This window comes from Neolamprologus multifasciatus, chromosome 13, assembly GCF_963576455.1.
Source record: "Neolamprologus multifasciatus chromosome 13, fNeoMul1.2, whole genome shotgun sequence".
Lineage (NCBI taxonomy): Eukaryota > Metazoa > Chordata > Actinopteri > Cichliformes > Cichlidae > Neolamprologus > Neolamprologus multifasciatus.
Genome location: NC_140451.1, coordinates 26,422,597 through 26,710,954, shown reverse-complemented (window position 1 = coordinate 26,710,954; position 288,358 = coordinate 26,422,597). Strand labels below are relative to the sequence as shown.

Below are 288,358 nucleotides of genomic sequence, written 5' to 3'. Positions count from 1 at the left end.
TCTCCGCACACACACAATACTGCTTTCATTGAGTTCCTTGATCTAATCTTTTCATTTTTAAAGGTTTTCACTGTGTTAAACATAATTCTAAGTTTTACTTCCAGTTTCTCACTAACTGAAGTTGCTATATAATAGGGCTGCCACGATTAGTCAACTATCAAAATCGTTGACGACTAATTTAATAGTCGACGCATCGTTTGAAGCTTTCTAAGATCTTGAAAGACGCAGGAATAAGTAAATGGTAAATGGCCTGCATTTGTATAGCACTTTACTAGTCCCTAAGGACCCCAAAGCGCTTTACACTTGCATTCAGTCATCCACCCATTCACACACACATTCACACACTGGTGATGGCAAGCTACATTGTAGCCACAGCCACCCTGGGGCGCACTGACAGAGGCGAGGCTGCCGGACACTGGCGCCACCGGGCTCTCTGACCACCACCAGTAGGCAACGGGTGAAGTGTCTTGCCCAAGGACACAACGACCAAGACTGTCCGAGCTGAACTGCCAACTCTTGAGCCACGATCGCCCCAGTAGGATAGTAGGATTTTAGACTGAAACAGAAGATGGCAGCCATGCATGTACAAGGATGGCAGCTGACCCTAAACGCCAAAGAAGAAGCAGTCTCCAGTATCGTAGCTGTGTCCAAATTCAGGGGCTGCATCCTTCGTAGGCCGCATTAAAAGGCCAATTACGTGACAGCGATGTGATGAAGGCTGTCCAAATTCAAAGACTCTTCAAAATGACAAATGCGTCCTACTTTTCCCCAGATTTCAAAGACGGATCGGGTGTATCCTTTGTGGCCCAGCTCATCCCAGAATTAATAACGCAGCTCATCCAATTCCAGTTTCCAGCGATGGCGGCAGCTACTTAGTTTTAATATTACCCTTTCTGGGTCACAAAATAAACGTAAGATATTTTCAGGCGAGAATGTAGTTGTGTAAACTTCAAATGTCTGTTCAATCTATCAAGACATCGCATATTTGCAAAAGTCCTCCGACATTTTCGGAGACAAGCTGACCGGGAGGTCAAGGCTCACTAGTGCCGGCAAGAACAGCCAACTCCCGGCACATTGTTTTCAGACCCCCGCGGTCTTTCGCTACTCAGGTTAAACATGATATATAAGTCACTCGGATAACTTAAAAATGAGTAAATTCGTTTGGCTCAGATTAAAGTTATAGTTTTTACACAGTTGAATAAACATCAAACCGAAAACTGATTAAACAGAAGTGTGAGATGTTAGAGAATTTACTCCAGTGTACTGTTATATTTGAGCGAGCAAGGAGCAGAGGACTGAGTTTATTAAACTCCACTGAAACAATCTGCAAATTTCATTAAAAGTTTAAACTATCATCTTGTCTTTGCTTTTAGTTAGCACATACCCTAAACACTTAAAGCTGTATGCTTTTTTTTTTTTGTGTGTGTGTCCTGTCTGGCACTGTAGCAATCAGAATTATTGTCTAAAGGCCAAATGCCCAACAGATTAACTTTCCCAAGTGGGCCTTTTGCTATACTGGTCCACTTGATTGTCATAGTTTATTTGATCTTTATTAGTTATTTTTATTCTAAGTTATTGTAATCAGGCAAGACTGGACTCGGGGACGGGAAAGAAAAACAAGAAGAAAAGTTCAGAAGAAAGTTAACAGAAGGAGAGGGAAAGAAAAAGGAGAAAAGAGAGAGAGAGAGAAAAGACAATGAAAATCTGCTTCATCACCCTTTTTTTTCCTCTTTTCCTGGATCACCTGTTGAGGAAAAAAAAAAAAAGAAAACAAGCAGAAGAAGACTAGAGCAATACAATAAACAACATCATGATGATCTATGGGAATATAACAGTAAATACTAAATATTAAACATTATTGTGCAGCACGTAAGATCTACAGCGCACAGTGTGCTTTAAGGTAGGAGCCAAAAAGGGTGTTGTGTGTGTGTGTGTGTGTGTGTGTGTGTGTGTGTGTGTGTGTGTGTGTGTGTGTGTGTGTGTGTGTGCGTGTGTGTGCGTGTCTGTGCGTGTGTGTGTGTGTGTGTGTGTGTGTGTGTGAGCACCCGTGTGTACACCTATGAGCATGAACGCGCTTGTTTTTAAAAGGTTCCTACATGTAATGATCTGTTAGAGGGTGTGGGGCGCCATAGCCCCGTCCTCCAGGGCATGAAGCAGGTATGGAGGAGATCAAAACTCCAGACATCCGGAGGCCCTCAGAAATGTTTAGCTTGTTGTTTCAAGGTCATATCTTTAATTGTAAGTTAAATCTGCATTTGTAAAATCAACCAGTGGTGACTAGAGAATCCCGTGTAGGTTGTTACTTGTTTTGGAACAGACAATATTTGGATTTTTAATCAAAATTTAAAGAAACGATTCATAAACATAAATAATGAGAGGTTTTGACATTACCCTGCTTCTCACATGCCTGAAGCATCCTTCAGTGACTGAGCACCTAATGTATGATAAGATAAGATTTCAATTATCCAAACATGGGGAAATTTGTGTATTACCACAGCTCGGGTACATGTAGCAGAACGAAAGCAACAAAGAGTATACCGCGATAAAATAAACAAAATGTAATTACAGTGAGCTCTGTCATGCTGGATTTCATTTTTATTACAACGGAAGCTGTACGGAATGGAAATGAGCAAGTAGCTGGGAGGGCAGCAGAAATAGAGAGCAAGCCACTGAGCCAGTAACTGTTTAATAAAAGGATAAACACCGAACGCACTAGAGACTGATTTCGTTATCTGTTCTCATCCACCACAGGTGATTCAGTTTAATTTTATTTACAGTATCAGGGTAAAGTCCTTGCAGTGGCACAGACAGAAACTCAATCTTACCCTACCAGTAAGCACTGGGCAAGATGAGCTATAAATAATTTTATTAACAGTAATTAAACATTTCCCGCCCTTCACACTGAACCTACACCATAGAAGCCTGGAGTACTTTCTTTTCATACTTGGGTTACATCAGAATTCATGATGGTATGCTGCATAGGGAAATGAAACACCATCTCTCTTTCAAAGTTGAACTTTCATTTCCAGATTTAACTTTCATTTCACAGTAGGAATCTGGTCAGATTGAAAGCAGTTTCACTATTTATAGCTCCACACTGTACAACAATGTAAGTACAAGCCTACTGGCATGATATTGCAGTAATGACAAGTACATACTTGCTTCAATATGTTCTTGGAGTTTTTTTCAGTTGCAGAATAAACAGTTTGTCTCTTCAACAAGAGGTTTCTAACATGCGACTAACCTAAACATATATTTTAAAACGTATCATTTTTTTTATATATATCATAAAAAAAATTGTTTTTGTTCTTGCATAGTCTCCATATAAAAGATTTTGGGTAATCTATATTTATTTATTTTATTTCTCACATGCTAACATTAAAGTTAGTAAGTCTTATACCAGATGTGGAGTTATATATGATGATGACTTTTTAAAATATAATTTTTAATATTTCTTCAGTCTCAAGCGTGGCCAGTGCTACTGAGTGGCGAGGACCTGATAGCCATCGCTCAGACTGGAACAGGAAAAACACTGGCCTACCTGCTGCCGGGGTTCATCCACATGGATGGGCAGCCTGTGTGAGTGTAGAAAAACCTTATTTTTAGCACAATCTGAGTGTAACTGGCGCCAAGTTCTCAAATAATAGATAGTGCTGTTTTGTTCAATTCCTTTCAGAAAAGGATACCTACAATAATTTTGCCTCTTCCTCTATTAAATCTTTGTCTTTTTGTCCTTTGAGTAGACCTAGAGCTGAGCGGGATGGTCCAGGCATGTTAGTGCTAACTCCTACCAGAGAGCTTGCCCTGCAGATTGAAGCAGAGTGCAACAAGTACCGCTATAAGGGTTACAAAAGGTCATACGTCACTAAAAATAAATTAAAATCAATGATCATGTGATGTAGAGAGGGCATGATAATGACTTTTCTTTCTGCATCTCTCTCAGTATCTGTATCTATGGTGGAGGTGATAGGAGAGGCCAGATCAACCTAGTGAAGAATGGCGTGGACATTGTGATTGCTACACCCGGCCGTCTCAATGACCTACAGATGAATGAGCTCATCAACCTCCGCTCCATAACCTACTTGGTCAGCTCTTTATGTCTATGCATGTTTGCTTTCCTCAAAGCTTGTGTTGGTCCACTGTGTAGGAAAAAAAGCCCATGAAAGTGTTCTTGTAGCATTTGACAGGAAGCCTAATTAAATGCGTAAACAATAGGTGTAGCAATATCTGCTCACTTAACCCTGCAGGTCATAACAAGGATCCACATCTAAAACTAAATCTAAAATTACCAATGTGTTTTAACTTTTCTAATCTGCAGCCAGCGAAAGGATTATCAAATTAAGAAGGTAAACTCAGAGCCGTTTGTATGCAGATAAACTGCTGATTGTGAAATTTGATTGATTTCTCATAGACTTAAAGTATCCCTTACTAGTAGGCATACTTGCACATAGAATGGATGGATTTATATTATAATGTATAGGTTGCTAGTAATTTGTGCCATAGTCTTATAGATTAAACTAGCAGTGTACACCAGCGGTCCCCAACCCCCGGGCCTCGGACCGGTACCGGGCCGTGAGAGTTGAGGCTCAGGTGTGAAATGTATGGTTTTCAGGGTTTTTATCGGTTTTCAGCATTATTTTGTTATCGTTTTTATCGTTAACTCGGTTTTCCTGGGTCTTTTCACGTGTGTTATGAATAAATCTTCTTTTTTTTGGTACCGGTACTAGTTTTATTTTGTTGTATTTATCCGCGACACCTTAAAGGCCGGTCCGTGAAAATATTGTCGGGCATAAACCGGTCCGTGGCGCAAAAAAGGTTGGGGACCGCTGGTGTACACCATAATCAACCAGGCTTTTTTTGGGCCCGGAAAATTATACTTGTATACTTGAGGCTTGTAAACATGTAATCTACTGGCTGCTGACACATGGTGCACAGTAGGTGGGTTTTATTTTGTATATTTGGCGTACTCGTGTTGTGTGGGGTGAAAACGAGATGCGCTGTCTTTAGTAACTACTCTTTTAAAAAGGTGCTGGACGAGGCTGACCGTATGTTAGATATGGGCTTTGAACCCCAAATTATGAAGATTCTTCTGGACATCCGTCCAGATCGACAGACTGTCATGACCAGGTATAAACAATTTGCCATCAGTTAATGATGAAACTGACCACATGAACACACAACACATCCAATTCAGGAACAAGTGCATTTAAATGGTTGACTTTAAACATGAAAACCATCAAGTATTGGTTGGTGTTCATCCAGAGTTGTAGAATATAATGTATGTATGGAAATTAAAACAAGCTTTCTATGCCCGTTATTTCTCATGTTTCAGTGCAACTTGGCCCACAGGTGTGAGACGACTGGCCAAATCCTACCTAAAGAATCCCATGATGGTTTATGTGGGCACCCTGGACTTGGCTGTAAGTAGAAATGAATCCAATCAGTGCTTTAAATGTCTTGACTATTTTTTTTTTTCTATGTTGTCCCACCATAATCACGGTCGTCAAATATAAGTTTATTTATATGGCACATTTACAACAGCTCATCCTTCACAAACTAAAATGCAATTGAAATAAGTAAAATGCACAACAATGATGAAATAAAAATATAAAAGGCAATACAAACAACAATGACTAAGACTGGTAAAACAAAATGCTTGGGTCAACGTGTGCTAAAAACAGTCATAAAAATGTATCCTCAGTAAAGATTTACAATGTTCCAGGGTTTGTGCAGCTCTAATATTTAGAGGCAGACTATTCCAGAGTCTGGGACCTACCATGGAGAAGCCTCTGTTGCCACAGGATTTAAGTTTAGACCGTGGAATGGTTAACATTAGTTTTGAACTGGACCTCATGGTTCTTTCTGGAGTATAAATAAACACAGCTAGGATAGGTAAGAAGGATGAATTAACAACAATCAAACTACTGTATTTCACATGGTTGTTTAGTGACTTAAAAACTAAAAGTTAGCTGGGTACTGGAGAGATGGTTTCTGTCTGACTTTTGCATGTCTGACAGTTGAGAATTTGTTGATTTATTCTTGGCAGACATGTTATTTACTTAGTTCTAAATAGCGTATGCCCGTTTGGATCCTGTTTACATGCTTCCTGTGTTTCTATTCTTTTAAGGCTGTTAACACGGTGCAGCAAACGGTGCTGATTGTTCGCGAAGAGGAGAAAAAGTCATATCTGTTTGACTTCATCGGAAACATGCAACCGGAGGAAAAAGTAATAATCTTTGTTGGCAAGAAGCTTGCGTAAGTGCGGAGTTGGTTCATAGTTGTGGCTGTTCACCACTGTTACAGTTGGATAAACACACATCAGCATTGGTACCCACTTTAATCGCGTGTCCTTTGTGTTTGCTTGTTTCCATTTTTGTTCAACATCAGAGTTGATGACCTGTCCAGTGATATGTGCCTTCAAGGTTTGGCTGTGCAGAGTCTCCATGGTGACCGTGAACAGTGTGACCGTGAAGAAGCTCTCAGGGACTTTAAAAACGGTATGTAACGTGAAGGGAAAAGTGCTTTGAAAAATAGTCTGCATGGCACTAGCAGAGAAAATGGAAACGCATTTTTGTGTGTAGCTGGTGGTCTTATTTTAAACTAAAGACTACCACAACCAAAGGCTGTTGGATCGAAGTTATCACAGAATAAGTGTTGTATCTTTTTCCAGGTCGAGTTCGTATCCTCGTGGCCACAGATTTGGCATCTCGAGGGCTGGATGTCCATGACGTAACACACGTCTTCAACTTTGACTTCCCACGTAACATCGAGGAATACGTTCATCGTGTAGGTCGCACTGGCAGAGCAGGGTAAGAGAGTGTGCGTGCAGACTTTACTGCCAGGCTGTGCTTGTGCTAGGTTGTGATGTTGATGCATGTTTCGTTTCAGACGTTCAGGTGCTGCTGTGACCCTGGTGACAAGAGAGAACTGGAGAATGGCACCTGAGCTAATTCCCATCATGGAGCGAGCAGGACAGGTTGGCAAAAACATATTTTGCGTTGACATAAATACACTTTTGATTGAGTAGACTTTTTTTTCAAAATGTAACATAATTCCTGAGAATTCTGTGCATGTGTACTTATGTTATAATACAGCTGACAAACTGATAGTCTTAATACAAAATAATTACAAGTATATAATCATAAATAAAATGAATCCTTTTGCAGGATATCCCAGAGGAGCTGTTGCTTATGGCAGAAAGGTATCAAAAGCACAAGAAAGAGAAGGAAATGTCCAATCCAAGGGGAGGACAGGGGCGAGGAGGAGGGAGAAGAAATGGTGGAACAGACCGTGGCCAAAACTGGGGGTTCTAATACAGAGCTGTCCATGTAAGTTTTCCCGCCATGTTCCTCCACCTTACTCTGACAGGAATTAACAGTCAAATTACTGTATTTCACATGGTTATGAGAATGTTCATTTTCTTATCCCTTTCTCCACAGGCTGGAGCAAGGTCTCAATCTACCTGTGTTATTTCTTTTTAATGTGCATTTCAGTTCTTTATTTTCTGTTATTGAAAGGTTTGTTTGCTGGATTATATCTATGATCATTTGGCAACTTGCACCTAATTGTTTTCTTCTCTTAAAAGAATTTAAAATGCACATTTTTCTCTGCCATAAACTTATTAGTCTGTTATCATTCACAATATTTTGTGTTATCTCTTGCTTGTGGAAAGTTTAATAAATTGTTATCTTAAAAAGAAATGACATGTTGTGCCTTAATTATTGGCTTGTTCCTTTAAAAAATAACCATAGAATTGTGGTAATAATTGAATCTACTTTTTTAATTGCCTATATTATTGGTCAGAAATTACATGGACACTGTTGGGGTAAATGCTCATAATTTTGGGGGTGGGGGGGGATAATAATATGGAAAAAGAGAAAAGTCAGGTCTTTTGGAAAAAAATATATTGTCAAACAGGAAGTGATGGTTTGCGTTAAGCTCAACAGCTTGTCTGCATCACTTGCTCAAGATGTTTAGTCTGCTGACCGCATCGGTTTACTTGGAGATCTGATTTATAAGAAAATCTAAGCACAAACACTGCTGTTCATTCCTATAAAAATGTGTATTTCAAAACTTAATGAGTCAGCTATGTTATGCGAGTCTGATGGCTAAATCTAAAATAGAAGTGCAAAAACTGAGCCTGTCAGCACTTGTTGTTAGCAAGCTGAAAAATTGTGCGTTTATTGTCCTCAATCACTACGTTTTTTTCTGCCCTGTGAGCAGACTTGGGTTTCCTGTTCACACACCTTCAGTCAGTGTGAAAAAACTGCTGAGATGATGGGAACTTTGACTCATCTGCAATGAGTGGAAACAAGTACCGTAATTGTCGGGCTATAAGCCGCTACTTTTTGCACAAGCTTTGAACCCTGCGGCTTTTAGTCAGGTGCGGCTTTTCTATGGATTGTCCATGATTTTTGTCATATCGTAAGACTATTTGTTTTGTTTGTTCCACTGTTGTACGGCACTACGTTGCCTGGCGGAAGGGCATGTGATCAGATACACAGTATCGGGGTTCAAGAGTGGTATGTTGGTCACATGTCCATCCGCCAGGCAACATAGTGCCGTACAAGTAGCGCGAAAAACAAACTTCAAAGTAGCGCTACGCGTTCTGCGGGAGGCGTGGATGATGAGCGGCGATAAACTTGCGAAAAGCAAGTTATGCTCAACTCCACCGGTGGAATCTGACAGCGTGGAAAAGTGTGGAAACATCCATGATCACCAACGGATTTCGAAGGGCTGACTTTTCTTCTTGTTAAAGCCGTGTCACTGCACCTGAGCCTAAAAGGTAGTCCGAATCTATTTTTCTGGTGTGCTGTAGGTTATTGTTATGTACTACATTTGTTACTCATTTATGAAGCACAGTACATGTTTTGGTACTTGTAATTACCGCTACTTGTACATATACAAGTAGCGGTACCACTTGTTATGCAAATATGTACCCATAACCTGTTTTTCAAAATATTAATAAAAGGGGTGTGTCTCCAAACAGCCATCTCTTTCCTGACAATTCCCTTTGTGCATATTCTCTTACATATGATAAGTCAACATTGAAACACCTGCGGCTTTTAGTCAGGTGCGGCTAATGTATGTACAAAACAGGATTTTCCCCTGATTTTAGCTTGTGCGGCTAATATTCAGGTGCGCTTTGTAGTCCGGGAAATACGGTATATGCTGAATTCTGCTTTGCTTTGCAGATTGTGTTGGCTGCTGCATGAGATGCTGTGGTGTGTATGGATGCTGACTATCTCAGCCCCAGTTAAGATGCCATTCTAAGGTATATATTTTTACAAATAAGAGGTATCGTCTGGCTTCACAATAAAGTAAAAGTCAGTTAACAAAGCTTACAAATGTAATGTGTTTTTAATATGTAAGCTATTAATCAGCAAATGACATCACCTTTTCATTGACCATATAAAGCGATACATTTAAGGATTCAGTCAGAATATAATAAAGAAACATGTAATAAGAAAAGGATATTAGTACTTGTGTTATTGTTCTCCTAAATCTCAATTTTACGATTAACATTTCTTACAAATGGGTTGCAAACTAGAAAACAACAAAATCGCATCAAAACTCAAAGCTGCAAATTAAAGTTTCAACTGTACAGATATGATAAGGGGAAATAAGATAACTAAAACTAAAGCAATGAAATTGGTAAAACAAATTGTATTTGCATAGTTGCTGGATTGCCTGTGCTTATTTGAGGCATTGTAAACACAATGGGACTTCCCAAAAAGTTGATTCTGTTTATTTGGATGCAGCATTTGATTGCGCATGCATCAAGACACTATAGGACAAGACACTATCCAGATGTGCATTAATTAATTTCCATTTTTAAGTTGTTCCCTAAAAATAGGAAAGCCGTTCAGACGTTCCTCCCTGATAGCATCGGACAGACCTTTGCAAACTCTAATACCAGAGAACAGGTTCTGACTTGGAATGAAAAAGTTGCATAGTTGACCATTTTCCAAGTAATCTTCAAAGTCCTGCAGGAGCACCTGGAAACAGTCGCTCAGGTCTGAGACTCTCCACTTGTTGTCATCAGTTCGCAAGCAACAGGCATGTAAGAGTGTAGTTTTGGCATGATAAGAGCAAAACTTGTCAAATGAAGAGTTCCTTTCCTTCAGCAGATGTAGCAGGTGCTTTAGGAGTTTTAGACAGGACTTCCTGTGTACAAGGAGAAAGATACAGAGATTTTTGGGACCTTGGATAATTAAACTTTCACAACATGACATTAGGTAAGAAATCCTTAAACATATCAAACATTTTCTTCAGTCTGCTTACTTTCTTGAGTTGAGAGATAGGTATATGTGCATAGAAATGGATGGATATAAGTGTCTAGAGATGGAGATATAGGGGTGTGTTTGTGTTTAATATAGAGCTGCAATGATTCATCCAGTAATTGAATAATAAAACAAAATCTTTGCTTCGATGCTTTGTTTAACACATGACTCTGCGCACCCTTATCATCATGGAAATGCGGGCATGTCAGCTGCATTTGTGACAAAAAGAAACGTATTTAGGAGCAGCGAACGACTACAGAGTCTGCCAACACTAAACCTATGAGGCCTGGCTTTTTCAACAAAAGCATCGATAACACAAAAAGCTGCAATGATGATGACGCTGGCAAAGTTTAACATGAATCTGCAGTAAGCCTCCAGAAGTTTTATTAAAACATGCAGACAAACTGTTAACTTAGCCTGATATCATGTTTAAATTATACAGCTTAATGAAGGCTGCCGACAGCCGTACATGAAACCGATACCTGCAGCAAGCAAAGGGGGGACACGAGGTTTACTAGACCAGATTAATTTCAGGGCTTTCGCAACATTTATCAGATTGAAGGTGAAATGATATAAAATGATGTGTTAATTAAATTGCATTAATATTTGAGAATATAAAGAAACGCTTTTTCACAAGCCAATAAAAATGTACATGGGCCAATAAAACTCTGGACACTGAATTATTATTACTATTAAGTAACACCTGCACCATTATAACGTTTGTTTTCAGCAACACAGAAAGTATGCATCAAACTTTCCATCAACTATGGAATGCTGATATTCTCGCTTTTCTTGATTGCAGCCCCCACATTCTCCTTTAAAGGCCTACAGATACAAACTCACTCTTTGCTTGACCTCTCACACTTAAAACACACAGGCACACACAGATGCACAAAAATCCGGAAACATGAACGCACAACAAATCTACCTCGTCAAGGAGATAAAACTCGTACTTGAAAGTATTTATATATTTTTGCATTTAAGAAAATGCTTTCTTTAAAACATTTAATTTAATATGGTGCATAAATACAATGACAGGGTTTCGTTCTTTCTGTTGTTGTTGTTGTTGTTTTTTTAACAGATTTCAAAACATTGCAATTTCTAAAATGGAAACTAATTAGCAGTTCATTTTGAAAGACCTGTTTTCGCTTTTAAATGTCTATTATTGCTCATTAATAAGACACATAGTTATCCGATTAATGGACTCATGTACCAAACACCAACAAACCAAATGGTTGGATGAATAATTTTTTTGCCATTGTGTTCATTTTCTACCAGAAAGCAATAATTTGGTAATAAGCATGTTGTTCTAACCTGCAGCAGTTTTCTCCACTTTGTTCACAGCAAGTCTTCTTTGATCCATGATTTTTCAGGATGGCCTTCTCAATGTGAGAGAATGAAACTCTCCAAACATCTGTATGTTAGACATGACAGAAGAGAACAGGGAAATTTTAAGCTTTTTATACCATCATGAAAATTGCACATTTTGAACTGTAGTAACATTGGTCAAGTGTTAAAGGGGATTTCTGCTTCAGTGGGAAACCTACACCGTAGCTACATTATGACTGCCAAACCCTCTGAAACCCTATGCCATTACTTTAGATATAACCCTTTCATAAATCCTGTTGACTACATTTTATTTACCAATGTAAGCAACGGTAATACACATGAAAACGCACAGAAACATTCAAAATGACTTTTTGGCACAACACTGACAACAATGTCAGCCACAAACATTCTAACCAGGATTCAGTTGTCTTATAATACTGTGTCCTTTCTCACTTCTACTGCAGTTAACAAAAACTTTATCTATTTCGTTCAGTGGCTCACAATCCCATTATGATTAGTTTTTTGTTTTGTTTTTATTCACTAATTGAGAGAGGTTAAACTTACCTTTATTACGGACACCATCATTTTCCACTGTACCCTTGCCCTCATATTTTGGGACCAGATAATATGGCTCTCGCTTGTAATATTGCTTAACTTTATGCCCGAGCCAGCACTCTATTTTAAGGCCTTCGGTTGTGAAAGGCGGCCAGCTTGATTTAACCATAAGGCAGAGAACAACATCCAGCGAAATAGGGACTGATTGTACACATGTGGTCAGGGTCACTGCTGGACAGCCTTTTTTCTTCTTGTCCACCGTCCATTCTGAAAGAACAAACAAAACCTAACTCCAGACATTCTATGGTACTGGATACGTTACAATATAGAAGGCATTGATAAATAAGCATGTTAAATTAAAGGTCTTGTCAAATTGAATTCTTCCTCAGGCCCTCTTTTACTATAAAATTGAAATTTCACTAAAACTAACTTGAACTTTGATACTCACCAGTAAAATTCTTGACACATTTCTTCACTTCTTCCCTGAACTCATTGAGCATCTTGGTAGCAGATAAAATGCCATTTTCTAGAAATCTTTCCAGATTCTTCTGGCCACGTTTTAATTCCACACTGTAAAATGCGCCATCATTTCCAAATCGTTCAAGTTTCACCCGATCAACCAAGATGGGCAGCATGACGTCAAATTCATCAGGATTACAAATCTGTGCAACATACAAGTCATACATCAGATTGGACCACAAATCCTGTCCTGAGTTAATTGCGGAAACTCAGAGTGTAAAACCTTACCTTTAGATTTTCATAGTAGCTTCCTGTTTTTAGGGGTTCTTGTACGTCATTAAAGCTTAATGTATTTTGTTTTAAATGATTGATTATATTTTGTATTATCGCATTTATGACTTCTGCTGCGTTTGCTTTGTCAATCATCTTAATTTTCATTTTTTTCAGAGTTTCCTTAAGGATATAATCTGTTGAAGCTTTTTCTTCGGTCATGTCTTTCCTTTTTAAGTCCTGAGATTTTCCTGGTGCAACCTTTGTATCCTGCACAGCAGATTGTACTTCTACTTTTGGCTCGGCACCACGGGCTTTTGCTGGTGGTGATTTGGCTTTGCCAGAACATATTTCGGTTTTTGTGGTCTGTTCTGAAGCCTCTCTTGTATTCTTTGGAATCTGTTGCTCTGCCTTTGGTATCTTCTCAAAATATTGCTCATTTTGCATCTTTGCATTACGTTGTTCTCTTAATTTTGGCTTGGTGCCACAGGCTTTTGCTTTGACACTGTCCACAGAATCCTCTGTAGGATCTTTTAGCTGTATCTCCGTCATTTCTGATGGTTTGGCCTTCCTAACACGTGGGGTTTTTTTTCTGGTACCCTCTGGAGTCTCTGGCTTTACTTCCTCTTCAAATCCTTGTGATTTTGTCCTGTCAGAACATCTTTTTGTTCTTGTGGCTTTTGGAATTTCCTTTGTCTCCAGTTTCTCCAGTGGAAGTTGTTTTGTCGACTTGGTCCTGGTAGCAAAAGTTCTCTCCGCTCTGCTGTGTTGAGATTCTCCTCTGGTACTGTCAGAAGGAAACTTTTCTTCAGCATCGTTTGGATTTTTCTGCTCTGCTTTCTTTGGTTTCTGTTTCGTTTTATTTTCACTCTGCTTCCCTTCTGTTAAATCAGGAGAACTTACTTTAGTGCGCTCAGCGTCAAGACCGTTTAGCTTGCGCGGTTTCCCTCTCCCAGCCATGACAGTGTAAAGTGAAACTTGTCTGGCAAGATTAATCCTTAGTGTGTCCTTTTATTGTATGAGAACACACCCCTTTACTTTGCCACACCCTGCCCTTATGTTGATTCAGCCTTTGGCGTATTATAACTCACCGGATGTAAACTTTTCTGCAGGTCCTATTGCATGTAGTCCTCACGTACGCTATGCTGTGTGTATTGTGTAATAGCACAATCAGTCAGTGAGAGCTGGGCTTATTACTTCCTGGATGATTGCTATTGGCCATAGGGTGAGGCTATAGCCTTCTAAGGTGCTGACTGTGCCTGCAATTTTATAAACTCGATCTTTGTTTGAAATTCTTATTAGTTTCTCTTTTATTTCTATATCAATAGCTACATCTTGTGGATAGAAATGTGTATTGCAGATATTATGTGTCATATTTTAAGAATCTTAAACTTCAACACAACTGTTGCTCTCACAGCTTTACACAGAAGATGGGAAAAACTGCTAAAGGCAGCACATTTTGGTTGAAATATGTTTAATGTTACAAAGAGGCTCATGCCATCTTACAATAAGGTGCTATAGCTTATGCCAATTTAAACTACAAGTGCAAGTGCAAAATTAGCAAAATGCCAATCAAAGTGCTTTAAGAGTCCACATGTGGACTAGAGTCCTGGGAGGACAATTTTTGACCTTTTTTTTGTTTTAAGTTCTTTTTAAAGCTTAAACAGAACAAATTCTCTACTACTCCACTACACAGAAGGACATAGTTATGACTCCTTGCTCCTAGAGAGCGCCATATAGTTGCAAACAAACACTAAAAGCAGGACAACATATAATATCATGTAAAGAGTTCAGAACCTACACTCCATTGAACTAGAGAGGTGATAGGTTGCAGTATCTCTAATTATTAGATGTCTAAATAGCACAGAATGGTGATTCCATGACGCGAATCAACAGTGCACTTATTTGAAACATGTTGATGTTACACTGTACTTAATGGTAATCTAACCACTGAAATAGAACCAGGAGTGCTGCCTCAAGGACTAAAGATCTAAGTGTTTTTCTTTCCTTCGAATGCTTTTGCGATGCATTGTGATGATTAACCAGTCTTTAATTATTAAGTTGAAGTAGCCAATTCTAGGATGAAGTTGGATGACTGATGTCCTGCCTTGGGAGACCTTGGGGTCGGCAGAGTAGCACAACATTCATTTGTTCCTCTGGGCCTTCTGGGCAGACTTGGTGACTTTACCAGTAGTGGAGACCTTTTTCTCCACACCTTTAATCACGCCGACAGCCACAGTCTGACGCATGTCACGCACCGCAAAACGACCTGCAAAGTGAAGAAGAATAAAAGACGTTTGAGTTCATCATAAAATATCGCATGACTTCAAAGTGGAGCCACGATGCCTTTTGATGAGGGAAGCTCTTGAAACTCTAGGACTTGAACTCACCAAGGGGAGGGTACTCAGAGAAGCTCTCGACACACATTGGTTTGCCAGGGATCATATCTACAATTGCAGCATCTCCAGATTTTAGGGATTTAGGGTTGTCCTCCAGCTTCTTGCCAGAGCGGCGATCAATCTTTTCTTTGAGCTCTGCAAACTTGCAGGCAATGTGAGCAGTGTGACAGTCCAGCACGGGAGCATAACCTGCGCTGATCTGGCCTGGGTGGTTGAGGATGATCACCTGCAAAGCAAAGGGACAACATCAGTGCCTTATTAATAACTGCAAAAAATGCTTTCTTGTTTTTTTTATTTCTAGTTTTTCTGCTGTCGTCTTATTTGAACACATTCTTATCTGCCTTGAGGACTGAGAATATAAATAATTCTGACATTAGATGGAGATGAATTTGTTAAGTCATGTGCTCGTTCTACTATAATTGGACTTTTTACATCCAAATCTTGTATCTACCTGAGCAGTAAAGTTGGCAGCTTCCTGTGGTGGATCATTCTTGCTGTCACCAGCAACATTGCCACGGCGAATATCCTTGACAGATACGTTCTTGACGTTAAAGCCAACGTTGTCGCCGGGTAGGGCTTCGCTCAGTGCCTCATGGTGCATTTCTACAGACTTGACCTCGGTAGTCACATTGACAGGGGCAAATGTCACCACCATTCCAGGCTTCAGTAATCCCGTTTCCACACGACCTACGGGGACTGTTCCAATTCCTGCAAAAGAGGTCAGAGCAAAGCATATTAAAATGAAAATCAAAGTGTTTCAGTTCTCTACTGAAAAAGGTATCTGGTTTTCCATGTTTTGAAATGCCACAACTATCCTTTATTCCCAAAGTATCTTACAAGTTTATCCATATGTTATTCGTACACCACTTGCCTCCTATCTTGTAGACATCCTGCAGGGGAAGACGTAGAGGTTTGTCTGTTGGACGGGTGGGGGGCTGGATGGCATCCAGAGCCTCCAGTAGTGTGGTTCCTGACGCATTACCTTCCTTCCTATTTATTTTCCATCCCTTAAACCATGTCATCTAGAGGAAAGAAGGAAAAAATAATACACAATTTTATACAGTAATAATTTCAATTCTAAATTAAAATAATAACAACATTTTATTGGTTTCTTAACCTCCAGGACATTTTTTGTCACTTTTTAAATGAATGAATGACACATCTTGATCTTATGAAGAAGTTAATTTAACTAGCAGAAAGTTGCATTTTATTTTTTCCCTAGCTCCCAACACTGATTGATGTTGAGGAAAAATATCTCTTATTTATATCTATAGCTGCTGAAAGGGAAATTAAAGAAAAAGTTCGCTTTAGATTCTTTGACAGATCATGTTTGAGTTTGTCCAACAGCTGTATTGAGCTACAGCTTTCTATCCACGGCACCAGTCAAACAAATGAATATTCAAATGATGGGCCACATCCTGGCTTTTGCATAACTATGCTTTGTTTTAGTACTTACATTAGGGCTGGGCTCAAGCATGTTGTCTCCGTTCCAGCCTGAAATGGGTACAAAGGCAACCGTGTCAGGATTGTATCCGATCTTCTTGATGTAGGTGCTCACTTCCTTCACGATCTCCTCGTAACGTTTCTGGCTGTAGTTTGGCTCCGTAGAGTCCATCTTGTTGATTCCCACAATGAGCTGCTTCACTCCGAGAGTGTAGGCCAGGAGGGCGTGCTCACGAGTCTGTCCATTCTTGGAAATACCTGCTTCGAACTCTCCCACGCCAGCTGCCACAATCAGCACAGCACAGTCTGCCTAAAAATGCAGTGGATGCAGCTTTAGTAGGATTCCTCAGTAACTTTGAAATACTACCACTATTGGATGCTAATACTGTAATGTACTGTAATAATTTCTATACCAAATTCAACACCTACGATAGTCACTAATGGCAACTGAAATACTTCAATGTAATAGCAAGTGATGCACTTTGTGTACACAAGCTTGCAAAAGCACCTTAAAACATGCAATACAGAAGCTAATATACTTCATAGTGGCCTAGCATCCTCATGTTACACACCTGAGAGGTCCCGGTGATCATGTTCTTGATGAAGTCCCTGTGGCCCGGGGCATCGATGATAGTCACGTAGTATTTGCTAGTTTCAAACTTCCACAGTGAGATGTCGATGGTAATGCCACGCTCCCTTTCAGCTTTCAGCTTGTCCAGCACCCAGGCGTACTTGAATGATCCTTTCCCCATCTGGGACACAAGCAACACTAACCTTCAAGACTTTTTTGCAAACAATTTAATCTCTTTTAAATTATATAAAACTCAAACAGCTTCTATTGTGTCAATTTCTATTTGATCCGCGTGGCTTCTGCCTTAATATGTGAAGAGCGGCGGGCAGTTAAAGAGGTCGTCTTCCTCTCCCGTCTCCTTACCTCAGCAGCTTCCTTTTCAAACTTCTCAATGGTTCTCTTGTCAATACCTCCGCACTTGTAGATAAGGTGGCCTGTGGTGGTGGACTTGCCAGAGTCCACGTGGCCGATCACCACGATGTTGATGTGGAGTTTCTCCTTTCCCATGATGACTGGAGCTGGCAGAAGTCACGAGGCAGTCTGTCTGCTAACGCCAGGGTTAAGTTACAGTCAGGAATCAATGTATTCATGAACTAGCTGTTGTGAGTGACATATATTAAAATGGGCTTGTTGTGAGTGAATAACATATTATTTGATTGTGGAAAATAGCCCGGACTTGTTTGTGTAATTAAACACCATAGGGATCAACATTATGCTGGCAGAAATTCAAGGTATTGCATGGCTCTGTGGAAAAATACTGGAGTGGGAATCTCAGCTGGTGCAGGAAGAATTTGTAATTACATTAAAATACTGCTCAAAGGAGGAAAGTGAAAGTAACTCGGGCTCAGATTTGCTAAGAAGAAGGCTCGTGATTGTCAGTACGTGTTTTCTTTAGCATCTCAGAAGACTCAGAGGACTAGGGAGGGTATCAGTGAACTGCACACAACACTCCTCCCCTTCCTACTCTCTATCCCTCCATCCATCCACACCCCTGCTCTCCTCTTTCACATCCACATGCTTCTCCTGTTCTCACCACTCTGATGTGCACCAACACATCCAGGTAGCTCAGATGATATTTCACAGCACCATCCTCTTTTTCACAGCCACAGACTCAGTCCAGCTTCCCTCCCAGCCAGAATCCACCATTTTGTCAGGTCTAGTCTATTAACAGTGTAGCAGCCATTACTCAGACACTGCAGTGCACTGTGCACAGGTTCACGCAAAGGGAAACAGGTACTGTTAAAGACTCAGTGGGGGTGACGGGGTGATGACCCTGAACATTAGGCTTCACACGTGCACTGCGAAGTTTGGTTTAACCAAACCCGTGTGACATATTTAGTCTGAATGCACTCTGCAGCAGGCTGAACGTCAAGTAGCTTAATCCAACTGTAATATGTATCCCCACATGATCTTGCTCAGGTGAACTTAGGGCAAGGACAGTCATCTACATGCGCGCGTTTAACTCATCCTTCACAGATAACGTCACAGCGGCTGCCGCAGTGCGCTTTCACTTCTAAAAGATGGTTAAAAAAAATAAACCTATAGAAACAGAGGGCGGAGCTTCAGAAAAATCTAAAGTATTGCAGTAAATCTAATGTCTGAAGGAATTAACGGAAATGTCAACCCTCCGCCATGTTCTGTTATCTGCCCGCTTACTGAAGCCTGGATGCGCATTAACTACCAGCCGCCTGTCCTGCATCACAGTATCCCCAACAGAACCGCTAAAAATAAAAACAGGCCCAGATAATTTACTGCTGGCATCAAAAAAAGAAATCGATAAAATAAAATACGTCCACTTCATGCATTATATCGTGTAGCGCGTCGTACCTGAGAGCTGGCCGGTGTCAGGTTGGCTGCAGGCGCGGATAGGCTGAGGGGAGACGCTGATCCGGTTATAGCTCGCAGGACAGGCGGGGGTGTTGCGTAATTGCGCGCACTCGCCGTTGCACAGCATCACAACCACGAGTTACCGTAAACGAGTTTATTATAGGGCACAAATATCAGCATCCATCGTCGGACACACCGGCGAGTTAATATGCTCTTTAATGTCTGCAGAAAGCTTCAATGATCGCTAATTCCCGACGCACAACTTAATCGTGGTTTTTCAAGGGAAGGAAATGGGCATTTAAAATTCAAGACTTTGCATTCATTAATAATTAGCATAGTATACATAAACAAGGCAGTTGTCGTTATTGTTGCTTTGCTATCATTAGTTGACTTTGAGATATCAGGAATGAGTGACAGCTCTGCTCTTAAAGGTTTGCAGTAAGCAGCAGGTGAAGGGCTCACCTTTCCAGACGCTCTCTAGTTGGATTAAAAGACGTTATGTGCTTAACGTCTCTGCCAATTACGTTAAAGTACAGTGGCATTAAAAAATAGCAGTTAAACAGAGGCGTTAAATGATATTTCCATGTTTTCACTTCCAAGCAAACGTATATTTAGTTAAGCAGTATCACCTTTTAAGGACAAGTGTGTGACTATAGAGAATTGACTTAATGGGTGCAGGAATTGAGGGTTAAAAGCAAACAAAACGGTTAACCTGTGCATTAACCTGACTAATTTGTTTGCCATTTTTTTCCTCATGTTTTTTCTCATGAGTATAACTGGCATTTTCACTGCTCTAAACCCTCACAAATGTATGACTGGTCCCCAAATGTAATCTACTAATCTTTAGAATAAAACAACTCAAGGCTGAAAACTCAAAGTTTTTTGAGTTTTTTAGGAAATTGGATTGAAAGGATGCTACCAGCGACAAGGATTAGAAATGAGTATAATCAGAGGGACAGCTCAGGCTGAGCGTTTTGGAAATGACGTAAGAGGCAACAATAAAAAGGAGAGCATAGAAGAGGTTTGTGGGTGCAGTGAAGGAAGACATGCAGAGGGTTGGTGTGACAGGAAGATGCCAGGTTGAGGAGGAGGCAGATGATGGGAGACAAAGCAGATTAAGTCGCATAGGGCTCGTTTTTAGGCAACTTTGAGTTACTTAAAATTATTAAGTATGTAAAACCACATTATTCTTAGTTAATGTGAAAAGTGTTCTAGGAGATAAAGAAATAATACCCCAACACAAGATCTGATTTACACATAGTCTTTATACGACAGCGATTTAAAACATTTCTCTCAAATGTTTTGAAAGAGGAATTTTACAATTTTTACTCAGTACAGTTTAGTCCCTTTATTCAATAACAATAAAAAAGCACAATAACAACTGAAATAAATGAAGTCAGTAACACAAAGAACTCAAAAGAATGAGCCTGCATTGCTGATCCCTTTTAAACTTAAGCAGTAAGGCACATTATAAATATTCGGAAATTTCAAAGACAAAATGTTAACCTTACAGCTTAGCTTGGATTTACCTCTTAACTGAGATTATGTATGAAAGAAAATTGCACATAATGTATAATATATGCAAATGTGATGAAAAAAAGAAATCTGTCGTTGACACTGAAAGAAGGCGATCACCACACTGACACTTAAAACTCGAGGAAATATGCCTCCATGTGATAAGATTAATCAAAATTTAAAAGTAAACAAACATCCTTTTTAAATCCTTGTAAGATTTAAGATACCTGAGAATCCGGGGAATAATTCAAAGCCATGTCCCTTTATTAATAAGGTACCAAAAGCATGGTATTTTAGTGTTAAGACTGGAGAGATCATAACCCGTGTGACGTTAAATCCTGCAATCTCAAATTAGAGTTGGCTTGTGAACCTGAAAACTCAAGACCACTGCTCCCTCTAAGCTGAGCACGTGAGCAATCGTGCACTGCTGACACAGTCTCCGTGCACAGTAAATCAGCGAAATAAAATAAATACATGTATTTACTTTCATTCTAAATTAAGGCTGGATTTTTTTTTTTGTGCGCAGCACAGATTTTCTGTGGGGAGACCATGTCAGCAGTGCGCGATTGCTCACACGCTCAGCTTAGAGGGAACTTTGCTCAAGACACTGCACCATATTACAAGTAATCATTAAAAAAAAAAAAGTACATTTCTCTAAGAAAAAAAGGATAAAATGCTTGGAGACATTTTTAAGGCATCATCCCTAAACAAAGTGTACACTATAGTCATAATGCTGAATTTAAAACATTTGGGATTTTTTAAATTCACTAAAAAGCCTACTAGCACTTCATTATGGGCTACAAAGTAACAGATTTTAAAAAAAAAATCTTTTGGTGGGCATCGGTGTGTACTGGATGTAAAACTTAAAGATTTACTGAGGCATTTAAAACTGTCCCTTCTGTAAAAAAGAACCATTGGGTATAGCACTTGAATCCACCAAACCACCTACAGTGGAATGATTTTCTTCCATAGCTTATTTATAATGAGTTAATATCCAAAATGCATTATTATCTGTAAATATCAAAATTGATGTACATTAGCCGACCTTTATAGTTAGTTATGCAGCCTGTAGCTTCATAACTAACTGGCTACATCTCATTGCCCCCCCCTCCACATACCAGCAAGCCTGTTTGGCTTCATAATTAAAGCTTCCTCTGATACTTCTTGGGAATGCATATGTTGATTTCTTCCTCTGAGAAATAATATATTTGAGTAGGTACAGCTACAACATTTCTTTTTTTTTAAATCACCGACATTGGGCTCATCTGTTTCAAGACCATGTACCCACAGCCACATTAAGGAACATCTTTCCAAGATATCATGGCAATTACACACGTATTTGACCATGATGAATACAGCTACAACACATCTCTCCCTTAAATTACCCACCAAATGAGCTCATGTTTGAAACTTGCCCACCGGACAAATCTGAAAATTTAACCCAAAAGGGTCTCTTGCCTCAGTCTGCATGATAGAGAGATGTGTGGACAGCCCAGGACTGCACTGTTCCTTTACCAAACACAGCGTAGAATATTGCCCCAAACACGTCGATGGCAGCAGCAATGTAGAAAACAATCTGCCATTCTTCGATGGTGTTCTAGAGGACCATTAGCACAGTTAGTGTTATCATACAGAAAAGGCCTTATTTGATTAAATATCACTACTAAGCTGTTTTATTGTCATGTGCGTGGTGTAAAATGATTACATACGATTACAGATTTAATATCATTTGGATTAACTGACTGAGCATAGCATGCAGGTATGTAGTATGCTCTTCTCTGGTCTAACGTAACACTTAGTTACCTTTCTAGGACTATTGGTGCCCCCTATTGGCCAAACCGTAAACACCTTAATCCTGTACTTACTAAACCAATTACAGAGGAAATGAAGCATTATGCTAAAGTAAGGATACCATCTGTCAGGACACCCAGAGTGTCCTCATTTTGTATGAAGCAGCAGCACACTACATATTAAAATCCAATAAAGTTTACTGCTACCATTCATTACCTCTTTACTCGCAGCTATAAAGATATTGTGTACTCTGTGTGTATGTTTAATCTAGATTCCAGACTTTACTTTTGAAACAAAAAAAAAGGCTGGTTAGTTACATCGTTGCTGAACGCGTTTCTTACCTGCTGAGTCAGACCTCTTGCTATGACTGGTCCCACCATGCCAGGGATGGTGGCAAAGGTGTTGGTGATTCCTAGGAGAATGCCGGCATATCTAAAGAGACAAATAAAAACATTAAGTCCTGAGTAATAAACCCGAGAAAAGCACTATGTAGTACATAATGTTGCTACACTGATAATGAAATGTAATTATATTTATAAAAAGAAATATCCTCCATTATCTCATGGTCTATGTTGATGCCTAAAATTATTATCTTGATAACAAAAGGCCAGAGGGAAACTTCAATATGTCAAAGATATCTGAACCTGAAGATACACTGAATTACACAAATATTTACACATTTATAACCATAATCTCTCATTAAAATGATTCAAAATTAAAATGACTGAAGTATTATCATTATTATTAGTAGTAGTAGTAGAAGTAGTAGTAGCATCCAACAGTTTTCTGAGGTGTTATTCTTACGAAGGAGCAATGTCAAGGTGGTTGATGTTGAAGCCAGATGCAGACACTCCTCCGAGAGAAGAGGAGAGGGTGAGGAAGGTCACAGCCAAGGTGTAGTCACAGCCTGTATAACCTGCTGCCACCAGGAACACTGCAGGCCCAATCATCCCTACACAAACAACACAACTGTGAAGTAGTAATACTGCTAATATTTTTGATGTCAAGAGCCTGCAGTCAGTTAAAAGTCAAGGATTCAGCAGTGACTGTCATGAATTACCAATGACGGTGAAGGACTTCCTGACAATGACGGTGCGGTATTTGCGGGTTTCTCGCAGATAGTCGGCAATTTGGCCGCTCAACACAGCGACCAAAGCACATCCCAAGTAAGGCAGAGCCGACAGAAAACCATTCTGTTGGGAACAGACAATTACAATCATTTCATTACTGGGAGACTTTATTTTTTTACTTTTTCATGTACTCTCAGAAGAGAACGATAAACCAAGGATGCTGAAGGTTTTAGTATTGCAGTTAGTCATTTCTACTTTACTGGTTCATCTCCCTGGAGCTCTAAACAAACTAACCTTTTGTCCCAAGTTTAAAGGGGATCTATTGTGCTTTTCTATATTTTCTGTTAAACATTTACTATTGCAATTATGGCTTTTCCTATGAAGCATGGCTAAAGTATCAGATATAGAGGTTAGTGTATGTATTTACAATCCCTGTGATCAAAAGGCTCCTTAAGAGCTTCATATAAATAATACACATACATTTTTTACTAGGACTCATACTCTAGAGTTCCAGAATTTAAAAAAATTTAATAAAAATCAGCTTAAAATGAGAGCAAGTCCTCTTTAAAGTCACTCTGGTATTGATTTAAACTAAACTAATGTGGTTTCTCACCTGCTGTATGCTAAATCCCAGGATGTTACTCATGTAGGTTGGCAGCAGAGTGAGGAGGGTGTAGAAGGTCCAGTTGTAAGAGAAGTGAGCCACAACAATGGCCAACACCGGCATCGAAGTCACTATGGATCGCCAGGGGATGTTGCTCGCCGAGGTGGACAGCTGGACCAAAGCGAATGTAGAAGTAGGATGAAGAAATAACAGAAGAAGTTCATTAGAATTTCTTTGAAAACACATCGGAAACAACAACCTTGATGTTTACCAAAGATTAAAGAAAAGATGAAGCTGCGCAAAAATGTCACTGCTGTGCTGATGAAGCTTTAACCTCCTAGGACCTGGCGTCCACATATGTGGACATCACATTTTTGGTTATTTAGACCCAAATACTCTATATCAGGCTCTGCAAGGGCCTGATATCCACTTAGAAGGACATTATACTGCTACTGTTCTATCGAAATTTTAAACCACAGGTGTCGAACTCAAGGCCTCGAGGGCCGGTGTCCTGCAGGATTTTGATGTGTCCTTGATCCAACACAGCTGATTTAAATGGCTAAATTACCTCCTCAACATGTTTTGAAGTTCTCCAGAGGTCTGGTAATGAACTAATCATTTGTTTCAGGTGTGTTGACCCAGGGTGAGATCTAAAACCTGCAGGACACCGGCCCTCGAGGCCTGGAGTTCGACACCCCTGTTTTAAACGAATATCCTCATTTGTGGCTCTTATTTTTCTTAGAAACAAAAATTGGGTAAAAAAAAAAAAAAATCTGGTAATTCATTGTTTTTACATTCACTGGGCCCCAATATGCCCAAATATCAAAGAAAAATTAAAAATGCATGCTGTGGAAGAGTTCGGGTCCTAGGAGGTTAAAGCCACTGCAGTCTATCCAGCCATACTAGGGCTCCCAGCTGCTACATGTTCACCATCGCAGTGCCAGTAATGCAGATTCATGGCAGGTATTTTGACAAGGACAGATAAGAAAGTAAAATGATGAAATATACTGATATTATGTAACATTAGAATCAGATAACTGTACTGGACCGGAAATGCCTGCAAACACGCTGCAGCAAGCACTAAGAGCAATGCAATAAGTGTATATTAAAGCTGCTCTTTAATGTAAGAGAATTTGCTTCTTTTCTAAAATTTACACCCTGTTATCATGTTACTACGGTTACCTCATTCTTGAGCGAGGAGGTGATATAGAGTCTCTCCTGCTCTGATATTCGTGGATGGGTATTCGGGCTGTCAAAGACCAAAAAAGCCCACAGGACGAACCACACCAGTCCGACAGCACCTGAGCAAACCACAAAGCAACACTGGTGACCTACACTCATCCAGCATAAATCCTCCATCATATGAGTGCCTTTATCCAGTAAGCAAATATGTGGAATGTGGTTTGGTTGTCTGTTCCTGAAACTGAACTGAAGCCTGAGTATCTCATTATCTCTGTCTTGCCTTAAGGGACTTTTACATCTGACATGTTTGGTAGAAGTGAAAGATCCAAGTAAAAAAGTCAGACCTCTGCATTGTTTCCATTTATGCATACATTTTCTTCTTCCCATTTTCTAAATTGTTGTTTCCACTGTCAAAGAGGAACAGATGCTAGAGACAGCTGCTAAACAGCACTGTGAAGAAGTGCTGACTAATCAACAAACAAGTCATTTGAGTTCAGACTGATACGTAAGAGCCTCTTTAAGGATAACTGACAGTATGTGTTAGGCACTGTAGCATGTTTACATAAGACAAGATTTTTAAAAATTACCTGCAATGTGAATTCAACAGAGTTTTTAAGCAAATTGATCACTGACGAATTCACAATACCAACCATTATCAAAGAATGCTATTCTAAATAATAACAACAAACTGACAAATCTGTTAAAAATAACTCACATAAACAAAATATGAAATCAGGTTGAGGTAAAATTTGTACAAAACACCTCTTAGAGCAGGGGTCGGCAACCTGCGGCTCTTTAGTCCTTATATTGCGGCTCTGCATGGTTTGGAAAAATAAATTATAAGTATTTAACTGAAGTGGATTTTATTTGTGTTAGTTCTTTTTTAAAACTTGTAGTTCTAACTTGGAAGATTATTGTATTTCAAGATCAGAATAAAGTTATATTTTATTATTTTTCGTCGCTCAAAATAAGCGTCACACTCGTGGAAGCCGGTATACCCGCTGAAACGCTGTGCATTTACCGAGACTTTCAGCCCCCGGTAGGCCAAGTATGGAGAAATGTAAGAAAAGAAAAATATCTGAATAAAATACAACATTTAATGATGCCTGGGCAGATTCATTTGTATTTACTTCTGACGAGACTGGCCTACCAGTATGCCTAATTTGTGGAGTGTCGATCTTCGGATCAACATACGTATGTGAGCAGCTATTCTCCACCATGAACTATGTTAAAAACAAACACCGCTCACGCCTCACAGACGACAGCTTACAGTCCTGCGTAAAGATGAAAGTGACTTCATACAGCCCCGATCGTACAGCAGACGCTGTGCGCAGAGGTTCAGGAGCAGAAGTCCGATTGTAAACACATCACGGCAGACCCGACGATGTTTACATGAACATGCAACATCTCTTTATTGATCACTTTTCACACACACAGCCGGCTGTAGCTTTCCAGCTCACAGCCCGACACATACAAACAACAGCATGATTGTGGATGACACTCAGGTACGTCTGCCTCTCCTGCAGCGGCACTGCGGGCCATGCTCCGCTATGCAGATATTTTGAAAATATTTATTTTAAATTTTTTAGGAGCATAGTGCTTTTTCCAATTATTTTTTAAATTCTGGTCAAGGCCATGCTACACTCCAATAGCCTAGAAGGCGATACAAGGATACAAGGCTCACTGTTTTTGTTTGCTAATGGATAAGTTCAGCTTTTTAATTCATTTAAAAGAGACCATCAACTGGTTGACTTTCTTTTTTGTTATTATTTTTTAAATGGTAAAAAAAAAGGCCTGTATTTGTATAGCGCTTTACTAGTCCCTAAGGACCCCAAAGCACTTTACACATCCAGTCATCCACCCATTCACACACACATTCACACACTGGTGATGGCAGCTACATTGTAGCCACAGCCACCCTGGGGCGCACTGACAGAGGAGAGGCTGCCGGACACTGGCGCCACCGGGCCCTCTGACCACCACCAGTAGGCAATGGGTGAAGTGTCTTGCCCAACGACCGAAACTGTCGCAGCCAGGGCTCGAACCGGCAACTTTCCAATTACAAGGCGACCTCCCAACTCTTGAGCCACGATCAAAGGTTGGGAGGGTTGAAAATGTGTTCATTACATAAATAAAATGTAATTTTCTCCGTAGCACTTCACAGATTTCATAAGCAACACACTATAGTTGTTTATACAAAGCATACGGTAAAAAAAACAATATACACAGCGTTATCTTCATTTTAGATGTCAAAAAGTATTTGTGGCTCCCTGTGTTTTCTTTTCCGTAGAAACCGGGTCCAAATGGCTCTTTGGGTTTTAAAGGTTGCTGACCCCTGTCTTAGAGCAACTACCACACAAAGTAACTGTGAGACTAAGAATGATTTTTTTTTTTCCTTTAAAACAAATCTTCCTAAACTCGACTGTCAATAGAATAATTTACATGTATTACCAAATATATAGAAGACATAGGTCCAGTCCAGGTAAAAGATGATTTCACCAGATACAGGAAGACTTATTACTGTCCCCAGCTGTGCTCCTGGGAAGAGAAAAGAAGTAGGTTTGTGTAACTACTGAAGAAAGAACAAACAGAAAGTGGCAGGTGGACATGAATAGTTAAAGGACAGATGCTGGTCTGCAAGAAAAGCCTAAGCCCAGCAGCTTAAATATTCATGATAAAGGTTAGTGTGGCCAAGTGTTCATATTTTACTTAATGTAATTTCAAGTGATCAGCTATAGACTGAAGTTAAAAAAAAAATGCATAAAATAGGCTAAAAGTGCAATTTGTCTTTATGTTGACAGTCTAGCTCTTGCTACCGTCTTACCAATGTAGGAAATGGTGAGAAGTCGGCTCCTCTCCAGAGGTGGGGCCCAGGCTGCCCACATGGTGTACATTGCTGGGAATGTAACACCCTGAGGACAAACACAACAGGAACAGTAAGAGAAGTGCACAGATGACACGTAAGCATAGCCAAATATTAGCTTAACTATTCCTGGAAACCATTTCAGGACTGTCACATGAATTTTACTGCCATTTGCAAATCTTATGGCTGCAGCACAGATAGTGAATATGGTTCATAAAACAGGTCTGCACAAATGCATTCAGCTCCGTTTTCAACATCTTCATTCTGATCCCCTACCTCGCCAATCCCCTCCAGCACTCTGACAGCAATGAGGTAGCCTGCACCCAGGTCAGCAGCCACAGGGGTAAGCAGTGTAAAAATTACAGTCCCCAGGATCCCAAAGCCCATCAGCCATTTTGGTCCAAAGCGGCCAGCCAGGTAGCCCCCAGGGACTTGTGTCAGGATGTACCCGTAGAAAAAAGAGCCCAGGATCCATCCCTGTGTTTCTGAGTCCCAGTTGTAAACACTGGCCTTTAAGGGGATAGATTAGAAACGTTAGGACTTTGGGGCTTAGGATATTGATATCATGTCAATTCAAGACTTACAAAGTACTGAGTCTTGGATGCCAACTACGTTTCCCCATTCACATAATTCTGCCTAATGTATGTTATTTTCCTACAGACAGACATGAATAAAAATAAGGACTTAACTTTAAAATCTTATCAGTAAACTGTTACCTCTACATGTACATGAAATTATACACCAAAAGACTGACTTTCACTGAGAATCCAACAGGTCTATATAACTGGTTTGTATTTAAATCTAACTTCAGGACCTAGAAAGATTTTAGGTGGCAAACATACTCCCAAGCTACATTGTTACTTTATTAAAATTGACTAAACCTATGGAGGACACACTTTAAAGTGGGATTAAATAGCTGCAGTCAAATTTCGGCTCACCGTGTGATTGTGTTTGCGAACTGCAGGGTTGGCATGGCCAGGACACACTGTGCCACTGTGGTTGGGGTTTGATTGGTGGGTGTTGTTGAGCATGTCCACCATCGCCACACTGAGGTTTACCCTCAAGGAATAGACTACAAAGAAGCCATAAGAGGAAAGCAATGCCAGGCCGTAGCGTGATGAACCGCATGCTGGAGCTGAGGGACAGAAACGACAGCAGTGTGAATCATCCGTTTGCACGTATGGTCTGTGTATTAATACCACAATATAGCAACATCTGTGTAACAAAAGGAACACAACATAATCCTAATAAGTCAAATCTCAAAAACCTTTCATATTTTTATGCTGTGCTTTTGTATTATTATAATTGAATTTGGTTATCTTTTAAGTAATGATTCTAATTAGTTTATTTTAAATAAATAATATCAATTTCTAGCATCAGCATGTTGATAATGCATCATGATACATTTCTGCATTGGTATCCTGTCTCAGCCCCATCTGTAAGTCAACTCTAATAATACCATCAAATCTCAAAATTCTAAGTCTTATTTTCATAACTAAGCTACTCTGGATTCAGTAGGTTCCCCAAGGTTGCTTTGGCAGAAAGAATGTAGCATGTAGGATTAAACCATCAACCTTAAAACGAGTAAATGACAAGCCAAACCTAACAACAACGTTAAAGCTCTCAAACCTGTAGCACAACCTTATTTTCATAACTACACTTCACCATTTAATCAGTCTATTTAGTTTGCATACAGTATAACTGCCTCCTGACACGACTGATAGTACAGTTAAAATGGGTCTACTTTATCCAGCCGATTGAACTTATCCAAAGTGATACAGAGCTTATTTCAGTAAATCCTGTTTACATTTGGCAAACCTAAACTTGCCCTGTCAGTTCTGTCAGCACTGTGAGTTCACTGCATGCACAGTTTCTCAGAGCTGAACCACTGGATTAAATTAAAACCCGTTTTTCCTTCGAGCTGATTGTGGGTATGCAGGTATGACATGACTCATATATCAGAGACATGTCTCGCGATACGATTCCAGGGCAGACGTCTCTAACCTCGTGACCGATGCTCATTAAAAGATAAAGTGCGTTTGAACACCTAAAATACACACTCAGCTGGTGAATTCAGTAAATCAACCCTTCTATAACATGACAGCTGTGTTAGTGGCGACTCTAAATTTAAGGTTTACACTGCAGTCAGACATACCAGCCACTTTAGCGATAAAATTGTGCTGTTCAGGTTGTTAGTGTGTGTCTTTACGTTGGAAAACATCAACCTAAGAAGGTTACCGCTTTCCTGCCTCTTCCCAGTTAATCAGCGCGGCTTCTTACAAACATATGCCGCACAAAACGACCGAAGCGCCCGCATTGTTAGCTGAATGCTTTGTTTTTTTCTTTCACCTTTCTGGACTTCTTCTTCGCGTCCCCGGCGAATCAGCGGAGTCCTCTGCTCGTCGACCTCCACGTCCGACCCGTACCGCTCCATTTTTTTAAATATCAGCTTTCAGTTGGATTGCTTTACCGCATCACAAGCTGAAAGCTAACTTCCCCGGAGCCTGTCAGCTGAGCTCGACACGGCGACTACCCGTCACGTGACGTTAATCACCGGACCGGAAGAGATCGTTTTATTCAAGTGAAGGTGCTGAGGAGGCGCTGTGAAAAACTTTCAGCAAGAGTGTCAAACTGAAAGAAATAAATACATTAAATAATTGACTAAACTCGCTAATAAATAATACATAATAAATTATTTACAATATCAGTTCATTTTAATTTTTTTTTGAAAGAGAACAGCAACGTTTTGACGAAGCCGGTGCGTTTCCGGCTGAATAATTTTTAGACACCACAGTGACATTTCTTTTTAATATAAAAAAGAAATGTAGTCAAGTCGACTTATACATGGTTGAATATGCATGATGCTACACTAAGAGCCATCGAAAAGGGAAGTTGACTTTTTCAGTCGTATTTCATCCAAAAATAAATACTCTTGCCAACATTGAAAATACAAATATTAAACAGTAATATTAAAACAGATTATGTATCAGTTTTTGGTACTTGAATCCACACATAAATGATTACCCAGGAATTTTAAGTTATCTTCTTTGTTGATAACCGGTGGTTATCAATGATAAGCAAGGCGCTCTGAGAAAGTCAGTCTGTTTCAAGCTGATAATACAGCATTTTAAAATACCACAATGATGCTGGAATAGGTGGTTACAAATATGGGCATGGACATTTATTCAGGATTTGTTTAGTTTTAATAAAACACCCTCAGGGAGCACATCACCATGCATGCATATACTCTCGCAAATGCCTGAATGTAAATTAAAATAAACAGGAATTGCCCTTAATTTTAGTCTGTGTCACTGTGTTCCGATTTGTTAATTTTTTTTTTGTTCAAACTAAGTTAACATGAATTGTGTTTTTGTTGTAACGCCTGCTCTGAACTTCTTATATCTTGCTGGTGACAAATACCACATAAACATCATAATACCGAAGAAGATAAATATCATCTAAACTAAAATAGACATTTTTCAAGTAATAAAAGCTACATAGAAACAAGCATCTAATGTGAATCTAATCTGAAAACAAACTAATCTAAAGTAGACTGAAAAAAATGTAATTAAGTTAAATAAAGCTTTAAACTAATAATAAAATCTAATTCTGAATGATTTGTTGTCGGTTCATAGGCCATATACAGCCCCAATCTGATTTCAAGAGGGCTGACCTATAAAAAACAACCATCCAAATGATCTGTTTAAGAGCAAATAAGTTATTCTTAACACATGGCCTTCATTAACAAAACAGTAAAACAGGCTAAGAAAAATGATGTTACATCTTCTGTTCACTTTACTCATAGTCTACTGTCAGTGGCACGAAACCTTTTTCTGTAGTTTTTTCTGTAAGTAACCAAAATAATGGGGTTGGTAACATCTCGCACTGATTCTCACAGTGATGGCAACGACACATGCCTTTTTTTTTTACACCTCATGGATCATGTGATAAATCACATAAATAACAATGGGTCAGCAACCCTCAGGACAACCTTCAAAGGGAACCTCCACTGCAACCTGGGACCCACTAACCTTTTGAAACGAAAAAACCCCTTGGATGAGAGGTGCACTTTTTTAAAACTCCAGATTCCTTCTTTTTTCAAGCTTTTAAGGCTAAATATGTATACACTTAAACCACTTTAAAGCACTTCACACATAAAGCACAATTTAGACTCACCAATAAACTTATCATGCATGTATTTGGACTGTGGGAGGAAGCCAGTTTGCAGCAATAGCATACAAACTACAACACAGAAAGGCCCCAGCCAGGGAACCAGGCAACATTGCTAGCTAGTTATTATTATTATTTAATTACAGGTTTAAATATGATAATGTTTGAAACATAGCTAAACTATATTAAGGTAGATTAGTAAGTTTATTTGTTTTAGAAAATCCAGTTTATCACTGATAAAGCTAAGATCAAATTGATTTATTGCAGGAGAAAACAGGTTTGCTGTAGACCAGTGGCAAATCATGTTTGCTAAGTAAAGTAAGTTTTTGTATGCAGGCAAAAATCTTTTTATTCATTGTCACATAAAAAGGAAGAGATACGCTGGCAGTTTACTTACGTTTTCTGCTTTTCTTATTTAAGTATTTTTGCTGCTGATACTTGATCATACTTAAGCATTTTTTAAAAGGTTGTGTTATTTTTACTTCCACCAATGACACATATGTCAGAGACTGTTTAGTAATATCAGGCTATTAGTTTGAGGCATTGTCATAGTGCAAGATGTTTATAATAGTTTAGAGGACCAAAACTGCAAGTATAACTGGATTAACCTGCTTGGGACTCTGGAAAGCAAATACACCGTATAGTTCCTTCCTCTAAGGACAAAGATATATATATAAAGTGTAGTGAAGAACCATTAACAATTACTGAAAAGAGCAGCTTGTTAACCACCGGTTCAAAACCTGGATACTTTTTTACCTATTTCTCAGTTTGAATGTTTTTTACTGTTTTTTTCAATCGCTTCTCATTCAAGATAAAAGCTCCCATATACCACATGCAGTCATGGTAAAAAAAGCAAGTGCACCCTCTTTTAATTCTAAAGTTTTACATGTCATGACACAGTGCTTCCTTACAGAAGCAGGATGATGCAGCCAGATGCTGATGATTAAGTGCAGTTGACTAAGTGACCATTAGCGAGTGTGACCATGCATAGTAAACTTTGGGCACTTTGGAGGCCTGAAGCTGGGAAACATTATAAAGCCATTTTAAACACTTCAAAGTCCATCATGCTACAGTGAGATGGATTGTTCACATAATCAAGCTTTCTATGAGTGAACATCCTTGCAAATTCAACCCAAGACAAGAGAAACTACAAAAAACGCTTCTATCTCAGACTCTACATGCAACAGTTACCACGTTAAATGTTAGAGTTCATGGCTGCAGAACTAGAAAAAGGCTGACAAAAAAGACTGAACAAGAATGGTTTGTTTAGAACGGTCGCCCGGAAGAAAAGACAAGAATCAATATTTTGCAATGACCCAGTGAGAGTCCAGAGCTTATCTGATTGATATGCTGTGGTGAAACTTGTATGAAGAGCTGTGTACGAATGAATGCTTGCAAGTCTCAACGAACTGAAGCAACATTGAAAAGAAGAGTCATACAGCCATGATACAGTCATACAGAAAACAGTTAATTCACGTTATTGCTGCTAAATGTGGTTTTACTGCTGAATTGTGGGGTGCATTTAGTATTTTGGCTTGTTTTTTGTCAAATAAATAACTGTTCACCTGAGGTTGTGTTTAACCTCCTAAGACCCGAACTCTTCCATGGTGTGCATTTTTAATTTCTCTTTGATATTTGGGCATATTGGGGCCGGATGAATGTAAAAACAAAGAATTACCAGATTTATTTATTTTTTACCTTATTTTTGTTTTCAAGAAAAATAAGAACCACATATGAGGATATTCGTTTAAAATTTTGATAGAACAGTTGCAGTATAATGTCCTCGTAAGTGGATATCAGGCCCATGTAGAGCAAAATTGAGTATTTTGGTCTAAATAACCCAATGTGATGTCCACATATGTGGAAGCCAGGTCCTAGAAGGTTAAATATTGTTAGAACCCTTCTGAGGACCAGATAATTTTTTTTCATTATGTCCTGATACACAAAAACCTTAGAACTGAAGGAGGACATACTCTCTTTTTACCATGAATGCATACACATGTTCGAGAAATTAAATTCTAGCATTTGTGAGGTTGTGCAGCAGTTGTTTTGCCCAGACATAATCTAACCTCAGTCAGTTATCACAACTAAAGAGTTTTTTCCATCGTGCTCCTCATTGACCGAGTCTCTTATTCTATTAGAGTCAGACGCTGGATACAACAGCTTGCTTATTATTAGTGCCTGAAAAAAGTTTTCCAGTTTTTGTGCTGTAATCTCTGCACCAGACAAACTAATGTAAAACATATGAACATGAAAAGGTCAAAGAAGTAGTTTCCTTGTACAATAAATATGACAATTGGAGGACATTATTTCTTCAGATCAATACCAAAGAACATTTTTCTAAAGAAGATCATCCTGTGATTATGGCTCAGAGCTATCATCACAACATGATGAAACCTGTCCAAGTTCGAGATAAAAACCATCAAAGATTGCATTAAAACATAATCCAATCCCCAAAACCAAACATGTTTCACAGACTGCTGTATCACGTGACTTTCTGTACATTTACTCAAATTAATTGTCATTACACAGAGGAGACACGCTAGATTTCAATATTAAAACATGAGATTCGTAACACTTGAACTTTAAACTTTTGCTTTGTGACACTGCAAATAAATTGATTTTTAGGGTCCAGTTAGCAAATCATTAAAATGGCATTTTCTCCAAACTCAATTATTGGTGAATAAAACAAGTTCTGTTTTGTTTCTGTGTAAAGAGGAATAAACATTACATTCCCCGTCCACATGCTCACATGTAACCACAGAATCAGATGATGTGTGGGAAGGATGTAACCTTCAAACACAGGTTTGTTGTTGAAATGAGGAGCAGCTGAGCTGTTTGTCTCCAGGCTTTGTTGTTTCCGACACAGAGAGCGAGAGAGAAAAGAAAGACAACCGTACTGTCTGTGTGACAAGAAGCAGACGGTCATGAAGACAGGCTTACAATACGGTGATGTCACAGCGCTGACAGGAGCACAAACACAGGCTTGTGTTAGCAAAAAGCTGTGACGCTAAATATGAGGTGAACAAATGTTGTACTTGGAAGTTAAGCAGTTGTTGATGAGGTTAAGGTTTTGCATAATAATTTTTTTTATGTCAATAATTTACCAATTTTACAGTTTTAACCAGATTTGTAAGAAAAAATAATATAGATAGATAGATAGATAGATAGATAGATAGATAGATAGATAGATAGATTTTTTTTTTACAAATCAGGTTAAAACTGTAAAATTGGTAAATTGTTGACATAAAATAATCTATTAGTCAGTCATCCAGGTCATCGTAGTCAAAGAAGCTTGCAAAGAAAAGCGTCTGGACTTCTTTAAGTTGCTTGAAGACGTTTCACCTCTCATCCGAGAAGCTTCTTCAGTTCTAAGGTCAAATGGCCGAGAGTCCCAGATTTAAACCTAGTGGGAGTAACCCCCCAAAGAGGGACAAAAGGACCCACTGATGATCCTCTAATTGCCTGAGCCAAGGTGTGAAAATGGGTGTGGGTCCCAATCAGCCAGGGTTTCGGGTGAGCTCATTGTGAAACCTGGCCCCACTTTATCATGCGAATCCCTGAGGTCAGATGGCCCAGGATGTGAGTGGGCGTTAAGGCGTCTGGGGAGGGAACTCAAAACTGGATTATAGATGGCAGAGAGTTGGTGTCGGAAACCACCGCCTTTGTTCAAAGATGGTCCCTCTCAGTGGACATAGATGGCTTCTTTCACTCCTCTTTCAAACCATCTGTCCTCTCTGGTGGTGATAGTTTGTCCATCCATATTCCATACTCCTGTTTGTCCATACTCCCACCTAGTAGTGATACTCCCACTAGGTTTAAATCTGGGACTCTCCACCATTTGACCTTAGAACTGAAGAAGCTTCTCATATGAGAGGTGAAACGTCTTCAAGCAACTTAAAGAAGTCCAGACGCTTTTCTTTGCAAGTTCCAAGTACAACATTTGTTCACCTCATATTTAGCATCATTATATTATATATATATTATACATAAATATATAAAGATCACTGTCCAGAAGAGCACAGTCCTAGGAACAGCAAAGATGGTAAATGGTAAATGGCCTGCATTTGTATAGTGCTTTTCTAGTCCCTAAGGACCCCAAAGCGCTTTACACTACATTCAGTCACAAAGATATTGTGCAGGACCCTCAAGCTCCCAGGCCTCACTGTTTTGTGAGCCAAAAAGCCCCTCAAGGGTTGGTTGAGACCAAAATGGAGCTAAAAATCAAGTGAATAAAAGATATACTGTAGCATACTTTTAGGTTTAAAGCTTTTGCCCTCCCCCTAAGTTGTCTTTTAAAAAAGGAGTAGAAAAGACACTTTATTAGAACTGGCCTAGAGTGAGACCATATATTGCACGAGACTACAACACTACTTCCAGCACCTATAAGCACCACAACAACTGGAATGTCCATTTCAGGCGTTCTCTGTTCAGTGCAGCTGTGTAAACCATCCTCATTAGCAACCAGTCACGCCTCCTTAAATCTAATGAGTTGGCTACAGTATGTGACTTTATGATGAACAAATCTCTCTCTCTCTCTCTCTCCTCCTGATCTTTCCCCTCCATCCTTCCACTCTCTGAAGACAAGGACCTTTTTGTACGAAAGCGAAATCACAGGACTCACATGCTTTGGACAAGAGAAAGTGAACGATCACAGCGAGAGATAGGGTTGCTCAGAAGAGAGGGAGGCAGAGAAGCAGAGTGAGGTCATTCAGAGCTGGAAAAGGGACTTCAGAACTGGACAGCTGTGAAGTACACTGAACCAGAGTGGCCAGGATTATCTGAACATGGAGAGTGAGAAAACAGAAACAGAGGGGAAGACAGAAGGTAAAATGAGCATTTAAAAAACTTCTGAAGAGATGTTTCAAACAAGTATTTGCAGCTAATATGAATAATATTCAGTTTATTCTTACTTTCAAAAAACAAATGTTTAGTCTTTGTCTAGAAATTGCTACTTACAGCTTGTCAAAATTCAAGATATCCTCTTTATTATGTCTGTTTTCAGACCAGCAGGTTAATATACTGAATTTATGAGGACATATAAAAGAATAAGGAGCGCTTAGTAAAGTTTTTTTTTTTCTAATACGACAGGGCAAAACCAAAAAGAATATTTTTGGCAGTTCAAAATGATTTTTTTTTCTTGCATATATCAGATTTTCTTCCTTTTTTCATCATTCCTTTACATTTCAATCAGTCCTGAAATATTTACTGGGCTGTGATACTAAAATTTGCACAGCCACAAAGCTACTTTGCCTTTTTTGTACCAGCTGCATCTGCAAAGACCATAAAATGTATGATACAGGGATAAAAACCAATGAGCAGCAGTAGTGTTGTAAAAAAAACCTTAAACATAAAGCCTGGTGAGCACATATAAATAACAATATGATATTTTTGTAAAATGCTTAATTTTTAAGTATTTAATATGCGTATTAAACAGGGATTATTTAGTTATTTTATTTTTTTTAATTTATTTTAACAGTAAATCAAGATTGTGACCTACAAAAATAATTTTAATTATCCTTCATTTAATTCAAGCAGGGTCAAGAACCTTAGAAGGGTTTACCTAAATGGGATGTGGATGATTTTAATGTTATCAATTACTCCTGCTTGTTTCCTGTTTTCACAAGCCAAAATGTCTGCTGTTTCACATCAACGCTAAAGTACACCAAACGCAGCTTTGACCTTTTTGTCCTGATTGTTGGTTACCAGCTGAACGCAAGCTGTGATTTAGGTTCGTTTGGAGAACAAAGCCAGCGTGTACGAGATGAACTAAACATGCAGTCCAATGCTGTACCAAAAATATGCCTCACTATCCAGACAGTTGTTGCTACTTGTTACCAAATGAGACATACAGTGCAGAGGCAACATCAAAATGTCACAAGCTTTCTTGTTAAAGCTCAAATTAGAGAACAAAATCCTTTTGGTTTCCTGATGGCAATAAATTTAAATATTTTTTGCATCTTCTGTTGAGGTCACTCTGGGACAGATATTGATGTAACATGTTGACGTCAAGTTTTTTGGCCTGAAACAGCTGAGGCCAAAAGCACAAACTCAAAGTGCCAGAGGAATTTTGACAGAGAGTCTTCATTGTGGGACACATTCCTGGTTTTGCTCTTTCACGGACGAGAAGTGTTACTCATATTGTGCTCGTGCTCCTCATCACTTATGCATGATAATATATGTAAAACGTGTTTCGTATGACCCCGTGCAGTTTTGACAGTAGCCTCGACCTGTGACATTTTCGCAACAGACACAAGCATTGTACTTTTCTATAACCATCAACTGTGCCCAAATGCATGAAAAATTTGCCATGAACCACAATGCAGTGTTTTTGTTTTTTTACCCTTAACATGGTAAATGCAGACATGCTGAACGGTGAATAATATAAATTCACACACTAAGTCTGATGCTGAAAGCAATTTGCAGCAATGTGCCAAGCGACTACAGATGAAAAGATGCTGGTGATGTGAAGTGAGCATAGCTCGTGATAGACTTCAAGACCAGCAATGTGACTACCAATGAGAGTGAGGAATACTATTGATTGACATATGGCATGGCAGTCAAGCTCTCAAGCTGTCACCACACTGGAAGCAATTTGCTTGTCATGCATTGCTTTACAGTCGACCGTGTGCAGAGGTTTCAGATTACCCGTTACCTAGGTAACCTTCTAATATATTTACTACCACATTATGTCAATCAAGGGTATCCTGTTCTCTTATTGGTAGTAATTCGCTTGCCTTGAACAGAGCCCTTGAGTAAGTGAATGCTATTAGAAAAAAGGTCCATTGGAGTGAATGGACCTTGTTGAATCCCGCCCACTTTGCGTCACCAGCAGTTACTTTCCCTGTAATTGGTTGAAGTTGCCACATGTGGATACAACTTTAGGTTACACTGGGGTTGATGAAAAGAGTTTAATGCAGACAACAGCAACAAATGACTTTATCACACGACAGAGAAAGCTCACGGCGCAGGCTTTTTTAAACTATATTTGAGTGGGTTGAAATTCATTTGACGTTTACAGTTTGTTGAAATTACATGATCACAATTCTCTGTAATTCAGAGCATTTAACAGTTATGCCGAATTTTATGATTCAAGACCAAAAGTGAAACTCACTGAACTTTTTGGAGTCAGAAAATATGAAGACCAACTTTTTTTGTATATAAAAATATATTAAAAGTTTGTTATTTTATAGAATATCATCTGTGTAATTTATTTTTATTCTACTTTTATTTTTGAGATGCATGAACCAAACCTGTTTTCTGTGGTCTTTTGTCCTGAATAAGAGTGATACATAATCTGTTAGCGATGCCAATTATCGATGATGTAACAAGTAGAAATTCTTTGAACTTAATCTTACATGATGTGTTAAATGTCTGAGAAAGAAAAGGTAAATAAACTGTTAATTTACATTTGCCTTTTCCATGCTTGCTTAACAGTGGATTTGTCAGTGGATTAAATCAACATTTTCACAGAAATTTAGCCGATGTTGTGTGGACACCACACTCAGCTCTTCATGTTTTCTCTTTAGATACAGAGGGAAATGTTGAAGAAGCTAGCCAGGGGATTTCTCAGGTAATCAAGAACTTTTAAACACTTCACACTTCATATTTATTTGTTTATACCTCATAATGGGTGAGCTAAAAAAAAAAAAAAAAACCCACGAGTAATCCCACCTTTATTATCAAATCAGAACAAGCTCATTTAGACAAGTTACCAATAAATTACATAATATTTGGTTTGTGATTTAAATAGTCTATTAACAACCGAGCCTTTCTGTCACTATTTATCAGAAGAAGCGACAAGATGTTTCTTTAAATAGTAAAACTTTTATATTTTATTTTTTACATTTTTAATACATTTTGTGTTGGTGACTTTGAGCAAACACTGTGCTCTTAAGTTACTGATAAACTGCCTGTAGCTTAAAACACAAAGGTCAATATAATCTAATATTTGAACTTATCTAGTCAGTAATTCTGTCTTAAAATAGTTTTTTTCTAGAGTAGATTTTGCTCAAGATATCAACATAACCAGTGCTGACATTTAGACTCACTGTGCCTCACACTTTTTAAATTTAAGAATATTTGATTGGTTTTATTTTATGATGAAGTGAAACAAAGAGCAAGAAGAGTGAGCTATCCAATGTTGGACTCTGCAGACAAATAACCCAAATCGGAAGACAGCATATTGCCCGTGATAGTGAAGCATTTTCATCACAATGAGTATGAACTACCAAAAGTGAACAGAGCACACAAGAAAAATGCTGTTTACAAAGTTTTTTTTAAAAATAAAGTTTGAGCTCTTTTAAATTTGCACCAGGTCTCATCACATTTTAACTAAAGCTCTGATTTACTCACAGAGGATGTGAAATACTTTATGAATACTTTATAGTACAGGACTCACTTGTACAGTATAAGAATTCAGTCTCCAAACTGAGTTCCCTTTAGCACATCATGCTCTCTTAAGTATTATTTAAATAACACTCTTATTCAGATTAACTAAACTCAATATTGGCAACTGATACGAGTAAATACTAAGATCTATGCATTGCAGTAGATGCAGATGCATCTATGAATCATTATTTAGCCACTCCTTAGAGCTGTAGCCTCCAGGTGTATAGACGCATAGTCAGCTATTACACAGGAATAAGAGCAATAAGGCAAACAGGACAGATGGTCTATTGAGTTTCCTGCTTGATGCCTTTCACATGACCAAGAGAAAAAGAAAAGCAAGATAGCGATGGAAAGATAGGACAAGAGAGAGCTGCTAAACCCATGTAATGTTCTCATGAGCTGATTCAGTTATGCCCGTGAAGTAAATTCAATCAGCTATGCATGAGAAAACTAAGAATGGAAGAGCAGAGAAAAAACAAAGCAAGATAAAGATTTCTCTATGTATGGGATGTAATCAGGGAAAGGTTAACATAATGATAAGAGTTTAAAAGACAGCACAAAACAAGCCAAAAGGCACCAACAGCACAAAGAATCAAGTGTAACAAAGTTGGAGCAAATTGGCAAAATAGAAGTTAAAAAATGGAGCCAAAGTCATCAGTGAAATCCCGAAGACCACAAAGAACTCACAGTACTATCTTAAAATATAGCACAAACGAAATAACGTCTAAACTGTCTGGTTAAAGAAATGAAAAATGGATTCAACCTACAAATACCTTCAGGTAAATAATCAGATGGATCAAATCAGAGAACTTAGAGAAGCATCGATACCGAACTCCTTCTCATTTGTATAACTTTGAATTCCTCAGTTGTTTCTCTTTTAATTTGACACACCCTTAAGCACACTGGTGAAAACATAACATGTTAAACTGCTCCTTGTGATGCAGCTGTGGGGTCTGGTGGTTGAGCTGCGCGAGGGGCTCCAGGCGGCGCTGGGAGAGCTGTGCGAGCTGCGTCAAAAGGACCACGGTTTGGAAGAGAAGCTCCAGGCCCATCAGACTGATGTGGATGATAAGATAATGGGCCTCAAGAACACGCTCAACACATTTAAGGTGCTGGAGAAGCCAGACAGTAAAAACACACACATACACAGTCTACTCTTGGTGTGGCCTCTGAAACATAATTTAGAACATCTGACTTGGACTCTGTTGAACTGTAAACTAATTTAATTAGGCAGGAAGGCAACTCTTTCAGACTCTCACACTTCTTTTCAACTGGCAGTTCAATGTTGCTAATATTTTTTTAATGTGCATGCATACGCGAAATTCTCTCTCCCCTTAAAATCTGACCCTGGTACTTCCCATTTCAGCATAGTGACTTTCCCAGTCTACCAAAGTAAAACTACTGGCACCTTTTAATCTTCTTGCAGGAGGAGCTGAATGTGGCGTTGTTCCACATCAGGGACATTTCCAGCAGACAAAGAGATGTTCAGAAGAGGATAGAACTGCTGCACTCAGAAAACAAAGATATGATGTCAGTTCCACACAGGTAGGGCTGCAACATTTTGAAAAAGGTGGTAGTTTTAATAAATGCACACGCATATAAAAATTATTCACAGTAATTATTCAATCATCCCACTCAGCTCCTCCCTAATGGTGACCCAAAAAGTTCAACCTTCATATGTAACTTTGTCAAATAAGCGCTCTTTTTAATTCTCCTTCACCTGTGCTGATCGGGCCATTAGCAGAAAGAGCTCCAAGGCTGATGTGCTGACAGCATCCAGTGATGAACACATCTGTGTGCCCAGCCAATCAGAGCTCAGTGGTATTCAGCACTTTTTCCCCAATAGGCAGAGCAGCGTGTCACCGCCGAGGAGCACCACGTCGACTCAGAGTGAGTCTGTGTATTTCAACATTTACTATGCAAAGAGTGTAAGCGAGAAAATGACCGGCTCGTAGAGGCAGTTCGCTCATACTAGTGTTTGTGTGTTGCAGCCTCCACGTCTGAGCAGGACCAGCAAAGATCTTGTCCTGAGACCAATAGTCAGACTGAAATAAGTAAGAAATACACCTGTTTCTGCTGATAAACACACTATTGCGGGTAGTCCACATATCTATGCACGAACCCACTAAACCACAATCTCTTTTTACATCCTGAATCATGCATTACTTGGTAGTCAGAGGAAGTTTAAAGGCAGAAGTAGGTGGATTTTACCACCTCCAGACAGAACTATGGGTAGGAGTTTCACCACTCTTTTTAATTTAAGCAAAAAAAATAAATATAATTGTTAAAATGGGATTTTAGTCAACATACATGACCATATAAAAAGGTGTTTTAACCAGCTTTTGCCTTATGTTTGATGGCAGGTTTTATAACAGGTGCATATTACAAAAAATATTATACACAGGTAGCACGGCCAGCCAGTAAGCTTGGCCCCGTTTGCAGTTGCCTGTCTTTTATGGTTATAGAATAATCCTCTTTATTCTCAGAGTTTAAAGTAGATTGTGTTCTGTATGTGCAGATAAAAGACAGAGAGCAGCCTTGGAGCTGCTGGAGTCTGAGAGGGTTTACGTGTCCCACCTTTCTCTGCTTCTGAAGGCAAACATCTCCTTTAACGGATCAGAAGCCCTCACTTCCAAAGACAAACGGTAAAGCCTGCTGACACCCTAAGATGGCTCGATTCAGACTGATAATTGAAGAAAAAGACATGTAAAGCAGTTTTTTGGAAAGAAGAAATGTCCCAGCCGCCACTAACCGCTATCTGATACACACAGAGACACACACAAATCAACACTCACAAGAATATATTCCTGATCTAATTTGAGTGCTTGCAGTGATGGGTGAACAGGAAATAAACAAATTAAATAAAGGCACATTGTAAACACCAGAGAAGACACTCTGTTAAAGAGACTCCACACAGCTTGTTAATGCAATCACTGCTTAGCTTCAGCACACGTGCTCCCAATGAGTAAAAGCGCCAGTGAAATGGTGCCATCGCTGAACTGGGTCAAATGTTATTTGTGAATGATTGCATTTGTTTTAAATTGCTTATCCTGCTGTCAGATGTCTGCCACACATAATGGCACACTAATTGATACAAATGCAGGTTTTCTCACGTTTTGTAGGAATGCTGATGTTTATAACATCTGCTGCCTTTTGCTCTACTTTTAGTCCATTTCCCAGCTCTTTGAGGTTTCTGATCCAGCAGCACCTTGAGCTCCTTCATACTCTTCAAGAACGTGTGCTCAAATGCCAGTGGCAAGGCATCATGGGAGATATATTCATGAGGCTTACAAGTAAAGAGGTAAACACAGAATGAGAGCGCAAAACGAAATGTGGATATTGTCCTTTTTGATGTGAGCACCATCTACTGGTAAATAAAATGAAACTCTTTGAATTCTTAACATCTTTCGAACCAGCAGGCAGTGAACGCTACATATGCACTCCCTCCATTTTTCTAATAAGGTGTTGATTCAATATCAGTTATCTGAATCTATCTTTCATGGACTTCCTTTTCAGCTTTCTTAGCCTGCGCAGTTTGTTTTTCTATGCTATGTTTGAAATAATATAGGAAAATTTTACGTGTATGTAGGCATTTAGAATTGGTCAAGACCTGCAGAAGTTCAAAGAAAGCATCAGACTGGGAAAAAAGGTGATTTATGTGACTTTGAATATAGTATAGTTGTTGGTGCCAGACAAACTGGTCTGAGTATTTCACAAACTGCTGATCTGCTAGGATTTTCCAACACAATCATCTCTAGGGTTTAGAGAAAATATCCAGTGAGCAGCAGTTCTCTGGGTGAAAATGCCTTGTTGATGTCAGAGGTCAGAGGAGAATGGCCAGACTGTTTTGAGTTGATAAGAAGGATATACTAACTTGTTACAATCACGTTATGTGTCTCTGAATGCACAACATATCAAACTTTGAAACAGCAGATGAATATATAGTGGTGGTCTGTCGGCTGAGAATTGGAAAATGAGGCTACAATTCACATGAGAATACCAAAAATAGACAATAGAAGCCTGGAAAAACATTGCCTGGTGTGACGAGTGTCATGGCTGTGTGCCGGCAGGCAGGAAAAAGGACCCAATATGCAGACTCTTGGAGGAAGAACTTAAACTCAAAAGTCCACTGCTTTATTGCAGGCAAATGTCATAAACAGAAGAAAACTAGGAGGACTGGAAACTAAACACACAGGTCAGAATGAGGGTACGACGTGACACTAAGCACGGGGAACACGGGGCTTAAATACAAAAGGCAGTAACACAAAAATGAGACACACAAGGGGAGCACGGCTGGGAGCAATCAAACCTGACGAGACTGAGGGACACAAAAGAGAATACAATGACCTGAGACACTGACCTTCAAAATAAAACAGGAAACAGACTGGCACAGAACTAAACCCATACTAAACACTAGAAATCAAACCACAAAGAAATTATACAATAATAATACACAAAACGCTGGCTCACTGACCGTCACAGTGAGTCTCAATTGCTGCTGTTTCATTTGGATGCAGGATCAGAATTTTTGGTGAACAACATATATACATGGATCCATCCTTCCTTGTATTAACTGTTCAGGCTGTTGGTAGTCTGGTAATAGTGTGGGGGATATTTGCTTGGCATGCCCTGGGCGATTTAGTACCAGCTGAGAATTGTTGCTGACCATGTCCACCCTTTTATGACCAATGTACCATCTTCTGATGGCTGCTTTTAGCAGGATAACGCTCCATCCAGTTTACATTATAGATGAGAAGCCAAAAAGAGAAAATTTGCAGTAACTGTGAGATGCTGTCATGTCAATACAGACCAAAACATCTGATAAATGGCTCCAGCACCTTGTTGAATATATTCAATAAAGAATTAGGACAGATCTGAAAGCAAAAAAGGGGGTCCATTACAGTCTGGTAACCATTACTAATAAAAAAAAGCCAAAAAAAAAAGAAGCCAAAAATCAGACAAACAAAAAACAAAACCCTTAATGAGCAGATGTAAAGCAATAAAAATTTATTACTGAATGTGTAGCTATATTATCGGAGCGAAGACACAGCTGAAAGCCAGAAGCATGTGGTGTTGTCATATTAAAGACAACTATGGTCTGCTGGCTGAGTGAGTGGGAGGAAATGCTGTAATTGATTGCAGCCCCCTAAAAGTAACCAACCATAATTGAAAAACAGGTATTTGTGGCGATTCGTGGTGCATTATGGGGCTGCACTTACGGCTGTTTGAAGAAGAAGGAAAATAGCAGCAAAAAGAAACAAAAAGTATGAACAGAAGTTTGTAATCATGAGCTCACATAGTTTTTATGTCATTATGTAAAATTATTGCATAGGGTCATTCTGGTTGAATCAAGCTTTTTCTCACCTGGACACAAAAAAGGTGGATTTGATTTTTCAAAAAGTTTCAAAAAATGTATTAAGGACATGATGGCAACCATCTGAGGATACAAACTGTTTACACTAATCTGACAGTGAAGGTTGGAGGTGTAAAATGTGTGATGATGGGTTATAAACACATTCAAATTCATATATGCAAAGTGCTTATGTCTTTAGTCTCTTAACTTGTGACTGTAGCTTTGAGCCATAAAACGATCCAATCATATGGTTTCCAACCTTCCTTGAGCACAAGGACCTGTGTGCTGCTATCATCCACTCTCTTCCTGCTACTTTCAGACCAATAAGCATTCCCCAACAGCCCAAGCAGTGAAAACCTCTGCAACAATTTCAGCTGAGAACAGTCAGATCTGCCATCCTGCACTGTTAGCCCTGATCATGGTAATTAGTGGTTTTCCTCACAGAGGTTTCCTTGCATCCATCCTCCAGTGGGACTGGCAGTCCTATTAGGATCACCTTCTTTCCTTTGTCAGAATATTGTCCGGTGGAAGTATAGTTTATTCCCCAGGTCCACCCTCATATCCCATACCTGTGCAGTTTGCAGGAGGGTGCTGATGATCTTCTTGGAGGAGAGTGGTTTTTCTCCCTGCTAGATGAACTGGATTTATGGGATGGGTGTCCCATGAGTCTGATGCTTTTTCAGTTCATCCTTCTCCAAGGTGTCTGCCAGTGCTCTAAAGACTTGGCAGTACTCCCAGCTGTAGCTTCCCTGTGCCGTCTTGCATCCCCACGAGTGTGTCTCAGCATGACTCTCCTTCAGCACTCTGTCATCCCAATCTGTGCAGATTTGATAGTGCAGGGAAGTGTTTCGTGCACTAAATGGAGGTAGAGAGAAATGCAGAAGGTCTCCAGTGTATATAAAGAGCATGCAAACTCAGGCAGTATATCTCTCCTTCTTCCTCCAGAGTGATTTCTTGGATTTCTATGTGTCCTACCTGAAGGAGCTTCCAGACTGTCTGTCAGTTGTCAACATGCTGGCCACCAGCTCCATGAAGTCTTCGGCCTTGCTTGAGGTAACAGAAAAATGTGTAATATGACAGGTTTTGATATTAAATTTAAAAGCACAGAATGTAACATGGGGGCAGAGCAGGGAGGACAGGATGAAAAAGAATACCAGCATACTTCTAAAAACAAAAACTTCCGGAAACTTACAGCTCATATCACCAAAGAAACGCCAGCATATCTGTCGATTTCTAATTTAACTCTCAGATACTCTCAGAATTGCTTGAGTGGAGGTAACTTAAGTATCTGGAAGCCCTGTCAAGGTTCATTTTAAGCCTTGTTTTATATAAAAGCTTCAAACAAATTATGAAATTCACAGTCCTTACACCTGCTGTGTTTTTCCCTTTGACGCTGATTGGTCCATCTGTGCTGCATTGTGCTTGACTGTGTGGTGCTGCTATCAGAGTGACATAACAGGTGATGAATCCAAACCCTCCCTCTACACTCTGCTGCTTCAGCCAGTTCAGAGGATCCCCGAGTACCTGCTGCTTTTACAGGTTGGATCAACACCACTGCCAGAATTGTCCTTATATGTTCATATCCTGCAACACGCAAACTCATTACAAATACGATACTCTGAAACCATGCAGAAAAAGGTTATCATTAAACAGAAATAAAACGACAATTAACAACTCAGTATTATTACAACTGAAGATTAAATCTGATGTATGAATATTTTAATTGTCTATCTGTGTGTGTGTGTGTGTGTGTGTGTGTGTAGGGACTACTTAGGCAGACTGATGCAGAGCATCCAGACTACTATCTGCTGCTGGTGTGCATACAGCAGTTCAGGGCTTTTACTACACAGTACCACCACCTCCTCCAGCACAATCAGGAGCTTCTGCTGCTCAACCACAAGGAGGTGAAGAGGTCAGGATTACCATCCTTCGAAAAATATCAACTTTAAAGCATTAAACAAAACATTTTCAGTGTGAAGGAGCTTAATGTTCTCTGTGCTGTGCACCCCTGCAGGTCTACCATGAAACAGCTGTTAAAGACAGTAGAGAGTGGGATTCAAGCCAGCAACACTGGCTCACCGTACCCTTGCAGCAGTGCAATGCTGTGAGTATTCAGTTTACCGGGCATTTAATGTAGTGTTTACATGACTCAGACATTTCTGTTAGACATTAATAAATGAATAAGAGCTAAAGCTAAGTAGATTATTCCTGGAAAGCAACAGACACACAGCCCTGATAGATAAATGCTTAATATTTGTTATTGCTTTCTCATTTAAAAAAATATAGATATAAAAGCAGTTCCATACCAAGCAGATCCAAGCAGTAACTCCTTTCAGTATTTCTTGATTTCTTCTGTAAAAAGCTGTCGGGTGCTGCTGTAAACAAAGTTTATTTCTTCGTTTCTTCACTGCAGGGAACATGCCAACCAGGTGAGGCGAAGAAAGCAGTGTCTCCTGGAACAGATTCAGTCGCACCGTTTCCAAGATTGGGACCGAGACCAAGAAACTGAAACTCATTGCTATGATGCAGAGTGGCCCTCCCGCCTCCCTTTCTTCAGCCATGAGCTGGACTCACGGAACCACAAACCAACAGGTCAGTAAAATAGTTCAACAAGGGGAGATCAGTAGAAGGAACTGAGTGTGATTTAATGAAATAAAGAATTCCCAGCAGAATGGAAAAGGGTAGGACCCCCCCAGAGTGTAGATGCTGGCGGTAATGAAGATAAGTTGGGGGCTTTGGTGAGGTGGAAATGGGGAGGAGGTGGATTGCACAAAGGAGACTGCAAGAGAGACTGAAAGTTGAGCATTGCAATTTAAAGTACACAGAGTGGAGGCTGATTGAAGAAGAGAAACAGAAAGATGATTGGACTAGAGCGATGATAGTGGAATGGAGTTTTACAGCGTGGGAAAGTGGATGTTTCAAGTTCAATTTGTTCTCTCCCAGCAATCAAATGCAGCCCTTTGGAGCAGGAATGAACACCTTTCCTTTTAGACATCCTCAGACAACACTTCATACTTCATCATGAACTTTTTTTAAAGTGTAGCTTCAAAACTTCAGCACACAGGGCCACTATAAAGGATGTTTATCGCACAGGATGCTCTGGTGTCAGCATGCCAACCGACTGGCTTACCACTGTGCACATTTTGAATAAGAAGTACCAATTTCATCAAAAACCCGAGTCAAGTAAAATTAAAATCCAGGACACAATTGAGTTAAACTCATCGGTATCTATCTCATGTCCCAGGTCAACTTTTACATTATATAGTTTTAAATCCATTGTTTGTGGCTTGATTGGGGCTTGATGGCTTGATGATTTCTTTTTCTTTTTTTTTAACCACATCCTCTTTAAGAAAACCTAAATACAAAACCAAAGCAGTATTGGGGATCTCCTGTCACAGTATTTTATTCAGCATCAGACAGATGTTTCCCCAGAGTAATTTTATTTTTGGGACATGATGAAAATATCCCAAACTCCCCTTTTCCCCAACTTGTCATTTTGGTTCTTATTTTACATCAGTCAACAATTCAGTTTTTTGTTGTTGTTTTTTTGCTTTCAGGTCTTGGCAGCATCCCAGAAAGCGAGCCCTCTGAGAGGTCGATGTTGTGTCAGCACCATCTGCCTCCCAGACCTGCAGAGTTCCGCCAGGTTCAGCCGGGATCTGCTCTGGCAGATGCCCTCGGAGAGTTTCTCCTTCCTCCAGATCCCCCTGGGCTGGAGAACCTCTATGAAGAAGATGGAGGCTCCTATCATGATACCTCCATGTTGGACCGCTGTTCTTCTGCCTCTTCTGATTCCTCCATTGACATTGCCTTTGTGAAGTGCCCAAAAGCCCTCCCAGCGTCACATCACGGAATAGCAACAAATGTGTCGACTACCCGCGATGTTTTTGGCAACATAGGAAGCCAAGGGAATGGTTATAGCAAACCGCCCAACCGGGGTTGTGTCTCTCCAGACGAAGCTGTTCTTATGCGTCGCAATCAGCATCGCCCCCTTCAGGCCAGCCAACGTAAGAGCAAGGTGAGTTTATTTGTAAGAGATATATAAAAATATTGAAGAATCATTTTTGTAGATGTTCATAATCGACATGCATGCCATCTCTGCTGTTAAGTCACTGAATGGGCTGCAAATGGAGAACACAGTGAGTGGTCTGGACAGTGGACCTCTATCAGACCATCTCCATAGGGTGGGATTGGGCAGCCATGCCAAACTGGAGCGCCAGAGCAGTAAAGGCAGCAAAGGAAGTTCCACCCCCTCCCGTAAGGTCCAGACCCCCTTGGCGAACAGAGCAGACAGTGGCAAGCAGAGCCCTGATCTTCATGGACTGCTCAGCATAGTAGGTTTCAGCAAACATCTATTATTAAGGAACTATTATCATGTCTGTACAGGAATTGCCTGTTACATTTTAACATTAAAACCACAGAACCTGACAACATGAAAATCATATTTTTAGTGTTATTTCTTAATTTTCTTGGTATATACTTGTTTTCAACCTCATCAGGACACAGGAATCCAGTCATGGGGCGATGAGTCCAAGTGGAGGAGTGGGACGGAGGATAGTAACCACACCCCCTTCAGCGAGAGGAGTCGCAAAGACAAAGGAGGCTTTAGGAGCTCTTTCAAGAAACTGTTCAAGAAAAAGTAAGAAAGATAGTGTAGCATCATGGAGTCAGACACATGGCTGGCTTGGCACTGCAGTTTCTTTAACTCGAAGATACAAAGATGCCAAAAAGAAGGCAAGATTGAAAGGAAAAACATGTATTCAATTTAAACCCTTTTCTTTCCTCCTAACAGAACTAGTGATGAGAAAAAGGAGAAAGGAGGTGAGAAGACACCAGAAAGTCAAAATAATGGTGAATATGAGTCACCGGGGAAAAACCCCAAACTGATCCAGCTGGAGATGAACCGCGGCACAGCTGTATGAGCACGGCTCTGCAAACAGGCACTGTGACACATGAACAAAGATGCTGTATAACACATGCATGTACATCATACATATATACTAATGAGAGAAAATAGAGGCTGTTTGTCCTTTCTTTAAAACGTATAGACGCTGTATAAACGCTGTACAGATATAAGCAACTGATTTATGTTTCAATTACAAAATCCTTCACGCTGAGGGAAATATGATGCGGTTATACAGTAAATATTGAGCTCTTTTGCTAATATTCAGTGTTATTATGTTAAGCTGTAGAGCGAAAGACTAGCAAAAAGACAGGCAGTAAACAACATAAATTAAACATGACTCCATGGTTAAAAACAATATAATTTTGTGTCAGTTAACATTTAGATGTGTGATGAATGTAGCCCCACACTGTAAAAAGTCTCACTCCATTTCTTTTCCTCTATAAAATGTTCCAGACACATAACATGTTCCCTTTTCTTTTCCACCCTGACAAAAACGTTGTATCGCACGTTTAAACAGTTTCACTCCAGCTCATCTTTCTTTCTTTCAGTCTTCTTAATGATTTTAAGCAATACCCAGAATTACATTGATGCATATACTCAGGAGAACAAATACTAAGCCGGTAAAATTTGTGTATGTTTGTTCGTGATTAAACATTTTGCTGAAAGACAGTAATGTACATTTTTTGTCATTGTGATGATTATTTCTATGAATTGTTTTGTGAAGAAAGAGGAATGTCAGAATTTCGAATAAAGGTCCAGACTGTATAATTTGTGGAATCTGGTTCTTTTCCCCTAATTTTTTAATTACTAAGATTAAAACACTCAGTCTGAAAACAGAGTAATATCACTCCCAACTTTCTACAACAGTTGGACAATCTCAAACTACGAAGACAAACTTTGGTGACACTAAAAACTAAATACATCCCACGATTCACTATTGCCACCTTTCCAGCAATAATTCTGAAACTTTATTCTTCAGCCATAATTTAGACGTTTTGCTGCTATGCTTGAGGTAACTGGGCCTCATTTACTAATTTACAGCTTGTATGCACAAACCTGCGTGTACAGGCCGCTTACAAAATAATTTCTTGGCACCATTTCGTAAATGCCAGATCTAGATTTTTCTTTTACTGCAGTAAATGTCTTACATGGTCCTTGCCCTCCACCCGTTTTCTCCTTGTCAGGTTGTTTTTCACATTAACCATTGAATATCAGACACTATTATTTAACTTCTACAGTCAGACTTTCTCCTTTTTTTTTGTCTTAGAGATGCAAACTTCTCTTTTACAACTTCATCACCACGATAATATCAGTTGTACGGAGCTTAATCAAGCCTATATGTTACGAATGATTCTGATTTACCAACATAGGCATGGTGGTGACAACAAAATAAGCTGCCACACACGCTTCATAAATCCAAACTTGCATGGAAACTCATTTTTTGTGCAGGGTACGAATGTTTTCATGCAAATACTGTAGTAAATGAGGCCCAGTCTCCTGTTGCAGGGACCCAGTTTTTGTGCAAGCTTCACTTGTCCGCCTGATAATTGTGTGAGGCCTAGCATCCTTTATGACTTGTCACAGTATAAATGCCACAGCTGTTCTGCTGAGGGTTCCTGGAAAGCTGTAACCTGCCACCCAGCCACATTTAACCCCGTCAGCCACACAAAGTGCCTTTCCTACCACGTCATCAGTGAAAACGACCTTCACTGAATTGTGACCACAAAATGACCACGCCGAGACCCAAATGGTTCAGTTCCATCTTTTTAATGTGTTAACCTGTCATCTCATAAATCTGTTACACTTCTGAAACAAAATATAGGCAATTATACAGTATGTAAAACAAACCCATTTTATTTTACACTATATACATTACATAACATATGCATCGCAATATGAAAACAGAAGACAAAGGTGATGAAATAGCCACAGAACAGAGGTGACGTATTGTGTTTTGTTTAAGATAGGGATGAGACCCGGATCAAACGGCTTTCGCAAATAACTCAAAAGGACTTCTATGAATCTGCTCTGGGCACCAGGTAGGGATATCTCTTCTGTTGGAGTAATCAATCCCCAACTCCAAGCACATTAAACGTCTCCGTGACTTACTCTACATGCGATTTGATCCAGGCCCAGTTGAGGTTATGAAACACACACACTTTTAACATTTCAGCAAAAACCCACAAAGGAAGGCCATGTTGGCACCTGCTCTAAGGATTATAGATTACGCTTGTGTGCATGATGGCAGAAAGAAGAAAACAGAGCATCATTCAATCCCACATGAACTTTGTTGTTATGCTAAATAGACAGATTTCCCAAACTTAAATGGTTTTAACAGGAAAGAATAGGCAGAGGTGGTCAGGGGTGCAGGAATAGCTCCCCCCCTTCCCCCCTTTTTCCAGCCACGGTGAAACATTATAGACGTCGGGCGTGCAGCTAAGAGGATACATAGAAGTGTTAAGCTCTGATATTTAAGAATTATTTGAGATGGCTATTTTGAGAAAACCATTTTCAGCTAAATGAATTTTTTTCATTTACACACATCAGCTGAAAGGACACAGACAGTTAAGAGCAAGTTTAGAGAACACGGTTGAACGCTAACCTCATGTGTTGCTGATGGCTGTCTTTAGTATTAGACTTTTTTTTCTTTGATCTACATACCACGAGGTAGATTTTCTAAATATGGCCAGAAGAAGTTTAAACAACATATTTTAGCATCACAAAAATGAAGAGTGAAATATTTTCGGAATGCTTGATTCATTTCCCCTCTAAAACAGTACGATTCGCTAAGAGGCTGGTCATGCGGGGTTGATGATGACACTGGCATTTCAACCACTCAAGTGAGGGAAATCAATCAACTTGAATTCATAACTTAAAGGGTAAAAATATGATTATTGTGGCTTAATCTTTTTTTAAAATAAGTAACAGAGTTTGGCTTAAATAACTTAATAAAGGACTTGGCTGCAGCTATGAAATGACTCCCAGTCTATAATCATGGTTGTTGGCAGGAAGCACATGTATTCATTAATGGCTAAATAAATCAACCTGGGACACTAATGCACTTTGCAGGCAATTCATAGTAAAATCGATACATGTTATTGTTTGCTGAAAGAAAAAGGGCAGAGCATTTCTATTCTCATGCCGAGTTCAACCGTTCTGCACTTGATCCTGTTGCTTTACAGCGAACTGGAGTCTAGTAAGATGATTCCAGATGTGTCCACAGATACATCGGATGAAAACGTTATGAATAGTTTGTGTGGTTTTACTCTTTACAGGTGGTAACAGATTACCACCTGTGGTGAAACGTTCAACTGTCAGTCCCAAAGAATGGCAAGATTTCTCTTTAATCAGACTTGTGACATTTAAAAGACAATGCTGCAGCCGCTGCTGTGCCTCATCTGCGGGACAGAGATGCACTAAAAACCACAAGGTTGCTGAAGCAGGATTTGCGGCCTGTAATAAATTTTATTTTCAATTTTCAGTGTCACGTGTTGATCTGATAAAGAGTCGCTTATATTCATTTTGATCAATTTACTGCATTTTTTTAATTATTTGCTTTAGCCTATAAATATGGGGGAAAATTCAGAGAGAAGCTTTGAGAACGTGAACCATTCGACAGGCAAATGTCTCAGATTTCAGGATTACGCACGGTATCTCAGGTTCATCTACACTGGTGTCCTCAGAAGGAACCTCTAGTGTCACAGCTTGGAAAACTAAATGGTACACGTAGACTCTCCTACACATCAGACAGTGCGCATCTACATGCATGTAGTGTGAGCTCTCATACAGATATGGGTCTTTAAAAAAAAAAGTCACAGCTGACAATGAAAACTTCTGCAAATATTTCTCAGGAATACAGGGAAAAAAAGGTGTTACACAGAAATTTCTATTAATGAGTCTGACTGGATTTTTGAGCAAGCCTTTGCACCATATTTAAACCAGCAAACCATTATTCATAACGCTACAGGCTACACCACTCAATACCACAATATGGAGAGTAATATATTTGGATGTGGATGCACTGTTAACACCACACACATGCTGTTATTGTTACTGCATTATTTCACTGAGGTCAAATAATGGTAACCCACCACTGTTTATTGTTCAGTGTAGTGAAATGTACTATAGCCTATCAGCCATGTCGTTTTAGTTTAGAGTTGCCTGTGTTACAGCGGTGGCTCAGCGGTTGGAAATCACTTGGATGCTGGCGATTTCAGACTGTTGCTAGCTGAGACTGGTTACAAATAGGGTGCTGCACAAAAAACGTCTTGTGATTGCTTTTGGTTGCTAGTACACCGCTGCAGTTACCCATAGTTTGGATGGTAGATCCACAAATTAAGTTGTGCTTCATTGCAGCAAACACCAGTTTTTAAAGGAGGCAACTATTGCTTTTATACCCAAATTTAAGCCTGCACACTGAATCAAACTAAACATTCAACAACTAATTTTTCTGCTCAGGAATGTGAGCGAATAACTGTAACTGTAACAGTTTTTATAAAACAGTAAAGCAGCTGTGGCATAAACCTTACATTGGGTGGTGGTCTAATAAATCTGTAAAAGCGCTGTACTTCTTTGTGACCAGTTTCACCTAGCAACCAGCTAATTAACTGGTCAGACAACACTAGGGCTAACTTTTCTCTAGTGACCAGCGGCGGTGGGTCGCTGTTCAGTCTCTGTGTGACTGTGGAACGCAGGCTGGCTGCAGATGATTCAGGTCTGCATTTTACTTTGTAAACACATTAATTCTGTCCAATGGGCTAAAAGCTAATTCGATTTAAGCCTAACCAGATATAATTAAATGACTTTATTTCTGTATATCCAGCTTTTTTTTGTATTTTCTTATCTGCTGATGCTTTTTTTTGTAATATGGCCAGAAACTTGTCACTTGTTAAAGACCAGATCTGTACATGACACTCTTATATGTGCATATTCTATGTCTACGCACACAGACGCGCACACACATACACACTGTGCATACACACACAAGGTCATATATTATAATGACATCACATTTGTTTATGAAATACATTTTTCTCTGTGCAAATTTGTAACACCAGTGGTTCAATAAAAATAGCAAAAAATATATATATTGCTAAAGAATAAACAAAGATTTCTGATTAAAAAATAAAAGAAGAAACAAAATGAAACGAGCAGAAATGATCATTTTCGTCCACCCTGATGACGGTCACGTGATGAAAACAAGCAGGAAGTCATGACAGCGACGCGCTGAGAGTGAAAAACGGCCAATCGGTGTCCTGTGTTCGCTCAATTTGATCCTGAGGTCCACGCCATGAGAAGAGTAATATCAGATTACTAAAGATGTTCGCCTGTGAGACTGCAACGGTCACATGATCAAGGAACTAGGGAGTGAATTTACTGTCGCGACGTGCCTATTTGTCTCGCGTGTCGTCTCCACAGTTGTACAGACCAACTATACACACACCTATCTACACGACCCTTTTAGTGTTCGTCTCTGTCAAAAATAATACTACACTTATATTTACAACAATTAAATAGAGGTCAATTAAGCACTTGTGTGGTGACGAGTATTGGAATTTGATGCTAGCGAAAGTGGCAAAGCTTTTTAGTTGGTTTTCTCTTTTTTATTTTTTAAAAAGACAAGAAATAAAAACAGGAAATTCATCCTGGTTGTTAAAAGCATGTCATGCCAAAATAAATAAAGGTGTAGTTTTTTAAAAAAAAGGGACAAGTAAGGAAAAAAGGAAGGAGGAGCAATGAAGAAGAAGGGTAGGTTTTCTGTGCAAGATGGCCCTTCTGTGAAGCTTTAGCGCAAACAGCAGTAGCAGTAGCAGTAGTGTTAGTAGCATATGTAGAAGTAGTAGTAGTAGAAGTAGTGTTGGAGTCAAATTTCCGTGCTAGACATTGTTCCCAGTGTGATGTATCCAGGGTAGGGGCCAAAGATTCAGCTGGCTATTCTGATCTAAAGCGGCCTCAGGCCAAGAGTTTTAAAACCCTGACACTGTCAGAAACGGGTCTACAACCCACTGCTCTAACGCCACACGCACACTTCACTGATACACATAACACTGCAGCTCTTTATAAAACGCTGCAACTGGGATTCCGCATGTGCACTGATGAACATCTCCCAGACACACTGCTAGTCGGGCCAGGGGAGAAGATGAAGGCTGGGTGGGATAAAAGTGGAGTTGGGATGAGTGTGTCGCTTGCTCCCTTTCTTGTACTAATGCTGGGGTGTCTACGGAGCGTGTTTTATGTGCACGTATGTTAGTGTGCATGTCTCAGTAGCTGTTTTCATGGCCTGCCAGGATGTAGAGGTTGCTGTGGGCTGTAGGGTTGTCCGTAGGCCTGCTTTCCAGCACCACCACCCTGCAACACAAAACACACACGGAGATAAAACACACACACACAACATCTAGTTCAGTTTCAAGTCAAGGTAGCGAAACAATTCACCCTTTCCCAGACGAAAGAACAGCCCAGCTGTTTTTTTAGGTGTTAAAACAAAACAAAACAAAAATAAACGGGATATGGTCCAAGCTTGTAAAAACCCTGTTATTTGGAAAAAGGCAGTAGAGAAACATGACTTACTCTGAAGCTAAGAGTACTCTCCTAACCCGGAGGAAAACTGTGAGAAAGCTGTTAGTACTCGTTCAGAGCAACCCAAAGAATCACACATCACAAGTTGAAGATACTGAGTAATGAGACAACAGACACCAAAATGATCCAGCCTCTACACAAGTGTGTCTATTTTGGCATTTTGTCGAGGGGCTACAACCCCAGCATTAAACTGAAAGAACTTATGGCATCTGACAGTTTAAGCAGGAAGGAATCAGACCAGATATAATTTTGGTGTCTCTTCTCTCATCATTTAATCAAAAAATGTTCCCATATTTTCTCTCTCTGAATTTTCCTGATCAGCATCATCTGGCATCAAGCAGGATTTGAAAGTTCTGATAGAAAGCGGCAGAAGTTTTGGGCCGTCTGTGGCCAGCGACCCGTAAGTGTACCTGGGAAGTTTGAGGCCTTTTTCCTCAGCCTCTTGCTCTCTACAGTCATCATGTCTTTAGTGGTGAGACATTAAAGAGAGTGTTAACAGAGACCTAAATGTGTGTCCACGTGTGTGTGACAGGTATGAAACTGTAAGAAAATGCTGGCAGGTAAGTGTTTCTCACCTGTCTGATCCCAGTAGTCTGAAGATGCGTGTGCTGTCTGAGATCTCCTGAGTGATCTGATGAAAGAAAGCAGAAGAGGTGCTAAATGGTGCCGTAAAATAATGATCTGACTCAGATGCCTCATCAGACTTTCGCCAAATACTCACTAATGATTTAATATAAAGGATTAAGATTTTAAAAACTGATCTTAAAGACATTTTGCACATGAATAGTGCTAATAAAAACCCACAGAGGCCGACAATGACCACTGATTATTCTTAGAGACTTGTACAAAATAAAACAAGAGACAAAACACTGCAACAGGTTGAAGTGGCGACAGCCTCAGTGAACGCAGTAGGAGAGTTTGGACCTGGAAGCACGGTTGATGCGTCATTGCTTAACAGACAGATAGTCAGAGTGAAGCGTTTTGACAGACTGTATGTGCATTTAATCCTGGTTTGCAACCATGTAAGAATGTGTAATTATGATACTATCCATAAGGCCACATAAATATTGGGTAGAAATGGAAACTGTTGCACCCTGTTATCCCTTGAATTACTGTGATGTGATTTTTTGAGGCTATATTGAGCACCCACAGTAAGGCCCAAAATCCTAATAAAGTAAGCGGACTAAACATTATTACAGCGCACAAAGGCCACCTTTTACTCTTAAATGTGCTCAGTAGGAATCTCACCTCATTAGTCTTGAAACTCCGTCCCTGCATGCCATGTCTCCAAAACGCCAATACGCTGTCTTGGAGGCAAACTGGATAAAAAAAGGAAAGAAAAAAACCCCAAGGAAGGAAAAACAATACAGATTAAGGTTTGTTTATAGATCAACAGTAACCCACTAGAAGATATCCATGCCATGTAGTCTTTCTGTTTTTGTTTACCGATGTTTTCAATCTGGAAGTTGAAGGTGAGCTCGGCTGACAACTTTCTGCTGGATTTCAACCGACCTTGAAGATTCACTATCTTTATACACCCTGTAGTAGGAAAAACAAAAAAAGAGAGAGGAAACAGTTTGGTAAAACTAATAAAATAAGTGTTAGTACCTTCTAAAGCTGAACCTGAAAAGATCATAAATGGGTAAGATGAGTTTAAATCTATTAGTGACTCACGGTCGAGGCAGACTAGGATCGTGTCTCTCTCTAGCTGAGTGACATGGATCACACATGTCTGTGGGGTTTCTGCAGAGGAGGAGAAAAAGGCAGAGGATTACTTTGGCTCTCGTGCTGTCCCCACCAAAGAAAACTGTTATTGGTTTAACTTGACAGAGCCGGGCGGTGTTCTCACCTGCTTCTGTGAACCAGGAGGAGGTAGAGTTGGGATTGACTGTGCCAAATCGGACCACCTGGCTGAGTTCAGTTCCTTTACTGACTGCGACACAGATGAGAGGGTAGGTCTGTTCAGGGACCACCAACATTTCAAAGACCTCCAACGGACAGGGTAGTGGGAAGTCAATAGTCTGTTACATAGAAAAGGAAAAAAAGTTATGTGTTGTATTTAGATATAATCATAAAATCATTTGACACACACACACACACACATCAGCTGAGCCATTTGCTGACTGACTGGCACTAATATCAGCTGATCTGCCAGGACTGCAGAACTTGTGGCCTAGCAAAATTAACACTGTGGTTGGTCTTTTCAAACTTTTGATCTTGAAAAAAAACTGCTAGCATTGTGGAAAAATTTCTTGCGTGTGCAAATACTTATTTTCTTTCTTGTAACTGTGTAATAAAACACGCTTAGGAAAGGAGCTTAAATTAAATGAACATTATCTTGATTTTTGGGGAGATTCAAAACTGACCTTGATGAGCATGAACTTCTGCATTGACTCCACCCACTCCAACAGCATGACACTTGACTGGAAGGCTCCACACAGGTACTTATGACCTGTGTATGGGTTACGAACTGCACAAAAACAACGCCAGCCATGAACACATTTGAATATTTCCTCTTTGCACAAAAATGATAACTCAGTGCTATTTTTTGTTCTGCACAAACACCACACAGGACAGTACAAGATAACACGAGCTAGTTTAATGCAACGAGTCCGAATTTGATACAGTTAAATAAAGTTAGTCACAGAACATAATTAAAAAACAAAAACAAAAGACAAAAGAAAATATAAAATCAGCATTTACAGAAACTCACCTACGCAGCACTTTTGGCACCCTTTAGTCTCTGGAATCTTATTGGACACAGCAAACTTCCTATAACCAGATAAATAAAGAAATATGATCCAAATATAGAGCTGAATTGGCACAAACTTCTGGTTTTATTGAAAACTTATTTAAATTAGTTAAAATAAGCAGGAGTGACATTTAATTTATGTAGGGGGAAAAAAACTACAAGGAAACAGAGGCCATAAATATTTCACAGCTTCGATTTTCTAGTTGTAGAGTTACCTGGGAATTATCTTATCAGGCAGCTTGTGTGTGGGAATGGCTACTGGTAACTTCTGTAACTGTCTGGCCTGTTCAAACAGACCGCTTAGACTATGGGAGTACAGCTGAGAGGCTTTTCCTGCAATGAAACAGGATATAGAAGAAACAGTCAAAAGGAAATAATAGTAGTGACCTACGATACAAGCTATAAAAGCATATTTGAAGAAATAAAACACATTGTATCAAAAATCATGCGCCGATGATCCAATTTAAGAACAATTTCAGAGACAAATGGGTGAAAGTAATAAGGGCAGTCAAGTGCCACACACTTCTATCATAATGATGTGCGACAACTCACCAGATATGGAAAGAAGACAGTTGTTCATGACATATAACCAGGTACACCGCCGAGGGAAGAGCTGCAGGTGGACACAAAGTAATCTGAGCATCTCAGTGTGCCAGAACATTTAAAACAGTCTGATTCAAAGACTGGACTATCTCACATGTATAACATTACAACTAATATACCCTGTTTTCAGAAAGTATATAGCATTATGTTAAATTATCCGATTTCTAGTCTCACCTGTTCCATTGTTGTCTCATGTAGCTCATTGAGGTTTAATGTGTAGATTCCCTCTTCTGCTCCGAATATCAAATACTGGTCTGAAACGCACAAAAGAGCATTTTACCTGTGCTTGGTGAAAAGTGAAAACAACACCTGTAAAATAAACTTTGATAGTGTTTTCCTGTTGGTCACCTCTGGTGTCAGGGTTGATCCACGAAGTGGCACAGTGGATCTTGAGGGGACAGCCGTTGAACACCTTGGAGAAACACGCACCCATCTGGAAACGGGAGAAAAGCTCAAGATTATTTTAATTTAAATGATTTGGAGACCCTGTGATTTAAATACCTTTAGTGAGACACTCCACACTAAAAAGTAATATTTTAACTTGCTTATGTATTAGTTTTCCATTTTTTCCAAATGAGTAAATTCATTTCATTTAATATTTTGCACATAAAAAACTTTTGTATAGGAACAAAAAGATCTGCAATGCCAAGAAGTCTTTACAACACTAATCCAATTAACTCAACTACATTATTTTCTCTTAAAAACAAACAAAGCAAAAAAAGACTCATACTTACATGGACTTTGGGTGTTGGGGGGAGACCATTACTGATTGGCTTCTAAGGAAGAGATGAACACAAACACACATTAAAAACATCAATAATAAAATGACTGGATGATATATATGAGCATAACAACCTGTATATATAAAATGTATTCTCCCAGCAGATAGTCTATAGTGCACTTAAAACATGCTGTAAATAAAAGAATTGTAGCTCAATTAGCTCACTAAGCTATTAGTCATAGTTTGAAGTACACCCATCTGGTGCTTCAGTTTGACAAGTATGTAGATGAAGCTATCTAGGTGCATAACTTCTCCTACAGCACTCCTCTAAACTTTCTCAAGGGTTGAACATTATGGAATTTATTTTTCCCCTGATTTATAATCCATTATTGACTTGGGAGATGCTCAAATTCCACTTCTTTAAAAAACAGTGATGATCAGCAAGAGCTGTGACAGCAACAAAGGTCATGATGATCCTTTACTGGCTTTGCAGTGACACAAACACTACCCAATACATTTCACCTGACTTGGCCTTTCCTCTCCACACAGCGTTATGCCGATTATTAATAATTTTAACAATGGCAGCACTCTGCATCCTCCCTCAAGACCCCTCTGTGGGTCCTTGAGCCACTCCTACATACTTACCGGAACATCTTTCTTGTCTTTCCGTATGGGGACACTAGGTGGCATGGTGGACTGCCTCTCTGCTGGGCTGGCCCTCTCGCCATTGTGGGGAGAGTTCAGCCCATTACCTACAACAACAACAACAATAACAATAACAACAACAGACACAACTTACTGTGTTTGAGTGACACAGGAACAGACAGAGCAAGTAAGAGGCTGTGTGTGCGCATGTGAAGCTTTGAAAACAAAGAAAGCCAAAATAAACATGACACGTCTACAAAAACACTCGATTTAATGAGAACAATTTAATTTATAAGACTAAAGACAGCAAGGAGTGTTAATATTAAAGAGTAAACAAAAACAAGCTATTGGGAGCAGAGAGAGGGGGGGGAGGAGGGAAGGAGCAGGCCAGCAGGAAGAACAGAGGATCAAATATGGTCATGATTGAGGGGGAGTGTGAATGCACCACAAACTGCAGTCAATTATTGATCAGTTTCTCTCCTTTACTACCCCAGCGAGTAACCAGCGAATGACAGGTAGTAAACGGCAAAACCATTGTTGCTTCCTGTCGTGATTAGAGCCATAACCATATCGTCAAAGACAGTTCAACTTTCACCTGAGCGTGCCTACAGCACGACCATTCCAGCACGACTGTGCAATTCTACACTATGCTTTCAATCTACTGAACTGTTATTATTTCCAAAACACCATAGTTAATATATCTACCATATACTGCTTATTAAATGTAACACTTTACTGTAAAAGCTTCCAAAGCGCAATCAAAAAACTAGAGAAATGAACTTAAAAATATACAAGAGCTACATTCTCTGTGCAAAATCAAAAAGGCAAAAATAATATCCAAAGAAGCATATCCCTGTCCTGAGATTAGGTCATAGGTGGCAGCAAATTTTAATTGCTCCACTTATCCACTTCCAAGTCAAAGTAACACTATATAACACAATAATAAAAAAATAAATCAGAGCATAACTGAGATACCCGAAATGCTCAACAACAATGCAAACATTTAAAAGGCACACTAGAATGGGGATATAGTCACTTGCCTAAAGTATAAAACGGGACTAAAACTTTTATAAAATCTGGCATTTCTGTTACTGTTTAATAAGTTCAGTTATAATTTGGCATCTGTAAACTAGTAAAAAGAAACATGAAACAGCAAATTTAACTGTTTTGTCAGAATGTCTACAACGGCATATTAGGGCCACTAAAGGCCAAAAAAGGGGGGAAAAAGAATAATTGGAGGACAATGAAGGGCTTAATATTCTGAGAGTTAAGAAACTACTTTGAGATTAAAGTTGGAAACTTAAAATGTAAAAAAGTAAATAAATAAGTTATATTTGAGCTTTTGGGATCAATGCCTCACGTGAAAATCTAACAACACAACAGCTCATTTTCATGAAAACCTTTAACCTCCACTGACCCTAATAGGCCGTTTTTAGAAAGTGAGAGCTGACAATGCACAGAATAATTTTTTGTTAAAAGAATCAAAACTGGACCAGTCAGCCAGGACTATGTTTTCTCCTCTTCCTTTGTCCTAAGAAGCGAGGGGGAGTGGTTTAGCAGCATTTGATTGTTTGGATCACTGGATTGGATGAACCAATCAGTCTTCACAAAAATGACTTTAGAGACAAACAATCATGTTGAGCGTGAGCTGATGAACGGAAGAAACAAAGCAAATAAAAACTTTAAAAAAAGCATTACTGTTAATGGAATCATGGAACAAATAAATCAGACTACAAGGAAAGACTAATGGAAGACCACACAACCAATCGCAGGGGACGACAGGGTCTGCGGACACTACCCGGCTACCAAATCAGCTGCTCTTACTCTCTTTCTTTTCCTCCTGTTTTTCCTGCTCCTCTTTCACCTCCTTGAGAACCTCCCACGCCTCCTCCAGCTCCTCCTCTGTGTGAGGCGTGTGGAGCCACTCCCAGAAATGCCTAAAGCTCCCATCATCCTCTGTGGCAGAGTTTTCGACGTCTTTGAGCTTCGGGCTCTCGTTACCTAGGCTACTGCGGCGGTGGGGCGGCAGCTTCGGGGGCGGGGGACGCGGGGGGACATAGGAGGCGGGCTTGGCGGGGCTCGGCGTCTCTGGCACTGGGCAGCGCTTGATGGTCCCTCCCCCTCCACCGTCATCTTCACTGTGTGAGTGGCTGTCGTCGTGTTTTTGATCCGTCTGATTATGGGGTGAGGAGATGGATTTGGGCTTAAGAAGAAGAAGAAGAAGAAGAAAAAGATTGTATAAGAAATCAGTTACTTTTTTCATATTCTGAGCACTAAAATTCCTACTAGTTCAAAAATTCTGCTAACTACAGACACAGTTTTTCCTACCTTAGGAGGAAGTGGGGGTGGGACCCTTGGCCTCATGATGGTGCTTGATTTACTGACGAATAAGAGAGAAAAATCTGTGACAAGATACTCAAGACAGCTGCCGTTTTTTACAACCAGGAAATATACGGGAACCAATAAGTATATGTTAGAATGTTAGCACTGAAGCTATGGTTTGACTTGCCATTTAAAGCTATTCATAAGCTAAGTTATTACATTCAACGCATAATTACAATCCAGAGTTTGTCTTAAAAAAAAAAAAAAAAAACCAAACCCAACCATTTCACTTATATGATTGGAAATAGAAAATAAAATTGTCGGATTTGTTTTAAAAATAATCGAAAAAATATGCTGACACATTTGTGAACCCAGATCAAATGAGATGTAATATTTTGCAGGCTCACTGAATGTGAAATCAAAGGCTCAAATAACAGGTTTAACCACAGCCCAATGCCACTTACACACAAAGGTCATTAAAGGTTAACCACGAAATATAAAGTAAGACAAGAACTTTAGACAACAGTAAAACAAAGAAGAGTCAGCATGTGCAAAGCCTCTGAATAGATAGCGCTGATACTGACAAACTTAATAATATTTTAGTAAAAGTATTACTTTTAAAATTAAAATTTATGTTTAGTGTAAATTAATTAGAGTTTGTGTCTTGCTCTCATTTAAAGCACCTCTTAAAATCTTTTTTTTTTTTTTAAAGGAAAAGAAATAGAAGAGTAATTGCAATTATGCCTTCCGACCAGCACAATTTCAGAGACTTTATCCATGACATTTTATAAATGTTGTAGTTAAGTTATGGACAAGAACCAATCACAGCACACAAATCAAAATGGAGAGAGGCTGGGAGCCAATCACAATGAAGAATGAAGATGGGGGTACCAAGACAAGAAGTTGCAGTATTTAAGCTGAGTGGGAGACACAGAAAAAGATTACCTCCCAGAAGCTTAAAGTGTAAACTTTATCAGTACAAAACTACTCTGTGACTGACATAGTTTACACATTCACTTAAGGGTTCTTATAAAGGTGGTAAGCCACGCATGGGTGCAGTAAGCACAAAAGCATCTCTAAAGAAAGCAGGAAGATTTGTATCACAGCTCTCTTAAAATGTACTGATGCTAAACACAAGGCTGGTGATAAGGACTATGCAATCAGATTATGACCAAAATATGGAGGCCCGTTTCCACCACTAAAAAAAAAAAGTATCCACAACTCGAAATTTCGAGTTATTTTCCCTTATCAACTCGAAATTCTGAGAAAAGTAACTTGAGTAAATTTCGAGTTAGCTCTACCAATCAGTAATCTACATGAATGATGTCATTTTCTTGTACCTGGAAGGATATGGCGCAGAGGAATGCGCACTCAAAACCGTATCGCAACAAACTGGCGCCTTTGAGAGTACGTTTGCTGATAGTAACACCATGTGATTCAGCTAATAGCACAAGGATTTTATCATTTGTGAAGCCACGTTGAAAATACTCAGCAATTTGTGCCTTCATGACTTACTTACTGGTAGCTTAGCTGTAGCATTTGTAGCTGAGGGCTTCAGCTTCCGGGTAACAAGGAAATGATGTCATTCATGTAGATTACTGATTGGTAGTGCTACTTTTCTTGAAATTTCAAGTTAAGTCAAAATTTTGAGTTATGGATACTTTTTTTTTTTAAACCAAAAACCCCAAAAAAGCCGAGATCATAACTTTAAAACTTTAAAATGCTGAATGTGCAAAAGGGAATTTCTTTGCAACTGAAATTATTTTAAGATGCTTGAAAAGAAACAAAATCTATTCAAATTTTTGATACCTACACTAAAGATTTTCAAAATTTACTGTCTATGTAATCCAAATGCTCCTAACTTTAACTTTTACTCAGTAACTAAGTTGATTTGGGGACCATCCGTTGGTCGTCAAGTCTGGATGTGAAGACTTAAGCTGAGTCTTTTCGTGATCAGCAACAGTTTGTGTTCTCAAACTAAACTGGAGACTGAGAAACCAATGGATACTGTACGCTCACTGGCTACAGACTTGTCAATGACAAGCACGCCCAAGTTTATCATCCTTTCTCACACTAAAATGCTAATGAATTAACATCATACTTAATCAATAAAACTTAATAATGCTTCATCAAGTCTTCACTTTAATGTTGACTAATGTCTCAAAGCAAAGGAGTCAAAAGTGTTATTTTTCCATAGATTTGTATAAAACTGGAAGCCCTTTTTGGAACCAGAAGAGTCACAGCAGAGTGCAGGTTCAAGTCGTTTCTGCATCGGCTACACCAGGGGTAGGCAACTCCAGGCCTCGAGTGCCAGTGTCCTGCAGGTTTTAGATATCACCCTGGGTCAGCACACCTGAATCAAATGATTAGTTCATTCCCAGGCCTCCGGAGAACTTCAAGACATGTTGAGGAGGAAATTTAGCCATTTGAATCAGCTGCGTTGGATCAAGGACTCATCTAAAACCTGCAGGACACCGGCACTCTAGGCCTGGAGTTGCCCACCCCTCGGCTACATAGAGTCTGAGGGACTAAATATTTTGTTCCTTTGTCTGGAGGAAATTTCCTTTTTTGTTTGGCTAGAAGATTTTGTTTTCTATCGCTCTTAAACACCTTATAAAAAAACCCTTGAGAGAGAAAAAAAAACCCTCCCTCCCCTCCCCCCCACCACAACACAACAGTAACTACAAAAGCTAGAAACTGCTACAGCACAACAGGTTGCAGCCACTTTAGGAATTCAGGTTATTTTCATTTGTGCAATCACAGCACTGTGTTGTGGATATGACTTGAAGGGAAAATCCTATAATATAAAGCACAAAAGGCCTCTCTGACTGTGGTGGAAAATATCTGTCTACAAAAAAGGGGGGAAAAAAAGACTGGCCTGCCGCAGACATTTGGCTTTTACACGGAGGGGAGAGGCTGGATGCCAGATCTCCAGTTTTATAGAGGCAAGATAAGACAGAAGGCAGTGTGAGTGTACTCTCACACGCACTCATACACACACAGAGCAAGAAGGCACACAGATGGCGAAGCCAGTGAGGAACAAAACAAGACAACGGCACACAAGAGGACAAGGTCATGAGCATCAGTTATCTAAAGAATGACACTGAACTCAGGCTCAACGATCCATATAGAACATGTCAAATCTTTAGCTATAAAGTATATTTTAATGCTGTGTTGTTTGCGTGACACCTACACTTGTATGAGAATGTATGAGGAAATATCAATAGCCTCTTGGTGAACATTTAGGGTTACTGTTAGTAGCTTTAAGAAAGCGTGGAAAACACAAAGGCAGCAGGCACACACACACAAACAGGTGGCGTATGTGGCGTGATGGTGGGGTGTGCTCCATAAAGATGTGTGGATGAAACTGGCAAAGGTAGGAAGCCTTAACTCCTTGTCTTCCTTCTCAGTCTTTCCTCTGAAACAAGTGAGGGAAAGATGGGAAAGGAAGGATTTGGAGAGGCTTCCAGTTCTAAGACTGAGAGGGAACTTACTGAGTGTGAGTTTCATCATCATCTGCACCATCATCATCCTCATCCTCATCATCCCCTAAGTGTGCCACATGGCCCCTGGGAGAGGAGGTGAAGACAGGAAGGGGGGCGGGGAAAGAAAGGACAAAGGAGGAGTGGGAGAGGGGGCATAAGGAGGAGTGATCAGGGGAGAAAGGGAGCAAGCAAAGGAGACAGTGGATGACAACAGAAGGCAGAGGCAGAATAGGACAGAGGAAGAAGGGGGAAGGGGAGGGAAAGCTGAGTGAAGCTTGGTTCACAAACTACTTCTGAACTCCTGACCCTGTGCAGATCTGAAAGGACTGAATAGGTTCAAATAAAAGCATGACCCAATTTTTACTGTGATCCACCAAAATCAGCAAAACGACTCATCTGAACAACCAAGAGAAACAGTCTGAGGGCTAATTACTTCCACAACCAGACACTTCCAAACCCAGCGGTCCAGTTTGAACCATTAAGTCCTTATAGATCTACACACGTCAACAGTAAGCGTAACCTTTTAAATCATATTATATTATATCAAATTCTCAAATACTGGTAAAAGTTCTTTCATTATCCCAAGGACAGAGAAACCCGGCCTTTGTTTGAAACTCTCTCAATCCTAATGTTTTACATATCAGGAGATAATAAAAATAATTTGGCCCTTAGCACGTCTTAAAAATGGGTAAATATAACCTCTGATGAACAACAACACATAACATATTAAACCATGTCATAATTTTAATACAAAATACCAAAGCAGTATGTGAAGGACTAAGTACGCCGTCACTGCTTCCACAACAATTAAAAGAGTGTAGATACCAGGTGCTACTAATTAAATGCACTTGAATATACGATGATAAGCAAGCGTGAGCACCTTCAAAAAAGTAAACTTTTAAAAGCTTGCTAATCATCCCAGGAGTGGATGCAGGTTCACCCAAAGCTCAGATCGTGCAAGGCTCGGAGAAACTACAAGAAACCCCAAGAGCTTCACCTCAGGCTCTACAGCACTCAGCCTGCATGTTAAACATCAAAAGTTCATAACACTACAATCAGGAGAAGACTGCTCAAGTGTTGCTTGTTTGAAAATGTTACCAGGAGAAAACCTCTTCTTTCTCCTGGCAAAAAAACCTCCAAAACAAAAACATGGCAGTACAGCTTAGGTTTGCAAAATTGCATCTGAACAAACCACAAGACATTCCAACCAATTTTCTTTGGACAGGTGGGACCAAAGTGTAGATATCTGGCCATAACGCACAGTTCTACATTTGAAGAGATAAAAACAAAACAAAACAAAAAAAGAAACACATGACTTCAACGCAACACATAAAAACTTCCATGCCCAATGATGACCTGGGCTTATTTTGCAGCCAGAGGACCTGGGCATCTTGCAGTCATTGGCATACCAATGAGTTCATGGTTGGCTCAAAGGATTGTAGAATCAAATATGGTAAAGCTTGGCCACAATTAGGTCAAAAAACAGGACATTGATCCCAAGCACAGAAGCATGACTAAAAAAACAAAATCAAGGTGTTGCAATGACCCAGTGAAAGTCCAATCCTGACTGAAAAGCTGTGGTAGAACCTTAAGATAACAATATGAACTTAACAGTGGCCACAATGATGTGACACACTGATGAAGTCATACCGAAAACAACTGCTTCAAGTTATTGGTGGTAAAGGTGGCTCCAGATGGGGTTCACTTAGTGTTTCACGCACTTCCTCTGGTTTCGACACATCATACATCACGTGTTGTTGTTCATCAATTTAAAACATCTGATAAGATTATTTTTCATATTTATTTAACGTGACTATACATGTAAAAACCTCAAAGATGTTAAGTAACCCTTTGTTCAATAAAGGAGCCAAAAAGACAGAAAACCTGGACGTGTTAAGTTCCAAGTAAAGCCACAACATTTTGTAGCCTTAGACGTTTTAGCTTAGAGACAATAATGCTAACGAGTTCCTGCAGCAAAGCAACCATCCAGCAGACCTGCTATTAAGATTTGCTGTTTAACATCTAAGGGAAATATTTAAGACAACTTTGTACCTGATGCCTATTAATGTACAAGCTAATCTAGAGTTCAGTGAAACACATTTTTCATATCAGACTTACTCACCAAAAGTAGCAAAGCACATAAATAGCAATCATTATCTTTTGAACAGTGAAGAGGAATTTCTCCATAGAAAATGAAACCCAGTGGCTAAAACTCTATGTCCATATGTGTGACTGCACACATGAGAATGTGCATGTTTGTTGGTGTGTTTGCGTGCATGTGTGTGTGAGAGCCATGCTCTGCAGGAAGCTTCTATGAAGCGCAGCCATTTCCTAATGAGAACAAAGCAAGAAGCAAGCCTGAGAGGAAATAAAACCCAGCAGAATCCAAAACGCCGAGAGCAGTGAGACAGCCTGAAGTAATTACTATAGCATTAGTTGCATGTGATTGGCCTCATTAGTCCTGCCGTTAAACAATGATTGGCTCATGGGTAGGCGTGGTTAGAGCACCAGCAGATCCAAGACACTGAACGTGGACGCCAAAGTGGAGTAAACTCACCTCTGCTGCAGCTCCTCCTCAACTGATTTGAGAAGGCTCCTGTTTGACAAGTAGAAAAAGCACAAATGACAGAATAAAAAGAAAGACAAAAGTAGCTAGGTTTTGATTTTGTATATCGAGAATAAAATCTTAGTCCTTCCCAGTCTGGAGGACATTCTGCTGTGCTTATCTGAACCTCAGCTTTCTGCTTACAATGCATGCTTGTGAGCAGAAAGCTGCATACAGACAGTGTTATAAAGTTGGCACAGACTTTGAAATGCACAACATAAAATCTCTTCACATTCCAAGTCTCCTTACTGTCTACATCCTCGCTCAATCTAGACATTAAAAAAAAATAAAAAAAAAATAAATAAAATGAAGGATAGCTGCAACTGACAATGAAATAAAAGAAGAGATTCCAGGGGGAGGTAAATGTTTAAAAACAGAAAAGAAACAAGCCAGACTTACTTGTTTCCTCCCAAGAAACGCGATGAATCTTGACCGTATTCCAGCTGCAAATCCTACAAGACAAATTAGATTACAACTGTGACATAACACATCATAAATAGTTCATTTATAAATATATTAACAGGTGCTGTAGATCTTGGCCAACTGAGGCAGTAAACCACGTTTAAAGTCGTGGCCATCACTGAAGCCCTTTTCAGTTGCCAAATGACTGCAGACGCTGCCACTGTAGCAGCTGTGGTGACCGTTACAGCAGCCTGCTGGAAATCATACCCACAATAAGAAGCTCTTTCACCTGAAGTATAATTCATAACCACAGACATTCACAGATGTATATGGTGAGCATATGGGTATTTATAGTTATACAGAGCTGACACTTGCTGAACTCACATTGTGGTGTAATGCTACATATATTAATCATCGGGCGTTAGCCACAAAACAAGTCTGGCCATTGACACATTTAGGAAAAGGACCAATAATTAGGTGTACACCAAGTAACTCATTTCAATGTCATCATTAAACAATGATGAAAAGAAACATTATCATCCTACTCATCCTGCTAATTTTTGCTAGTACTGGCTTCACAGATAGAACACAGAAGTTGTTTCCAAAAAGTGGTTCCCTGTTGTTTGGGCTTGTGAAACCCTAACATTTTGCATTATGGTCTCATGCACTGACTTGTTGTTGAGTCAATGACTTATTTTCTAGATGACACAAGTTCCTGTTAGGTCACAAACAGGTGAAAACATGCACTATTTCACAAAAAAGTTGAGGGAAAGCCAGAAAATGTAACATGCTGTCAGTTACTGAAGTTACCAGCTATGAAGCAACCCAGCAACCCAAACTCCACTTAAATCCAATCCAAGAAATACAGGACAGTAGATACGTTAATCATTTTTATTAACTATCATTAAATAGGTTTCACTAATGTAAAATATTGTAGTGCGGTGGATGTGGTGTGCTCCTTGTCCTTTCGATTGAACATTCTGTTACTACTGTTGACTGCAGTTACAGTATTTTTGTATTTGGAAACATGACTGAACGAAAAGGTTTTATCTTCCAAACGCATTCAACACCTCTAAAGGAGGCATATAATGTCAAAATCGGATTTTCTCGATTCATTATCTTTGTCAAAATAGTCACAGTAACAAGATAGAAATAAGTCTCACTGCAATATCTAGACAGCAGTACTTCTATTGGTCAAGTTTACCTAAAGCTTTGCTCTTTTGTGTTGACTTCTTGGGTAAAATGACAAAAAACACAAATGCATGACAGAGTCTGAAGCCATAACTTTACAGAAGCATGCACAACTACAAACTTATTTCTAATATTATTATATGTCATTACTAACATATTTGTCTTCTAAATCAATCAAACAATCAATAAATATTTTTAGTGACACCCCTAATACAAAGTATCTTTAGTACAGTAAAGTACACCAGTAACTCTTTGGAGCAGTTGGTGGACCCCTATGTGGCTCACAAACTGTAGATTGGGAACCAATGTTTTAGATAACTTTGGTAAGAAAAGTGTTACGTTGTCATAGAGCACATTTGAGAGTGTGCGGGCTAATAAAGAATCAGTTGTGCAGATTTTATGATTCTGCAGGCTGACAATAAATTCAGCACTATGACAACGGTCCTGAATTTAAATCAACTAATGAAATTCTGGTTGGATATCGGTGACATAAAAACCACAATGTGAATGCAGCATCTTGTCAGAGAAATATTTTTGAATGTTACGCCTGAAAGCAAAAAGCATGCAAGAAGAAATGCGCACTCCAGATGAGCAGACACAAAACACCAATGCTACTAAGAAACGACAAAGAAACACGCATACTAACAGACAAGAAACAAAGCAAAAAACAAGGCCTCACTACTCTGGTTAACTACAAGAGGTTAGAAAAACATAAGCAACACTTTACAAATGAGAGAAGCGCATTCTGTGGAAACATCAGAAATATTGAGTACCATACAACACACATTAAAAGTGTATGTGTTAATAAATTTGAATGCAAACGCTACTGTGAGCAGACATGCCTTTTATATACTTTAAATCTCCTTTAGATGTCCTTGAGCAAGGCACTGCACCACTACCAGCCTTTAGAGCTGCAGCTCCACTGCTGAACCTGATATATCTTCCTCTATATTAAAGCCTTTCTTGAAGTAAGTCTTACGACTTGGCAGGTATCTTGGCAGTCATTTTGAAGCACTTTACTGACACATAAAAACTGCATGTACAGAAGTCCAGTTAAATCTGATTTTAAAAGGAGAAAATACTAGAAAAGTTAGCCGACTTTCCCCAAAATATGCTTTTCCCCCCAGAAAGCTACCCTTCTGTCACAATTCTTCAATACATCTCAACTAGACATTTGCTGAGTAACATGCCTCTCCACTGTAGTGTCCCTCCCTGTGTTTATACCTCTGTGTGCCAATCTGTGTATTGTATGCATATATGAGAAACAACAACAATAGCACTAATGACTCTAATCACTATGACAACTACAACACCAGCTCGTGAGGCAAAAGCTGAAGCTGAAAAAAGAAGATAAAGATGGGCAGTAACAGACGGGTGGACTAGAAGAGATGGATCAACAATGTGAAATAACAAATACACAAGTTGGACATCGAGCAGCCGAGAGATTCAGAGCTCTGAAAAAGGACAAAAGTAGGACAAGGACTCATCCTTCAGAGTTTAAGAATGAGCAAGATGGAAAAAAAAGAATTAAATTATATTTTAAATAAAGCATGACGTTAAAAATTGACAGACTGAAAATAAATGGGCCAACAGCTGGAGAGATGGAGAGGCTGAAACAAAGAGAGACTAAAGGTGTACTACCAGATTAGATCTTGCTGTATAGTAGAGCTCCTCAACACAGTCCAGATAGGGCTCAGAATCACACTGGTCAGCAAGACAGAGCGAGAGAGACCTCAGTTAATACATTAACCTGTCCTGGACTAATGGCGGGGAACAGGTAGGAATGGTGATATGGAGGGAAGGGATGACTTGTGAAAAATGAGTTTGGGTTAAAGCCGTGTCCACACTGGAAATGATTCGCTCGTCGCACATCGCTTTCAAGCCGGTGGCTCATCGCTTTTAGACATTCCAGGTTCCGGTTGTCTAAGTTACTCTCTATAGTTTACTACCAGGTCATATGTCAGTCAAGGGTATTCTTCAGTCGCTTGCCTGGAAGTTGGGAACAGTTTATCTTGTGTCCCGCCCACTTCAACTCAGCAACAGTTAAGTTGTCTTTATTTGCTTCAAGTCGCCAAATGTCATTCTATTTCTATGGGTCACTATGAATCACTTCCAGTGTGTACGTAGCTTAAGGCCATTTATATTTAGTTTTTAATAGGTGCTTGACTTGGCAAGAAAAGGATAGAGTATATTTGAATAATAATCTCAAGAGAGGAGGAGACAGATGTGAGATTAAAACATATAGATGGAGGTTTGGAATGGAGAGAAAATAATAAACTGTGCTACAACAGCATATATGTGAGCCTACAAAATATAAAGTTAATAAGGGTATAATAAGAGTACTTTTCATAAGATTCTACATACAAATTAAACAACTAATGGTAGCCAGCTGTATTCTGGGTAGTATTTCCACACATGCATTTCTCACTCATCATGGGTATGGATGTCCTGCTATGTTTAGGCTATTAACGTTTTCTTTGAATCATGCTAAAGTGTAATTTAAATGAGTTCTTCCAATTTTGACAAGAAAAATGGGCAAATATTCAGCCAGAAGACGGTTGATGGATACCAAAAGGTCTGACTTGCTAAGGGACATTTATCCAAATATTAGTGGGTGTGTATGTATACTTTAGAACCTGTGTGGATTAAAGAAATCCAAAAATATTTCAAACTTGTGCACTCAATCCTTGCTTTGTTAAGTTATTAAAGACATATGCTGTACAATCATTTCATCCTGGAAAGAGAACAGTTCATGTTAAAAGTTATTCAAGCCCATGATGAGTGTTCGTAAACTTGTGATCAGCGTTTTAGAGGTACTTTCTGTTACTATGGGTCTGTTTGATTTTTGGCCACTATTGCAAAAAAAAAAAAAAAAAAATAGAAAAACAAAATACTTGCACAGAGTCTCTTTTGATCAAAATGTTATAATATGAATGCTAAAAAACAGCACGGCAGTCCTCACTGGATAGATCTTGGAGCTACAAGCTAAAAGCTAAAATCTACACATGTCACAAGACAAATGTAATGCAAGCTGCCAGAGTTCCCTTGAAAAGAGAGTAGAAATTTAATGGACAAATGAATGATTGTTGATAAATGATACAGATCATATGAGGTTAATACGATAGCATTAATCTAAATTTATGGATCAAAAGATAAAGAGAGGACAAAATAAAGGTCTGGTTAGATTTTTTGGTGAACTATCAAAGACAACTTTAAGAGTGTGGGGACAGTGGAAGACGTGCAAAGAAAGGACAAAAGGTGAAAAGGAAGTCGGGGAGCAACATATACTGGGAAAAAATATCAAGAAATCGTAGCTCAGCCAAAGATTTTTTTTAAGGACCTATGCTAACTTTTTGACCAAAACTGAGCATAATCTGACCAAGATAAATTACAAATTTTATGCAAATGAAAGCCACGAACACGACTTTTTAACACGACGAGTTCTGTCCAACCAGTAGTGAAAGAAAGCTACTACTGACAAATCGTACCTGTGTTTGTCAAACAGCAATAACAAGAGGTCTACAGTTACAACTTCATTAAAATGAATCCATAGAGCTGTTTATCCAGCTGGGTTGTGTATTTAAAGCTACTGCAATAACACTGTTCAGCAACAGCCTTCAGGGTTTGGTGAATCCCAAAACATTCCAGATCAAATTGGACTTTTAATCCCTCCAGCAAGCACAAGATCCACCAGGGACTACTCTCTTTACGATATATTCACAACAGCCTGCTGGTTACTGTAAATCTGATGTTATATGCAACTGGCCATTAGATTTCTGCCAATTCTGTTGTTATACCCATATAATAGTTAGCGAAACATGCCATTCCTAAACCTTAGAATATTTAACTAGGATTGGTTCAACACAGACAAAGAAAAACATAGATTGGTGGAGGTGCCGTGTGTGATTAGGTGAGGGACAGCCAAGTTGGTACTGGTTAATTAACAACCACACAAATCTCATCTCATTCGCACACATACAAAGATAATGTCATCAACTCACCGGTTCATGATGAGGTTGTGTCTCCTTTTCCAAAAGACTATCAAACTTCACTTGATCGACTGAGAGAGGGGAGGATAGGAGAAAGGGAATATCATGAGGTAGGGAGATATATATATATACTGAGTAGGATTATTGAAGAAGGAGAAAAAAAGATACTAAAGACATTGTATTTATTCACATTGACCTTTTGTAGCAACTCACATTTCATCTCGGACAGTGTTTTTCCTTCCCTGGTGCTTCTGCTGGTGGAGCGGATACGATAAGGAACCGGGGACTATCAGGAAATAAAAAGAAAAGCAGACAGTGTCAAAGCTGCTCTGGACACTCGGTGTAGTGGTTTGCACTAGATTTGGAAAGATCACAATAGGTTTAAGAACAAAAACATAATCCCACTGCTATTTCCTGTGGGTGGGATTTGATGACACAGCAAAAACAGAGTCACACACACACTGCAAGAACACGACCAAAACAAACAACAGCAACACAGTCAGAGGAAAAACATTCATCCACCCTTTTGGTTCCAAACACTGGATACCTGTAAGCTGTAAAGTCCTCTTTACATTGGGAGATTTATAACAGCGAGATTGTCACACAGTATCTCATCATCATCATCTGATGATCTACATTCTTAATACAAGCGGAAAAACAGGGTTTAAATGCTGAAATGGAAAACGGTACTTGGTTATTTTATATGTCATGAGTGCAGCTGGCCATTCTTATTTTGAACCACAGTTATTGTTAATTTAAATTAAAATCCAAACTCAATCCCACAGAAATCTAATGACACAGCAACCTTAGTGCATGCTTATGAAGCACTGGAAGACAAACCAAGACTACAAAAGACCATGCATCAACCAAAGCAACATTTAGAACTCGGCTCCTCCAACAGACATTTTTGTTTGCAATTATTCTCATAGTCCGTTCTCATTAGACACAAACCACGATTAATACCTGAAAGGTTAAAGACAGGTGAAGATGGCGTCCATAGCTATAACACTTTAGCAACCTACAGCCCTTCGGCCTTCCACAACACTACATTTTCTTTTGTCTACTGTTTGAAACATGAGTTTCCATGAGTTTGTGTATGAATTTAACACTTAAAAACATAATTCTAGAGAGAGTGACAATGTGATATTTTTGAAGCCATCTTTATGAATTTAGGCGTTTCTTTATCATCCCAGGTGCTACAGAACTGAAGTGAATGGAAAAGATCCTTAGTGATGCTAATTATGCCTTTTTTCCACTAGCAACCGCTCAAGTTGACTTTTAGGGCTTTCTGTTTGGTGGTAGTGCCGACTTGGCCGGGTTTCCAAGCAAGCCAAGTTGAGCTGAAAATGTGACGTCAAAACACTGCATGCCACTGATAGGCGAGGAAGTAACGTCACTGGATGAGTCATGAGGGTGACTCCTGCGCAAGAATAATACCGCTACTTTTTTTTAGACATGGCAAATAAGGAAATGGGCTACACACAAACCAACACTGGTCCAATGACAAGATCCAGATGTATTTGTGCTGACGACAGAATTCAGAGGGAGCTAGGCCATGGTTGTGTTGTATTTGTGTTGCATAAATATGAGACATTAAAATGGTATAAAACTGTAATGGAAAACAACTGAAACTGAGTAGAGCAAAGTAGAGTCAAGTTGAGGTGTTAGTGAAAAACTGACCCGATTTCCTGCATTCCCTTTGATTCTCACCGATGTCGCCAGTTGTTGTTGTTGGAAGGTTACTTTTATCTGCCTATAGTTACTATATGTCAGTCATAAATACTATAAACTTTATAATTTGTTACATTTATAAAGCCATTTCTATTCCACCGCTGTTTTTTAAAAGTTTTTTACTTAATTATTTTTTGTTTTTAATTGGGATCTGTGACAGTTTTACCTTAATGTTTGATCTTATTCTATTTTAATGATCCACTGATTTATTCTACTTAATGTTTTGGCTGCTGTAATACAAGAGTTTCCCAAATTATTAGGAGAAATACAGTGGACCTTATCCTATTATGGCCTTTTTACACAGAGATGACGTAAAACCCAGTAAGTAATAAATCACCGGAATTTCCTTATAGCCAACCCTTATCTTTCTATTTTGTTCACACATGAGTGCTGTGCAGTTGTGGCTTAAATCATTAACTTATCTTATCTTAACTTAACATAACATAATCATTAAGTTTAGGAGCAAAGCTGGATTTGTTTTTTATGTCAAACAATCTTATTACTTAAAGCATTCAAGTAAAACTTTAACAAACGTGCATAAGATATTATAAGCAACTTTTAGAATAAGAATAATGACGCAATTTTGTGTGACGCAGTTGTATAAAGTCAGCTGATTTGAATGTCAACAGAAAGGTCTATGACACTCACAGTAATCCATCAAATGACTGTTTCACATACCAATGTCGACTTCCAGGGCAACACCAGCAGAAACTGAATTGGAAATTTACTTTCTATTCATTCAGTTCTGTAGTCCTATTCCCCGCCCTCCCTCCGAAAAAAAAAACTACTGTCAGAAGAGTTTGTGTTAGAATGACATCAGTGCAGACACTGCAGGAACAGTAGTACCTTCCGACGGGCTGCAAAACGGGGTGCACGTCGAGCACCGGGACTTATGGGAAGAAAGTGACCCCTGTACTTAAACTAAGGATTCAGAGGATCAGGGATGGGGAATAGAAGACAGGAGAGGAAAATAAAATGTGGGGAGATACAAGCAGTGCTAAAAAGAAGAAGAGAAAAACAAAAGTGAACCAAAAACAGAAAATGAGAAATAAATCTGAGAGAAGCAAAAGAAGAAGTGGATAAAAAGGAATGAGTAAGAAAGGGAAAGACAGAGCAGAAAGATGACTCACATGTGACAAAGAAAGGAGGGAGTAAGGATGGAGAGAAAAAGCTGTGAATGACAAAGGAATTTAATGAAAGGACAAATGAGGAGACAGAAGGAAGTTGAGGAAGAAAAGAAGCATGATCGAGTAAAACACAATCACATTTATGCTCGGCCCGACAAAACTTTGGGTTTAACAGAAAATCCTGAAGGTCAAAGGTTACCTCAGGCTCAGGGTCGTCATCGTCAAAGTCGTTGAAGGTGCTGTGGTCGGGGTTGTTGGATTTATCCAGCAGCTCAATCGCTAGCGTCCTGCTGAGAGGCTGGGAAACAAAAGGGTGCTGGAAGAGAAACAAGAGTTGGAATCAATCCAGGTGACATCACCAATGGCACATTTTTAAAACAAAAAGATAAAAATAAATAAATAAACTGTACTGGGTAATATGTGATTCTTAAATAAGCAAAGCTGCAACTAATCCAGCTGCTCATTAGGGTGCTGACAAATTGATATGCCGTTTAAATAACAGCCCTAATTGCTGTGGCACATAGTGATGAATGATGCTTACAAAGCAAACTGAAGTTTATGCTTTCCTTCCATTATTTAGATCTTGCTTCATGCATCATGTATCACGTTGCTCCAGCTTCTTTTATACACAGTACCTTTTAACATCACAGAATGCACCTAGTACACATGTGAACGCTTCATATATAATACATGACACCATGACCACTTAGAAATTTTAAAAGATATTGAGGACTGATCGAATGAGGAAAAATAAATATTGCAAAAGGTTAATTTTTTAACCGTGGACTTTTTAGTAGACTTATTTTGGAAGTCTAATGCTGCTTGCTTGAGGTGTAATCACACATCCTGTTTGGGCATCTTGTTATAAATTTGGCCAATTTCAACCTTAAAGTACGGCTCGTGGGCAGTGAAGCAACACATTAAAGTGTAGCTTTACAAGTAACCTTTTCACTGTGTGTTTTGAGATACTGGTCGGACCTACATTGGGTTAAAACAGCAACCCTTTAACCTGAATTTCACTTTGAAGAAAACAACCAAGTTGCAGGCAACAAATCTGCACAAAAAAACTGCATAGTGTGTGGTAGTGCTGTGTGGTTGCTCTCACTCAGGCATGCGCCTTAAAAACTGAATACTGGGTCAGTTTGACACAGTAGTTTATATATGCACATTTTAGGTTCATGACAAACCTGCAGAGCACACATGCAGGTGGCCAGAATAGGATTTCCACAAAGCAACCAAAAAATAGCAGCAGAGCTGGAAGCTATCCATCAGACTGCCTCAGAGAGGAGATCTGCCAAATCTGAAATGGCTTTTGATATTTATAGTGTTGGGCAATTTTGTCAGCATGGCTAGTTTCCTAACTTAACATAAAAGTTGACTGGGAAGCCCTCTCATTTTTGTTTGTTTTACATCATGTAAATATGATTGGAGATGGACTGTAATGTCTGAAAGTTAAACTTTCCTCACCTGCAGCAGTTTCTCAGCTGTGGGCCTCTTTTTTGGGCTCTTGGTCAGAGCCAGTTTGACAAAGTGGTGGAAGTTATTTGTCCTATTAGTTCAGCAGGGAGAGTAATGCAGAGAAAAAAGGAAAAGGGTTTAATGTTTTAGCCCTGTAAAATGATACAAACTGATCATTTAAACAGCTGGGTGTTACATCTATAGCAAATGTGAGCAAGACCAAAATATATGCAAAAGCATGACAGTCTTACCACTTCATTTTATCTTTCAACTTAGGAGGCTGGAAATTACTCTTTGTCATTAAGAACAGAGCCCTGTTGGGAGAGAAGAAGTAAAAATGAGAAAAATCACCTTTCACAGTGTAGAAAGACATGCCTTCCTAGCATTCAGTAATAAAGCCAATTTGATACACAATATCTACTCCAAATGACTAAAGCCAGTGTAATATATGAATAGAATAAAGATTAAAATCTCCAGGACATAAATATAGCAACATTTTGTAAAGAAGCCCTTTAGACTTGTCACACAAAAATTATCTAAAGCTAATAACATTAATGTCTGTCAGTGGTTCTGACTTTTATTAAATACACGCAGAGATGCATGGTAAGAATTAAATCTTCCAAATAATATTATAAACATTCTTTACTATCACTGCATCATCACAGCCCGCACACACTCCTACCTCATTGGGTGCAGGTCGAACATGGGTGGCTGCAGTTCAGCCAGTTCTATTGCAGTGATACCCACAGCCCAGATATCACACAACTGGTTGTAACCCCCTTTCCTCTCCACCGCTGCTACCTCAGGAGCCATCCTATACAAGGAAACAAGACAGAAGGACTGTATGAAAACAAGATGCATATAAGAGGGAGGAATGATCAACTATCCAAATGGGTTACACAACTACACACAAGAACAGAATATGAACTTTGTACAGTATTTCCCAGCAGCAGCACAGAAAGTTCCCAACCTCAAATGCAGCTCTATGATTTCTCTACAACTAACAAGTACTATTTATTTCTGAGTTTTGTTCTTTTGCATTAAAGAACAGCTAATATAATAAAGGAGAGAAACACATTAGTTGACAAATCCCTATGTGTAAAACATTGGCCCATTAGCAGCAAGCATTGTATTGAACTACCATCAATTCCAATGGATTAAAGCACTCTAACAGAACAGGAAGAGTAAATGTATCCAACAAATCAGTGAGTGGATCAGCCAGAACTTCCTTCAGCTCAACGATGAAAAGGCTCAAGTAATTGTTTTTGGCTCCAGAAATGCAAGGTTAGAAGTCTTTCATTTTAATCATTAATTTTTATTTTGACAATTGCAATCTTTTTTCCATTAATTTTTTTTTTTATCATTTTAATGCATTTGTCTCATATTTTCCTCAGTAAAGCACTCTGTATTGCTGAATTGCTTCTGTATGAAAAGTGCTTGCCTTGCCCTGTCCTGCTGGGTTTTATTTTTATTGTTCTACCTGCGTACCCCTACGCAACGTCAGTGAAGCTTTTGGTTAAATATAAAAAACTTACCAGTAAGGTGTTCCAATGAATGACTTCCTCTTTGCTAGGGTCGCTGTGATCTGGGCTGATACGCCAAAGTCAGCTAAGGAATCAAGAAGAAGAAAAAACAAAAAGGAGAGGAAAAGTGGATAAAGGGAATAGAATTAGAGGAATGTAATGAAAAGGGAGAATGTAAAGAAATAAATACAAAGTGAAAGAGGAACAGCAGAGAGGCCAAGAAAAAAAGAAAGAAAAAAAAACAAGTCAGCAAATGAGGCCATTCAGATTCAGTCTGTTGAAGCAGAAGGTAATTGCAGGCCTTGCGTGTTTCTCTCACCTAGTTTCACATAGCCATTGTCTGTCAGGAGGATGTTGGCTCCCTGTAGGGGAAGGAAAGAAAAAAACAACAAAAACAAAATATACTGAGCTTTAGGATAAAACACACAATTTTACACTTCAACTAAATTCTAAATAATAATACTAATTATAATAAGTATTACTAAGTATAATCTGAAAGGCAAAACAGTTACAACGTGCTTTGTCATTGATTTAGCTGGCAGTGGGGAATGACTATTCATTTTTCCTATAACAAACACAAGCTTAATAAAAACCTGTTGTTGTGCACCAACAACAGGTTTCCCATGCATTTATTAAGCTTAGTCCCAGTGTAGAATAATAATAATAATAATAATGATAATAATAATACAAAAAACAGCCTTACTGAACCAAACGAATGACCCTAATTAACTTAAAATGAGCCTAATAGCTGAAGTAGATTGCTATGTTACTCACAAAGTGTAAATGTAGAGCCAATATGTAGATTTTCAGAAATCAGATTTAACAATTAATCATGATTATAACTTTATTTATGAACAAATCACTGCCCACTGCCTTTTTCTCCAAACTCACCTTAATGTCTCTGTGCATTTTGCCTTTATTGTGCAGGTAGTATAAACCCTGCAAATAGAATTACACAGAAAATGACGTTACCGTTACTATTACTCATAAAATAAGACAACAATAACATGATAAAGATGATGAAATCTTAAATCTTAATCTCAATCTTGCCCACATTATCAGTACTGTAGACAGTACCTGTAGGGTCTCCCGTGACATGTAAGCTATCTGTGATTCTGACAAAGGCCCGGTTACTGGAATATTAGATAAAAAAAAAAGACAGAAGCCATGAGGGGAAAAGAGACCATCAAAGAGTACAGTAAAAACAAAATGGTTTGAATCATTGTGCCTGGGTGTCCTTACCATGATAGATATCTTGCAGAGAACCACCTCCACAGTACTCCATGCTGATCCATAACTTATCTCTTCTGCACACACGCAAAGAGAACTCTGTCTAAGTGCATGTTTACATTTGCTCACAAGGTATGAGCCCTTCGCCTCCTTCGATCTATCTTACACCAGCTTCTGTTTTTCCTCTCTGACACTCAGACTTTTTTCGAATAAAAATACGAGTCACTTAAATATCAATTAAATGCACTCTAATAGTAACCATAAGAAAATACTGCGCTCCACATCTGGCACACACACACTCTCTTACCGGAGATAACTGCCAAAATAGGCAACGATGTTGGAGTGTTTACAGTCCTTCATCATTATAATCTCCTGCTGCACGACTGCAAAGTCCTCACCTTCAATAAAAACAAACACAATATTATTATAGTGATCATTTAGTATGTATCTTGGCATTGTTATGACTTACAGAATAACACAAAGCGCGAAGAAGGCTGGGTTCGTTTATTATTTTCTGTTTCTGACAGACTGTTCTTGCACTTGTGTCTGAACCACTAAGAAGAGCATAAACTGAAGCAAAGCAGTGCATCAGCCCAAAAGTATAAATTGTACAGTAATTAAACAAGTAAGTAAACAGTATTTCTTTATATAGGACTTTCTGCAGATTGAATTCATGACATGCTATAAAAAAAGACAATACATAGCATACACATTGGTAGGATATAGTTCAACAGCTGTCCTGTAACGTCTAGCAGTGTCCCCCAAACAATATTTTTTGGGCTTGATATTGTTAGTGACAAATCAGCTGTCATGAATTCAAGGTTACAGATGCACCAACTGATCAGATGAGGACCAGTTTTCAGGATTCCTAGCCTGGACTGGTAACCAGCTGCTCAACATCGTGTATGTCCAATTATGAGCCAGTTCCTTTCATGCATGTGCAAAATGTGCAAACAGACACTGGCAAATATTGCACACTCACATGAGCAGCCACACATTGTTAGTGTCTGCCTGTGGCTGTTAGCAACTTCTTCGCTACGAGTGAGGGTGATGCAAAGTTCGCCAAACTAGATCATCAGTGAACTGGCATGAAAACTTAAATTAAGTATTGTCACAGAGCTGAAGAGGATTATTTAAACTGAAGAAGAAAAAAAAGATAATAAAAGGAAAGTGGCCAAAGCTACGTGGCGTGCAGATGGAACCACAAAGCATGTAGCTTCAATATGAGCCTCGGTATGAGCAGTGGAAGAAAAAGAGAAAAGGGTTGATCCCCTGTTATCTGGTGAATGATGTAAGTTAAACAAGTTAAATGATGCAAGTAACTTACATTTGGGTTTTTATAGAAATCTGTTACACCTGCTTTTGTTTGGAAAGGTAAATTATGTGTACATTAACTCATTTATTTGTTCTATTATTTACTTTCAGAGATGTTTAACAGTGAAGATTAAGATTGTGCAGTTTAGGGGAACTGTAAAGTCTGATAACCGATTTAGTTATAAAAATACAATTCTGCATTGAAGAAAAGTTTATTTTTACCTTGTATTTGGTGTGATTTGAAAAAAATTGGTATTAGCAAGTAAAAAAAACAACAAATAAATAAATAAATACAACATCAGAAATCAAGAGGCCAAATAAAATTCCATCGCTTCTAAGATTGAACTCTAGATCTCCTGGCTTGATCTCCTCTCTCTAAGGAGGGAGAGAGAGTTGCACCTTTGTTGCTAGGTGGTTATAAAAAGCCTCTAGCCTCACTGTCGCTAGGGCAGTAAAAGTAAAGTAAAGTAAAGTGAACTAAAGTGTCATCATCGCTACTTAAAGAGGGAGGGTCGACTCAAGCAAAAGCACAGATGACATCTATTACCACAAAAAAAAAGAAAGAATATTTTAATGTCAAAAATGTCAAAAACCCACTATCTACCCAAAGAAAGGGCATCTGAACAGCTGACTATTTGGATTATTCAAATATTTTACTCACTAAATGAAATGCACGATTTAAACAAGAAAAAGACAAGGTAATTAACCTGTATGAGGGAAAGGACATAGTTAAGGGGGGGGGACGACACAGTATCAGTGAGTGCTGGGTAAGAGGGTATAGTATGGAAAAGAGGTTTGTAATGAAGAGCTTCGCAGACTAAAATAACAATCTGTTGGTGAATCCTTAGAGAAAACATAGAAAGGAATATGACTTACGAGCGAAAGACCGAGATATACGCACACTAAATACAAAATGGACAGCAACAAAAAGGGGCAGAAAAGGGAATCGACAAAGATGAAGAGCAGGATATAGGAATGGAAAGACGAGGAGTAAGATAAAGCAAAAATAGGGGATATAAAGGAATAGACACGAGGATAAGAACTATTATTTAGCAAGAAAAAGTGGGGTAAAGGATTTGAAAGAGAGCATAAGTAGGACAACACCTAATGATGCTCCAGGTGACTAACTCGTCATTTAAACGAGAGAAAAAAAGAAAGTATGCTATTTGATTAAATCTGGAACTCTCCACCATTTGGCCCTAGACCTGAAGAAGCTTCTCGGATGACAGGTGAAACGTCTTCAAGCCACTTCCAAGCTCCTTAGACTACGATGACCTGGATGACTGAGAACCTTCACAGACATATACTATTTGACTTGCAGAGGGTGTCCTAACATTTCTGAACCAGTATGTGTCATTGTACGTTTAATAATATAATAATAACATGTTTAACCAACTGGTATTTCCGGTGCCAACTAGCAAGGGTGTCAAGTTTTAAATGTCTAGTCAGCTGGTTGCGCACATCCCTAGATTCAGCAAGAAAAAAAAGTAAAAAGAGGAATTCAAAAACATGAGGAGTAGGATACAGCGAGAAAAAAAAAGGGAGATAAAGTAAGAGAGACAAAGATGAGGTAACTCACCGGGTTCCAGTTTGATGACTTTGATAGCAGCCAGCTCTCCTGTGTTTACATTACGAGCCTAAAGTATGACAAGAAGGAAAGTGAGTCATTGTAGGCTTGAACATGAACAGCAGTCATTAAGCAAAGTTGTTTAAGCAACATCAAGGTACAACGTGACAGAACTGGAGAGCAGATAGAGAGAAACCCTAACTGTTTTCACTGCACTTCAGAGCACAAGAAAGACAAAACTGTAATGTTCATTAGATGAGTTTCAATCAGCTGAGAGGAAGCTGATAGAAACACCGAATCCACAAAAATGCCACCATCAAATATTGATGGTAAATATAATTGGTGCCTTTTTGTCATGAGTGCTCGTGTCGTACTTTTTCGAAATCAGTTTGTAGCCAGTATAGCAATTAAAAAATGTTCTGACATAACTCATTCGCAACCCTTTAAACCACAAACAGGATGGGGGAGGAATGTGTGGACTTGTTTTTCCTAAATTCCTGAAAAGCTGGCATAAGTCAGAAAAGAGGGGAACGACAGTACAGAGGCAGATTTTCTATAAATAGCGGACTGTTGTTTACATTTAGCAGGAGTGCTGATGGGGTCAGAGAGGAATTACATATGAAATATACATGAGGAAAAAGATTCTTTTTCTTTTGGGTGAGGCATGAATTGCATGCTTCACTCAGGGCAAGAAAATGCCCAGTGGCCTGTGTGTGACATAGAAGCAGCACTGTATGTGTGAGAGAATCCAGCACATTCCACATGGGAAGGAAAAATGAGCTTCAATACTATGAACAACCTAGGAGTATGGTGACATTGATCTAATACATCGGCTTTTGGAATATTATTGAGTCTCAATGCTTGGTGGGGGGACATCAACATCTCCGTTCATTCTGATTCTTGACACAAGTTCATATTAATTTAACATTAGGGCGAGATGCATTTACATTCCTTAGCACACAAAATAATGACACAAGCAAAAACATGTCTGAGAGCGAGAGCAGGGTGACAGCCTCCCAGAATGATTTAGTACCTTTAAGGAAAAAAAAAAGGAAAAGGGAGCTACTTAAGTAGTATGTAAGTCGTTTGCCTTCAAACAGACCTTCAACATAAAACAGTGCTGTGCAAAATATGCAAGAAAAGAAAAAAAAGAAAAGCTTAAGGGTGGAAACATCGAACTTGTTTCAGTGCTTGAGCAAAAACACAGTGTAGAGTACTTCCAAGCTATGGATGCGAGGATGTGATATGAGCAGCTGTTGATGTGAGGCCCAAACGTACGCTCGCTATACGAGTTCATATGATGCCAATCCAAACCCCGGAAACAGCTGGTTAAAAGCTCAACCCAGGATGCGAAATCTCAAATAGCAAATATTTTTTAATTTAAATGGATTATGAGACAATATTATGCAAGATCCTGAAGAGCTACGACGTTAACTTACTTTATTCATTGTTAAACTAAATGTATAAGCAGTTATGATGTGCTTTTACTTACATTTCCAGATTTGTGTTCACATTTGACTTATGCTGTAGTACTGATATTGCAGTATAATGGTGCTGCTGGCACTCTGTGGCCACAGATTTGCACTTTGAATCGGGCAGTCTGTCATCACTGACAGCAGCTCGTTGGAAAAATGATGAAAAATGTCCTTCACTTGTTTGCACTAATAAATGATGCTCCCTGCATGCTGCAATCACAGATAAAACATTATTAAGTATGTTTTTCTCTTTATTGTCCTAAATGGTCACTTTGCAGGGAAGCTAGCCTATATAGGAGAGTAAAATAAGTGTCCATTTTAACATAAAAAGAATAAAAAATTAAAAACCCTTTAAAAATAAAATAAGTATCAAAATGAGAATAATTTAAAATGCAATGTTCTTTTTACTGGCTGTGATATCACAGCAGGTATTGTTTTAACGTGGCAGTCCATCTGTCTGTGGCAAAACAAGATCTTGAGGACACCTACGGTAACAAGAACTACCACAAAGGCAGAGCACAGCCAGACAGAAACATAAGGGAGGGATTCGCCATTTAAAAAAAAAGATTCTGAAAAGTTGTATGACACATGACCCGACCATATTAGCAAAAGCCAACACACACACGATGATTTAAACAACCAAACTATGAAGTTGCAGTTGTGTTGTTGCACTGACACAAGCACATGCGTAGCAGATTAAATTAGTGCTGCCACAACCGCTCGGATGCTTTACTAGGAAGAATGCCAAAAGGTCAAGACTTGCTAGGCAGGAATCTGGATCATCAAGACTCAGTCACAAAACTTTACAGGTGTGTAGCTGCACTATAATGAAACCACAAGGGTGTGTCCCCAGAATTCATTGGCACTGCATTTAGTATAATTCCATCACCACCAGGATACTGTGTGTCAGATGCTGTGAACCATAAGGTGTTGACAGAACTGAGCAGTGAAAACAAAACAAAGTGGCACAAACAATGACTCAAACGTTACCGAGATCACTTCAGTAGTGTGCACTGTGGTCACACAATAGTGATGGCAAAATAAATTTCATGGATAACCACAGGAAAAAACAATGTTAATGCCAAAACACAGACACGTGAGTTTTATTTTTATCCAACTATAGGATTTAAAAAAAAAAGAAAAATTCAAGTGAAGGAGGGGAACCAAGACCGATCCACATCAAAACAAAGCGGGGGGAGGGTGGGAGAGACAAAGAGAAGCAAAGAGAGGAGGAGATGGATGCAGAGTGGAGAGCAGAGACAGAGCGTCTTCAGACAGACCAGAGATGACTCATGGTCGCTCGGTGCCTCTGTTGGTGGCAAAAACACGGCCAGACTCAATTTTAGAGGCTTGCTGCTGGAACTGACTGAAGGGTATTCCATCTTTCTGCAGCTAAGGGCCTGAAGGTTTGATCATTTGTTTAAAAACCAAAGTTTAGGCAGGAAAATTAGTAAAAAACCTCTTTCTTCCTGAAATATTACAGTGGCCACAACACAGAAGCACACTGTGGTTCTAAATTTTACAAAGTAAAAGAAATCAGTGTTAGAATAAAACATTTAACAAATTCTCATAAAAGCATACACATAGTTTTGGTGGCAGACTGTGGCTCAAGCGGTTTCCCCCTCCTTTCATGATTCAGGGTATCAGCTGTTCAGTTCGGGGCCTCTTTTCATAATGAATAGTTGTATTTATTCAGTGAGTGGGGTAAGTCAAGGGTGGAAGCAGGCCAGCTCATCACCCGGACATTTTTTTTTTTTTGCTATGGGCATTGCTGTTGTAATACAAAAAGAATGTGGTGTGGCACTGTCTTGCTGAAATAGGCAAGACATTCCCTTGTAATTATGTAACCTGAAATGCAAGAAATGTTGCTCCAATATCTGTATACAGATACAGTGTTGCAGTTGTGCTAAACAGATGTGCCACACTAACACACACACAATGACTTTAGAACTTAACTCAATCTATCTTAAATGATCTTCAGCCCAGACAGGCATCTCCAGATCTTGGTTACATGTCTACATGTCTCTTTCCTGTAAACTGCACTGTATGGTACAGTTTAACCTTGCATAACCTTCCACATTAGCACTTCAGATCCCCTCCTGTCTCCGTAAACTTGTTGCAGTTATGATCTTATACTCAGTTACCATCTCATCTTCACTTTGTCTAATTTCTTCGAACTTTGAGGGTGAAAAACCGGCCATTAAAAACTAACACACTTCCATGTAAGAGTGATCCAGTATAATCAGCTCCTTCTGCTAAAAACCACTGAGCAGCTCCACTGCAAAAGCGCTGGAGTTCATGCCTGGCCCGGGGCAACAATTACAATAGTAGTTAGCCATTTACTTCCTTTGACAAGATTTCTCCAAGCGATTTCAGCTGTCCTTCCAATTACCACCACGCTTCACTGAACTTTAAGATAACCAGTGCATTAAGTGATGTCAAGTTCATGACTTAAGAGTTTCTGCTTTTAGTTTGCTCATTAACATTAATTACTCAACTTACATCTTAACTCTCCCTTAAGATTGTTACTTGTTTAAAAGACAAACATGATCTTTTCCTCTGCTGGTTAAGCGATGAAGCTTGAACCATTTTAAACATACTGGAAAAACATAAAAAGCTTACATGATTTTTAAACAATTACTCTTGGATTTAACTTTACCAACTTGCTGATTAGTCTGCAAGTTAAGTTTATAAAGATGGTGTTCCATAAGTAACATATTTTGGCTCCATAGCTTGTTTACTCAAAGTTTAGTCCAATTCACGACGTCATTGAGCCATTACAAACACATGGACAGGTGAGGTGAAAGCCAAATGCAGTTGAGTGCGCTTAATTTGTACACCTGTTTTTTAACGAAATACCCACTCACTCAAGTAGAACGCCCATAAGAGCTGAGACTCACAAAAAGAATCACCCAGAACTTCAAGTCCAACATTTAGTGTCATCAACATTTCATCATCAACATTTAGTGTCAGCCTGTGAAGTTGCATACCACGCACCTCACACACCGCTGTAAGACCGACCCACCCAAACGTCTGCATAAATATGTACACTAAGTGTATGCAGCAACAGTGTTAGTGGAGTCATAGAAAAAGTACATTTATTCATAACACAAACGACGATCGTCAAAACAGACATAAAAATTCCTTCCAGGAGTTTGGCATTTAGCCCGAGCCAGGGTTAAGAACTCAATATCATCACATCTTGAAATAGGATTTGATGCTTTTGCTATTACGGTGCCAGGAGTTACTGAACAGCTTCAGCAAAAGCGCTGTACTCTGGCACAAGTATAATCAACAAGATGATCCAAACAACACTGAGAGATCTAAGGCCTTCCTAGTCCTTAGTAAAGAGGGGCCTATAAATTTCTGTGACATATTACTGCTGAAGAGCATAAAATTACCCCCGCTGTATTTAAAACAATTGGTGTAGGTGGCAGTCAGCACAAATAGAACCCAATCCAACCAGACATTTCCGCTAAAGATGAGGCAGAGTCCATTACATCTGAAAACTTGAGCTTTTGCCAGGAATACAATTCTGTATTACTCCTCAAGCCATCAAAAAGACATTTAACCAAGTGTGGTAAAATAGCGCTTTGTGTTTCTTTCTGTGTCATAGTTAAGCAAAGAGACTGGGAGCCACATATTTGGAAGTCCAATGTAATAACTAGCTCTCTTTATTTCCATTGTGGCCTTTCATTAGCTTTGATGTTGCCCTGATTTAATTTAAGCATTTAAAGTGCCAAGTATTTGAAATGACAAAAATAATACAAACCATAAAAGCTGCATCACAAAACATGCAACACAAGAGTGAAATCAAGTAAGAAACAACTTGAAAAAGTAACAGTAGCAGCTCCTTTAATTCAAAAGAGCAAAACCTGCTGAGTGGAAGTTTTCCAGTTCAAATGCAGCAAATATGCTGCTTTACAAGGGAAGGCCCACAGTCTTCCTCACATCACACCATAACGTCTTTTGTGCTCAACTGGAGTCACACCACTCACTGTGTGGATTGTGCAAACCAACAGCTAATCCTGGCAGACTCTTTTTATTACTCATTTAGGATTAAATAAAAATGATCAACTCCAGCCTACAGGATTGTGCATGGACCTGTATTAACCTGGTTAAGCTGAACTTTAAATAACTGGTTACACCCTCGTTCAAGATATTGTGTACCACAGTGGGCTGGTGATTTGTTTACATAGTTAAAATGCTTTGAACGGGAGACTGGCGTGTCAATTTTGACAGTCTATACAGAGCAAGGATTACAAAGTGTTGCACAAGAGCTCTGAATTCATCTGTTAAACAAAGCATTTTAATTTTGCACTCCCTAAAAGAAAGGCAATTATGTCTACACTGGAAATCTTTGATCACACACTAATCCCAGGAATACACTGTCGTCCTGTACCTCGGATGAGGCTGACAGAGCTGATCGCACCCACTGAAGATAATGGTTCTGCCTCCACCTGACAAACTACTGTGCGTTTCTGACGCACCCTAGAATTATCTCTCCATGTTGTAAAGCTAATAACACTTTCTTACACCATTTTTGTCAACTACATATAGGAAAAGATGCTGACAGGAAGATAGAAAATCCAGTCCAATTTCAAAATAAAAGACCCCGTGCCAACTAAATGATCTGACTTAAAGCTGTGCAAGGAAGTGAACAAAACTGTCAGAAACGCAGTGTTTTTTGGATTTAATGTGTTCCCTGCTTGACTGCAGGCGACAAACTTTTAACATTAGCATTTTTCAGCAGGATTAACGCCTACTGACACCTCATGGATGCTTAGCTGCAATGCCACAGTACTCTTGCAACATAATGGCAGTGCTGGCTTGCCACGACAAATTGACTGGTATGTGGATGCCTTCACAGAGCCACATTTGCACCCTTAAAATTTGACATCACTCAGAAACTCGCATATATGCAGAAGCAGAAAGTATCACATCTGTATTATACCTACTGTAACAGGGAACCGAACTACAGTATCTACCACGCTGCATGACAGCACATTCACAGTGTTATTACCAGTTCCTTGCCACTGCACTGCATTATTAATTACTCTGTAAACATGCGCGTTATCGTTACTTCGCAGCATTAGTGGCACAGAGACAAAATCCTGCAGAGTAGATTAACAGAATAGCAACTAAAATTTTCAACGTACTTCACGAACCGTGCATTCCTTGAGAGTATGCACTCTGAAGTCTTTATACTCCACCACAGTGAGCAAACAACTGAAGGAACAAGGACAAAAACAGGATGGTTGTGGACCACCAGCTTCAATTGTGACTCTACAGCCATCTGTGCTTGCGTGACTATGCAGGTGATGATACATTCATCTTATTCTGTGTGTATGTGTTGCACTGGGGCTCACCACTCCACCGTCTTCCTCTGTTAGACTAGTGTGAAACAATAGGACATGAACACACACACATGGAGGAAGTGAAGATTCCTGCATTCCCATACCACAGAGACTCAACTGTGCCACACACACAAGTTCAGGGCAGAGGAACTATTACTGTCACATTTATAACCAATATGGATATCATTCTTTCCATTCTTTCAAAAAAGTAAGTGAATGTGCAAAGAAGGCCACGTAATGCAGCTTCAACTGTGGATGATGGGACGAAAGGCTTGTATTACTTTTATGACCAGCCTGTTCTCATTCCCTGGGAGCCAAATACTGCTTTTTCGTCAAAGCCACTGGTGTGTCGCAGATACACACTCGCCTTTGGTGTCTCCATCTTCACACATCGGATGATGGCAGTAGTGAGACGGGCTCTATCACTCCCAACACATCGTGTATGGATGCCTGTAAAGCAGTGGTCCCCAACCCCCGGGCCGTGGATCGGTCGTTTGGTACCAGGCCACGAGAACTGAGAATTGAGAATTGAGGCTCGGGTGTGAAAATTATGGTTTTTGGGGTTTTTAAATCAGCTTTTATTGTTATTTTTTTATTGTTTTTATCGTTAACTCGGTTTCCCTGGGACATATCCCGTGTGTTATGAATACATCTTATTTTTTTGGTACCGGTACTGGTTTTATTTTGTTGTATTTATCCGCGACACCTTAAAGGCCGGTCCGTGAAAATATTGTGGGACATAAACCAGTCCATGGCGCAAAAAAGGTTGGGGGCCGCTGCTGTAAAGGATCCCTTGATATCACATTTGAATGTTTTGGTTAAGTATCATTTTCTAGTGCACAGAATGAAGAGGCACAAGCTTTCCTGCTTAAATCAAGGGAAGTAAAAACCAGACAAAGCAAAACATAAACCTCAAAAAAGGACTCGAACCACACCGCAGTCTTCTTTCTGACAACTGCGTGACTTCCTCCAGTGCCAGTTTTCCAACATCCTAATGCTGAGTTTCAATTTAAGGCCATTTTAAAACGCAAATTCTCCCCACAATCCATTTAAAAAACTTTCTGCTTTTCTCAGTGTCAATAACCAGTAGGGGTGGGGGGAAAAAATCGATACTGTGTAGTATCGTGATATTTTGTTTGCTAATAATGTATCGATACAGGGACAGCAGAAATTTATATTTTGTTACAAAAAGGTTTTTGTGCTCTGACTTCAGAGCATGTTGATCCTTTTTCTGAGCAAGAATCCTGACATTCCTTCACTGTCTAAATGTGTTTAACTTTTTTTTTGGCAGCAATAAACATGACAGTTTACTTATTTTAATTTAAGACATGTTTTATTTTAATTAAGTTTAAAACTTTTTTATTTAATGTAAAATTATATTTTGTTTTAATTTACTTTCAAATTCTTCAGTTGCTGAAGGGGCTGCATAGTTTTCATAAACTGCATAGTTCAGAATAGCTGTAATTGTACCAGATGATTGTTCAGTTAAGTTGGACTAGACTGTAATACAAACCGTTCAGTTTGTCAACAATAAAACTGAAATGAGAGAAAGACTGAGTGCGAGACTTTGATATTAGATAAAATGAATATTGATAAAGTTTACCTTTATGTACAGAATCTGAATATCGCAAAAAAAAATTTAAAAATTGCAATAATATCGTATCGTGCGTTAAGTATTGTGATAATATCGTATCGTGAGTTGTATGGTGATTCCCACCTCTAATAACCAGACACAAATAACTATGTCGACTCTGGCATATGCAGATGACCATGCTAGTAAACGGACTCAAAATCAGTTTTAAAAAAAGGTAAACAGCTATAATACCATTGCTAACCTCTTACATGAAATCTAATATTTTGCAGATTCTTGTAGTGTTTCGTGAGAACACAACAATTCTCAAATTCTCAAACAACATAAGCCTTCATATGAATACTCGGTCTGTGCTTTGTCTGTTGACGCAAACAGAGCGAGGGCAGGTACAGCAGTAGCACGTCTGGAACAGGTTTCTTTTTATGACTTTAGAGCAACATATTGAGCCGATACTTGCATTTATTGAAGCAGTATAAATGATAAAGTGGAACTTAAAAAGAAGAGTGTAGTCGCTCCACCGCTCGCCCAGAATTAAGTGGCAAATCAATAAAAATGGTAGTGAGAGAAAGCTTGGTTTGTCAATGTCATTTTTTTTCTGCTAGCTTATCTTTGACTCACCCACAAGACTGGCAAACATAAGTGTGTTGCGTGCAGTTTACTGCTATCATGTTCCGGTAATTCTTAACATGAAAGTTGACACTGAATATAACCTTTTGTTTTCAAAAGGCAGTGTAATCCACGAAGGTGAGAAGGAGCTTAATATGTGAATCAGACAAAACTGTCACCTCTTATACAAGAGGAGTAGGAAGGCTGTTTTCCAGTATCAATACGTGGAGGATTTGCGTTCAGGAATACCAAATCTGTGTCTAGTTTCTGTTATTTATTTCTGGGGAAATAATGTGGTGTTAAATGCGGATAAACTGACCACCATTAAATGCTCACTTGTCCCAACTTACTACACAGCCCCAGGGTTGTGCCACAACCCTTATGTCTACCTTACGTCACCTTACTTTGAAGGTAAACATTTTAATCATATGACACGGAGACTTGTAGTTCTACTGACTGTTCACCATTTTAAGGTATTTTCCTCCATCCTTACCTGGGTTTTTGGAGAAACACCTGAACCCATGCAGTGTTGGTGGTGTCACAAAATACGGGTTCCCCTCTTTGTAAAATTTGAGCTACAAATTCACCCTAAAAACTCTCTTTTGTGAGGCTCAGATTTGTGATCTTTTACACAGAAGGCCTGTCTCAACATCAGCCAATGCTCCTCCTCCAGTTTCTAACAGATACACAAAGAGTGGCAGGTCCACAAACAGAGGAGAAAACAAGCTAGCAGAGTTCATGCTTTATTTCCTGCTCAAACATTCCTGTCCAAGCCACACTTTTTCACACAGTGGTAGAACCAAATATAGGCATCGGTGAGGTTTACCATGTGCCTTGGTGCTTAGAAGCACATCCAGAGGTTTCAGGTCTTTCAGTAAATTCCTGCTGGAACAATAAAATAGACATTTAGCTACATAGTGATCATAGTTCCTACAGTATAGCATCCTTATCAACATATTAATCTGCTTCCAGTGAGAAATTACAACTTAACTCATAATTCTGCCATATTTAAGTTGTGTAGTTGTGTGATTTTTGTCCTTTATAACTGTTTTTCAAGTTACTTTGGTGCACATTAATCAGCTATGTGCCGCTTGTTCCAGGCCTGGAAGGAGAATCAAGTCTGAGATGCCAACCTACCTATCTACAACAAGGCAAGATACTGAACTTAAATTAGAAACAAACAAGATTAGGAGCAGCAGAGGGTGGGTGGGTATGAGGGGCACTTGTGAAAACACACACAAAATAAATAAGGATATAATATGCATATGATGGACTATTTAGGATTGAAATTAACAGACTGTGCGTGTTCAAAAAGACTGGAAATATTTAACATCTCTAGTCTTTAGGATTCCTGTAATTACCACAAAGACCCTGGAGGTTAACCAAACATCATCAAGTCCTATTACCGTGTTTAATGAATCTCCAGTCTACAAAAAGCCTCCCTCACACAGCAGTTAAATTCCACAACAGAGTGACTATTACACAAACAAATACATAACTGGGGGTATAGATGGTTAACTTTTGTAACCTTACTGATTTGCTACAGAGGGCAGATCAAACGGGTGAGACTGATAGGATTACTTTTTTATGTCCATGGTTCTTAGTTTTAGAGTTACAGTATCCTGGCCTACATATTCTCATTGGTTTTCATGTACTGCAGTATTATTTGGGGATACTTTGACATATTTTTTTATGTTTTATGTATATTATTTCCCATGATACATGACCAGCTTGTTGTGTTTCTGTTGTGGTACGTGGCTATGACTGCTGTTGTTTTGTGTTACATATAACGAACAATGACACAGTCGTTGAGACTATGATGGAGTTGCACAGCATTCAGGAACTTCCTTACAGTTTGGATTACAGGCTTTGGGTTCCCAGCACTGGGCCTCGGTAAAGTGTGGAGCCCAGTGACTAAGAGGCCAACTGTATTACACAGCCTACATAAAAATGAGCACCACAGTTCTTTAAAAATGACCCGACGAGTGCCTACTGACGTTAAAGTGTGAAAAACAACAATATGAAGTGGTTATTTCACGGTTGTTGTTGTTGTAGCTTGGTCAGATCTGAGCGCTTTAGCCAAAGGAAAGGCAGCTGTCAGTCTCTGTCCGGGATACGCGGACAGGTTTAACATGTTTTGCGAAGCCTCTACGATACTACAAACAGCCAGTAAACTGACAGGTAGTCTCTTTTTTTAGAGTTTGTTCATGTAAGGGTAACAAATCACCGCATGTTCACTACTTGCGACAGTTTTCTCACGTAGCATCAAGACGTCCCAGCTAGCTTCTTGATGCTATCAAGTTAGTAGAGTCCGTTGTCGGACAGCTAAGCTACTGCAGGTCTATTACCGGACAAGCATCAACCACTCCTACTTCTTCTTTAACATTAACTGCTGTTATTCACAACACGATTTAGACCACAGCCACAGTCCAGCGAGTGCAAACAAGCACGTCGACGTAGCGCAATTTGTGCAACAACTCACTTACACGGAGGTAAATATGATCGGTGCTCAACAAACCAAGACTTAACGTTGGATTTACATTAAACGTTAACTAAGTCTTAACCCAGGCATGTTAGCAGCCAGAAAACATTAACATAATGGTAACCCGGATCTCTAAACAAGCATGGACAAAAAGGCCAAGACAATAACAACCATAAACACAAGCGAAGTCAAACAGTTGCTGCGTGTCCGACAATGGAAATATAACATGAGTAGCACAGTAATTACTGTACCAAAAGGCACCAAAATAAAAACCTTCTGGTAACAGCATATTAGAAACAGCTCACTTATGGCTATAGAAACGATTTGTTACTGTTATAACACCACTGTAGGACCGCAAGACTGTGAATACGCTGGTGGTGTTTAACTACTCTGTGTCCGAAAATGGAACTATGTGATTGCGCACTGCAGTTTTACCTTGTACACATCTCCGTATGTGCCGCTTCCTATCCTCTGGATCAGCTCGAAATCCTCCTGTGGATTCCGCCGGGACAGGTCGACACTGGAGTTCATCATTTCCACTGCCGATTACGGCGCCGATCGCGCACGGTTTACGAACCCCAACAATGTACGAAAACAGATATTTAAAGAAAAACATACGGCGTCAGAAAATCCCAGCCTGAATCCAATGTAGCTCCAACATGGCTTCCACTGCGCATTGGGCATGCGCAATGGACATCATGGCGTACCCTCTCCATGGTGTCTGATGGGGGAGACGTGTGTTGTTAAATTTTAATGCATTTGGAAACGGATTTCGTAGCTGAATATGGTAATTAAAATGCAATGAAATTATTACTATTTGTTTACTACTTCACTAGTTGCTTGTATGGATAGATATTAAGAAACAGCAGAAAAAATACAAATTATAATCCAAACCTACACTGATTTCACTATATAATGAAAATAAAGTCAGATTTTGGGATTTACACAGGAAGCTGTAGGGGAAAGGAAATGAATGAAAAACACTAAGCTCTATGGCTGCATTATTTGGCTCCCTTAATGTAAAACTGGGCTAAGCAGGGCTAAACAGTGGCAGATGGCAACTTTATGATTCAGTGAGGGGGTCTGTGATGCAGGAAAAAAACAATCCCATCTTTTCCAGTTACCGTTTTAGAGATATTTCATATTTTTCAGTAGTGTCAGCAAATAATGAAACAGTTAAACACACAATTGATTTAAAAAGTAAACTATTTTCTGCCGTAAAACTCTTTAAAAAAAAACATACAGTCACCATGGAACGGTCCCCCATTAGCAAAACAAAAAGCAGGGGACTATGCCAGTGTTATTAACCTGAAAAGTGTTGAAAAGAAATTCACAATTTATCACAGTTTGATTAAAAAGTAATGCAAAAAAAGGCAGTGTCTGGCAATTTTATGAACATGTTGAGATACTGAGCAACATTTGTGAGTTGCTTTTTAAAGATAACCATAATCAATGAATAAGTGAGCTTGGGAATGAGTGCCACGAGCAGGATTTTAGAAATTAGAGGTCAAGCACTGCTGGAGGATTGGAAAATCAATATTTCTTTACTTTAAGCTTTCAAAAATAATTTCTCAGCTGCTTCCAAAAACACATTTTAAATACATGGAAATCTCATTTACAATTAAAAAATTGTAAGCAAACCAAAACATGTTACAGAGCAGTTAAAACACAGTGGTATTTAAACATGGGCACTTTTTTTTTTTTTTTTACATGTTAGCAACAAAGAAAATCAAACCGAGTGCCTTACAACATAACGTCCCTGAAAACACAACAGTCTGTTTTGACATATTTATGAATAAGTCCATCTATTGCTCCTAAGCTGACTCTGAAAGTTGCTTGATGCTTCAATGAGGACACAGTGAAAGGCAGACTGCGTTGAAGCTTGGTTTCTTGGCTCGGTGAGGATTTGACCCCAGAGTGGATTTGGAAAGTCTGCTTCTTAGAAGGAGATCTGGAAGAAGATGGGCAGTTTTGCATCCCAGTCTGAGGCTTTGTTTCAGGGTTAGATGTTGGTCCAGTATCATATTGTATTAGAAGTTTTTTGAGTAGACAGGACAACTGAGGACTCAGGAGGAGCACCAGGATACCACCAGGACGGAGAACTCTAGACACAAACATTTGTTATAATAGTTGCATCTCTATCTTTCAATGCTTATTCCAATAATGCTATGACATTTTTATCTATGCATTAATTTAGTTTTTCCTATTAAAAAAAACTAACTAAAAAACAGAAAATAAGACAGCTTAGGATGTGCACTGATGTGCAAAGTGACTCCCAAGCTAAAAATCCACAGTGCACACATTCACAGAGAAAACAAGTAATGTTTTCTGTTTCGCCAAATAATTCTAAAAGAAACAATTGAGACCGACAAACATAGGAACAAACCTCTCCATCTCTGTCAGGATGACTGGCAAGTTGGCAGCCATGTCTATTCTGGAGCCAAACTTCCTGCCAAATGGCAGGTCACAGATCACAGCGTCTACAGTGGCACTGGGCACAGGCAGTACTGCACACACAGAGGAGGACAAACAAGCCTAGAGGTAATTTAATATACGACAACAGGCTTCACACTAACCTCCCACTCACTGAGTCCTATCCACAAAATGCAGCCATGCATCCACAGTGAAAATTCATGAGCTAAGATTCAATATTTAACTTCTCGAAGACATGAATTTGTAATATAGTTAAAAAATTAATTTATAGTAATTCAATTTATAATTTAATCCTTTTTAAAAATGTGAAAATGTGAGCTACTTTATGGTGGTCGGTCTTATTGAGATATAATTCTCTGTACTCTAAGATACCATAAAGACTAACCTCATATAAGTAACGCCAGTCAGGTTTGATAAGACTGAACATGTCATATGTGACATTCAAAGAAATGTGCACATAATAATTTTTTCATGTTTATCTATATTTTCACATGTCTGGCTAATTTTCCACATGACTAGATTCTCTCATGCACACAGGGGCATCTGTCGTCCACCTTAAAATCCACTTGTATTGCACTGGATTTACAACTGGTGCGATTTAAAAAGTTAATGTCTGTCCCTCTTTTTAAATGAGAACATTAGTTTAATACAATTAAGTAAGACATGTATTAATAATGTAATATTTAGCTTACTTTACTGCTCTTTTTTTGTGCAGCTGACCTACCCAGAGACGACGCTTTCAGCAGGTTTATTCTGTTTTCCAACTCAGCAAATGCTACGTTCTCACTGGCCTTCTGCAGCTGTGCTTCATCAATATCCACACCCAGGAAACAGGCATCCTGAAAATCCCCAAAACAGGGATTTTTAAACCTCATAAACAAACTTTTCTAAACATTTCTACACTTTAAAGATCAACTGTACATGATTTCTTTTCTGACCTTATGCTCCTGTGCAGCTTCTATTAAGATGGTCCCCACCCCACACATTGGGTCAACCACACGGAAGCCTGGCTAGAAAACAGAACACAGCATACAGCGCATACAGCTGGTTAACCACAAAACGTATGACTGTGACTGGTTCACCACACTGAATGCCAAGTGACAGACAACTAACATACTAAAACCTTTTGCATAGAGGGCTCTTTAAGAGGATCAGATGGGGGGTAGGCTAGCCAAAGTACTCACTTTGTAAAAACACATGCTACAGTAAAAGTTGTTACTTTAGCACATGTAATTAAGTAAATATCAGAAATCTTCCCAGCTCCAAATGGGCAAAACAAACTAAACCATCCATCTGTTTTCTAATGCTTCTCTGGAGCTGGGTCACGGGGGCAGCAGCTTAAGCAGAGAAGTCTTGACCTCTTTCTCCCCAGCCAGCTCATTTGGGGGAATGCTGAGGCATTCCCAGGCCAGCTAAGAGATGTAATCTCTCCAGTAAGTCCTAGGTCTACCCCGGGGCCTCCTCCTGGTAGAACATGCCTGGAATACCTTGCCCAGGAGGCATCCTAGTCAAATTCCAAGCAGCTGTACCTCCCAAATAGTGGAAGTCAGCCACACTCATTTCCACCACTTGTATCTGCATTCTCATTCGTTCAGTGGCTACCCAGAGCTCATGCCCATAGGTGAGGTGTAGATCAACAGGGTAAACTAAAAGCTTCATTTTTGCGCTCGGTGTTTACAATACACAATAGACAGATACAGAAACTACATTACGGCAGATGTAGCTCTACTCCTCTGTCAATCTCCTGCGCCCCTATGTAAAGTCCTCTACCTGGGCCAGAAACCCGTCCCTGAGCCGGAGTGGGAACGCCACCCATTTACGATAAAAACCACAAACAAAACTAGAGGTAAATCATTTTGCTACACAAACATAAATGGAAGAGCTCTGCTTGCATGATGTGATGATGCCTTCTTATTTGTGCACATAATAATATAACTCCGTCATGGTTTCAGAATTCATCAGCATACAAACCATAACCTGCAACAGGCACAGAACAGCTGTGTGTACAGTAGTATATACACCTGTATATGAGCCAGTGAGGCCATGGCCCAGGCTGTTGTAGACCTTAGTCCTGTGGTTTTTATATAGCTCCGGTTAGCAAGAGGCAACCTGAAGGAAAGAAGACTCAACTTATTACTTCTTATTGAATTAATTACAGAAATAATATAAAAGAGACCGGTCCATCTTAAGTCATTTGATTAAACATTTGTGGGTCTTAATGGCAAAAAGCAGTAAGCTAAACTTGTAACAGACAGAGCATATTATAAGCAGTGACAATAAAAGAACTGCATAATGTATAAGAGGTCTGTTGCTGTACTGAGACTTAGATGTATATTACTGTGTTAAATGTAAAACATCATTGTCAATAACCTGGTCAGTGGGATCCCGAGCAGGCAGTAGTCATCACTCAAATGGACATTTATCTACAGAAAAACAACAACAACAATAGATAATATTACAGCTGAAGTGCCAGAAAAGACAGGCAAGACTCTCAAATTCAAATTCAAATTTTATTTGTCACATAAACAGTCATACACAGTACGATATGCAGTGAAATGCTTAGACAACTGCTCGTGACCTAAAGAAAAAAAGAAAAGGCTATGAATAAGATAGGAAATAAATATGAAAATTAAAAAGGGTAAATTTAACTAGGAAGGAATAAAATAAAATAAAATAAAATATAAAAATTAAAGTTAAAAATGAAATAACTGTACAACACAAATTAGAATGAAGGGTAAATTTAACTGGGAAAGAATAAGATAAAATATATAAATTACAGTTGAAAATAAAATAACTGTACAACAAAATACACAATACACAGTATAGAAATATATAAGAATGTATGAAGAAATATAAATATAAATATATATATACACAATAACAGCAGCTGTACAAGTATTAACTGGGAATGAAGAATATAATGTCCAGTGTTGTGCAATCCACATTTGTAAGTGTCTTGTGCAGTGCGAATATGCTTAAAGTGATTCTCACAGTGACTCTCTGCAAAGCAATTAACTACAGACGGACTATTTATATTGCAAACATTTCTATTGTAAGACAAAACTTAACTGAACTTATAATCAGTGCAATCCAACAGATTGTTTTTCAAACACAACTGATTACCTCCAACTGTGGATTCTTCAGGTCAGCCTTCCAGCCCAGCAGTCTGCTCAGACCTGCTCCAATCACTCTGCTCACCTCCTGTTTCACATGAAAGTAGAACATTTTTTTGAACATATCCACTGAATATGAATGTCTGTTTCTATGTGGATCCCAGGGATTGCACTTAGTAATATAGAGAGATTAAAAGTATGTCCTTTTAAACAATTATTGCCGCAACACTCTTTGTCTGGGTAAGTTAAACTGATAAACTATTAGGAGACATGACAACTCGTATCTCTGAACATTTGTATTAAGATAAGTTATTCTTACATAAGTTGTGGTGAGTGTTGTGGCAGCATTAACATGTCGTGTTTTTCTACTTTTTTCTACCTACTTTAAACCCAGGTGCAGTTAATGCTAACCACCATGCTGCCCCTGCACTTCTTTTCTTTTAAACACCTGTAAAAAGAAGCAGAGACACAGACTTTAACATTTCCTACCTGTGCGCCCAAGCATCGTGACAGAGATCCAGAACATTTGCAGCTGATCCTAAAGGAGACCGGGATACAGGAAAGCAGCTCTGGTTTATCCTCACAGGTTGTCAGCAGTGTCTTATTTTTTTCTCCAGTGGTCTTCACTTCATATGGAGATAAACACGAGGAGACATAAATATATAAAGACTTTAACCTCAGAAGTCACTGATGTATAAGCCGTCATAAAAATTAAATGTTGCCATTGCATTACCATTTTCCTGACTTTCTTCAGTGAAATCCTTTGCTATGTCATCCATCTTCCTGCTGCTACTTGCTCCATGGTGCTCCAGCCTGGATGCTGTGTGGTCACAAACTGGTCCTCCCCCATTGACGTATGCTCCATGTGTACAGTCGATAAACTCCTCTAACATCCCCTCTGCTTCTTCCTCTCTCGTCCTTTCTTCCTCACATGCCTTCCCCTTTTCTACAGTCTTCTCAATGCCTGTGTCCCAAGCTGCCACTTTCCTCTCCTTCTCCTCCTCATCATCCCTCTTTCTCTTCTGTGCCATTGTGGATACTCCATTTTGTCCACCACTTCTCTGTTTGTCAATCTCCTCCTTCCTCTCCCCTCCTATACTTGTTCTAAACTCTACAAGGCTCTTCTCCCCCTCTCTGCTCCGTTCGTCACTCCCTCTCATCTCATCCTCCCTCTTCCTTGTCACTCCCAGGGCAGGGCTTGATGTTTTGACGGTGTTTTTGCTGCCTGTCAGCTCCCCCTGCAGTCGACTCCATGTCATTACAGCACTGGTCCACTGATTCCTGTCACCCAACAGTCTGGACTGTAGCACAGAGGCTGCCTTTGCTATAAATATTACAAAAAACACGATACAGAAGTCAGTTCAGACGTGGTATGTAAACACTGACCGGTATTGCTTATGTTTTCGTATTAATTGTATGTATAGGTTCTTGGAGTTAGTTTGAGGCTACTACCTGTGCTGGTGTGGGCAGACAGACTCACCGGCGAGTCTTGTTTCAACAGAAGAAAGAGTCTCTCGGCACCCTTCAGGTTGCTAACTCTGTTGATCTTTGCAGAAGAGCTGAATAACACTTTACCTGGAATTTGACACACCTAAATGCAAAAATCCACATTCAGATTTAAGAGCTCTTCTACATCTTTCATCAAAATGTTCATGTTCATGTCTTATAGTAGATTAACCTTCAGAGAAAGGCCACTTTGGCTTGGTCGTAGTGATCGAACACTGATAACCACTCATGTTGATGGCCAACAGTTTCTCTACACACTGAGACAACAGCTGGCTCAGATCATGTTAACAGTTGTGATCAGAAGTTTGCATACACTCATCATGGGCAGCAATTTGGGACTGTTGATGATTTCTTTGAACTGTTCTTTTTCCATAGAAAAACGTTTGTACAGCATACATCTTTAACGACTTTAAAAAAAGTCTCAAATAAATATATATTAGCCCTTCTAATATTTGATTAAATGTCCCTTAGCACTTTTGCTAGCCAACAAGCTTCTGGCATAATTCTAATTAAATATCTGTCCAGTCTTCTTGTCAGAATTAGTAGAGGTTATTTAAACTGGTTGGTTTCCTGGCATAGTCCTGACTTTTAAAAATACCCCACAAATTTCCATTAGGGTTGAGGTTAGGGCTTTGGGATGGCAATTCTAGAGGCTTAATTCTATCATTCTTTATCCAAAACCAGCTTTGATGTGTGTTTGGGATCACTGTCTGGATGGAACAGCCAACCTTCAACCATCTGTCTGTCGCCAACACTTACTGAAAGAGTGTATGTACATATTTGAGGCTGTACGCGTGCTTTAACATCACGTGACAGCGACAATCACAAAATTACGTAAAGCCTGACTAAAACGTTTAAACAATAAAACTTTGCTGTAAATTTGAATATTTTCTATAACATAAATTAAAAAAAAAAGATTTCGTAATATCAACATTAGAAATTATTTAGGACTTTTTTTCCTTTTCTTTCCACACAAAGAGCGTCCGTATCTTTGTCTCTTAAAGGCTTTTAAATCATGAAGACCCCGAGGTTTTTGTTTGTTTTTTTGTTTGTTTGGGGGGGGGGGGGGTTAGCTGTTAGTTGTTGCGTGTAGCTAACACTCACGTCTTCAGCCGCTAGCTTCGTCTTCACCTCGTTGATTAAAAAAGCCTCCATACCGTTACCGGCCGTGCAGTAGTAACGAACCACATTCCCACCACTTCCCGGTTCATCCATGTTATAAAATGTGTCAAATCTCAACAAGCGACGCTCTCTACCAGTAACAGTCTGCCGACTCTTGTTTGACTATGAAAGCCGCCCTATTGGTGTGTTTGTTTACACCGGAAACGGAACTATGTCATTAATTGTTGCCAGTCGTTTGCCCACCAGCAGGGGTCTCTGTTGCACAGGGAAAAAGTTATAGGTGTGTATTACATTTTTAAAATTAGAATACAAATTAACGCCACAAACTTGAGTTGTCATATATATCTGTGAGTTTATTTGGACAACAGTATGCACATGTGGTCTGTGTATGTACACACATGAAGAATTTGACCTTTGTTCCTTACATTTATTGCATTGTTTCTATGATGGCGGATATGCTACTCAGTGTCTTTTCCTCCCTGATTTTAAATCAGATGTCACTCTCAACATAAATACCAGCTACAACAGCCCAGCTGTTTTAGCTGAGGAAACAAAGATACATTTGCTCATTTTGTGTAAAATATTGTGAAGATGTTAAGTTACATTAGGCAGGCAGCTGCCCACATTACACTGTGACAATCACCAGTTATCTATTTTGAAAGCCTCAGCTAGAAAAAATGCAAAATGGTTTGTAAGGTTGGCCACAGGTCTGTATGTAAACGGGAGTTAGAGGATTGCTTCATATTTTGCTATGTATAACGTTAGTGTTTCTGAAAATCCCCCCAAAAATCTTTATTAACAAAGTAAACTAAAAATAGACATAGACATTATTATATTTTATAGTTTTAAAATTGGATGACAACTGACTTGAACATAATATGAAATAATGTCTTTTTACTATGGCCACAGTAAATCCATTGATAGCTTTACTAATCTGAAAGTTACCTATATTTTTATTTTTGTAGTTTTCCTTTTGTATATAGACAGGCTAAAGCATTGCCGATTCTCTGATGTGAAGCAAGGCAGAAAAATGTACTCATAAAATGAACAGAATCATAAGAATATAACTCTAAGAGCACTGCAAATGTAAGAAAAATATGCTGAAATCAAATGGTATATTATTTGAAACCTATATGAGACATTGGCACATCCATTTTTTCCAAATTTTTAAATGTATTTTTTTCCTAATTGTCCAAATTAGTCTGTGATTGGCCTTAGTGCCCCACAAATCAAATTTATATACAACTAAATATGACTCGCAAATATGATTTAAATGGATCATTCCTCACTTGATGATGAAACATCCACTTACATATTTGCCGAGTCCTGAATTTGATGCCAGTGAACCCATCAGCGGTTGGTTTTAAAAAAGCCCCAAAATCCCCTATGAGCAAGCACTTGGCAACAGTGAGGAGGAAAAACTCCCTTTTAATAAGGAGGAAACCTCCGACAGAACCAAGCTCAGGAAGGGGCGGCCATCTGTCGCGACCGAGTTGGCTTAAAATGTTCACTGGCAACTGAGGTGTATGCAAATATGATTTTTAGGACATGAAGTTGAGGCCAATTAGGTAAAAAAAATGCCGAAGCAGCCAGTTCTTCGTCTTTAGTTTTATCTCTAGCAGGCTCTTAACTTCAGGACTCAACTTTAGTCCGGAGTGCAGCCTGGACTGTCTAGAGACAGACCAGACCACCTTCACAAACCAGACACTTTTTATTTATTTTTTACAATCTCAGAAGGAGAGAGGCACTGAGGCACGCTCTCGCTGTGCCCCCCTTCTTCTGACAGGAACATGAATGCTGCCTGAGTGGACATACACAACTCACAAGTTCCTGGCTCTCTCAGCTCCTCTGCAGAGGGTTTCCCTTTAGATGGACTCAAAATGCATAGTCAGTATTTTGAGCCATACACTTCCATACACTTTCAATTTTACCTTTCTTCCACATGAGTTTGGGCATTCACATTACTTACACGCACCTCTGCCGCAGTACATTACCTGGAGGCGGCTGTGAGCAGGTGTCCACTGAGAGTTGGGAGGAAAACTAATAAAATCCTGCAGCAGAAGTAAGTGGTTCCATTCAATTGTCTCTATTTTTCTTATCTAGGAGATACAGAGGGAGCCTCTTTCCAAATGTTTCGACACTTACTCTAAATCCCTTTCTTATCTGTGTTTCTCTGCGTGCCTTGCGACATTCTGTCTTTTTAATCTTCCTTTTTTTCCTGTGACATTTTAATGACCCCAACATATTTAATCCCTTTATTGGATGAACAGCACTGTGCCTGCTGACTTGTGCTATAAAACCCTCAAATGTTGGCAAGCGGGTGTAACCTATCACGGTGTGATGCATGCTCACGACAAAGTGTCAAATTATGGTGAGTAAATGTGTTTGCATGACAACAGTGAGGACGGGAATAACTTTTGATTGATGTAATATTACTTAAGGCGGCAGTGTTTATTCTAGATGAATTCATTAAGTGTGATTTGCCTACAGTTTTTTTCTTGTATGCATATTAAACAAAATCGTATCACATACAAAGAAAGATTTGGGAAGTAAATGTTTGCTGTTGCTGTTGCTAAAGCCACTTCATTAAATCATAAAAGCACATCAAAGTGCTTTAGATCTAAACTTTTGTGGGCTGCAGGATGGAGATTAGAGCGCCTTTGCTCAATGACACCTTCACTTAAAGTTCAAGATGGATTTACTGGGTTTAACAAGACACCCTCTCACCCCTTTCTTTACTACACTCCTTCTCTTTAAAGTTTAGCATGTGCCTACTTTAATCAGCCCAAACTAGGGGATGCCATGTAGAAAGGAGACATTAATACTCTTTTCAACAGCCGTCATTTGCAATAATTAGCCTCGCAGCTGCTAAGTGACTATAACAGCTTCACAATATGGATGCAGCCTGCTACACCAGTCAAAGCATGATGTATTACTGTACATTAAACTTGTTTTTATTCTCCTCCACACTCCATAAATGATGGGAGGAAGGAAAGAGTGAGGAAGAAGGAGGGAGGCAGATGAAGGAAGAAAAAGGGGCAGGAAATGACAGATGGAAGGAGAAAGAGGGTGAAACTGTTAAATGGGAGAAAGAAATGGGAAAATGATGCACGCAGGAATCCCATGTGCTTAGATATGCCATACAAAATGAAAGCTTTTTATTACAGCTCTATAATGCCAGCCTTGTTAATGGATTCTTGAACACAGTACATTATAGGAGGAGAATAATAAAAAGTGCAGCCACAATTGCAAATAAGAACAGAATTACAGTGTTAAATTTCCAGAGACAGAAATATGATCAGAGCATCTCTATGGTGATACATGCTGTCATCTGCTGTGCACTAAACATATTTTATGTTTCGTTTAACTTAATAAATAATGAAAGACCGAGCGGCAGCAATTCCCACTTCACACATTTTTTTTAGCATTATTTCTTTCAGCTACTCATTTTAGAGGTCGCCACAGCCAATCATCTGCTTTCTTGTCCCACCTTATCCCTAAAAATCTTTAATTCTGCCCCCTCTGGGTCAGCCTCCTGTATTTTTCTTAGTACTATGGTAGCAAACCATGCAACATAGCTGGTCACTACCATCATATGGGACCAGAGAGAATTAATCAGCTGACATGAATAAACAGAAATGGACTCCATATGAAAAATGCAGCTTCATCTGCTGGGTAAGGTCTAATGATTGTGGCTGAAAGTTTGGAAGTTTTCCAAAAAAGTTAGTGCATAGTGTGTAAATGTCAGCCATTATGTGGATACTAATGACACAGCATGAAGCACAGTCACACAATGATCAATTATGCACCATAAAAGGCCGTGCTCTAAACCACAAATCCACTCCCACATGAGTGGATTTCTGACACGATGACATAGGAAAAGACATACAGAAGCTTCGCTTAGGCACGTTTCCTAATCTACACCTGTTCTTCACACACACATAATAATATTGAGAGACTTATAATCACACTCGCACAGACTTAAATGTCAGAGATTGAATGATCAGTTTTCTAATTAAAAACTAAATTTGAGTTTCAAGTGGCATTATCTCCTAAAATTACACATTCAGCATGTGATGATTAATATTCAGCGCAATTTCAAGAGAGCTGTCATTTAAAAGGCCAGACTATTCAGGCATGGTTGCGTGCGTGTGTTTAATTAAGGTAGGTGGAGTCCATCTGTCATGCTCCTCCAACTCCTGTCTTTTATAAGCACCACCTTTGCTTTATCTTTTATTTTCTCCTTTTTTTTCTCTCTCCACACGCTCTTTTTATTCTCTCTGCTTTCTTTCCTTTTAACCTCTCTCCCAGGAGGAAGTCTGATCTTTAAGAGGAGAGTGTAAAAAAGATAGAGACCATGAAATTTTCATCACTTATATGTGTCATGTATGAGGACTGCAAGTGTGCCAAGCATCTGTGAGGTGGAGAGAGTAAAATGGAGACGCACTCTGACAGCGGCAGAGCTCAGCTAGCAAACACTGCAACTAACTGTCAGCTAGAAGAAGAGATGGGGAAGAGCGCAACGATGGACAGCAGACATGTGATGATGCTGAAAAATGATTTTGTTTTCTGCATGTGTGCTTTATTGTGCTGTCTGTGTGTAAAGGCAATGTTCTCCATCAGTTCCTGAGGGAATCCTTTTTTTTTTTTTTCCAACTGCCGAATGTTCACCACCCATTTACTAATTTGGTCTGTTTTCTGTGTTGTGCTGGGCAGGTACAGTGAGTTCATCAGAGGATTTCTGATAAAAACAACTGCCATCTGCAGCTTTAAACGAGGCTGATTAGGGTTGGTGAGACTGAAGCAAAATATAAAAACAAATTTAAAACACATTTAATTATCTGTTATACAGATAATATTGCAACACAAAAATTAATGATTAGCGCAACTTTAAAGTATCATACTTGAAAGATGACTTCAAGCTGACTACTTATATAGTCACCAAACACTGGGCCAACACTCACCAATGACCTCAACAATAAGCATTTGAATTTGTGATATTGTCAGTAAAAAAAGAAAATGTGTGTTTCACCGAAAAAAAAAAAAAAAAAAAAAATCCTTGACCTTTTATTCTTTCCACCATCTGCTATTTTTTGACGCTGAATTACAAAGATCAACAGAGGCTGTCAGGCGTGTCTGCTTGCCACTCCATTTAAAGTCAGCATCCAAAATGGCATATGCTGCTTGTCCAAAATAACATAATGCAACCCAACACACTAACGAATAGTTATGTCTATAACTTCTGTTCCCTGAAGGAGAGGAACGAGGTACAACACATAAGTATGGGATATCACGCCCTCGCGTGTCCTGGCTGAAGAAACCTTTATTCACGCCTTTAAGGCAGATGACGTGTGATGACACGCGCATGGCCCCGCCCGCACATATAGCCACTGTCATCACAGTCATCCCTCAGTTTGATAGCCGCTCTTCACCGAGCCAAACTGCTCAGTGGGGCCACCTTGTGTTGTACCTCGTTCCTCTCCTTCAGGGAACAGAAGTTATAGACATAACTATTCGTTCCCTGAAGGAGAGGAACGAGGTACAACACATAAGTATGGGACATATATACACGCTCTGCAGAGCAGCCACCGAACCGGAATCGGACCACCACATCCTTAGTGAGTGGTAGACCCAGCAGAAAGGACAGCATGAGCCACCGAAGGGGCTGTAACGTCCAACCGATAAAACCGCACAAAAGTGTGCGGTGATGCCCAACTAGCTGCCGCACAAATATCAGCTACAGGCACCCCTTTAAAAAGAGCCCATGAGGTTGCCATCCCCCTGGTGGAATGAGCTCTCACCCCGTGGGGCAAAGCAAGACCTCTGGTGCCGTATGCCAGTGAGATAGCTTCTATAATCCAGTGGGACAGCCTCTGTTTGGACAGAGCTCTACCTCTATTTGGATTAGCGAAGCAGACAAACAGCTGGTCACATAAACGCACATTCTGAGTGCGCTCAATGTAGGTGCGTAGCACACGCACTGGACAAAGAGAATGCATCCTCCTCTGCTCGTCAGATGCAAAAGGACTGCATTACTTCTCGCTTTGGCGAAGCCAAAGCGAGAAGTAATGCATCGTCTACAAAGGGCCTCCAGCACCAAAGACAAGTCCCAAGCAGGGACACTGGACTTAAGCACGGGCCTCAGCCGGCGAACCCCTTTCAGAAAATGTATGGCGAGGGGATGTGCACCTGGTGTCACCCCGTCAAAGCCAATATGACAAGCAGATATAGCTGCTAAATAAACCTTAATTGTCGAAAATTAAAGGCCCTTATCCAGCAGCTCCTGCAGGACTGTCTGTAGCGACTTCCACAGTCGCTAGAGGCCGGGGATGGAGCCTGCCTATTTGCCTGAAGCGCTGTCAACTTTACGCAATAATGCGAGAGGTGGAATTGTTTGCTTGTTTATTAAAGTGCTTTGAGAGTTTACAGAGTAATGTGATCATCTCGCGATTTGGACTCTTACAACGTCACAGGCTCTAATGTAACAAGGCGAAACATGTTGTGCAGCGGTCAACAAAAACTACGGCTACCCAGCCCTCCTCTCTGTCAAAATCAAAACCAGTGAATGACAGACTGACAACGCCCTCTTAATGTCACCGCTAGCACCCACGTGACTCCCATTACACATCACCATAGCAACCAAACAAATGAAAACCCAGTGATCGTCAAAATTCAATACATTCAATTATGGCTCCTACAATGTCAAAACATCCACAATAGAGCACTGAAATGGGAGAGTGTGGCGGTCCTGGTACCATTGCTCGAAGGCTCGCCATTTGTAAGCGTACAAGCCTCTAGCGCTCTGAAATGGGAATGCCGACGCACTCTCTCTAGAACTGGAGATATCATTTCCACTGGGGGAAATGCATACAGGAGCACGTCTGGCCATTGGTGCCTAGCGCGTCCAAGCCCAAGGGTGCATCGTGGTCGGAGAGAAGGTCCGGCCCGAGGTTCAGGTGGCCCGGGACATGGGTGGCTCTTAGAGACAGAAAATGAACACTGCATCATAACAGCAGAGAGCGAGACAACTTCAACAGGGGGAGAGAGCGTGGTCCTCCCTGCCTGTTTATGTAAGACACCACTGTTGAATTGTCCGTCCTGACTAAGACATGCTGGCCCTCCAGGACTGGACGAGGTGTTCTCAGCGAGGTGAAGAGCGTAAGAACTGAGGGATGACTGTGATGACAGCGGCTATATGTGCGGGCGGGGCCGTGCGCCTTTCATCACACGTCATCTGCCTTAAAGGCGTGAATAAAGGTTTCTTCAGCCAGGACACGCGAGGGCGTGATAACCCATACTTATGTGTTGTACCGAGTGAATCGACTGAAAGGGAACTGTGAGTTGTCTAAATGATCAACATGTAGACACTGACCTGATCTAAGGTCTTCAATACCACGTGGGGCATTTAATTTAGCTGTATACACAAAACTCTGACCTGACGGCGCACAAGCCCTTGTCCCAGTTAACATAGAATAATACTCACACTACATAAAGTCCCAAATCTCCTCGCCCCATATTTCATCAAGTAAAAAAAAGAAAAGAAAAAAGTCAGTATCACACCACTACCAAGGCCATTGTTCCATTTAGCTAAATAAAAAAAGATGAAAGACCTTGGCCTATTTTTTCAATGTTTAACACTGCCACAAAGAGTAGCTATTACTTTCATTCCCAAAGTCCTCCGGCTTATTTCAGGAGGTCCTTCATATAACTTCACTATGATGCCTGCAATTTAAAATATCATCTAAAAAAGTAATGTAATCTCAGAGGCCTTGGTTCTCCATATACCAAATGCTGACAGGAACCAAAAACCTTCTCGTATTGAGAGCACTCACTGCTACTGAGGATGTATCGAGCTTGCACTTGCAGGTATCTGCCGCCAGGGGGAGCTCTAGGTTTACTGCTGAGCAATATTGTGCAGGTGTGTTGTCTTGGTTACAGTCGACTGCAGCATAGAGGAAGTAGAAGGGTCGGCTGCCCAAAACACAAGTCACTGCAGTAACAGAGAGCTCAGATGGGACCAAAACGTTGCTGAATGTTAGTGCGAAACATTACGGTGATATTTGGAGGTAATTTGCGAATCCTGTGACAGCTCATGAATCAAATCGATCTGTTGTTTGTGTCTTGAATTTTGTAGACTGTACAGCTTTTCGCAAGGTGTGGTAAACCCCCTAATTTTAGAATATTTTGTTTTCCTCCTTTCTTTTATCTTCCACAGATGCTGTCATAAAGTTGGGATATTTTCTGGTTTGCTGATGTAAATACACTAAAACAAAAGAAAGAAAGAGACAAAAACACACCATGGGGCAGCTGTTCTCAACTGAAGAAGAAATTTCTCAAGTGAAGGACGTTATTGGCTCTCTCCTCTACGATGCCATGCTGGAAGGTGGTGCAGTACCTGACCTGGGAGTCGTCCACCCGCTCCTTTTAGCCAGTCATGATGACAGCTCTGTCTCCCAGGACCGCCTCCAGGAACAACTGCAGCAGGTTAAAGAGCTTTAAAAAAAAGTGCGACAGTAAGCTTTGGAAAGTTGCGATGCTGTTCATGAAAGCAAAAAACTGAGATAGCACGGAGAGAGAGAGAAAATAAAACACAGTGTTGTGTGTTAAGTGTGAAAGTGCTCACTGATCACCTTTAAAGCCACTCAGTCATAAGGCCCAGATGAATATTAGCAAGAGGAGCAGGACGATGCTGTTTCCTTGATACCTGCGATTAAAATGACACTTAAAAGGAGTCCTACTGGGACTGTAAAGAATTTACAAATGAATATAATAGCCTACACAGACCAATATCACGATGAGAAGGTGCTGTTCACAGCTGTTAATTTTATTGACGCAGATAATATAAAACAGTGTGCTGGATTTCTGTTACCACTCAGCAGGCTATAAAAGTTTATGCTCTTTTCACCCAGTTGCAGAATGACATTGGGAACAAAGCGCCCACCTACCTGAGGGACCTGATTAGTCGATTGTCAACTTTCTCAGATGAGCCACGCTTGGCGGGCTTGGTGGGATTAGTGGTTTCTATGGTTATGGATATGGCATATACGTCAGCAAAACAGTCGGGTGTTAAAGGGAAGTCAGCAGGATCATCGTCATGCCAGGTAAAGCCTTAAAGGAACTAGTGAAGGAGTTATAATAGAAAATAAAAAGCAAAACAATACATGATGATATCCTTTCTCTGTGTATTTCCACTGTGTTGATCAGTATTATTCAAATCTTGGCTCTTGGAGCAGTTTCTGAACTGACATTATACAGGTTTACATGTATCCCATTACTCTGTAAAACGGACCCATGCAACACTTTTTGCATACTTAAACTGACCTTTCTTGACCAAGAATAAATGCATCATTAAGTCACTGGATGTTTATAGTTATATATTAGAAAAAATATTGTGACAATTCACCATGTAACTAAATCCAAATGTAGAATAAAGACTGTTAATCTACTGGAAATGTTTAATGTGTTAACTGTTACCTGTTCAGCTGGGTTACTTAGTTTGGTTTATAACAGTACATTTCAGCCAGCTGTGTGCACGCTCCTACAAATACTGTATGTTAAGGGTGATAAGAATAACTGTAAAAAGCTGCAGGATGTCAACATCAAATGAATTGCTTTTAAAATACTGAGGTATACATCTTTGAATTTCTTCCTGCAGCAGAGAGTCTGGGAGCTTCAGGAGGGGATGGAGGAATACCTGAAGCGCTGTAGGATCAGCTTGAATGATAAAAGCAGGCTGATCCAGGATGCTGTCAGACTTGAGGCCCGGCTCAGCCTCACCCTCACCCAGCTGAAGACGTGTCTGCTAGGGGGAGATTGTGACTCCAGGTGAGAGAATACAGTAGAGCAGAGGATGATATTATAGAGTAAAAAAATACTGGACAAGTTAAATGACTAACTACATAGAACAGACTAAAAGAAAGAAATACTCTACAAAGAACTCTCCAGTCAGATGAAGTAGGACTCACAATTAGTGTTTTTTTGGTTCCTTCAGGTCTTTGAGACACTGGGCCAGCGGAGCATCCTTTCACACCCAAATGTTGGTTCACCTGGCTCGCCTTGAGGGCAAGGCTGAGCCCCTGTCTGCAAGGGCAGCACTGCAGCAATACAAAGAAGATCTCACACAGATCCTGCCTGCTTACAGGTAAAACACTAAATGCTCCAGTCAGACAGGGAGGAGAATTTTACTGCTTTAACAACAACAACATCCAGACAATAATGCTGTATGTGATGACTTTGTGTCTTTTTTAGATACTCCAAAACTTCACTTTTGGGCACAGCATAGTTCAGAAATTGCATCTGATGACTGTGTCAACTAAACATCTCGACTAGGCTGAAAACATTTTCAGAAATTTCTCTTCTTTTCCTCCTTGCTGTGCAACAATCACTTCAACACTTACATATTTGGGATGATGATTTAAAAAGGAAAACAACAACAACAACAACATCAGTTTACATGATTCATTGACACTGTGGCCGAATAGGTGGGCAAGTTCTTTGTACAGGCCTGTCACAAAGTATTTGAGGCATTGTTACACAGCAAACACACCACACTTCAGCGGTAGCAGAACCCTAACAAGCACCCTGACAGTGGATACTAGAGCCACTGAGTGCCTGCTTATCTGCTATGAGACACCCTCTCTAGCTTGCTCTAAATATGACAGCAGAAACACAAAAACGTTAATCAAGCTGTCAGAAAAATGTAGCTCTAAACTTTCTGCTGCATTTAGACTTTCTGCTTACTGTAGAAAAAAATCTGAAACCAGAGAGGCAATGCTTGAAAACCTTACATAAGATAAGTGAAAAGGGGTAAACTATGAAAGCCAAATTGTAACATCCTTGCAATGCTGTGGTAATAAACGGATGTTTGTATAAGTTAATGATTAAGATTTTATAAAGTATATGTTATGAAACAACTTTAGAGCAATGGTGTTAACTCAGAGATAAATGTGTCGCTTGATTAACATTTTCTGTCCTTTCTTCTTCCATCCCAATTCTTCCTGCAAACCCGTCACTCTCCACTTTCCTCATTCCAGGCGTTATAAGTCTAAAACAGTGTGTGTTGTAAAATGTCGAGGGAGTCTTTCTGCAGCATCTGACCCCTGCAGTGAGGTGCCAGAAGAAGGCACCATGACTGGACTCACTGTGACCGACAGAGAGACAGGAAAGAGTGTGACCATCCCTCTGTCCACCATAGAGACTGAGACAGGTAGATTTTGTCTAAGTAAGTAGTGAAATGACTTTTGTCAGTCTCAGTGGATTTGCATTAACTGAATTGTCTTAAATTAACAGGGAAAAGAAGGAGAGTCTCTGGGCTTGATACATCCTCTACAGCAGTGCCCTCCTCAATTAACCTGGATCTGATCACCTCGGATCAGTACACTCAGGCATACTTGGATCACCTGTTCTCTGCTAAGGGTCCTGTGGCAGAGCTGGAAAACTACTTTAACAAGGCTAGTGAGAGACTGAGAGTGCTAACAACTGAACTGGGATGTAAAAGCAAGGCAGGGGTGGCTAATGGAATCGAAAAAAGTGAAGGAGTGCATCCTAAAGACCAGGCTGAAGGAACAGATGAAGTACAAATAGTGGAAAAGGTGATGATGGAAAGGAGAGGAAGACAGGGAGAGGAACGTTTGAAACTCAGTATTGTAGAATCACAGCTAGAGCAAAGCCTTAATTCCAATTAGCACAGTGCTACAAACCCATGAAAGTGCAACAGCCATATGACTTTTAGAAGTATACATGCTTCTGTTCCTAAACTTGCCTTTTTGAGTGCTTTAATGCTCTCATGCCAACAAACAAGACTACATTAAGTGCACTACAAAAACAACTGAGCACTGAACACAGCTCAACCTCAATGCTCATCGTCCTGTTTCAGTAGCTGAAGCAGAGGGGCCAACAGCCAAATTTCAGCCAGAAGGATGAAGGAAGGATGGTACCTAGAAGTACACTTGGAAATGTACCAACACAAAGATCTGAATTGAAATCCTTGAGAAGATTTCAGTCCAGTAATGCTGATAATCAAAATTCTGCGATCATGGCATCATAAAATAACCCATTATGTATCGTTCTTAAGTTATTTTAATTTATTTAGATAAAAAAATATTGCTTAAGAAAAATGTAAGTTCCACAGACTTGTCTGCAGTGCTGTGAACCACGCAAAGTTCAGCAGCCTTGACTGAATATGAGCTTTGAATCTTTTTGTCTGTTGTTGAATTGGATTTTCTTTTGTCTGTGAACAGTAATAAATAATTGATTGCAAAAAGTTTTTCATGATTTCTTTTTGATACTTTTTTTTACACTCATACTTTATTTCATTTGGTAACCTATTAATTCCTACATTCCCAGTAGGACAGTTACACTATACAAAGGAAAAAACACCCCGTGATTACTACATTGTCAAAGTTTTCATTTCAGAATTGAATACACCAAAAGGGCACTAACAGTTATCAATAACAAATTTCTGAGAAAAGTACAGGAAGAATTCTACAAGCAAGTATTTATTTTAGCCGATCTGAAATCCAGATGAGATAGAAAACACCAACAAAACCAAAAATCAACAGACTGGAATGGGAGCAGGGATTTAAAATGATACAAACGATATCTGGACCAGAACTGAAATACTAACATAAAACTTGAGCTCAGCATAGAACAACTGAAAAATGAAGCAAAAGAGAGGATCGCAGAAAAGACATTTAGGTTGAAAAAAAAATCAAGAGCACAAGAACTAACACTCCAGATTGCTACTATAGTAACTGGATAAAAACAGGAATCAAAACCTCAAACTAAAAATAATAATAAAAAATGAAAGAACTGGAAAAGTGAGAATAAACGTAAAATTCAAAACCCAGAGACCAAAACAATGGGCCAAACACCATCTTTAAAAATACTAATAACAGACATTAAAATGGAAATGATAAAAATGTTAACAAGGTAAGGCATTAAAATCCCCAATTTTAAAAAAAGTATAACCATGTTGCTCTCCATGTTGCCGAGGTTAGCAATGTTCCCCCACAACAGGTACTGGTTTGAATCCGCTGGTTGGCTGGGGCTCTTCTGTTTATTCTCATAGACCAAACAGACATTCATGGACTTGGATTAATTAGTTTGTTTGTTTGTTAATTTATTTTGATTACGTAAACGATATACAGGTACATTTAGCAAAGAAAATAAGAGAGAAAAAAATACTATACAAAATAAAGTTAATACATTTCAGTATTGCTTCTGTTAGTGATTCAAATTTGTCCATAAATGTAGATTTGAGTGTAAATGGTTGTATGTCTCTCTGTGTTAGCTCCTGACCTGTGAAAGGTGTACCTGAACTTTTGCCCTATGACACTTGGAATAGGCTCCAGCTCCCCTGAATTGGACACACGGAAAAAATTGGATAATTCTTAATCCTGAATTTCAAATATGGCGTCTAATCAGCAACAAGAGAAGCAACTTTAGATTGCATCTTGTATAGTTTTCTAGTTTTCTTGCAATCAGGTATAAAAGTGACATTTCACACACGTCCTATGGTGGAAACGTCACAGTGCATTGACAGTATGTGGTGTAAATGTGCCCCTTTTAGCATGTTGATAACACCTTTGTCTTATGTCTTCAACACTGCTACAGTGTGAATTGTGATGGCTTACAATGTAAATGTACTGTATCCAACTCTGGCCTGGATAAGAAATTAATAGAAATGATTTATGAATTAACAACATTATAGCCAAGGAAACATACATTTCTATGGTACAGTTAGCACAAATTCTGCTTTGTAATAAAATATATATCATATATATATGTTCTAAAGTTTTTTAGGCAATCTTTTCAAAAGACTGGCATTTTCTTTTCTTTTCTCTTTTGTACTTTGGACCTTTGGCTTGCAGAAAAGTGTGCTGAAATTACATGGCTTTCTTTCTTTTAAGTCTGTCTCAAAAGGTCAGAATCATAATGACCAGTCCACCACCTGCACAAGACAGTTTTGTCTATGTATGTGACAGGAAGTCCATGCGCCAAAAGGGGACATTCACAGGAGAGATGGCACTCTCCCTCAAGTGTGCCTCACTTAGAAAGGTTGAAAAGATGCTTTCTGTCTCCGTACTGTGGCGTGCGCGATGCAGTAGGTGGGCGAACAGACTGCAGGAAGGAGCCCTTATCTGGTGTATAGCTGCAGCACTGCGTGAATGTCAAGACAAGAGGGAGAGTGTAAGGATTTCTATGTGTGGGTGTGTTGGCGTGAATGTGTGAGCATGCATCTCTGTATAACTGAATTGTATCCAGGCAAAATAACGAGTGCTGGACATAAAGATGTGAGAGTGATTATAGTTTTGTGTTTACATAAAACGTGTGAGCTACATAGACAATAAGAGACGATAGTGATGACAGATTGTAGCACAAGTGTTTAATGGGTTTTTGTGTGTGCGAGCTTTAGGTCCTGCTAACTGTAGATGAGTCACACTTTGCAGTTCCACTTACTTGACTCTTCTCTGCTAATGCTGTCTTATTAGTTTTAGTTCTCTCGCTGTTTTATTCTCCTCTTTTCTTTTCCCCCCTTTTTTCAACGGCTATCAAATTAGTGTGACTGTATTATTCAAATTAATGCAAATCTGACTGGCTTTGTAAGCACAAATGGGTATTCATATACACTATAGAGTATTAGCAAATCTAAAAGTGAAATTATTCACATAGCATCTTTTCTCATGAACTGTTTATTGTTTTGTACTCTCTGTTTCTCTTTGTTTAATTTTAAACTTTCATTCCATACTTTCTATCTCTGCTCTCAACTGTCCATTTTTTTTCAAAATCAATTTTCCTGACTCTGTCAGTCTGTGTTTTTATTCTTGAGGCGCATTGTCTTTTTCCAGCTGTCCATCTCTGTTCAGGCCCATTTATTGGCAAGGTAAAATGCTGCTATTATAACCAGGTATTCATAAAAACATCAAAAAATAGGACATATCTCAGGGGACATTGATTCATCAATTTAGAAAAGAAACAGAATGGCTACAAAACAAGCATTATTACCATCATCGTCATCATCAAGAGCTCGCTATTTTTCTAGGAACATCAATCCGGTAATTGCATACAATCTAAACTCAGCCTACTGTTGTTTTTCAGGATAATAATGTAACCAGTTCTCATTTTAAACTTTAAATATTGCTCTTTTGTAAAAGTGTCTCAATGAACTGACCTTTATCATTTGTTACATTTTTCAGATCTCATCTTCACTGTCTGTTATAAGGTGTAGTCCTGTTGTTTTTGACGAATGATGACTTCAAGCGCATGCTCAGGGAGCTGATTGTGAAGTGGCTGGGGTGAGAATTAGCACATCAAAGTCTGAAGCTGCGGTTCTCAATCTTAAAAGGGTTTACTGCCTACACCAGGCTAGAGATCAGTCTCTGCCTGAAGTGAAGAAGTTCAAGTACCTTCAGGTTTTGCCTTCAGGTGAGAAGATTGGAGCAGAAGACGGGCTGGTCTGGTGTGGTGAGAAGTGAAGCTGAAGGAAGTGAAGCTGTCTATTTACTGGTCAGTTTGTGTTCTACATTCATGTATGTGCCACAAGATGTAGTAGTGATTAAAAGAAAAAGATCAGAGATTCAAGCAGTGGAAATGAACATTCTCTGAAGGAATCTTGGGCTCACTCTTTAAGATAAAGTAAAGAGGTGAGTCAGGGTAAAATTGGTGCTCCTCTACAAGAGAAGAAGCTAATTGAGGTTGTTTAGGCTTATCTGGTACATTTCAGACCAAGAAGCAGTGTTGGGAAGGTTACTTTTAAAATGTATTCCATTACAGAATACAGAATACATGCCCCACTTTACTTTGTTGTCTGGGTCAACCTTGCTAGCAAGAGACAGAGAGAGGCGTTGAAAGGCTGCTCCAACGGAACTTATTGTTTCGGAGGAAAACACGAACACGGTGTACAGTCGAGTCTTAATAGCTTACTTACAACTGGGCTCGTCAGGCTTTCTTCTTGGCTGCAGTGGTTATTGTTATATTTACATGCTTCCAGCTCCCGTTTTTGCTCGATGACAGCTCGTACTTTTCCTTTTTCTCCCTCCTCGCTCACAGACACATAACGTGTATGGCAGTCCATTCTCCCTGCAGCAGGGACTACACTGCCTATGATGCTACATTCTTTAGAGCTATACCATTGACTGTAGAAAACAGTCAATGAGCTACACCGGTAGCATTCTGCCTATTAGCTTAGCACAACAACAACAAAAATGCGCTCTCTCACCCAGGAAACACGCAGAGAGAGAGCGTCACACTGTAACCATGGCAACCGTAACGCTGCCACCTGGAACAACAGAACGTAGCTGTCAAACAAAACCCAAACAGTCCTGACCCGCCACAATATGAAACAGGGAAGTACGTGTAATCCATTTATTTCAACAAAGTAACTGTATTCTAAATACCATCTTTTTAAACGGTAACTGTAACGGAATACAGTTACTCATATTTTGTATTTTAAATACGTAACGGCGGTACATGTATTCCGTTACTCCCCAACACTGCCAAGAAGAGATCCTGGAACAGATGCACACAGGCTAAGCTCGAGATATTACATCACATAGATCTTGGTATTCACAAGAATAAGAGAGGGCTGAGCAATTTTGCATACACAAGTGTTATATTTTCCAATTAAGTGATTAGAGGCAGGAAATTGTACATTTCATTACATGCCCGCCGGTGTCCTCCAACTGAACTTGGAAAAAGTGTAATAATTCACGTGCTTGGCCAGTAATGATGCACTTGTATTACTGGATCTAGACAAATAGGGGGAAATGTGTGGATAGTGCTGTTACGCTTGTCTTGATTATACAAAATATTGCAGTCATGTTTACTGGGACTTACAGTCTTATTTTACACAGTTACCTTATCTTTGCAAAAAATAAAAATACAAAATAAAACACACACAGACACACACAAAGGATCAGTATCAATCCTAACATTTACATTGCACACCATTCCCAGACCACCCACCCCTCCTGAACTACTCAACCCTAATAAGAATGTCGGACATTATAATCAACTAGAAAGGCTCTGAGTGGGTGAATCCAATGCCAAAACCATATTTTGCAGTTTCAGAAAACAGGAGTTTTATATTTATTTAATTGTTTCGCTTAATCTTGCTGATGAGAGACTGAACCTGTTCACCTCGGCAGTGGTATTTATGCATACTTCCAGCAGATATAGCATAATTACACACATTTATACTAATGTGTCGATATCTGTAGACCTACAACATGTACATAATAAACAGGTCTGTATCTTATCTTGCTCGCTATGTATGTTTACCTTTGTCTTTTGCCTCTCTACCTATCTAAACTTGGTGGAATCTATATGGAAAAACATTTCATCGGCGCCTCCAACTTAAACATTCTCTGTTAAAGTAACTTTGCAGGCTCCGATTATGTGGGAGTAAATACAGGTGTATTTGAGAGCACCTATGTCTGGACTTCCATGTGTGTCTGTGTAAGTGAGACTATGTTGCTTTTCCCGTCTCCCCTCTCCAGTCCTGAGTAGAGGTGTGTGTTAGCATGTGTCCTTGCTTGTACGCTACATTTGGTTGTTGTGAAAGCGTTGCCCAGGCAACAGATAATCGCCACAGTAACTCGACATCATCACATCGCCCACAGCCTCTTAGCAGAGAACAGTCACTGACACATGGTAACCTGCTGTCGAGTGTGCACGTTTGTGTGTCTAAGTGTACTCTGTGTGTATTTGTGTCAGTGGATGTGTTAGATCATGCTTTGTATGTGCGTGTTCATGTGTGGGTGTCTGCAAATCAAAGAAAAGAGGACTTGGTGATCAACTTCTGCCAAGCCAAAGGGTGAAAGACGAGCAAGATGGCCAAGAAAAAGAGAGCTGGAAGGTAGAAGGGAAAGGAAGGAGAAAGAGAGGAGAGAGGATCAAAGAACCAAAGACATGGTTCAAGGTGGTGTAACAAACTGAGGGAAGGAATACGCAGTTAGGGCCGTCATTTCTTGAGCAGAGACACAATTTGTGTAACTTTGCTTCTACAAATGACCACAGTGGATTTTAATTCATACATTCAACATGTAATTTATGTGGAGGCTTTCAGCTTTAATTCAAGGGGTTACACAAACATCTGATGAGGAGTTCGAGCCAGGAGTAAGCCAAAATATGCTTTCAGTTATTAAATACAAAACTGAAGGCAGAAAAAACAAACAGCAACTGAAGATGGCAAAGTAGAGCATCACAAGGGAGAAAACATATCATTTGGTCAGGGGGATTAACGCAGGTGGACCAAATGTGGGTCCTTTAGAATAAAAGTTCAATAGTTTATCTACAAGCAGGAAATATGCAACAATATCTTGAGACAAATGCTCTTAATTTTGCACAGGCTCAGATCTGCAAAATAGCAACCCAACAAACAGAACAACTCTCACAAGACACAAGACAAACATAGCAGGATTTCCAGCACAGACGGCCATTAAAGGTGATGATTGATGATCAGGCACTGGATGAAGGGCGTCTCTCCATTTAAGTAGAGGCAGTGGAATCACATAATGAATCACAGGTGTGCTCATTAACACTAGGTGTGCTGGGACGAAGAGCAGGAATCCCAAAAGGATCCTGCCCCTGGAAACAGAGGCATGGTTAACACATTCATAAAAAATAAAGGGGATAAAGCGGAGAGAGATTTTCAGAAATTTTCAGAAAAGAGACAAAGGTCCCTTTTCCATTATTACCTACTTGGAGCGACTTGACTTGATCTGTTGACTCAGATCAACATTTCCATTACAACTTTTTTAGTTCTTGCTGAACAAGAACTAAAAAAGTACCTGGTACCAGGTACTATGACCTCATGGAAAACTCTGAAAAACGTGGCAAACCGTGCCAAGTTGATCTGAGTAGATACTAATGGAAAGGGACTAAAGCATGCCTCACCCTAGCAGTAAACATTTGTATTGTGTATTTTATTGTGTAAAAACAGAATGTTAACATAATTGGTCAGAAAGTTGGGGGAGCAGCTCACGTCCGGCTCACGTTTCATCTTCTACACCTTTCGGACATCTCCCTGTAATAGGTGATGTCTCTTCCCACTTCGCCATGGCAACAATCCTCTGTGTGTGTGTGTGTGTGTGGTGGTGGGTGGGGGGCTCTTGCTAGCATCGTGATTTATAGTGTTGTTTTCTGGTTAGTGGAGTGAGCCTGAAGTTTCTGTACCTTATCGTGCCGTCACTAGTGCAGGAAGACCATCCCCCCAATTCCTCAGAAAAGGGGGCTGCGCCCTGTTTATGTGTGCTAGTAAAACGATTCTACAGTACAAAAGTGTATGCAGTAAAGGATAAAACATAAATGTAACAGTATCTATTCTTGCTTAAAAAGTACTTCTCTATGAATCAACAATTTCTTTTTGTGCATATTTTCACACTTCAACTGATACAGACATGTATTCACCAAAAGCCACAGAGTAGCATACAGCTGTAGAGTTTGGTGACTCTTTTACACGACAGTTATTTCATCCATCTTCTTTACAGAAAAATATTGATTAGTGCATTTTCAAGAGTTGAATAAGACTTAAGTTTAAAAGCACCACTCTAGTGGTTGTGCATGTTTTAGCCCATTAATTCTAAATTGAATACACTTTACATTATTGCAGAGCCATATAGGTTCTCAGATTGATTTCCTACCTTCAAGGCAGCCATCGGATTCAATTCATTTCATGAGGGGAAAATTAACTTTCACTGAGTTGGAACTTGCTTGACATAGATAATCAATCTCAGTGAACAATTTATTCATTAAAGGTCCATTATGGTCAGCTGTAAGCAGCGACTGTTGGTGTGGTCACGGATATTTCAAATTCTCTGAGATTTGACAGTTGGTTCCTAACGGTGCCAAAGCCACAGTAATCTCCTAAAATCTGAGTGATGACGTTGTGAAACCACAATATGTTGTCAAGGGTGATTTTATTACAAATAAAACAGGCCATCCAAAAATAAAGTAAATCCAACAAAGACCTAGCGGAAACTATATGAGTGGCTAAATCCCCCGTTTTGGTACAATCTTTGGAAAAAAGAAAAAGAAAACACAGTCGAGCTCAGCAACATGAAAAGAGCTGAAAATCCACAGAAGTCAACAGAGGTGGAGGATTGCAGGATCAAAGCAATCCCCCTTTACAACATCCAGCTAAATGAAGAACACTCCACGGGAAGTAGAGATATAATTATCCGAGTGAACCATGAATGGTAGGCGGAGACATTTGAAGCAGAAGTCTGAAGAAGCTACACTTAGTATGGACCAGAATAATGAGTTAAAAAAAACGTGTTCAGAGGCCTTGGTACGGCTCATGATTGAGGTACATCACCTATAAAACACAGTGAAAACAATATGCATGTTTGTTAAGTCTAATTGTTGAATGTTGTCATTGTGGTTCTTAAATTTGTAAAGTCTGAGTTCAAACTATAGGATCAAAGACATTCCTTTGTCTCTGACCACCTCTCCAGCCACTCTGTGCTGGGGGAGGTTTTATTGTAGATACATCCTATCTGAAAGATCTGTTTCTTGTGTTGTAAGCTTCCTGCTTTTATGATCCTTTTGGTGAGCAGGAGGTCACACATACACACATACGTTCTTGTACATGCATACAGGTCACATACACACACATAGTGCCTTGTCTTAGAACCATTGGGGGGTCTTACGAGGGGAGGTGCTTGTGTTGTATTGTGTATCGTAACTGTCATGTCAATAAAAAGGCTACGAGGACAGCTACTCTTTGAAGGATTTGGGTTTGGAGACAGGTGAGGAGCGTGAGCTCCAAGAGCTGCTTCTGACCAAAGCTTCCCTCGTTAGCGAGTTAAAAAAACAGTTGAAGATGTTCTGTTATGTCTTGCATTCTTCATGAGGAATTAGTCTCTAAACTAGCGGGGCATGTGGAAACACAGACCCAACAATGTTTATTGATAATGTTAAAGAAGAGAAAACCAGATGGATGAACTCTGGAGTGTGTTTCAGAGGCAGTTCTTATTTTGAGTTCCTACCCTTTGGCTTCACACAGCTGGAAGTAGTGAGCCCACTTGATCAGCTCATCTGCTACATAAGGTGGTGGTTTGGCATTGCTGGATTGTTGAACTAAGCATTTAGACTTCTTTGCACATTGGTCTGGTTTTGCATATATGTATTACATATTCTTCTGCAAATATTTTTTTTGGAAACCAGAGAGCTGGAATTTGTGTTTGGTGAGAGAAATTCTGAGGAGAGAAGAAACTAGATTTGGCTGTTTATCTAGGCTTCACTAATGGAGACCCTTTGCTTAAAATGTTGCTATCCTTGTGTTCTTATAAACAAGCTTGTTTAACTTCTAGTTTGGAGTTTGGCATTTGAGTCCAATCCACCTGAGTGGTTTTATGAGTCTGGACTCTTGGCCTATGGCCTATATTAATTAATTTGAATAGGTTTTTCTTTGTTTGTTTGTTTTTAAACAACTAAAATAACAAAAGAAACACTTTACAATTTTTTTTTCTCTAGTGCTTCATTGTTTAAAAAAAAAGCCAATGAAAATTAATACAATCAACACAGTTTATTTGAATAATTAGTTATTTACTTATTGGAAATAACCTAATAAGGACCTATTTAGACTAAAAAAAACCCTCACAACTGTATAAACATGTAAGCTAGAAAAAGTGTAGTCACATCCATGCAATAAATACTGAAGTAACAGGCTTTAATTTACAGTGGAATGTTTAAGAAACACATGCAAGAACAAAGACAAAAAAAGACAAAAACATTGCCACTGTAAAGAAAAGTGCATGTATACACACACACACAAGCATGCACGCACACACACAAATCTGGTTGAAAAGTTCATGCTCTGGTATTTCCCTGACATTTAATTTCAATCTGTTCCACGTGTGTATGTGTGTGAGTACCTAACCGCAGGTGTTTCACACACATACACACGTGGGCTTAATGCGACTACTTTAAGCCTTTCAATCAAGCCATTATTTGCAGAGGTAAGTGGGCAAAATTTGCAGCATCAGAGCCTAGTGATGGCCTGGAAGGCATCTACTAATTATTCCATGTGTGTGTGTGCACGCAAGCAAGAGTTCATGTGTGATGAGTCTACATAGACCTTAAGTGATATCCGTCCCCCCCTTCTTCTTTTCCCACAGGCCTGACATTTCTACGACACAAATGCCAGTTGACCTCCTGTATGCGGGGCAACGCGGTTGGAGAGAGTAAGGGAAAATATTTAAAGGGAAAAGATCAACACAGAGATATGTCAAGAGAAAAATTAAGTCGGAAATTTGCCAATGGCTTTTCTAAAATGAAAACTTTCAACAACTGCTTTAAAATTTCTTTATTTAAAAAAATTGCTTGAAATTAGTTTAATAAAGAAACAGCTATAGAAATAGTTTAATATAGAAACAAACCACTATGTCAGAAGTTCTTGATGTTGAATTCTGGACCACCTGTAGATTTGCTAAGAGAGAGACATGGATGTGTTAGGCACAATAGCCAATGTGTATTTTTATAAAAACACCTCATAACATGTTAGGATGTAAGTTTAAAAAAAGTATATATATCCTTTAATCTCGGGCAATTGCACTGGCAGAGTGCAATAACAGTTTGTCCATCTGTATTAGGAATCGAATCATCTTGCACCCTGCTGTTGTGCACTGGATTGTCTCAGGGGCATCTTTGCACAGCCTGCACCTGAAGTCTTGCCTGGTATATACATAATTTTACTTCACAAAAACAACATTTTAATTTTGCATGTGTAATTCAAACGTACATGATCCTGGAAGGATCCATGTCAGTGTTTTAGGTTTGCCTTTCCTTTTATTAAGTAAAACTTGATTTTCTATAAAATTATATATTCATTCATTTTGATGAAAAATCTTCACTTGCCATTTCTTGGCAAAGAATTACATAGCTTCACAAATTCAGTCCCATGTCACATGTTTAGGAAAAGTTGGTCTGATAAGATTAATTTCTTAATCTTCAAACAACAGCAACAAAAATGTCAGCATCTTGTCCTTGTAAATTAGTTACTTTGATCTCAAACAGGTTATCATTTTTCTTTAAAACTTTAAAATCTGAGTATTGAATAATTTTTGCTAAATGTTCAAATATATTTACAATTCCACATTTCTATTTGCTCACCAATAAAATATACCATAAGAATACATTTAAATAACTTTGTGAGCAAGTCTCTACTGGCTGTTTGACAATACATTTCTATTAGGAAATCTGCACACAAGCCTAGCTGCTATTGTTATTCCAGTGCTGACTAAGCTGTCATCCTCTGAGACAGAAGCAGATGTAAGAGAATAAATAAGTATATAAAGGGAATGAGTGTATGTGGAGATAAAATGACTGTCTAGACATTCAAAAATAAATTGACATATTGAAATATAAAGTGTCTCTATAGGCCAGGCACTTCTTCACTTACAGCCCTCTTGAGAAAATGTTGTACAAGAGTGGCATGATCCCAGGAAAACAAAGATGCTTACAAAAATAAACTCATATAAAAAGGTACTTTCCATCAGCACCTTTATATTAAGAAGGACATAACACAAAGGGACCTCACTGAATACACGGTAAGGATAAAACTGATGTCAAGTATCTTCTGTAATTTTAGATAGAACAACATATTCTCAGAATATTTTAGACATTTTTTATTTTTTATTTATTTCACACATGTAAACAATACACAGGTACATTTAGAAAAGAAAATAAGAGAGAAAAAAATACTATACAAAAAAAAATCAATACATTTCAATATAGCTATCGTTCTGATTAATTTACATGTTGAAAGGGAGTGGGAAGAAGTAAACCACCCCTTTGCCATAAATTATCAGTTAATATTTAGTCAGCTTCCTTACTGATATAATTTGTAATAAAAATAGTGAACAGATTTCTGATATTCTATATACTATAATATCACATCATGATTTTTGTTTTTTAAATAGAGACATTCACTTAATTTCAATGTTTTCCTGACTCTTTATAGTTCGAGGAGATCATATTTTTATAACTGTTTTTGAACAGTTTTATGTTTGGACATTGCTTTAATTCCATATTTAGACTGTTCCACAGTTTCACTCCATGAACAGAAACACAAAAGCTTTTTCTTCTATTACGTACCTTCCAAACTTTAACTGAAGCAGGGCAGAGGTGTTTCAACTTAAAGCAAGGACACCAAACACAAGTTACCAGACTGTTGAAACCTTATAATAGAATGCATTTTAAGATACTCTAAAATTAATCACTGGGGAAAAGAAAGAAAATTAAATCTCACCATCGTCTGTTTTAAAGCCTCCTTTTTTTGGATTTACTGAACAGTCGATTATTTTTTTAAACTTTTTTTTTTTTACTTTAAATGGTCCGCCCAACTGTGTTAAAGTAACTTCCAAGAAAATAAGAATCTTATTTATTTGGATTTACATAACAAATTAGTGTTGTTGTTTTTTTAACTTACGTGAGTCATTTGTGTTATTTCAAAGCGATAAGGTGCATATTATGTAAAAGTCACGAACACTCTGACTGACTCAATAACCCCAAAGTTCTAAACCTCCTCTTTCATTAACATCAGCACAGAAATTGTGCATCTGGAGCTTCATGGGATGAGCTTCCATGGCTGAGCAGCTGCTGTAGGTGTAATGTGTAAATGTCCCAGTACTGTTGTCCATATAGTGTATTTACAAACTGCATGTTCAGACTAATAAGTTATTATTTCACTGGACACACGTGCACACACTTGCCTTTTATATCTTAGTGAGGACATCTAATTGACATAATGCTTTCCCTAGTCGCTTAACCTAAGTGTAACCATCAAAAATGAATGCCTAATCCTAACCTTTAGCCTAAACCTAACCATAACCTAACTGTAACCCTGACATTAAAACCACATTTTGAGTCTCAAAATGCCTTCAAACTTGTGCCTTCACAAAATGCCTTCAAAAATCTTTTAGTATATCTCTTTTGTGACAAAAGTCAGAGTCACAGGTCATACCTGTTAGGGAATTATTCAGTCTAATCCATTCCAGTAGTGTTCACTATTGTAAACCCAAGCAGATTAATCATGTCCCATGGATAACTTGCTATTTTATTAGTCAGTTAAAGTAAATACCTGCAATGTTTCGAGATGTGCACTTTTTATCTATATCTTAAAGGTATAGTACAGCATACAACAAACTATCTTTAAAGTACTTGATTGTTTTGTAAAGCAACATGTTGTTCAGAACACAGGCTTTGAATGAGCACTGACTGACAGAGAGCTAAAAGAAAGGATTTTAAAAAAAAAACAGAAAATCAAGGCTTGCCCTTTTGTCTCTTACTAAGTCGTTGCATATAGTTTGACAGCCAACTTTGACTTTCTGACAGTTTTAGGTTTTATTCAGCATTCAGGACCAACCATGCACACACACATACACATGCATAAATTCACATTAAGTTCCCAGCATGTTAACCTTCAAGCAGTGGGCTGCCCAGACAAGAACCTGTCTAGAAATCAAACGTGACAGGCTAATGAGATTTCAGACAGACACAGCAGAGGGCAAATAATGAACAGCCAAGGCAAACACCTTTACATAAGTAACGGCACGAAACATGCTGCAACACGGTCTATTTTGCTGACTCACACGCAACCTTCAAACAACAAAAATAAAAAAGAATTTACCTAGTCTCTTGTGTCTTACCTAGTCTCTTGTGTCTTACCTAGTCTCTTGCACTTTAAATAGCTACACCATGGTTCACCTGGTCTCAGGGTGGGTCTACTGTTGTGTGGGAGTGGTCTGCCCCCTTGCCTTGTAGGGTGGGCCGACCCACGTTAGGATATCCAGTCTGCACCTGCAGGGCTCGTGGGTGCCCGTTGGCCAACTGGGTGGGATGGGGAAGCAAACATTGCTGGGTGCACCTTGTCTCAGACCCAGACCAGTTTGTCTTGTCCTTTTACTGTGCATGTCTGTTGTTTGACTAGGGTGTTGTGGATCACCATGGATGTTGAAGGCCATTCATGTGGCTTTGCTGGCTGTACTGCCTGGCGACACCCTGCCCCCCCCTTTTTTAAAAAAATTACATTCTAGTCATTACTTGTTAATAAAGTTAATAATAAATAATAAAATAATAAAGATTCACACGAACAAGAGGAGCCTATAGAGCTGTTCTTGCAAAAGCAAAATATGTTTTGCACCACAGTGCTTTAGATCACAATTCTGTTTGCAAAAGGTGCTAGACAGGACAGGATTAAAATAAATAAAATATCAGCCACAACTAATATAAAATACAATAAAATTAAATGTAACAAACAGGAAGAGGATTTATTTGTGTTTGGAATAATCCATCATGCCTGCAGGCAGAGAATGGGCATGATCCATCATGGTGGCAGCTAAGGAAGAGGAGAAACCTAAACACAATTCATCTATCAATCAGCTCTTATAAAGGCTTTCTACTGACCATTGTGTAACTTTCTCTATATTTACATTCTGTTTATTTCTCTAAAAGCCCTGCAGTTTTTTCTTTTTACTCAGTTTCCAATCAGACCCCCTACTTTACCCAGAAGGCGTTTTTCCTAAGTTACAGTGAGTGCTTTAGGCTAGTGTAACATGCTGTTTGGCTGCTTTTAGTTCAAATAAACCTAGAAGACATTCAGATCAAGAAAATAACCATTTACAGCAAATGGTTACACAGATTTATGAAGGAGCTCTCAGAAAATACCAATCAAGGTCATACTATGAAAATCAATTTTGTCACGTGCAAGATTCTGCAAAATGTTTTTTAACTAGGATAGACTGGGACTGAATCTGAGCTGCAGCAGCAAACAGTGTCAGCGTGGATGTATCAGGATAGTGACAGTAACAAGGTTGCATGAAATATAGTAACTGGATGTTAAGTAGTAAACACAAGTTAAGGTAGTGATTTGGAAAGATAAGTGAAATGTGTGATGTCAATATTTGCAATGACTAATTAGTATTAAAAGGGTTGTAATATTAAGCCTGCATTCTTACTAACAACAGTGGAAAAGCCTTTTGTTGTCTATATGAACCTTTAGATCTCTCACTCTGTGACCTCAAAACACTTTTCTGATGGGTTTATGGCCACAGAAGCCCATTTACTGAATATAAAATGATAGCCATTTTTAAAATTATGGTACCGCTGCACCATCGAGAGCATCCTGACCAACTGTATAACAGTCTGGTATGGGAGCTGCTCTATCTCGGACCAGAAGGCGTTGCAGAGGGTTTTGAAAACCGCACAGCGCATCGCTGGAGCACCACTTCCTGCCATACAAGACATCTGGAGGAAGAGGTGTCTGAAAAGGGCTGGGAAAATCTTCAAAGACCCCAGTCACCCAGCACACGGACTCTCCTGCCCTCTGGGAGCATCCGGACTAAGACCACCAGGTACTGGAACAGCTTCTTCCCTACAGCTGTCAGACTCCTGAACTCTGCCTCCTGACATCTGACCCCCATTAAACTCATGGACTGAACACACACACATCGGACAAAACAAACAAACGGGCGACTGTACCCTAATAACACTGACTGAACCATCACTTACAACCACTTGCACTTTATATAACTACTGTATAAATTATCCATATATCTCACTGATCTTAACTGCACTACTGTAAATGCTGTATAGACAATGATACTGATATTATAGTTTTACAACTGTTTATTAATACTCACAATTGTATATCTACAATCTGTATTGTTTTAAAATTTTATATTTCTGTATAGTTTTCATATTTTCTAACCATATATAGCCTGTACATAGCTTGTACAATGACTACAGCTGTACCCTATACTCATAGTTATAGTATATTCATAACATACCTTCATACTGTGTACATTGTAACATACCTATAATAAATCCACATTCTGTAATATATCTATATTATTGCAAAAGCACTTTCTGGATGGATGCAAACTGCATTTTGTTGCCTTGTACTTGTGACATGTGCAATGACAATAAAGTTGAATTCTATTTTAATTCCATTTAGAAGGACTGTTAATCAAACTTTACTGTGTGATTTAGCCTATAAGCATACAGTATCCCTTTGTTTCTCAGTTAGATCCTCATGTCCGGTTTCACATCAATGGTAATGGCAGATTGAAGCTTAATAGTGGGATGTCATGATTCAATTCAATGAAATCTGGTTGAATTTTATTTAGAAACTACCAAGCAACAGTCATCTCAAGGCTATACCAGTATTTTACTTCATTGCAAAAGTCACAAGCCAACCTTCAGCTCTTTGTGCTTTGCTTCCAAGAAGCAAAAGTGAATTGTGTTGGTCAAACCTCATTAGAAATATACTAATATACAAATTTCCCATTTATATGTGCAAATTATTTTCAAATTTCCCTGTTTTCCAAGCTATATATAAACAAATGAGTGGTGACTCAAGTCACTTCTATCACTGACACAATAACAAAAAAAGTCAGATGACAGTTAATGAAAAGTCAGCTATTCAGGCAAATGTCATATTAATCAGCTTCAGGACCGAGACAGCCCTCGTCAAAGTGTTTAACGACATCCGTATAAATACTGACCGTGGTAGATCCACAGTATTTGTACTATTGGACCTTAGTGCGGCATTTGACACCGTTGATCATGACATATTACTGGAACGTCTAGAGAGCTGGATCGGACTCTCTGGTACGGCACTCGATTGGTTCAAATCCTACCTTAAGAACAGGAACTTCTATGTGTCAATTAGCCAATTCTCATCACATAATATAGAAATCACATGTGGGGTCCCCAAAGGCTCCATCCTAGGGCCCCTCTTATTTAGCATTTATATGTATGGATGTTCAAGTGTACAAGAGACACACAGACGAGCTGGCTCCAGCTTCTATTTACTTATTGAATATGTAGCTAATAATAGAAATTTGCATAATAAATATGTTTGATACTAAAGCTTTTAAATACAGACAGGATGTAACACAAACACACACTGTAGAAAGGCAGTGCACTCACAGGGTCTCTGAAACAGGGTATCCCAAACTTTATTTTACTGGTTTTATCAGAATTACCATGTACCATGGAGAGCAGTCACAGTTAGTGGCAACACACATACAACAACTTTCCTCCTATCATTTGGTCTTGACCAGAAATTAATTTAAAAAAGAAAAGTAAATTAATACACGCACACACAGAGAAACAGCGGCAAAAAGAAAACAAATCTTAAAAATTATTACAAACATGATTATTAAAGTTACTGTTCCGTTAAGAAAAGAAAAAACCCCCACATCAAATCAAAGTGACAAACATAAAAAAACCCTGAAACACCCCGAAAGTGCAAAGAGGACAGAGAAAGAAAGAGAAGATGAATGAAAGGAAGGAGTGAAGAAATAAAAACCAGAATTTGTTGGCACAAAGGAAGAATTTCAGAAAGAAAAACGAAAAGAGAATTATTCAGCAACCAAGATTAATGATCGACAGCTTGGAAAACAGATGGTGATTTAAATACAAACAAATTATCCGTTGAGAGACTAAATCAGATGCAGACACAGGCAGATATTCATAACTATACTTGGATGTTGGTGAATAGAAGCAGTTCTAGAGATAATGATTTAGGGGGCATAAAAAGCAACCGTAAGTGAGACACGAGTCCAAAAAAGACAAACTAAAAACATAACGCTGTCTGAATCAAACAACAACAATCACTGACAAAAGGCAATCTCAAAAGCCTCCAACGCCAAAATAAAAGTAAATGGAAGCAGATGGAAGGAAAAAAATTTACCAACCAAGAATGAAGAAAGAGGATGCATGGGAGGGCAGAGTGAGGCAGCGATAGAGAAATAAGCTCTAAGCAAATTACAACTTCTCCAAAAAGGCAATATATGTCATTCTTGAGTGTAGTGAGTGTTGTTGTTTCCTTTAAATAAATATGTAGAATTAATTCTCTATGGTTAGTGTGATGGTCGTATAGTCCACCTCACTTATAACACTGTACAGTATATACACATTATTATTATTATTGTTTCTTTAATGACAAAATAACCTTTAGATATACATACAGTATTCCTCATCCTCTGTCGGAGAATACAGCCACGGTATTAGAAGTAGCAAGCAGTGTCTCTTTTTTTGTACAAATAACCCATGCAGCTCCCATATAGATTACTTATTTAAGATACATAACTTCTTTAAGATCTCATCTCTCATTCAATAACAGCAGATATTGCCTTTTTTTAACAAAAAAAACTTGATGAATTCATTAGTAATGTGCAAGTTACTCCAAAAAAAAGGAAAAGAAAAGTCATCGCATCTTTGTTTAAATTAAAAACAAAATGTTGTTAAGCTCTACAAACATTACAAAATGTAACTGAACAGAAAAAAAAGGAAAACCTGAATCTGTACAACATTCAAACCTTTTTTAGTCAACACTAAGGAAATGGGATACAATTCTCTATAACTATATACAGACATGTTATCATTCATGCACAGTGTCAACAAGTAGCACATTGACATTCCAAAATATGGAAAACATGGCATAGGGAGACAGAGGGTTAGAACGGGAGCTGGGAAGAAGATACGGAACAAAAGGAGAACTGCCTGTTTTGGTTACTTTGGCAGCAGTGAGATTGAGAAAGCAAGATAGAGAAAGAGGGTGGAGAGACACTGGGACAGATAAAGACACCATAACAATACACATGCTGGGCAGGAGAAGTCCACATCAGTCTCTCTGACCCAGAAATCAACATATGGCTGTAACTTCATTTTTTAATTATTATTATTATTTTCATCTTCTTTCATGTCATCTTCTTTTTCGTTCTTCTTCTCTACATCACCATCCTTTTTTCTACATGTTAAATGTTGCAATTTTAAGGTAGAGAATAGCTCTGGTAGCCTTTGTTTCCAGCGGTACATTTTTTTCTCTGTTGCAAATATTGCTCCGCTCGTACCAGTAGGGGCGTTTGTCCTTCCTTTTGCTCATTTTGTCTGTCCGATGTTGCTGTTATTTATTCCTCGGTCTGTCAGACAGACAGTCAGTTAAAAAGTGAAAATGGCAACACAAACATATCGTCAACCCTTACATTAGAATCAACATTGTTAATGGTTTACAACTGATTCAACACCACTGTATTTTTACATCAGGTACATCATTATTATTGTGGAAATCAGAGACAGAAAACACAATCTCCGTTGTTTACATCAGAAGCAACTCTGTAAATGAACCAACGTAGTAGCCGTTTCACATAAGCGACAAGAACCAGTGCAATGCTTGTCCTTCATTTAAAAACCTGCCCAATTCTGTTTCAAACCCCACCACAGAAGAACAAAAGTTAAAACAAATGCAATCTACAGCTCATTTTTCTACTCCTTACTAGCTGTTAGTGTTAATATATACAGTGATGACCTGGCTAACTTTTGACCCTTTAAAATGCAGAATTTCAAACCAAAGCACGAAGCTGGACTCAAGCGTTATTGTGACTTGAGCTGGAACAAATTGCTTTACAGTCTTTGCAGGAAAGTTGCTAGTTGCAGATAGAAAAAAAAAAGTTAACTTCAACCAGAAAGTTAATATTTGATGATGTACAGCCAAGAAAAGTCTTTAGCTAAACAACAGCTAACAATGTTTAGTTTCCAGCCTTGTTTCAAACTCTGTGAACAGCTGTCATTAATCTGCCAATAAGGTTCATGTCAGACTAGCTTTTAAGCCAAAGTGAATACACCCAGAGAGACGGTGCAGCAAAGCCAGTGCAGCAAAAGAGCTAAATTCCCATAAAAGAAAACTTTTAGCATTTAAAAAAAAAATACAAGCCATAATTTTAATGCACGAAACTGCATTTTTGCAAGCATTTGATTCCTGCTCACGCTAGAGTTCATCTCAAAATATTAGGCAGCTGGCACATTTTAAGTAATTCCAACATGATTTAGCAATATCAAAGACAATTAATACCTTGCTGAAGGTACTCAAAAAGTGATGCATAAGCTTTAATATCGTTATTCCTTCTTTTTTTTAAAAGCAAGCTAGCATAATTTAGTTTTTTTACAGTGTATAAACCCTCAGCTCCGTGCCAGTGAAGAGACAAATACATACAAATTTAAATAAAAAGATTTGAGTTCTGTTAAAACAACATCAAGCTTTTTTTAAATGCTTTTCAGATTACTAATGAAATACGAATTATATTTGGTGTTTTAAGAAAGATCCATTGGTTAGAAAACCCTTTACAGTTTGGACTGCAAACATTAATATCAGATATAAAGTTTTCCCTTTGTCAAAACAGGGGTAAACTGCCACTCCAAGGCCTTCACTTAAGAACAGCTACTCTAATGATGAGCCACAGATTGTGCAGAGTTTGACAAATGCAAGTAATGCTATATCTCATTATACTGTAGCTACCAAACGACGTATACACCAAATGTCTTTTCTTAGTAGTTTTCAAACTGTACAACAAACAAGATTGCAGCAACAAAGCCATGTTTCTGTAGCACTGTATTCTCAAATTTTCATCCTAGTGTTGTTGTGTAATTAATAATTTTTTCAAAAGCTATATTCAGAGTATTTATATCGTTGCAATTATCTGGATTTGCCAAACTCATCCAATCTTAACCAGCCCAGGTCTACTTTCTCAGGGGTTAAAATCTGCCTTTTACAAGAATCCTGCCAAGTTTAAAATGGATTACATCTAGTCCGGACTACTTACTTTTACAGATGACATTATAAATACAATTTATCATATACATCAAGTAAAAAACACATTAGAAGCAGAGAAATTCTGGACTTATGGACTTTTATTATGCCTACATATACTGTAAGTTACGTGTATGCTGAGATCTTTGTGATTTTAGCTGAATGTTGCAATAGTTAACAGTCTGAAGTCTAAACTTCTCTGACAGTCGAGACAGGCTTTAAAATGTACATAATTCTGGGCCCTTGGTGTTCGAGGTTTTGGGATCGATTCGTTGTCTGTCTAATACTGAATTACAGAAAGCAGAAGATCCCCAGACATTTAGTGTTTTGGAATTTTAGTTTGTGAGTCTTACGATCTGGCAGTTAGTTTGGTCTGCACGCAGTAGACGTAGTGTTTCATATGCCCCGGTGTCCTTTTAAGCTACTAGCACACTATTAGGATGATAAATAAGTCCAAGTGGGCCTCTGTCACATCATGCACACAGACCAGTGGTAATAATTTAAGATCAGTTTACATTGTTAAACTAACAAAAGTATGCTACATATATAATAGAATAACAGAGACTGTTTGTGCCCATGTCACAAAGAGAGATTATACACTATAGGAGTTAATTAGCTTTTAACCAGGGTGGACTACCATGGTAACCTGGCTGCTGAGAATTAAAACACTGGGCTATATACTCCACAGCAGAAGGAGATTTGTGGGGACAAGTGTTGTAACTGTATCCTTGTTAGCTTTCTGTTATTGCCCTGAAACCGGCGTGAGCTTGTCAAACACAGGCTGTCTGAGATTAGATGTAACCTGTGTTACATATCCACATTTACCCCGTCCTCTACGCTGATGTCCGGCCCAACAGAAAATCATTTTCAGCTATCCCTTTATCTGATGGCTTTTGTGTTAAGACTGAAAACTGGCAGCTGAACTAATGTGTCAAGTTCAACAAGAATGAGTAAATCCCACAGATCACATTAAGGTTATTTGTTTGAAAGCAACTTACCTTTGAATAAAGAAATATGACAAAGCCAGATGGTAATTGCTTTCTTTAGGTTAAGGCCTTCGTCATCCAGACATATTATGAGTAAAATGTTTTTGACTAGTAGTGTTTTTTGGAATGAAAAGTTGAAGCCTTGTCTGAATGAGTACTTAGAAGCAGCAGGTTGCTTTTACAATATCTAGGAAATTCTTGATGCCTGGTGTGGTAACATAACAAAGACGTGCAGCTATTATCTCATGTAGCCCTGCGCTAGTCTGAAGCAAAGCTCTTTTAACTGAGAAGTCAATGTGTAAGGTTTAGCAATATAAGCGCCTGTTAAATATTCCCCTTAATGACCAATCTATGTCAAACATTATAAATCAAGGGTCAGGGTTAGGGATTAGTGGTTATTACAAAGCCCTTGAAGATTTTGATTGGTCCAGCGACCAGCCAGGTGCACAGAGATAATGACTGAAGCTGTTAAGTAAACCAAGTGGCAGAAAATGAAGGAAAAGAAGGCCTATAAAGGGTGCTAGCTAGAATTTTCAGGCTGTTTAAAAGTTATGATTCAGAAATGATGGCGGCAATCCCACAGGTGGAACACCAGATAACACCAGGTGGTTCCATAGTAAAATCAAAAATACCTAGATATTTATGCAGTGATAATAGTTTCTAACAGTTTTCGACGGTAGAGTGGCCATTTCGTCTTCTCAGACATGACCTTATTAAAGGTAAAAGCACACTAACCACTTGGTTCAAATTAGTCCTTAAATCATTTACATTTACAGTATAAAGCAACAGAAAGAGGGTCCGATCAGGAGCGCATGGCGTAACCGAGACATTCAGAAGGAAAACCGTGAAGCTGTAATGTACGATCAGCTCTTTATATTTACAATTTGAACCTCAGTGACGCTTAAAACATTTCATCTCACTGAATTTGCTCTCCTGCGAAAGTCATACTCGGCATTTCTACAGGCTGGGAGAGCGAGAGTCAAAAAGACCTCGAACACGAAAGCATATCTCGCCTCACGCGGTGAGAGCAAGACGAGAGGCGGTTTTTTTTCACAGTACTTGACCATCTTCCCACAACACACAAGCAGGGACACCCACTGTTACACACCAGCACACACGCAGTTAGTTGTCATGAAACAATTGTGGCAATGTATCCGGTTTCTTCTGATTATGTTTTCAGTATTGTCTGGTCATGCATGCACATACTGATAAAGTTATTCTTTCTTTGTCTGTCTCACTCCTGCCTGTTACAGTGCTTGGATACGATGCACTACACTGAAAGAGGGCTCCTGCTGAAACCACTCGTTCTCAATAGGAGCTTTTATGGTGCGTACCTCTGTTTTAACCTCAGTCCCAGTGTTTAAATTCATTGTAATTCTATATGGTTGAGCCAGTTGGGACACGTTTAATAAGATGACTTGATTGGTTTGCACTTTTAGAGTGAGACGCGAATATATATCTTTGATTTTTTTCTTTTCTCATTAAGCTTCCCCCGTTCCAGATAATTTTGCTTCCTATTAATCTCATGTTTTTTGTCATCCTTCCATGCATCTGTACCTCTTTCCATTCTGTCTTTATCTGTTTAACTGTGCACTCCTTCATCTGTACATCCATCCATTCATCTATCATTAAATCTATTGCTGAAGGGGGGACTTATAGAACAACGAGACAGCCTTAATTCCTAAATCCAAATTCATCCACCTCCCCCTTGTTTTTTCCTCCATGTTTTCTTGCTTTGTCCCACCCTTCTCTTCAACATCTCCTATCATCTTAGAAGCCCTGGATGTGGCAGTAGGCTTCCAGTGAGGAGAAGAGGATGTAGAGGAGCCACAGGCTAACGAACAGCATGGTGGTAAGGGCCTTCGCAGTCCGGGGCCCACCCAGCTCTCCACCAATGTCTGGTCGCCGTCGGTACATCAGCATGGCGACACAGATAAAGGCAAAGATGGTGAAGAGTGTGACCGAGAAAGCCAGCGTGCCAGGATTTACCCTGAACTCCTCACCCCTGCTGTTGTGGTAGATGGCAGCAATGGACCACGCCACCTGTTGAACAGCAGCAAAACTGAATTTAATAACATGAGACGCGTGACCATGTACAACAAAGGAAACAAAAGCAAATATAGACTTTGCCAAAGGAGACAGATGGGTGTGACAGACCATACCACTTGTCAGTCACACACTCATTCATGCAGAATTAAAGAATAGGACTCATGCAGTAACCTATCATTTATACCAAGCACAACATAATAATTTATACTACAGCAAAATGACAAGCACTACTGCATTTTCTCTAAATAGCTATCAATCAATAAATCTTTAATTAAATGTGCTGGACTTACCCCAATGCCCAGAAACACATTGACAGCATTGGAGCCTGTCACATTACCAATGGATGCATCTGCATACTGATCCTGGATAGCTGCTACCTTACTGGCAAATGTGTCTGGATGAAGAGAGAGAGAGAGAAAAAAGAGCTAAAAAACAGAGTTGTCATTGGCCATAAAGTAACTGGTGATCGTTGTTACTATCTCTCATGTTCAAGTTAACGAGAAAGGAAAAAAAAAAGATCAGATACAGCTGATCGCAAGATAAAAAACACTCTTAATTCTGATGATGACTTATTAAAAACTTCCATCACCAAGAAATGAATGCAACCGTTTTTGTGGAGTGAAAGTGTAAAGCAATAAATAAAAAAAAATGTTCCATTCAGTGTAAATTAAGTGTTACTGACTTAATGTCTAACACTGCAAACAGACTGACACGCCTAATCACAAAATTCCCCAACTGTGCCTGTAGCCTGTAACAGTTGCCTTTGTTATCATAGAGTATTTGAACTTTTTTTTTATGTTATTTCCACTTTCAACCAGAATAACAACAATGGATATCTATGCCAAAGGTACAAGGAGGGGAGGCAAAAGATAGATGAGGAGAGGAAAGAGGAGATATAAGTTGGATTGCATTTTTATCGTCATGGACAAGGTAAGATTTCTGCACAAAAAGATGGATGACTTTGTAGCTCTTCTAAGGAATCCGTTTGACTTCCATTAGTGTATGGTTCTGCGTTTCACAGCAACACAGAATTAATCAAGATCCCATTGCTCCCACTGACAAACAGGAATAATCTAAGAGTGGTAAGAAAAGAAGGTTTAAGATTACAAACGATGAAACACTGGTCACACTGCAGTGAAGATATTGGTCTGTTAGAATCAATGTTTCTCCAACAAACAGCCATGCTGTTACTGGAAAACCCTGTAAGACTGTTACTGGAAGACTTGAATTATGCATTGTGCATTCTACGACTTTCACATGACTGAGCAGCTGTAATGGGATAATTTCCCGCCGTGAATTATGAAAATTACTCTGGATCTGGTAAATTTGCAGTGATTTCTGTGTTACACAAGACTGCATGGACAGATACGGACACTTTTCATGCATGCATAATGTATATAGCTATTAATACAGACCACATACAGAGCACTATATAAATCTTGTTTTCTATTTTTAGACAGGCAACCTTAAATTAGGAGCCACAATCTTTAATCCCATTGCAGTGTTTCTTCTACAGCAGCCAGCATATGCACGATTTGCTCCGAGATCAAGAATTTACAAAGTTGAATTGCAGTCAGGGGGAACAAACAGATTTTGGCCTGGTGACTAATAAGCAATGTGCTGCGTAGTCCTAAAAATTACCCCTGCCTAATGTTTGTCAATACAGCAGCTCCAAAGTCATGCTCTTCCTTCCTGCACTGAAAGGAGCAACGGTGACTCTGCCAGATCTCAACAATAGGCTGTTAGGTGAGCAAATAGCCAAATGGTCAGTTAGCACTCTTTTCTGGCTAGCTTCTCTTTGTTAGTGATTCATGTCATCTAGCCTTTCTCTGCCAGATACAACAAGAAGAGACAAAAACTGAGATTACGGAAGAAAGCAAAGGATGAAAAGAGAAGGAAGGGATTACTTGAAGCAGCAGCCAACCTGGCTGTGGAAAAGAGGATGATGGGAGGATCAAGGAGTAGATATAGGGTGGTGATAAATATGACAATTGGCCTGTGAAAGAGACTAACACCTGTGTGTTTGCGAAGTTTGCCACCTGGGTCCAATCTGATGCCATGCCTCTACCAGCTGGCAAAGGCATGCACGCCTGTGCATCAAATGGTCTTTGAGTGCTTGTGAGCTTGATTGAGTGGGTGAGTCCGTGGGTGTGTACGTGTTCAGCAATGACGCGAGTGTGCGTTTCTGTGAAACAGGTTCCACTCTGAAGCTCCTTATGTGACAGTATGGCTCCCTGGAGAGCTTTTTGCCCTTTTCCACTACCTCTCTGTCAATCAGTCACTGCCTCGCTCTTCTCTTTTTGACGTCACGCTCCTCCTTCTTCCCCTCTCCCCTCTGTTCCTGTTTTTCCCCATTGCCTCTTAAAATGGAGGAACATGCAACTAATATGCTCAGGAAAATCTTGGCATTTGGAATGTTTATGGTGTTAGCAATAAAGGAATAAAAACAGAAGCATTAATCCTCTGGGGACCGTGACTATCCAAAGGAAATCCGGCCCTCTTGAGATTCCTTATTATAGATCACTGGTCCACAAAATACTGAACAATACACAGAGGGGTATATATACTCAGGGGGTACAAACTAGTTGAAAATCTTTTTAAAGATATTTTGTTCTGAACTGGACAGTGCTGGGAGACTGATGGGTGGCAGCTCTTATTAGTTTAATTGAAAAACATTCAGGAATATTTATTAATTTGTTACTTTGACAGAGGGTCAAAGAGTATTCGAGTATTTTACAGTGACTGATCATTAATATCTTATCTATTTACATTTATTAGTCAAAAATCCTGACATATTTATTGTGATACAATATTGTGAGGATACATGATGACTATCAGCTTCACTGTCCTGAACCAACATTTATTGCACAATGCTTTAATCTTCTGTATATGTCTCTTTTTTTTCTCTTTTAAATCCCTGTGTATTTTCCTCAGTTTATATGCTCGGATCAAATTTCTGAAGCCATTAGGAGTCATGATAATACACTGCACACATTAAGTGAACTGTTGAATGATGAACCAACAAAGTTTTACCTGAAATTTTACCCGAATACCCGCAAACTACAAACAAATGTGAGCTTCTTTAGATTCAAATTTTCCTAACAGCACCGCTTTAGTTGTTTTCTTTCTATCTCCCTTTCTCCATGTGTGGGTTAGCCTGGCTAACTGTGATAAACGAGGTTAACTGACATAGAACCACAGCACAGGATGGGTTTTATTAACTGTAATAGCCACAGAACTGAGGTCTGTTTCTTTGTGTGTGTGTGTGTGTGTGTGTGTGTGTGCGCATGTGTGGTGAAGCCACAGGAGGCTCTGTTAATAAGGCTGAGAGCTGAGCCACTTTGTTTTCATTCGGCAGCTCTACACATTGTGTGCAGTACTGTGACTTGAGCATCTCTCTGTATGTGTATGTGTCCATAAATTCAGCTGATATCAAGTGTATATTTTTCTTAGTGTGTGAGCATATATTACATGTATAGCCATATGCTAATGTACTATGTGTGTATGTATATATGTGTGAGTATAAAGTAGTATGGAGCACACGCCTTTTATCCCTAAGCTCCCTAAATGGGAGGACAGGGAGCACCTGAGCCTGACATGACAAATAGCCTTATGGTAATAGCACATGGTGGTCACAGTACAAGTCATTGTGTGTGGGTGTGTGTGTACACAAGTGTGCAAAATCTCTTTCAAGCTTTAATGTTTTTCAGATAGATGAGCGTGCTTGTCTATTACTCAAGTTGCGCAGTCGTTTATGTTTTTCCATGTTCTAGTTTATACATCTAGCAGTCAAGTACACACTGTATGTGTGATGTATTTGTCTCTGTGTGCAAGGTTAAAACATATAATCACCCAGCCATCGCATTTGGTCATTCTTCACACTTACGCAAGATGAGCCCTGTTGCTGTCGACAGACTGCACTGCTTTATCTAACGGCGACCCAAATACAAAAAATATTGTGGCAAGACGCTGAGAACTACTGGGTTAGTTCTGGTACAAGTTCACTGAAAATAAGAGCTCGGGAAATGTGAGCTCTGAGGTTCTTTTGATCTACTTTTATGTTGTTTTTCTTTGGATTTGTAATAGCAGAAAAATAATATTAATGAACATCAATACAAAGATGCTTTCATGTGGAAAAGCTCTTCAAATCTATTTGTCATTACAGGAAAAGCAAATTTAGTGAATATTATTATGATGATGCCAGAATTACGACTATCATTTTCTAGTAATGGATAATAACCCAAGTCCCATTCCCTGTTACTAAATAACCATGACATTTCTTTTCTGGATGAGTGAATTTGAGTTGAGACTGTGTAATTTGCCATAAACCAACATAAAAATCCCCTGCATACTTTGTAGTCTATAGTGCAACATATCACACTGAAATATATCTCATCTTTATGAAAGTTGCTACTGTATATATAAGAATTACTAGTTACTTAGTGTTTCTCGAACTTGGGAAGTTTTAATAGCGTGCCTTGATATTCATTCCACTGTAGCTTTAGTTGATTTGTCTAGAAAATGAGCAAAGAACTGAAAATATCAATATATATTCCTTGAGGTGGATCATTGATAAACAAAGACCTTTTCCTCATAATGACTTTACAAAGCTAAATAGCAAATATAAAGAGAGAACAGGATTTGATTAAAGCTGGCACAAGGTCCAGTAGATGGCAAAAACATATACTGTGATGGATTCATGTACGCCTACACATACATGTACATAAACATAAAGGATAAGTGGTCACACGCTTACCTGGTACTGAGGTTCCCAATGCAACAAATACTACTGCTGTGACAGAGTCTTTCAGGCCTACTGTGCATCCAAAGTGAGAGGCCAGGTCCCCTGTAAGGATAGGAAAGGAATAATTTCCATCCCTATATACTTAGAAGAAAACAGATGCGTTCAGCTGTTGAACAAACCATCATTTGTTGTGTTTGAGCTTTAAATACAATATATTGTTTCTTTTGGTCGCATCTCTTGTCAATCCCTCAGGATATTTAAAGTCTTACCAATGATAGCGGTGAGCAGTCCGATCATGCAGATGGAGACTACAAAGCAGGCCCAGCCATTCCAATACTCTGTGGGCGGGACGAAGGCGAACAGAACCTTCCAGAATACAGTGAGGAAATGCATGACGTAGTCAAAACACGAGGGCAGCTTCTCCTCCCCACACTCCTCATCGTCGTCATCTTCGCCTGGGAAGAAATAGGGGGAAAAAACATACATGGTAGCCAGTTGAATCCTTGAGTCTTTGTTAAATGCACAGATTGTTTACACCAAATTAAATAAGATCCACAAGTTCGAGACCCAGGCACATCACAGATCAGATTCAATGTCATCCCTGCACTCCCATGCCTTTCCTGTTGCTGTAGTTGAAAATGTTGTTTGAATCTATAGTCTATAGTGATTTAGCCTGATAACCTGAAAAGCAAAATCCCTGTGTGTGTGTGTGTGTGTGTGTGTTTGTGTGTGGTTCCAAGCCAAACCTCTGCTTTCAGAATCAGCTTTATTTGGCCATGTTTGTAAACGCAAACAAGGAATTAGACTCCAGTACACTTTGCTCCCTGCATGCAAAGAAAATAAACATTTTTTTAAAATAGGCTGTATGTTAGAAACTATGCAAACTGAGTAGTGCAATGTGTTAGAGTTATTTCATAGTGTTCATGAGAGTCACGGTCCTGGTTCTTTGACTGCGTTTTTGGGTTGATTATGGTTATGGTATTAGTTAGTCTTTAGTTTTATATTTCCTAGAGCCTCTGAGTTTTCATTATTATGGGCGATCGTGGCTCAAGAGTTGGGAGTTCGCCTTGTAATCGGAAGGTTGCCGGTTCGAGCCCCGGCTTGGACAGTCTCGGTCGTTGTGTCCTTGGGCAAGACACTTCACCCGTTGCCTACTGGTGGTGGTCAGAGGGCCCGGTGGCGCCAGTGTCCGGCAGCCTCGCCTCTGTCAGTGCGCCCCAGGGTGGCTGTGGCTACAATGTAGCTTCCCATCACCAGTGTGTGAATGGGTGGATGACTGGATATGTAAAGCGCTTTGGGGTCCTTAGGGACTAGTAAAGCGCTATATAAATACAGGCCATTTACCATTATTTACAATTCTAGTTCTATAAGTCTTGTTGTTCATATTTGGTCCCTTTCTGTTACTTGTGTCTTCCATGATTCCCTTGTAGGTTCCGAGTTCTTAGTTTCCTCCTGGTCCAAGTTTTTATGTGTTTTTATATTTTTGCATTTTCATACTACAGCAACAAAAAGCAGCTTCATTCAGTTGATCCTTGGTCTCCGAGTCCTGCGTTTGGGTCTCACCTTACCTGCCACGGAGTGCATCCGCAGGAAGAAACTACCTCTGTGGAGTCTGGTTTTCACAAACAGCGCTCTGTAGCACCTGCCTGAAGGTAGCAGTTTGAACAGTTTATGTCCAGGATGTAAGGGGTTTGCAGAGATGTTTTCTGCCCATTTACTAACCCTGGACCTGCACAGGTCCTGGATGGAGGGAAGATCAGCACCAAGAGCAATCCTCTCTGCAAATCGGATTACTTGTTACCGGCTGACCGGCAGCTCTTGTGGCAGGGGGGAGGGTTTCTCTGAAATTCCACCACAGCCAACCACGTTTGGTTAGGCTGCTATGTGCGGTGTGAGTGTGTTGAATGTTTGCTGAAAGAAGGGAATAGCTGGAACCTGAAATTACTCTCCTCACTCAGTAAAAGAGAAACGCTCACATGCTATTAGAAGTCTGTGCGCTCGCTGTATAGCTGGCTGTTTTTCTGATCCATTTATAAATGAATGAATAAAACGAGACCACCTGCTGCTTCCATGAAACATGCTGACTTGGTGATTCCAGGGAAAGCTATAATCTCTTATTGATTTCACCCTTGTCATTCAGTCACTGCATACTATTAACATTCAAAGAGGTGGTGATGCATTAAAATGTCCCAAACAACCGAATAAAACCCCATTAGCACTCTAGGTTTCAAACTGCAGCTGCTTTCCCATACGGAGTTGTATGAGGTCTGACCTTAAAAAATATATTTAATTATGTTTTAACCTTACATCTTAACATTTAAATATATAGCATTTACACATTCATGATTGTCACGAACAACAATCCATTTGCATGTTAATAAACTGACTGTTGTTTTTTTTTTGTTATGCTCATGAAACAACTGGAAATAATCACTAGGCAGAGGCAGACAGCAAGACTGTTAAGATGCTCCTTCTGTTATTATTATTATGATATTACAAGAAGCCTGATATTTAAGTCTTAAACATACTGTACTGTGCAAAAGTCTTGAGCTGCATTTGATTTTTGTTGCATATGTTGCATCCAATGAGTGAGACGTGGTTTTGAATAAGAGTTCTTTAGGCTTCTTAAGGTCTTTCAAAAATTTTTGGACATTGGCTGCTTTTTTACTCATTTTCAATCCAGTCGTTCATCTTGATCAATTTCAAATGAAATTTCTGGTTTGTTTATTGTTCGTATAGCCACTTAAGTAATAAAAAATGCTCCTCAGCCCATTAATAAACTAATCTACACATAACAAATAGCTGTTATCGATCTAAATAGAAAATATGTATTTCAAAAACAAAACTGTTTTTACTATTTTTTTAATTGAATCTATGAAAAAATTCACAGTTTGACAGACTTAAAATAGTATTTTTGCATCAATAAGGTGATTCCCAAAGCTTTACTAGCTGAAGTGTGTCCATAAAAACTGGGGAAATTGGATAATGGGAGAACAAAAGAAATGGCAGTCCTAAAAACTATTTATAGCAGATGGACAGTATCTGAAGCCATGTCCTGACACAGGACTCAATAGAAGCATCAGACACTTAGGTTGATTCATTTAATGTTTGGCTCTTCCAAAATGTGTTAATGGAAGGGTGGCTGTGAAGAAGGAATTCTTAAGAAAGGAAAATGGGGATAAAATGCTGAGGTCAATATGTACACAGGAGGTCAGCAGAGAGGTGCAACAGTATCGACTGCAATTTGTAAAACATAATAGAGGCTCTGTTGTGGTTTGGGGCTGCATGTTAGTCAGTAGTGTGATCTTTTATGAATTATGAACACAGTAGACCATCAGATTTTGATCCACCATGCGAAAGTTTCCGATTGGTAATGGATGGCTTTTTCAGCGTGACAGTGATCCCAAACACACTGTGGATAGTGCAAAAACATTCAGTCATGGAGTTTAACATTACAGCATCATCTTGGCAGAGAACAGAACAAAAGCCAGCCAACACCCAAAAAAGAGCTTTGAACATCCTCCAAGAAGCCTAAAGATCTATTTCCAAAGGCTACTTGAACAAAGGCTTGCTGAAGAGAGTTACGCTGTATTAAAGAGTAAAAACAGTCCTATCAATACTTGACTTTCAAGCTTGTTATTCTTGTACAAAACATTTCAATAGCAAAATATAAAGAAATGTGGGTGGTGCAAGACTTTTGCTGAGTTATGCACCCGATCTTGGCTGAATGAACATGAACTTGGATTAACATAAAAATAAATGAACTCTGATAAGGCCAATAATTTCCTCTTGGGTCACTGTTTAATGTAATTAAAAATAAATGTTTCAAATCATCAACTATAAATGAACATAAGGGGAGTGGAAAGAGCAATACCCTCATCTACAATAATGGTTTGCAGGACACACTCTTACACAGAGGCAGGCACACACACACACACACTCTGCAATGAATTATAAAACAAGACTCTCTACCTGAGTTATGTCACTTTTCACTGTCAGCAGCTCTCCTTCCCTCCCACACAGTCTGTTACGGCTGAATGGAGCCATTTCTCTCTGGCTTTCTTTCTACTTCAGTTAATGTTTATATGTGCCCTTTTATCACAGCCTTGGTCTCACTATTTGGCTCTTTGGTCCTTTTTTGATTTTTTATTTTCTGGCTCAGTATGTTTAGGTGCAAGCATCTGAGGGACAGATAATACCAGAACATCAGCAGACTGCTAATGTCCAGTAAAGATAAAATATCTACTGCATACAGTCTAAAAACAATTCAATCTAACACGAGGAAAATATGCGCTGTTCCAACCTGTTTTGACTGTCTTGCTATTCTTTAAGTGCATCCTAAAGGGCTCAGTGTTCAATCAGTGCTTTTGACTCACACTGGGATATATGCAGCACACTGCTAGTTGACTCATTTGTCTTGAAATTTAGCATCCATTGTGTGAAAACAGGAGACAAGATAATGACTGCTGAACTGTTGTTCCTACATGCTCAATAATATGCACAAAAGCAAAAATCATGTCCAATTAAGTCATCTTAAAGGGCTTATATAGAAAGAAAGACAGTTGTTCAAAAACTATGGATTTAATTCATTCATTTACTTTTACAATAGCATTGAAAATGTCACCTTCTCCAGTTTTCAAAGGGAAAGGGTTGCAAGGGAAAATGTGTATTCCCCAAGTGGTTGGCAGTGTTTTGGTTGCTAGCATGTTGCCTGCAGTTTTTTTGCTACTATCTGTAGTACAACTTCAAAAAGCATAGTTGTACCTCAGTACTCCAGCCAACATGCTTCAGCCAACATCACTTCCATTCAAACCGGTGCAGTAATATGTTAGTGACAGGTGGTTGCCAGGGGGTCACTAACCGGTCTGTATTCCTGTGTGAGTGGAGCTTCAGCATTCATTTTCTTAGCAACTGCCATCAGCCTTCACTGACCAGGGAATACTTATTTTTTACTCATGACTGAGGTTGCCAGGCAGTCGTTGACCATCTGTAGCCCTGTGAGGCTGGGGTCTTATTCATTGATCCTAAAGTGTCACCGTGTGATTGCCACTTGCCATTTGTTAGTGTCGTAGCTGACCACTATGTTGTAACATACATACATTTCTAAAAATTAGTAAAAAAACCCCCCACATTTATAAAACACTTTCTATATAAGGATCACAAAGTGCTTCACAACAACAATGAACCAATGAGGAACAAGCAACGGATTATGATCAGATAACCAAACTGCACCCTCATCCCTCTATCTCAATCTTCTACTTATGCCTGACTTGCATGCTCTCTTTCGCCTCTGTTTATCTATGTCACACCTCAGTAACGTGTCATACTGATAACGTTTTTATACTAAAGTAAGTTCTCAATTTTCTCTTTTCATTCTTGGTCACATTTGGTTTCTACAGCAATTTTGTAATTGTAATTGAATATTGTGTTACTCCCCTTCAGTCGTCATTCTTCACTCAAATATGAGTGAAGAAAAAGCCAGAAAAGGGTGGAGGACCCACTCCGGGTCAGGGACGAGACCCTGCCCCAAGTGGAGGAGTTTAAGTATCTCGGGGTCTTGTTCATGAGTGATGGGAGAAGGGGGCGGGAGATCGACAGATGGATTGGTGCAGCGGCTACAGCGATGCGGACGCTGTACTGTCTGTTGTGGTAAAGAGAGAGCTGAGTGTAAAAGCAAAGCTCTCAATTTACTGGTCGATCTACGTCCCTACCCTCACCTATGGTCACGAGCTGTGGGTAGTGACCGAAAGAACGAGCTTGCGAATACAAGCGGCGGAATGGGCTTCCTCCGAAGGATGGCTGGCCTCTTCCTTAGAGGTAGGGTGAGAGGTTCGTAGAGCCGCTGCTCCTCCACATTGAAAGGAACCAGTTGAGGTGGTTTGGGCATCTGACAAGGATGCCTCCTGGGTGCCTCCTGGGCGAGGTTTTCCGGGCATGTCCCACCTGGAGGAGGCCCTGGGGCAGACCCAGCACACGCTGGAGAGATTATATCTCTCAGCTGGCCTGGGAACACCTTGGTGTTCCCCCGGATAAGCTGGAGGAGGTGGCTGGGGAGAGGGAGGTCTTGGCTTCTCTCCATTTTCCAGCCCCAGCCCCGGATAAGCATAAGAAAATGGATGGACGGATGGATGGATATGACTAAATGGCATCATTCGGGGCATGTGTTTGATATCGTATTGGCATTCTCTGATATTTATTTGAAACTTCGTTTGCTTCCACAAAACAACTGCCTCTTGGGAGTGTATATAAAATCATAAAAACAAAATGAAAGAGCAATGCAAAATCACATAAAATAGCGTGTGATAAGGTTGGGCAACTAATCACTTTCTTAACATCAGGGAAGAATAGAGAGTTTAAGGGTTTTAAGAAATAAAAATTGATTTGTGGTGTGAGATGGGCTGAGGAACAGCTGTTTCCTGAGTCATCTATGTATATACATAATATGGTCTATTCACCCACTCCACATGCAATCAAGCTTTTAATAGGCCAACTTCATAAATTGTAGCAGAGGACAGCTAATGCATTCCTCCTCCCTCTATCTCAGTCTTCTCCCCCATGCCTTACTTGCACACTCTCTTTCCTCCATCTCTTCTTATGTCACTCTTCTGTTATGTGTCATACCGATAAAGTTGTTATTCTAAAGTTAGTTTTCAATTTTCTCTTTTCATTCTTTCATTTGGTTTCTACAGCCATTATGTAATTGAATACTCTGTGTTAAGTCCTTATTTCATCCCCTTCAGTCTTCATTCTTCACTCAAATATGACTAAATAGCATTGTGAGTCTCTTCACATCATTCGCTGCATCTTTGATATCCTATTGACATTCTCTGATATTTATTTGGAGCTTTGTTTGCTTCCACAAAGCAATTGCTAGCCTTTTGGGGGTTTATATAAAATCATAAAAACAAAATGAAAGAGCAATTTAAAATCACACAATGCTGAAGAAATGGAAGGCCAAACAAGCTAAAGACACCAGGCGCTGCCCCACATAGATATCAATATTTTTTATTTCTCACCCTACTACGGTAGTAGATATCTCTTATTTGTAGTTGCTCACTGGGCATGCCCAAAAGCTGTGCTCTCATAATCTAGGAAGAAGATAACAGACTGCAGCTCTTCTCTACATGCTTGCAGCCAAGCAGGATGCGTTTCCATGACTATGTCTGCCTATTGGAGTGTGTCCCTTAAGTGATATGGTCAGTGCTCCTGGGACTTGTAAAAATCATGCCACTGTCTGTTTCTCAGATTTATAGACACACATCCAGACTCTAAAAAACAAGCGCACAGAGGTTTGAAACTGATGTGACCAAAAGCTGTTTGGCAGAAAACCCCAGACTTAAACAGATCACTTCCCATTACAAAAGAACAGAAAGAAACACTTTATTAATTCTGTCAAGCTTCTTTGCTGTTACAAGGATTATGAAAAAATGCCCAAGCGCATTGAAATCAACAGAAAAGGGGAACAGTCCTTACAACAGGACTGTTACGTCTAATTGTTGAATGTTTGTCATTATGCTTCTTAAATTTGTAAAGTCTGAGTTCAATCTATAGCAGCGGTCCCCAACCTTTTTTGCGCCACGGACCGGTTTATGCCCGACAATATTTTCATGGACTAGCCTTTACGGTGTCGCGGATAAATACAACAAAATAAAACTAGTACCGGTACCGAAAAAAAGAAGATTTATTCATAACACACGAGAAAAGACCCAGGAAAACCGAGTTAACGATAAAAACAATAACAAAATAACGCTGAAAACCGATAAAAACCCTGAAAACCATACATTTCGCACCTGAGCCTCAACTCTCACGGCCCGGCACCAAACGACTCACGGACCGGTACCGGTCCGGGGGTTGGGGACCGCTGATCTATAGGATCAAGACATTCCTTTGTCCCTGAGCACCTCTCCAGCCACTCTGTGCTGTGGGAGGTTTTATGCAGAAACATCCTATCTGAAAGATCTGTTTCTTGTGATGTTGCTTCCTGCTTTTATGATCCTTTTGGTGAGCAGGAAGTCATACATACAGAGACACATGCACACACACACACACACACACACACACACACACACACACACACACACACACACACACACAGATATAAGGCTTGCTGCCTTGTCTTTGTAACCAAGGGGGGTTACGAGGGGAGGTGCGTGTAAACTACTGTGTATTGTGTGAACTGTTTTCCCAATAAAAGGCAGCAAGCGGAGGCTGCATTTGGGGGTCATCTTGTGGTAGATACCAACGAGGCCTCCCTTGCAAGTAAATCGATCGATCACTGACTGTCTTGATTTCTTCATGATGAATAAGTCTCTAAACCAGCGGAGCTTGTGGAAACACAGACCCAACAAGGACATCAAGGAAAATTTGTCACATTAAAATACCAAAAGACACAATCATATACCCAATATATGCACAGAATACCACAGAAATAAAACAAACAAACAGTGGAGACAACTGCATGTCAGTCATCCAAGTACCTTCAAACGTGGTGCTGTGATTTGTGCTGCTCGTTAGTGTGTTTCTTTGACGCTTGTAATTTGAGTCAAACCACAGACACAAGACAACATGGTTGTTAAAAATAGGCAGAACTCAAATTTCGAGAGAACCCTAGGACTTCTGAAGAACCTCCCTGCATTTCTGATGACATGCCCATAATCTTCAAAGCCTCGTTTGCCGATAAAACAGATTTTAGTTAGCTCCTACATTCTTTGATCAAATAAAACCAGGGACCATTTTCTACTGTACTCTGACAGCTTTGAGACTGATTGTGTGTGTTTGGTGCGTCTATCAGAATTCATGCTGGCATGCTCATGTTTATATTCATGTTCCACTGGTCCTGTCATCCTGTCTGTCTAGGGCACACATTGAAACATACGCACACAAACAGACTCAGGCTGTCAGGCACCAGAGTCACAGGAGAGCTTCAAGTAGACACTTGACAGTTAAACTGGGCTAAATCTTTTCTCAGTATGACATAAGAAAAACTAATTAACCTAACTTTGTTATTCAAAACATTTTAATTACTGGTGAGATGGTCTTTTATTGCATCCAGCAAAGACTCATGCCATCCATGGATATGCTTTTGAATTTGCTTTATTTGTGCTGTCAAAGGTTTTGAGCAGCTGTCACATAGAACCCATCAGTGAATTTCTTCACTCAAGACACAGTAAACAAATAACAAATCAACGGTGACTCAACCATTCATTGTGATTCATCATCTAAAGAATGGAAATTACAGTTTGTGCACAAAAGAGATAGAAAAGTGGTGACATCAATGTAAGAGAAACAAAGTTCTTTCTTTTTGCAAACACCAGCATGAGAGTCACAGTTTGTAAAATTTTTCTCTCTGATGTTTGTCAAAAGCACCAAATCCTATAACAAAACCTAAACAAAGCATCAGCATGGGTTTAATTAGCACTCAGAAATAATTAAAAAAACCTAAATCTGATGCATGAACGCACAATACAAAGACTTCTAAACGTTCTCAATCTGCGTATTTGTTCTTGTTGATAACATTTGTTGCCAGAAAATTCTCTTGTGAACATAAGTAGAATTCCATTTCTGTGGATTTATCTTCTTTCTGTGTTTTTTCCTCGAATACCTATGTTTCCCTCGGGTGTGGACGCACTCCCATAAATAACACACCCACATGGACCAGGTGATGAACAGCAAGATGTGGGCTTAGTAATTAGAGGGCAGTGGAGTATGGAGTGATTGTACATCAATCCCTTTTACCTTGTTTCACTTTTTTCCAATCATTCCTTCTTAACAGTCCCTCTCTGTCCCCTTGATTTCCTTTCCATTGATTTTTTCGTCTTCATCTAGTTGTCCCTTTGTTCGCGTCTGTGCTCTTCAGTCGGTATTGTTCATTGCATTTAAACAAAACTGTGTTCAAAACTAAACCAGGGGCCGCATGTTCATGCAATCAGTGTGTTTATTGTTGTTTAACCACTTATCAGCCACCAGATCCACTGGCAATCCACTTAAGACAGATTAATCAATTGATCAATTTCTTTTCATGGAAACTGGCATACTCACTGGAATAAGCTTGTGAAACAATAATTGCAATGCATATTTGACACCTTTTGGTTTTTAGTTTAATGTCTGAAAACGCCCTTTTTTGGCATGTGGCTAATTTTAACCTAACCTACCCATATGGAAAAGAAATAGAAAAAAACTTATAAAAGACTTGCATCAGCTTTAGCTTGCGTCATATAGTGAATCATATAAGGCTTATATGATTTACTCATGAAAGTGGCCACTTTCTCATTACTTTCATATATTGTTTTAGGAAGTGTCCAAAACACACAAGTTTCATTTATATAATTTTTCAAGGGATCTTATATCTGTTTTCACTCTTGTATGCTTTTCATACAAGTTTCACACAAGACAGATACAAACTTTATGAGATTTATATATATCTTTTCCATATGGGTTAACCCTAAAGTGTATGGATCCCAGGAGACCTGGTGGATTTGAAAAGTGTGTGATAAGCTTGGGTAACTAATCACTTGCTTACCATCAGGGAAGAATAGCGAGTTCCAAGGTTTTAAGAAATAAAAATTGATTTGTGGTGTGAGATGGGCTGAGGAACAGCTGTTTCCTGAGTCATCTATGCTCAATATGGTCCATTCACCCACGCTGCACACAATCAACCTGCTAATAGGCCAACTTAATAAATCTTAGTAAAGGACAACTAATGCAGCGCATCTGTGACATCTCACGCCAGTATACACGTCAGCCACATCCCTTCCTCTACGCAGAAGGATAAATAAAAAATGCATTTCAGTGAAAGTGAAAAATTCACACTTGGATACAAGAATTTTGCTAAACTAATCTTCTGAGTGAAACATCACCCTCAGATCTTTATCTCTGCTATGCACCCAGACACTACAGAGACAGACAATTAATGTTTACGGGTCAATTTCAATCATATAAAAAGCATTCAAACATTGGAGCCAGTCTGCTAGCGCATCAGCATGATGTCGCCTCTCGGCTTCAACTTTTCACGCTAACTACAAATAAACTAAAATCAGGCAGGAAAATAAATTCTCACACTATTCCACAGATTGTTCACACTTATGCACATATGTGCTTATTCATCGTTCAAATTATGCACAATGGGAAATCATCATCATTGTCCTTCGAACGACTGGTGTTAGCCCATCTGAAAGACATTACAGGCCACCAGCTGGACCCTCTGCAGTTTGCCTACCGGGCAAACAGGTCGGTGGATGATGCAGTGAACATGGGGCTGCATTACATCCTGCAACACCTCAACCGCCCGGGAACTTATGCCAGGGTCCTGTTTGTGGACTTTAGTTCGTCTTTTAACACCATTGTGCCTGAACTTCTCTCCTCCAAACTCTCCCAGCTCAGCGTGTCACCAGCTACCTGTCAGTGGATCACCAGCTTCTTGACAGACAGAAAGCAACAAGTGAAGTTGGGGGAGATCACCTCTGAAACTCGGTCCCTCAGTATTGGTGCCCCTCAAGGATGTGTCCTCTTACCACTACTGTTCTCCCTCTACACTAACGACTGCACCTCCAAGAACCCGGCTGTTAAACTCCTAAAGTTTGCAGATGACACCACTGTCATTGGCCTCATTCAGGATGGTGATGAGTCTGCACACCGGCAGGAAGTTGAGCGGCTGGTACTCTGGTGCAGTCAGCACAATCTGGAGCTGAACAATCTTAAAACTGTAGAGATGACAGTGGACTTCAGGAGACATATCTCAACTCTGCTCCCCCTCACCATATCAGACAGCCCTGTGTCGACTGTGAAGATCTTCAAGTTCCTGGGTACAACCATCTCCCAGGACCTGAAGTGGGAGACCAACATCAACTCCATCCTCAAAAAGACCCAGCAGAGGATGTACTTCCTGAGACAACTGGGGAAGTACAGTCTTCCACAGGAGCTGCTGATCCAGTTCTACACTGCGGTCATTGAGTCTGTCCTGTGCTCCTCCATCACAGTCTGGTGATCACGATAAACACGATTCTGATTCTGATCTTTGCACTCAGAGTGTGTATTCTTTCTGGACAATACATATGGCCTCACCCTTTAAGAAATGCTCACATTTTGAAACACAACATTGCAAATATAATGATAATGAGGATGAAATAAGAGCAAAAACTGTAACAGGCCCCATGACAGCCTGCAAAAGAAAGGAAAATAATGCGTTTGGGACTCGACACTATCAAGCTGCTCTCTAATGTGGATGATTTGGCCCTGCATTGTAGAGACACAATGTTAAATACATGCATAATCTCCGGCTATCTTCCAGCTTGTCTGGGGAATATTCTCCATGAGCCACACAATGCCAAAAAAGACACACAGAGGGAAACAGGTCATTGTACACACACAGTGACATTTGAAGGGAGGTTAAAAACTGGCTGAATGCAGGTTTTCTGATTTGAGATGAATGTCATGGATTTGGAAGAATTAGGTTGGGACTGTGTGTCAGTGTAAGTGCCAAATTGGTTACACAATCTGGTGACCTTAAGGTCAAGACTCGGCAGACTTTAAATGTCGTTACAAAGCTGCAATCTTAGAAGAAAAGCTGTGCAAAATTTGTACCCTTCCCCATTGTTTTTTTTCCAACATACTCTCTGGAGGGCTTCAAAGGATGAGATCCTGGTTGACTATAAAACTTGCGTTTGGAAGGCAGGACTAGGATGACAACAAGATGTTGTCTCAGAGATTTTTGTTTAAGATGAAGGAATACTTGAGGCTCATTTAAAGTCATTGTAATCTCAAATTCAATCTAATATGCTTGAGAGGAGATAAGACAAAGTAGGGAAGGATAATAGAGAGAGGGACAGAAAGAGTATAAGAAGCAGAAAAAGACCGACAGACAGACAGAGAGCGGGAAAGGAAAGGATAGAGATGAGATTAGACGAAGCCAGCTTATCTCGCTGTGTGTTAAATCCACAGTATCAGTTACAGCCGCTCTGGACTTGGTCAAACCAGCAGTGTGTGTCTGAAGAGATGAGCTGCCAAGTAACAGCACGTCTTCATCTGGGCTTGTTTGTGTGTGTGTGTGTGGCAAGTTTGGAAAAAATGTGTGTGAAGTTCACGTCATTTGTTCACAACAACACAAGATGTCCAAAATTAGATGTGTGAGATTATTGTGTTTCATTTCATTTTGTTAAGATAATAATCGCCCTTTCTTATTTTTATTCTCGTCTTTCTCTCTTGACACCTTTTAAAAGCCTGAAGGAGAGTTGTTGGAGCCATATTGAATCATTTTCCTTATGTGCTGCAAGTTTCGGACCATTGTTATTTTTCCCTGACTGTAAGTGAGGAAAGCACACAAAAATGGACATTGTGGTAAAAGTGTGGGAAATTGGTATAAAGTGAAATATTAAAAAATGTGCCACTGTTTCAGAAATATAAATATTTCATTGCACCTCTGTTCCTGCTATGAACTACACCGAATAAGCCTTGAGCCTTATTTGATTTATAACTTCTTGAGCGGCTCTATAGGAAACAATCCACAAAGATCTGACACAAGAGCTGAGAGATGAATCTGTCCCATCACTTGACCCACCTACTGTTTGCAAAGGACTCATCAGAAGAGGTGTCGTGGAAGGGTGGCCATCAGAAAAGTCATTCTTGAGTACCCACGACTGGACAAATTTTAAGTTTCTGATTCAAACTGTTGTCAATATGTATGGAAACAATCAGGAGAGAGGTTCAATAGTGAGTGTCTACGGCCATTTGTAAAGTATGCTGGAGACAGTGGTGGTTTGTTGGAGATCTTGTGAAAATTGATGGAATTTCGAATATGGAAAAGTACAATCAGCTTGTGATCCACTGTGCAATATCATCTGGAAATGGTATTTTCAACATCTTTATTTTTATTTTTTCATTTATACATACTATTATATAAGAAACTGTAACTTGTATAAAATTACAGCTTTTGTATTATGTTTTTATCCTTTGAATAAGAGTCGTGCGGGTAATCCAAAGGATTTTGTGCTAAGTTTTAAATATGTTGTGAATGAGTCTTGATGCAAAACCCAGTGAATGAAGCTGGTGATAGTGAATGCAGGTGTGACTTTTCAGTTGATTACAGCTAAACAAACATTTATACTACACAATAATAATATAGCAGAACAATTATTGTAAGCATTTTTCATACTATACATGAAAAAGCATTTGTTTCTACTTTCATTTATAATTTTCACAGCGTGAAAATTATTTGTTCCATCAGTTATTTTGGCTTTATTGTGTTTTCCCTCTCCTTCTCCTCCGCTTTCATTTCCATTCTCAGTTGTATCACAGCTGGATGCAAACTGCTGGTTTGATCTACAAGCAACCAATCAGCTCGTAATCTTAGACACTTTGAACTCACACAGTGCAATCAGCTGCAGGTTTAAAGGCACAGAAAAAACCAATCAGTCTCCAGTCTGACATGATTTTGAACCTGATTTTGTTTGTGATATGTGCTTGTGTGGGCTTGTTTTGCTGTGTTACAGTTAACCTGTTCTAGTCTGCAAGCATTACAATTGTGGATTGTACAATAAAGTAAATACTATATTAAAACTGTACTCTATATGTGTGCAAGATGAACCAAGGGTGTGACAATAAAAGTCTGTCCTTTGGTGGAAGCTGCTCTCATTACCTTTAAACAGTTCTCCCTTTAAAACACACACACACACACACACACACACACACACACACACACAGCACTCTGTCAGGCTAGACAAGCTAATCCCAGATAAGAGAGCAAAGACAATCCTTTTCATTAATGGCATCAGCTCACCAACAAAGGCTGGCTGACAGGCTGGCTAACTAAAGCACAAACAAACACACGCACGCCCACACAGGATAAAGTTATTTGAAGACACTAAAGTGACTGAGAAAGATCCAGGCAAACAATGCCCTGACAGAAACCCAGTTTTAAATGCAGCAGCAAATACGATTTCTTTCTTTCTTTCCAACTTTGTGTTTTGATGTGCACCATAATTATCGGTGACATTTTTATCGCAACAAATCAATGGTTCCATTTTAACTGTGTTAACAATGATTGACTTCTTTCTGATAGTAATTCAGCTTATATATACACAGTTGCTGAAATCCTAAACATTTTTGATGAGTTCAGGCAGTCTGAGCTGTGGAAAAAGAATACACGTTGGTTTATCTTGAATAATTGAAAATGTTTGAGTGCTCCATCCAGATACACTGATTCAACGTTCCGATTTTTCCTTACGTACATTATTGAGCATGCAGCAAACTCGTGCCAAGAAGACAAATCCTGAAATGCTGAACCAACCCTTCATGTACTGAATAGCACTGGTGTATTGAATAGTAAGTGCAGCTATACAGCATAGATGTTCAGTAAATTTTCAGTCAGTGTTACATTTGCGCATTTGAAAAAATCAGTTGATGAACATTATAAGTAGGAGGCAGCCGATGGAGATTCTCTGGAGCTGAAAATAAAGCCAGCTCTAACTCTTCCAGGCACAACTTCAGCCTGCCTTCAAAATGGAGTAAATCCCCATAGACTCTGATGTAATGTCCCAGCATTACAGCATCAATGTTTTTACAAGCCCGCTACATAAAACTAACTAACTAATAATAATAATTGTGTTGGGTCATGTACGGTTTGATTGATGTCCTGACACAGGAAGCTGATGCTGAGTGCAGTGTTGCCAACTTAGCGACTTTGTCGCTATATTTAGCGAGTTTTCAGACCCCCTAGCGACTTTTTTTCTAAAAAAAGTCGCTAAAAAAAGACGTGAAAGACATTACAAAAAACAATAATTGCTAAAAGAAATTTAATTTGTAGTTCTAAATAAATTCTAAATGCATTTAGGACGTTTTTTGCTCACTTTATGTCTCGTCCACGATGTTATTTCTCTCTCCAGCAGCGTAGGTTACAATTACATTAGCATGACCAATTATGCAAATTAGGTGATGACGTCATTTAGCGACTTCTAGCGACTTTTAGAACAACCAATAGCGATTTTCCTTACTGAGGAGTTGGCAACACTGGCTGAGTGGTCTCTGCTAGCATCACCTCAGCTTATTTGAGAGATTTTTAAAATACCTTTCGGGCCATTTTTAAATCGTTTATCTGATCATTATAAAGTCCTTGCAAGAAGTTTGAGCTTCAGTTTTGTTGAATAAAATCTAACATCCCAAGTTCATTAATTAGGACTAGCTAGCTAAGTAGTTTATGGAGGCAACTTGCTAATCAAGCTAACTAGCCTTTAGCTGATAAATTAGCACTCCACTCTTTTGTCCTAATATGGTTTCAAAACTAACATGGTGGCATCTAGAACAGGAGATAAAGTAATAGTTCAGTCAAAATGCATTTAATATATAATCATCTCACAATACAGTAGTTAGCACCATATGCCATTTTATTATAAAATCTGCACCTCGTCTATGACCATTGTTAATTTCATCTGTCCCTGGAGTCAAGCAGTAGATGTGACAATGTCCAAATACTTTGGAGTGAACTAAATGTGCAATACGCTATACTGTCCGTTGAGCAAGACACTTAATAAAGAAAACAAAGCAAAGAAAGAACGAAACAAGACAAACAGATGCTGCTTAAGGATGTTTAAAGTTTAAAGAGCTGCAAAAGCTTGCTATTTGTTTGTGAATCCTTTTCCAAATAAAATCCACAACAGAAGTGACCGACAAGAAATGACAGTCAGTCATACATAAAGAACAGATTACAGCTATACCTTTCTACTCTGCTGTTTCTCCTTTCTGCTTCCATTGATGAACTGCAGTAATGCCCCTCTGCCTCCAGAGGGCAAATTCCCACAAGTAACCACTGAACTGTGAAAATTCTGCAGTGAATGTGAAAAAATGCTGCCGTTCTCCCTTTTCCCTCTGTCACTCTCTTTTGAACTGGGTGCCTCTACTTTATTTATTGCACGTGTTCTTTTGATGTCTAAATTTCCATATTCATAGCTAACGCATCCTTTGTCGTTATACATGTTCTTTGTTCCTTGGACTATCTTTAAATTAATGCATTTATTTTCTTTTCCACACTGTGCGTGTTTCTCAAAGGCATTTTCACACTGCAGGCGCGTCACCTTCTGTTTGCATAATAATGTCTGATGCTTTCACTCTTCACAGGACACAACCACCTGTGCTTATATCAGATCCTGGCAGTGATGTAACATTAGTTTTTAATATTCTTCCCCCAAGATTAAGATTAGGATACACTTTATTTGGCTTCACCAGAAAAACAAAACACCTTTTCATTCTTCAGTTCTGTGAAAAATTATTTTAAAAAGCAGCACAAACACACACACATGAAACAGAAGCCTAAAAAAACGACACATTGCACAAACACCCATTTCCTGGAGCATCTTTCATTACATGGCGTTTAGTGTCTTGATGCTGACAGGAATTAATGTTGTGTTTCAGCTGGTTATGTACCAGACGCTAGAAGCTTAAATTTACTGTATGAAATGTGGGTAGGGCCAGACGCTATTTTTTATACTTACTTGGTCAAGGCCTGCACAAAAATCAGCTGCAGGCAACGATGATTCTTAACACCAATGATTTTCATGGCAGATTTAATCAACTGCCCAGTTTACGATTTCAGATGAACTCATCCCACAGCAGATGATACTCTCTAAAGCTGCCTGGCAGAAAACTATCATCAGTTTCTGTTCAACACTACATAGCTTCTTTCTCTACTCCTCTCTATCCCCAAAACACACACATACACACATCCTTGTTCTTCTGCCTTTGTTGGCCAGAAACACACACAGTCACTCTCACGATTACTCTCGACGTTATCACCCATCTGGTTAGTGTTTGTCCAAACCACACAGGCCAATCCACTCTCCAGTAACCAAAACACACACACACACAAACACATGATGCCACGAAATTACTCTAATTTGTTTTTAGACAGAGAGGGACATTTTGATTGAGGTGCTTGATATTTTAGGTTGCACCGATTATTAGGATGCAGGGAACAGAGGACGTCTGAGAGCTCAACAGACTGTAAAACTGTAAAACACACTCCAGTCAAAATCAGAGTTGGACACAGGGCTTCTGAGTCTCGCCATTGGTCTTACCTGCGCTTACAGTGATGGCTTCTATGAACTGGTCTCTCCAGCTGTTGGTTCCCACCAGCAGAGCAAGGTTGGTCTTCTTTATCAGCTTGTCCACTGTGTTCTGCCAAAGGAGAGACAGATTATCAGTCATTTGCATCTAGCATAGGAAATCTCTTGGATTTCGTCACAGCATGAAATAAGAAACTGGCACTCAACTTTCACAGGAAATGCATTTTTTTTTATGAATTTCCAGTGACATAATAAAGGTGAAACATAAACATACTCTGTATCAGTTTCCTACAATTCATGACTGAAGCTATAAGACGCACACTGCAGTGAAATATTAAAATTCAAGACTCTCTTACAGCTGCATCATTCCTGTGCATCGCTTTATACATTTTCCCCAGCCTTATATTTGTGATATTTCTGCAAGAATTCAAAATATAGTTTTCACTGCCATTTATAAAATAAACATTTAGATCTACAGTAGACTTGTTTGTTTTTATTTCCATATTCGTCTCTGTTTACTTCCATTTTCCTTCCTTTTTCTTTACACTGTTTCCTTCCATGTGCATTATTTTACAGTATTTACATTTTTATTACAGTCTTCTTCAATAGGAAGAAGCTAAAACAGACTGGGGTAACACAAACAATCCAGCATGCACACACATATACTAATTAGTGAGCACTGGGGGAATGCACTCTCCTTTTCTGAGGGAAGCTGTGATGCTACTTGTGTTGAATAGAGCTTAGGTGTGTAAATAGGGCTTCTTAGCTGTGGACATAAACATGCACAGACACATAGCCAGCTTTACTCTGCCTATTTTATCTGGAGTGTTCGCTTAACTGCATTCACCTAGGTTTTGTGCATAATACCGTCTTCTACGCCATTTTATCATTCTCTAATGTTGTTACTTTTATCAGCTTTGCTTTCCATCTCTTTTCTTCGCTCCCTCAATTACTTTGGACTCAGTCAGACTGAAACATGCATATGCATGGGTTTCCTGTGTGTATCCATGTGAATTTCCCTTTTATTTTGGGAGGGCCCCATGCTGGGACTGAGGAACGTTATGTATTTTTCTTCTGAAAGACACATGAAAAGACTTCTGGACTCTGTGTTTATCTTAGAAAGGGGTCAAAATAATCAAGATTGGTTTCATCATACAAATCTAACAGACACAATGTTTGCTTTAAATGAGTGAAAACTAAATTATGTCAAAATCAAAAGAAAGTAAGTACTAGTGGAAATTATACTGGAGATAAAAGCTGCAATTTGCACAATGTAAAGTCAGTATTTTGTGGCTTATGTAATTTAATTATAACTTAACTAAAAATAAATTGTTGTTTCTTTGGATGACAGTAATTACATAACTACATAAATGACTTGAGAAGGAATAAGTTAATATTTTGGGATGACAGTTTTTCTTACAATACTTTTCTAATCTTCAGTCAGTAAGCTGAACTGGAGTTTAGTTTTAATCCTCCAGCAAGTGGTGTTATATAATCCAGTGATGATCGAGCTAAAAGTCACAAGTAAAATTAAAAGATAACAGTCTGACAGGCATAAAATTATACTTTTGTATCAACATAATTCCCAATGAGCTTTTAGCCAAAAACTGGTATACAGGTCCTGAGTGAGTGCCTATACCCATCTGTAGAACAACATGGAGGCTCTGACATAGAAATAAGAAAGCTTGCCTAATAGAGTTTAGATTGTGTTGAAGAGTAAATGTAGTCATATTGTAGATTGCAGTTCAATTTCATGAGAAGTGTAGAAATTCTCATGATTTTGAAAGTCTTATGAGAGACTTTTTGCCTTCTAGGCATTTCCATTTCTAGTCCCACATTTCAATAAATTGCTCCAGACATTTCTCATTTTCACAGCACCATATTTAAAGAAATAATCAGTGGCTCAAGACTTTATTATTATTTATTTATTTATTTATTTATTTATTATTGCGCTATATTAAAAACACAAGGGTAAAAACATTGTAAACCTTTTTTTCCTTTAACGTCCTATCCTTGTTCAGTCTCTAATGTCACTCCACATCTGCCAGTGGACAGTACTTTAGATAACTATAGGATCTCTTTACACACACACACACACACACACACATACGCATACACACTGAACTACTTGACAAACTATAGTATCCTGTCAAGTGGCAAGCTATTAGTGGGTGCTATTAGCTGTCTTTTTAGAGTGATTGTGTAGGTGGAGCAGGAGCAAAGAACATGCATTAGTACACACAGTCCCACACATACACACACAAATGTAACATGGATGGTAATTACATCTGCACTTGTCTTAAGAGTCTGTGTGGGTGAAGGGAAAGGAGGAAATTAAGCAAACATAACAAATATCCAATTATTTCCTATATGTATCAGAAAATTTGTGCATGAATGTGTTATATGAGCTTTATTTTAATCCTTTGTTGCCCTTTTGTGAACATATTAGCATATTACTACACTCGCAATAGACAATAATAATAATCATACTAATAATAATAACTTTATTTGTATGGTCTTATATTAAATTCCAACATACACCCTTCCGTACACCAATTTGAGGGTCTCGAAAAGCACTATATAAATGCAATCCATTATTACTATTATTATTATTAGATGAGAACTATGGCCAAAAATAATGGGAGAAAGATTAAGGAAAAGCTAACCTATAAAAAGGAGTTTTGAGCAGTCATGTAAAACAAACCACTGATTCAGCCGACCTAATAATGTGAGGAAGGCTGTTCCAAAGTTTAAAAGCTACAACCTCAAAAGCGTGATTGCATGAAGTTTTCATCAGCAGCCTAGCTGTTGCATTCTTAACTAGTTGAAGACACAGAATGAAAAACATGTCCACAGCATGTCTTTCATCCTCACTTCCCTCTCTCACACCAACCAGTCGCAGCAGATGGCCCCGCCCCTCCCTGAGCCTGGTTCTGCCGGAGGTTTCTTCCTGTTAAAAGGGAGTTTTTCCTTCCCACTGTCGCCAAAGTGCTTGCTCATAGGGGGTCATTTGATTTTTGGGCTTTTTCTCTGTATGTATTATTGTAGGGTCTACCTTACAATATAAAGCACATTGAATTGAACTGAACTGAACTGAATTGAATTGAATTGAATTGAATTGAATTGAATTGAATTGAATTGAATTGAATTGAATTGAAAGACAGGATAAGGATTACTGAGACATGCATGTGAAAACAATAATATATATGGGAGAAAATTAAAGCGTGTATTCAAAGTTCCAAATTGTTAAATTACAGACAACACGTAGGTTTGGAAAGCAGACAGAGATATGTCTGCTTTTAAATATCTTATTGTGTCATGAAATCTTATTGTTCAAGGATGTTTGAATCCAAAAGTTATACTTCAGAGTAAAACATCCTCTGTTTTCCTGCCATCTAAACGTGTTTTATTGTCCTCAGATGAGATCTGTCATCTTTATCTCACCACACAAAGGCTTCATTTCAATTCAAAGTACCTAAACTGCATGCAATCTGTGTCCACTGCCATGTGCAAACTTACAAAAACTATGCAAATCAGTCAGCTGATATATGAAAAAGCAATAGATTTGGGATGTCTTTTTCTCACGCTTGACTATATAGGCTTCATTTTGGTATATTTGATGTCAGCAATGCAAAAGATTACACACTAAATGTCACTGTATAACAGGATAGCTTTCTCCCTAGTATAATGCTAATGTGTCAAAGCACAATGTAAAAAACAACACACAACTCTATATATGGCTACAGAGTTTTAAAAATGGTGGCTGCTATAAAATTCTGCTTACTCAACCAATCAATTCACCTCTACAAGCTGTATCCCCCGGAGTTCCTGTGAAGTGAAAAATGCTACCATTTAAACAGAGTCTTTTGGAGCTCTGGCTTTTGTTCCTGTAGTAGAAAGACACTCAGTTCCCCTTCAGGTTGAAAAGTTCCTGCACTGGAAATATAGTCAATGTGGCACCGCCTTACCTTGAATTCATATGATTCCTCGATGATCACCTCCAGTTTGACATGATCTCCCAACATTGGACGGCCCATTTCAGCTATGCGGCGTTCCTCTTCATCTTTTCCTGTCAGCGCCTCTTCTTCCACTTCTTCGTCTTTCTGCTGTTCCTCTGAAGAAACAAAACAGGGGACACAAACAGTTAGAAAAGAAACAGCAGTAAGCCAGTCAGTTGTGTTGGAATTTATGCAAGAGATTAGCTGAAAAAAAGATAATAAAGCGAGGGGAAGCTAGTTGTGTAGCACACCAGAAGAAGTAGTTTCAAATAAGAAATAAGCTGATATTGTTTATTTTTTTAAGTTTTAAAAATCAGTTTTCTCAAAAGTTAGCATGTCAGGTGAAACCATGTCAGGTGAAGTTGTCAGGTACAACTTCAAGGTCACATTCTGGATGATCTTGTTCTAGTGGAGTGATATCTCTTATACTACAATGAAGAGGACTTTCTTCTTCCAGTCTTTATGCCAGTCACACTGCAGTTACCATACCAAAGTGTGATGTAGCTGTTCAGGATGCCCAAACAGCTTTTATCGAGACCCAACATTGCCTCCATAAAACGGGGTTCTCACTTGCTTCATTTACCAACCTCTACACCTTTGGAGACAGAGCCTTCAGTGTGTCAGCGCCTACCCTGTGAATTCCCATCTGTGTCCCTTCATTTAACTTCTCAAAACCTTTTCAAACAGGCCTGCAACCTCTAGCCTGTTTACTGTTGCTGATGAGATGATGTGCGCTAGTGTTGTATCATCAGTCGTGTTTCAGCAAAGTATGGAGCAACGGACAGAGCACACAGCCCCGTGTGACCCCTGTGTTCAGTTTGATGAGGTCTTACTGTAAGCATTTATGTTTGCACAGTATGCCAACTGCCAGAGATGGTGGGAGGCTGGCTTTGATAAGATCCATGACTAGTCGGATGAATCTCTTCACATTAGTTGTATACAAACTCAGCACCTGCAGGTTTTCTTCTCTGGTGTAAGTTTCAGTGCCTTAAACCTCCCATAGAACTCATTCAGCTGGTTTTGGTGGGAGGGTTGTGTCGTCCACTTGAGGTATTATTTCACAGCCCGAATCTCCTGCTACATGGGCCCAGTGTCCCTGGAATCACAGAATTTGCTTTCAATTTTTCTTGTGTATGCCAACTTAGTCTTCTTGATGGCTCAGTAGAGGTCAGTTTTTGCCGACCTGAGCACTACTTTTACCCCCAATCAGAAGGCAGCATCCTTAATTCTTAGCTCCATAAGGCTCTCTGATGACATCAGAAAAAGGGTTTGATTATTGTGACAACACACATACACTTGGAGCATACATGCTCCAATCAGTACTTGCAAAAAAGTCCTGAAGTGCTGTAGTTGTATCTGGCCAGGATGCAACTACTGATCTGATCGGATTTGCCTTATTGTGTTTCAGTAATGTTCTCTATGCTGGAAAAAGCATAACAGAAATGTGATCCGAGGGGCTGCTTTGTAGACCTGTTTGATGTTTGTATACACCATATTAAATGTGTTATTGCGCCTGGTTGGAAAGTGGACACGCTATTGGAATTTGGATAGAACAATTTAAGTTTATGTATATGAAATTTCCAGCAAACACCATGAAACTGTCTGAATGAACAGTCTCTAGCTCACTGATGGCACTGTACAGCTGCCAGAGGATGTCCTGGGTGGTGACAGTGAATTACTATAGCTGGTAGAAGGGTTGGCATTTCACTATCATATCTTTCAAAAGAAAATGAGTTGTGACTATTCCACTGTTGCTGCACCATATATAATGTAATGTATACACACAGTCCTCCACCTCAGGTCTTACTGGTGCTTACAGAAGGCTGTTAGTCTGTCCAGCAGGAATGCGACATCAGAAATGTTGCTACGGAGTCAGGTTTTGGTCAAAACAAAAACAATACAGTGTCTCGCTCCCTGCTGTGTGTGTACTTGCAGCCACAGATAATCCATCTTATTCTCTAAGGAATGAACATAGGCAAGTAAGACTGATGGGACTGATGGTCTGTTTGGGTTAGCTCGGACGCTTTCTTCATTCACTTGTGTGTCTGTGCACACTGCTTCATGTACGTCATACCCCACACAGCTCTGTCAGACCAGCTCGGTGATCTTAGCTTTCTTCAAACACAAAGTCTCCCACAGACTTCTCAAGGTTACGCCTCATTTTCAGCAGCATCTCTCGGTCGTTCCTTAATATGTGACACTCATGATGCTCAAGACAAACACAACAAATATGATGCTGTGTATTTTCCTCTTAAGTCAACAGTAATTCCACTGTACTTGTTATTCTCAAACTAATGCGTCATTAAAAGCTAAGAAAAACAGACTAGTGGACATATACAGCAGCTGTACTGGGGGGCTAATTGTCAGTTAGTGTCAGTTGCTGTGGCTCAAATTTTTGGCAGGTAATGGCAGAAACCCATATTCTTCATATTTACATTACACTAAAATTCCAAACTTTTTTTCTGTAATGAATACACGGGCGATCGTGGCTCAAGAGTTGGGAGTTCGCCTTGTAATCGGAAGGTTGCCGGTTCGAGCCCCGGCTTGGACTCGGTCTCAGTCTCGGTTGTTGTGACTTAGGCAAGACACATCACCTGTTGTCTACTGGTGGTGGTCAGAGGGCCCGGTGGCGCCAGTGTCCGGCAGCCTCTGTCAGTGCGCCCCAGGGTGGCTGTGGCAACAATGTAACTTGCCATCACCAGTGCATGAATGTGTGTGTGAATGGGTGGATGACTGGACTTTGGGGTCCTTAGGGACTAGTAATGCGCTATACAAATATTTGCCATTTTACCATATAACACAAAACCCTCGGCATCCAAGGTACCAGGTACAAATACATTTTGATCATTAATTCTTCAAAGAGAGCTGGTGATCATATGCCATTATTGGCACTTTATTCATAATTGCCACTTCAAGTAGCAATCTTTGTCTTAAATTATTAACTAGAAGTGTCTGCAATTTTAACTTATTTAATTAGCTTTATATTCTTCAACTGTTTTAGCACCATTACTAAATGGAAAATACTTCCCCTGTTATCTCATTATCCCTGTCGCTCTGTCTTTCACACGCCACCCCCATCTCCTTTCTTTTCTCTGTCTTTATGGTCTGTGCCAGTAATTGAGATTCACTGTCGAGAAAGAACTCACTGCTGGTATCAAAGGGTGAGGCGTCAGACAGAATGGCCTTGATCATATTTTTCACGGGGGAACAGTTATCCATGCTGTTGCCTTCCATTATTGTGCACTTCATTGTGGGTCTACATCAACCCGTTGGTCATTTGTTCCCCTCAGTTGGGTTGCTGCATGGAGCTTATAGCTCACTTGCACAAACAGCCATGCAAATGTCTGCCAAGAGCACTTTCATCAAACTTGTACTCCACAAGCAAGGGGAACAATTTAGAACTGTGGTGCCCTGCGTGTTCATGTAGCAACAGAGTAAAGTCTAGGGCAACCAAAAGGCAGCCTGCTATTTTTCTTTTTAATTACTGCAGTATACAAAAGCCACCTGTTAATAACAAAGCATTCACCAGGAATAAATTCCTAGCAGACTTCTTTGTTAGCCAGCTGTAGCACGCAAAACAGATTAAATTAAATTAGCTGAGAATATCACCTGCCTCTTCAGTCTATGCAGATGCTTTCACTGTTCCCATACCTTAGAACCACTGTTAACACCACACTGTCTGCCCATAGCCTTTAAACTGCAGGGAAAATATAGCTGGTTCACTTCTGCCTCACTACCAAATAGATAACAACGGTCATCTAACATTTCTGTTTTTCCCCTTTAATGGTGCAGTGTTTCCTGTAATAAGTCCAACATTTTGTTGACCTATCAGTCCACATTGACCTTCACCATATAAGGATTCTGTGGCTTAAAATTACAGCTCACCCCACTTCCTGTTTTGACCTGGCCAAAGCTCGATAGGTTACAATAAGCTGTGTCTGTAAACAACCATGTGTATTTTTTATACTAACAGTCACTTCAGATATGACGGCAGTCTCTAAAAATAAAATTTTTATCTCAGCGGACTGTCAATTTTCGCTTTTTAGCTAACTTGAATTTACAATATAGTGATTAGCGCGCACACATAAACACACACAGCTGCACCAAAGCTAATTTAATGAACTCTATTACCAGCATACAATAAGTCACATGTGAGATGAGGATGACCTGGCAGTATCCTCGTTAGCTACACTCCTCCTGTGTGAGCGTATCTGTAAGTGAACCTGACAGAGGTTGAATGTTGCAGGGTAAGATGCTGCTTCTTGTCAAAGCTACTGTCTGCACAATTTATCATTCGGACTTCTTCCCCTGTTGCCCTTCTCTGTGCTCCTTTGAAGCTAATTCAATTAATACCACTGAATATGCTTTTAAGTCAGGACAGCTATACAGAAATATTACTAAAGCATTTAAATATGCGTTGAATTCAGCATTGTACATAATTAGATTCAAAAATGCATACTTTTAAACTTTTTGATAATGTATATTTGGATGAAAACAGACCTAAAATATGAGGATAGTATACGCTGTGGTATATGTATTTTTGTTGCGTAACATTTTATACCTCCAACTTCAGCTGTCCTACTCTTTAAATTATTTTTCATCTCCGGCTCTCATAATTAAAATCTCTAATTTGTATTCACCCTCTTCTCTGTCTGATTCTATTTTTTTCCTCTCCTTCCTGATTTGGCTTTGTTTCAAGGGGGCTTTAGTAAACTGTGAAAGTGAAAAAACAAAGAACACATTACTAATTCAGGTAGCAATACTGACAATATGACGCAGCTCTCGAGTTAATTGTGCTCTGTGGCATATTCACTGGGAACAAATGAGCCCATGAGGTACAGTTAGTACAGGTTAGTGCTCTCTGTCCCGCTAGCAAGAAGTCACAATTTGTACTTTTGAAAATGTAGAAAGATTATACTGTCAACTTTGCCTGCTAGGAAACAGAATTATTATTATTATTTCACTTTATTGTTCTTTCCTATCTTCCACAATGGACTGCAAATACCAATGCCAGACTTGCCAGTTACAAGTTCGTATTTTATGCGACCTTTTGCAGATGTGTATGATTTTTTTTTCTTTAGAAAGAAAACCTTTTAATTCTAAAAATCTAAGCTCTAAGCTGTTTTCACACATACATTGTGCCCGTTTTCAAGACGTTATACAGTGTCCAACTTACCCAGATTGGACATCAAACTAATCTTTACTTTACAAGCTCCTAATAGCAAGTTCCTTAATCCCTGATTGATACCATTTGAGTGTGAGTAGTAGAACTTCCTGCATGGTTTACTTAAGCCTCACATGCTTATCCAGGTGTGAATGTGCAGCTAGGGCAGCTACATAGAAAATCTGATCTTTCTGATACTGTTTGGAGTTCATGTGTGAAATTATCAAAAGAAGGCCACAAAAGAGCAGCTGAGAGGCATACACTTCACCAACCCCAATGTACTTTTATTGTTATAGCAGATAACAATGATTTGGGGCTCCATATAGTACGGCACACCATAACAATTAGATTAGACTGAGTGATTACAGCATGACCATATTTGATATTCAACTATAAAACAAGAGTTGTTGTTGGATAGTTGAGAAGCTTATTGTAGAGATCAAGTAAAGAAGCAGGGTCTGAACTTGTTTATTTATTATGGCTAGCATATAAAGCTTTTCTATCAGCATAAAATTGATCCAGGTAAATAATCAGTCCAAATTCTAGGCAAAAATATGTGGTCCAACACCATATACAGATGCTAGCTTCAAATGTACACCCTGGCAAGGAACATTCAGTTTCTGAACTTAAATGGGGCTAAATTTCACTCAGTCTACGTGTGTTTCTTTCTGAATCTTCTCCACGGTATTGTCTTTAGTTTAGGAATTGTGTCTGCCTCTTTGTCTGGGTGAAACATCTGTCAATACGTGTCTGACAGGAGGTAGCATGTGTTCGGTGTGCATGTGGGATTTCACACCTTGTCATGTTTGATGGAGCCCCTACTTTAACAGAAGTGATAGCAAGTGACTTGGAGTGGAAGGAGAGAGTAGAAAGATTGAGTAAGGGGCAAAGATGAAGGAAAGAAAGAACAATCAGAAAGAAGAGAGGATTTTTGTCATGTTTAATTGATTCAAGATTCACTGGGGAAGGTAGAAGAAAAAGAGGTAAGGCAAGAAGAGAAAAACAAAGAGCAGGAGCAGAGGGGAGAAGCTTCAGTGCTTTGGGAAGGAGGAGATATGCAGATGGAAGGAGGAAGAAGACAGGAAGGAGACAATAGAAGACAGGGCCTCTGACAGGATTAAACAGTACAGCAGGGGACAAGATGGAGGAAGAAGCAGTTGTTATACTGTCACAATTCTGAAGAGTGTGGCACAAAAGCAGATGGACAAGAAGAACTTTTAAAGACTTAACACAGTTTCACCAGGTCCATTACATGAGATTAAGGAAAAGAAAGGGAAAAAAGAAGGAAATCGGTAGAGGGCAGGTAAATGAATGTAGCAAGGGGAAAAAACAGGAAAATGCATATGAAAGTAACAACTGGAGTTTATGCTGTTTTTCTTTTCTTTTCAGAGCTTTGCTAGAGTGACAACCCATGTTAGTCACTACAGTTAGGTACTTGTTTTTGTTTAGAGTTGAAGGATGTCTGGATAATGTATGTGAGGCAGACTCCTGAAGTGCTGTGTGCTGTCAATAAAGCTGAGCTAGAAGCTGGGTTAAATGCTATCGCTTATTGTCTCCCCAGCAACACTTTCTAGTTCCTCCTGGGGGATCACAATGCATTCCTATTCCAGGTGAGAAGTAATATCTTTCCAGCAGGTTATGGATCTACATCAGGGTCTCCTTCTAGTTCAGGGAAAAATCTCCCAGAGGAGATGCCCAGCGGGGATCCTAACCACCACAACTGACTCCTTTTCACACAGAGAAGCAGTAACTCTTGTCTGAGCTCCCTCCAGATGTCTCCTAACTCTATCTCTAAGGGTTAGCCCAGGCGCTATATGGAGGAAAATCATCCTGGCCACTTTTATTTGCAACTTTACCCAGATCTCGTGACCATAATTGAGGCCTGAAATATAAGCGGACTGGTAAATAGAAAGCTTCGCCTGTTGGATCAAAGTTAAGCTCAGCTGCAATCCTGACAGATCAGCTGACCTCAGAGCCAGCCCAGGCATACATGGCTCAGCTGTGACCCTTCTACACATCCAATTGGCAAATCACATACAGAGCACTCTCGTTATCCTGCTGCTCTACAGTTTACCTACATCCCAGCAGATCATACACTTTCTGACTTAATCAGTGTCTCTTTAAAGTTACACCCAGCAAGAATATGTGCTTGCTGGGTGTTGTTTTCTGTAGTAATTGTATAAGCTGTACAATACTGATTTCAAAAATTTACAATCACTCTTATATATAATCTTAACTTCTACAGATTTAATTAGAGTAGTAATGAGAAATTGAATGATTAGAGGAGCCTGCAATTTAATTAACCCAACTTACTCTTCCATTTTAAACAATCTAGCACTGAATATGAAATAAAAAAAATAGTAATCAGTGTCCTCATTCAATAAAATAAACAAAACAACACAAGCAGTAATGTGAAATGATCATTAATCATTGCATATGTGAAATTTACTTAGAATTGCATATTGCTGTATTGCTTGGTGATTTTGCAGAGTTAATGACTCTGTTTTGTAATCTCTCATTAAATAGATTTCTAATGATGTTTACTGTTCTGCACAACACAGGGTTCAGTGGGTTTGTCCATTATGGATATGTAATGTACATATTAATAAGCAAACAGAATATGGAGAGATAGATAAGAAACATGTACATAAACATACTGACTGGCATGATGAAGAGTATCATGTGTCCAATTAGTTGATGCTGTTTTGATACATGTACCATCTTAATCAATGCTGGAATTAACGATGTGCACTATTGTATAACTAAACACTCAAAAATACTGATGCACACAGACGGGGGCTGAAAAAGGACATAAGGAAAAGGAGTATGAGAGGGGATGACATTGCTGTCAGACAAAATCTGTCACATATATTCATGCACATAATGTATCTCTATGCATGTGTGGACACACTACAATGCACATATGTTTACCTTTGCATTAGTATAAATTGTATCTGTCTGTGCATGTTTTATACTGTACACATGCTTGCATGTTTTAGGACATGGGGTCATTATTACTTTCTGCAGGGCATGTGTGTTTTCAGCCTTTTTCCTCTCAGCAATATTCCTTCCTCATGCCGCACTTTTTTCCCCAATGTGAAATATTTAGCTTCATGGGTTGTGGTGAACTATCTACTGCTTGAGGTTCCTCGGGACAAAATTTGAATGATGCTGTATCTGAGAGTCATCCAGAAACTTCAAAAAATTCCATGTAAATTCAATTGAGTTTACCCTCAGAAAAAAAAACTATGTGCATAAAACATGTGATCACTCAAAACATCTTCTGTGGGAGTCCAAGATCCATTTACTTTATTTAAAGAGAGAAACCAACACTTCACATCTGCAACAATACTGTCACCCAATTTGATATCTGCCTACACATGCAAACAATAAATATCCAGCTGCATCTGCACAAACAAGCCAGAGCTGAACAAGTACTCATACCTTCTCTCCCAAAGTTGTTGAAAGGGAGATGGAGGAAACTAGTACAAGAAGAGGATAAAATATCTTTTGTCAATGTGCTACGGTTCTATTAAGTAAAAGCAGACTCGGGTTGAAAAATAAGTGAAATTTAAGGCAGCTGAATGTTGAAGCAATGACACATTAACTTAAGATGCCTTCAAAATACTGGAGCCAAGCTACAGTTGTGGTAAACTGATGAGGTTTAAGCTGAAATCTGAGGTGGGGTGATACTATTGTTATTGGCAAAACATTGCTCTTTAGGGCATCTGTGCATAATCAGTCATAAAGTATCTGGATATGCACAGACTTAGACTAACTAAATCTTGTGCGTCACGTTCTCTACCCTGCAGTAAAGAAAATAAAGACCAGGTTCATGCAGTGATGTCTCTCTCATTTCATCCTCCTTATCACTACTGAGTTGATCACAACAGAAAACTTAGCAAACAAACCAGGTATGAGTAAAGACACTGCAGCATTCTGTGCTTCTGCTTACTGTCTTAAAAAAGCCTTGTTATCAATATCTCTACTATTTCCAGTAAAGTCAAGTGACTACAGGAAATTACTGAACTACACAGTTCCCCTCTGTCTCTTTGCATAATATGTAGCTCCTTATATCAGTGCAACAGATGTCAAATCAGTTGCCTGTTTCGACACTATATGAATTCTGTGAACCTAATTTCCTTTAAGCAAAACACAGGTAAATGAAACAGCCGCATCAAAAGACAAGAATATCAGCCTTTTATCTTTGGGTCAGAATAAAAGAACAAAAGATGAAACGGGATCTTGCTGGAAGAAAAGCTGACTATATTCTCCCAGTCATAAAACCTTGTATGTCAGAGCTGTTTACTTGGATTCATATCTGACGGCACAATTCGCAAATTAATCAACACTGGAGAATGAATCTGCCTCTTTTGGACTGTGCTCAGCAGCTGTCTCAGGGGTAGGACACTTAAAAGCCAATTTAAAATGTGTTGGATTGTGCCAAAACGCACTGAGAAAACCAATTCTACATTCCACAGTCTCTCTGCAGTACTAATTTACTGAGTTTACAATAATAATAATAGTTTACTGAAATTGCAACCTCAGTAAACACTAATTGGAAATTAAGAATACAAAACAACATAGTCCCATGTTTTCACATATTCAACTGTGTTTGTTATAAAAAGCTGCCAGTGCTACCCCTCAGCCTCCTGAGCACCTATGGTATAAACTTGAAAAAATGTGGTGACTTCCTTCTTGAGTTACCACATTCATCCACAAGATTTTCTGAGAAAAGGTCCTCAGACTTCTGAGATTTTGACTTTTCTAATTCAATTCAATTCCATTTTATTTATACAGTGCCAAATAACAACAAAGGTCACCTCAACGTGCTTTATATTTTAAGATAGACCCCAAAATAATACATATAAAGAGAAAAATCCAACAATGATATGACCCCCTATGAGCAAGCACTTTGGTAACAATGGGAAGGAAAAACTCCCTTTTAACAGGAAGAAACCGGCAGAAGCAGACTCAAACTTTTAATTTTTAGATTTTTAATTTGAAAATCCTAGTTCATCCTTAGTAATCATGTTCACAAGAGTTTCAGAAAATCAGAATCTGACCTTGGTCAAGGTCACCATTATTCAAGCTTGCCTGAGACTCAACACTCTGTTAAATGGTAAATGGACTGGTTCTTATATAGCACTTTTCTAGTCTATCTGAGCAGTCAATGCACTTTTATTTGCCTTTACTTGCCTCATTCAAAGATATTTGGCATCCAGACTGAGGGAATCGGACCACCAACCCTCTGAATAGCAGATGCCCTGCTCTACCACCTAAGCTATAGCCATGAGTCGTTCAGGTTGAATAAAAGTCTAAACCCAGACTTTATTTCAGACATTTATTTCTACATCCTGTGCCTAACACATACACTGAATTTTGAACTCCTCCTCTAGCGTCCTCCTAAAATAAATCGGAGAATCGTGATTAGCTGATGGCAGCTGTGCCAGCCAATTTCCCCTGGTACTGCCCCTGAACCCGCTACTGCATCCCTCTCGTGCAGTTGAGCCACACACCACATCCCACCACCATACTAACATTTTTGGGAGATTTTAGGATTTTGCCTGCCTGCCTGTCCAGTGGAGTCATGCCTTTAATATATGAGGGGTAAAACTCCCAGTAGCTTAGCTATGAAATTACAGACCACTCAAAAGGTGGTGACTGCTGAGGTGCATGGAGCATAATAGTCATAATAGTCACAAATGCCCTGGCAACTCAATAACTCAATAACCAGCAAAACCAACCTCTGCCATTAACATCAGCGCAAAAAATGTGTGCCAGGAGCTTCGCGGCATGGGTTTCCAGAGCAGAACAACCCTGTAGAGGTAATGTGTAAGTGGTCCTATGTCTTTGAACAGTGCAATGCTGTTTTGACCAAATACAGAACATTTTTAAATGTTCAAATTCTTGAAAGAGTAGTTGTCAAACAGCTAACAGTACATAAACAGCTTTAGTGAAGGTTACAAATGATCTTCTTATGGCTTCTGACAGTGGACTCATCTCTGTGCTTGTCCTGCTAGACCTCAGTGCAGCGTTCGTTACTGTTGACCATAATGTTCTATTAGAACGATTAACGCATGCTGTAGGTATAACAGGTACTAGGCTGCAGTGGTTTGTATCATATCTATCTAATCAACTCCAATTTGTTCACATAAATGGAGAGTTAATTATGCAGTTCCACAGGGTTCACTGCTAGGACCAATTCTATTTACATTATAAATGCTTCCCTTGGGCAGTAACATGTAAGGCATAGCATACATTTTCACTGCTATGCAGATGACACACAACTTTATCTGTCCATTAAGCCAGATAACACACAACAATTAGTTAAACTGCAGGAATGTTTTAAAGACATAAACACCTGGATGGCATCTAATTTTCTGCTTCTAAATTCAGATAAAACTGAGGTTATTGTACTGGCCAAGAAAATCTTAGAAATATGGTATCTAACCAGATCTAACCTTACTCTGGATGGCATTAGCTTGGCCTCCAGTAACACTGTAAGGAAGCTTGGAGTCATTTTTGACCAGGATATGTCATTTAATGCACATATTAAACAAATATGTAGGACTGCTTTCTTCCATTTGTGCAATATCTCTAAAATTAGAAATATCCAGTCTCAGAGTGATGCTGAAAAACTAGTTCATGCATTTATTACATCTAGGCTGGACTCTTGTAAGTCATGTTTCCATAAAAGAGGGGCCTGAAAACTAAAGGCTCTGATGGACAAAGAATAAACATCAGCATCTGTGTAGAACTGATAAAAGTCAATTATCACTGCTGATGAAAGCTGTGTCTCACCACTCTTCAGCAGAAATGCCTGCAGTTTCCATGCCCGAAGAAATGATTTCAGAAGTGCAAGCATTTGAATGCTTGTTTCTTTTGACATTCACAGGGTTGTGCACCGTGCTCTTAATTTGTCCCTGAGGGTCAGACTGTCAATCCAAATGTAGCAGGAGGAAGAAGAAGCCTAGAAGTGGAATATAGCTGCAAAAACATAGCGAGTAAATCAGGTCCACTTTTTGTTTTTTCATAGATTTTATGTAACCCTGCAACATAAGAATTCTAATTTTAAAGACGTATTTCTAGAGATATTTTTTTCTGTCTAATCTCATCAAATATTGCTTTTTGAAGACAAAAGATATAAAAATATTTAGTATATTTGTTTATTGCTAAACAGCAGTCTAAGCAGAGACACCCAGACCTCCCTCTCCCCAGCCATTGCTTCAAACTCACTTGCTTGAACACAGAGGCATTGCAATTGCAGACCAAGCGAGTCGAGGGATATAACCTGTCTCTTTGAGGTATGCCCTGAGCCTTCCTCCTATTGTGGCATGCTCAAAAAACGTCATTTAAGAGGCTTCTAGGAGTCTGTCAATCTCCCACCACTCACTCATTGTCCAACAAGATCCCAAGATATACTTAAATTCCTCCACTTGGGGTAGCAGCTAGGCCCTGACAAGAAACATAGCTGAGAACTATGGGCTCATACTTGGAGGTGCTAGTTTTTATTCCCACCACTTGACACTTGACTCCAAACCACTTCTCCAGTGCCAGTTGGAGGCAACCACCTGATGAAAAATCAGAACCACATCGTCTACAAAAAGCAGAGACCAGAACAAGTGGAAACCATCTGCCACTTGGCTATTCCTAGAAATTATATCCGTAAAAATTATGACTGACATTGGTGAAAAAGGGTAGCTGTGGCTGAATGGCTCTAACAAGAGGCCAGATAGCTGCGCTCCCGAAGTACCCCCTACTGGATCCCCTGCAGGACACAGTCCAATGCCTTCTCCATAAAACACACAAAACCTTGAAATACCTTCGGGAGGATAGAAAATTGGTCAAATGTTCTATGACCAAGACAAAAACAATAATGTTGCTAATGCAAGCACACAGTGATATGTGTACGTGGCTATATGCATACAGAACATGCACAGATAAACAACAGGATGGACAAAAACACAAAAAAGGGGTTAATGTCATTAAGAGATGTGCAGGGCTCATTTAGTACAGACAACCAGCACATCAGATCATAAAACACACAGACAGTGTGTGTTTACGCGTTCCTGTGTATCCCGGAGGTGTGGTTGATCTTCTGACTGTGATAATGTGATATCCAGCCCTTGTCTTTGATCCCCTCATCACTATAAACACTGCTGATGCCTGGTAAACACATGCTGCCATTAGCACACTGATATAGCTGCTCTGTGTGAGTGTGTAAAACAGAGAGAGAAAGAACTACTTTTAATGAGTGTACCCAAAAGAGCTAAAGTACATTTAAGGTCGTAAAACTCATTCTAGACAACATGTAAACAGAAAACTGAGGATATATCTCAAACTCCTTAACAGTATGTGATTTATCAATCTCTGTAGTGTGTGTCAAAATAACAATATATATAAAATGGAATGTTTCTCACTTAAAAACCCCCCGAAACAACTTTACAATAAATTACTTTGTAATAAAAAACAAGGGGGATGAGCATCTCATATGAGATAATGGATAAACACACTGGAGATAGATTCAGCAAGCGATTAAGGGCAAACACAGAGATGCAGACAAACACTAACATGTACATCTAAAGCCTGACTACATGGTGGAAGCATTTAAACAGAAATACTATTCGATTCAATCATTAAATCAACATCATAGAACAACTTAGCATCAACATTTAAGTGTTATTAACAGGAAATACATATTATTATAGAACATATATTTGGGAGCTTGTAAAATTTCAATTGACTAATCTACTAGATTACAAAACATTTTGATCACTGGTTTAACTGCACCAGATTGCTAAACAATGATGTGTGAAACATTGAAGCATTCCTCCTCCTGGAAGAGTAAAGCTTGATATGACTCAAATAGGACTAAATTAAACTTTAGGAAGCAGCTTCTGTCTGTGGAATATTTAATTTTCTAGAATGTAGAAAAGCTACAAAGTTCTTCATAAAAAGTGGCTCTGTGGAATGTCAACATGTCATGAGCAAAAGAAGAACAGCCCTGTGTCACTGTGGGTTTTTCCACCCATTAATATGTTATCAGCACAGTGAATGGCTATTATCAGTCATTATGATTCCCATAGATATGGGCCAATAGCTGCTCTTCCATCTACTAGCATGCCCATTATAATCAGAGACGTCCTGCGTCAGTTATGTGTATTTATGTAATTGTTAACCCCACAGTTAACAGTGTGTTAGGTACTGCTTCTATATGTTTTTTTTAACCCGGTGATCCATAATCCAGTTGTACGAGAACATTTTCAAACGCCAACAGAAAACATATCTCAGAAAGCTCTTGGCTGAATGATGGGGGGGAACAAAGTAGATAAGAGAAAAAGAAAAGGGGAAGAAAGGAGAGGACAGGTGTAATTCCCGCTCAGTTTGCTCAGGAGCAAAAAGACTAAGAATGAAAAAAATAAAGGAGGAAAAACAGAGAAGTCCAGAAGGGAGCAACACAACTGATCTGTGTGTGCTCAGGCTGAATCCCAAATCAACAGACCTGCTAAATCAAGAGCAAACACAAGGGTGCTGCTCTGTGTCACTTCAGAAATATGCTATAAGTGCAACTGAGGCTTTGATTTTATGTTTTATAGTGTTGCCAGATGTAAAGTGCCGGTTCTTCCTTCTAACTGCAAAGTGCTCTTGTCTCAAATATCTTATCAGGGTTTACATAAAATAAATATGATAAAAACGACTGAAACAAAGCTGGCTCGCTGACTCTGTAGTCTCTTTTCTTTGCTTCCATGTTTGGAGATTTGTGTAATCAGCTATGCTGGCTATGTGCACAGATGCAAAGGCTCATCCAGTTATAAAGCTGAGGAAAATCATGCTGTATTGCTTACAGTGACAAGAACAAGGCTTCTCTTGTGCACTGATAACCTGATGATAAAATCTATATTTTCCCTGGATATTGTTTGAGATTTTGTGTATATGCTAAATATATTATTTTTTTAATTAATGTATGTTCTTTATATATGAGATATATTAGACCATGCCCTGCAGCGATTAGTCAGCTTAATTATAAGTTATGTCAAAATTTAAACAGCTACTTTAATTATCAAACAACTGTTTCCTGTGGCACAAACGTTTCAGATGCTAAAATTTACCGCTTTTCTTTGTCATATTTAAAAGTAAATTTTAAATATTTAGGCTTTGGGTTGGTGGTTGGAAAAAGCAAATCAGAAATCCTAAAATAAATAAATAAACATTTCAAGAACACTGCCAACTAAACTGAACAGAGACAGCCAAATGCTCCCTCCAGAAATCATATTTTTTACTTAGTGTTTTTGGAGCTTTTTCACCACCACCCACAACTGCTTTATATTTTTCTAGTTGGAAGTAACTCCATCATTTCCCAATACATAGCACTGTAATAGAACAGCGTAAAAATGAGCTTTAATTTTTGTCAATTATACGTTGTGAACATTTGAAAACTTGCTCAGATTGAGTATATTGCACGGAATTACTATAGTTATTCTTTGCGCAGAGATAACAGTTAACATTAACAGCCCACTCAGCAACTACAGTAACAAAAGAGAACTGCGTTATAAGAATGAATGAGGAACTTATTTCTGGTGATGGTCTGTTGAATCAGGATTCATGAAAGTGCCTTCTCAGTGCTCATTAGTCGTCACACCTGTCTGTTCCTTCCTGTTTCGTCTCCACTGGGGGGGTTCAAGCAGAATGTAGAAGGAGGATAGCTTATTGTACTCCTCCCGGTCTAAGATCCTAACGGTTATGGTCTTCCTGTATGGGACAACACACGTACACATACATAGAGGGAGGTGGTAAATGCATGCATGATAAACAAACATCATGGCAAGGTATATACACAAAAGGCACACACAGACATGCACACAGACAAAGGTGTAGTGGATGTGGTTGATGAGATGACGTACAGTCTGCCGCATGTTCGCTGTCATATTTAGGACACAACAGCAGGAGAACAATAAATCCCCTCCTGTGTGCCTCCATGTGTTAAGAACATGCGGCCTCTGCAGTGCGACGGACACTCTGGGGTCAAGGATTCACTATTCGCAGGATCACGAGGCTCACCCTCTTCCTGACCTTTGGTGTCATTGCTCTCCAGCAGGCGAGGCTCCCCAATCTCTATGTAGAATGTTTTGTTCTTCTCATACTCCTCGTCGTCAATTATTTTCACCTTGATGGTTTTGCTGAAGAGAAGGAGGGGGAGGAGGGAGGGGGAGGGAGGAGGGGAAAAAAGGAGGAGAGAAGAAGAGAAGGCAGAAAAGTGAGGAAAGGACAGGCTGGAAACTGGAAAACCAAGAGGAAACAGAAAAGAGCAGTATTCGACTTTCCCACAGATACACGTCCAGTTATCAAGTTACATAATATTTTCACATGGACGGATCTGAAGGTTGTTCTTTTGCTTTTAAAACTATGGAAAGTTTGCATATTTCCTCTGGATGTCAGACTAATCTTTATTATTATGTTATTGGAGCAGCTCACATCCGTCTGGAATGATCAAACTGATATACTCTTTACTCTGCCAGCCTGATCAAAGCTCAGTTAAATCTTTCAATCCACCATGATATCAGGCATCTTCAGTATAGAAAAAACAATCTTGAATGTTACCGGCTAAACGAACTGTGGCGGCGGCTGGAGAGTTTATCAACTCTGCTAGTCAGTTTGGTGAGTGAGCAGTCGTGAGACATGATGATGAATTCGTCAAATGCAATCAGTCAACTTTTGGGATGCAATGTTGACAATGCACTTTTTATTTCCACCTCATGCCAATTTACATTAAACAAGTATTCCCTTTAAACCTTGATGACTGTGGGAAACTCAAGCAAACTTAACAATTCAATTTCCATGAAAATGTGTTGTATCTGATGTTAAATGCTGGGATATCCAGCCTACATAAAATTAAGAATGCTACAGGCATATGCTATAAGCAAGCATTTGTGGTTCTAGCTCTATTTAAAGTGTAGAAATTCAGCACATTTTTTAATTAGATATATCTAAGGCACTAGAACAGAAAGATCTCTGCAGCATTATTCATTACCTTCAATTAATGCTTTCAACAAGATGAGGTCAAGATTAGCTGTGCTTTGCAATTTAACACAAGAGAAACTGGCTAGAAATTAGTACAGTGTGAACAACAAACATGCTGACACGCCTTGACTAAAATAGCACGAGCAAAATAACCATCTTTCTCTCTCAAAGTCTCAAAGTTCTGCAACTGGCTGAGATTTAACACAAAAACCAGCACTGAGAGTTTTATTCCACTGTTGGTCTCCATCTAAATTACAAACAACACATTGACCATTCTTCCGGCAAATTGTAACAGTGTTTTGTCAAAGAACAAAGACAAGGCAGGGATTTCTTTCTTTGAAAATAGATTTCCACCAATAAAGTATACCAGCAATTCTGGAGAGAGAGTGTCTGTATCTGTGTATTTATTGTGGGAGTTGGCCTTGATCGCATTTGGCATGGCAGCTAATATTCCAGGTCACAGTGCTACAGAGTGGGGTGCGGTGGATGTAGCATTTGTGTGCTGTGTGACTGAGTGCCTCTGGACATATGCTTATGAGTGTGTTTATCTTGTGTTTCCAGTCTGGAACAAAACCCATATTCTAATCCAAATCCACTACAGGCAATAACAAAGACAGCTCAAAATCTGCCCTATAGCATGAGAAATGGGAACATGAACACACAAGCTTATATAAGCGTTATCTCTCATCGCAGACCTGCAACCAATGTGGAATCGTCGGCAAACACCGTGTTAGCAGAATTTGAATCCCTCCCTCTCTCACCACTGAGCAGCCATGTGAAAAGTAAAAGGTGTATGACAGTGCATATAACATCTTTCAAATAGAAACATGTGTCAGTCTCTAACATCAGAACAAGAAATATTCAGAAAAGGGCTTAAGAAGTAATACCATACAACAGAATTAGTATTTTATAAAATTTTGCATTGCACTGTTATTCTATTTACAGTAGACTAAAGTAAATAATGATGCCTTTGAGAGAGAAAAAAATAATAGCAGTACTACACTGTATTTCTACAGTACAATACAGTATGTGTTCTTGCTGTAATGAAGAGTCATGTCATTGTACTTGGAAAAGCAAGAAATTGAATTCAGGTAATGCTGGGGAATTTATGCAGTTAGATTACAATGTAATAACACAGTAATTAAGTGTAAGTTAGCAGAGGAATTTGTTACTTTGTAATAAAGACTTGTGATTGAGGTGTAAGTGAAAGTATTCATTTTGCATAATGATTATTATATGATTATATCATTAAATGGTAAATGGTAAATGGCCTGCATTTGTATAGCGCTTTTCTAGTCCTTAAGGACCCCAAAGCGCTTTACACTACATTCAGTCATTCACCCATTCACACACACATTCACACACTGGCGATGGCAAGCTACATTGTAGCCACAGCTGCCCTGGGGCGCACTGACAGAGGCGAGGCTGCCGGACACAGGCGCCACCGGGCCCTCTGACCACCACCAGTAGGCAAATATGGGGTTAGTATCTTGCCCAAGGATATTTGGCATGCAGCCAGGAGGCAGCCTGGGATCGAACCACCGACCTTCTGATTAGTGGCTGACCTGCTCTGCCACCTGAGCTACAGCCACCCTATTACATTCACAACTAACACCAGTTTAGACTCTCCAGTTAACCCAACATGAATGCTGCTGGAGTTAGGTAGCCTGGAGTAGCCAGAGAGATCCCACACAAAACACAGGGGAAAGATGCAAACTCCACATAAAAAGGACCCAAAGACTAAACTAAACAGGTTCATATTTACTTCTTAAATTTAGTTGATCAGAAATATATAGCAGGATAAAATGATAACGACCTGGTAATTACAAATGCCCCACACTTATCTAGCTTACAGTTTTCAGGACTGACAGCCTTAGCATCCACAGCACACCTCTTTTGTGACTGAATACACACAGCAGCTCTGATAATAATTTAATTATACACAGGAAGGCCAGGGGTTAATCATTGTATTACATATACAAATGCAGTGAAAATCATTTCATTAAACTATTGAGAACACCAACACACACACATGCAAATGTCAGAGGTTAACTTATTACACTAGAGGGATTAGTCCATTTATCACCGTCCTATAACTGCAGATGGAGAGCAGTCTCCACCCTCTGGGATGGAGAAGATCTCATCCACAAGCTGCCACCTAACATTTGCACAACAGCTGGAACAGCTGCCTCAAGGTAGAACCATTGAACAAGACACTTGCCACTCCCAAATGATAGAGTGGAGACAGGTTATGTTTACTTTCCCCTTGTGAATAAATTCTGTTTCTCCTTCCTATGAATTTACAAATACATACTTTGTATGTATACTTTGAGAGCCAATAACAGTTTTTGTAATTTTAATTCCTTTTGAAAGCAATTAACAATTTTGTGTGACCCATATTTTAAGCATGTTTTTCCTTTTTTTAATATTGGCAGATTTGCACAGGATTGAGAGCACAGAACTCTGAAATTAACACAAATCACAGAGGGACCCAGAACAACAGCGGTCTCATGTGAATAGGGATCTGGGCTCCATTTTCCCCTAAAAACAAAAGCATCAGGCACGGGCCAAATGTTTTGTATTATTACCCTCATCTGTCAGTGCCTTTGTAAAACATTCTATTAGTGACAGCTCGCGTGAATATATGAATATATACTAAAGACTGAAATGAAAAATTTTGGATTCAGGCTTTTCTTCTGCAAACTTTGAGAATGACGACTTTTCTGTTGAAACTGGCAAACAGATGACCAGCTTACTGGAAAAACACACACACACACACACGCACACACTCACACACACACATACACACACTATGTATGTCTTTACATACTCATGACAAACAAGCATATCCAGACAGTGCATCAGCGCAGATATAATTGATTAATGATGCAGTGGATTTATCATCAGCACCTTCATCTCCTATCCAATCATCCTGGCTATACGGCACGCTGTTTGGTTGCCATGGTGACAACATGTTTGGGTAACCAACAGGGGTGGAGAAGATTGTTTCCAGACCAATAATGTGTGTGTGTGTGTGTGCATGCATGTGTGCGCGTGTGTGTCTTTGAGTTTGTCATGACATGTGAGTGCATTTTAGAAAAAGGCCACATACTTAACATACACTCAACATTTTGTCATTCCCAGGCTGTTTAAAAAAACACTGCAGTTTTGTCAGTGGGGCTGGTAATATTAGACACCGGGAGCTGGAAGTTTGAAAAAGTAGAGAAGCCCTCATAAGGACACAGAGGGCAAAATGTGTAACAGCGGCTAAAGTCACGACCAGGCTACCAAGCTACTAAGTGACCCACTTAGCGTTTTGCACTCTGTTTTCCTTTGCTGTCTGGTCAAGTTTAGATAACAAATCTTACTTGGTTAGGTTTGGGAACATGGTTTGGTTTAAGGCCCGTTCAAAATCGACCCTGCATTTTGAAAGATTGTAGCTAAAGGGTGCATTCAATATATATGACAAGTACCAACCTTGTGTGAATCTCTGAGACACCAGCAGGTTTTACAAAACTGTAGTATTTGACACCCTGAGGATGAGGACGGGCTCCCACACTACACTGATTTGTGTGCCTCTATCTGTGTGCACATGTGTGAGAGGGACTTTGATAGCCTACACTGTTTGTAGTAACTAGTGCCTCTTTGCCTCTTCCTATATAATATAATATAAAATATAGCTGATGTGACAAAGGTGTGTGACAGTCACATATCAAATGTACAGTTTATGGTTTTCATATAAACATGTGCAAACTCATTGAAGTTGTACACTCTATAGTCTTTTAGCTTCACCTAACCAAACACTAACATTAGCCAACTGTCAAAAAGAAGACTCCACTCCCCTTTCCAAAGTCATATTAGTCCCCACAGGTATAGGGAAACCACAGCACACTCAGACAGAGGTGGTATCACACTTGCATGGCAGCATTCACAAATGTATCACACTAGCACACTTTCACGCCCATGCATGAGCACACTAAATTCGGCTGCAGGAATACAAAAATTCACACACGCATGCAGATAAGCCCAGGCACACACATTACTCCAGGGAATACAATGTGTGTATTTCCACAGAGATGTCCTCCATCTGACTTTGCTAAAGCGTATGATAAACTAAGGGAACATCTGAGCAGCTGTGATCTCTACCCCACTGCTTCTCCAACACTCCACCACTCCTCCTTTTCCCCCTTTATTCCTTCCACGTTTCACCTCATAGCCTTTCGTACATAGGATTTCTGTCCATGCTGGTATAACATCAGAACTCATCATGAAATAGCCAAACAGATAAAACAACAAATTAAACAGACAAAGAATTGCTCAAAAACAACTGACCTGAGTCACATAAACTACAAACACATACCTTTGGCACTGGGTGACCTCAATGTACCAAAATAGAATCTCCCCCTCACTTTTCCTTTGTGGTGATCCAAGATACTCCTGTTTGGTTTCATTTCCACAATGATTTTGTAGGTTCTAGTCTCTGGTGCTCATTGAGTTTGGACAGTTTGACAACAGTAGAGAAGACACTTAGTTACCTTATTGGAAACAGAACAAGGGAGACATCTATCTCTTTTTTTTTGCCTTACAAATATGAGTAATTGCTCTAAGCTTTAACTTTTCACCATCTAATTGGATCACCGTAATGAGGGTACAAATTAAATATGTCTTAAAGTCTATGCAGCTCAGTGGTCTTTTGATTTTCTATCCAGTTACAGGTGTGTTTAGCCTAAAATATATTTATATTATAGGGCACCTATGTGACACTAGCATAGCATTTTCCCTAGCCTCACACATCAACATCCCCCATACATCCACACAGGAAGTCGTAGAGCACAACAGGCATTAGCGCGGGTTACTCCCTTCTCCTCAGCAACCTGCCTTAGCGACGTATTTGGATTGGAAAATTTGAGGAACCACCGCTTTATTTTAAGTTTGAGGGGGAAAGTTCTGCTGCTCTGTTGGTGCGTGTGTGTGTGTGTGTGTGAAATGGACAGCTGGAAAAAGGAGGGCAGAGGACAACCAAGTCCAAATAACATCACCATGATGGAACAAGCCCGCATGTTTATCTCTGTTTGTGTCGAAAGTCGTGATTAAAACCCTAATCACTTCAAGTGCTTTTAAAGAAAACGACATAGCTGAGTGTTTACAGCCAACATGTGTTTGTTTGTGTGCAGGTTCGCCTGCCTATCTTTTGCCCAAACTGTTTAAGAGTGAGTTTGGAAAAGTAGGAGTTGAGTGTGGTGTGTGCGTGTGCATTTGCTTGTGTGTAAAGAACTAGCTTTTGAGACTGTGAACTGGTTTGTTTGTGTGGAACAGATTGCTGGTGGGTGGACTTTGGTCACAGACTAAACCAAAGAGGCAAGTGTGTGTGTTTGTGTGTGTATATAAGTGTACATGATATGTATCTGTGTGTCAGCTTGTATGTATATGTGTACATTTATTTTAGTTTGAGCTAATTTCACTTTTCCATTAAGAGTCATTATGTAACATACAGAGAACAAGTCTATATATTGATGTCTGCACTTGCATAAATTAGAATTTGGCAGTCATTTTATGAGGAAGAGTATTGGTGATGCCACTTTACACAAGAAAGGAGGTCTGTGTTGGTGTGTACCATCTGCATGCAGTGTTTTTATAAGACAAAGCTGATAATGGTGCTGGCCTCTGTGGGAAACTACAACAATAAGCTGACAGCGATCAGCCATGCCTTCTCTAATAAGACCCACTCTGCTCACTAATACGTGTAATCCAGAGTGCATAGAGGCTAATGGATACAAAAAAGGTTACACAAACACACCTGCAATAAGGTTGCAATTAGTTCCTTGTGGACTATAGGGTTTCCAGTCCATCTGACTGCCTATCTGCCCATCTGACTATATGACGGTTTTGTTTTAACGTTATTTATTACTGGCTAAGAAAAAGAGCCTCTCATTTAACGTGTTCACTGATGCTTTTGATTACACAGTTGTGCCATGTATATACTGTTAGCCTGCAGGTCACAGATGTAATCTGCACGTTTTGTTATGTGCAGTTTTCATTCAATTTGCTAAAGTTGTTTATCTGCATTTTTGGGGAAGCTTACTTGCCGTGAAACATTTAGCCTGTTCCTCAGTGTGGTTATAATTCTAGATGAGAGTTGTGACATACAAAGAAAAAAAATCCTGGCTTGAGTATGACTGGCTGGTTGGTTATAGCCAGTCCCTCAAATGCTTAGAGGAAGAGTTTATCAAAAAGTTTATCATTCCTTTGAAAACTTTTACATTTTCCAGAGTCAGCTAGAACTGTGTAGGTGTGTGTGTGTGTGTTTGTATTTGCGTCAGACCCTCCTCCCCTTGTGTCATTTAAGCTACTTTCTATCATCACCGGGAGTTTCCCTGTCTTCTCTCTATTTCTCTCCACACTCTGTTTGGCTATCTCACTCCCCCTTCATTCCTATCTGCAGTATATCTTGCTGGCCAAATAAGGAGCTGGGAAAATCCACGGGACTCCCTGATACACACACATGCACACACACACACACACACGCACACACACAGATGTTTTTAAGAGCTTACATCTGATTAAAAAAACATGTACGTACTAGTGTGTTTATATGTGTGTATATTTATTTATCTTACTGGGATGGAAATCTGTTTGCGTTTTGCAATGTTGAAACGTGCTTCCCTTTATGTAATGTAAATCCTTACAGTTATGGGTAAAAACAGCTCTAGCGTAAGAATTTCCCAGAAATGAGAGCATTTAAAGATACTGCCCACTACACTGATGGAAATGAAACAGTGTCTGGGTGTGTGCGCATGTGTGTCACCTATATCCAACTATTTCTTTACTTTTCAATAGGTGTTTTTTTTCTGAGACCAGATGGAGAAGAAGACAGAGAGAGAGAGAGAGAGAGAGTGAAAGAAAGTGAGAAAATGGGCACGATATGGAGAAACTAACTAATGTTACCTTTAACCATTCCAGTCAGAATTAAGTAAGAGATTACTTTAAGATGCTGAGTTCAGCAAAGTACTAAATGCACTCACATGCACATGCACATACACACAAATTGCAAATTATAAATGCAATTAGACTGATAAAATAGTTAAAGTGAAGCATAGGAGAAGGAGTGACAGATGGGTAGGCCACAGAACAGTAAAATGTAAATATAGGGCATACATCATGCTAAGTATCTAGGACCAAACCATACATAATGAGATAGGATACAGAGACAGCCACACAGCATGTGTATGTGTGTGTGTGCGTGTGTGAGTGAGTTAGATGGAAGCAGAAAAAGAGCAGGAGAGGATATGAATGCTAATCAGCTGATGCGGCCAAACAGGCTGCAGTGCTCCATCGTTTCCAGGGCTTTATGAGCTTTAAGCTGCATGCTGGGATCAGCACTGATGGAGAGTGACGCAGAGTAAAGTGGACTGAAGAGCCTCTGCAGCCACAAGCCACAGTTGCGGCAGTGAAAACATCTCCCTTCAACCAACTGTGCCTTGATGACTGCCTGCAGTACAAGGAGCATTTGTTTAGCCCATAGTTAGCAAGCCCGTGCTCTGAGCCTCAAATCTATCATAGGCTTTTTTAAAAATGTTGTAACATTTATTTACACCTTTCATGTTCTAACTTCAAGTCTAATTTGTAACATAATTGTATTATTATGAACAACTTATAGCACCATACACAGTATTTCAGTTTGAGCAGATGTATATTGCTAACTGAAATGGTACGCTAGCTTGAAAAAGCAATGCAAAAATGTAAAAAAGGGGAGGTCTAAAAGGTGTAAAATGCAATGATCCAGCCAAAGGCTAAGAAACATTCTTGCATCATATTCTAGCTTCAATGCATTATACTGTATCTGTGGAGGCTTTATTAAAGAAGGTTCAAGGGAACTGATGTGGTGCATCGGTGTAATCTGAAGATGATGGAATAGGTAAAATATTTAGCGATTGAAAATCTTCATATTCGTTTAAAACAGCAGGAAAACACAAGTTTATCTTTTCATTGCTCTCTCCCAATCTCCCAGAGTGACACAGCCTTGCAGAGTTTCAGTACATTCAAAGTTTAGTTTTTTTTATTTTTTATATATATATATATATATATTTTTAAGTCAGATGTGAAAACCTTCACCTACACTGACACAGCAGCACTTGTCGTGGGGGATCTCATTCCTTATCTATTTCCTCACACAACAAGACACAGGTGTCAAAACACTGGGCTGATGATTTCACTGGGGAAAGTGAATGTTTTCATCAAAAGACTGAATAGAGATCGTTTCATTTTCTTTGGTGTCATGTTTCACTTCATGGTCCCTCTGCCTCTCCCTCTGTGTTTCTTTCTTACCTACAAGATCAACATATTTGAAAGTTTGCCGTGGATATTTTTTATTTACTGATTTTTTAAAGGAGCATTTAAACCCAGGATTTAGATTAATTTAAGCTAGTAGCTTAGCTAATAAGATCCAATATCACATCCAGTTTCAATAGAACAAGACTGAAGAGGTAAAAATAACAAATTGAAGGCTCCAAAACAGGTATGGTTAAGCCCACTTTCAATTTATCCTAATTTTTACAATATTTAGAAAGTTCAACGAAAATTATGTATTTTCATGAGGTTCAGACTGATTAAACTCAATACATCTGCTAGTTCTATAGCTATTTTATTCACTTGTTTTGATCACTTTATCTCCTTATACATACAAAACTCTAACCCTGATCCCACGGTCTCCATTACCACTATCACAGGCATTTCCCTTTTCAAAGACAGCTTCTACCTTTACATTATAAAAAAACCCCTCTAAGGACAGAAAGCATCACCACAACACCCTCACAGCATAAATATATGGACTTCTAATATTGATGTACATCGCTGCCACAAGGGAATCTAATCACAATCAGATCTTTATGGAAAAAGTGAAAAAAACAAATCAGATGTCACTTCACATTTATATATTGCATATGTAATATGCAGTGAAGATGTCAGGTGTTACACATTCTCTGTCTTTAAATGCTCTCCCTATAACATATTTATCACACAGGAGAATATAACTTGTATAACCAGGTGCTTTATATTCTCCTCTGTGATTACATATTAATGGCTGTCCAACATGGTTTAAGGTTGTTAGTGATAAAAGGGTAAAGCTAATTCCATCTGTGGTGCATAGGTAGAGGATTACACCTCATTTTCTCGCTCTCTCGCAATTATGCCTTTCATGATTCACTCTCTCTTGAGCTTGTGTATTCAAACAGCAACATTTTACTCTTCAGTATTCATTTGACTCTTATTTCCTTCCATTTCACCACTCTACCTGTTTGACACACGTGGCTATGGTAAACATGTTTACCACAGAATTACTGATTTTCTTTCTGTTTCCATTCACGTTATCCTCAGATACACAATCGATCAGTCAGTGAGCTAGGGGATGTATTTAGTGTGTGTATGGAAGGAAGTTCAGACAAATATTCTGCAGACTAGTAGAGAGCAGTGACAACCCTGGGATAGAAAAATAACACATTTCTGCAATACACACTATGTCAAAAGAATCAAACTCATTTTATGAAGTGGTGTACAGGCAGCATAAGCCTATATATTTACTGATCTGTGGTGCATATTTATCTAAAAGTGAATTTAAGCTGTTCAAAGTTAAACTGATCTCTGCTATGCTGCTTGACAACATTTTGCTGCTGTCCACTGCACTGAGACCTGAAACAGTGATTTAAAAGAAGAAACAATCTGTTTGAACCTGTAAGCTTTGACAAGATGAATGACATTGGCATGTATAGAGACTGCAGGAATCACTACTTCATATTAGAGAAACTATAAACATAACCTAGTCTAGCTAACGTTCCCAAACAGCAACCTCCAGGGCAGCAAAATGAAGCTAACATGAATATGGCAAAAGAGAGTGAATCCCCATGGGAAAATGCTTAACTTGAGAACAGAAATAAACATGCCTGGAAAAGTTTTGGGTCTCTAGAGCTAATCTCCCGCTTCAGTCCAGCTTTATAAGACCGATTTAAATTACATATTAAAGCTTTAAGTTTTTCTGAAAAATGATATGGCTTTTAGAATGATTAAATTACTATTAGAGTAGAAGCCTGCTCACAAGTTCTGTTCACTGAAATTCTAATATTTTATTTGTAGACTTCGATATCTGTGTGTGTGACGATGCAGCCATACAGTCTATGAATGCATCATCCTTAAGCCCGCTAAATAAAGCTGATAATTCCACCTTCTCATTCAAATATGGTCACTTCTGGTTCAAAATGCAGCTCTGCAAACAGGTATGGTGTCTATGCCTATCTTTTATCTACAGTCTGTGGAATTAGCTCCATCCAATATGCTTTTAACAAAGTTTATTACTACCAAAATATTTCTTTCTTCAACTGATCTTATTTTTCATGTGCCTACCACAATTTAACTTGTTGTCCTTGAATTTAATTCAATAATAAGGTTTTCCCAGTATATAATTCCTGGGCCTTAATAGAGAATTTTAAACTCTTAATTAGAAATTAAGTGTTGATTGAAAGATGATTACATGAAACAAGCCTCCTTGATTTAATAATCTTTTATTACTACCCTGTAGAGATTTTGGACGTGATGGCAATATTATAAAAACAATTATTTCGATAGCGATGTCACTGATTAGCATTTCCTGTGTGAAGCAGATATTTTGTAAAACATTGTACATGCTTGGGTCTAATTTGCTACCAGGAAACAGCACGCACTGGTTGCTGATGTTGAGGCTGACCGCACAAAAGACAGCAGGGGTAAAGCAAATGGCAGCGCTATTCACAGGGCTGGAAACCACACAGTATGCTTCACTGTCTTTCTGTTAACGGCTTGCCCTGTGCCATTTTCCTTTACAAACTTCTGAGGGAGAAAAAAAAAACTCTTTTCTTTTTCCCCCCGTTGACATTTCCCCTCGTTTCTCAGATCTGCAAAACCTCTTCCGTTCCTTCTTTTCCTCACCTACCTCTTCTTGTTGTCTTATTAAGTTTAGCAGTGGCACACTATTCAAGTTGGCAATAACTGCCTCTTTTTCTGCCACTTACACGCAGACTCCAAATCTCTTTCATTTCCACTCCAATTTTCAAATGAATTTTACTGGCATGAAGTGAAGAGGCCCATTCACCTCCCCTCTTCACCACCTCTCTGTTTCTGAGTCCACTTCAGAAAGCTTTATTGGCATGATTCAATGACAATGACTCTTTCACTCCCTTTTCCCAATTTCTTTGTTTCCCTCTTTGTCGATTGAAACTGCTTTTTTGGCACGCCTCAAGATAACACTTGCAAAGACAGACCCAAGTGTATAAACTTCAAAAAAAAAAGATGCTACGCTGATTTGAATGTCATTTATTTTACTGCTTTCTTGTTTTTGTGTCATATCTTTGCTTCCTACACTTGTTACTGTGATGTTTTTATTTTGCTTTTGCCTTCTTTGTTGCTTTGTCTCTCCTGGCACTTTTAAGTATTATTACAGGAGTGAATCTATCTAGATTTAAAACCTGCTGTTTAATTAAAAGACAACAATTAGTAGGAGCCAATTTTCAGTTCCAATTTACACAGTGTGATAATATAGGTTGAATTGTGTAAACAGGTATGGCATAGCTTATAAAGCAGTTGCCCAGCTCTACTCTGAACTTTTCTTAAATAACTAAAAATTGCATTGAGATGCCCAGGGGCATGACATGATATTCACTGAGAGAGAAAGAGAGAGAAGAATTGTGATATAAAAAATGTCAATTTTTTTTATTATGTGGACATTAATTTCCGAACCAGTTAAAAAAAGATAGTTTGATGAGTCTAGGCTTGGCCCCCACATTTAAATATTTTCTGGCATGGAAATAGTTGGTAGAAATATCCAACAACTCCTTATAAGGTTGTGTGTACATGTTTGAATGTATACAACTGTCAGCATGGAACCTGGAGTTTCGGGTCACAGAGAAGACAGTCAGGGAAAATTTACAGTCAGATCTCGCCTCTCCTCTCTCCTCTGCTCCTTCTGTTTCTGTTCTTTCCCTTTTTAACCAAACATGGTTGACTTGTGTTGATGGGATATGGTCAAGTTAACTTAATTTAACGGAAAAAAAAGTATGGCTTTGATTCTTTTTTTTAAAAAAGAGAAGAAATAATTTAAATGCACTGGTTTAAATTTCTCCTCCACTTTTAATATAATTACATATGCAAAACGGGACAAACTGCATGTAAAAAATTGATGTTACAAATGTGTAAATAGCAAAGTGTGCCTACACAGAAATGCTGTTAGTGATCATTCATCACAAAATGTGCCACAAACTAATAAGTTTAATTTACGAATGTGGTTTTACAACTTTGTTCTTCAACCGGAGGCGACCCCTGGTTGAGGTCCACTTGTATAAAATTCTGAATCAATAAACACTTTCCTAATGAGATTATGGTCTCAGATGTTTTAGGTCTAATGAAATACAATGTAAATTTGTAATCTATACCTGTCAATGTTAAAAGAAGCATAAGGCAGGGTCAGAAAACTCACAGCGATTCCATTTTAAAGACAAACCATCTCCTACTGAAGGAGAAGTAAACAAAAAAAATGTTTTTCCATGTTATATTTTGGCCTTTAAGGTAGGTCTACCTTTCTTCTTGTTATCACTTCACTCTTGTTTGAGCTGTAGGAGTCTAATCTTAGTCTGTAACAGATAGCAGGTCAACAGGTCAGTAATTTGTTAAGAGTCTGATAGAAATGTTGTGTGAATGTTTTTGGCTCTTTGATGCGGTCAGATGAGGTCAAATGTATCTCTTCCGCCGTGGAAGCTTAGCTGACCGACCGCAGTTGTCATGCACACACACACACACACACACACACACCAACAACAACAACAACATAACACAAAACCAAAGCAGACACACACTCGACCTTGAGCTAGTCTTCACAAGTGTATCTGGGAAACTGCATGTGCATTTTGCTTTCATTCACACAAACATAGACTTGAGCACTGTGGCAATCTGATACAGCAAACATGTCAGGCACTTGGCAACAGGCAGGCGTAAATGCGTGCACACGCGCACACTGCTTCATCTTCAGGACATAAACAGATAGCTGACCCATATACAATCTTTGAGAGCACACACACACAATGAGATTGACAAGGATGTAAGTATGTCAGTCTCCCCTGCATTACAACGGCATCATAAGATAAATTAAGTGAGCTATAAACTGATGAGTGTCATCTGCTGCATGACTGATATAACATATTTCAAAAGACAACATTAAAGTGAAAAAGAAACTGAGTGAAAAATTGATAGGAGCCTGTTAAACAGACAAGATAAGATGGTAACACTGTGACTGACGTGAACAGAACTTAGCATGCTAAGAGGGCTCCTCAAGGACCGCTGGGCCGCAGGAGTTTAATCTTGGAGAGGTAATTTGCGCACAAACAATTAATATTTGTGTCTGTTCAGTGTGCACTCTCCAGGAACAGTACACAGCTTTCTAGGACACAAGAAACAGAGTAAAGACTTTTCAGTCCAAGAAAGTAAACTTAAAAAACTATGATGAAAAGTTTCCTGTTACATTAAAATCCGCGCATGAGGAAGAGTGCGTGTTAAACTTAATTGGGAATTCATAATAAGTCACTTTATAAGCCCTACATGACTGAATCAATATGCTGGACTATGATTAACATGCTGCCAAAGCTGGCATGCAAAATACCACGAGCCTTATCTATTGCTCATCTGGAGGACAGATTTAGAGCATGAGGGAGATGAAGAAGATGAGAGGAGACGTTTAGTAATTTATTGGTAATCACCTACCTCTGCTATCTAGGATGTGCACACAATAGAAATCTTGATGTGAAAAGGGACAACTTCTCGCTGATCAACGTCTGTCTATCGTACATCTTTTGCCTTCATAGCTTGTCTGATTAAGATTAAGTATAACATTAAGTTTTAAACCAGGTCACAAACTTCAGATACCGCCCTCAGCCTGCACAGCATTTAAGAAATCAGTCTGTCAGCCACACAAATCACCAGCTTCACTTTTTAGCTTAAAATATGCCGAGCAAAATCTAATTCATGTTCCTGCTCTTCCCGGTTCTTGGTGCACATAGATCATCTATTTCCTCCACACTGTAAAAACACAGGTGATATCGGAGGGAAGAACAGGAACTGCTGGTCTGATTTCTATAGATGGCACTGAGAAGAGAATAATTGTGTTAGCTAATTACTTATTGTAAATATTGTCTTAATCAGTTTACCGGTAGTGCAGACTTGATTCAAATTAAATCAAATCAGACGAAAGGTCAATTATGAAACTGGACCCATATATCAGAATTGGAATTCTCAGTGATAATTGCAGGATGAACGTAATGTTTGGCTCTCTGGGACTAAGAGAAAGAATGGAATTGAAGACAATCATATTTGCACACACAATCCAGATGACAATCGCCCCTAAACAAAATAAACCCCTCACCTAATTTTCTATTTTGCCTCCTACTAAATGAGAAGGGAGCTGAAAGAGGGATGGCGCTGTCATTATCTTGAGATAGATGGATATTTAAGATTAAAGCTCCTAGCATCAGTTTTCTTTTCCCCCCATTTTGTCTTGCTATTGAGATGGTTTCATCCTCCTTTGTCACAAATAAACCTAAATGCTGAAAATATTTTTATTTACTTTTCGCCTTTAAAAATCAGAATCCAACACAGTTTTAACAAAATTCAGTAATTGCAGGCACATTTAATATTGTATCAGCGTCCTGGAGTCCAGCAGGGGAAAAATTAAAGCCTATGTAAAACACCACAAAGAAAGCTATCGTCATAGCAACATATATACACCCTAAAAGCAAGGTATTTGGGTTAAATTGTTAGAACAAACAAGTATTCTTTACCAAATCGAAATGTTTTGCATTCTGTTCACCATTGTCTGTCCTTTTGCTTAAACCTGTTACACAAACAGGAAGAGTTTGCCTCACTCAATCCACACACACACACACACACACACATGCAGATGACCCCACTCAGCTCCCAATGTTGTTTCCCTCTAGACTCAACTGAGTGTAGCACTGCCGGAAACATGACATAGATTAGAGATAGTGTGCTACAGATGGCTTACAAAATAACAACAATAAATTAATAGAATGGAATAGAATAGGTAAACAAAACATAGAAACTAAAAGGGGGTTTAAAAGGAACTCTATTGCCACTACAAGCTTTGCTCCAATAATATTAGGTGTTTACGCCAATTAAAAAAAATAATTTGTAGCATTTTCCTTTATGCATGCTTTTGTGGTCATAAATTCCAAGACTCTCAAACATGACATTTAAAATTAGAATAATTTATTCAGCACGTTCTTTACAAAAGCACAAAGTCATCCATGCGCACAAAGGAAATTTCAACTTTCATGGACTAATTATTGCTTAGCAAACAACTCATTTTAATATTGCTATAATAACATTTTAAACAAATGTTTAAAAGTCGTTGCACTGGTACTCCAAAGGCAAGAAACTGTGTCATTGTAATTATATAACAAAACATGTGGGGAGGAAACGCAACCTGAATCAGTGTAGTTCAGGACACATGTAACATTTACAATATAAAAGAAAACACACATACATGGTGAGAAATCTTTTATGACTTGGCTTTTTCAAATTATAGATTGTTAGACAACAAGTCCAAGCAAGCAAATGGAAATGAAAAGATTCATGCTGAATATCTTAGGTGGTTCAGTCACTAGTTCAGGTGGTATCTTTGTTCAGTGGTCAATACATATACTGCATATACTGACCTAAACAATTAACACCGCTCCAGAGAGTGATTTTGGGTTCAAAATAAGGCTGCTCGATTATGGCAAAAATGATAATCACGATTATTTTCACTGAAATTGAGATCTCGATTATTTGACGATATTTATTTAACCCTTTAAGACCTACCATAGAACCAAGTCCGCCAGAGCTTATATTATTTTTTTACATGTTGTAGTGCCATTTGTGGGAGCATTTCAACTGTTATAGCCCATATTTTAATAATGTGTATGCATTAAGTCCATAGTAATTACATTAATTGCAAAAAAGTGCAATAAACTACAAAAAAATTGAAAATCGTTTTTGTTTTTTTTACATATATTTCTACTTGGAGAAATTTAAGAGGCTTATCCCTCAAAACTTTAAATACAAAAAGGTTGCAAAAAATAGTTTACAACAACAGGAAATTTATTTTGAGTGTCTTCATAGTTTTATTTTGGAGATATAGCAATTTTTATATACTGCAGGAAAAACAAAAAAACAATCCTATGATGCAAATTTGCAAAGAAAACAGCATGTGCATCAAAATAAACTATTTCCAGCAATGCAATTCGAGTTCTAAGCATCACAGAAACTATTCAGAAAAGTCAAACATGACTTATAAAAACACCAGTATAGGCTTTTAAGGCCTACAAGTAAAAAACTACATTTTCCGCGAAAATGACATCACTTCCTGTTTCGGGCAGGAAATGGCGTCTGTTTCAATGTGGGAAGTGTTACGAACAGCTGATCGGATCGGCGAAGCGTGTTTCTGGAATATTATGTTTTTGTTCCTGCAAGCGCTTTTTATGCAGCTTTTGCAAAGCTTTATGTGGAAGGAAGCTGTGACCTAGCACAACCTCTTGGCATAAGATGTAAGTTTCATATGCAAAAAAATTATTGCCCTAGCTTACATGGTGTAGGTTCTACAGGGATTTAAAAATAGTTACACAAAATGTAGCGTGCTGCTCTGACCAGCTTTAAAGGGTTAACAATAACAATGTATTGAATAATGACTTTAAAAAATAATATAAAATAGTGTGCAAATACTGATAACAGTGCAAATGTTTGCAATAAATGAAAAATGTAAACATCTATGTTTAGTGAACTTTGCAGTGTTGCTCTGTGGTGCAGCTACGACACCGTAGCAAAGTTTACACACTGTGTCTACTTGATCCACGTCTGACTCCGCGAACCCATAATTGTTTCCACACCACTGAAGTTTTTTTTTTTACCTCTCTTTTCAACCAACGGCAGTCACTCTCCTCTCCAAATAACTTCTGCTTAGCTTTCCGAGCTTCCCTCGGGTCCTCTTAATTGTTGTGACGCGTGTTCGAAATGCAGAGAGGTGCGCTCGATTTGCCACACGGAGCAGCGCGAGAGTAAAGCATGAGGGAGGTGCTAATAATCGGCTCAGTCATTTTTAATGATCGTTGAAAGCCCAGATCGTAATCGTGATTAAAATTCGATTAATTGAGCAGCCCTAGTTCAAAATTCACAAAGGTCAAAGGTTAAATATTGATTGACTGTTACTATTGCACGTTTTCACAGTTATAACTAACCAGACAAGGACTGTTGTTTCCAACAATTGCACATATGTGTGTTAGCAAGTATATAGGCCTTTAAGTGTGCATGATTTGTATACATGAGATCTAACTCTAGTGCATTTGACTGTTTCCTATTCTTAGATCACTCTGTTAAGACTGCTTGCTCAGCATAAAACAAAGATGGTCAATAAAAATAAAAGTGAATTCCAGCTTGAAGCTTGGGCTTTATTCTCATCACTAAAGGTCAGTCCTGACAACCAGTTTATTCCTCTGCACCTGCCTCAGCTAATAGATTAAGCTCTTGTATCGATCGGGGAAAGTTCTATTGATTAGAGTGGCTGAGCTTTCCTAAGCAGGCAGAGCAGTTTGATAAATGATCCGAAAATAAAATAAAATCTTAGTTATTGACTTTCATCAGTCCCGGCTCCAAAAACTTATTTTTAAAGGTCACAAGGAATCTGATGTAAATCCACCAAAGTAACTTGCAAATAAATATATCAACTTCAGTTTCAGCTTTTTATTTTTCACCATTTTTCACTGTTAGCTTGATATTCTTTTGAAGTCAATCCGCACCCAAAAATTACATTAAATTCAATGAAAAGGTGAGAGTATTCGACTGCCATTCTGAAGCTGAAATTATTTGCTCAAGGGCACATCAGTGGGATGCTGTAAGACACAGGTCATGTCATTGCAATTCATTTTTCCAAATGCACTTATGCAACTGTGATTCAGTCGTACAGGACCAATCTGAGGATAAACGGATGATAAAAACTATATGATGGGATTAATCTGACCCCATTTTAGGCCAGTGTAGGTTCTCAGTCATCCAGGTCATGGTAATCTGAGGATCTTGAAAAGTTTCTCGAAGATGTTTCACTTCTCATCTGAGAAGATTCTGCAGTTCTAAGAACAAATGGTGGAGAGCCCAAAATTCATTAAATTCATGTTGTTTTTTTTTCTTTTCTTCAGATTTCCCCTCATTGGGAGTCTAAATAGGAAACTAAAACATGTTTAGGTAATGAACCAAACCCAGCTTAATTGCTTTGTATCCTGTCTACATTTTTAATTACTTTTTATATATGCTTATTTTTTCATTTTGTATGTTTTCCTAATTATATTGTCATAACATTACTGTTTGTAATGTTTACAAAACAGTTTGACTTGCTTTTTTTCTTTAAATGAAATAAAACTTTGTACAACTTCCACAATAGTTGCCTAAGTTTCTTACTGACTTCTTTTGTGTTGGATTCCCGGGAAGTGTTCCCACCAAAACAAGCACAAAACTTTGCATGCAAGACTAACTAACATCATCGTTATGCCACAGTGACGGGTGCATGTTGACAAAGCAAGCCTTCCTTTCCTGATGTTACCGGACACATGTCAATCACACCGGCCTGGCAGAGGGTCACACTCACCCACACACAGTGCCAGTCATCGGGGCCTGCTGTCTCGGACCATTACTTGCTACTAAAGGTATGAGTGACATCCACTGCAAACTGTACTCACAGTCATACAAATGTGCAAAATACACTGGAGATGGCACATGCACCTTTACATATTTCAAAAATATTTATTGTCAGAATTTTAAAATGTGACTTACATATACTTTAAGGTATTCAGTGGTGCTTTGTTATATGAAACCCGACTGAAAGAAGTGCTTCAAATCAGATTTTAGAAATCTATTTATTAAATGTATACCTCCTTTCACAACTAAGGGAAATATTGGGGAATTAAGTTGGAACATTGACAGCGTGGCACACAGCAGGAAATGCTGCAGCCATATTCTCTCTATTAGATTTACCCTGTTTGGTTTTGGGGAAAGTACTGACTGAGCAGAGCAAGCAGGAGGCAGGACACAGGTTGTCCACACACTCACTGAATTCACAGGAGTATTAGCTGTGCCATTCACACATCTGTGCACATTGGTCATTAAATGGACCTTGTACTAAGAGGCTGACAGGTTGAAGGCCCTTTTAATGTCTGATTTAAGTGCATTGGACATTTGCATTCTCACACAGCTGCATAGGGTAATGTCTTTGAGTTCAGGGCTCAAGTGCATATGCCTTAGGTGTCTTAAGTCGCCACATATCCTGAGATTTGCCTTTAATGTTTTATTTACTTTGAATTATGGTATTTTGTCTATTTGTATTTGTTAAGCTTGAAGATTGCACAAATTAAAATATAATAATTCATAATAGTGCTGGAAGAAGAGACTAAGAAAAAAGAGATTGAGTCGCTGTGATTATGTGTAGGATGTATGTACACAGTGATTATGTAATGTGAATGTGCGTGTGCGTATTATTGTGTAAGACAGACAGAAGCACAGTGATAGAAATACAGAGTTGTTGACCTTGCCTGGAAGGTAACCAGCTCGTGACTTGGCAACTTTTCTAACAACAACACATACATATGTACACACACACACACACCACCCACTGCTGTTTTTGCTTATTGCTTGTTTTGCCTAGAAGCATCCATGCTGATTCAGATCATGTCACACTAAGACAGATAAACCTGAAAGTACAGTACACACGTTTTCTTTTTGCTTGTGAGCATGGATCTTTTCAAAAAGCTGCATGGTCTCTATAAGCAGCTGGAAACACTGTATGTTGAAGAGAGGACAGCTACTCTTTATGTATGTGTATCAAATACCCCCAAAGGAAGGCTTATGTGGACTATATTTCTGAATTTGTGTGGTTTATGTTGTGTGTGTGCGTGAGGGTGCCCGTGCAACCAACTGATAAATTGTTTCCTCTTTGGTCTTTTACATTAGCGACTTCATAATTATCACGCCATCTGCTCCTGGATTCAACTCTTCTTCTTTTCCACCAATGACTGTAGAAAACACTTTCTGTCCCATTTCACTTCGCAAAATAAAAAAGATTTATAAACACAGCCAGGAGGATTGCTCAGTGACCAGCAAATTAATACTAGCATTGATCCACATGTAAGAAACGCTCCCCATGATACTCTAAAGATATCTGCCTCAGGTCTCATCAAAGAATCTATCATCTTTAGTCTAAAGGTAACTTGCTGACCTATGAGTAGGTAAAACGTTTTTAGTAAGAAATATAATGTGAAAAGTGTGTTTAGGCTAGAGATGGCACGATACCACTTTTTTATGTCCGATACCGATATCATAAATTTGGATATCAGCAGCAGGAAGGGGAGGGAGAGAGAGGCAGTCGCTCCACATATCGGTTGTTAAGCTTAATGCGGGAATGCTTTACAAACATTCAGAGATGAACTTACACTCTTGCTTTACTTCTCTCTGGGATAACTTCATCGGAGATGAAATGCTGGTTTGCTAGCTAGGCTACAAATACACACAGGCGCTCTATCACGTGATGCACACTGATCCAACGTGCTACGGTTATGAGCCGAGTTACGCCGAGTCGCAAGTTTTGTGAGGTGCTTTTTTGATATTTAATGGATCGGATTACATTTTTTATTTCTCTCCGATATCCGATCCAGTAATTTAGGTCAGTATCGGACCGATACCGATACGTAATATCGGATCGGTCCATCTCTAGTTTAGGCAGCATCAAAACCAAAGACAATCACTTGATTCCAGAGTTTTACTGAGTACTATGGCTGTTATCCATAATTTCCACAACAAGAAACTTTGATGAAACAATGTGACTATAGTGAATCATTTAGCAGTTCAATAGCCAGAAATTTCCTTCAGGATTGGATACGCAACAAAAAAAGTAAAACACCAGCAATGGAGGATTTACATGATATATTGTTCAGTGTTAAAAATGTCAGAATGCCACTTTTATGCAATGCTGTTTATGAGAAATCTGAACATTACATTTTTGACAGAGTGGGTCTTTGACCCAGGTTTTTTAGTTTGCTTAGTCTTTTGTTCATTTCCTGCAGGTTATTGAGATGCTAGTTCTTAGTTCTTGTTTACTTTTGTTCTGTTTCCTGTTCAGTCTGTCTTAGTCTCTCCTTGCTATGTCCTCCCCTGCGTCTCCGGTGCATAGTCTATCATGTGTGTTTATGAATGTCAAGTTTGGTGTCACTCTCTTTGTCTCTCACCCTCTCTCTCTTTTGTCCCTCGCGCCTTGTCTGTCTCTATTGTCTCTAGCTATTGGCTCCCCATGTTAAGTTGTTTGTCTTAGTCTTCTGTCTCATTGTGTGTTTCTTGTGCTTCCTGTTTTATTCTGATAGTCACGTGTGTGCGTCATGTTCAGTTTTACTCCCCCTGTCTCATCAGTTAGATTATGTCCAGCTGTGTTTCCCAGGTGTTTCGTCTCTGCCCTTATTCCCTGTGTCTAGTGATCATCTGTATTTCCTTCTGTTCCTTATTGCAATCTCCTTCAATGCTGTGTGTTCTGCCTGCCTAGGGTCTTCCCGGTTTTCTCGCTATCTGCGAATCGGCAATAAAACTGCCTTTAAGTTCAGCTTTGCTTGTGAGTCTCGCATTTTTGGGTCCTATCCTGCCTGCTTCACACAGCACATATGACACTGGGGGGAAAAAGAGCCAGGACACAGAGACACAAGCAGTCTGCTTTCATATAGTGTGTAGGTTGAAATGAACAGGTGGGTTCCCAGCAGGGAGAAAGAGCAGCATCCATCTCCATTCTCAGACCAGTTAGACACTGCGAGGGGTTTCGAAATTAACAATGTAACGACGCTACTAATTGGCTGGAAAATTAATTTTGGAACAAACTGTCCACCCTGCAGTGCACTGTGGTCAGTAGGTGCACAGTCATAAAGCCAGCATTTATGAACATGAGCATATAGATGGAGCTGTTTATAGTATGGGTAACCTTTGCGCCTGTGAAATTACAGATACATTCAGGCACATCCACAACCATGTATTCAGGTGATGCTTTTATATACTTAAAGATTTAAACAGAAACCAGCAAAAACCGACTGTTGCAACTTGTTCTAATGGACTGGAGTCATTGTATACAGTGAAAACTTACACTAACATGAATGTGCATACACATAGTATTGGCATTCTGTTCATCCAGCAAGGCATCAATGTCAGCACACCTCTCAGAATAGAACGGCTGAGGTTTCAGAGAAGAAACCTGAGATGTTTTGGAGCAGAGTCATGAACCTGTGTTAATAAATGTACACAGATGAAACACGAGGCAAGAAGACATGCATAAAGGAATTGTGCTATTGATTGACAGATAAATATTATGGAACAAGGTGGACCGACAGTAGAACATTCAAGAAACGCTTCATTCTTTGCACAACACTTTATATTATTGGGACTGCCACACCCTGTACCACAACATCCATCCATTCACTTCCGCTTATCCTTTCCAGGGTCGCGGAGGGGTGCTGGAGCCTATCCCAGCTGTCATAGGGCGAGAGGCGGGGTACACCCTGGACAGGTCGCCAGTCTGTCGCAGGGCTAACACACAGAGACACAGACAACCATTCGCACTCACATTCACGCACAGATTCACACCTATGGGCAATTTAGATTAATCAATTAACCTGTCCCCACAAACTATTGTGATTTTTTTCATAAAATCTAAATTTTTCTATGATTCTATATATTCGTCCCTTTTTTATTTTTAAATTAAAACTTAAAGCTTAAAGTTCTGTGTTTTCTTGCACTGCATTCTTGTCCTCAAAGCAGAATGACCAAATGTGAATGTATATTTATACTCATACTGAGGCAGCAGAACACAATTCTACCTTAAATATGGCTATCCATCAAGAGGATTTAAAGTGCTGTATGAGCTCAAGGACTGCACATTAGTGGCCACCTCAGACCAGCTCCCGTCTAAAACACTGTATTCTCTGTTGACAATTGATTGCAGATTATGTGACCCTGGTTGCTGAGGCTTTATTGGTGAAGGATCAATGACCTCCTAGCTGGACTTAGTGGATCATACAAGACCTTTGGGATTTACACACAAACACACACATGCACATCCACACACAAGGCTTTGTGTTTCTAAGTGCCTATTAGATTTCTCCAGCCTCTCAAAGTGACTGTCATTCAGAGCCATGATGGCTGCCTGCCTCTCCGTAGGGACCTGCGCAATTACAGGCTATTACAGGTTGGCACATAGATAGACGCTGCTGCAAGTAAATTTGAGAAAGTAGGGGACAATTTTGAAAATTAGATTTGCAAATGAGGAACTGCCTTTTGTTTAGATTTCTTCAGGCAGTATGCTACTGATATTATTTGTTCAATTTCCTCTGAGCAGATTCAATCATCATCTCAGAAAGGCTATACCCTTGAGATTCCACGAGTCTTCTAAAACAACAAGGGCTGTTCTTTGTATTAAAATTACTTTCATGTAAAGTGTAAAAAATTGACGCCCCAGTAGATGAAAATGCAAATATTGTTTCAAATATACATTAATATCTCTTAAGGCTTCATACAGTTCAGTTTCAAACCTGTGAAGTTTTAATGGTGGTTTTAAATAAAGTAGAGGAGTTACACAAACAGTGAGATCTAAAATCTTTTACTATGAACCCAGCTGGGTGTGACCTTTGATAAACAGAAGGCAGTATTTACACCACTGCAAGACTGATAACCTCTGCTTTCTCTGACATTTACAGAGTTGGGCTTGAGGTTGCCTCAGGCGAGGGAGATGTAAAGATGTAAAGAAGAAAAAAGAAAGAAAGAATCTTATTTTTTCTCTTTTAAATCCTGATTTAACACAGTAAGACATAGTAAGCCTACATTATGTATATTACATGCCATTGAAGTCATCTGTTAATATGTGTATTAAGTAATCACAGTGCTGGAAGCATGAAAACCAAACAGGATGAACAACCTATTACAATCAATCAGCCTTCGTCAGCTCAGGTATGCCACATTCACTTCAAGATAGGAAGTCTAGTTTTAAAATTACCTATAACTGAAGTGCAAAGCAAAGACAAACTTCTGATAAACTGACATCCTGTCAAATGTTGCAACTATTTTGTTTTAACAGTTATCACTCAGGCTTGGAAAATAGTCTTATGCAAATGAACAGTTTTAACATAATAAATAAATCTATAAAACAGTGCCCATGTTCACAATACTGAAGCAAAAAATCATCCAGAACAAATTTGTAGCTAAATGTGTATTTTTGAATAACAGTGATGCTGTAATCAGCTGAGCCTGGTGGACGATGCCACTGTTCACTGTCGATACCTGGGCAGAAAATCGCCTCGTCATATTTGCTTCCAAAAGAAAAAGAAAAGATTTAGTTTCTCCAAACATTTTATAAAAAAATGAAGAGAAGGTACGAAAAGGGTCTTTACTTAACAATATAAAGCACCTTGAGTTGACTGTTGTTATGATTCATAATAATAAAATATAATTAAATTGAATAAAATATGTATTTACCTCCTCAGAGCAGTAACTGGTGTTCATATAATGGCATGTACTATACTGCTATCTTTTTTGGGGGGCCTGAGAAAAAACATAAAAATAACAAATGAAATAAAAAGTACATTTCCAGCAGACTACTGAAAATCTATATTTTAAGGGGTAAGAATGTGCTGATGAAAGTCCAAGGCTTGAAAGTCTTAAGGAGTCTGGTTTCAGGGGACAGATGGTCAAGGCAACGCAAAGTCTGTGATCTAATCCGACATATGAGATGAGGTGAAAGAAAGACAGAAAAAAAGCAGATAGTTTACTAAGCATAATACGAACAGGGGGTCAAGAAAAATAATTAATTTCAGACACACAAAGAGAGAAAAAACACAGATCAAGCATCTGTTGAGATTTAGAAGTCAAGTCACAGCTTTTATTTAGATATTAGCTGGACCTAATGGGTATTAGAGTTTTAAAACCCAATGTTTGGGCTATTTTTCTTATCCCAAAGTTTTACCATTGCAGATTGCTTTAGTGTAAAAGCATCTAAACAAACTGCTCCAAATAAATCTGAATTTTTTCCCCTTAATTTGCCAGTTGGACAGCAGCATAGCAGTTATTAGTGCTCCATATTACTAGGACCTGTTGGAGGATGTTTTACACAGAGGCTGCTGGGTGTAATCGCCATTAAAACTCCCCCACAACCACAATATATGCCACCAAGAGTCATGTATCAAGAATATAATAACAAAATTATTAAACAATACTTCTGGCTGTTTCTGGCAGTGGAGATGATTTAGGTCTCAAATTTAGGGCTCCGCTGTGGGTTTTTCAACTATATTAGCGTGCTTGTTGGGGTTTATTGTTTTCTGATATCAGCTATCCTTGAAAATATTAAACCATCATATCTGCCTGGTGTTGTTGTGATTATGCCAGCAGGGGCTCTGCCAGTGGGTGCCTTTACAGTAAATATTTGTACAGTCCTGTGTTCATGGCAGATTCTATACACATTAGAATCCTGCTGCATCAGTTTTTGTTTTTTTGTTTCTTTTAATATGATTCAGCATTTTTTGGTTCCAAGAATCCGAAAGTGTTAACCCCAATCTGTCGCAGCAGATCCAGCACAGGTTTTCCATGGAGAGCAGCTTCTGAGGCAACATCAGTAAAGCATGCTGCTGCTGCAGAGCTTCAACAAGCTTACTTTAGTACACAAGCTGTTTGATTTCTTTATCAGTGTGTGACACAAATCTTCATCATGCTGAAAAATTGGTGCACAGTTTTCTATCTATATACACTTAATGTGTCAGCATGTTTACTGTGTGAGAAATTGTTTTTTTTATATTTAGTAACAAAAACTGTGATGGCTGCTGTTAGGATACATCTGACAAATGTGACAGTGCACATGTTATTGGACTTATTGGAATTAATTATTTGCACTGACAGGCAAATAGCAGCCTTTTTTAAAGGGATTTCATAAACAGAAAAGGAGGCAAGTCTGCTACATGTTACTACAGTATAACTCAAACCAAAAGGGTAGGTCATCAGTGAGAAGAGTACCACTGGAAAAATTACCACTGACAAATACCTCTGTTTAGATATGTGTGTTTGTGTGTAAATGTGTCATTACAAATTTTCCATCTGTAAATTTCAATTTCTTTATTGTCCCACAAGGGGAAATTAGTTTAGCAGCAGGATATAAATAAACAGAACAATACTATAAAATAATAATGACAATAATAGTGATAGAAAGTCCTAGGACAGTTATTTGCCATTGAGGAGACAAGATGCAGTGGGGATAAAAGAGACCTGGAGTCTTTTAGTCTTCCTCACAGGTACTCTAAAACGGCGGCCGACTATGTGTGTCTGTGCATGTGTCCTTTTACACTTTTTGTTTGCAAAGTCATAAAAAGGTTAAAAATAGCTGTCTGCATGTGTGCCTGTGTGTGAAGGAACACAGTAGGCTACAGTGCCACGGTAACAGTCAACATCTGTCATGTTAAAGCTAAACATGGAAAGTTTTCACCCCCTCTGTGCTCTCTGTGTGTGTGTGTCATATGGAAGCGTTTAACATGTTATGATTACACACACACACACGAATAGAAAGAAAGAAAGTAAGAGAGAAAAATATGTTCTGCACATAGCTTATTTTTATGTAATTTAGTAAGGGATTCCCTATTTGACCTTCTCTCCCTCTCTCTCTCTCTCTCACACACACACACACACTCCCCCTTTATCTCTTCCTGCCATTATATGTTTTCTCATTTATTTCAATGTATAATGGGAACGGAAGCAGAAAACAAATCATCAGATTCCATTTAACGTTTGAAAAAAAAGGCAAGGGCTATATATCTGTCATTGATCTACCCATGCAAACCCTGCCTGTTCTATTATTCATCTAGTTGGGGAGAAGAACATGAAGAGAAAAGAAAAGGAGCTTGATGGTGACGGAGAGAAAAGAAGAAAAAGAGCAGTGTTTTATACTTGAAGTGTGTGTGTGTGTGTGTGCATGTGAGCAAGTATGTATGTGCAAGCAGTACGGCATTCACTGTAAATAAAAATGAAAACTGGAGGTTAAAACCTGAGCCTCTCCATCCCAATCTACATGTACACAGACACACAAACGCGCACACAAATAATAATATACTCCTAATATGAACTGCTTTTATTAAATTAATGAATGGTTGTATCACTCATCTTACTTTAAAGGTAATTGCATGAACAGAGAGAGAAGGAATGCGCAGTGCTGCAGTGAAGTGGTGCAGCAGCCTCAGCATGTGTGATAAGAAATTGGGTAAGTGTGTATGTACATGAAACTGCATCTGCTCACAGGCATACATTAATGCATGCCTGTGAGTGAGGTGATATAATATTAATGTTCCCTGACGTAGTGTTGCACCAGTTTCACATCAAAGCAAAGAAGAGTGGAGAAACAGCCAGATACAAGCTTCTTAAACAGCACAACAAAACACTGCAGGGATGGGCTGCATGTGTCTCGGCGCGCACGTGTGTGCTATTTACGGCTGTAATGGCGTACTTGTCACTGTGGTTATTAACCCAAGGAGGCTATACCATGGGGGTACAGGAGGTTGCTACTTGCCAGTTATTGAGAGACAACAGAGGACCAGTATGTATAAAACCGAATAATTTAAAAAATATTAAAACATTATTAAAAAACAACCAAAGATTGCGTCACTATTTGAATTAGACATCAGTGCTATCCTGACTGGAAAAACTGGAAGCTGTGGTCAGTGACAAAAAGTTCCAGCAAAGATGATCCTCTCTCTATCTTTTGCTTGCTCTCACTGTCGTTATGTTTGGATTAACACTTGACTGCTTGAAAGCTTTTATTGTAACAAATGTGGTGTTGCCCGCTCCAGTGATATCGTTTCACTTCACCTGTGTCCTGCCAGCTCTACGTGTGATGTGTGTGAGTGAGGAGCATTAAAAGGAGGTGCACACGGACTGAGAGGAGGAGAGGATAACAGCATGGAGGATAGCAGTACGGAGTCTCACACTGCGCTGAAATGAGACCAGCGCAAAGAGATTATGTGAATAACACAAACACATTTTCTTTTCATATTTCACATTTCGGTTCTATTATTTACATTTTTACGACTAAATGCCAATTTAGTAATTGACATTATCCGATGCATTTGTTTGTCACATTGTTTTCTTTTACAAGGTTAGTAAAGAAATGTGTCCCGGTCTTTTCCTTAAAGTGAGCATTACAGTTTGTTCATTTAACTCTGGTTAAACTAAAACTAAAACTTAACTAAACTAAAGCTTAAAAACTGGATCATTGAAGCTGGGTTTTAGTTATAAACTAACATTTCTTTCCTCCCTGGGTAAATGTGTGCAATGTGGTGTGAGCAGAGGACACTTTCTTTGCATCTTTCTTGGGGGTGGGGTCTCATATCTTTATTTTCTTACACTAATCGTTTATTGACCAAAACATGTAAAATGGTGCTCCAAAAGAGCAAATAATCACAAACCACCACACAATACTGTCATTGCACCAGTCAAATTATAATTTCCAAATAGCAAACTAAGCAGTAGGTTCAACATGTAGCTTGTTATTGCAGCACTGAAGGACTCTCAAGTCAAAAACAATGGTAGCCTAGAATTGGGGGCTCAGCAGTGAATAAAAACTATTTGGTTAATTCATTCCATGAATACCTTCTAACATCTGATTGTTTTCATTTCTATTCTGACAAGTACTTTTAGTTCCTCAGTTCCACAGAGCCAGGAAAGCTAAGGGTTTTATGGAAGGCAATAGCATCTTCATATCTGTTTGCATTTGATTGTTCGGGTGTGGATAATTCTTGGTCTCAAGAGAAAATTAAATACTGAGTAGTTATGAGCAGACACTGACTGTAGGTATTGACAGCCTTTGGTTTTTATGGGTCTTAATAAACCAAACTGTAAAACCCCCACTTCAGGTCCTTCAGCATTTGTGAGGGTGAGCGTGGGCGTTTCTCTCAAAAGCCAAGAACCAAGTGTGACATGCTCCGTGTGCCCTCAAAGTGTGTCAGTACACTTTCCACAGTCAGTCAGCCATTTTCACAATCACAGTTTGCTCCATTTACTGTAGCTCTGCGTTTCAGTATTTGCATGTTCACGTTTAAGTAGGTGTGCTATGTGTCTAGTCTGGAGTTGCAGGTTGCTCTGAAGTGTGAGCCTGAAGTCATGGAAAATATGCAGCAAGTTTGCCCTGGTTCTCTAAACAATGAGAAAGTGACAGAAAGAGAGTGAGACATACACAGGGACTAGGTGCGTGTGGGAGAGGGAGCAGGAGTGAGAAAAAAGATTGTGTGAAGTATAGCAAAGGAAAAAAACTGTGAGTTAGAGGAAGGGAAGGAGAAAGGAGAGTGATTAAGAGGAAAACATCTTTTTTGGGGGGCTCTGTCTGCCCTTCCTTGGCTGGAAAATCATATTTCCGTGTGTGTGTGTGTGTGTGTGTGTGCGTGTGTGTGCGTGCGTGTGTGTGTGTGAGGGGCCTGTGTTAGTCAGCAGAACACAATGAAAGGCTGGCCAGTCATGTTTTAACATTCCCACATGTGAAACAGCCCGTGTAAGACTGTACAGCAAACAGCTTGGTGGTACACTGATGCAAAGGTCCTTTTTTAATGCTTAATATAAGTTAGTTTGTTCAATCACACAATTTCAGGTCTTTCTGAAACACAAATCAACATCATAATGTGCACGCAAGACATCAGTTATATTTTGGAACATTTACCACAAACTTTTGAATGGGATAAAAAAAAAGGCAGCATCAAATGTTTCCCCCAGTGAGACTGGAAACAGTGATTTGTGCATCAAAGTAGATAAATGAAGGTTTTACAAAAATTTGGAAAGCATGCAAGAGAGATCTGAATTATACCCTTTTTGTCCTGAATAAAAGAAAATGATCAAGAGACAGCAGGTCGGTGCTTTGAGAGGCAGAGAAAAACACTATCAACTCTAAAATTGCATGTGCAAATACACAACTCTCAAGACACTCATGAATATGAATGAATTAAACAGATAAATGCAGCGCAAACGTAACAGTTGTAATTACATGCTCCACATCAATATACAAGAGAAAAGTAAATCACAAGTATACGCCGAAAGCCTTGTTAATGCCTTCTCGAGCAGCACATGGAAGTGTTTTCTGAACTGATGCTATCTGATTCAAATCTAAATTCACCTAAATTTTTTTGCTGTTTCCAACCTATTGTGCGATTTATCCATCTCAACCTCCTCTATTTTGGGATTTCAACATACTACATTCTTATTTTCCACCAACACATTAGAGCAATAATTTCATGTGTCATTTTTGATGTGTTTATCTACAAAGAAATGTGCAGTAAATGGCCACAAACCTGTGCATAAGATGTGAGATACACACCAAGCAGCCCCCTAATCAGCCACAACTTGTGCTTCATTTTCCCAAGCAACTGATTTCAAGGCTCAAATTGGAAACTGAGACAAAAAATCCTGCTTCTTGTTCCTCTTCTCCTTGTATTTGAAGGACCCATCTGGGCCCATCCATCCTGGCTGCCAGTCTGAATGAACAGCCCTCACTGACAACAGCTGCCAATCATTCTACCAGGCCACTGGCCAATTAAGGAAAGGGTTGTCATAGTTACCGGCACACACTCACACTCTCGTTTCTCACCTCCGACGATTTCCGCCTACTCGTGGCATGGAGAAAGATATGGAGGGAACGATATGAAGATGAAAGGAGAGAGTGTGAAAGAAGAAATGAAAAAAAGGCAACGGCAAATATCACATATATTCCTACATTAAAAACATTTAGAACATTTAGAGTGCACATGCTGGAGCCTACGACCTCAACCGCATTAATAAAATACGCCAAGCAGAAAAAAGCAAATAGGTTAAACAACTGTGCACTTTGCTTTATAGGACGTAGTTGTTTTCCAAAAGCAGATATAGTCTTCTATTGTGGTACAGTTTTATATTACAGTATATCATCAAATCCTGCTCTTGTACTTCTGTTATAAGTAGGGGTGCAACGATACACAAAATTCACGGTTCGGTTCGGTTCGATACTTTGGTGTCACGGTTCGATATTTTTTCGATACAAAAAAATGTTCATGCCTTTTTAATTTGTCATTTATTAAAATTATAAATATATATTTTAACTCAAAAGTACAGTTTTTAAATTTAATGTTGCTGAAACAACAAAGTAATAAAAAAAATCTATCTGATCGAGAAATCACTCATCTTTGGAAAAGAGAGTTTATTACAGAGAAATGGCTCTTTCCAAAATAAAAGCTATACTATACGCTTCTTCTGGGCTATATTCTCAGCAGCATATTAAACATATCAGGTCCCCATAAGGAGAATCATGTGCTAACAAGCTGTCTAAATGACTCGGGTAAAGTTTGTAGCATGCGTGCTTGTTGTTTTTGTCTGCTTCCACTTGTCTTTGCACTAGGATGATGTCGGAGTAAATGTGCAGTCATATTCATTTTGTTCCCACTAGTGCTGTCAGCGTTAATCTCGTTGAAATGACGTTAACGCCACAACACGGCAAATCTCCGTTAACGAGCTACCGCGGATTGCCCCGTGCGTGGGGCTGGACGGCCAACACGTTAACGAGCTAACTGCGCTAATGCACTACTTCCCACCAATGTAATTGAGCATTGCGTGGCACATCCGACATACTGTTTTACTTTTGTCCATGATGCGCTTACCTTCAGGGTCATAGTCACATGAAAACCAAAATAGTTCCAAAGGCCAGATCTGAATGAGGGTGGGGGAGGTTCAATTTGCCAAGTTGCAAGGAGAGCTTAACTTCTGTCTCGCTAGCTTGCCCTGCACTCAGTGAATCTGCGTTCGACTACTCCGCCTAGGCTGCACTGTCGAGCGCAGATTCACTGAGCACCATCAGAAGGAAAGTTGATAAAATAAATTTTAAAATTTGTATTGTTCGATACATATGCGTACCGAACCAAAAGCACTGTATTGAACGGTTCAATATCGATACGAGTACGAGTATAACCCCTAGTTATAAGCGACAGGAACAAAATTTTTCTGTCTGAACCATTAACATGGGTGAATACAATGCTACAATCTTCAATCTGAGTGGAGGACCCATCAAATTCACCCAAAGGTCAAATAATGCAATGCTCAGAGAAACTGTTTGCAAGTGTTGAAACCGACACAAGCACACACATGCACACCCTTCCAACTGGAAATGCTGCCTTAAAGGGACAATCAATAAAATTCTTCTTGTCTGACAGTTGTTCCCACTCCTTGCTGATTCAATCTTTGCTCGGTATGGATGGGAGAAAGACAGTATGTAATGGGAAGAGAAAGAGAAACCCGTAGGAGGAAGAAAAGTGTGAGCAAAGGGAACAGAATCAACATTTACCGGAGGCTTTACAAAAGCACAGGGGTGGGTGGGGGGTGAGCTATAAGGATAACAGAGACTGGAAGGATCGGAGAGTGAGAGAGGGTGAGGCAAACCTCCGAATCCAAGACCAGAAAGATGAACAGATAGATGAGAAAGCAAGAAAAACTAAAAGAAGGCACGGAGATGGGGGATAAGCACAGGAAGACCGTGGGATCAGTTACTTAAAGACGAGAGGGCCTCTGGGAAGAGTGAAGGGAAGGCTGAGTGACTGAATGAAAACTCGAAAAAACAAGAATGTATTGAATTAATACATGAGTAATGACACAAAGAACAAAACACATATAACAATGACTTTTTACAGGCTAGACAAAACAATGGACAGCAGAAGAAAAAGATGGAGCTACGGATTGAGATCAAGCCACTGACTGAAAAGAAAGTGTACAAGAGGGTAAGGACTGAAGAACAAAGACAGCAAAATAGGAACTGACAATGGAGAAAAGACAGAGGAAGAGGCAAGAAAAAAGGAACATCAATGCAAGGATGGGAAAGAGAAAAATAGAGTGGCTAAACTGGAAGCCTAGAGGGAAAAAAGAGATGGTAACAGAAATTAAAAAGGGGACAGAAGAGAGAGGGGGATGAAACCTTGGTTATCAAACATGTGGAAGAAAGAGAAAGGGAAAGACGGATGAATGGGAAACATCAATACATAATCAATAGTGATTAACTTGGGGCAGAAAATAGAAGGAATTTAGAGAGAGGTTATAAACTGAGTCAGTTGAAGAGACCATAAAAATACTAAAAAAACATCTGCTCAGTTGAGATATGATTCTCAATGACATTACTAATTACCAGCCCCATCAGCTGTCATACCACCAAATTCTTTCCTACTCACATTTAGTTTGGCAAATAAAAGTTTTTACAGAGATTTGCAGGGAAATACTTACAAATCAGTCATTAATCCCCAACGTTTTAGAACTTAATTTAACTCCTGATTTGTTATGTTGCTGATCTCCAAGGTATTTGAGATTGTCCCGAGTAAGAAAATCCTAATAACTAAGCTGTAAATGCACCTCAAACAGCTTCCATCAGAGCATGTGATGAGAACGAAGGTGTACTTTCAACAATGGGGACAGCTTGACTGATCAAAGCAATATTCTAACAAACAGAACTGCAGCTGAATTTGAACATCAATTTCCCTCTGGTGTCAAAGGGGTCAGCTTTCAGTCTTCCTACCACTTTCTACATCTGAATGCGTGTAACATTAAGGGCTGACACCAGGAGGGACCTTGGATTAAAAACTATATTTTACAGATGAAAGAATTAACCACAAAGAAAAGGTAAAAGTTAAAGACAGTGACAGAGTATGGAGCTAATGATAAATGAATTCAATTTAAAGATAATTCTATATCCTTGAAACGTGTTCTCTCTCTTGCTCACACATATTCTGTATACACCAGTTCAGACATGCTCCTTGTGAAACATTCATTATACCGACCACAGATCCCACAGATCTCTCTCAGCCATCCATCATTTAAAGCTGGAAGCAGCTGCACATTTTGTAGATGGATGTGTCAATTTTTCCAAATCTCAGAGTGCAGCTAAGGACAGTACTATGGAATGTGTTTCATTTGCTATGATTTTAGAGGATCTTTCTGCTTTCAAACATTTTTTTTTGTCATGGACCTAATTGGACATGGTGCGAGTCCAAATATACACACACGTGCACTATCTAATAAAAAACTATCCAGCAATCAAGAAGTTGTAATCATTTATCCAAGTGCTCTGCTTTCTAAAAGTAGCTTTTAACCTCATTTAGCATGTCTCACGCTGACACACACGCAACACACTAGACAGTTGAGCTGGTTTGTAGCTAATTGATTCTCCATTGATTGCTCTGATTGGTCACTTAATTGAACCATCGAGTCTCCACTGATTAGTGCTGCTCCATGCACATTTGTCACGTTCCCATCACACACACACACATGCATGCATATTTAATTTCCCATCAAGCTGAATGACACCTTTCATGCTTTTGATTTAACATGGAATGAATCATGAAATTAATACCAAAATGACTCAACTAGGAATAAAAATCACTTCATCATGCTTTTTATCACAAAAACATGCAAACCTAATCATCCAAATAAAGATATTTTACCATAGCTAAACTTATTTGCATATATCAAAATCACCAAAAAGGACCCATTCGTCCCAGCATTACCCACAGCACATTGTAGTTGTGGCTCCTCTGAGGCAAGTGAGATGCACAGCAAAGCTATTCCACCATAAACCTCTTCTTCAGCTTCAAAATGTACGCTTTACAAACTACACAAATATAGGTATTAACCTATTATCCTCTAAATCCCTTTATATGGCAACATGTGCTTGCACACAGACACTTCCACTCAACCATGGATATGAAATACAAAATTGCTGAGTGGCAGATGAATAAAAGATGACAGCAGAGGCTGTGTGGCAGGACCTATACTGTCACATATTACTTAAATCAAACCTTAGCTGGGATTTCCTCTTTCCTTGTGTTTATGGGGAAGTGTCAGAATGTAGCCACATGGGCAGGGTTACATTTCCCCTAAGTCTATCTTTAGTCTCCTACCCTCTGCTCCAGTATGCTTAGCTGACAGGTAGCAATGCTACATATCCAGCTGACCAGAAGGATCTCAAAAACACTAGAAGGCTAGCATATTTTCCTATTTAGATGCCTGCAGTTTTTCCCCATGGTTGAACAGCTTGTAATAATACAAGTTGCAGTTTAAAATAGGTTAATGTGCCATGAGGATTTATTGTCTGGCTTCTTTTCTAGATTCTGGCAAAATCACAGGGATGACAAGAGGTACTGATGTGGATTTTCTTACCTTCATTGAGGCAAACTCTTACTAGATTGTGAAAATCCTTTGAAAATGTGGTAGGTATTAATAAACAATGTACTGGGTTCTTTTTATAACTTTGCTCAGCATTTCACTATGGGAATTGCCTTGGCGTGACTAACAATGGAAGCTCCACTGATACCATGTCTGTCCACGACAGACCTATCAAGCCATGTTCAGGGCGCCGCCCCCTCAGCAAAGTTAGAAAAAGAACATAATCGCTGGTTTACCAATACTTCCCTTCTTGCTTGGGCTCATTAGAATGAGTAGCCCTGAGCATGACTGTCATGGACAGACTTGGTGTCATTGGAGCTTCCGTAGTTTGTCACACCAACGCCATTTCACCATGGTGAAATGCCTCACTCTGTTATCAAAGAACCAGGTATTACGTTAAGTAACCCAGTGGGTTTATTTTTTTTTCCAGGATTCACTTTTATAACCAGCAGGTATCAAAATCGCATGGTCAGTGTGGCATTTCAGAGGCATCAATAATAGCACAAATGAGCCTGAGTTAACAGTAGATCAAATAAAATACTCCAAAGCCCCCTAGTCCCTCTGATTTAGTTACATCAGAAAAAAACATGCTGACAAAAACACAGATTCTTGACTTCCAGACTATGATTGCAGTGAAAAAAACACATCTGGCTGATTAATAGATAATCCAGATGATCAATAAACCAATTTTTAAACTGGATTTTGATTAGAAACTACCTGCATCAGTGAAGCTATTAGAGATAGAAAAAAAGAAAGGAAAATGACAAAAAAATCAGCAGAGTGACAGAGGAAAAAAATGGATGTAAACTGAAAGAGATGCTGAGAGGATCCGGCTAACAGAGAGTCTTAGTGTTTTGGAGTATGTATGATTCAGCTGATGCACCCATCTGGTCCTCAAAGAGAAGCTCCAGGCTTATCTGCGTTCTAATGATCAACCACAGGACTTTGAATTCATTCCAGCACCTCAATCAAACTAATACAAACCTGCAGGGCTAAGGTTATTTTTAAAGTAATGTCCTCTGGTATATATAGAGCTCTTTTAACAATCTTATTTACTGATGTACTAATGGGCATTACTCCTTTCCTATATTCCATTGTTAAAGCTTTATAACATTATGGTTTATAATGTGTTTGTGATAGAGCAGTCTCAAAGTGGGTTCAAGGGACTCTTTAATGACTAATGCATGTTTTTTTAGGAACAGACAATTAAATGTTCATACATAAGTGAATGAATTTATTAATTTGATTAAATGCATGAATCTAATGCTTTACAGAGATGCAGCAAAAACAAACCAATGCTACAAATGAATGCTAAAAGAAACGTGACAGAATAATCAAATAAAAAACTGAAAGATAGTAAATATTTTCATGAATGACTAAAATAAATAAGAATGAAACAATGGATGGTAATATCACCTTTCTTTCACGTATAATAATCATAGAGTTAAATTTGATTTGTAGGCTTCGTTGTACGTCTGGCTCTACTCATAAGATCTTCATGTATTTTAATGCTTCGAATACCGTGAGCAGATGATAACTGGTAATTGAGTACTGAGCAGGGTACACAAGTGACATCAGGGAGAAAAACATACTAAATACATGGTAACTAAAAATGATCGGCAAAAAGGGCACAATATTCTAGCAACTTTTAAACAACACAGAAATAAAAAACAAAGAAATACAAAAAGGATAAAAAGAATCAATCCTATGGATGGGCAGATGGAAACTAGGAAACCTTTCATGACCCACGTATAAGATAAAATACAATTATGTAACATCTATCAATAATAGAAACGCTTTTATAAATATATAATCTGCTCCTTGCTTCTACATATATGTGATTGAGCAGGCAGTGGGGGTGGAAGTACAGCCCCAGGGTTTTTTAGGCGGTGTCACGTAACAGTTAAGGGGAAGAGTCAGACAAATTTATGGTGAGAGAAGCTATAGCTCAGATAGCAAACGATGTAATAGACACGTCGGTCCACTGTGTCCATTTCACGCTCAAATCGTGAAATAGACACGCATGCAGAAGTTGCAGTAAAGGAGATATTTTATTTTAAAGCAACATAAAAATCATGACAAGAAAGTGTTTAAACAGACATTATTAACACATTTACTCACAAACATATATTAGCTGCTTAGCTTAATAGGGTCCCTAATTAATCGATTAAGGACCCTGGAATGTACTTCATATGTTTTTTGGAGAGGCAAAGCGTAAAACGGACACGGTGGACCAGCGTGTCTATTATACATTTTGCCGTGATATCGGGTTGAGAGCAGTTAGATGTCACAGTGATGAAGTGATGTATATTTGTGTATACAAATGTACGTGATAGCATGAATCCCATTTAAAAATGCAAAGACACACATGCATCTTCTTAGCTGTATGTATTGTATGTTATTTATTTCAGCCTATATTTACAGCAGCGGTCCCCAACCCCTGGGCCTCGGACCCGTGTGTTGTTTGGTACCGGGCCGCAAGAGTTGAGGCTCAGGTGTGAAATGTATGGTTTTCAGGGTTTTTATCGGGTTTCAGCGTTATTTTGTTATCGTTAACTTGGTTTTCCTGGGTCTTTTCACCTGCGTTATGAATAAATCTTCTTTTTTCAGTACCGGTACTAGTTTTATTTTGTTGTATTTATCCGCGACACCTTAAAGACCGGTCTGTGAAAATATTGTCGGGCATAAATCGGTCCGTGGCGCAAAAAAGGTTGGGGACCGCTGATTTACAGGACAGAGTAGAGTTAAGTCACCGTCTAATGCTAGCAAGCATGCTTTGGAGGATACATCCATACACTGTATGCACTCAAGTAACTGTAACTGTTCAGCGTCAGAGGCTCATGCTTAATTTGAACATTTAAAAATGTAATGATTAATATGGGTCTTATGGATTTACCACACGAGCACACACACAAAACCTCCAGCCTGTTTGTTGTATTGTTGATTGGACCTGTAATACTCTAATTCTCAGGGCACAGTAGGTGTTCATCACATGCATACATGCTTAACTACAAATACGTGAAGAAAACACAGCTACTAATGGCAGATCTTAAGGTGAAAAAGTGACAACATTCAAAAGAAAACTGCTTTTAAAATGTGTGTGTGGTGCTTGTGCCTCTCTCTGTCCCACCAAAACATGGAGAGCTGGGGAAAGGTCAAAGCAAATAGTGGAGCGTCTGACCTGCTTAAAAGGTTCAACTGCACACAGACACACACTAATACTCAATTTTAGATTAGTCTGACAGAAAGATCTGGTCTCAGCTGGACTGTAGAATTGTATATCGTTGCATCTTTATCTGGCTGTATTCAGTACTAAGTTGGATGTTCAGCCTCCTGGAACCACAGGCGGTTAAATAGGAGCCATTTAAAAGTAACAAATCAGTGACTAAAGAACTTAATTAGATTTATACCTACATTTTTAAAAATGTATATATAATCATTTTGCATTTGGTTTGATTGTGTTACCTGATTTCTTCTGTTATGGCCCATAATAAGATGCTGTGCAGCTGAATTGGATGCATTTGGTCTTATTTAAGTTCACTATAGAAACGGCAGTTCTTCCTGAAACATTCTATCAAACTGATTTACTTCATGACTTTGCAAAACAGACACACAGATCGCAGTTGAAAGCTACATCATTTTCTTTTATGGCTTTGGCAATATCTTCACTAGAAAGGCTTTTTTCAGTCTTGTTTCCACTACAGAAATAAACACTTAAACAATGCTTATTATTATTATCTTGAATGTCTATATTAGACCAACTGCAAGCTTAACAGGAGGGTATCCCAGCCTTGTTTTTGCAACACGGCCACAGAGAGCTAATCACGGTATACTTTAGTGTTCTTAAACAGAGCCAAAAGAGGGTTTTCAGTACTTACATTAGCTTTAACTTGGATTGAACTATACAGCTAAACAGCCATGCTCATTAAGCCTTTTTAAGGCTTGCTTCTCTGTAGGAACCAAGGGGACCAGCCAGAGAGGGTGAATGCTTATTCATTGGCTTCGATTTTTATATAATTGTAAAGCCACAGAATGGAGCTTGTTAGTGGCTTACTACCGCAAGGTTTCCCAGCACAAGTAGCCAATGCTAACTTATTGTTGTTTAATCCCCCGGTTTTGTGACTTTCATCCTCTTCATTGTCACCATATGGACAAATACCAGCTCTTCTATCGTTGTCAGCTATACCACACGCAAACACATGCTTACACAATAGTCAGTTCGTACCATATTAAGACAATCTGATGAGAATGTTCTCGTAATATGTAGGGGCTAGACACAAAGTGGATAATGAGAAGAGGAAAACAGCACACTAATCACTCAGCTGCCGTGGGAATTAACAGTAACACACACAGCCTGCTGCTTTTCTCCACCTGCCACAGTTCAAAAGTGAGCTGATATCCTACAAAAAAATGTGTGTGTGTGTGTGTGTTAGTGTATACTTTGTATATTATTTATGGGTGCAGATTGTATTTTAAATGTGGGCGTGTGCATGACTGTGCCCCACAGCTTTGTTGTAGCCCTGCAACATCTCTGCACTAATAGACACAAAGTTTTACACACAGGGAGAGGGAGTGGAGGAAAGAAACAGTGAATGAGAGAGGGTGAGGTAGAAACTTGCAGAAATGTCAGCGTGATTACGAGGACCATGTAGAGAAGTCTGCTAGTGCTGATTCAACAAAAAAGTTAGAAAGTTTTAGGGAGTACAGAGAGCTGCAGGAAAGGAATCTGAAAGACAGAAAAGGGCAAGTAAAAGAGGGATGGGAGAGGTGAGAGAAACTACTGCAGCATTTCCTTATGACATTACACTACTATTATTATTATTTCTCTCAGATTGACAGCTTCAGCTGAACTCAAAAATTGGTTGCTTAACAGCTGCTGTTTTTTTGGGCCCATCGCACTGACGTCATTCTCTTACACAACAGACTAGAAGTGCTGTGCAGCTGTGTAAAAGTAATGTTGGATTATTTATGAATAACTCTTTGGAGCACAATTTTCAGATTTTTTTATGTTACATTTTCTTATGCACTTTTGCACAATATGAGTTTATTGTGAAGCTAGAAAAACAAAGCTGGGACCATTTGTAAGCAACAGCCTGATAATTTTCTATATTACATTAAAAAAATACACACTACCTAAAAGATTTTGGCTTAAGTACATTTTAAAATGTGAACTTCTTTTGGAAAAAGCCAGATAAATAATTAGAGCAAAGACAGATTTAAAAGGTCATGGTTTCCCATAAGAGCTCTAATAATTTCTCATTGTCACTTTGACTCGCTCCACATCTTCAGTGAATGTACTCTATTCATTCAGCTGAAATTAATTTCCCACCTGGAACTTATCTTTTATGGCATTCCAGGACATTAGCACATACATGGCAATTTGTCAGGAGCATAAGAATATACGTACAAGTGAAATTATGTATGAAATTGCCTTATGCCACCTGATACCTAAGTGAAAATGGAATCAAAGTGCATCAAGTACTCAGTCTTACGTGATTCACTGTACTTCTTACTCACAGCTGAGCCTAAATCCTACTCCAGGTAGTAGCAAATTGGACTTCCACAGCAGACTGTAGATATTTTTTTAGCATGATTAAAGAAAGGGGTAGAAAATGAGCTGGAAGTCTTCTGATGTGTCTAATACTACTGCTGTCACAAGTGGTTATCCTCATTTACAGTAGACTAGACTCTTAGTCAATTCCAGGAGAAATGTGTCTGCAATTCAGTCTGCTGCAAAACATTTAGTAAAATATACCTTAACAAAATCAGATCACACATTTAGCATGCTGAAAATATGTAAACTGATGTGACTGCTTGGGATATCAGTTAATGGGATCATTTTCACTGTATTTCTTGGTTGGATCACATTGCTTTCCATGGTTATCACATGTATTCTGAGCCATACGGCAAATCAAATGCGCCACATTTCCTACTGAATAGGTGGATCAGTAATGATCTTTTTATTTGCCCTCAAACCTGAAGTGCTTTTCCCCCTTTTTAGCCACGAGATTCCACTTAAAAAGAGGCCCGGCTGCAAGCAGTGTGTTGTGTAAGTCAGTGTTGATAGATGATTAGCAATGATAATATTAAGCTGGGGTAGAGTGAGAGAGCAGTATCTGGGAGGGAGAAGAGGGTAACAAGTAACAAAATAAACCAAACTATGTGTTAGTTTTAGTAGACCTTCTGTCACCAAGTTTAAACAATTCATGGTAGGATTCAGACAACATTTAAAGACCAACTTTGCTGTAGTGAACTTCACTAAACAGAAGAAATTCCATTCAGTACAGCTATGCAACGTCCCAAGTGAGCCACAAGGGAAGACAGCAGAGAACACCATTACATCATTTACAGCATAGATGAATGAGACTTTTCTGCTTGGTTTGGTCTCCAGCTTGTGTGTCTCTGTTTTGAGTGCCTGTGGTTCAGAAGGCTGATCACATTAAAGTTTGCAGCAAATACAGACAAGATAAAGATACAAGGATATGTGATTCTACAATCCAACTGAGACCGGATCTTTCTGTCAAAAGAATCTGCAGTTGTCTATTTGTGTTTGTGTGTACAATGGTGGTTAAGTAGGTCAGACATTGCATTGTTTGCTTTCACTTTCTCCAGATCTCCATGTTTTGATGGAATGTAGAGGAACAAGCATGTCCGCACACATATTTAGAAAGTAGCTTTATTTTGAGCGCGGCCACATTTTTTCATTAGGGTCTTGTTTTGTAGCTATGCTTCCTTCAAAAACTTGCAGTTATGCTTATGATAAGTATGCATGTGTGCATCTGGTGAATAGCTACTGTGCCCTGGGAATTAGCATATTAGAGGTCAAATCCGTAATACACCAAGGAGGCTGGAGGGTGTTTATGTGTGTGCATGCTTGCCATTTTAACCTCTATGACACTGACTGCACAACCATGATGCTTGCTCCCTTGTTAATGATGATACCCCTATTGCATCAGATATATACACATACTAGACATAAATGTGAAATCCATTTACACATAGACACACACCCATAAACAGATACACACAGCCACACGCACTCAACACAGTGAACCACAGACATCAAGACACTTTCCCAGAGGAATTCCACCCAGCTGTTGTGGAAAGCTTTGCTTTAAAGTGGCGGCTTGGTGCCTCACTTGGTTATTAGGGGGTCAGCGTGTAGATGGAGATAACTACTGATATCTCTAAGCAAAAACTGGTTTTACAGTTATAAAACTATGTAGAAAGCATAACATAAACAAATTAAAGAAGACCATGTTACGGAGAAAATAGGTAATCCACAGTAATCTGATCAATCAATTAGTCCAGGTTGCTGGATGAATACTTTAGATGCTATTTCCCCCACTTTTTTACAATAAAAAAGGCATTATAAAAATTATAAACATGCCTATAAAACTATATGTAGTATATGTATATGTAGAGAAATGCTCACAGTAATTGTCTGACAGACGGTAAATTAGACCTAGTTTAAAAAAACTCACTGATATTCAATTTACTTTTTTCATTATCATGGATTTTATACCCATGAATTAAAAGAAATTGGAGGCTTTGCCTTTTCTAGAAAATCCATTTCACTACTGCTCAACTTTTAATAGGATGAAACACACAAACACACACACACACACGCTCAGACATCACTGTAGGTAGGTGCTATTAATATGCGCCTGAACCAGGACGTGGAAGTGGGGAACGGAAGCAGGCCGGTATCCACTGGGAAACAGATCGCTGCCCCTGTTTTAACCAGAATACTGCTGGGACTGTCAGTGGGAATGACCAGTGGGAATAAGTAACGGGAAGACCGCTCATTCGCTGATAAAATCTGCTACAGCTCAGACAAGATACATTAATGCTTTAATCACTGACATAACAGTTGAAATTTTAGTCTCTTCAACAGTAAACCAACTTAAATCCTGTGTTTCAAATCATAACAGAACAATAACTATGCTGTGAATATTCTGCTTTATTAAAAGGTGAGGATGAGGAGAGGCGGCTTTAGGAGTGTGAGAGCAACACTCACAAAAACAAGACAGAACAACAAATATGGTGGTTAAACTAAAAAACAGATTTTTTTAAACACCAAGACAGAAATGGAAAAATATGACATATAAAAAAGGCCCTACGTGGTCAAAGAGACACAACAGGGGAAAAAAGGGAGAGAAGATGAGAGTTTGAGGGTGAGAACTGTAGTGAGGAAAGGATGGGGCTTCATTAACTGCAACATAAAACACCTGTTGTCCTGCTCTTTGTCTCTCCCTGCATGCATACTGTATAGTGTGTGCAAGTGTGAGGCTGTGTGTGTTATGACAGATGTTGTACCATGCTGCTTCCCAGCAGAGGACAGGCTTAAAGTTCATTAGGAGGGCCTCTTGACATTCAGCCTCGGATACAAGATACTTCTAAAACACTGAAGACTGCTGGTAGAATAATAAATACAAACCCAAAAGCAGTGTGCATGACCTGCGACTGACCAAAGCATCATGCACTTTCTTGTTCTTATTTTCAGTTTTTAAATGTCATTTGTACAGCATGATACAGCAAGATAGCAAAAACACTGACAAAGAATCACTACAGCATAGAAGAATACATTTTCATTTGCAGTGCTTCAGTGTTCAGAACAGTTGCACTGTACGTATCACCGTAATACTACCCAGGGTAAAGTTCAAAGCCAAACAATGTTGAACTCTTTGTATGTATCTTGATATAAATTAAACTGACCTCAAGGACAGAGACAGAGGTAGAGAGAGGGGGCGACACATAGAGAGAGAGGGAGAGGGAGGTAAAGTCCAAGTCAGAGGCACAGAGTGCTATGTGCATTTAATGTTAGCCTCTGAACTCTTTTGTATTTAATGAAAGACAGTAATTTATTCTGTAACCACCTGAGAGACTAGGCATGATCTTTTGACTGTGCTATATAATGAACTGATATTCATAGTCCATTCAATCTCAAGTCCATACAGACATGAGAAGCATGTCCTGATATCCTGGGACTTGAACTCATTTAAACCCAAGTCACGATTACTGAACAGCAGATCCTTCGGCTGTCTCTGTAAAATTGTCTATACATTAGAAGCCCAATGCAATCTCCACGGAGTATAATGAACAGTACTGACAGGCTATTGAGATCCACCATGTCTATGGAGTCTGCTGATTATGCAAATCTCCACTTTTGACAGAAAAGTCGTTTACTGAACATTTAAATATCTCGCCATCTCCATGGTCTGCTGAGCAGTAAAAGCCCAGCTGTTTCCATAATCAACCTTAGAACCCCTTATATAGAGTCTACTAAAGATGAAAATCAGTCCTCTGCTAAAGACTACACCATTCTCTTGTGTGCAGGGAATAGAACATAACTGTACTGTACTGGAGAATTTACTCTACTCTGTACAAAATACCTGTGACATATATTATATGGTAAATGGCCTGTATTTGTATAGCGCTTTACTAGTCCCTAAGGACCCCAAAGCGCTTTACACATCCAGTCATGCACCCATTCACACACACATTCACACACTGGTGATGGCAAGCTACATTGTAGCCACAGCCACCCTGGGGCGCACTGGAAAAAAAACTAGGCCACACCTCCTGATCTTTGAATTCAGGTGTTTTCAGGTATAGAAAACCAAGCACCTGGACTTGCTGTGTGGTCTTACAAGCATTTGTCAAACAATAGGTCATCCTACAGAGTCATGATCATCTATAAGTGGTTTTATTTACATGGAAGATCACATAAAGTTACAGAACTAGACCTCTATCAAAAACTTTGTCAAAACTAAAAATTAGTTTTTAGTTTCAGTTTTGTCAGTCAGAAATTAATTAAGCATTTGAAAACATTTAACCACTAAAACTACATTCTCTGTTCAGGAGTACAAATAAAGAACTGTAATTTGGCATCTTAATCAAAAAATGATAATGTGCTGTACTGTGTTACTAGAAAACAGAAAATTAATGGGTGACAACAACAATAATTACGTTTTAGAATTAAAAGTATTTTGATTCAAATGATTTGATTTCATTTTGATTAAAGAGCTTGTGTATACTGGTGGGGTAACCATTACAGGAGCAAAAAATGATTTTAGTAATTACCAGTGTTATTAATTAAGGGCAGCTGTGGCGTAAACCTTACACTGGGTGGGGGTCTAATAAATTTGTTAAGCAGTGTATTGGGCAGTGATGTCTGCAAAGACTCTACTCAGTATTTGAAACACCTGCTACCTCTGTATTCCACATGGCATTCGAGCCTTCTGTTTCCAGTAAGTGTACTTGTCTCCAAGGTCTCTGTTAAATGTAACACATTAACGTTCTGCTGTCTCTATTAAAACCTCTCGTTACCTCTTGTCCGTTAAATTTTGTGTCTCCAAAGAATCTACTGGTGAGTCGAATCTTCAGCTATCACCAGTTGAGAAGATTTCATTCAGTCCTTAAGTTGTACTTAGAAATTCAATCTCTGTCAGTCAGTCTGCCACACACTACAGCCAACTTGCCTTCACAAAGATCCTTCTTCAGCTGTGTGCACTGACAGCATTGACAGTCAATAGTTAAAGCTTTTTGAAAGGGAAAATGTAGAATAGCAGAGCAGCCTTCCGCTCCTTGCTCTTAAATGTTAGAGTCAGGATGGGAAATAAGAAGATTTAATGTTATGGAATGGAAGAAATCAGGGTGAATTACATCACTGACAAGACTTATGCGATAGTATTTTATTAGGAAGATCCAACATGGTTGAGAGGTTATTCACTGAATGGGAGACTCACTCATCCTTCAGGTCTGGTAACCCAAGATAGGACAGGGCAGCTAGCTGGTAAGCCGTGAAGGAACCTTAAAAAATGTACGAAATATATAACAATGCTGCCAAATCTTCTTAGACCAGAGATGAAATTCCCTTGAGAGTTGTGAGATGGGCCTTTAGCCTCAAGTTAAAGTGACAGGCTCTGCATCTAGCCAAACTTAACATATTTAGATGAGATCAAGTAAACATGGAAGAATGATAATTCAGATCATGGATTGTGATTCTGCTCAAAAAGAGTATAATGTAATCCATTTTAGTGTATTTCTCTTTACAAAGAGTCCAAATAATAGTACTGTCTCTGCTTCCTGGTGCCTTTATAGACTCTGTTTAGCTATAAAATTCCCACAGAGCCTACAAAACACCCCCACTGACTGCACTATATAGAACATTATAGCTAGCCACGTTCCCCCAGGTGATATCCAGGCAGAGAACATATCTGAACACTTTAGGGAATAAAGCATTTTTGTGACAATTGCCCTGCTTTTATTTTTGGTTGTCTTGATATGTAACTGTTTCTGTTAAGCCATGCTCTATTGAATTCTTGCACAGTGTAGCATGACGATGGCCCATCTCCATTTGGTTCTGCTGTACTGAGACTGTGTTTGCACCTATTTCATTTTCTGGTGTGTTAAAAACAACAGACTGTGCATGTTGCTGCTCTTCATTGGACAACTGCTAGAGGTGAGAGCATGAGAGAGCTCATTATTGATTTCCACTACAGAGACACTTTATATGATCAGGAGATTTGAAAGGGATGAACAAGGAGGCTGACTGACACCAGAGAGAAGTGGAGACATGCTATAGCACTAAAATTGTAATGTATCCCTGTATAAATATTGCATATTATAAGAGGAGCTTAGATGTTTAGGTAGCTTGGGTAGAGTAGGAGACTGTTTTTTAAGGGATATTCTGGTTGAGCATATTTAATGGTCATTTCTATAAGCAGGGGCTGAATCAGGATGACTATATGTGCTGTTTTATTTAAAAACAATCTTTGAATTTCAATGTGAAATTCAAATACTTCCAGTCATATGGGTTCACATTAGGTCCACTTTGATTTGGGATTTATTGAAATAAATTATCTGCCATTAGAGCAAAAGAAAGAGGACAAAAGGAGAGCCTGTGCGAGTAGACAGTGAATAATGTGAAGCAGTGCACTGAGCCCGCTGCTGTCTTCAATAACCAATGATGGAAGCGAGACCTGATCAATACCAGCGTGCGCGCGCACTCACACACAGACACGCACACGCACGCAGAGCAAGAGAGAGACTGTACGCAAACACAAGTAAAGAAACATACGATCTTTTTCATTTTTGTACTCTCCACACAGAAATATGCACGCAAGCAGGCAAACAAACACACATACACACTGACCCCTGCAACTTCGTCTTTTTTTGAATGCTTGGGAATGGAAACATTCCTGTGAGAGAGTCCCCAGAGAGAGAACGAAAGGAAGAGAGAGACAGGGAGAGCGGGTTGGCAGTTTATAGGGATCTGACAAAGTCTTTGCTTAAAGGCACTCTTGCAGTCATTAGAGTTACCGTACAGTATCAATAGGCTTCTTTCTTTACTCCCTCTTTACTTCATCCTCTATACACATCCAAAGTAACCTCCTTACTTCCTGATTTCTTTCCTGTTTCTCTTTAGTCATTTAACATTTTGCATTTGTGCCTTCATTTTTTCTCTCTTTGATTTTTTTCTTCATGTCAGCACCAGTCTTAAAATAGTCTCGGTGTGGTGGAAACTGCTAGCATGCTAAGACTGCAAAACATACTTACCTACACACACACAGGAGCAAGTGGAAATGAACGCCAGAGCACTGCAGGCCTTTTGTGTTTTCAATGGCACGGTAAAGTAATAATCATAAGTCTTGCTAATTAAATATCTTGGTGTTGTATGGTTGTCCCTGTGCACGGCATGTTTTATGAGCATCTTTTGTCTGTGAAGGTACTGAAGAGAGTTAAAGGTGTACCGTTCTTCTTCTGTTTAAGCAGGTATAAATCTACACTAGACAAAACACAAAGGGGATGATGGAATGCATGGATAAATGAGAGAAGGATGGTGCAAGGAAGAGCAGAAAAGAAAACGATAAAAACAAAGCATGGAATGGGAGCAATTAAAGATAGACAGAAGAATGGTGACATTTTAGCAGTCTGTGGTAAAGTAAAAAGCATAATTTCAGCTACGCCTTTATTTGGAAGGGGTCGCCACAGCAGGCTCTGCATAGTGAATTTGGCAGATTTTGAAGTTGGATGCCATTTCTGATGCAACCCCCAAGGTATTTGTGTCTCCTCCAGGGACAGAACCTGATCTATCGCTTAGCTGAATGTGTAAACCACTTAGTGGTAAAATAATAAAGCATTGCAAATTATGCAGCACTCTAAGATTACCCATGCACTAAACAGAATTCATAGGTCACCTGTGTAAATATTCCAGCTATCCCACACATTATTTAATCTCTTTGTCCATTTTTAGTCTGTCTTTTTTTTTTATAGGTTTTGGACTGCACATAGTTAGGTGCAAATGCTGGAATAGCGACTTTTCCTGCAGGACATTCTGACATTAAAACAGTGTGCATGATTTACATTTGAACATCAGACAGAAAAACCCTGTACTGGTTAAAATGTCCCATCTAGATTTTCCAAAGCTTAAAAACAGAGCTGGAGAGGCGATGTGGAAGTTCACTTCTGAACAACTGACATATAACAAGTGGAAATGTCACTGTACAATGGCATTTTTGCCCAATACCACCTACCTTAGCGTTAAATGTATTGTTATTTCTTTTATCATATTAAAACAGTAAGATTTTATGTTGTACAGTCTTGGAAAAATGGGAACTTGACACACATAACAATAAGCACCATATAAGCTGCATGAATTAAGCAGAAGTGACAGACATGGAAAAGGACAGATTAAGACCCTCAGGGACTGGACCAGCCATCCAGTAGTTGGTCCTACATCAGTGCAGTGAACTGTGAGGTGTCTAACAAAAGGCTGGTTTCATATCAGCAGCTACGTTTGACCCTCTCTCTTCTCCACTTTCTTTAGGTCTCCCTGGAGGTCATGGGGGTTCTATTGATTCATTATAAACACACTGATGTAGCAATCTGGAAAACAAATCACTTTAAAGCTAGGATACAGCAGGAATATATACAGTGCATGTCGCATGGTACTGGAAGGCATGCACTCAGATAGCTACTTAACAAACATAATCGACCTTGGCTGGCATATGTGAAAAACCATACCAAAATACTGTACATTAAGTCATACCCACTCACACACATACGCGCACATACTGTGAAATGACTTATGTCATTTGGAGTTTCCAGAGATGCACCAGAAGCCAAGTCCAACACAACGACTGGGAGAAATGATTTCAGACCCTGGTAGTCACAGCTTTAATTACATATTCTGCTCTCTCTCCTTTCCTCCTCTCTCTCGCTCTTCCTTCATCACTCCCTCTCTTTAGTTCTGTCTCTTGTTGGCTTCACTCTATGGCCAGACATTTGTCACGTTGCCATCCCCCTTATGGCTTCCTCTCTCCCTCTCTCTGTGTGAAGCAATGGAAACAGGATTTTTCTGTTCAGTCTTTCTTTCCACTTCTTTTTCGTTTGCTCACCCCACCTCTATTGCTCTTGTTCACCTTCGCCACTGACTCCTCACTATTTCAGGCATATCGAAAAGGCAAGCTTGTGCACGTTGTGCTTACGTTTGCATGCAGCTGTGTGTGAAAACAGCATAAAGGTGACAAGAGTCGCTACAAATTGCGCAATGGTGACATGTGTACTGCTTATAGAGCATTTTATTGGTGTGCATATGCTTTTAAGCGTGAGTGCATGAAGTGAATGTATAGATGTGCTTAGCCTCTGAGGATAGAGATCAATTACAAGCACTGTGAAGAGCACAATTGTGATTTGCATCACTAAAGCTCTATGTAACACTAAAGCGTTACATTTAGTATTCTCTTCAAAGCTGATAATATTTGGTGTTTTAAGCACATCTTGAATGGTAGTAAAACACATATGGTATGTGAGCCCTTTTTATCTGATATAGACCAAGTTCACATGCAGTCCAAGAGTAAATGAGCTACCTATCAGATCGCTGAAGTGGAAATCCTTCCATTTTATCCTTCTCCACGGACATTGACTCAAACTGAGCATGAGGAGCTTTGCATATCTCTCATATTTGAGAAAATACATGCTGTTCCTAATCCTGGTAAAACATCCAATACATGCCTTCAGTTCTTCATATGAGGCTAATGAATACATTCTTTTTTTTTTCAAGAAAAGACTAATCAAAGAGTGCTTTCAGCATTTGAATAAATCTGAAGGACTGTACCTTGAGATCTTTAGAAAACAGAGAAGGCGGCTGGCAGTGCAGTCTGTGTGTGTGTGGGCCACTCGTGTAAAGCTTGGTTTTACTGTATGGTGGAAGCAGAGGATGTAGAAAGAGTGTGTAATGGGGGAATTTTTTGTAAAGGCTCGGAAGTGGCACAGAGTGATATTCACACACACACACACACAGGCTCAGTCCTAAACCGCTTGCTGCAATTGTGCCAAGGAAAGACCTGCCACACCTTCGCCAGAATAGAGAGACATTGTTGATCAGACAGGGATATAACACGCACAGAGGTCTGTGTTTAAACAGCAGGGCATGGCTAATGTCTGCTTGTCCCTATTTGTTCCCTGTGTGACACACAACAGACAAAACAGAAGGGCAACTGTAGGCTAATCAGTGTGAAAGAGTGTGTGTGTGTATGTGCACATTAAAACCACTTACCTCCCTTCATTATCTGCTGTCTAGCTATCACATGCTGTTTCAGCTTGTTAGTATGTCTAAATGCTTAAATATAAGACAAATTAAGATGTTTTTTAACATAGGTTTTAGCTAATTAGTCAGTTGATCAAATATTACACATGCTGAAGAAAACTAACAATGAAAACCTTCATGTGTTTTTTTGAGGAAGCACATTTTGCCACCTTGTTTGAAAAGTACAACCTATAAAACATTTGTATTGTATTTTGACCATTAAACACTCTTTTAGCACTAAAATTAGCATCAATGTATTTTCCATTTCCATTTTCCATTGCTGGATACTGTCAGCAGACCATCCAAAAGAATCTCTGTCCTCAACTACATGTTCTTCCTCCCCTTCATTCACTTCTTTTAATACCAAGTTGGTTGTTTCATCTTTTGTTTATGCAGTGGTTTGTATTGATTGTCATTTACTCCCACTAGCTCGCAGAGTGGTGCCAACAATTCTGACTGCTTCGGGCTTCTTGTTTTTGAATCAAATTTAAGAAAATTCACAGCCAGAAATCAAAAACATTAACACGTCAAACACTCCCACAAACCACCTACATTGATCCATGGAGGACAGTAGTCCAGATGATACATGAATTTTTGATAAAAATAAAATGCCCGATGATAAAATACAAAAAAGTGTGATCTTAAATATCGAGTCGTTTTAACCCACTCTGTTTCAATTTTATAAGCACTTAATTTTTACCACGAGTCCACTGTAATATCTCATTCTATCGATCTGACATTGATAGACATGCTATCAGCAAAGTCTCCCATCTCCCAAAATCTCTCCAATGAAAGGGTTAATATATTTAAAAAAATCAACTTCTATTTCCCTAGTTAGCTCAGTAGCACAAAAACTACTACTGCCTTTGTAATCACTTTATTTAATGTACAGATGCAGACTCAGTTCGCACCCTCCATCTGCTGCGTCCTTTGAAGCAGGTGGCTCTTGAAATGGGACGCAATATTAGGCTGCTAGCATCATCTCCAGAGTCACAAAATAACAAATTGTACCTCTAACAGAGGTAGGTCAATGAAGAACAGGCACAGCAAAGCATCACTAAACAGAGGATGGATACGCGGTTTCTCCTTAGAAAAAGTCCACCTTTTACCCTATGGAGCCTATCCCAGCTACCATACTGTAAGAGGTGGGTACTCCCTAGACAGGTTGCCAGTCTGTCATAGGACTGGCACAGAGACAGACAACCTTTAACACTTACACAGTATTCACACCTATGAGCAATTTAGAATTGCCAAAACTAACCTAACCCCACTAACTGCATGTCTTTGTACTGTGGGAGGAAACCTGGTGTACCTGGAGACAACCCACGCAGACACGGGGAGAACATGCAAACTCCACACAGAAAAGTCCCCGGCTCTTGCTGCCCTAAAACGTGGCATCTACTCATAAAAATGTAAAAACAAGTTGTTAGATCATCTCTTTTAGGTTTTATGTATTCATACAGAGAATGAAAAATGTCTTTATTGTAACGCTGTTCATTGAGTATTACCGTGCATACTGAAAGCAAGCATAAGCGAAACAGTGTGAGAAAGTTCAAAGAGATCACATGAAAAGAGCTGATAGTGATGAAAGACTTAAAGTATCCCTAAGAGAAAGTTAAAATGAGGGTAAAAGTGTGATTGAGGTGGACATATGAGAGATTGTGAAAGAGTACAAGAAGCATGAGGAGCCGGAGGCCTTTCTCTCTCTCTCTCTCACTCCCAGTCTCTCGTCCTCTGCAGCATCATGGGAGTCAGTGTGCTACATTAGAAACAAGATCGGCTGATAGCCTACATCCACTGCTGGCCTATCTATGTTATAATACTACTCCACAGAAGTGTCTTTCTTAAAGCAGTAGAAACTATCTGCAGTCACATAAACAGACTTATTGTTGCAAACATTGTGTGTCTAGTAGGATTTTAAATGGTAGAAATAAACATATTTAGATGTTAAACATCTAAAATGAGGACAAAAAGAGGTCACCAATGATTCGAATCCAGGTATTCTAATGCCAATTTTTATTTGTTTTTAACTGTAAAAAAACAGTTAACAAAAATATGTTAGGGGTACAAATACAATGGCTTTAAATGTAAAGACCTAAAACATCACATCTGCAACTTTCCTCCCTGGGAATTGATCTTAGTGTAATTGTGCTTGTGTATTTCTTTGTCTGTTTCCCTGTGTATGTAGGGCTGTGTGTTTGGAGATGATTGTGATTCCACCGCTACCCTTCATCAAGATTAAAGGCACCTCTCTGTGCCAGCGGACTACAATACCACTCACATAAGTCTGTATTTCCACCAAGACAAAAAAAGCTCGAATATTACTTCTCAACTTTCATCCTAAAATCACATTTAGACTTACTTTCCATCAAGGCAGTGAAGGTGAAGAACCACACAACATTTCAACATTCCATAGCATTACATAGTGAAAGTTATGGTTATAAAAAAACGCACAGGCTACAAAATCTACGGGCTGCATCTGCAAATCACTGGTGAATTTCCTTCAGTAGTTCCTTACATCATCACTGGTGTTTTCAGTCGCTCCTATTACTTTGTCTCCAAACCACTCAATCTGAAGTGTTCCTCAAAGACAAGAGATAATAGAAAGCCCAATTTCCAGCTTCACATCAAGACTAGTTGTTATTAGACTATATTTATTACTCAACTAGAGCCAAACATGCACAATTACACAATTATTTACTATAAAACAACAATCATTAAAATGCTAAATGGATGAAACATGAATGTAGCTAAGCATAAATTTATTCATCTTCAAACTAAAAATTAAACTGCCTTTATTAAATTTCCCTTGACATCGACCGGTGCTCTCTTCCACTGGGCCACAATATTTCTAACTTTTAATATCTAGTCATGCCATATGTGAGTAGCCCGTGGAGCCCCAGTGATTAACCCACAGGTCTTAAGAACAGTCATTTATAATATAATCTAGAAAAAAAAACTGTGGGGGCGTGGGTGTGCATGAGAAAGAGAGCGCATGTATGAAGCAGGCTGTTTCTCATTGTCAGTGTGTGAACTCATAAATCTTTATACATACACACACGGATGCGAGGCCTCCACTCACTGACAGTTCGTTCATCCACCAAGGAGACGCTTGTCACCGAGGAGACAGAAACCAGGACCACCCGGGGATTATGGGATAGCTCAGTCCTCCAACATATAGACAACCTGCCATTGCTGATAGATTGTAGAGTGGATTCATTTGCCCGTCTTCCCCTCCCTGCCTCACTCTTTTCATTTCATTCAACATGCTTTGCTGGCTGCCTCTTGTCTGTTGCTCTTCTTCTATCTGCCGGCTGCTTTCCTTGCTGTCTTGGGGTTTATATTAGTACAAATATTATGAATCAGCACGGCATGTCAAATCATATCGATTGCTTGGCTCACAGGTAAAGCTGTTTAGATTGTCACAGCTATTACTTTACTTTATAGGCACAAAATTACTTCATATTTCCTATGATTACTTAATAGGGGCATTGCATTTTTTTTGCCCTAAGAGCTGCTTATGCTGAAAGAATTTCATTAGCCTGCATTTCCATGGAGAGTTTGGTTATGATCTTATTGCCATTTTGGGGGTGTTTTCCATAGTGCCAAGGAAAAACTGTGTTTTTGTAATTAGTCTTGTATTAGAAAAAAAAAGTTGAATGTCAGCAGCTTCTCCTCCGTTTCTCTTCTCATGGATCATTTGTTATCGTTAAACTCTCAATAACCTAATTTCTCTGAATCATGAGCTGTCACAAGCTTTTCTAGAGTCCAGTCTGCATTGGTTACCACTCTTTTTACTAAAGACCTGTAATAACTCCTAACAAACCTGGAGACACCCATATGTTCAAATTCATCTTAAGACAGGAACCACAGGGAAAGAGGATATTTATCAATTTTAAAAACGGGGTGGCTCTGACCTTCGACAAGACAATCCTGGGTTCAAATTCCCCAGGTCAGGTAGGGTTTTTCTGTGAGGAGCTGCATGTTTCCCCTGTGCCTGCACCGATTCTCTCTGTATTCTCATGCTTTGTGATTCTAAATGCACAAAATACACCTTAACAAACTCTGTAGAGATTCTATTGTAGCATCCCACCTCTCTGCAGAGGTTGAACACTGAGATTCAACATCTTACACACAATACAAGCAATAGACCGTCAGCCTCACACTTAGATTAAGTTCCTATGAGAACCACACATTGCTAAATTATGACAGCTCACTGTGATATTGAGGCATTAAGGTAGTAGTCATACACACCAAATCCTACTGCTTAATCTGCACTATTAAATTCCAGGTTGGAAAAAACTGCAAGGGAAATCCCAGCTGGAATTCCCGAATTACATTCTTTTTCCAGGGATCGCGGGAGAACTCAGTGAGGTCAGATCCCAGAGGACCCAAAATGACATAAAGAGTTGTCTGTTGCATTGTTACACACATGCATTATGGATATATACCACACACACACACACGTTTAAAAAAATATGGCAAATGCTCATTCTCCCTCAGTCGCAGAAAACCTACTTGTCAGGTCAGTGTTTAAGCTGATGGCAAATCGTTAATTTGACTTAACAGGGTCCCACTTTTACTCCCGCTCAGAGATGTGGAAATGTTTACTTCGAGTAAACCTGACACACAAGCTAGCTTTTAACAGCCACAAAACCACAGAAAGTATACTGCCAGTGTTTCTACACACACAATTATATCCATACAAATCTTCTCTACAGTGTTTTGTACACTTCGCAGTTTGAAAACGAGCTTAAGGGCAACATCGATGACAGAAAAAAAAGCTCTGTGTCACATCACAACACACAGATGTGACACACAACACTGTGGCCAAAGGTCTCCAAATGCCATGATGGTTATATTCATCTCGGTTTCTGTTGGCATTTTTTTGTTATTGGTTCTTGTAAAGATTAAGTTAAAGAAACAATTCCACTATTGTGGAAAATGTTAGATGACACAAATATAGCTCAGCAAAGCCACACTTTGTGGATTTTTTCCCTTAAGTTTAAACATAACTACTTAACATAAGCAATTACATTAATTAGCTATGATAGCTAGATTCTAGCTATAGCTTCATAGAGGGAGTGATATTAGTACTCTTAGGTCTTGAGCTTTAATTGTGAATATGGTTTGCTTACCTTCTACTTTTGGCTTAGGATTTAAGTGTTTTGCACCATATGGGATTAAATTAAAGCCTCCTCTTGCTGCCAGGCCAAACCCTTTCTGGGATGTCATACTTCAGGATACAGACACAGCATGTTCATGTGACTCGTGGCTAATTACACGCCTTTTATACGTTTCAAATGTTTGTTAAAGTCATTAAAAAGCTTCTAGTGCAAACAGAAAGGCACAGTGGAAGGAGGGAGTCTTCTTGCCTTAGGTTTATCGCCGCAATCAACATCTGTTAAGTCTGAGTGTAACTGAGGTCACCAGACATTTTGGCACAATGTCAAAGATTTGTTTGGCTCATCTGACAGTCACTCGTTCTCTAACACACACACTCCTCACTCACATCACTTACCACTTTTGTCACTTTGTGTGCATGAGAGCAATTAATTGGACTGGAAACTGAAGTGCAACCAAAAGCAGTCTGGTTACACTTCAGTTATTCTGCACTTCATCAATGCATTTTCAGTTTTTGGATAAAGACCTGCAGTTTGATGCCTGATTGTGTCAATGAGTGTAACGGGAGTAAGAGAAAAGTTGTCATAAAAGGAAGAATTCAAATTCTTGGTTCCCCCAAAATAATATTTCAAATGCTGTCTTTAATATTTTTAATTAAATATATGGTCTAAATTCCATTTTTATTAATAGCTTTATACAGCATTCAACTTTTTCAGATACGAGGCTGTGTTTCTAGGCTTGTCTGAGTCCGAGCACAAAATCCAGACACCATCCCTGGCAAACTAGGACATCTTGTCATCATAGATTACATGGAAAATTCATCTAGTGGTATGACAAGGCTTTTCCACCATCAATCCAGGATTGCTGTACAGCAAATTTTCTTACAAACTATGAGAATACTGGTGTTTTTTTATCATTATTATTCATTGCAAACCATTTAAACCTCCTATAGGAAAGTAAATAGCAGTCTTCTACAAATGCAGACAGAAGCTTTTAATCTGAAAAGGTAATGTAATAAATGCAAAGACCTGAGATTTTGCTTCCCCGGATGTCTTTCAAATCTTTAAGCTCCCTCCTCCCCTTTATCTAAATCCCAGCTCACGACTGAACAGATTTAATAGGTGAAATCAATCAAAGAACAGAGCCTGGATTCTCCTGATCAGTCCATTTCGGTAAGAGACCATGGGGATGTAATATATTTACAGCTTTGAACACTACAGAAAGACACAGTCAGAGAAAGAGATGAAAAAGAGAGACAGATGAATTGGTATCAGATCTCTGTAAGCCCAGGATTCTGCACACTAGAGCCTGTACAGATTAGCTAACACTGCAGCTGCTGCAGCAAGAGTGTGTGTTTGAGGGTGTACATGTGTGTGTATGTGTGCCTGTCTAGCAGTGCACATTACTAGGGAGCATGGTCTGTGTCTTTTCTCTCCATGCAGCTATCAGAAGAGCAGAACTGTGGCTGTGAGCGTGTGTGACTATCCTCAGTGCGACTGCTATCAGATATATATTCAAGCTAAGCTCCAGGCAAGACTCACTCTCTTGCATCAAATCTGTTGCAGTGATATGGGCCACTAAGCACCATAAATCTGTTTAACTTTCACTTGGTTATCTCAGCTCAGTTTGTCCTAAGACATTTTTGTTTACTTTAATCACACAGGGTTTTACGTCTTCTTTGTACTGTACAGAGACAAACATCATAGACACACTAACTAGGTGCACCACTGTTTGTGGTTTGCTGGCATTTCCATCTGTGATGCAAACCGAAATCACTGATCATTCAGGTTTTACGAGTTTTGCAGACAAAAGCTTTGCATTGCATCATAAATGTAAGATCTTACACACATCTTTGTGTTATCTTTGTATGTATACAGCTGTAACTAAGGATTGTTTTGGTTTTCAACTAATCTGTCAATTTTCTTTGATTAGTCAACAATTACTTCAATAACTCTTACCTCAGCTTCCTGCAGGCAAACTTTCTGTTCTTGGGTTCAGTACTTCAATTGCTTAAGTCTGCGCGCCTGTGAATATCAACCTGCTCTCTCACCCACTGAACAGAAAATTAAAATAATGACCCAAGAAACATGATTTTGAAAATAATAAAATTTGTTTTTTAACATTACTCAATAGGACCGTCGGAATAAAAGTTAAATAAATAAAAATATCAAGTAATACAAATGAAAGTTTTAATGGTAAAGAGAGGAAGTGGCGTAAGATTTGCGCATGCGTGGTACCGATCGGGTTTCCGGTACGGATCAGGTAGCGACAGTGACATTCTGTTTTGCGTTCACACTGCATTCTTCTTTTTTAGTACTAAGTGTAGCCTTGGCAGACGATAGAGGTCATATTGCCGTCATAGCTTCCTGTAGTGTATTGCAGTTACAAAAACACATTTATGTGGTATTCAAATCAAATCAAAATTTATATACATTAGTGTATGACGCGTCGACAATAAAACTTTGCAAATTTTTACAGTCAATTATTTTTACAATCTTTGCAGCCGTAGTCATCTAATAATTTTAGATCAAAAATAAACTATCTTAAGTAAGACTGAACAATGTGTAACTTGTACAGATAGTAGTTCATACTTTAACGACTGCATGTTACAATTTAAAATTTTAATGGCTTTGTCTTAGATATTGTCTGCTAAGTTGAGTATGCAGACTTTTCCTCATTTTCCACCCTTTGCCTGTCGCTCATTAGCATTGCACATAGATCTCTGCTGCGCTCATTAACAGAAAACCTGTTCTAGAGTCCAAGTGAAATACGAGAAAAAACAGTTTGCATCCATCTGAGCAATGAAAAAAGAAGGTGGCTCTTCAGGGCATACAGGACAAGCTTTCCTTCCCCCAAAAACTACCATTTTCTTTTTTTCATCATTCAGCTGCTCAGAACAAATGCAAATCTCTATTGCTCGAAGCTGGAGCACCTATAGCATATGGGAGATTACCTCCTCAGTAGGACAGCTATTGGTATGATGCCACAATTCCCAGGCCACTCCTTTACAACACCTGGTCATTGGGAATACATTTTATCATTGGGTTATTATTAAAAAAAAATTAACTCAACACAGAATTACATATTAAAAGATGAGCAAAGATAGCTGTTTTCCACTAATTAAAAATGGCATATAATTAAAAGAGTGCCTTGCTTTTGGACAATATTAGAAGGCGAATTTAATTTTTCCACTTTTCCAAAGCTTGCCATTGTTTAAAATTCCTTTTATATATTTAAACACTTATTGACACATTCTATCAAATGGATAACAGTGATTTGCACATTAACATACCAGTCTGCAGCCAGCCGCTGGACTCCTTACATCACTGACCACATCTGTACCAATGTTAGTCCAGTGTGGCCAAACATAGTCTAATCCTTTTTTGGGAAAGTTCCCCTTGTTGCTAACTGACCAAAACTATGTTGGCTGTGTCAACATGTTGTAAACAGAAAGTGGTTTACACAGAGTGCGAGCGAAGGAAAGGAGAAAGAAAGAAAAAGACATGTTTCAGAGACAGTCAAAAAGTACTTCTAGATACTCCATCACTTTGATTACTTGAGAATCTTCGCAGAAAAAAAAAGATATGGGAATTGTACAGAGGGAGACAGAACAGAATTCCAGCCAAGAATCCATAAGCTATCATGTGTGATTATATTGTAGCAGATTTATTGGTGGATCTCACTGCAAGCTCACATCTCTCTTCATCACAATGAGAAAAAAAAAAGGATCAAGTGAGGTACAAGCAGGTGATACTGTAGATCATGATTAATCCTCTGGGAATCATGAATCCTAGTGAAAGCATGTCAAGGCAATAGCTGTTACATTTTACTTGAAATCACAAAAGTCAGCCTCATATTAGGATAAAACATAAATTCATCCTGATTATCGCCATTGTCTTAACAAATAATTAATTGCAATTAGACTGTGATTAAATATGTAAGTGTGGAAAAAGTGCTAGATAGACCAACTGGCAATATCTAGAATCAAATCAGAGCTAGCTAAGGTCTGGGTCATATACTCAGCAACTTCCTGGCAACCTCTGTTGTGTAGGAAAAATGCATGTTCCCTGACTGGTTGGTGAGTGGTTGCTGGAGGTTGCTGGGCGAAACTTGTCACAATGAGGGCACTGCACCAAAAATATCCTTGTGATTTCTTTCCTTGTTAGCAGACTGCAGAAGTTACTATACTTTGTATAGAAGACGCACACTCACCAACTGCTGGCTGGACTGGATTTAAACCTGAATGGGAAAAAATGCTAAGGAAACAAGAAATGAAGAAAAATGACCTTTAAAATTTCTCCCTACTGCAACAAACATTTGCTAACTGAGGTACTGTGGAGGTACGTGTCTCCATGGTTCACCATGGGGGTCACTGACAGGTCTCTAGGCCTGTGTGACTCAGCCCTAAGGTAACTTAGACAGTACAAAACCAACACTTTTTTGTTATGGTTCATACATTTGCACAATCACAATTGTCATCATTACTATTTTTGTTAGACATGTTAAAGATGAGTGCATGTAATAGTTATATTATGAATGAAGATAGTGAGACACTGGATTAAGAGATACAGGAAATATAGTAAGGATGAGGATGAGGTAGCAGAACAGTGCACTTTTATCTTTCACAACATTATTTTGTGGTCCTGCAGTTTGTTTCAAGCATATTTGTCAAGTTTTGTCCTTGTTTTTTGCAATGTGAGCTCTTGTTAGCACTCTCCTTTCACCTTTTCTCACTGTCCTCCATTCATTTCTCTATGGTCCTTTATTTGTGAACTTTTCTTCTATACATCCATTGATCTCTTGCTCTCTCCCCTTCCCTCTATACTCTTCACTTTCTCTGTGTGCACCGCAATAAGTGGCACACAAAAAGGGAGAGAGAGAGATGGAAAGAGAAACTCATCAAAGCGTGAAATAGTCTGAGCTTTTACTACAACTGGCAGCATTTGACCACATACTGCACCAGCCATTATTGTGGTTACCCGCAGCAACACTGCGCTAAGAGAACGGCATGCTGAGAAAAAAGAAGTGGAAGAAAAAAAGAACACATACAGACCGTGTGTTCTGCATATGGAGCAGGTGTTAATGGACAAATTAAAAACATGCATGATCTCGCTTTCGGTCTCCCTCTCTAACACACACACACACACGCACGCACACACGCACACACACCGTCTGTCTTCCCAACGTCTTGTAAAACAAAGAAATGTTTTGCTTTGGGTTAATGTCTTTTACACAAAAGGCAGTGCAAGCATTAAACCAAGCCCCTTTCAACCAGCAAACTCCAAATCCTAGTAGTAAAACTGAGACCTATACCTGACCTGTCCTGCTGTAATGTTTTAATTACGTTCTCACTAAACAGAAGGATGCCATATGTGCTTGTTTTTGACACATACACAACATTTCCCACCACTTGCAATACCTTGGTTTTAAATGAAAAGGAATGTGAACTAATTTTTCTAAAAAATACTGTTTTCCTTGCTGAACTTGTTCACGTTTCTATGTAAAACAAAAAATGTATGTAGAGGTGTGATTATTGGCCATACAGGTTATACTGATCATACAGAGAAGAGGCCTTTGCTAAATAATTGGGGATTTGGGGAAGCTCTCCTTTGGCAGGTTTTTGTATCCTTACAACTATTAAAGGCTTAAACTCTTTCCTATTCGATTTTCCTGCTGAACACTGCATGTCTTCAAAACGCATGACACGTAGGGCGAATTTAACCCAAAAGTAACTGCCAACTGAATCTGGAGATTTGGATTTAAAGCCACTCTGGTGATCGAATTGTACGAGGGTAATATATCCTTTATTTATTCCTGTAGTGAAACTGATCCTTTAACTTGTCCTACACATTATGATGCAGTAGGAAGCCACTGCGCAGAGAATGTAAGCCAATACCTTCATAAAGAACACACTGATAGGTGAAGTAAGTGAACATGTTTGTGATAGCATGAGCCCCCTGAGGAAACCTACACAAGCACAGGGAGGAGAATATTGCTGAAAATGAACATGAATTAACGAAATCTAGTAATTAAACCCAGAAATCCATGTTTACCAACTTCACAGAGAAAGGGATCAGAGTACTGCTCTTGCACAGATTTCTATACAAACTGAAGTGTTTTTGCAACCACATGAGTCGCCCTCTGCTGGCCAGTAAAAATAACGCAATGAAATGACTTTACTTTTCAGACACAGAGGTTATATCCATCTTTGACTGTGGCAGGCTGATAATATTCAAAGAACTCTCACACACAAAGTTTAACACACACAACCAAAATATCCCATGGTATAAACAACAATGATCTGTTTCACTTAACCTGTCAAGTTCATATACATACAACACACATTTGGCAATCTTCCGACCTCAGCGATTCCTCTGCGACTAACGTGAAAAATAAATAACCCAGTGGGATTCAGTTCCAATATCACAGACCCCGCTCGCCAAAAAATTAACATCAACATAATAGCATTAGCCTGCTCATAGTCATCCATTAGAACTACTTAGTGGAGACAGACAGACAGACCAGGGAATATGCCAGTGCTCTTTTTAAAGCCCCTCTTTCATAAGGATAAGCACCAAGCAAAGAGCTACACCATATACACAGTGATGCCACAGGTTGGCTCATGATACCTAAAATAGGTAAAGCAAGTGACCAGACTGAGTTAAAAGCAGAATGCTCTTATGTTAACACCACCACCTCAAAGCAAATGCCTCAGTTCCTGCTTTGTTGTAGGGATTAATTCATTAAGAGTCACATCCTTCTTGAAATTCTTTACTGTGAAAACAGCACTGCATGTTTGTGAGCTCAAAAACGTCGCTGTCAGTGTTTTGTCCTGGTCTTGGTATCGGCAGTCGTAGATGCCTATACATGTTTAAGTGCTTGAATTCTTAAAGTGTGCAGTGGATCTCAACCGAGTCATCACAGGGTAAAGGGAGTGGCTGTTCAGTGGAAGCGCTGTTCCTTGTAGCTGAATGCGCTAGTTGGCAAACTTGTGAATGGAAGATGTGACACAATCAGTTGCAGCTATATTTGCCAGAGGGATAACAAACAAGTTGGAGGGCAAGTAAGTGAAAACTGTAATTCAAGAATGGTTGGTGATGTATTGTGACATCTTTTTACATAGATCGACTCATAAAAACTTCTAATAGCTTTTGTTAAAACTAGAACGACTGCAAAATTCCCTGTATCCTAAAACTGCTAAGATACATATTCATGAGCTGAGTGTGTTGCAATAGTGCATCAAGTACTTGTTTAGCAGCTAAAAAACAGTGCAAAGTTTGCACTGATAGATTATAATGACAAAATTCCAACCACACAATTAGAAGCCACATCTGGCAGCTGTAAGAATAAATGAGAAAATATCGTTTCCCATCTGGCTTCTTAGTCTATGTCTCTGCTCTTTATCTCTTTACCCCAGACCAACCTCTTTCCCATCTTTCTCACTCTCCTGTCTTTTATCACTCTCTTTCTCCCTTTATGTCTCTGAGTATCTCTCTCTCCCCCTCTCACTCTCTCTCTCGCCATCCCCGCCGTTGCCAAGGCAATAGTGTTTTGTGGAGGCAGCTGGTTAGGGCTCATTTGTCAAGCTGCTGACCTGCCCTCTCTTGTCCTCACCCCTTTCGCTTGCACTCTCTTCTACTTTTTTCTGTTATTCGGTATACAAAAAACACTGAAGAGCCTAATTGTCATACTTGTATATCCCAAACAATCATGCAGTACAAGTGGAAATGGCATATTTCACTCCGGTCCAGTTCCCTCATTATGTTTATGAGTGTCCATCTAAAATGATGTGTGTTTTTCCATGTGAGCAATAGCTTGGCAATGATTTAGAGGTATATACAGTAAACAAAGCAACCGCTTATGGGTTAGCATAATAAGCTTGACAAAGGATTCTGAAACATTGATTGTGCTCTCCTTCATGAGAAAGACTGTGGCAGCCTGCCGGAGATAAAAGCTGATTTTGTGGAAAGTAAGGTGAAAAAATGCCAAGATATGATGTCAGTCTTGAGCCTCTCTCTTCATTTGCTACATGTTTCCTACACTTTTTCCCAATGCTCGTGCCTTCATGTGACTGCAGCTATGATCTTAATCATCCATTAAAGATACTAATCTTTTTAATTAGTCAGTAAGTCATCCAAAATATAAGTCACAGAACTGGAAATCTCAATCATGTTTGTGGTTTTGGTGGAACATTTTTAGTGGAATTATCTGATAATAGCCTGCTGTGTGGTACGGCCTTTCCAATAAAATTTAGCTTTGTTAAGTGTTTTATTAGTCTGCGACATAGCACTATAATTAGCAGAGTCTGCACTGGATATGCACCAGTTTATGCATGTAGCTTGCTAACTAAGTTTGCTAGCTTAACACTGCAATCAGGGTGATTTCCAGCTCCAAAAAAAAACAAATGGGATGACATCAGTAGTGCTAACAATGAGGCAAAATCCAAAGCAAATGTGCAACGATGCTACGGCTACATCCATCCTTTATATACAGTCTCTCATCTAAACACGTGTTAAGCTGTTACCAGAAAATGGCAAGCGAAAAATGATTGAATTTCACACAATAGGACGTGATTTGTTTCAGTCCGTTTACTGCTCCAGTCGTTTAAGCATTAGAAACAAAATCATTTCCAAGCTGAAGTCAAATGCATGTACGGTAAAAGCGCACGCAAGATCACAGGTGTCTCCTACCTTGAGATGTGCGATAACAATGTACTCTGTAACACGAGAACACAGACTTCACACCTCATAAAGTGCACGCTTGTTTGTGTGTCTGTGTTGAATGTGTGTACATGTAAGGAGGAAAAAGATTCAAGCAGATATTGTTTCACACTTTGCTTCATTGTCCAGAGCAACAGAGGAATTTATTAAAACAAATACGAAACACTGCACAGACACCGCACAGGCTCAACCAACGCACACACATACATAGTTTTAATCATCCGTCCTTAAGTGGAAAAACAAGTGCTCTCCCACAACACTTGTTATCTTTCTCTACTAATTAATTCAGAAATGTTCACTAATGGTACTGCTCTGACAGAAGGGTGCAATGTGTATGGGTACATGCATGTGACCTACAAACCCCATCAAGCCTCATTACCACCAGTATTCAAATGTATGCGTGTCCATAAATATGTCTGTTTGTTTATTGGCATGTGCATTTTATAATGATACAATTACATCATGCATGCTGGAGGTTTAGGAACTATGCAAACTGTTAATGAAAAGATGGAGACAGTTTGATTATCTGCAGGTGTTAGCCAAGTGTTTTTTTATTGTGTGGTTCGCATTTAGGATTTTAGTTTTTGCAAACTTGACGAAACATTTAAAATATACATTTTACTGTGACGCAGTTCTCTGAAGCATAGAGAAACAATTCAAGTAAGGGAACAATGAAATCTATATCGATGCTACTGTGAATCTTAGAAGTAAACCTTGATCAAACCGAACCTCGATGACAAGCAAAATGTTAAAAAAAAATCACATTTCTTTACCATCTGAATGTGTTTTTAAAAAGCACACAGGCCTACTCATAAAAACACACAGACACATCCCACATTTCTATAGCTTCTAACCATGCATCTCAAAAGGCCGATCTGTCCTGGTTATTAGAGTGTGAACTCCCAGTCTGCTCATCGTGTGTATGCATGTGTGTGTGAGTGTAGGAGGGAGCCTAATTTGATTCTCAACTACACCATGTTTCTCCACTTGCTGCCTGCTTATTGAAATTGCATAATTGGTATGTATCTATGTGTGCATATATTTGCTCCCTCGCGGGGTCAAAAAGTGACTGATTGCACAGCAAAACAATTGATGTTGTGTTCTGTAGAAGTTTGCTTAGATGTGTAAGTATCCATGTTTTTCCATATTCGCATGTCATTGCGCATATTCACCTGCATGATCTGTTTACTCAACTTTTTGACCTCAGTATGACGGCATGTGAAACGAGGGCTCGCTCTCTTGGAAAACACTGCTACGCTGATTACTAATGAACCACACGTTGATTGTACTTTTTTCCTTTAATTTTTTCTATATAATATCCAACCTGACTGCCCTTTCCATTTTCTAAAAATACTGTTTCAATGACAAGCTTTAGAAAAACTGAATTGCTGGCCCAGTTTGCATTAAGTAGTCTGCCAATTCCATCAGGATCATCTATAATAAAAATAGAGCCACTTAGACCGCTGGAAGGTGCTCTGGATAAAACTGCTCATCATAAGACAGGTGTTATGATACTAGTTTATAATAGCATGTATGCAATACAATAGCAGAGGTAATACAGGCATATACAGAAAAACACATGCAAACTATTTTGTCCAATATTTAGTTTTAAAATTTGGCATTTATGTGCCTTTATTGTAGCTTCTTGTAGATTTCTTGCTACGCAAAACAAACGGCTGTGGGTGGAAGCAGTTCACTTGTTGATCAGATTGTTTGATGAGGGACTTTCATCTGCTTTTTCCCAGTAAAGGTTTTAATGAGGCAGTTGAGCAAAAAAAAAAAAAAAAAAAAAAAAAAAAAAATGAGGCAGTTTTGGATACTAGAAGCATTCTTTCTTTCACTCCACCTGAGCTCACCTTGATGGCTCCGGCTCTTTGCCGTCTGTGTAGACAGACTCCATTCTAAACAATGATGACACCATCCTCACTTTGGCTTGTGTTATCAGTCTTTTTGTGGGGCTACTTGAGGTTAATGTTGTATTAGTTTATATTCTTATGCACACTCCTAAATACATTTCCACTGCAGGTCTGATTTTAGTTACAGATGTAGTAGAAACGCTTACATGGATAAAATCACTGAAGCAAAGAATTTGGCCCAAGGATTTTTGTAATAGAGTTATTTGAGTTACTGGATGAGTTGTTGCAGCCCTGGTAGTAGTACTTTAAATTACTGCCTCCCAAGGAGTTCTTTGACTACATCCCGTTTACACTTGAAAACCTTCATCACTGTATCTTGCAGTACTATTGTTGTGGCAAAATCTGCATAGAGACAGACAAACAAACATCTCCCAAGGGCTCAAAACCATCATTGTGGTAATTCCAGCAACATCTTGTCATGATGACGGATAGACAGACCCACAAAGTGAAAACAATACCAGTGTCAATGTCACAGCTGGTAAATTCAAGCATCTGTATTGGCACATTAAACCACAAGGTGGATAGCAAAGTAGACCCACACAAACACAAATGTGCAGCACTGAGCTGGTAGAGAGGTAATTTGACAGCACTGAGCACTGGATGTGGTGTTGTCTATGTGCTCTTCCTATTGTTCTCTCTCTCTCACACAAACACACACACACACCACAATCCTGTACATTTCCGTCTTTCACAAAACACACTAGGCAAGACCTCGCAAGCTACTCTGGAGACAAATTGCACAGGTCCTCTTTCAGACACAGAGATACAAAGGGTGAAAAAGAAAATTGGAGAAAAAAAAGGCAGGGGCTAGTACGTATAGAAAATTACCACAACTTTAGAGAACTACAACTTTTCTCTTTCTCACTCCCTCCTCCATCCACCCCACTACGCTCCCATCACTGCCTCCATTCACACTAATCTCTCTCCTCACAGTACCACCCCTATCTCTCTCTTTCTACCTCATTCCCTCTCTTCTGTCACAGAAAACAGAATCAGGGTAGAGTCAGCCTCGAGGCAATCATATTTAGATCGGCTATTTTGTAATTTCTTTTTTCTCAGCAAAATCGTTCAATGCTTTTCCCTAAAGGGACATTTCAGGGCCCCAATGGCTTATTTCAGACTTACACTGTGTATTTCTGTGGGAATGCATATTTTCTACAAAATCCCAGCATGGGACAAGTGTTGCAAAATAATTAGGGCCATAAATGGTATGGAGCGGTAAGTTGTCGTTACTATTTGTTACCATATTATTCGTTACATGTATCCGTCCTTAAAGGTTTAGTTCCTTTGCTGTGCTTGCAACAGCATAACCAGTTTCTGGCCATATATCCAGAGCAGCTATTTTTAAACCGCATCACATTAAAGGCGTGAAACTTTATCCAGAAGACAAGGCACAGTGTAGCATCCTCCTTTTTATACGCACCAACTGCTTGACTCCGAGGCTTGGAAAGAGGGACGGTACACTGAAGTATAAAACCACAAAGTTAAAATACTTTAACTAAGATTTATGCATGTGCACAAATTAAGTTACCATGTTGCAGTCATGTGTGTTATTCTTAAATGAAAGCTCAAGTTTTGGTTAAATTACTGTTAAAATTGCAGATATTCTATCGCTCGCCATGACATGAAGTCTTAATTTTTGGTCTCTCTGTTATTACTATTTAAAATGCTTTGGGGTTTCCTTTTGATTTAGCACCTACAGTTTTAACTTATTCATATAAAAAAGTCACCGCAGATGAGTTATAGGCACACTTACTCCCCAAGTGGTTAAAGAACTTGTCTGGGAATCAAACCCCTGATTTCCCAATAGCAAAATGGCTTCTACATAATATAGACAACATTTGTGGCATGTTTAGAATACTTTTCACTTCAGGCACATCTCCTGTAGTCTACAGTCATCACTTAGCAACTCAGTCTTCCCCTAAAGAAACACACATATACACACAAGCATACACACACACACAGAGTAACCATGATAGCCAGATGTATAGTCCATCATTTGATTTGGACAAAGTATTATTAAAACCCACTTATTCCTGGCTGTAAGCGCTATAAGCTGTGGAAACTATTCTGTCTGCCACAGGCTAAAAAAGCAAGTCCTGCAGACATCTGCTTCAAATCTGACCTAAAACAGTAGAGGCTGACACAGAAAGAGTTTAAGACTACTGTTACTAAGACAGCGTCTCTCCTATTCATTCATTATGGCAGCACACTTTGTTTAATGTCATTACAACTCTTCTTCCATCTCTCATACAAACTGAACATTTCCAAACAAGCACTGTAAGCAAACCTTTGGTTTCCAAGGCAAACTACAGTAACCAATAACTGAAGCCAGCCAGCTAAAAGAGCACAGTGCTTTCCATCTCTTTCCGCACTGCTAAACAAAGTCAAGTACAGTTTATTCCTGTAGTTCAATATCAGCTTTAAAATCTCATTTACTTATTATGAGACCACACCAGCAGCAGTTCGCAGTCGTGCTCATGCTCTCTGTGAAGATAAAGAACCCCCTCCACAGCCAGAAAAGCTAAGATAAACAGTATGGGCAAAGACTCACTAACTAAACACTCTTAGCATCTGATTTATAGGTCAGAAATCCATTTTATAAGGAAGCAGTACAGTTGATTTGGTGAAATCATTTCATCAGTATACTCAGTATCAGTTACTTCAGCCTCATTCCAGTTGCTATACTGGGATCGATTGAGTGGTCAATGAAACAGTGATGGTGTGGATATTTAAATGACAGTTGTTATACAGCCGGTAACATGTGATGATAATTAGGGATGATCACAGCTCCCATAAATAAACATAAAGGGTAACAAGGTAAACTGCTGAAGTATGTTACAGGGTATATATCTCGCTAAAGGCACAAGCCCAACAGCCTTACAGAACACATTAATGCCAAGAAATGATAATTCGCAAGAGTATTTCACCTTACTGTGAGAAATACACAATACAGAGCTCCTATTAAAGAACCAACAGACATTCAGTTTTACATGTATACAGCTACAGGAGTGCATGTGTGTAGGCACTTTAGCAACACTGAATGACTGCATTATAACAAAGCACGTGTGACCATTAAAGACATGAGATTCAAGTCAATCACAGTTACAAGGAGAACAAATGTATATAAAACTATAGTCCAGAGCAAAACTAATATGGCCACCAAAACTGGCCAAGAACCACCGCGTCAATGTGTAAATGAAGTCTGAACAACATAATGATACAATGAGCTTGATATTTACTGCTAACAAGGTTAAAACAGCTATTAGGAGACTAACATACAAGGCTACAGTCTAAGTACAATACCATTTACCTGTATCAGCTGTACAGTTGTACAGTTGTACTGTCAATATCTGAGTCAGTCTTTGAGTCAGCATGTCATCTAATGTTTTGGCAAAAAAAAAAATATTTATGATGGTTGGTAATGAAAGGACTTCAGTTTTGGAAAAAAAAATGTACACAAGAATCACGCAAGAATAGAAGACTGTGGAATTATCTTCAGTTTCAAAGCAAATTGACCAGTATTATACAAACATTAGACTGGCAGCTGGAGCTAATTTGCCACACTTGGTGTCGGTCAGGTATGATGACTACAGCAGCTGGCTGTGAGCAAAATCAACAGTGTGGTAAAAGTCCTCTTCAAATGTGGTCAATTAGCCATCACAAACCTCACCGTGAGTCACCATCAGATTTTAAGCATTGGGTTGAGAAGAGCTTTAAAGTGTGCCGCTCTTATTTCACAGCAGGGATCTTTAAATGGAGCTCCAGTGGAGTGCCCTTTTCAACTAAGAAAGATGACAAATAAACTTCAAGCTGGCTTCGTGAGTGGTTTGTTCTGGGATGTTCTCACACATTATTAAGCCACCTAAAAGGGCAACTGTTGTTGTTTTTTTTTTATCTTTTGTGTATCTAAATTAAGTTGACTAGATAGATGTCCTTCCTTAGCATTTCTCCAGCTCCCTGCTGTCTGTTGAGTTCTTGTACCTTTTCCAGAGTCTAGGTCCTCTTTGTTTTCCACTGCATGACTTACTCAAAGAAAGCTCAATGCATCTCGTTCAAATTCAGCGCTATGACATTCGAATTACTTGAAATTCAAATAACCGACCACCCAACAAATAATTTACTTTCCCAACTTCTAGTCAAACTACACTACACAGTGCAAAAATCAATAAACTCTACAGAAGACTAACATCGCAGCACGGCAGAGACCAAGGCAGAGGTCTGAACAGTCTGATGAAAATAAGAGAAGAGAATAAGTAAGGCAAAGTAGGAAACAGAGACAAGGCAAAAAGCATAAAGGGGGTGGGGCAAGTTGATTTTGTTGTGTGCTGAGAGAGCAGTCCACCTTACCGCTCATCCCAACCACCACATCGCACTGACACCATCGCCTTTTCACTTCATCACCAATAACATTTGCAACATTACACTGACAAAATGCATAATAAACAATTACGAAAAATATGAGGATAATGACAGTGAAGCTGATCATTATCTACATGAAAACCAGTTAATGATTTTAAGAGAGACTGATCAAAGTTACTCACAATATCTCATCGTTTTGAAATTCCAGGACGCCGTGAGAGTCTTCAAAGTCTTCTCCACCACCTCGCGCTGTTCCTTCCAACGTCTTGTATGGCAGCATGACCACGCCACGAGCCCCTGAGGTTCTCAGCACCTTCACCTCCATGGTGCCAACGCTCTCGCTGACATGGCATACGGGCTCCTCAAACGTAAAGATGCCGGCATGATCGTCGTCAAAGATGGTAACGGTTGCTGAGGATGGCATGCCGAGACAGGCCACTGAGTCAACGTGATTAGCTGACTCGCCCTCCTCAGGTTCCTCGCCTTCTGATGTCAACACTTTGACATTGGAAAGGTGAATCAAGAAGTTTTCATCCTCCTCAAAGATGTCATCATCAATGATCCCCACACGGACCTCCTTCATCGTCTCGCCAGGCTTGAAAACCACTACACCCTCGGTGAACTCGTAGTCCGAGCCAGCGTTGGCTGTGCCATCTTCTGTCCGGTACTCCACAGAAACCGTCTTGCCCAGGTCGCCGCCACGCCGCACCACATTCACTGCCACTGTGCCACAGTTCTCAAGACACTGGTAAGAACCGGGCTCAAAAAGGATTTTGGAGACAGGATCGTTTTCGCCAGTTTCTGAGCGAACCTCGTGCATGCTCACAGCCTTTCGTGCTTGATCAGCAGCATGTTTTTTCAGGATGTTGCCAGCACCTGTCATCAGTCGGGTGGCCTGGCATCGATAGAAAGCACGGCTCTTCTGCTGCTGGCTCAGGACTTGGTAGTTGGCAAGCTCAATAAGTTGCTCCACCTGGTAAGAGAAAATAGAAAAAGCCACAAAGAGTGCAACATCATGCATTAATAGTAGATTTCCTGGGGGTATAAATCCCGACTCCCAGACTGCTGAAACAGTATCCTATTTTATGTTTTTAAAAGCTGTGTGTCACTGAACCAATGTGGTGGAGTTTCATCAAGCTCGGATGGATAAATAAGATCTAACTACATGTCACATCAATGACTACTGAACAAGAAACTGTCAAATAGCAGTAAAGTTATAATGAGTCAAACACTTACAGTAAGTCAAGCACAGTCTGGGGGAAAAAAACAGATGTAAATTACATGCCAAGCCAACCACTTAGTTCTCTTTCGCAAAACCCTTTTTCTTGTAGAAGGACAAAAAAATGTTATTTGAAAATGTTTCCAGAATTCAGAAATTTCGTCTTTGTGTAAATAGTAAGTCTGCAGCATTTTTTTTTGTGAGAGAACAAATGAAAATACTGCATATTTTATTTGGAAATGTCTTTGGTTTCCTATTATTTTCTATATTCACCAATACATAAGTGTGAAATTCACTTGTAAATATATATAAATGCCTGAATTTATTAAGAATTTATCTAATATTCTGCAACAGACTGGTGATCTGACCCTGTAAAAATGAAAGCAAACAGCAGTAGTTCTATATATTGCAGATTACCTTTGGTCTTGTGCAACTAGAGCAGCAATAGCAAGACATATTTCTGGCTTTGTTACAAACCTCTTTGTCAGGATGTTTCTGTTTGAGCTCCTTCAGGATCTTGGCCATATCTCTCCGTGTTTCCTCCTCATCCAAGTCTTTCTCATCTATATCTAAGCCCAGTGGACCATCAAGGAAGTCAACACCATGAGAGTTCAGCATCTTTCCATCCATCTCAATGTCCACCTTAAATCAGAAGCAATAGAAGGACGGAAGGAAGAAGTAATCAGTACACCTCATTTAAGATTTTGTCAATATATCAATTCTTTAGGCACTCTTCTGTAATCCCAAAGGTCAAGTGAGAACTGCATGTATGTGATGAGAACACAACAACAAGCATGAAATCAAATAGTGAGTGTTTGTGTGAATCCAGTCATGTGCACATGTTGGTGTCCAATAACACCCCTCAATCAAAGCAAAGAAGGGTGCTACTAGACACTGGTCAGTGAGGGTTTTATCTGTCAGTATTTCAAAGCTCAGTTCTCACTGTTTTATTCTTAAAACTATTTGTCTTTGTCAGCCAAATTTAGGTCAAGAACTGTCTGTTTCTGCTTGAAACTTTTGCTTACACATTTCCAAAGGTTTACTTTACATGTAACCATGGTAAGCTAGCAGTACCAGATCCCAAAGGATGGGTAGGTAATATATTAGTCATCAATATTTGGATGTCACTTTATTTTGTAGCTGTCAGAATAAAGAAGTATTCTGTTTTTCACTGACATTGCATTTTTCATAGAGAATCATTTCATTGATGAAACGTCCTTCGTCTCTTTAAACGGGAAGGCAATAAATACTCATTTTTTCCCTCAGGAACATATTTGAATTTAATTTAGTGATTTTTTTTTCAGAAGATGAAATGAAAGTGTTCTTCATATACTTACGGAGCACTGATTCTGTATAATGCCATCAAGCAATAACAACATGGGCAATTTTCAAATGCAGAAGAAGAGACAACCAGGCTTCAAATTAACTGTAGCAAATAAACACAACCTACTCCACAGTACTGAAGATTTAATTAGATGTGTGTCATGCACTTCATCTTCACATGTGTCATCAGATAATAGTCAAAACGAGAAATTAACAGCTGACAATACTTAAGAAGGTATTTGTGCGTGTTTCATAACAACAGTTTAGCATGGCAAAATGTCATTCTGTAATACAGATTTGAGGTACACATTACTCATGAACACTCTTCACGCACTCGTTATCTTTTCCACCATGTGTTTGGATGAGGACAGCTTAATTATGTTTTTACTAGCTGACTCTTCTCACAGATATGTCGGATATGCTTTCTGTTAAGATTTTTATACGACACTAAGGAAGGCATTTTTTCTTCTGCAAAAGTAAGACATTGGTGAGATATGGGAATAAGAAACTGCTACAACAACAAAGTCTAACAGGGCAAATCAAGCAATTTAAGGAGGTTCCAAGAAGGAAAGGTCAGGCACATTAAAACTAATTTATTTGAACTGGAGATAAGAAAACTGTTCATTGTCCTGTCCTCACTCTTGTGTTCATTGCAAAAAACTGTACATGGCAAAGAATAGTAGGTAGTAAGGTGTTTCTTACCCTTTCTGACATTTTATTTAGTGCATTCCCCAGATTTCAGTAATTGACTAGTTAAATGCAATAAACAGTTATATGATTTATACAAAAAATGTCTGTGGAAAATGAACCATGGTGATAACGGCTGTGGCAACATTGACAGCATCATACCTTGGAAGGAAGTGGACGATCACCCTCGGTCTCAATGATCATGCCACGCTGCTTGCCAGTGCGGTAGCGCTTGTACACATACTTGTAAAACAGCAGGCGGCGATCGGCTATCCAGGCGAACACCACACAAATGGGGAAGAAGAGGAAAGTGAGCAGCCCCTCCCACACTTGCACAACGCCAGGTGAGATCACTGACAGAATCAGGTAGAGCCAAATGTAGGCAAAAATACTCCAGGTGGCCGTGACAAAGAACACACGGAGGTGCTTGACCTTCCTCGTCTCGCCATCAGGAACGACATACACACAAAGCCCGATGATGACAAACATGTTGAACGCTGCAGAACCCACAATAGTGGAGGGTCCCAGTGTGCCAGCCTCAAACCCATGACCAATAATTTCTATAATGGACAGGAGGATTTCAGGTGCTGAAGAGCCCAAAGCCATAAGGGTAAGGTTGGAGACCGTTTCATTCCAGATCCGGACAGTAGTGGTGGATGTTTCTCCATTGGGTTTCTTAATGGTGATCTCCTTTTCCTGTGATGTTATAACCTCTATTGATGCCATAAAGCGGTCTGCGATGATGGACACACCCAGGAACATGTAGACCAAAGCCACAAAGTAAACAGTTGCACGAGCGACCTTGTCTCCAAATGATGGGTTTTGGGGCTCCCAAATAGGCAGAATCACCCCATGTGAACACTGCTCAGGTTTACTGCATTCAGTTTTATTGGTGGACACAGCTGAAACAGAGCCACCCAGGCTTGCTTCAGGGGGTGCCCCAGCCAACGAGGTATGGAGATTGAGGAAGAGGATCACCGTAACAACTGTTAACCTCATGGTCGGGGGCAGATGGGAGGAGTGATCCCGACGGGCCATGTTGGTGTCAAGACCAGTACTCTGAGGTGTTAATGAGGATGTTGAGCCTTCAGAGAGAAAACAACAGGAGAAAATACAAAGTATTATTAGAAATAAGACAAATGAATGTTGTTGAAAACAGGAACCAGTGGGGAATTCTAACATTTAAATCTCCTTTAACATGCTTTTTATAATGTAGTGATTTTCACTGGAAGATATTTGTTTACTTCAATTTACTTACACTAAATGATGCTGCCTGCAAGGTGCCAACATTATGAAATATTATGATAGAATGTTGTACAAGAGCACGTCAGCATTGATACAGTACATGATAAGTTGGGAGGTGTGTGACTAAAACCAAATAGCTCAGTTCACATGAATGCATTAGGACCTTGTAAACACAACACCACAGAGATTAGCAGACATGTTTCAGTTCAGATGTTTGCATAGTTGTTTAAGGACACCAAGTTTGAATAATCACACCAAAGATAAACTTGAGCTCCTGGGCTGAGCACTTTGGCTTTTCAGGGAGCAGCTTCTGAAACTTCCCTGCAGCGGTCCTGTAGCAATAATACTCTGCTCTACCTAATATAACACTGGTGGCAGTGGCCTTTATGAAAACAGTCTACTTGTGAATAAGGTGTCTTTATTAAGATATCTTTTAAATATCACACACCCATAAGATGCCCACAGAGCTTCATCAATCTCCCCCGGTGAACACTTCAGAGAAAAGGTGTAGCATTCTGAGTAATTATTTCAGATTGTATTTTTTTAACGCCTGATTTGGGCTTATTGTTTCCAAAACACACTTTAGCATTGAGATGTGGGTAGTTCACAAATTAATCGTGTGCTTATTTGTGTTTTAAGTGTAGGCATTCACAAAGACTAATCACTTTTGTCATAAAAGGCCCATGTAGTGACATTTAATGACAGGTACCAAAGAAAATAGAAAAAAAATATGCAAACTAGGGCTGCCACAAACGATTATTTTGATAGTCCATTAGTCGACTAATCAGATCATGCATCTATTGGACATAAAAGGTACAGCTTATTGCACCAGCATGCATCTGCTCTTATATAACTATCATTAGCTTACAGCTTTAAGTGTTTAAGGTATGTGCTAACTAAAAATAAAGACAAGATGATAGTTTATTAAATGTTAATGAAATTTGCAGATTGTTTCGGTGGAGTTTAATAAACTCAGCCGTCTGCTCCTTGCTATCTAAAATATAACAGGACACCAGAGTATATTCTTGAGCATCTCACACTTCTGGTAATCAGTTGTCTGCTTGACTTTTATTCAGCTGTGTAAAAACTATAACTTTAATCTCAGCCAAACCGATTTACTCAGGAACAAATAAAATACTGAAAAAAGCCAAACAATAACATTTTAAGTTATCTAAGTGACTTATATATATTTAACCTGAGTAGCGAAAGACAGCGGTGGGTTTGAAAACGATTTGCCAGGAGTCTAGTGGCTCTAGTGAGCCTTGCCCCCCGGCTAGCTATCGAGCTGGTGGGTAATGGACATCTCCGAAAACATAGGAGCACTTTTGAAAATATGTGGTGTCTTGATAAACTGAGCAGATATTTGAGGTTTACACAGTTACATTCTCGCCTGAAAATATGTTAAACTTTATTTTGTGACCCAAAAAGAATAATAAGAGTAATATTAAAACTAACTAGCTGCCGCCATCGTTGACAACTATTCTGGGCCACTATGAATTATGGGACACAACTTCTTGTTCGGGGTTTAACGGCAGCTGGCATCTTTGTACATGCAGTGCTGCCATCTTCTGTTTCAGTCCGTTATTACACTCTTAAATCCTACTACTCATTCCTGTGTCTTTTGGGATCTTACAAAGCTTCAAACAAGGCGTCGACTATTAAATTAGTCGTCGACGATTTTAATAGTCGACGTAATCGTGACTAGTCGACTAATCGTGGCAGCCCTAATGCAAACTGATGCAACTTAGTCCTAACATCAGACTCGTATCCGAGAACTAAATTCTTGCTCCAAGGTAAACAACATAATTGGAAATCTGGCATTGCAACACCTAAAACGTATCATCTTAAATACAAATCACTGAAAAATAACATGGATATTTTTCATAAGGCCGCTCATTTTTTATGGGAATTCATAAATCAAACATATTGGAGCATTGGGACTCTGCTCTATAACATGGTGAGTCTATTAATGGACTCAAGGCAATTCTCTGGCATGTCTCTATGTCTCTATCTTGGTGGCCTTGGAGTCTTTGCCTCATTTGTTTCTGTATTGTATGCACTTTTGTATGCAACAATGTGATGGTCAGACAGCAGAGCAGTAGGCAAAATATTAGAAAGTACTTTATCTGAATGAAAGGAGGAAAAGAAAATATTAAATTACTCCAAGTGAAAGGATAAACTTAGAATTGCAATGTTCATGTGAGTTGTAAAAAAGTGCATTTACTGTAGTTTGTAAATACTGCACAGCTTAAATTCGAGTCTCCTGAATTAGTGTAACCTCGTTTCATCAAAATTTGCATGACTATAAAAGGTGCTGGGTTGCGGATGGTTATATAATTTAGTTTAAACTTCAGGAGAAAAACACACATCCTCTCCTGGACCATTCCACAGAATTAAAGCCACACAGATTTTGCACGTTTGTATCTATACTTTCAATGCCTCTATGTCTAAATACAATGAAAAGAATCTTGAAAAAAAAATCCATATTTTCACAGAAAAAAATGTTCATGCTAGGTCTTACCAATAATTTTAAATGTTCTTTGACTTTTGCTATAGCGCGTCGTCATGACTGAACCATAAAATGTGCTTGATTAAAATTAAAGGAGGCCTGTTGTGTTCATTTCCAGCTTGGTGTTACTCCCAGTTATAAATAGACTTTTTATGTGATTCTTGCCTTGGTGATGCCCCACAATTCATTCAGTTTCTGAAAAATTAGATTAAATTAAATTGTTTTCTGACTGGCTGCAGTTCACAACATACAGCACAGATTGAGAGATCTGAGTTTGCCAAATACATCGACCATGCTGAAACAGAACAAGTGTAGCAAATTAAAACTAATTTACACAAAACAGTAGTGTAAATTAATTTGACCACTTTTTAATTGTTTGAGAAAAGCAATAAAGCAATGATAAAAGAGGTAATCCATTGAATTAAAGATCAATAACCAGAATTAAGAGACAAAACAAAGAACAAAGCTCAGCTCAGAACCTTTTTCAAACAAGCTTTTTTCTTTTTAACTATTCACCCACAAGTGGAGCATGCAACAACCTCTCAGTGACCACTCTCCATCGCAAGCTGATTGCGGAGGTTGCCTGCAGGTAGGCAACCTGTCTCCAAACAAACATGGTCTGACTCAGACAGACTGCAGTCAGTCAGGTAATGGCCTCCATCTAGCACCTTTATCCATTTGCAGTTAATATAGTGTGGTGCAGCAGCTACGTCAGGAGGGATTTCAGAAAACCTTGTCCAGGTATGAGGTTCTGGCTGGTTTCTAAATGTAGTTATTGTGAATTTCTGTTTAATGTTAATTTTTCTGCACATTAACAGCAACAGTCCTGTGATTCTTGCCACTTTATCATAGATAATCACAGTAATATCACAAACAGACTGTATGTAATTGTTCATTTGACCCCATTCAATCACAAACTGATAGCAGGCTGACTCTGTCTTACTGTTGTTTTATCAGTGTCTTGACGCACCAAAGTCTCCTTGAAAATGGCAAGTGACTGCAAGCGGTAAAAGCCCTGGATCTCATCTTTGAAGCAATGATTTAAAGGGTAATGAGATCGCATTGCATACATACAGATTCATTGCATACTGTCGCAATAATTTTGATTATGCTGCAGTTAGGAACCACTGTTTTTCCTATGTGACAATAGCTGTACACAGCACAATTTTGCTAAGCTACTACAATAACTATTATAAATATAAATATATTTTTTTCAACATGAACAAAATTTTCTGTCCTATTAAGCCAAGAATCCATTCTGACGCTATTCATAGCTAAACACACAATAAAAGATCCTTCAAGAATCCATTGAGAATATAATACAGTATACAGTATGGAGAGTATTTGTGTGTGTGTGTGTGTGTGTGTGTTGCTTAATGGTGTTGAAGATGTTTGCTGGCTAAATCTGTTACTTTGTAATGTGAAATCCACCAGTGGTAAATTTAAATATTTGGGTTAAATGAACCAAATGTTTAGCTGCTGCCCCGATGTTTACTGAGCGGGCTCTGCTGTGGTGTAAGAGCTTTGTGCTCAGACATTAGGAAAATCAACTCTCAACAAAATTACATGTCTACTTAATTAAACTTCAATTTGCCAAGGTCATAACCAACCATTCCCCCTTGGTTAATGGTAGTCAGCAGCTCCTTGCCTTATACGGGCTTCTTGTGTGGTCACAAAAGCCTTTATGTTACTTTTCCAACTGATCAATAATTCAGTGTGCTCTGGAATTTGGCTGTTTTCACTTAGAGATGTCATTTTTCTAAAAGGCAGATGACTGAACATAACACCAAAAGCCAGTTCTTCTCCATTCAATATGTTCTAAAGCTTCACGACACAATTGGAGGTTATAAAGGTCGCAAAATTTGTAGATATGGTCAAAAAGGCCAAAAGAAAATGTACAACTGAACCTGGAACAGGTTAGGTGTGTAGAAATTCAGTAAACCATCCCTCTAAATTAGCCGTGAGTGGGAATTTTACTACGATTGATGTTGCTCAATTGGTGCAGGTACATTTTTATGTCAAACAGAAGCAGTACCGGTATATTGCTACAAGTCTTTGCATGTTTCCAGTAGTAATGTCAGAAAAGGAAGGAAAATGGGGTTTGTTTTCCTGCTTAGCGAGGTAGAGCCATTCATTTATTATTGCCAATTAGCAATTGGACCTTTAACGTTCCCCTAAAACATACAGGGGATGTGGGAAAGTGACAAGAAGTGTCTGGGTTGAAAAAAAAAGGAGACTCGAAGGTGAACTTGTTAAATTAAAGGTTTTTATTAATGTTTTTATTACGAATGAAACTGAAACAGACGGACAAACGACTATCACCTTTAAACGAAAGGAAACAACCAAACCCAGGAGTTTCAGTTAAACTGAAAAATAAGTAAAAAAAAAAAAAGGCTAAGTCAACAAAACACACACTCCTCTCCACAGAGCAGCTGTAAGCAGCCACACACAGCCCACTAGCTGCAACCCAGCAAGGCTCTCTGGCACTAGAACTCACCTTTCTCTGACCTTAAGCACTCTCTTAATTTTAGAGTTATTTGCCACCATTTTTGTAACCTAAGGCAGGACATACCCAAACAAGGCCAAAATCACAGCAGGCCCTGTTCCACAAGCACCACACTTGTTTATTTTGCGGGGCTTAAAAACATCACTGCAGCACGTTCATGGATAGAACTCGTTCAATGCTGTTCATATGGCTCATTTAGCCAGTCACAAATACACAACTGTGGCTGTCCTGATAACAAGTTTCACAGTTTTACTGCCGTTTACATGCATGCCGCCATCTTGGATTGTGAAGTCAGGGTTGGTGAGGCCGCTCCAAAGTTTGTGTTCCAACTTTAGGGGGTGTTCCAGTTGAAAATTCCAACTGGGAACTAGGAAATTCAGCCCTCCAACTCAAAAAGACTGCACTAGAAGTCCATAAGCACAGGAAAAAAACTACAAATGGCACAGCATAAGCTACTAATGGAAGGTCACAATTAGTGCCGTTATGCCTTTCGTATCTGTGATGTGGTGGAGAGCTCAGTCAGCTTTTGAAATACTTTGCTTTTGGTACTTTCTGGTACTTACTGGTCCACGGCAACTCACTTGCTTAAAAACCCACTTGCTTTATTGCTCACTATAGTGTTTTTCCTGTGTTAGTATCTGTTCAAATGATTCATTTCATCTGTGCAATTTTGATGGGTCTGTGACCCTGAATAGGACAAACATGGAAAAACATAAGGATGAATAGATTATTGCAGTGACAACAACACTGGAGCTGCCAGAGCCCTCTCACAAACAGAGGAAGGGTGAATTGTGTTAAACTGCACAAAATACAGCAGTTGCTGGCTGTTTTTAGATCGTTTGGTCATTTAAACTACTTCCAGGCTTTCTTCCTTTCCCCTTGGGGCTTGAGTCTCCTAGCTTTTACCATAAAACATGGTTAATAGTCTGCATTCTTAAAAAATAAAGCAGTAGATTATGTATATACTATCAGCTACGCATGCCACAGTTCCTAATATAACACAGTTCATTGGCTAACCCTGGGTAAACACTCCAGTTTCTGTTCCTTCCTCCATTTTTTCCATCTAGCTTGCTTAAAATTCATCCTCACGAACAGGAATCCTTGATAGACCCACCTTACACAGTTTTGGTTGCTTAACGCTTTATCAGAAGATTACACTTCAGATGACATAAGATAATCACCCACACTGTTTACAGTTCAGGGCTTGTTTCTTGCCTGCAACATCCTGTAAGAACATCCTGTAACATTAATGGCCACTTGATAAAGGAAAAGATAATGACCTGGATCGTATCAGAGCCAAACTTTAGGGAACGTGTCTGTTGTTAGTGCTTGAGTGGCTTTGTGGCTGAACAGTGGCTGCTATTTTGGATTTTCTAATTGAAATATCAGGTTTCAGAATATCCGTCATGATTTTCCCTAGTGTTGTGACCTCAAAAACTTGGCTCCGTTTCAAGAAGAACACAGCAGATGAAAATCCAGCCTCAGAAAAAGACAACAGACACAGAAACTGGACCACTGAATCTTACTCCCCAGAGGCAACAACAAAGACAGAAAGCGTAAAGTTAACGAAACGAAAACCATGTGCTGCAGCGAAACAAGCTGTTGCTTCTCTGGCCCAGAACTGTTATGTCTTGAGAGCCTTTGAAGATAGCACCCAAAGATGCCAAGAAGGCAGCTGATCAGACCAACAGGAAACAGAGCAAGGACAGAGAGAAGTCAGGAGGAATACATAAGACGAGACCTCACATTTTGCATAAACTTCTAATGTTTATCTGAAACTGAATCACATATTTTTGCAAATAACATAGTGGTCAAATAATTGAAAATAAAATGAATTGGGCTTGAGAATGCAGTGAGTGAAGGTAACAGCCTCAGCGTGCTGCTCTCAGCCTATCTGCAATGCATTTTCCTCGCTATGGGGCAGGCGGCGATAATGAAATATTTAAACCAGTGAGTGAAAGCGAGACAAAGAAATGTGGTAAAGTAAATAAAAATGGGAGCACAAGAGACGTAAGAAGAAAGGGGCTGAAGGGGAGGAGTGTAATGTGGAAAACAGTACCTAGTTTAGCGATAAGGAGAATCAGAAACAGGCAGATGAAAAGAAAAAATACAAGGTAGCAAACATGAGGCTAATCTAACATAATCTCACCTCTTCAAATGAAATAACACCACAGGGATATTCCACTGAATGTGAGTGCAAGCACAGGCCAAAATAGACACACACACACACACACTATCGCCTGGAAACAACTGAAGATTAATGGTCTGCATTTACCATCATTAGAATGATGTTGAGCCCTCTTATCTGGATCTCTCTAACAGCCAGTCCCAAAGCAAAGACGTCCTGTCATATTATTACACTTGTAGAGGTGGAAATGATCAGACTGCCACTGCAGCACACTGGGTTATTTCCTACTTTTACGTCTGACCAATGACTATCTGAATACCTGGGTTGTGATACGAGACATGAATGTGTGGGAGGGCAATGATGAAGAAACAGGAGTTGTGCAAGACCAAAAAAAAAAAAGAACTAAATTGTTAAAGGCTGAAACAAATTATCAAATGATTTCCCTTATTTACAGTTTCCTACTCATTCAAGAGATGGGAAATGATATAAGGCACATAATTATCTTCAACTTTGCCATCTTTAACCCTTTCTATGTTTATGGTATAATCCACATAAGGAAGCACACGGGTAAAAATATCCTGCATTATGTACATTTTGCTAAAGAGATGACATCTTCCCCTTTCTTCAATAGGTTCAAATTTCACAAGTATTCTGTGGTTTTATGGTTATATGGTTATATAATTTATGTCATCGGGCTTCCTAAAAATGAAGCAATTTTCCAGGAACATGCAGTAACAACGTTACACGCCACCAGCAGCCAATTAAATCTTCACAATAGCTTCGTGTATTTTTTAATCTGAAATAGTGAAACATTGAAAAAAATATATTTGACAGTGCCCTTCCACCAGTCATGAGGTGACCTCATATTGTGTAACAAAAAAAATAATTTCACAGTAGGTTTCTTCAGCTTTATGGAGCATTTTAGGGACTTCCAGCTCTGTTTTTGTTTTATTGCCTGTGACTGTGCCACTTTAGACCTCTTGCAGTACTGTCAAAAACCTGTTTTTTTAATCACAGGGAGGATGATATTATCAAGAAAATAAACACACTAATAAAACCACTGCACACAAACTGCTGACAGACAAGTTACATTCCCTTGAGGAGTTCGATACAAGCTATTGTTTGTGTCAGTTGCTGTTATTTAACCTGCAGACACTACTTGGGTGCAATTGCTCAGTAAATAAAGGGAAGTTGAAGCTGATAATGAATACCGGACTTAGCATTTCCTTTCTAGTGAACAGTCACCACATGTAAATAATTAGATACGTCAGTGCACCAGTTCTCTTCTGAACAGCAATCAACAAACTACATAGCTTGTGTCCAGTTTTGTCTTGTTTAAGCCAAGAGTTCCAAATATGAAAATGTTCTACACCAAACATCTAATAAAAAGTCAAATGTTTTTCTTTGACACCTATTTCACCGACACTTTATCACCACGTCTAATACTCAGTATTCAAATCAACTAATGGCTCCAGAAAGCTTCCATTTCATGTAAACGCTATTCACTCAAAAATAAAGGTACAATGGCCATTGGCTTTGTTGACTAAGACTAAACACATAGCACTTACAGAAATGAAGCCTATGCATAAGTTAAATAAGGAAGATCTGTCGTCACACATCTCTGCTTCCCTGATTTTTGCAGCTAATCTAAGCTTTACACCATTTCCAGTTTCCCATGCTGTCAAGCTGATTGTGACAACACTGATCAAGTCCAAACATCTTGCAGATGCCTTCATGCAACCAACCTCCTCCCTATTACTCAGCCTCCATTCGAGCCTGTGTCGTCATCTCCACTACCAGCATCTAAACTCCCGGGGGTCCTGCCCTAATCTCTATCACTGCTGGGATTAGATTCTGGTGTGATAGGCCAGCTGAGTCTAACCACTAAATATCTAAAACTGAATTTTTACATCAATAAATCATGTTCATTTCCTTCTAATTATCTTATTGAACTGAGTATTGCTTTTTTAACTTTCACAGTTTAGCACACTTTTAAAGGAATTAAAGAGTCTAGCAGTTCTATAACAAAAACAACAGTTGGTGTATAAGTAATGATCTTTACAAAGCCTTTAATACATTTTCTATCCACTTGACTTTACTGATATGTGCTCATGGATGGCACATAGAACACAAGGAGGAGCAACTCAGTGCATTTAAGTATATCAGGACAACCCATTCAAGTTGGGGAAGAAAGATGACTTAAGTGAATCTGAACATGCCATGGTTGCTGATGTGAGACAGGTTCTCTAGAGTTCAGAGAGAATGCTTGAAACAAGAAGAAAATATCCAGTGAGCGGCAGTTCTCTGGGTGAAAATGCTTTGTTGATGTCAGAGGTCAGAGGAGACTGGCCAGGCTGCTTCAAGCTAATAGGAAGGCGGCAATAACCACTCATTACAACCAAGGCATGCAGAAGGGCATCTCTGAACTCACAGCAGCAGAAGACCTCGCCAGGTGTTTCTCCTATCAGCCTAATCAAAAGTGAACACTAAAAGACTGGAAAAGTGTTGCCCGTTTTGATGAGTGTCTGATTTCTGTGCTGATCGTAGGGTCAGAATATGCCATAAACAATACAAAAACATGAATCCACACTGCCTTTTCTGGTTCACACTGCTGCTCCTGCTGCTGCTGCTGGGGGATTTTTTTTTAACACACTTTGGCCCTCTTACTATCAATAGAGCATCATTTAACCGCCATAGCCTACATGTGTATAGTTGCTGACTATGCCCATCTTCTGATGGCTGCTTCCAGCAGGATATCGAACATTGTCACAAAGGTCAAGTCATCTCAAACTGGTTTCTTGAACATGGTGATGACTTCACTGTACTCAAATGACCTCTATTGTCACCTGATCTCAATCCAAAGACAGCACTTTTGGGATGTGGGAGATTCTCATCACAAACGGGCAGTAACCATGTCATGTTATCATGTTAATATGGTCCAAAATCTCCCAGGATCTCGTTGAATCTAAATGGACTGATTCTTATATAGCGCTTTTCTACTCTCCCGGAGTACTCAAAGCGCTCTATACAACATGCCACATTCACCCAGTCACACCCATTCTCACAAGCACTTTATCTATACTTAGTGCTTTTTCTAACTACATTCACACACATTCATACTCCGATGGACGCATCGGAGAGCAACTTGGGGTTAGTATCTTGCCCAAGGATACTTGGCATGCAGACTGGAGGAGCCTGGGATCGAACCTCCAACCTTCCGATCAGTAGGTGACCTGCTCTACCTCCTGAGCTACAGCCACCCCTATACCTCTATACCAGCATTATTTTATAGCAATACACCCACAAATTAAACTAAGGATTCCCACTAATCCACATAATTAATTAATAAAAATAATGATAAATCTCAGTGACTGCACCAAACTGCACATTGATTTCTAATAGATAGACCCTGTCTCTGAGCTCATCTTGAATGGCTAATTACATTGAGTGTTGAACTGACTGTATTAGCATAAACACCTTGACAAAAAAGGTGGCAAAACAGTGAAAAAGAAGCATTTACTTTATAAGGGAATGTCTGAGATGTAGCAAAATTGACTGTTTTTCTCATTTTCCTCAGTGTTGCATTTTCACAAGCATCACCTGATTTGTTCTTGTTTACTGTAAACTATATTGTGAACAGGGTCTCTTTTGCTGAAAGAAGCAGAACAGCTTAGGGATGTGTGGGAAAAAAATATGAATGGAAATATTTTTTCAAATGATGTCATTCTTGAAAAAAGGTCATTTTGACCTAATATTAGCATAACCTAACAATCATAGAGGAAAACAAAGCCTTAAACTGAACTATTACTGTTAGGATTAACACAAAAATTCAAAATTCAAATTTAATGCAAAAAAAAAAAAAAAAAAGAATTCATATCTGACTTGGAATTTTTTTCAGTACACTCATGGCATTAATAATACAGAATTATTACATTTACATCAGATACAGTTAAACGTCTAGTCACAGACTCAGCTTCCTCTCAGACACTGAGCACTGACTTAGCTTTAGCTGTCACCCACAAGTGTGGAAGTTGCGTGCATGTGTGGTACATTCTCACACAACCAGGTTAAGAACAAGCCTGATGTACACCCACTGAGAGGCGACCTGAATCTGGTGTCTGATATGGGAAAAGTTCCAATTTTATTATTGGAAAATGGGTCTCTTACGGAAAATCTTAAACTGATTTGTCTTAATTCCTACTCTGGATTAACATCACTGCAGCAGGACGAGTTCTTTAAAAAGACATAAATAAATGCAGCACTGCTAGGAGTTAAATAAAGCTGTAAAGGCTTACTGACATTCTTTTTTTATTGTTAAAAATAAATATTTTATATCATCCACACTGAACGAGCTCCAGTTCCTCTGTGTCATGACCATTAAAGCCCCGGCTCATGCCAGGCGAAAGCGAAATGCCTAGAAAGCCTACATGATACCGTCTTGATTTGCCAAGCAATCCTCAACAGATGAGACACTTGGGGTGTCACACGGGGGCAATAATTACTTTACGGTATAGGTTTACGTTAACTAATATGTGAAGCTCTGCTACCGTTTGGTTTAAAAACCTTTCCCAAAAGCAGACAGAAAATTAAACAAAAATTAAGCCAGTTTCCCCCCTCTGTGTCTTTAAATCCAACTTGTTAGTAAAAAAAAGTACTAAATCAGAAGCCCACTGAAACTCAAACACCGGGTCCACGCGCAGGTTTTCCCCGAAACCTGCTCTCCACTGATGCACAAAGGCACTCCATCACCTCCGAATCGCACTGCTTGGCGCACAGGACATGGAACCTGCAGAATTGCTCAAATGTGTCTTTCAATGCGCATTCACTCTTTACAAGGATTACCATACAGAGCAGGGAAATTTAGCTTTGGTTGCGAATGTTTGTCACCCAACTTCCACATTGAACGCCTATAAAAAGGTGAGAGCATGGCTGTCTGAACGTGCTCAGCATCCGTAATGACTCCTCTATAAATAAGTGGGGCAGGCGGCTAGAGGAGTGGAGAGCGTGGAAGGAGCGTGGACGTGTAGAGCAAATAAAGGGGAAAAAATAATACACCCCATGAAACCATGCTGTCTGTTCACTTTGGCGAAAAACCATTGATAAGCACCTCCCATCGTACTCGGTGCTTTCTAAGCCCAAGCTTCAATCTATGTACATTTCCAAATCACAGTGGAAGAAAGGCGCAGTGTGGAAAGCTCGGTGGGGGAGAATGGGAGTGAGGGAACATCGTTTCCACACTGCATCCAAACCCTTCCGACGCATGGTGCCTTCAGTCTTCAGTCGGAGCTCCACGAGACGAAAGGGTCCGCTTTCCATCCCATTCACTCTACCTCCCTGTGTAAAACTTGCTTTTACCAGACAAAGCCGCAAAATGTATGCAAAGCTGCCCACATCGCTATTAATGCCATTATCCGTAATGAAGCACACCCAGAAAACTGCAGAGTGCCTACCTTTTATTCCCTTGAGTGGCCACGATCCGGAGAAGTCCGTAGTAAAAGCTGCACTGTAGCTCTACTAATAATATTAGTAGAACAAGGAGTAAGAGGAGGAGTAGTAGTAGTAGTAGAGGTAAGCCAGTGGTGGGGAATGGTAATGGAGACGCAGGGAGCTCTTATATGCCAGCCAAGACGGCGTATCCACCGATCGAGACGCACGAAAGGAGGGAAGAGTCTGGATTCCCATGCAGCGCCTGGTTATTTGTTGCTGTTATCTTCGTTTGTTGCCTACTCCTCGTTTCCATGTAGTTCGACCTGGCTGACCTGTATGATCGGATGACCGGAGCGGTGCTTCATTAGCATGCCCGCATTTGTTGGGACAAGGCTCGCAGCAGATCGGACTTCTTCCTCATTCTTCCCTTCCCGTCCCCCCCCCCCAAGCGCGCGCGAGTAAGAGAGCTAGAGTGTATGAGACTGAGAGTGTGCCTGTGTGTGTGTGCGTGTGTGTGTATGTGTGTCAGCGTGTGAGCAGGTCTCTCTTTCGCCTGTTCCCTCACAAACCGACTGAGGATCAGCTTAGCCTCTGTCTCTCTCTCCCTTCTTCTCTCTCTCTCCCTCCCTCTCTCTCCCTCTCTCTCTCTCTCAGCATGTGTGTTTATAGGTCTATACACACTGTGTGTTTCTCTCTCGGATACTCTGCCCCCCTCCGTTACTGGCATATTCGCTTACAGGAATGTCCATTTGAAAATAGTCCAAAAACATGTCACGCTGTTATGATAATCCATGTCTTAATTTTCTTTCTTAAGAGAGGTTTATCATTATTATTGGATCACATACACAAGAACAAAGTATCATGTAGGTGTAGCAACCAGTTTCTTGACTATTCCCTCCCTGAGGCGTGAAGCTTTTGTCCCAGGACTCTCCATTTCATCCCCAGTGTCTCCTCATCCCACCTTGCTCAGCCCTTAAAATGTCCTGTGCAAAGATTTTCTTTTATGTTGTAGTTGGAAAAGACAGTGCTGTCAGGGGTTGCTGAGTGGAGGCGAGGAAGTGACCCAAACGCAGGACTCGTGGATAGTTAGGTGAAGGCTGGTGTTTATTGCCGATTCAGTGAACAAACAGAACAGAGGTAGGAAATGGCTGGCTGGCTGGCTGGCTGGACGACTGACTGAATGAATGAAGGACGGACGGACGGACTGAATGGCTGGCTGGCTGGCTGGCTGGCTGGCTGAACGCAGGCGGAAACGACAACATAACATCAATGACACGACAAAGAACTGGTGAAACCGAGGAACTTAAATACACAGGTTGAATGATGGCAATGATTGGAAACAGGTGAGTACAGGGCTGAACATAATCTGACTAATGACACAAGCTGACACGGGGAACAAACAGGAAGTGAAACAGGCAGTGGCAAAATAAACTGAACATGAACAAAACTGAAAGCACTGGGTCGATGACCCAGGAACCCTGACAAGTGCGTATAGGAGTGTTGCAAGGGGGAGAGACAGAGAGGTCATAATGGAAACCAGGGGTGACTTGGAAGCAGCTAACGACATCTTTTAAAACAGACTAACATTCACATGCAGGAGTCGACTATGAGAACACCGAAAAGCAGTTGTTTTAATGTCAGAACTTAGTAGTTACATATGAATGCAAAAGTTTATTTTAATATAAAGAGGTATCTGCCCAAGAAGTGCTCTGAAAGTGATCCCAAAAGAGGATAGAATCAGTGTCACGTGACACTTTTAGAAGACCTGGTGAGAAGCCTTGTAGGATGTTGGACTGTTTGTAAAAGATCCAGGGATGGTTTGCTCAGGTAAAGGAATAGTGAGTTATAATAATGAGTCTTTCAATCAGGATGTCTTGATCAGCTGTGCCAAAGGAAGAAGAAATATTCAACTGCACAACAACTGAATACATGGATTTGAGCTACAAATCAAATGTATGAGCAAGACGGGTGTTGAAACAGTGTTTTGTGAAAGAAAAGACCGCGTTACAGAAACCTCCATACATGTAGAAACCACAGGACTACAGTTTTTCAAAAGATTAGTCTTCAGTAATAGAGTATCCATTTTTTTTGCTTTATACAAGAAAACACGCTTTATGAAAACAGTTTGGTCCATCAGTCAGTACACGGTTCTGCACTGCAAACCATTCAACATGATCATCACTTAACTGGAAGGCGGCCAAAGATACCGATTTTAACAACAAGGACATGAACAGATTTGAGGAATTGACTGCTAAAGGTCAGATTCTGCTGTCAGGTAACATGATTCATTTAGTATTTATTCATATGAATCTTTTCATTAGAAGTAGCAGTGATTAAAGGAGTGATTCCCTTTATGATTACTGGTTAATTGGAATTTTACTTCATGCCATTCCCCTACTTCTCCCAGCCATGTAACGGGAAGATGACATCATTTTTCTCTCTGAGTTAACATCTTATGCAATAATCATAAGGTTGCCACATACAGCTAATAAGTTGATTCAAAAATCTTGTCTAACCTGTCAGTCCTATCAGATGAAGAAGGCGAGCAAAGTATATTAATTTATGTGAAAACAGGTAATCCAGTTTTAGGTTAAGTGCCCTGTCACAGGGAGGAAATCTGAAGTAAAGCAAAAAATCACTAAGAGTATATGAATTTAGACATCTAGTACACATCTGCATGTGTAAAAACAAGAAGTTATACCTTCAAAAACAGACTTTTGAAGAGAGACCTGAACAAACAAATAAAGGCAACTTGGGTAAAACACTTCAAAAGGCAGGATCAGCAACCACGGGGTATAGATTTGGATAGATGCAGACTGCAGCAGACAAAAGGGCTCTGAAAGGGACACTAAAACAAGTGACAGATACTATCTTGATGGGAAAATATAGAATCTTGCTATGACTAAATCTTTTTCCTTTCTCATTCTGAGAAAGAGAAAGATTCAGACTCAGATAGAGTCAACAAGAGAATCGACAACAGAATGGAAGCTGGGAAGTCATTTAAAGAGGAGCAGAAGCAAAGCTAATAGGCCAGAGGGAAGTTTTCCCAACTCAGAGGCAGAGGGCAAAGCAAGTGTCACAGGTCTTATAAGAGAAAGAGCTGGAGAGTCAGGAAGCAGAGAAACAGATAAGGTGGTTTACTGAGGAAGTGAATGGTTGGGTAATGAGGTTAGAGGAGTACAATCGGGAAACAAGAGTTGTTAGATGGGATGAATAATGGGCTGCATGATGAGTGTCAAAGAAATCGCAAAGAAGACTCCTGGATTAACCCATAGGTGCTATCAGGTGAAATCCCTGGAGATGATGAGCTATGAGCCCATAAATTCTGCCTGGTGATGCAGCCAGTTCACCAGCTGATTTACTACAGGCTTGTCAGGGTGATGCTATAGAGCAGAGAAAGGCATGAGTATCTGAAATGAGGTTTTTAAGGTTCTGGAAAGAGCATTATGTTAACTTTGAAGATCACACTAACAGATGTACTAAATGGAAATTCAAACTGTTCAATTAATCATTTCAGGTCAGTGCATTTGTTTTTACATTTATTTCTTCCAAATTATTTTTAAAAGGTGTTCATGAAGAAAAGCTGAATAGAACGCCCATAGACTGAATGTGCTCCATTGACACAGGAAGGTAAGAGCTTGAGCCTGTTCATTCATAATTCAGAGGTGTTGCAGCCCTGGGTGCCTCCTCAGAGCACAGAAATTCTCACAACTGTCAATCAAACAATCCTGCTAAAATTGCAGGAGCACAGCAAGCATGTGCAGGGGACATAGGTTAAATAAAGGTATAGCTTTAAATTGATGGGATATGACACAATTGGAATACAGGTAGGGGGACAACAGTATAAAATTAGCCATTTAGCAGACTGGGATCATTCACAGTTATGCTGATTAACCTGCATTGTCTCTGAGGCAAAAAGCTCAAGGCAAAAAACATTACTCCACTATCTCCAACTTTTTACAAACAGTAGCATCCTGAAAAACCTAATGTGTTGCAGAAAGAAAGGGAGAAATATGCTGTGAAATGTGCAATAGGCAGTGTGGTTGCAAATGGAATGCAGCCGTTTAGCACATTTCACTCAGACCGGTTTGTGATAAACTATTCCTATGGGCATAAATGCCACTATAGGCATATGAGCAAGAAAAATGAATGTGGTCCTTAGTTTAACTTCATGTCCCACTAATCTCAAGTAGAAAGGAGAAATTAGAAATACATTTAAAGTCTAAATACATGGTTACTGCTACAATAATTGCATGCATGCAAACTGGCTCGGTGTCTCTTTTATAACTGCTCTGCTTATCATACTCTGTTGAATCATGTAGAATATGATCTGCTATACTTTGTTGATTTAACAGGATCAATAACATTAATATCAGAGAAATTCAAAAGATATCTTTGAATATAGTTGTTGACCTTTTTGTACCACTAAAATAAAAATATATGTATACAATTCTAAACTGTTAAAATGAATTGCCAAATTCTTCAAATAAGTACTTCCTATTTAGCCACAATCTACTTTCTTATGGTGAAATTATGACTCATCAGCAGTAGCGTGTTGGTAATCCGTGGGCAGCTTTGGAGTTTCCTAAACTGAGGAAGTTAAGCATTAATTTTGCAAAAATGTGCATACGCTATACAACTCCACAAATGTTAGCGAGAGTATGTTGAAAAAAAAAGAAAAGTGTCATCCATAAATGTAACTTTTCCACTTTTGTCTCTGCCCTTTCTGCAGAATGTTCAATTGAGACTGATGCCATCTGGTTTTTTAAAAGTTTTAGCTCAAATGTTAATCCTGAATGTTTAGTTTAATGTTTTCCTGCCACAAAGTTGCACAGTAAAGTGTCCATTAAGCAGCAAACATCCACTGAGACTGAAAAATTAAGCCAAAGTGGAAGTGCCACTTGGGGCTGCTCCAAATGCAAATACATATCCATAGAATCACAGTTTAAAGTTTTGGAGCAGAAATGCACGTTTTTAAACACACCTATGTGAGTTATATAAGAGCTTAGTATTGTATGAATGGCAACAATATAAAGATGGACAATTCCCATGAAATCACCTTTGGTCTTGAAGCTCCATTTTAAAACCCCAAGATGAGCATTTCCATTACTGTCATCTTTTTACTGTCATCAATTTACTAAATCGAATCAGTGTTTTACTTGGTGTGACCCAAAATAAGTGACTGAGCCCTTAAACTCATCAGGATATTGTGACAGTGGATGAATTTCATTGTTGTTCGCTTTGGGAAAAAGCAAGCAATTCAAAGTTCTGCATGTGGTAGTTTGTCAAACTGCAATACATTAAAGTCCTTGTAGGATACAGGCTGAGACGTGGTCGTTATCTCTGCATTTTATTTGACTGTCATGATTATAATAATTCTAGTCTGGTGTTTTGAAGAAGGATAGTTTACATTTTGGTATAATTAGGATGTGGCAGTTTAAAAAATGAATAAAGCTTTATGCCAAAACCAGAAATTTATCATCCGGTTATGCATATACTTGTACACACATAAAGCCATACAAAGTGAGTAAGAATAGGAAACCCACATGTGTAATATGGATTTATGTCTTGCTCTCTCGTTAACAAACACACACCCACTCGCACCTCTGTGCATACAAGGCCACACTTTTTAACAGGAATGAGATGCACAGTCATACACAAAAAGCCAGAGGGGGATGTTTTGTCTTGTTAAGGCACTGTCCTTCAGGAGTAGTTTACAGCTCCAATTAAACCTCAGTGATGCGATTCTTCTGGACACCAACAGCTAAGGTAAAAAAGCCACTAATGGCGTGTTACTCAACTACTACTACTACAAAACATCTTACATAAAGTGTTTATACGTGGGCACTTAAAATACCATTAAAGCAAAAGCAGAGTGCTTAACAAATTATATGAAAAAATTGCCAGTACGTTTCTCCAATTAATTGATTGCATCATCTTAGTGCTCATGCGCTAATGTAGCTTCACTGAAGAATTTAACGGCTGATAACGCCAGCAAGGATAGGAAGCACATCTGTTAGAAAGGTTTCCTAACTGAAGTGTAAAATTAAAGAAAACAAAAAGTTTTTTTTTTCAGTTTTTGTTTACGTGCCTACTTGTGCATCACCTCCATCACTGTCAGTGTAACTTGCCACTGTCTGTCATAAACAGACAGTGGCAAAGTGGAAAGTCAAGGAAGGAACCTTTGCAAAGAACTTGAATTTCTAGCCTTTTTAACACCTAGGCAACCTTTGGAAAGTTTAGGGAAGTATAAAAGCTGTTTACAGGACAACATTGATTTAGATGTTCTAGAAGAAAGTCTAAACAAGCAAAACTGTCAATTTATCAGTCGGTTTATACCTTCACCTATGGCCATAAACTCTGAGTAGTGACTGAAAGAATAAGATTGTGGATACAACTGAGCTTCCACAGAAGGACAGCAGCGCTCTCCCTTAGAGATAGCAGGAGGAGCTCATTCTTGAGAAGCTAGGAGTAGAGGGGCATATCAACAAGAATCACTTGAAGTGCATCTCAATCAATCAATCAAAGCTTTATTCGCCACATGCAGGTTGCCCTGCAGTGAAATGGGATCCCCCCCCGACCTTACACACACAACACAGACATTACATGGGGATACAAGTTGGAGATCGGTAGCGTTACAGAAAAACACTGAAATGTACACTACAATGGGAAAGTACAAGAGGAAAAAAGAGACCTCTACTCATGCTGTGCTTCCATGGTAGAACAGCATGAGAACAGGAAACAAAAAAAACCTCCTCTACACAAAAAGCACATAAATGTCCACAGCACAACATTGTGAAAGACATGACAAGCCACGGGATTGGGTTGGGGGTGAGGAGTAATCTGAAGCGAACACAGCAGCCGCCCTGCACAGCGCTACCATTCCAGTGCAGCACATAGACCCTAGACTAAGATCTGACTAAGAAGCCACCGGGTTTTCTCGCAGAAGAGGTGTTTCAGGCACGTTCTTCAAGGAGAGGACCCTGGAAGACACTGGCTATTGGTCGGCTTGGGAAAAGAGTTGGAGGACATGGCTGAAGAGAAGGAGGTCTGGGCATCTCAGCTTACTCCTGCCCCTGCGACCTGGACCCAGATAAGTGGCAGAAAACAGATGCATGGATGACTTGTGTATTTAGTGGCAGCTGTCTTTGGCGTGTTCCTATAATTAGAGTTTTCAGTGCCAGGAATGGTCATTTTGTGTGGATAAATTGTAATCAGTGCTGTATACACACTGATAAGAAATCAAAAAATCAATAAAGGCTGTTCTATCATATTTGCAAAAAGTCATATATCTATGCACACACACACACTAATACACATGGAGTGGGAATGTGGTGAATAATCTTTCAAACAGAGTATCTGTAAATAATGCTGAGTCACAAAGCATCTCTCTCTCTCTCCTTCTCTGCAGACGGTGTCAGCTGAGCTGGCAGAGAATCCATAATATGTTTGACATGTTCACCCAACTTTGACTGTTTTTGCACCTTTCGTCTCTTGTTTGTCACTTCAAGTGTTTGTCTTTTCAGTGCACACAAAACAATACAATTTAATAATAAAATGCTGTTCAAAAAAAAAAGCACAATCACATATGTCCACCAGTGTTGGGCAAGTTACTTTGAAAAAGTAATTAATTATAGTTACTAGTTACTTCTTCAAAAAAGTAACTGAGTTAGTAACTGAGTTACAAGATTCTAAAAGTAATTAATTACTTGAAAAGTAACTATTGCGTTACTTTAAAAAGAAAAATGTTTAACCCTCTTGGGTCCAGGGTCTAATTGACCATTTTTAACTACTTTTGATTTTTCCTCTACATTTTACCTTTTAAAACTATTTACTTTGCCTTGTTTGGTATCATCCTTTTCTGCACAACCTCATGTGTCTGTATTTATAGTTATGTTTTCATTTTGACATACTGTATTAACACAATTGATCTAAAATCAGACAAAAAACATAAAATCCATGTAGAAAACGTTATATTTTTTACTGTAACAACCACAAACATGTTTATTGAATCATATTTCATAACTTTAAATGCAAATATAAATTGTCCATTTTAAAATCACACGCACAAGTTTTGCTAACAACAAAGTTATTTGCAGCCATTTACCTTTTACCCTTTAAAAAAACAAACAAAAAAAACCATTTAAAACTATTTACAGAACAATCAGCTGTTCTGCATTCAATAAGTTGCCGCACAAATTATTTGTGCCACTCCCCAAAAATAATTTCTGTCCACTATAAAGGAGAACATCACAGCCTGATACCTGCAGGTCTGACAGCAGCAGGTGAATCACTCCTTTTTCTACCTGGAGACAGCAGTCGCCTCATTGTTCTGACACACAACACAAAACTATCCACAACACTACACACCAACTACACATGACAACACATTAACTACACACTCCAAACACGCTAAACGTCACAAATCTCTCACATCTCTAGACTCGCTCTCTCTCTCTTTCTGCTGCCTTTATCTCTCTCTCTCTCTCTCGCCGTCACTCCTAAAACTTCCCCCTCTTTCTAAACAACCAAATGTCATGTAGCCATATCATTTTTTGATTGGTCGACATGGTGCATTTTTCAACCAACACAAAAGGGCAGGGGTTTTTTGTTGTTGTTGTTGTTGTTTTTTTATTTTTTGGTCATAAGCAGAGAGTGCATGCTAGCACTGTCCTTAAACAGCAAACGTGACGAAACTATTGAGGAAAAAACGCCATGTATATATTGTTTATCATGACTCTGGTTTTACGTGGCCTATCAACACAATTTATAAACTGGTATATATCACCTTGTTGCTTTGTCATCTTGAAGTGGTCATGTGATTGGCTTCCCACAACTACTTTATTTGTCCTCAGTCAAACAGCAGCACTCATGCGATTGTTTTGACCCCCTAGCTCCAGGTGTTGTGCCAAAAAGTGATCGATGAGCGATGACTAAAGAATTTTGGCTGTAACTCTGGTATTATGACTAGAGTTAAATATACTCTGCGTTGCCTTAGTAAAGATTTTTTAAAGCATGAATCCTGCACTTAATTTATCCTAAACAGAAACAGTTTCTAACACCGATTACTCTAAGTGCTCCAAAATTCTGGCACATGCATGCAGAGAGACGTGAGGTCCATACACGGGTGGACGTGGACACTGCTTTTAGTGCCTTGGTGCAGATACTGTACAGAATAGACTATAGATGCATTTTGGGAGTTTTTTTCGACAGCATACTCTGAACACAATTCTTTGTGTACTTAGTATTTGATTGCCATGGCGAGTGATAAATGGGGCAATGTTAACGCCTATCTAAAACTAATTACTGCACTCTTTGTAAATGCCAGTCTTCCAACACTACACTAAGGAACATCATCACTTTTCTGTCTCTCGCCTACAGTCAGGCGTACCTTGTCTGTATTAAAATGTTGTTGTTTTTTTAAACCTAAATAGACCCACAGAAAAACTAAATAAATGACAGGATGTAACAGTTCCCAAGCCCAATCATAGGACATCGAATATAGCCGTTTTGTCAAACCCACTGGGTACTAAATATGCAAACGGTGTACTTTAAACTGCTGTGCAAGGGTTATGGCATGCATCATTTTGATGTCTTTATGGACACTTGTTTAGGACCCCTTGACATCACATTTACCATAATGAAAGCCTCATCTGAATCTTATTTAATTTAGGTTTTTGGTTTCTAACCATAACAAGGTTACCATAGACTGAGAGCAAAAGTCAAATGCAAGTGAAAATTAACCTGAACTAAACATTGTGCAGAACAGAATTTCCAAATTCTTGTTCACTTGATGGAAAACATTGGACCTATTACTCCTCAAACCCTTCAAACTCCAAATTTGCCTTCTCTTCAAAGGGGGGCCATTATCTGCTGTAATGTTTGCATGTCTGATGCATTAAGGAGCCAGCATTAGAAGACCTTTATGCCTATCTTCTGATATCTCCCTTCAGTGAGAATGCATTAAATTTCCATTTTCTACAGGTTGGATGATTGGATTGGGACAGGTGAAAAAAAAAAAGTCTAATTACTGAGGTCTACACAAAAGTGGACTGAAATTTAAAACTATATTTCTTCCTTATATGGCTAAAAACAGACCGGCTGTTTCAAGAAAAACACAATGCACAAATCTAATACCAAACAAGAAGGAAAGTGAACCAAAAATAAAGGAAATCTATGGCAATCTGTGAGAAAAGATGAGCAGGTTTGTTGAAAGGTTGCCCTTGCTGAGTGGTGAGGTTTCTGGAGGGCAGCAATGATCAGTCTGCTGAACTGAATTAGTCTGAAATGTCAAGAGAGAAAAACTGTAGCAGAAACAAAATGAAAGAGGGGAGAGTATCAGACATCAGCTGTGAGGAGAGACCAGCCTGCAGTCGGCTGTGTCCTTAAACACTGACTGAGATGACACCCACATAGTGCACTTTCACCTTTTCTTCTTCCTCTCAGAGAAAACCTTCCAGGTCATGCCACAGGTCAGCAGATATCCAACCATACATTTAATCCCAGACATAAAAACCTATCAGGGGCATGTAACATCACATGCTCAAAGTGTCTTTGTTGGGCTGGAGGCTTTTGACTGAGAATGCATTTAAGACGATCATATATGCAATGCAACTGTTTTAAGACAATATCAAAGTGTGACCTTTAAACATTTAACAACTGTAGTAGAGCTCAAACATAAAACAGCTATTATGCAACAGTCACATATGCAAGTTAATTCGATCTCTTTTTAAAATCTCCACGTAAGCTGCAGAGTTTCACCCACAAAGGGTCAAGTTCCTGTCTGCAGCAACACAAAGGCCAGTACCCCACGCACATGTATGCATGCTTGTTTGTGTGTGTGTTTGTCAGTGTTAGTGATTTCAGATGCATGAAAACTCATCTCCACCATCAATGCAAACACTTCTTAATGAGGATCAAAGGTAACATCTCTCATAATCCCACACAGGTAGTAAAGTAATTCTTATACTTTGTGCATCACATTAAAAAAAAAAAGGCACATTGAGAGTACAAGCTTGTACTGAAAAATGCCTGTCTTAGTATCTTCCTGTTTGCTTTTATTAAAATGACCCTGAATTAGGACTATGATAATGCCCTGGAAAGAACAGTCATGTGTTCATTTCTCTCTCTCACCTGCAGCCACACTCCTGTTATTGGGGACGGCCTAAAAACAGGGGAACTATTTTGGGGGTTGGGAGGGGATTGTGCTAAAAAAAATAGCCCTGGGCTCCTCTTTTTTCTTCTACTCCTCCCTCCTTTCTCCTCTCATCTACTTTCCAGTAGCCTTGGGCTGCAGTAAAAACAGAGCAGTGCAAAATACCATAGTACCAAGTGGCACAGTCCAGAGCATTACATTAGGTATACTATATTACAATAAACCAAGAAGATCAGATTTTAATACTAATAAAAAACTTCATTAAAAAACATCAGATCCTTGTAGAACTAAAGAAGACACACAAAGGACCAAGAAAGGGCCATAATGTGAAAAACTGATATGTTTTTATTATATAATAATAATGGATTGGATTTATATAGCGCTTTTCAAGGCACCCAAAGCGCTTTACAATACCACTATTCATTCACTCTCACACACTGGTGGAGGCAAGCTACAGTTGTAGCCACAGCTGCCCTGGGGCAGACTGACAGAAGCAAGGCTGCCATATCGCGCCATCGGCCCCTCTGGCCAACACCAGTAGGCGGTAGGGTAAAGTGTCTTGCCCAAGGACACAACGACCAGGACAGAGAGCCCAGGGATTGAACCGGCGACCTTCCGGTTACAGATGCGCTTCTACTTTTTACTTTCTTCTACACTTTCTACACTTTCTACACTACTTTCTACACTTTCTAGTAGATTTGTAGTTTTGCAAATGAAAGTTTTTGCATTCTGTTGTGCAACCTAGCATAGCGTTTCTGCTTGCTTCTTCTATTTTTGGTGCTCTATGGTTTTTATCTTAGAAATTATTTTCTGACTTGGTAAAAAAGACTTGAGCGTTAATAGTCCCCTCTTTAAAGTTAGAAGAGCTCAGCAATTCACGAAAGAAAAAATTGTTTGCACAGTTTATCAGAACAGAAGAGTTGATCTCTGACTTTGAAGGCAGTAAACGCATGTCAATCCTGGAAAAGAGATGTTTTTTATAGGTTTGTCCTGTTTTACGTGGGTTGCTGTGTTTTATTATTATTTTTAATCTTTTCAAAAATGATGAGTGTTTTTATTCTTACAGTTTTATTACATGCTTTTATTGTGATGTTTGTTTGACTTGTTTCTGGGAGACTCCTCACCCCTTTATCACTAATTTTACACACCAGCGGGAGTTCATGCCCTGGAAAGACTCTGCCGTTGACAAATCAGGGTGAGCCTTGCGGGCACCTAAAGACCAATAAGAGGACCTGGCAAGAAGGATGAAAGAGCAATCATGGGGTGTTGGAAAATGGAGACAGCCATGCAGAGCAGCACGTAACAGACAAAGGACTCGATGATGATGACCACTACCAGGGACCACGGCTGGAACAGGTTACATCAATGTAGCCTGAAATAGAAAAGGAAAGGGACACCGTTTGGTAGACTGTGAGGAGGGGACAGGAGAGCGTGGCTATCTCCTCGGATGGTGAGACACTAGCCACGCTTGTCAAACAGAGAACAGCGACAGGCAGAGTTAGGAGCTCTGCCCATTTAGGTACGTTCCGACCCAGTCGTTAGTTGAAGGACTGTTGGTAAATAAAAGAAAGTGACTGCCTCTGTCCTCCTTTTCCTGTAGTTGGGACTGGTGCGAAGGAGTGGAGAAGAAGTGTGAGGACACTGCCAGGATTTGTATTTTAAAATGGAATTTTATTGGACTTTTACCTAATTGGCTGTCACTACTGGAACTTTTTAGTTTTATTCTCTGCTGCTTTGGCTCCCCCACTGTTCTTCCCCATTTAGAAGGGTTTTCCCTTGTGACTGAACTTTACGACACACACAAGAAACAAAACCAACATACACTATATACTTCACAACTATTAATCCATCATTATCTGGCAGGTGGCTTTAATATTGTGGCCAACTCCTGAGGTTTGGTGCATATTGCAGCAAAACTATCACAAAAAATAAATGCTGGAAAAAACATCAGCTTGTCAAACGGGTAGAGTGGAGAAGAAAGAAGGAACAATGATGCAGTCCAGGTGCATGAAGCCCAGTTAATAATAGAGATAACAGAGGAAGGCAGGAAAAGAAAACAATTTCAATTGCCAGCAAAGCTCACTGGTTTTATTTACTTCAGATAAATCAAGTAATTATGTAAAGAAAGTAACAGTCTAGGAACATGAATGGTGAACAAAGGAAAGCAAAATGGAAGCATTGTAGGACAAAGGAACAATAAAATGACCAACTGATTGCGAGCAAGAAGAAAAGCTGAAATACAGCAAAGATGGAAAGGATTTTCTTTTTAAATGCGTTACCCTGCTCTTATCACTTTATGTAATAAGTACAATCATTTCATTTTATTGTCTAAAACCTGGGAAAAAATCTGAAGAAAATTAGATAAGTCTCCGGGGATAACAAAGTTCCTCAAAAATGTGTTTAAGCAAAAAGAAAAACAAAAAGCATTTCTTTAAGACATCAGTCACCCATGCTGCATTTTTATTTTTTAACTCATTAATCATTCTTAGCGTGTTTTAACTACTCCTTCAGCCTCATTTATATTGTCTTCTTTCCTCTTATGACTATCCTCTGTCTTAAAATATACAATAATTGTATAAATGTATAAATATTATCACTTCTCTATCTTCTTCTTCTTTGTTTGTTTCATATTTTCCTCTTTTACCTCACTTCTTCTTTGTGTACTAGGTCTCTGCTTGTGCTTTGCCTCCTCTCTTACACAATAATCTGCTCTTATCTCTCCACCACTGCTTGTTTCTTTCTTGCTTAATCTTTTCATTTGCAGGTTCTCTGCCTCTGTCGAGTTCACAAGGTTGCTGAAAAACAATCAATAAAGTAGCATGAATGATCTGTTAAAGTGAAGAGACAGGTGATATTTTCTATAAATTGATATTTTGTTTTTCTCATTTTCCTCATCTGAAGAACACCAGTGTAAGCTATCTGATTTTAAACTCTTATAACCATCTGACGAAAGAAGTGTTTATGTTGGATTAGAAACTCGTATATCAAGATTCCCCCAATATCCCGAGCCCCAGAAGACAAATGTGTAACCAGAAAAACAGTATAACACACATAAGGTCTTAAACGTCCAAATGTGATCATTGTTGTGCTTTTATTATTGCAGTATCATAGTACTATCATTCATCATGCTACTCTGAGTTGTCCAAGTTTTATATCTTTTTTCCCCCTTTGTCACTGCACAGGTAGCAAACTAGTTTCCATACCTTGCAGATCAATAAAAATAAAAATTGAAAAGTCATCTATCTAAAGACAAATTTAAACATCATTATTGAAAATGAAACATTGCTCGAATTACTGCAACATTTACAAGTGTAATATACAGCCAGTGTTCGTATTTTGGCCTTAGAGAAATGTTTAATGACCAGTCTGCAAACATACCAGTAAATTTATTTAGTGGATCTCACATGAAAGTGACCTCAAGGGGCATTTGCAAAACTGCCTTGAAGCAATTGTTGTTGTGATTTTGTGCCATATAAATAAAACGAACTGAAATGAAAAGGGATAAAAATATAAAAGTTATTCTTGCTGGTACAGAGGGGAAAAAGCAAGTATTAGTAGTTGGGTGATTAAAGCTTAATATTTGATAACCCAAATCAAATCTGTTGATCATAGAGTGA

General features: G+C 39.2%; 9 protein-coding genes across 24 annotated transcripts in view; 3 read left to right on the top strand and 6 right to left on the bottom strand.

Annotated features, from left to right (window-relative positions):
• Window positions 1–7,700, top strand: part of ddx43 (DEAD (Asp-Glu-Ala-Asp) box polypeptide 43) — a 13,810-nt gene extending 6,110 nt beyond the window's left edge. The window contains exons 7-17 of the mRNA XM_085183263.1: window positions 3,461–3,579; window positions 3,744–3,854; window positions 3,944–4,085; window positions 5,027–5,127; window positions 5,333–5,420; window positions 6,128–6,255; window positions 6,388–6,497; window positions 6,671–6,809; window positions 6,889–6,976; window positions 7,167–7,328; window positions 7,440–7,700. Of these exons, the coding sequence (XP_085039389.1) occupies window positions 3,461–3,579; window positions 3,744–3,854; window positions 3,944–4,085; window positions 5,027–5,127; window positions 5,333–5,420; window positions 6,128–6,255; window positions 6,388–6,497; window positions 6,671–6,809; window positions 6,889–6,976; window positions 7,167–7,313 (1,173 nt within the window). The 3' untranslated portion in view covers window positions 7,314–7,328; window positions 7,440–7,700. The remainder of the gene's footprint in view (window positions 1–3,460; window positions 3,580–3,743; window positions 3,855–3,943; window positions 4,086–5,026; window positions 5,128–5,332; window positions 5,421–6,127; window positions 6,256–6,387; window positions 6,498–6,670; window positions 6,810–6,888; window positions 6,977–7,166; window positions 7,329–7,439) is intronic.
• Window positions 4,624–13,856, bottom strand: cgasa (cyclic GMP-AMP synthase a). Its single transcript, XM_085183264.1, has 5 exons — window positions 12,915–13,856; window positions 12,616–12,829; window positions 12,177–12,434; window positions 11,598–11,697; window positions 4,624–10,167 (listed from the first exon to the last, which is right to left on the bottom strand). Exons 1-5 carry the CDS (start codon window positions 13,854–13,856, stop codon window positions 9,822–9,824), a joined length of 1,860 nt encoding a protein of 619 aa, XP_085039390.1. The 3' UTR covers window positions 4,624–9,821.
• A 497-nt stretch (window positions 13,857–14,353) lies between these two features.
• eef1a1a (eukaryotic translation elongation factor 1 alpha 1a) lies at window positions 14,354–19,257 on the bottom strand. 2 transcript variants are annotated; one of them, XM_085183267.1, is made up of 8 exons: window positions 19,137–19,257; window positions 17,673–17,853; window positions 17,311–17,490; window positions 16,752–17,048; window positions 16,167–16,317; window positions 15,747–16,003; window positions 15,287–15,521; window positions 14,354–15,165 (listed from the first exon to the last, which is right to left on the bottom strand). In XM_085183267.1, the coding sequence occupies exons 2-8, from the start codon at window positions 17,814–17,816 to the stop codon at window positions 15,041–15,043; spliced, it is 1,389 nt and encodes a 462-aa protein (XP_085039393.1). In that variant the 5' UTR covers window positions 17,817–17,853; window positions 19,137–19,257; the 3' UTR covers window positions 14,354–15,040. The 2 variants fall into 2 exon arrangements, with proteins under 2 accessions (XP_085039393.1, XP_085039394.1); XM_085183268.1 differs by having other exon boundaries at window positions 17,673–17,856; window positions 19,137–19,246.
• A 2,215-nt stretch (window positions 19,258–21,472) lies between these two features.
• Window positions 21,473–30,712, bottom strand: slc17a5 (solute carrier family 17 member 5). Its single transcript, XM_085183266.1, has 11 exons — window positions 30,511–30,712; window positions 29,100–29,296; window positions 28,438–28,671; window positions 28,123–28,210; window positions 27,750–27,836; window positions 25,299–25,417; window positions 24,126–24,287; window positions 23,503–23,635; window positions 23,247–23,394; window positions 22,784–22,874; window positions 21,473–22,248 (listed from the first exon to the last, which is right to left on the bottom strand). Exons 1-11 carry the CDS (start codon window positions 30,593–30,595, stop codon window positions 22,111–22,113), a joined length of 1,482 nt encoding a protein of 493 aa, XP_085039392.1. The 5' UTR covers window positions 30,596–30,712; the 3' UTR covers window positions 21,473–22,110.
• A 5,731-nt stretch (window positions 30,713–36,443) lies between these two features.
• Window positions 36,444–52,990, top strand: arhgef33 (Rho guanine nucleotide exchange factor (GEF) 33). 2 transcript variants are annotated; one of them, XM_085183426.1, is made up of 17 exons: window positions 36,444–37,158; window positions 39,861–39,904; window positions 41,667–41,831; window positions 42,149–42,267; window positions 42,467–42,612; window positions 42,714–42,776; window positions 43,241–43,367; window positions 43,891–44,023; window positions 47,021–47,128; window positions 47,522–47,614; window positions 47,839–47,987; window positions 48,090–48,179; window positions 48,489–48,667; window positions 49,633–50,093; window positions 50,185–50,409; window positions 50,575–50,714; window positions 50,868–52,990. In XM_085183426.1, the coding sequence occupies exons 1-17, from the start codon at window positions 37,119–37,121 to the stop codon at window positions 50,995–50,997; spliced, it is 2,412 nt and encodes an 803-aa protein (XP_085039552.1). In that variant the 5' UTR covers window positions 36,444–37,118; the 3' UTR covers window positions 50,998–52,990. The 2 variants fall into 2 exon arrangements, with proteins under 2 accessions (XP_085039552.1, XP_085039551.1); XM_085183425.1 differs by having other exon boundaries at window positions 36,445–37,158; window positions 42,464–42,612.
• LOC146505684 (mitogen-activated protein kinase kinase kinase kinase 3-like) lies at window positions 52,733–98,410 on the bottom strand. Of its 9 annotated transcripts, XM_085183413.1 has the most exons (35): window positions 98,169–98,410; window positions 86,235–86,292; window positions 83,649–83,739; window positions 83,354–83,418; window positions 83,189–83,244; window positions 83,003–83,050; window positions 82,431–82,473; window positions 82,124–82,196; window positions 81,271–81,402; window positions 80,840–80,902; window positions 80,598–80,679; window positions 79,330–79,446; window positions 76,486–76,558; window positions 76,285–76,343; window positions 73,925–73,987; window positions 71,090–71,142; window positions 70,643–70,681; window positions 68,095–68,169; window positions 64,607–64,658; window positions 64,103–64,481; window positions 62,279–62,385; window positions 61,647–61,688; window positions 61,261–61,345; window positions 61,087–61,166; window positions 60,862–60,922; window positions 60,525–60,642; window positions 60,271–60,329; window positions 59,924–60,027; window positions 59,407–59,578; window positions 59,232–59,300; window positions 59,004–59,096; window positions 58,806–58,876; window positions 58,133–58,188; window positions 57,968–58,021; window positions 52,733–57,329 (listed from the first exon to the last, which is right to left on the bottom strand). In XM_085183413.1, the coding sequence occupies exons 1-35, from the start codon at window positions 98,265–98,267 to the stop codon at window positions 57,242–57,244; spliced, it is 2,979 nt and encodes a 992-aa protein (XP_085039539.1). In that variant the 5' UTR covers window positions 98,268–98,410; the 3' UTR covers window positions 52,733–57,241. The 9 variants fall into 9 exon arrangements, with proteins under 9 accessions (XP_085039539.1, XP_085039542.1, XP_085039546.1 ...); XM_085183416.1 differs by lacking the exon at window positions 57,968–58,021; XM_085183420.1 differs by lacking the exon at window positions 57,968–58,021 and having other exon boundaries at window positions 64,280–64,481; window positions 98,169–98,409.
• Window positions 98,411–98,947: 537 nt separating this feature from the next.
• On the bottom strand, window positions 98,948–106,747 carry thumpd2 (THUMP domain containing 2). Of its 4 annotated transcripts, none has more exons than XM_085183431.1 (11): window positions 105,890–106,737; window positions 104,732–104,870; window positions 104,013–104,603; window positions 103,769–103,905; window positions 103,290–103,367; window positions 102,537–102,589; window positions 102,188–102,275; window positions 101,105–101,176; window positions 100,891–101,005; window positions 100,120–100,240; window positions 98,948–99,837 (listed from the first exon to the last, which is right to left on the bottom strand). In XM_085183431.1, the coding sequence occupies exons 1-11, from the start codon at window positions 105,998–106,000 to the stop codon at window positions 99,477–99,479; spliced, it is 1,866 nt and encodes a 621-aa protein (XP_085039557.1). In that variant the 5' UTR covers window positions 106,001–106,737; the 3' UTR covers window positions 98,948–99,476. The 4 variants fall into 4 exon arrangements, 3 of the variants coding, with proteins under 3 accessions (XP_085039557.1, XP_085039558.1, XP_085039559.1); XR_014877725.1 differs by having other exon boundaries at window positions 99,723–99,837; window positions 100,120–100,268; window positions 105,890–106,746; XM_085183432.1 differs by lacking the exon at window positions 105,890–106,737 and having other exon boundaries at window positions 98,953–99,837; window positions 104,760–105,819.
• Window positions 106,748–113,842: 7,095 nt separating this feature from the next.
• On the top strand, window positions 113,843–118,460 carry LOC146505682 (uncharacterized). The gene is made up of 7 exons (XM_085183440.1): window positions 113,843–113,973; window positions 114,123–114,391; window positions 114,817–115,008; window positions 115,563–115,732; window positions 115,899–116,048; window positions 116,941–117,113; window positions 117,197–118,460. The coding sequence occupies exons 2-7, from the start codon at window positions 114,206–114,208 to the stop codon at window positions 117,589–117,591; spliced, it is 1,266 nt and encodes a 421-aa protein (XP_085039566.1). The 5' UTR covers window positions 113,843–113,973; window positions 114,123–114,205; the 3' UTR covers window positions 117,592–118,460.
• Window positions 118,461–131,160: 12,700 nt separating this feature from the next.
• Window positions 131,161–274,192, bottom strand: slc8a1b (solute carrier family 8 member 1b). Of its 3 annotated transcripts, none has more exons than XM_085183422.1 (11): window positions 273,610–274,192; window positions 259,934–260,856; window positions 258,239–258,403; window positions 256,725–257,515; window positions 184,553–184,671; window positions 168,298–168,443; window positions 164,342–164,441; window positions 146,552–146,737; window positions 146,295–146,384; window positions 141,829–141,932; window positions 131,161–141,532 (listed from the first exon to the last, which is right to left on the bottom strand). In XM_085183422.1, exons 2-11 carry the CDS (start codon window positions 260,807–260,809, stop codon window positions 141,260–141,262), a joined length of 2,850 nt encoding a protein of 949 aa, XP_085039548.1. In that variant the 5' UTR covers window positions 260,810–260,856; window positions 273,610–274,192; the 3' UTR covers window positions 131,161–141,259. The 3 variants fall into 3 exon arrangements, with proteins under 3 accessions (XP_085039548.1, XP_085039549.1, XP_085039550.1); XM_085183423.1 differs by lacking the exon at window positions 184,553–184,671 and adding an exon at window positions 184,134–184,243; XM_085183424.1 differs by having other exon boundaries at window positions 184,565–184,671; window positions 273,610–274,191.
• Window positions 274,193–288,358: the final 14,166 nt, after the last annotated feature.

Coding starts and splice junctions, on each gene's coding strand:
- cgasa (XM_085183264.1), bottom strand. CDS start 13,856: ATGGCTGGGAGAGGGAAACCGCGCAAGCTAAACGGTCTTGACGCTGAG. Junction 12,435..12,615: donor ATGTGTCAAGAATTTTACTG/GTGAGTATCAAA, acceptor TTGTTCTTTCAG/AATGGACGGTGGACAAGAAG. Junction 11,698..12,176: donor TGATGGTGTCCGTAATAAAG/GTAAGTTTAACC, acceptor TCTAACATACAG/ATGTTTGGAGAGTTTCATTC.
- slc8a1b (XM_085183422.1), bottom strand. CDS start 260,809: ATGGCCCGTCGGGATCACTCCTCCCATCTGCCCCCGACCATGAGGTTA. Junction 258,404..259,933: donor ATCGTCCACTTCCTTCCAAG/GTATGATGCTGT, acceptor TTCTGATTTAAG/GTGGACATTGAGATGGATGG. Junction 164,442..168,297: donor AGGAATCATATGAATTCAAG/GTAAGGCGGTGC, acceptor CTCCTTTGGCAG/AACACAGTGGACAAGCTGAT.
- slc17a5 (XM_085183266.1), bottom strand. CDS start 30,595: ATGGAGCGGTACGGGTCGGACGTGGAGGTCGACGAGCAGAGGACTCCG. Junction 22,875..23,246: donor CACCTTGACATTGCTCCTTC/GTAAGAATAACA, acceptor TTGTCTCTTTAG/ATATGCCGGCATTCTCCTAG. Junction 22,249..22,783: donor CAAGAGGTCTGACTCAGCAG/GTAAGAAACGCG, acceptor ATGGTCCTCTAG/AACACCATCGAAGAATGGCA.
- thumpd2 (XM_085183431.1), bottom strand. CDS start 106,000: ATGGATGAACCGGGAAGTGGTGGGAATGTGGTTCGTTACTACTGCACG. Junction 102,276..102,536: donor CTCGGGATCCCACTGACCAG/GTTATTGACAAT, acceptor TCTTTCCTTCAG/GTTGCCTCTTGCTAACCGGA. Junction 99,838..100,119: donor ATCCTGACAGAGATGGAGAG/GTTTGTTCCTAT, acceptor GTTTGTGTCTAG/AGTTCTCCGTCCTGGTGGTA.
- LOC146505682 (XM_085183440.1), top strand. CDS start 114,206: ATGGGGCAGCTGTTCTCAACTGAAGAAGAAATTTCTCAAGTGAAGGAC. Junction 115,733..115,898: donor GGGGGAGATTGTGACTCCAG/GTGAGAGAATAC, acceptor TGGTTCCTTCAG/GTCTTTGAGACACTGGGCCA. Junction 117,114..117,196: donor CACCATAGAGACTGAGACAG/GTAGATTTTGTC, acceptor TTAAATTAACAG/GGAAAAGAAGGAGAGTCTCT.
- arhgef33 (XM_085183425.1), top strand. CDS start 37,119: ATGGAGAGTGAGAAAACAGAAACAGAGGGGAAGACAGAAG. Junction 41,832..42,148: donor ACACGCTCAACACATTTAAG/GTGCTGGAGAAG, acceptor ATCTTCTTGCAG/GAGGAGCTGAATGTGGCGTT. Junction 47,615..47,838: donor AGTACCTGCTGCTTTTACAG/GTTGGATCAACA, acceptor GTGTGTGTGTAG/GGACTACTTAGGCAGACTGA.
- LOC146505684 (XM_085183412.1), bottom strand. CDS start 98,267: ATGATGAACTCCAGTGTCGACCTGTCCCGGCGGAATCCACAGGAGGAT. Junction 80,903..81,270: donor TTCGACCTGCACCCAATGAG/GTAGGAGTGTGT, acceptor CTCTCCCAACAG/GGCTCTGTTCTTAATGACAA. Junction 59,579..59,923: donor AGAAGTTCATGCTCATCAAG/GTCAGTTTTGAA, acceptor TCTATGTAACAG/ACTATTGACTTCCCACTACC.
- eef1a1a (XM_085183267.1), bottom strand. CDS start 17,816: ATGGGAAAGGAGAAACTCCACATCAACATCGTGGTGATCGGCCACGTG. Junction 16,318..16,751: donor TGCTTGAGCCCAGCCCTAAT/GTAAGTACTAAA, acceptor TCTTTCCTCTAG/ATGACATGGTTTAAGGGATG. Junction 15,166..15,286: donor CTCTGAGTACCCTCCCCTTG/GTGAGTTCAAGT, acceptor TTCACTTTGCAG/GTCGTTTTGCGGTGCGTGAC.